The 288,358-nt window shown below is 49.2% G+C and overlaps 1 protein-coding gene across 2 annotated transcripts; it reads left to right on the top strand.

The window, feature by feature from the left end:
* The first annotated feature begins 61,524 nt into the window (after positions 1 to 61,524).
* On the top strand, positions 61,525 to 269,864 carry IL17RC (interleukin 17 receptor C). 2 transcript variants are annotated; one of them, XM_086939371.1, is made up of 20 exons: positions 61,525 to 62,692; positions 138,022 to 138,043; positions 142,376 to 142,456; positions 147,767 to 147,931; positions 161,395 to 161,538; positions 165,578 to 165,702; positions 166,982 to 167,093; positions 205,115 to 205,159; positions 209,054 to 209,205; positions 210,953 to 211,012; positions 228,920 to 228,977; positions 230,129 to 230,319; positions 233,974 to 234,024; positions 234,937 to 234,982; positions 240,096 to 240,220; positions 243,840 to 243,905; positions 250,105 to 250,162; positions 256,444 to 256,539; positions 260,755 to 260,793; positions 262,387 to 269,864. In XM_086939371.1, the coding sequence occupies exons 1-20, from the start codon at positions 62,588 to 62,590 to the stop codon at positions 263,073 to 263,075; spliced, it is 2,430 nt and encodes an 809-aa protein (XP_086795497.1). In that variant the 5' UTR covers positions 61,525 to 62,587; the 3' UTR covers positions 263,076 to 269,864. The 2 variants fall into 2 exon arrangements, with proteins under 2 accessions (XP_086795497.1, XP_086795498.1); XM_086939372.1 differs by lacking the exon at positions 142,376 to 142,456.
* The last annotated feature ends 18,494 nt before the right edge of the window (positions 269,865 to 288,358 follow it).

Below are 288,358 nucleotides of genomic sequence, written 5' to 3'. Positions count from 1 at the left end.
ACCATAAGGAGCTGAATGAAGATCACACGGAGAGAGGGAGCGGGCTGGGAGTGAAGTGCGCCCACATCTGGCTCAGGGAGTCCACTCAAACCACAAGGAGCTGAAGATCACACGGAGAGAGAGAGCGGGCCTGGGAGTGAAGTGCGCCCACATCTGGCTCAGGGGGTCCACTCAAACCACAAGGAGCTAAAGATCACACGGAGAGAGAGAGCGGGTCTGGGAGTGAAGTGCGCCCACATCTGGTTCAGGGGGTCCACTCAAACCACAAGGAGCTGAAGATCACACAGAGAGAGAGAGCGGGGCTGGGAGTGAAGTGCGCCCACATCTGGCTCAGGGGTCCACTCAAACCATAAGGAGCTAAAGATCACACTGAGAGTAGGAGCGGGCTGGGAGTGAAGTGCGCCCACATCTGGCTCAGGGGGTCCACTCAAACCATAAGGAGCTGAATGAAGATCACACGGAGAGAGGGAGCGGGCTGGGAGTGAAGTGCACCCACATCTGGCTCAGGGAGTCCACTCAAACCACAAGGAGCTGAAGATCACACGGAGAGAGAGAGCGGGCCTGGGAGTGAAGTGTGCCCACATCTGGCTCAGGGGGTACACTCAAACCACAAGGAGCTGAAGATCACACGGAGAGAGAGAGCGGGGCTGGGAGTGAAGTGCACCCACATCTGGCTCAGGGGGTGCACTCAGACCACAAGGAGCTGAAGATCACACGGAGAGAGGGAGCGGGCTGTGAGTGAAGTGCGCCCACATCTGGCTCAGGGGGTGCACTCAGACCACAAAGAGCTGAAGATCACACGGAGAGAGGGTGCGGGGCTGGGAGTGAAGTGCGCCCACATCTGGCTCAGGGGATGCACTCAAACCACAAGGAGCTGAAAATCACACTGAGAGAGAGAGCGGGGCTGGGAGTGAAGTGCGCCCACATCTGGCTCAGTGGGTCCACTCAAACCCCAAGGAGCTGAAGATCACACAGAGAGTGGGGGCGGGGCTGGCAGTGAAGTGCGAACACATCTGGCTCAGGGGGTGAACTCAAACCACAAGGAGCTGAAGATCACACGGAGAGAGGGAGCGGGCTGGGAGTGAAGTGCGCCCACATCTGGCTCAGGGAGTCCACTCAAACCACAAGGAGCTGAAGATCACACGGAGAGAGAGAGCAGGGATGGGAGTGAAGTGCGCCCACATCTGGCTCAGGGGGTCCACTCAAACCACAAGCAGCTGAAGATCGCACGGAGAGAGAGAGTGGGGCTGGGAGTGAAGTGCGCCCACATCTGGCTCAGGGGGTGTACTCAAACCATAAGGAGCTGAATGAAGATCACACGGAGAGTGGGAGCGGGCTGGGAGTGAAGTGCGTCCACATCTGGCTTAGGGGGTCCACTCAAACCACAAGGAGCTGAAGATCACACGGAGAGAGAGAGCGGGGCTGGGAGTGAAGTGCGCCCACATCTGGCTCAGGGGGTCCACTCAAACCACAAGGAGCTGAAGATCACACGGAGAGAGAGAGCGGGCTGGGAGTGAAGTGCGCCCACATCTGGCTCAGGGGATCCACTCAAACCCCAAGGAGCTGAAGATCACACAGAGAGTGGGAGCGGGGCTGGGAGTGAAGTGCGCGCACATCTGGCTCAGGGGGTCCACTCAAACCATAAGGAGCTGAAGATCACACGGAGGGAGGGAGCTGCCTGGGAGTGAAGATCGCACACATCTGGCTCAGGGGTGCACTCAGAGCATAAAGAGCTGAAGATCACACGGAGAGTGGGAGCGGGCTGTGAGTAAAGTGGCCCACATCTGGCTCAGGGGGTCCACTCAAACCACAAGGAGCTGAAGATCACACAGAGAGTGGGAGCTGGGCTGGAAGTGAAGTGCGCACACATCTGGCCCAGGGGGTGAACTCAAACCATAAGGAGCTGAAGATCACACGGAGAGAGGGAGCGGGCTGTGAGTGAAGTGCGCCCACATCTGGCTCTGGAGGGTGTGCACAAACCATAAGGAGCTGAATGAAGATCACATGGAGAGTGGGAGTGGGGCTGGGAGTGAAGTGCGCCCACATCTGGCTCAGGGGTGCACTCAGAGCATAAGGATCTGAAGACCACACAGAGAGTGGGAGCAGGGCTGTGAGTGAAGTGCGCCCACATTTGGCTCAGGGGTGCACTAAAACCATAAGGAGCTAAAGATCACACAGAGAGTAGGAGCGGGGCTGGGAGTGAAGTGCGCCCACATCTGGCTCAGGGGGTCCACTCAAACCATAAGGAGCTGAATGAAGATCACACGGAGAGAGGGCGCGGGCTGGGAGTGAAGTGCGCCCACATCTGGCTCAGGGAGTCCACTCAAACCACAAGGAGCTGAAGATCACACGGAGAGAGAGAGCGGGCCTGGGAGTGAAGTGCGCCCACATCTGGCTCAGGGGGTCCACTCAAACCACAAGGAGCTGAAGATCACACGGAGAGAGAGAGCGGGTCTGGGAGTGAAGTGCGCCCACATCTGGCTCAGGGGGTCCACTCAAACCACAAGGAGCTGAAGATCACACGGAGAGAGAGAGCGGGGCTGGGAGTGAAGTGCGCCCACATCTGGCTCAGGGGTCCACTCAAACCATAAGGAGCTAAAGATCACACGGAGAGAGGGAGCGGGCTGTGAGTGAAGTGCGCCCACATCTGGCTCAGGGGGTGCACTCAGACCACAAAGAGCTGAAGATCACACGGAGAGAGGGTGCGGGGCTGGGAGTGAAGTGCGCCCACATCTGGCTCAGGGGATGCACTCAAACCACAAGGAGCTGAAAATCACACTGAGAGAGAGAGCGGGGCTGGGAGTGAAGTGCGCCCACATCTGGCTCAGTGGGTCCACTCAAACCCCAAGGAGCTGAAGATCACACAGAGAGTGGGGGCGGGGCTGGCAGTGAAGTGCGAACACATCTGGCTCAGGGGGTGAACTCAAACCACAAGGAGCTGAAGATCACACGGAGAGAGGGAGCGGGCTGGGAGTGAAGTGCGCCCACATCTGGCTCAGGGAGTCCACTCAAACCACAAGGAGCTGAAGATCACACGGAGAGAGAGAGCAGGGATGGGAGTGAAGTGCGCCCACATCTGGCTCAGGGGGTCCACTCAAACCACAAGCAGCTGAAGATCGCACGGAGAGAGAGAGCGGGGCTGGGAGTGAAGTGCGCCCACATCTGGCTCAGGGGGTGTACTCAAACCATAAGGAGCTGAATGAAGATCACACGGAGAGTGGGAGCGGGCTGGGAGTGAAGTGCGTCCACATCTGGCTCAGGGGGTCGACTCAAACCACAAGGAGCTGAAGATCACACGGAGAGAGAGAGCGGGGCTGGGAGTGAAGTGCGCCCACATCTGGCTCAGGGGGTCCACTCAAACCACAAGGAGCTGAAGATCACACGGAGAGAGAGAGCGGGCTGGGAGTGAAGTGCGCCCACATCTGGCTCAGGGGATCCACTCAAACCCCAAGGAGCTGAAGATCACACAGAGAGTGGGAGCGGGGCTGGGAGTGAAGTGCGCGCACATCTGGCTCAGGGGGTCCACTCAAACCATAAGGAGCTGAAGATCACACGGAGGGAGGGAGCGGCCTGGGAGTGAAGATCGCACACATCTGGCTCAGGGGTGCACTCAGAGCATAAGGAGCTGAAGATCACACGGAGAGTGGGAGCGGGCTGTGAGTAAAGTGGCCCACATCTGGCTCAGGGGGTCCACTCAAACCACAAGGAGCTGAAGATCACACAGAGAGTGGGAGCTGGGCTGGAAGTGAAGTGCGCACACATCTGGCCCAGGGGGTGAACTCAAACCATAAGGAGCTGAAGATCACACGGAGAGAGGGAGCGGGCTGTGAGTGAAGTGCGCCCACATCTGGCTCTGGAGGGTGTGCACAAACCATAAGGAGCTGAATGAAGATCACATGGAGAGTGGGAGTGGGGCTGGGAGTGAAGTGCGCCCACATCTGGCTCAGGGGTGCACTCAGACCACAAAGAGCTGAAGATCACACGGAGAGAGGGTGCGGGGCTGGGAGTGAAGTGCGCCCACATCTGGCTCAGGGGATGCACTCAAACCACAAGGAGCTGAAGATCACATGGAGAGAGGGAGCGGGGCTGGGAGTGAAGTGCGCCCACATCTGGCTCAGGGGTGCACTCAGAGCATAAGGATCTGAAGACCACACAGAGAGTGGGCGCAGGGCTGTGAGTGAAGTGCGCCCACATTTGGCTCAGGGGTGCACTCAAACCATAAGGAGCTAAAGATCACACAGAGAGTAGGAGCGGGGCTGGGAGTGAAGTGCGCCCACATCTGGCTCAGGGGGTCCACTCAAACCATAAGGAGCTGAATGAAGATCACACGGAGAGAGGGAGCGGGCTGGGAGTGAAGTGCGCCCACATCTGGCTCAGGGAGTCCACTCAAACCACAAGGAGCTGAAGATCACACGGAGAGAGAGAGCGGGCCTGGGAGTGAAGTGCGCCCACATCTGGCTCAGGGGGTCCACTCAAACCACAAGGAGCTGAAGATCACACGGAGAGAGAGAGAGCGGGTCTGGGAGTGAAGTGCGCCCACATCTGGCTCAGGGGGTCCACTCAAACCACAAGGAGCTGAAGATCACACGGAGAGAGAGAGCGGGGCTGGGAGTGAAGTGCGCCCAAATCTGGCTCAGGGGTCCACTCAAACCATAAGGAGCTAAAGATCACACGGAGAGTAGGAGCGGGGCTGGGAGTGAAGTGCGCCCACATCTGGCTCAGGGGGTCCACTCAAACCATAAAGAGCTCAATGAAGATCACACGGAGAGAGGGAGCGGGCTGGGAGTGAAGTGCGCCCACATCTGGCTCAGGGAATCCACTCAAACCACAAGGAGCTGAAGATCACACGGAGAGAGAGAGCGGGCCTGGGAGTGAAGTGCGCCCACATCTGGCTCAGGGGGTCCACTCAAACCACAAGGAGCTGAAGATCACACGGAGAGAGAGAGCGGGGCTGGGAGTGAAGTGCGCCCACATCTGGCTCAGGGGGTGCACTCAGACCACAAGGAGCTGAAGATCACACGGAGAGAGGGAGCGGGCTGTGAGTGAAGTGCGCCCACATCTGGCTCAGGGGGTGCACTCAGACCACAAAGAGCTGAAGATCACACAGAGAGTGGGGGCGGGGCTGGCAGTGAAGTGCGAACACATCTGGCTCAGGGGGTGAACTCAAACCACAAGGAGCTGAAGATCACACGGAGAGAGGGAGCGGGCTGGGAGTGAAGTGCGCCCAAATCTGGCTCAGGGAGTCCACTCAAACCACAAGGAGCTGAAGATCACACGGAGAGAGAGAGCAGGGATGGGAGTGAAGTGCGCCCACATCTGGCTCAGGGGGTCCACTCAAACCACAAGGAGCTGAAGATCGCACGGAGAGAGAGAGCGGGGCTGGGAGTGAAGTGCGCCCACATCTGGCTCAGGGGGTGTACTCAAACCATAAGGAGCTGAATGAAGATCACACGGAGAGTGGGAGCGGGCTGGGAGTGAAGTGCGTCCACATCTGGCTCAGGGGGTCCACTCAAACCACAAGGAGCTGAAGATCACACGGAGAGAGAGAGCGGGGCTGGGAGTGAAGTGCGCCCACATCTGGCTCAGGGGGTCCACTCAAACCACAAGGAGCTGAAGATCACACGGAGAGAGAGAGCGGGGCTGGGAGTGAAGTGCGCCCACATCTGGCTCAGGGGGTCCACTCAAACCACAAGGAGCTGAAGATCACACAGAGAGTGGGAGCGGGGCTGGGAGTGAAGTGCGCGCACATCTGGCTCAGGGGGTCCACTCAAACCATAAGGAGCTGAAGATCACACGGAGGGAGGGAGCGGCCTGGGAGTGAAGATCGCACACATCTGGCTCAGGGGTGCACTCAGAGCATAAGGAGCTGAAGATCACACGGAGAGTGGGAGCGGGCTGTGAGTAAAGTGGCCCACATCTGGCTCAGGGGGTCCACTCAAACCACAAGGAGCTGAAGATCACACAGAGAGTGGGAGCTGGGCTGGAAGTGAAGTGCGCACACATCTGGCCCAGGGGGTGAACTCAAACCATAAGGAGCTGAAGATCACACGGAGAGAGGGAGCGGGCTGTGAGTGAAGTGCGCCCACATCTGGCTCTGGAGGGTGTGCACAAACCATAAGGAGCTCTATGAAGATCACATGGAGAGTGGGAGTGGGGCTGGGAGTGAAGTGCGCCCACATCTGGCTCAGGGGTGCACTCAGAGCATAAGGATCTGAAGACCACACAGAGAGTGGGAGCAGGGCTGTGAGTGAAGTGCGCCCACATTTGGCTCAGGGGTGCACTCAAACCATAAGGAGCTAAAGATCACACAGAGAGTAGGAGCGGGGCTGGGAGTGAAGTGCGCCCACATCTGGCTCAGGGGGTCCACTCAAACCATAAGGAGCTGAATGAAGATCACACGGAGAGAGGGAGCGGGCTGGGAGTGAAGTGCGCCCACATCTGGCTCAGGGAGTCCACTCAAACCACAAGGAGCTGAAGATCACACGGAGAGAGAGAGCGGGCCTGGGAGTGAAGTGCGCCCACATCTGGCTCAGGGGGTCCACTCAAACCACAAGGAGCTGAAGATCACCCGGAGAGAGAGAGCGGGTCTGGGAGTGAAGTGCGCCCACATCTGGCTCAGGGGGTCCACTCAAACCACAAGGAGCTGAAGATCACACGGAGAGAGAGAGCGGGGCTGGGAGTGAAGTGCGCCCACATCTGGCTCAGGGGTCCACTCAAACCATAAGGAGCTAAAGATCACACGGAGAGTAGGAGCGGGGCTGGGAGTGAAGTGCGCCCACATCTGGCTCAGGGTGTCCACTCAAACCATAAGGAGCTGAATGAAGATCACACGGAGAGAGGGAGCGGGCTGGGAGTGAAGTGCGCCCACATCTGGCTCAGGGAGTCCACTCAAACCACAAGGAGCTGAAGATCACACGGAGAGAGAGAGCGGGCCTGGGAGGTAAGTGTGCCCACATCTGGCTCAGGGGGTCCACTCAAACCACAAGGAGCTGAAGATGACACGGAGAGAGAGAGCGGGGCTGGGAGTGAAGTGCGCCCACATCTGGCTCAGGGGGTGCACTCAGACCACAAGGAGCTGAAGATCACACGGAGAGAGGGAGCGGGCTGTGAGTGAAGTGCGCCCACATCTGGCTCAGGGGGTGCACTCAGACCACAAAGAGCTGAAGATCACACGGAGAGAGGGTGCGGGGCTGGGAGTGAAGTGCGCCCACATCTGGCTCAGGGGATGCACTCAATCCACAAGGAGCTGAAAATCACACTGAGAGAGAGAGCGGGGCTGGGAGTGAAGTGCGCCCACATCTGGCTCAGTGGGTCCACTCAAACCCCAAGGAGCTGAAGATCACACAGAGAGTGGGAGCGGGGCTGGCAGTGAAGTGCGAACACATCTGGCTCAGGGGGTGAACTCAAACCACAAGGAGCTGAAGATCACACGGAGAGAGGGAGCGGGCTGGGAGTGAAGTGCGCCCACATCTGGCTCAGGGAGTCCACTCAAACCACAAGGAGCTGAAGATCACACGGAGAGAGAGAGCAGGGATGGGAGTGAAGTGCGCCCACATCTGGCTCAGGGGGTCCAGTCAAACCACAAGGAGCTGAAGATCGCACGGAGAGAGAGAGCGGGGCTGGGAGTGAAGTGCGCCCACATCTGGCTCAGGGGGTGTACTCAAACCATAAGGAGCTGAATGAAGATCACACAGAGAGTGGGAGCGGGCTGGGAGTGAAGTGCGTCCACATCTGGCTCAGGGGGTCCACTCAAACCACAAGGAGCTGAAGATCACACGGAGAGAGAGAGCGGGGCTGGGAGTGAAGTGCGCCCACATCTGGCTCAGGGGGTCCACTCAAACCACAAGGAGCTGAAGATCACACGGAGAGAGAGAGCGGGGCTGGGAGTGAAGTGCGCCCACATCTGGCTCAGGGGATCCACTAAAACCCCAAGGAGCTGAAGATCACACAGAGAGTGGGAGCGGGGCTGGGAGTGAAGTGCGCCCACATCTGGCTCGAGGGGTGTACTCAAACCATAAGGAGCTAAATGAAGATCACACGGAGAGTGGGAGCGGGCTGGGAGTGAAGTGCGTCCACATCTGGCTCAGGGGGTCCACTCAAACCCCAAGGAGCTGAAGATCACACAGAGAGTGGGAGCGGGGCTGGGAGTGAAGTGCGCCCACATCTGGCTCGAGGGGTGTACTCAAATCATAAGGAGCTAAATGAAGATCACACGGAGAGTGGGAGCGGGCTGGGAGTGAAGTGCGTCCACATCTGTCTCAGGGGGTCCACTCAAACCACAAAGAGTTGAAGATCACACGGAGAGTGGGAGCGGGGCTGGGAGTGAAGTGCGTCCACATCTGGCTCAGGGGATCCACTCAAACCATAAGGAGCTGAAGATCACACGGAGAGTGGGAGCAGGGCAGGGAGTGAAGTGCGCCCACCTCTGGCTCGAGGGGTGTACTCAATCCATAAGGAGCTAAATGAAGATAACACGGAAAGTGGGAACAGGGCTGGGAGTGAAGTGTGCCCACATCTGTCTCAGGGGGTCCACTCAAACCACAAGGAGCTGAAGATCACACGGAGAGTGGGAACAGGGCTGGGAGTGAAGTGCGTCCACATCTGGCTCAGGGGGTCCACTCTAACCATAAGGAGCTAAAGATTACACGGAGAGTGGGAGCAGGGCTGGGAGTGAAGTTGCCCCACATCTGGCTCGAGGGATGTACTCAAACCACAAGGAGCTAAATGAAGATCACACGGAAAGTAGAAGCAGGGCTGGGAGTGAAGTGCGCCCACATCTGGCTCAGGGGGTCCACTCAAACCACAAGGAGCTGAAGATCACACAGAGAGAGGGAGCTGGGCTGGGAGTGAAGTGCGCCCACATCTGGCTCAGGGGTCTACTCAAACCATAAGGAGCTGAATGAAGATCACACAGAGAGAGGGAGCGGGGCTGGGAGTGAAGTGCGCCCACATCTGGCTCAGGGGGTCCACTCAAACCACAAGGAGCTGAAGATCACACGGAGAGAGAGAGCGGGGCTGGGAGTGAAGTGCACCCACATCTGGCTCAGGGGGTCCGCTCAAACTACAAGGAGCAGAAGATCACACAGAGAGAGAGAGCGGGGCTTTGAGTGAAGTACGCCCACATCTGGCTCAGGGGGTGTACTCAAACCATAAGGAGCTGAATGAAGATCACACAGAGAGTGGGAGCGGGCTGGGAGTGAAGTGCGAACACATCTGGCTCAGGGGGGGACCTCAAACCATAAGGAGCTGAATAAAGATCACACAGAGAGTGGGAGCGGGGCTGGGAGTGAAGTGCACCTACATCTGGCCCAGGGGGTCCACTCAAACCACAAGGAGCTGAAGATCACACGGAGAGAGAGAGCAGGGATGGGAGTGAAGTGCGCCCACATCTGGCTCAGGGGGTCCACTCAAACCACAAGGAGCTGAAGATCACACGGAGAGAGAGAGCAGGGCTGGGAGTGAAGTGCACCCACATCTGGCTCAGGGGGTGCACTCAGACCACAAGGAGCTGCAGATCACACGGAGAGAGGGAGCGGGCTGTGAGTGAAGTGCGTCCACATCTGGCTCAGGGGGTGCACTCAGACCACAAAGAGCTGAAGATCACACGGAGAGAGGGTGCGGGGCTGGGAGTGAAGTGCGCCCACATCTGGCTCAGGGGATGCACTCAAACCACAAGGAGCTGAAAATCACACTGAGAGAGAGAGCGGGGCTGGGAGTGAAGTGCGCCCACATCTGGCTCAGTGGGTCCACTCAAACCCCAAGGAGCTGAAGATCACACAGAGAGTGGGAGCGGGGCTGGCAGTGAAGTGCGAACACATCTGGCTCAGGGGGTGAACTCAAACCACAAGGAGCTGAAGATCACACGGAGAGAGGGAGCGGGCTGGGAGTGAAGTGCGCCCACATCTGGCTCAGGGAGTCCACTCAAACCACAAGGAGCTGAAGATCACACGGAGAGAGAGAGCAGGGATGGGAGTGAAGTGCGCCCACATCTGGCTCAGGGGGTCCACTCAAACCACAAGGAGCTGAAGATCGCACGGAGAGAGAGAGCGGGGCTGGGAGTGAAGTGCGCCCACATCTGGCTCAGGGGGTGTACTCAAACCATAAGGAGCTGAATGAAGATCACACGGAGAGTGGGAGCGGGCTGGGAGTGAAGTGCGTCCACATCTGGCTCAGGGGGTCCACTCAAACCACAAGGAGCTGAAGATCACACGGAGAGAGAGAGCGGGGCTGGGAGTGAAGTGCGCCCACATCTGGCTCAGGGGGCCCACTCAAACCACAAGGAGCTGAAGATCACACGGAGAGAGAGAGCGGGGCTGGGAGTGAAGTGCGCCCACATCTGGCTCAGGGGATCCACTCAAACCCCAAGGAGCTGAAGATCACACAGAGAGTGGGAGCGGGGCTGGGAGTGAAGTGCGCCCACATCTGGCTCGAGGGGTGTACTCAAACCATAAGGAGCTAAATGAAGATCACACGGAGAGTGGGAGCGGGGCTGGGAGTGAAGTGCGCCCACATCTGGCTCGAGGGGTGTACTCAAACCATAAGGAGCTAAATGAAGATCACACGGAAAGTGGGAGCAGGGCTGGGAGTGAAGTGCGTCCACATCTGTCTCAGGGGGTCCACTCAAACCACAAAGAGTTGAAGATCACACGGAGAGTGGGAGCGGGGCTGGGAGTGAAGTGCGTCCACATCTGGCTCAGGGGATCCACTCAAACCATAAGGAGCTGAAGATCACACGGAGAGTGGGAGCAGGGCAGGGAGTGAAGTGCGCCCACATCTGGCTCGAGGGGTGTACTCAATCCATAAGGAGCTAAATGAAGATAACACGGAAAGTGGGAACAGGGCTGGGAGTGAAGTGTGCCCACATCTGTCTCAGGGGGTCCACTCAAACCACAAGGAGCTGAAGATCACACGGAGAGTGGGAACAGGGCTGGGAGTGAAGTGCGTCCACATCTGGCTCAGGGGGTCCACTCAAACCACAAGGAGCTGAAGATCACACAGAGAGAGGGAGCTGGGCTGGGAGTGAAGTGCGCCCACATCTGGCTCAGGGGTCCACTCAAACCATAAGGAGCTGAATGAAGATCACACAGAGAGAGGGAGCGGGGCTGGGAGTGAAGTGCGCCCACATCTGGCTCAGGGGGTCCACTCAAACCACAAGGAGCTGAAGATCACACGGAGAGAGAGAGCGGGGCTGGGAGTGAAGTGCACCCACATCAGGCTCAGGGGGTCCGCTCAAACTACAAGGAGCAGAAGATCACACAGAGAGAGAGAGCGGGGCTTTGAGTGAAGTACGCCCACATCTGGCTCAGGGGGTGTACTCAAACCATAAGGAGCTGAATGAAGATCACACAGAGAGTGGGAGTGGGCTGAGAGTGAAGTGCCTCCACATCTGGCTCACGAGTGTACTCTAACCATAAGGAGCTAAAGATCACACGGAGAGTGGGAGCGGGCTGGGAGTGAAGTGCGAACACATCTGGCTCAGGGGGGGAACTCAAACCATAAGGAGCTGAATAAAGATCACACAGAGAGTGGGAGCGGGCCTGGGAGTGAAGTGCACCTACATCTGGCCCAGGGGGTGAACTCAAACCACAAGGAGCTGAAGATCACATGGAGAGAGGGAGCGGGGCTGGGAGTGAAGTGCGCCCACATCTGGCTCAGGGGGTCCACTCAAACCACAGGGAGCTGAAGATCACACGGAGAGAGGGAGCGGGCTGGGAGTGAAGATCGCACACATCTGGCTCAGGGGGTCCACTCAAACCACAAGGAGCTGAAGATCACACGGAGAGTGGGAGCGGGCTGGGAGTGAAGTGCGCCCACATCTGGCTCAGGGGGTGAACTCAAACCACAAGGAGCTGAAGATCACATGGAGAGAGGGAGCGGGGCTGGGAGTGAAGTGCGCCCACATCTGGCTCAGGGGGTCCACTCAAACCACAAGGAGCTGAAGATCACATGGAGAGAGGGAGCAGGGCTGGGAGTGAAGTGCGCCCACATCTGGCTCAGGGGGTCCACTCAAACCACAAGGAGCTGAAGATCACATGGAGAGAGGGAGCGGGGCTGGGAGTGAAGTGCGCCCACATCTGGCTCAGGGGGTCCACTCAAACCACAAGGAGCCGAAGATCACATGGAGAGTGGGAGCAGGGCTGGAAGCAAAGTGCGCCCACATCTGGCTCAGGGGGTGAATTCAAACCACAAGGAGCTGAAGATCACACGGAGAATGGGAGCGGGCTGGGAGTGAAGTGCGTCCACATCTGGCTCAGGGGTGTATTCAAAACATAGGGAGCTAAAGATCACACTGAGAGTGGGAGCGGGGCTGGGAGTGAAGTGCGAACACATCTGGCTCAGGGGGTGAACTCAAACCATAAGGAGCTAAATGAAGATCACATGGAGAGAGGGAGCGGGGCTGGAAGTGAAGTGTGCCCACATCTGGCTCAGGGGGTCCAGTCAAACCACAAGGAGCTGAAGATCGCACGGAGAGAGAGAGCGGGGCTGGGTGTGAAGTGCGCTCACATCTGGCTCAGGGGGTGAACTCGAACCATAAGGAGCTGAATGAAGATCACACGGAGAGAGGGAGCGGGCTGGGAGTGAAGTGCGCCCACATCTGGCTCAGGGGGTCCAGTCAAACCACAAGGAGCTGAAGATCGCACGGAGAGAGAGAGCGGGGCTGGGAGTGAAGTGCGCTCACATCTGGCTCAGGGGGTGAACTCAAACCATAAGGAGCTGAATGAAGATCACACGGAGAGAGGGAGCGGGCTGGGGGTGAAGTGCGCCCACATCTGGCTCAGTGAGTCCACTCAAACCACAAGGAGCTGAAGATCACACGGAGAGAGAGAGCGGGCTGGGAGTGAAGTGTCTCACATCTGGCTCAGGGGGTCCACTCAAACCACAAGGAGCTGAAGATCGCACGGAGAGAGAGAGCGGGGCTGGGAGTGAAGTGCGCCCACAGCTGGCTCAGGGGGTGTACTCAAGCCATAAGGAGCTGAATGAAGATCACACGGAGAGTGGGAGCGGGCTGGGAGTGAAGTGCGTCCACATCTGGCTCAGGGGGTCCACTCAAACCACAAGGAGCTGAAGATCACACGGAGGGAGAGAGTGGGGCTGGGAGTGAAGTGCGCCCACATCTGGCTCAGGGGGTCCACTCAAACCACAAGGAGCTGAAGATCACACGGAGAGAGAGAGTGGGACTGGGAGTGAAGTGCGCCCACATCTGGCTCAGTGGGTCCACTCAAACCATAAGGAGCTAAAGGTCACACGGAGAGTGGAAGCGGGCTGGCAGTGAAGTGCAAACACATCTGGCTCAGGGGGTGAACTCCAACCATAAGGAGCTGAATGAAGATCACACGAAGAGTGGGAGCGGGCTGGGAGTGAAGTGTGTCCACATCTGGCTCAGGGGGTCCACTCAAACCCCAAGGAGCTGAAGATCACACAGAGAGTGGGAGCGGGGCTGGGAGTGAAGTGCGCCCACATCTGGCTCGAGGGTGTACTCAAACCATAAGGAGCTAAATAAAGATCACACAGATAGTGGGAGCAGGGCTGGGAGTGAAGTGCGCCCACATCTGTCTCAGGGGGTCCACTCAAACCACAAAGAGTTGAAGATCACACGGAGAGTGGGAGCGGGGCTGGGAGTGAAGTGCGTCCACATCTGGCTCATGGGTGAACTCAAACCGCAAGGAGCTGAAGATCACACGGAGAGTGGGAGCAGGGCTGGGAGTGAAGTGCGCCCACATCTGGCTCGAGGGGTGTACTCAAACCATAAGGAGCTAAATGAAGATAACACGGAAAGTGGGAACAAGGCTGGGAGTGAAGTGTGCCCACATCTGTCTCAGGGGGTCCACTCAAACCACAAGGAGCTGAAGATCACACGGAGAGTGGGAACAGGGCTGGGAGTGAAGTGCGTCCACATCTGGCTCAGAGGGTCCACTCAAACCATAAGGAGCTGAAGATTACACGGAGAGTGGGAGCAGGGCTGGGAGTGAAGTGCGCCCACATCTGGCTTGAGGGGTGTACTCAAACCATAAGGAGCTAAATGAAGATCACACGGAAAGTGGGAGCAGGGCCGGGAGTGAAGTGCGCCCACACTGTCTCAGGGGGTCCACTCAAACCACAAGGAGCTGAAGATCACACTGAGAGTGGGAGCGGGCTGTGAGTGAAGTGCGCGCACATCTGGCTCAGGGGTGTACTCAAACCACAAGGAGCTAAAGATCACACAGAAGGAGGGAGCTGGGCTGGGAGTGAAGTGCGCCCACATCTGGCTCAGGGGTCCACTCAAACCATATGGAGCTAAAGATCACAAGGAGAGTGGGAGCGGGGCTGAGAGTGAAGTGTGCCCACATCTGGCTCAGGGTGTCCCCTCAAACCATAAGGAGCTGAATGAAGATCACACGGAGAAAGGGAGCGGGGCTGGGAGTGAAGTGCACCCACATCTGGCTCATGGGGTCCACTCAAACCACAAGGAGCTGAAGATCACACGGAGAGAGAGAGCGGGGCTGGGAGTGAAGTGCGCCCACATCTGGCTCAGGGCGTGCACTCAAACCACAAGGAGCTGAAGATCACATGGAGAGAGAGAGCGGGGCTTTGAGTGAAGTGCGCCCACATCTGGCTCAGGGGGTGCACTCAAACCATAAGGAGCTGAATGAAGATCACACGGAGAGTGGGAGTGGGCTGGGAGTGAAGTGCGTTCACATCTGGCTCACGAGTGTACTCTAACCATAAGGAGCTAAAGATCACACGGAGAGTGGGAGCGGGCTGGGAGTGAAGTGCGAACACATCTGGCTCAGGGGGTGAACTCAAACCATAAGGAGCTGAATGAAGATCACACAGAGAGTGGGAGCGGGACTGGGAGTGAAGTGCACCTACATCTGGCTCAGGGGGTGTACTCAAACCATAGGGAGCTAAATGAAGATCACATGGAGAGTGGGAGCTGGGCTGGGAGTGAAGTGCACCCACATCTGGCCCAGGGGGTGAACTCAAACCACAAGGAGCTGAAGATGACACGGAGAGTGGGAGCGGGCTGGAGTGAAGTGCGCCCACATCTGGCTCAGGGGTTGAACTCAAACCACAAGGAGCTGAAGATCACATGGAGAGAGGGAGCGGGGCTGGGAGTGAAGTGCGCCCACATCTGGCTCAGGGGGTCCACTCAAACCACAAGGAGCTGAAGATCACATGGAGAGAGGGAGCAGGGCTGGGAGTGAAGTGCGCCCACATCTGGCTCAGGGGGTGAACTCAAACCACAAGCAGCTGAAGATCACACGGAGAGTGGGAGCGGGCTGGGAGTGAAGTGCGTCCACATCTGGCTCAGGGGTGTACTCAAACCATAAGGAGCTAAAGATCACACGGAGAGAGTGAGCGGGGCTGGGAGTGAAGTGTGCCCACATCTGGCTCAGGGGGTGCACTCAGACCACAAGGAGATGAAGATCACATGGAGAGAGGGAGCGGGGCTGGGAGTGAAGTGCGCGCACATCTGGCTCAGGGGGTCCACTCAAACCATAAGGAGCTAAAGATCACACGGAGAGAGGGAGCGGGCTGGGAGTGAAGATCGCACACATCGGGCTCAGGGATTGCACTCAGAGCATAAGGATCTAAAGATCACACAGAGAGTGGGAGCGGGCTGTGAGTGAAGTGCGCGCACATCTGGCTCAGGGGTGTACTCAAACCACAAGGAGCTAAAGATCACACAGAGAGAGGGAGCTGGGCTGGGAGTGAAGTGCGCCCACATCTGGCTCTGCGGTCCACTCAAACCATAAGGAGCTAAAGATCACAAGGAGAGTGGGAGCGGGGCTGAGAGTGAAGTGTGCCCACATCTGGCTCAGGGGGTCCACTCAAACCATAAGGAGCTGAATGAATGTTGGACAGGCCTCATGAACGGCCCGCTCCCTCCCCGCATGATAAGGCCCGGACGCCGGCTCTCCCTGGGTCCCCAGAGAGAACCATCCCGGCAACCCACCGAGGCAACCCGAAACCCGTCCCCAACGGGACGCCTGCTCCCGAACATCCCGGCATCGGCTGACCCGGGTCCCCGCCAGCACTATTGCCCCGGCCCGGCCGCCATCTTTGGACACTGCATCACGAGGCCGCGTGGCCTCGGCGCGACCCCAACCCTGGGCCTGGCCAGGCCCCGACATCGGGGCACCACCATCCACTCAGGAGGTGAAGAGACCACTTGGCAGGTCAATGGGAGAAAGGAGTGTCGATGGCTCTCCCCCGCCAGGTGCCGATCGCCCCCGGCCTCCCCGGGCGCTGGCTCCACCCCCCTGCTGGGTGTCTGGACTCCCTCATCCCGGACCTCCCGACCTCCAAGCGCGAGGGTCCGGACATCAAAGGAGACCAGACCTATAACTGGGGCAGCTCCAGAGCAGGAAGGCAGTTGTATCCTGGAGTCGAGAGACACCTTGAAGAACTCATCCCTGACGGACTGCTGGCGCTGCCGCAGCCTTGCCTTGTGAACCATCCCCGAAGCCTGCTGGCGCTGCCGCGGCCCTCTGCAACATGCATCTTCGTCGGGACCTGCTGGCGCTGCCGCGGCCCATCCTTGTGAATCATCGCTCTTGCCTGCTGGCGCTGCCGCAGCCTTCTGCAACGTGAAGTCATCCTAGCCTGCTGGCGCTGCCGCGGCCCTCCTTGTCGAGAACTATCATCCTAACCTGCTGGCGCTGCCGCGGCCCTCCTTGTCGAGAACTATCATCCTAGCCTGCTGGCGCTGTCGCGGCCCTCCTTGCTGAGAACTATCATCCAAGCCTGCTGGCGCTGCCGCGGCCCGACCTTGCAGACACCTGAGCTCGAGGATTGTGAGCTCCTTCTGGCCGCCCCTGTACCGCACCGGTACCAAGACTGTCCCGCTACCCCTTACCCTACAGAGACTAGAATTGGGAGGATCCTCGTGTCCTGCCCCCACTGTATCGTTGATAACCTTGCCTCAAGAATCCTATATAAAGTGGGCAGATCGCATCCTTGTGTGGTGTCCATTTGTGGGGGGGAAGGTACTTGTCTGTACGATCACCGGAGAGGTCCTCACCGGAGGCCTCTCCCCCTGTACTCGGCCGACCCTTCAGGTCCCCGTCTAACATTGGTGGCCAGCGGCGCGATCCGAACCAACGCGTAATCGTACAGAAAGTAACTCACCCCACGACACAACCACAATGACAACAAAAGAGAGCGGAACCACAGAAAAATTCCAGATGGAGAAACTAGAAGAGTACAACCACAGAGAACTAAAGCAATTCTGCATAGAACTAGGCATTGCTACCACAGGACTGAGCACGAAAGAAGACTTCAAAAAGGCCCTGGAATCTTGGGCAGAGACGGGTACGGCCGTACCCCAAAACCAAAACCTCGAGGCACCGGAAACGAACACCACTCCGACGGAAGAAAGAAGATCGGGTCTCTCCCCAGAGGAGATCTGAGAACGGGAAAAAAGCAGGCTCCATGAATTGGAGCTGGCTCGACTTCGTTTGGATGGAGAACTGAAATTGTCGGAACAAAAAATAACCTTGGAACACTTGCGGCTACGAGAGGAGCGGGAAGAGAAACAGAGACAGAGAGAGTTAGAAGAGAAAAAGCTAGCCTACGAACATGAGCGCAACCTAAAAGAAATAGAGCTTCGGAAACAGAACAAAGATCTCGGGGTTGCCAAGCGTCCGAACACTCCTGTCACTACAGACCCTAAAGTCCACATCCCCAAGGATGTCGTCAGAGAGTATTACCGGAACGACGATATCCAGCAATGGTTCAAAGCCTATGAGGTAGTCATGACCTCCCACCAAATTCCCCGAAGCGACTGGGGAGCCGGGTTATGGGGGAGGTTCGTCAACGAAGGACGAGACGCCCTGCTGCAACTCCCGGACCATCAGATGACCTCTTACGACCACATGAAAGCCGCCCTCCTCACTCGATACGGACTCACGCCCGAGATGTACCGCCAGCGGTTCCACGACTGCAAACGGATCCCGGGTACAACTTGGGTAGAGTATGTGAACTTTTTCAGTCGAGCATTCGAGGGGTGGATCAAGGGCAGCAGGGTGTCAACTTACGAGCAACTCTTTGATCTTATTGCGTGGGAGCATCTTTCTAACAATTGCTTCGTCGAGCTCAGGCAGCACCTCCTCGACAGTAAACTGACTGAACCCCGGCAACTCGCCGCCGAAGCTGACCGATGGGAAAGCACCCGAGTTGCCCGAAACGGGCCCAGCGAACCGAACAGAACCAACCAAGGACCCCATCGCCCCCGAGGGGGAGGAGGAGGCCAGGGTCGGGGCAGAGACGCCGTCCCGGTGGCTCCCGCCAGCAACGCCCCGCCCCCGGCCGGCAGGGGAAACCCCCCGATGCGTCCAGGGTTCCGAGCCAACGTTATTTGCCACCGATGCCAGTGACCCGGCCACTACGCCAACGACCCTAATTGCCCGAAGAACCAGAACCCTATGCCCCGCCAGGTCGCTGCCGCCGCCCTGGGGGAAGAGCAAACCCCAGAAGATCCTGAAGAGTACGAGGCCGACCAGCCCGAGTGGGAACCAGCCGCCATGTCCCTGGTCTGCCTAGGGGAAAGAGACATGATTCCGCGGGCCCCCCTACCCGCCAATACGCGGAAATACAGCCAGTGGGTCAACATTAATGGACGCCGGGCTGAAGCCCTACGCGACACTGGGGCCAGTGTGACGGCAGTCCGCTGTCATATGGTGACCCCGGATCAGATCTTGCCGAACATCCTTTGCCCCGTCCGATCAGCCGACAACTCAGAAAGCCTGTGTCGGATGGCCTGCGTCCCCTTCAAGTGGGGAGGAGTATCCGGAATGCTGAAGGTGACTGTCCGCTGTTAGACGGAGACCGGGAGGTTCGGCCGAGGACAGGGGAGAGGCCTCCAGTGAGGACCGTCTCCAGCGATCGTACAGACAAGTAACTTCCCCCCCACAGATGGACACCACACAAGTATGAGGTCAACACTCTTCATATACGATTCTTGAAGGAAGGTTATCAGCGATACAGTGAGATCAGGACACAAGGGTCCTCTTACTTCTAGTCTCTAGAAAGGGGAAAGGGTAGCGGGACAGTCTTGGTACCGGTCTGGTACGGGTTGGCAAGATGGGTAGCTCACAATCCTCGAGCTCGGAGTTCTGGAAGGTAGGGCCGCGGCAGCGCCGGCTGGCTAGGATGATCAGTCTCATTTGAGGAGGGGCCGCGGCAGCGCCGGCAGGCAAAGGCGATGGTTTACGCAAGGATGGGCCGTGGCAGCGCCAGCAGGTCCCGACGAAGGTGTAGGTTGCAGAGGGCCGCGGCAGCGCCAGCAGGCAGGAACAATGTTTCACAAGGATGGGCCGCAGCAGCGCCAGCAGGTCCCGACGGAGGTGTAGGTTGCAGAGGGCCGCGGCAGCGCCAGCAGGTAGGAACAATACTTCACAAGGATGGACCGCGGCAGCGCCAGCAGGTCCCGACGATGGTGTAGGTTGCAGAGGGCCGCGGCAGCGCCAGCAAGCAGATGAAGGTTCACAAGGCAAGGCTGCGGCAGCGCCAGCAGTCCGTCAAGGATGAATTCTTCAAGGTGTCTCTCGACTCCAGGATACAACTGCCTTCCTGTTCTGGAGCTGCCCCAGTTATAGGTCTGGCCTCCTTTGATGTCCGAACCCTCGCACTTGGAGGTCGGGAGGCCCGGGATGAGGGAGTCCAGACACCCAGCAGGGGGGTGGAGCCAGCGCTCGGGGAGGCTGGGGGCGATCGGCACCTGGCGGGGGAGAGCCATCAACACTCCTTTCTCCCATTGACCTGCCAAGTGGTCTCTTCACCTCCCGGGTGGATGGTGGTGCCTCGATGTCGGGGCCTGGCCAGGCCCAGGGTTGGGGTCGAGCTGAGGCCACGCGGCCTCGTGGTGCAGTGTCCAAGATGGCGGCGGCCGGGGCAATGCTGCAAATGGAGGCCCGGCCCAGCCGATGTCGTGGTGCTTTGGGAGCAGGCGTCCCGTTGGGGACGGGTTGCGGGATGCTTCTGTGGGTTGCCGGGGTGGTTCTTCGGGTGATACCGGGAGAGCCGGTGTTCGAGTTCTTATTATGCGGGGAGGGAGCGGCCCCTTCATGAGGCCTGTCCAACATGCGTCCCCCCCAGCTGAAGGCAGGGAGAGTCACCCATCTCCTTGGGTACTCTCCTCGCCGAGGCGGAAAAAGCTTGACAGGCCGTCCGCGTTGGCGTGGTCTTGGCCAGGGCGATGTTCCACAGTGAAGTCCATCCCCTGCAAGGAGATGGACCATCGCAACAGTTTTGGGTTTTCCCCCCGCATCTGCATCAGCCATTGCAGGGGTCGGTGGTCTGTCTGTACCCGGAAATGAGTACCGAAGAGGTAGGGCCGGAGTTTCTTGAGGGCCCATACTACTGCGAAGGCCTCCCGCTCGATGGTGCTCCAGCGCTGCTATCGGGCCAGTAAGCGTCAGCTGATGAAGGCCACTGGCTGATCGACTCCCTCGGTGTTGAGTTGAGGGAGGACTGCTCCAACGCCATGATCTGAGGCGTCCGTCTGGACGATGAATTCCCGGCTGTAGTCGGGAGCCTGGAGCACGGGGGCGGTGCACATGGCGGCCTTCAGCTTCTCGAAGGCCGCTTGACAGTCCGGAGTCCAGTTGTCTGTTTTGGGGTTTTTCTTGGAGGTGAGTTCTGTGAGGGGCCCCACAATGCTGCCATAGTCCTTTACAAACCGCCGGTAGTATCCGGTGAGCCCTAGGAAGGCTCGGACCTCGGTTTGGGTGACAGGAGGTTGCCAGGACTGGATGGCAGCGATCTTGAGCTGAAGGGGGCCACCAGACCGCTCCCCACTTGGTGTCCGAGATAGGTCACGGACCCCTGGCCAATCTGACATTTGCTGGCTTTGATGGTGAGGCCGGCCCGCTGGAGGGCGTACAGGACTTCTTGGAGGTGGTGAAGGTGGTCTGCCCAGTGACGACTGTACACAGCGATGTCGTCCAGGTAGGCGGCGCTGAAGTCTTCAAGGCCCGCCAATACCTGGTTCACTAGTCGTTGAAACGTAACTGGAGCGTTTTTCATGCCGAATGGCATCACATTGAAGTGGTAGTGGCCATCCGGGGTGGAGAAGGCGGATCGTTCTTGGGCCCTGGGGGTGAGGCCGATCTGCCAGTAGCCTGCTGTTAGATCGAAGATGCTCAGATAGCGGGCAGCCCCCAGGCGGTCAACCAGCTCATCTGCCCGGGGGATGGGGTGAGCGTCGGTGCGGGTAACAGCGTTCAGGCCCCGATAGTCCACACAGAACCGGAGCTCGGGGGCGACGCCCCGGGCGGCAGCCTTGGGGACCAGTACGACTGGGCTGGCCCATGGGCTGTCGGATGGCTCGATCACTCCTAGAGCCAGCATCTTGGAGACTTCGTCCTGGATGCAGGTGCGCACCCGATCTGGCACTCGGTACGCCCTGTGTCGAACAGGTGGACTATCCCCAGTGTCCACATCGTGAAGGCACCAGGGGGTGACCCCTGGGGTGAGGGAAAACAGATTCGCAAACTGTAGCAGGAGAGTCCGGCAGTCTTGGCGTTGTTCCGGGGACAGGGCCTCGGAGAGTCTGACCCCGTCCACGGAGCCATCTTTTTCACGGGTCCTCAGTAGGTCAGGGAGGGGCTCGGAGTCTTCTTCCATTCCACTATCTGTGGCCATTAGTAGGCTGAGCTCCGAGCGCACAAAGTGGGGTTTGAGTCTATTGGCGTGGAGGACTCGGAGTGGGTTCCGGGGGGACTCCATGTCTATTAGGTAGGTGACAGGGCCCTTGCGCTCTATCACCTTGAAGGGTCCTGTCCATTTGTCCTGCAGGGCACAAGGTTCGACTGGAGACATCACCCATACTTGCTGGCCGGGTTCGAACTCTATGGAGGAGGCATGTTGATCGTACCATTTCTTCATGTCCTCCTGACTGGCCTCCAGGTTGGCTTTGGCGAGTTCCCTGAATCGCCGGGTCTGATTGCGGAGGGTCAGGAGGTACTTATACACGTCTGGAGGGGTCTTCTGGGGGCCATCTCCCAGCCTTCCTTGACCAGGCTGAGGGGGCCCCGGACGGGGTGTCCGTACAGGAGTTCGAAGGGGCTGAAGCCGAGGGATTTCTGGGGGACTTCTCGGTAGGCGAAGAGGAGGCACGGGAGTAGGACGTCCCATTGGCGGCGTAGGGGCCCTTCCAGGCCCATGATCATTCCCTTGAGAGTACGGTTAAACCGCTCGACCAGTCCGTTTCCTTGTGGGTGATAAGGGGTCGTGAACCGGTAGGTGACCCCGCACTGCTGCCAGAGAGACCTCATGTATTTCGAGATAAAGTTCATGCCCCTGTCGCTGACGACCTCCCGGGGGAAGCCCACTCGAGAGAAGATCCCCATCAGGGCTCGGCCCACCACGGGGGCTGTCACGGTCCGAAAGAGGAAGAACCCGAGTGGCCAGAACCTCCTCCCCCGATCATCCCGGAGGGGGACGCCCTAAGTGCCAATCCCCCAGAACAAGAAGGAGAAGGGCCCGTGCAACTCCAGGACCTCCCCGAACTGGCCCAGTGGCGTCAAGAGGGTGGTCCCACCCAGGAACAATTCCGACAAGAACAGAAGACCTGTCCCTCCCTCGAGGGACTCCGGCAGCAAGCCCTCGCCCAGAGCGCAGGTGACACCTCAGGGACCCACTGGATTTATTGGGACAATGACCTGCTCTACAGTGAGCAAAGAATTGCTGAACTGGGGGCCAGTCGGGTGCTGGTGGTGCCCCTCCGCTTCAGAGACTTCCTTTTGAACTTGGCACACGATGTCCCCCTTGCTGGGCACCTGGGGCAAGACAAAACATACAACCGCCTAGTAACTCACTTCTACTGGCCCAAAATGCGAAATGAGGTCTCCAACCACTGCCGGGCCTGCCCCACCTGCCAGGCCAGCGGGAAGAGCGGCCGAAAGATCAAAGCACCCTTGCAACCCTTTCCCGTCGTCACCACCCCGTTTGAACGGGTGGGAATAGACATTGTGGGGCCCCTGGACCCCCGAACGGCACAGGGGCACCGGTTCATCCTAGTCCTGGTGGACCACGCCACCCGCTATCCCGAGGCCATCCTCTTCGGACCGTGACAGCACCCGTGGTAGGCCGAGCCTTGATGGGGATCTTCTCTCGAGTGGGCTTCCCCCGGGAAGTCGTCAGCGACAGGGGCACAAACTTTATCTCGAAGTACATGAGGTCTCTCTGGCAACAGTGCGGGGTCACCTACAGATTCACGACCCCTTATCACCCGCAAGGAAATGGACTGGTCGAGCGGTTTAACCGCACTCTCAAGGGAATGATCATGGGTGTAGAAGAACCCCTACGTCGCCAATGGGACGTGCTGCTCCCGTGCCTCCTCTTCGCCTATCGAGAAGTTCCGCAGAAATCCCTCGGCTTCAGCCCCTTTGAGCTCCTGTACGGACACCCCGTCCGGGGCCCCCTCAGCCTGGTCAAGGAAGGCTGGGAGATGGCCCCCCAGAAGACTCCTCCAGAGGTATATAAGTATCTCCTGACCCTCCGCAACCAGACCCGGCGATTCAGGGAACTCGCCAAAGCCAACCTGGAGGCCAGTCAGGAGGACATGAAGAAATGGTACGATCAGCATGCCTCCTCCATCGAGTCCGAACCAGGCCAACAAGTCTGAGTGATGCCTCCAGTCGAGCCCTGTGCCCTGCAGGACAAATGGATGTTGGACTTGGCCCTTCTGGCAGGTTCACCCCTGAACTTTTTGCCTAGTGATTTCTGGTCTTTGCGCACTTTGACACTGTGGCGCAGTGTAAAGTGCGTGCTCTCCCTGAGTGCGTGTGTGAGATTGGCCTGCTCTCCCATAGGAATGCATGGGGAATGTCTGTGTCCCTGGTAGTTCCTGATGCGTGAGGCGTGCATGGTCAAGTTTGGTATGTGCGAACTCGTGAGAGTGAATGCTGCGCAATGGTATGTGCGGTGTGTATGTGTCTTGTGCGGAAGCGCCACTTCTAGACATGACTGTGTATGTGCTGTGAAGGTGCTGGCGTGTGATTGGCTGGAGCTGGCTGGGATGCCAGGCTCCAGGAAGTCTGTGGGTCTACCCCGGTGGTGAATGGAGAGATTAGCATGCTGATGTGAGGGAGGGGCTGCGCCTGTGTCCTGAATGAGGCTGGGTTTTCCCCACACAATGCTGGCTCCGCCCCCTGTGGTGCGACTGATGACCCTAGCCTACCTGATGAATGAAAGGGGTGGTTGAGCCATCAACAGTGCTCACAGACCAACTGCGACTGGTTCTGCCCCCACCCTGCACCTACAGACAAAAGAGAAAGGTGTATAAAAGAGGGGCTGTGACCCCATGAAAATATTCTTGTTCCCAACTTGAATCTGACCAGGGGCATGCTGCTGCTGGGGCCCGGGGGAAAGCTTGCCTCCCTGGGCCCTGCCCTGCCCCTGGACTTCTAAAGGACTTTGCTGGACTGTGGAATGCCATAAAGCGCATGGGAGCGCTTGTTCTTTGCTCTAGCGCTGTGGAGCCCTTTCTGTCTGCCCTTCTAGCGCCTGGGAGCGCTGGATTGCCTAATAAGCGCTTGGGAGCGCTTCCTGTCTGCTGCAGCACGCTGAGAGCGCTTTTACTTGTCCAGCCGGTGCCCACCCGGCATTTGTGGAGTTCTGTTGCACTCGTTGTGTGGTTACGAGTGCCCACCTCGCTTTATAGTTATTTTAAAGCCGGTGCCCACCCGGCATTTGCCCGCTGTAATTGCCGATTTCAAAGCCCCTGGCGAGTGCCCACCTCACCAGGGACCGTGCCGCTATTTTCGTGGCCATAGTTAGAGCCCACCTCGCTTATTTAAATTATGGGGAGCTCACCCCGTGTGGAAATCACCGCCGCAGCCCAGGAACCCTGCCGGGCCGCCGCGCTGCCTACGGCGACCCGGAAGTCCCGCCTCCATTCCCCCAAGCGCCGCGCTGCTAGTGGCTGCAGCGCGACCCGGAAGTCAGGCAAGCTTTGGTGAGACAACCGGAAGCGGACGGGAGGCCACCCCGCGCTCCGGTGAGTGAATTTGCCCGCAACCGGCACCTTCCACGGGGCTCCCTGGAGTGAGGGAGAGCACCGTGGTGACCGGCCTGAAGGAGAGAGAGCCCCCGAGGAGCGGGAGCTCTCGTGCAGAGCCGCCCGCCGCACCAAGCCGAGGAGCAGCCCCAGAGATGAGAGCTGCAGCGTCCCGAGACCGGTGAGTGCCCGTGAAGGGAGGGGGCGTCGGGGCACATTGCCGGTGCCCGCCCCTCCCCCCTAGTGAAAGGCTCATGGGGGCCTTGCCTGTTGAGGCTCCAGTACGCCGGGTGCAGATCCTGCTGCCGAGTCCCCCGAGAGGGACTCCAACAGGCAACACAGTTGGGTTCAGAGCCCAGAGAGGCTCCAAAAACGGCCGCATTTTATGTTTGAGCCTGGAAGGCTCTGGGACATATTTATTCCTCGAGTCCCCCTGAGAGGGACTCCACCGCCCTGTTTGTGTAGAGCCCAGAGAGGCTCAGGCGACCCCATTGTTGTTTACGAGCCCAGAGAGGCTCAGGGGCCAATTGTTTACTCAGAGCCTGCGAGGCTCCCTCGTGTTGCCCCACCCTTACCCAGTTGCCCAGCACTTTGTGGGCAACTGCCACGTTAAGGCTGGTGTACATTTGGCTCATTACAGCCTGCCCTAACTTTGGACACAGGGACTGCCACAGGTGGTGACTAATGTGGATTTTGCTATTGCTACGTTTAGGTTCTGGCGCAAGTGGCGCAACCTGGACTTTGTGAGTTCTGCGCTAAAGGTGATTTATGCGCTAACTGAGGTTTAGATGCTGTTATGATCTATGTCCTATTGCTTTTGGGTGCTAGGAAATGTACAATGTGTAGTATGTTTTGCGCACCCTGTGTTCTGCACCTCTGAATGTGTTGTTGATGCATCATGTGCCTTGTTCCTTACACCGCTGAACGTATGTTGATGCGTCATGTGTTCCTTACACCGCTGAATGTGTTGTTGATACATCATGTGTTTTCCTTCCCTGCACCGCTGAATGTATGTTTATGCATCATGTGTTTTGTCCCCAGGTCTATACCCCTAAATGTATGGTGATATTTAGTTGGTTGTTCTTGCTAGTACAGGTGGTGCTAGTGAGGTCCTGGTTCCCTGCGTGACCTGTTCCTAGGGTGGTTAGGATTGCGTAGGTGGTACTTACCTGATTATCAGTAGTTACTTGTATTGAGCTACAGTGATTTTCTGTTATATTCTAAGTGCTATTCCAAGGGCGCGGTACTGAGCTCGCCCCCTGACCAGAGTCCCAGGACCAGTGGACTCTATTGTGCCTGCCCTGACAAATTGCCGGGACTTGTCTGATCTCTCTTGGGCCCCTGGGGCCTCGCTGAAATGTGCCTCGCTCATTCCCCCCGGCAGCTCGTGCCCGGCAGCCCGTCCAAGCCTCGAGCAGCACCGCTCTCCCCTGAGCCGCGCCGCTTCGCTGGGTCGCCTGCATCCTGCCTTCCCCTCCTCTTCTGAGCCGCACACATTGGTCGCCCCAGAGAAACGCTTGTACCTTGCCGGTGGCCCGCTCAAGCCTCGAGCCGCACCACTCTCCCCTGAGTCGGGCCGCTTCGCTGGGCCGCCCGCTCAAGTTTACTAAGAAGGTCACTCGCATTATCCTTGCAACCAGGTCGGGAGGTACTGTCCGTTAGGCTCTATGTTTAAGTTCTAGGCCTACAAGTATTGTGTTCTAAAAGTGCTGATTCCTGACAGTGGTCCAGGTGGCCCTGTCTTGTAAATATCCCTTGTAAATTCTGCCCGTGCCTCTGGCACAATGTAAAGTGTGTGTTTTATCTAATGTATGTTTATTGGAATACAAAGGCTATTTTTATATATACCCTTGTGTGGAGTTTCCTTTGTGGTGGGCCTTGGGTGTTGTTGCTGGGGTGCGTGCACAAATACTTAACTCATATCGCCTCCAAGTTTAGCCTTGCTGCTCGCGCCACGTTACCTAGAGGGCGAGTAGGGGTTATCTTGGCGTGTAACTCCCTTGCCCTGACCTTAGGAATGGTGATCCCTGACTGACCTCGACGCGAGTCTTGGCCAGCCAGGATCCCATTTCTAACATTGGACGCAGCAGTGAGGATAAGGATTTGTGTTTGCGATGTACCACAGTGGCAACGGGCCACACTACAAAACTCTGCATTTTAGATAATCACATTTTGGGGATTATTGAATGGTGCTTGGGCTAAAAATGTCATTTCTGTGGAAATGTGTTTCTTGTGCACTTTGAGTTAGGTGTCCCTAGCTCGGGAGGGTAGATCATCCCCCTAAGTGCAGTGTGTTTTCTGGATTCACCAGAATTGTGGGATCCAGTGGTGGCAGCATAAGTGTGTTCAGTGCATGTGTCCCCCGTCCCTGCCCTGGAGTAATGGTACCTGTGTCACGTGTGGTCAGGTTGAGAAATCAGGGGTGGTAGAAACTGCCTTACCAGTCTGGGGAGGGGTGTGTGTGGATGAATGGTGTGTGGCACTGGACATGTGTGTGAGTTCTCTGGATGGGGAGCTTGCTGAATGCTTGTGTACTCTTGTTTTGCTCAGATACCAAAGTTCCGTGTGTTAAACTTTTCCCAAGAACGTCTGCAGACAGTGAAGCCTGCTTTTGATTTCTGTGGTCTATTTAGAGACAGATGTTTGGAGTTGGTAATGTTCTGGGAGGAGAGAGGCATAGGGGATGGAGTAATTCCAAAAGGAGTGGCTGAGGTGTCTTCCAGCCCAGTGTGGTGGAAGAGGTTAAGTGTAGCCCAGCTAGGTCTCGGTGTAGGGGCTCACGTCCTGTCTCAAGAGGAGAAGGAGTGGGTGGGACTGCATGTCTCCAGGTGCCCGAAACCCAGTGTCAGGGCCTAGAATGTTTCTGAAGGGAACATCAGGTCGGGGGCCTAGGCTGTACCAATAGGTCATTTGAGGAAGATCTCCCAGAGTGTTTGAAGAAGGTAGAACATCAGTGAACATGATTTCATGGGTGGGCCTGAAGCTCATGGGAGTTTCCCCCGCCCCTGTGCCATTGTGTTAATTGTTGGGGAGTGACCCTAAGGAAAGGTTCTGGTCTTCCAGCCCAGTGTGGTGGAAGTGGCTCAGAGGAGCACAAGCCTGGTCTTCGTAGTCTGGGTGTTTTTTTCTTAGGAACACCAGGTGAGGGAGCCTAGCATGTCCGTATGGAGCGTCCTTCTAGGGAGATCTCCCAGTGTGGAGAGAACGTGGAGCGCCTGTAAGCAGGGCTCTAGTAGTTCTGTTATCTGGCAGTACCGCTCCAGTTGGGAGGGTGCAGAAGTCCAGATGTAGGGGTGCGAGGGGGATAGGTTCCCCAGTGGAGTAACCAGTGGGTCAGGGGCCAACCAGAAGGGTTGTGTCGCCAAGGAGTGACCAGGGTGATGCCACTTCTGTCCTGAGTGTCAGGCAGACTTGTACACGACACATTAGTTATGTGTCACCCTCAAGGAAGTCCTGGTGCGCCAGGCATCTGACCAAAGGGGTACGTCCCTCGGTTGGGGAGCCAGTAGCCGGTGTGTCCGGATCTGGACGTAAGGGCAACTGTATGTAGTGTCCTGAAGGAACTCCTGCCTGAAGAGAAGGAACCGGGTAAGCTGTATGGGGGATTGACCTGCAGTGGTTGCCTTGCTGCTGAAGGAGGAGTGCATTCGAATCCCAGGTGGTAGACCAGTTAAGGGAGCTGTGAATCTGTCATGACCAGCCTGGTGTCCTGTAGGCACTGCACTGAGCCGCGTCTGCCTTCGGCCGCGCAGCCTATGCCGCTTGCCGTCCCCGTCTCGACGCGGTCCGTGAGCCGCCGCCTGCGCCGCATCTGGCAACCCGCAAAGTGCAACGCCTCACTACACCGATCTTGTGCTGGTCTGACCGTGGTCACTGCTGCAGAGGGAGTAAAGGTCCCGAACTGGTGGGAGAGTTGTGTTCTGGAGGGTGCTTCAGAAGTAGAGGTAGGGTGGGGCATTCTTGCCCGTGACCTCTGGTCAGCCTGAGGGTGTGGACCCTAGGTTGAAAGATCAGTGGTAGTTGGGAACTACACTGAGAAAGGGAGTGGAGAATGGCTATGTAGGCCAGGGGTTACCACCCCCCACTCTGTGGATTGGTAGGGACCAGTGGTATCTGGGTGGCCTAGGGCCTGGTCCTAGCCGTGGACAACTAAGGAGTACCAGTGGGGTAGCCTAGTTGGTCCTGTTGTTTTTTTTTTAAGTATGTGCTTGTCATGGATAAACGTGGCGTAGAACCGGAGGGTGTCCCTGCAGTGCGGGCCCGCGTCCGTGTTCTATCGCCCCAAGCAGGGAAGTCCATCACGGTGGTGATTGTTCTCCCCTGCGTTTTGGCTGGAAGGGGGTTGTGTTGGACTTGGCCCTTCTGGCAGGTTCACCCCTGAACTTTTTGCCTAGTGATTTCTGGTCTTTGCGCACTTTGACACTGTGGCGCAGTGTAAAGTGCGTGCTCTCCCTGAGTGCGTGTGTGAGATTGGCCTGCTCTCCCATAGGAATGCATGGGGAATGTCTGTGTCCCTGGTAGTTCCTGATGCGTGAGGCGTGCATGGTCAAGTTTGGTATGTGCGAACTCGTGAGAGTGAATGCTGCGCAATGGTATGTGCGGTGTGTATGTGTCTTGTGCGGAAGCGCCACTTCTAGACATGACTGTGTATGTGCTGTGAAGGTGCTGGCGTGTGATTGGCTGGAGCTGGCTGGGATGCCAGGCTCCAGGAAGTCTGTGGGTCTACCCCGGTGGTGAATGGAGAGATTAGCATGCTGATGTGAGGGAGGGGCTGCGCCTGTGTCCTGAATGAGGCTGGGTTTTCCCCACACAATGCTGGCTCCGCCCCCTGTGGTGCGACTGATGACCCTAGCCTACCTGATGAATGAAAGGGGTGGTTGAGCCATCAACAGTGCTCACAGACCAGCTGCGACTGGTTCTGCCCCCACCCTGCACCTACAGACAAAAGAGAAAGGTGTATAAAAGAGGGGCTGTGACCCCATGAAAATGTTCTTGTTCCCAACTTGAATCTGACCAGGGGCATGCTGCTGCTGGGGCCCGGGGGAAGGCTTGCCTCCCTGGGCCCTGCCCTGCCCCTGGACTTCTAAAGGACTTTGCTGGACTGTGGAATGCCATAAAGCGCATGGGAGCGCTTGTTCTTTGCTCTAGCGCTGTGGAGCCCTTTCTGTCTGCCCTTCTAGCGCCTGGGAGCGCTGGATTGCCTAATAAGCGCTTGGGAGCGCTTCCTGTCTGCTGCAGCACGCTGAGAGCGCTTTTACTTGTCCAGCCGGTGCCCACCCGGCATTTGTGGAGTTCTGTTGCACTCGTTGTGTGGTTACGAGTGCCCACCTCGCTTTATAGTTATTTTAAAGCCGGTGCCCACCCGGCATTTGCCCGCTGTAATTGCCGATTTCAAAGCCCCTGGCGAGTGCCCACCTCACCAGGGACCGTGCCGCTATTTTCGTGGCCATAGTTAGAGCCCACCTCGCTTATTTAAATTATGGGGAGCTCACCCCGTGTGGAAATCACCGCCGCAGCCCAGGAACCCTGCCGGGCCACCGCGCTGCCTACGGCGACCCGGAAGTCCCGCCTCCATTCCCCCAAGCGCCGCGCTGCTAGTGGCTGCAGCGCGACCCGGAAGTCAGGCAAGCTTTGGTGAGACAACCGGAAGCGGACGGGAGGCCACCCCGCGCTCCGGTGAGTGAATTTGCCCGCAACCGGCACCTTCCACGGGGCTCCCTGGAGTGAGGGAGAGCACCGTGGTGACCGGCCTGAAGGAGAGAGAGCCCCCGAGGAGCGGGAGCTCTCGTGCAGAGCCACCCGCCGCACCAAGCCGAGGAGCAGCCCCAGAGATGAGAGCTGCAGCGTCCCAGGACCGGTGAGTGCCCGTGAAGGGAGGGGGCGTCGGGGCACATTGCCGGTGCCCGCCCCTCCCCCCTAGTGAAAGGCTCATGGGGGCCTTGCCTGTTGAGGCTCCAGTACGCCGGGTGCAGATCCTGGTGCCGAGTCCCCCGAGAGGGACTCCAACAGGCAACACAGTTGGGTTCAGAGCCCAGAGAGGCTCCAAAAATGGCCGCATTTTATGTTTGAGCCTGGAAGGCTCTGGGACATATTTATTCCTCGAGTCCCCCTGAGAGGGACTCCACCGCCCTGTTTGTGTAGAGCCCAGAGAGGCTCAGGCGACCCCATTGTTGTTTACGAGCCCAGAGAGGCTCAGGGGCCAATTGTTTACTCAGAGCCTGCGAGGCTCCCTCGTGTTGCCCCACCCTTACCCAGTTGCCCAGCACTTTGTGGGCAACTGCCACGTTAAGGCTGGTGTACATTTGGCTCATTACAGCCTGCCCTAACTTTGGACACAGGGACTGCCACAGGTGGTGACTAATGTGGATTTTGCTATTGCTACGTTTAGGTTCTGGCGCAAGTGGCGCAACCTGGACTTTGTGAGTTCTGCGCTAAAGGTGATTTATGCGCTAACTGAGGTTTAGATGCTGTTATGATCTATGTCCTATTGCTTTTGGGTGCTAGGAAATGTACAATGTGTAGTATGTTTTGCGCACCCTGTGTTCTGCACCTCTGAATGTGTTGTTGATGCATCATGTGCCTTGTTCCTTACACCGCTGAACGTATGTTGATGCGTCATGTGTTCCTTACACCGCTGAATGTGTTGTTGATACATCATGTGTTTTCCTTCCCTGCACCGCTGAATGTATGTTTATGCATCATGTGTTTTGTCCCCAGGTCTATACCCCTAAATGTATGGTGATATTTAGTTGGTTGTTCTTGCTAGTACAGGTGGTGCTAGTGAGGTCCTGGTTCCCTGCGTGACCTGTTCCTAGGGTGGTTAGGATTGCGTAGGTGGTACTTACCTGATTACCAGTAGTTACTTGTATTGAGCTACAGTGATTTTCTGTTATATTCTAAGTGCTATTCCAAGGGCGTGGTACTGAGCTCGCCCCCTGACCAGAGTCCCAGGACCAGTGGACTCTATTGTGCCTGCCCTGACAAATTGCCGGGACTTGTCTGATCTCTCTTGGGCCCCTGGGGCCTCGCTGAAATGTGCCTCGCTCATTCCCCCCGGCAGCTCGTGCCCGGCAGCCCGTCCAAGCCTCGAGCAGCACCGCTCTCCCCTGAGCCGCGCCGCTTCGCTGGGTCGCCTGCATCCTGCCTTCCCCTCCTCTTCTGAGCCGCACACATTGGTCGCCCCAGAGAAACGCTTGTACCTTGCCGGTGGCCCGCTCAAGCCTCGAGCCGCACCACTCTCCCCTGAGTCGGGCCGCTTCGCTGGGCCGCCCGCTCAAGTTTACTAAGAAGGTCACTCGCATTATCCTTGCAACCAGGTCGGGAGGTACTGTCCGTTAGGCTCTATGTTTAAGTTCTAGGCCTACAAGTATTGTGTTCTAAAAGTGCTGATTCCTGACAGTGGTCCAGGTGGCCCTGTCTTGTAAATATCCCTTGTAAATTCTGCCCGTGCCTCTGGCACAATGTAAAGTGTGTGTTTTATCTAATGTATGTTTATTGGAATACAAAGGCTATTTTTATATATACCCTTGTGTGGAGTTTCCTTTGTGGTGGGCCTTGGGTGTTGTTGCTGGGGTGCGTGCGCAAATACTTAACTCATATCGCCTCCAAGTTTAGCCTTGCTGCTCGCGCCACGTTACCTAGAGGGCGAGTAGGGGTTATCTTGGCGTGTAACTCCCTTGCCCTGACCTTAGGAATGGTGATCCTTGACTGACCTCGACGCAGTCTTGGCCAGCCAGGATCCCATTTCTAACAATGGACAGGACCCTTCAAGGTGATCGAGCGCAAGGGCCCTGTCACCTACCTAATAGACATGGAGTCCTCCCGGAACCCCCTACGAGTCCTCCACGCCAACAGACTCAAACCCCACTTCGTACGCTCGGAACTCAGCCTACTGATGGCAACAGATAGTGGGATGGAAGAACACTCCGAGCCCCTCCCTGACCTACTGAGGACCTGTGAAAAAGATGGCTCGGTGGAAGGGGTCAGACTCTCCGATGCCTTGTCCCCGGAGCAACGCCAAGACTGTCGAGCTCTCCTGCTACAATTTGCAAACCTGTTCTCCCTCACCCCAGGGGTCACCCCCTGGTGCCTTCACGACGTGGACACCGGGGATAGTCCACCCATTCGACACAGGGCGTACCGAGTGCCAGATCGGGTGCGCGCCTGCATCCAGAACGAAGTCACCAAAATGCTGGCTCTAGGAGTAATCAAGCCCTCCGACAGCCCCTGGGCCAGCCCAGTCGTACTAGTCCCCAAGGCTGCCGCCCCAGGCGTTGCCCCCGAGCTCCGGTTCTGTGTGGACTATCGGGGCCTGAACGCCGTTACCAGAACCAACGCTCACCCCATCCCCCGGGCGGATGAGCTGGTTGACCGCATGGGGGCTGCCCGCTACCTGAGCATCTTCGATCTAACAGCGGGCTACTGGCAAATCGGCCTCACCCCCAGGGCCCAAGAACGATCCGCCTTCTCTACCCCAGATGGCCACTACCACTTCAAAGTGATGCCGTCCGGCATGAAAAACGCTCCAGCTACCTTCCAACGACTCGTGAACCAGGTACTGGCGGGCCTCGAAGAATTCAGCGCCGCCTACCTGGACGATATCGCTGTGTACAGTCGCCACTGGGCAGACGCCTTCACCACCTCCGAGAAGTCCTGCACGCCCTCCAGCAGGCCGGCCTCACCATCAAAGCCAGCAAATGCCAGATTGGCCAGGGGTCCGTGACCTACCTCGGACACCAAGTGGAGAGCGGTCTGGTGGCCCCCCTTCAGCTCAAGATCGCTGCCATCCAGTCCTGGCAGCCACCTGTCACCCAAACTGAGGTCCGAGCCTTCCTGGGGCTCACCGGATACTACCGGCGGTTTGTAAAGGACTTTGGCAGCATTGTGGGGCCCCTCACAGAACTCACATCCAAGAAAAACCCCAAAACAGTCAACTGGACTCCGGACTATCAAGCGGCCTTCGAGAAGTTGAAGACCGCCATGTGCACCGCCCCCGTGCTCCAGGCCCCCGACTACAGTCGGGAATTCATAGTACAGACGGACGCCTCAGATCATGGCGTTGGGGCAGTCCTCTCTCAACTCAACGCCGAGGGAGTCGATCAGCCAGTGGCCTTCATCAGCCGACGCCTGCTGGCTCGAGAACAGCGCTGGAGCACCATCGAGCGGGAGGCCTTCGCAGTAGTATGGGCCCTCAAGAAACTCCGGCCCTACCTCTTCGGTACCCATTTCAGGGTACAGACAGACCACAGACCCCTGCAATGGCTGATGCAAATGCGGGGGGAGAACCCAAAACTGTTGCGATGGTCCATCTCCTTGCAGGGGATGGACTTCACTGTGGAGCATCGTCCTGGCCAGGACCACGCCAACGCGGACGGCCTGTCACGCTTTTTCCGCCTCGGCGAGGAGAGTACCCAAGAGGATGGGTGACTCTCCCTGCCTTCAGCTGGGGGGGACGCATGTTGGACAGGCTTCATGAACGGCCCGCTCCCTCCCCGCATGATAAGGCCCGGACGCCGGCTCTCCCTGGGTCCCCAGAGAGAACCATCCCGGCAACCCACCGAGGCAACCCGCAACCCGTCCCCAACGGGACGCCTGCTCCCGAACATCCCGGCATCGGCTGACCCGGGTCCCCGCCAGCACCATTGCCCCGGCCCGGCCGCCATCTTTGGACACTGCATCACGAGGCCGCGTGGCCTCGGCGCGACCCCAACCCTGGGCCTGGCCAGGCCCCGACATCGGGGCACCACCATCCACCCAGGAGGTGAAGAGACCACTTGGCAGGTCAATGGGAGAAAGGAGTGTCAATGGCTCTCCCCAGCCAGTTGCCGATCGCCCCCGGGCGCTGGCTCCACCCCCCTGCTGGGTGTCTGGACTCCCTCATCCCGGACCTCCCGACCTCCAAGCGCGAGGGTCCGGACATCAAAGGAGACCAGACCTGTAACTGGGGCAGCTCCAGAGCAGGAAGGCAGTTGTATCCTGGAGTCGAGAGACACCTTGAAGAACTCATCCCTGACGGACTGCTGGCGCTGCCGCAGCCTTGCCTTGTGAACCATCCCCGAAGCCTGCTGGCGCTGCCGCGGCCCTCTGCAACGTGCATCTTCGTCGGTCCCTGCTGGCGCTGCCGCGGCCCATCCTTGTGAATCATCGCTCTTGCCTGCTGGCGCTGCCGCTGCCTTCTGCAACGTGAAATCATCCTAGCCTGCTGGCGCTGCCGCGGCCCTCCTTGTCGAGAACTATCATCCTAGCCTGCTGGCGCTGCCGCGGCCCTCCTTGTCGAGAACTATCATCCTAGCCTGCTGGCGCTGCCGCGGCCCTCCTTGCTGAGAACTATCATCCAAGCCTGTTGGCGCTGCCGCGGCCCGAGCTTGCAGACACCTGAGCTCGAGGATTGTGAGCTCCTTCTGGCCGCCCCTGTACCGCACCGGTACCAAGACTGTCCCGCTACCCCTTACCCTACAGAGACTAGAATTGGGAGGATCCTCGTGTCCTGCCCCCACTGTATCGTTGATAACCTTGCCTCAAGAATCCTATATAAAGTGTGCAGATCGCATCCTTGTGTGGTGTCCATTTGTGGGGGGGAAGTTACTTGTCTGTACGATCGCCGGAGAGGTCCTCACCGGAGGCCTCTCCCCCTGTACTCGGCCGACCCTCCAGGTCCCCGTCTAACAATGAAGATCACACAGAGAGAGGGAGCGGGGCTGGGAGTGAAGTGTGCCCACATCTGGCTCAGGGGGTGCACTCAGACCACAAGGAGATGAAGATCACATGGAGAGAGGGAGCGGGGCTGGGAGTGAAGTGCACGCACATCTGGCTCAGGGGGTCCACTCAAACCATAAGGAGCTAAAGATCACACGGAGAGAGGGAGCGGGCTGGGAGTGAAGATCGCACACATCGGGCTCAGGGGTTGCACTCAGAGCATAAGGATCTAAAGATCACACAGAGAGTGGGAGCGGGCAGGGAGTGAAGTGCGTCCACATCTGGCTCACGAGTGTACTCTAACCATAAGGAGCTAAAGATCACACGGAGAGTGGGAGCGGGCTGGGAGTGAAGTGCGAACACATCTGGCTCAGGGGGTGAACTCAAACCATAAGGAGCTGAATGAAGATCACACAGAAATGGGAGCGGGGCTGGGAGTGAAGTGCGCCCACATCTGGCTCAGAGGGCCCACTCAAACCACAAGGAGCTGAAGATCACACGGAGAGTGGGAGCAGGGCTGGGAGTGAAGTGCGCCCACATCTGGCTCGAGGGGTGTACTCAAACCATAAGGAGCTAAATAAAGATCACACGGAAAGTGGGAGCAGGGCTGGGAGTGAAGTGCGCCCACATCTGGCTCAGGGGGCCCACTCAAACCAAAAGGAGCTGAAGATCACACGGAAAGTGGGAGCAGGGCTGGGAGTGAAGTGCGCCCACATCTTGCTCAGGGGGCCCACTCAAACCACAAGGAGCTGAAGATCACACGGAGAGTTGGAGCGGGGCTGGGAGTGAAGTGCGTCCACATCTGGCTCAGGGGGTGAACTCAAACCGCAAGGAGCTGAAGATCACACGGAGAGAGAGAGCGGGGCTGGGAGTGAAGTGCGCCCACATCTGGCACAGGGCGTCCACTCAAACCACAAGGAGCTGAAGATCACACGGAGAGTGGGAGCGGGCTGGCAGTGGAGTGCGTCCACATCTGGCTCAGGAGTTGCACTCAGACCACAAGGAGCTGAAGATCACACGGAGAGTGGGAGCGGGCTGTGAGTGAAGTGCGTCCACATCTGGCTCAGGGGGTCCACTCAAACCACAAGGAGCTGAAGATCACACGGAGAGTGGGAGAGGGGCTGGGAGTGAAGTGCGTCCACATGTGGCTCAGGGGGTCCACTCAAACCACAAGGAGCTGAAGATCACACGGAGAGTGGGAGAGGGGCTGGGAGTGAAGTGCGTCCACATCTGGCTCACGGGGTCCACTCAAACCACAAGGAGCTGAAGATCACACGGAGAGAGAGAGCGGGCTGCGAGTGAAGTGCGCCCACATCTGGCTCAGGGGGTGCACTCAGAGCATAAAGAGCTGAAGATCACACGGAGAGTGGGAGCGGGCTGTGAGTGAAGTGCGTCCACATCTGGCTCAGGGGGTCCACTCAAACCACAAGGAGCTGAAGATCACACGGAGAGAGGGAGCGGGCTGGGAGTGAAGTGCGCCCACATCTGGCTCAGGGGGTGAACTCAAACCATAAGGAGCTGAATAAAGATCACACGGAGAGTGGGAGCGGGCTGTGAGTGAAGTGCGTCCACATCTGGCTCAGGGGGTCCACTCAAACCACAAGGAGCTGAAGATCACACGGAGAGAGGGAGCGGGGCTGTGAGTGAAGTGCGCCCACATCTGGCTCATGGGGTGCACTCAGAGCATAAAGAGCTGAAGATCACATGGAGAGAGGGAGCGGGTCTGGGAGTGAAGTGCGCCCACATCTGGCTCAGGGGGTGCACTCAGAGCATAAAGAGCTGAAGATCACATGGAGAGAGGGAGCGGGGCTGGGAGTGAAGTGCACCCACATCTGGCTCAGGGGGTGAACTCAAACCACAAGGAGCTGAAGATCACACTGAGAGTGGGAGCGGGCTGGGAGTGAAGTGCGCCCACATGTGGCTCAGGGGGTGAACTCAAACCACAAGGAGCTGAAGATCACATGGGGAGAGGGAGCGGGGCTGGGAGTGAAGTGCGCCCACATCTGGCACAGGGCGTCCACTCAAACCACAAGGAGCTGAAGATCACACGGAGAGTGGGAGCGGGCTGGCAGTGGAGTGCGTCCACATCTGGCTCAGGGGTTGCACTCAGACCACAAGGAGCTGAAGATCACACGGAGAGTGGGAGCGGGCTGTGAGTGAAGTGCGTCCACATCTGGCTCAGGGGGTCCACTCAAACCACAAGGAGCTGAAGATCACACGGAGAGTGGGAGAGGGGCTGGGATTGAAGTGCGTCCACATCTGGCTCAGGGGGTCCACTCAAACCACAAGGAGCTGAAGATCACACGGAGAGTGGGAGAGGGGCTGGGAGTGAAGTGCGTCCACATCTGGCTCAGGGGGTCCACTCAAACCACAAGGAGCTGAAGATCACACAGAGAGAGAGAGCGGGCTGAGAGTGAAGTGCGCCCACATCTGGCTCAGGGGGTGTACTCAGAGCATAAAGAGCTGAAGATCACACGGAGAGTGGGAGCGGGCTGTGAGTGAAGTGCGTCCACATCTGGCTCAGGGGGTCCACTCAAACCACAAGGAGCTGAAGATCACACGGACAGAGGGAGCGGGCTGGGAGTGAAGTGCGCCCACATCTGGCTCAGGGGGTGAACTCAAACCATAAGGAGCTGAATAAAGATCACACGGAGAGTGGGAGCGGGCTGTGAGTGAAGTGCGCCCACATCTGGCTTAGGGGGTGCACTCAGAGCATAAAGAGCTGAAGATCACACGGAGAGTGGGAGCGGGCTGTGAGTGAAGTGCATCCACATCTGGCTCAGGGGGTCCACTCAAACCACAAGGAGCTGAAGATCACACGGAGAGAGGGAGCGGGCTGGGAGTGAAGTGCGCCCACATCTGGCTCAGGGGGTCCACTCAAACCACAAGAAGCTGAAGATCACACGGAGCGAGGGAGCAGGGCTGTGAGTGAAGTGCGCCCACATCTGGCTCATGGGGTGCACTCAGAGCATAAAGAGCTGAAGATCACATGGAGAGAGGGAGCGGGGCTGGGAGTGAAGTGCGCCCACATCTGGCTCAGGGGGTGCACTCAGAGCATAAAGAGATGAAGATCACATGGAGAGAGGGAGCGGGGCTGGGAGTGAAGTGCACCCACATCTGGCTCAGGGGGTGAACTCAAACCACAAGGAGCTGAAGATCACATGGAGAGTGGGAGCGGGCTGGGAGTGAAGTGCGCCCACATGTGGCTCAGGGGGTGTTAGACGGACCGGGAGGGTCGGCCGAGATTACGGGGAGAGGTCTCCAGGGAGAGCCGTCTCCAACGACTGTACAGGTAAGTAACTTCCCCCCCACAGACGGACACCACACAAGATTGAAGGTTAACGAGACTTTATATGCAATTCTTAGGTTACGTCGCTATGATACAAGGAGGTCTGGACTCAGGGGTCCCCTCGGTTCTGATCTCTGGTTGAGGAGAAAGGGTAGCGGGACAGTCTTAGTTACCAATGAGTTAAATAGCTCTCAATCCTCGAGCTCGGCGTGGTTGCTGATCGGGCCGTGGAGGAGCCAAGCAGGTCCCGAGATGGATGAAGGATGGTCGACGGGCCGTGGAGAAGCCAAGCAGGTCCCGATGAAGATGATGGTTACAACGGTCCGCGGCCTCGCCAGCAGATCCGGACGACGGTGAAGAATGAAGGTTACGACGGCTGTGGCAGCGCCAACAGGCAGGACGATGGTGCACAGGACAGAGCTACGGCAGCGCCAGTAGTCCGTCCAGGATGAGTTCCTCTTACGTCTCTCGACTCCAAGATACAACTGACTTCCTGCTCTGGAGCTGCCCCAGTTATAGGGCTGGCGTGCTTTGATGTCCGGACCCTCGCACTTGGAGGTCGGGAGGTCCGGGATGAGGGAGTCCAGACACCCAGCAGGGGGGTGGAGCCAGCGCCCGGGGAGGCGATGGGCGAGCGGCACTGGGCGGGGGGAGAGCCATCGGCACCTCTTCTCCCATTGACTTGCCAAGTAGCCCGCTCACCTCCTGGGTGGAGGGTGGTGCCGGATTGTCTGAGGCTGGGCTAGGCCCAGGGTTGAGGTCGATCGGGGGCCAGGCGGCCTCGTGGCGAGGTGTCCAAGATGGCGGCCCGGGCTGGGTGCATGGGCCGGCAGTGGATCGGACCCACGAGGTTATCATGTTCGAGGGCAGGGGTCCCTGAGGGGACGTAGGGCGTGCAATGGTGGTGTGTGGTGCTTGCGTGACTGGGCTCGGGCCTGGTCGAGCCGGGGGAGAGCGGCCCGTCATGTGGCCTGTCCAACATGCGTCCCCCCCAGCTGAAGGCGGGGAGAGTTACCCATCCTCTTGGGGACTCTCTTCGTCGAGGCGGAAAAACCGGGACAGGCCATCGGCGTTGGCGTGGTCGGACCCAGGCCGGTGTTCGACTGTGAAGTCCATACCTTGTAAGGAGATGGACCAGCGTAGCAATTTTGGGTTTTCCCCCCGCATATGCATCAACCACTGCAGGGGTCGGTGGTCAGTCTGCACCCGAAAGTGGGTGCCAAAAAGGTAGGGCCGGAGCTTCTTGAGGGCCCATACCACAGCGAAGGCTTCCCTCTCTATGGTGCTCCAGCGTTGTTCCCGGGGTAGGAGTCTCCGGCTGATGAAGGCCACCGGTTGATCGAGGCCTTCGGTGTTCACTTGGGACAGGACCGCCCCAATGCCCTGGTCGGAGGCGTCCGTCTGGACGACGAACTCCCGGCTGTAGTCTGGGGCCTGGAGCACAGGAGCGGAACACATGGCGGCCTTTAACTGTTCGAATGCCGCTTGACACTCTGGGGTCCAGTTCACCTTCTTGGGCTGATTTTTTGACGTGAGTTCGGTGAGAGGCCCCACGATGGTACCATAGTCTTTCACGAACCTTCGGTAGTAGCCCGTGAGGCCCAGGAAGGCTCGCACCTCAGCTTGAGTGATAGGGGGTTGCCAGTTCTGGATGGCGGCAATTTTCAGCTGTAGGGGGGCCACTAGGCCGCTTCCCACCTGGTGTCCGAGGTAGGTCACCGACCCTTGTCCAATTTGGCATTTGCTGGCCTTGATCGTGAGGCCAGCTCGCTGAAGGGCTTGCAGCACTGCTTGGAGGTGGTGGAGGTGCTCGGTCCAATGGTGGCTGTACACAGCGATGTCGTCCAGGTAGGCGGCGCTGAACTCTTCGAGCCCCGCCAGGACCTGATTGACGAGCCGTTGGAACGTCGCTGGGGCATTCTTCATGCCGAAGGGCATGACCGTAAAGTGATAGTGGCCATCGGGGGTGGAGAAGGCAGAGCGTTCTTGTGCTCGGGGTGTGAGGCCGATCTGCCAATAACCTGCCGTCAGGTCGAAGATGCTGAGGTAGCGGGCAGCGCCCATTCGGTCGACCAGTTCATCTGCCCGGGGGATGGGGTGTGCGTCCGTTCTGGTGACTTCATTCAGGCCCCGGTAGTCGACACAGAACCGGAGTTCTGGTGTGGTCCCGGGGGCGGCTGCTTTGGGGACCAGTACGACCGGGCTGGCCCATGGACTGTCTGAGGGCTCGATGACCCCGAGCGTGAGCATCTTAGCTACTTCCGCCTGGATGCAGGCCCGTACCCGATCAGGTACGCGGTAGGCCCGGTGGCGGATAGGAGGGCTGTCTCCGGTGTCCACATCGTGCACACACCAGGAAGTGACACCCGGGGTGAGGGAGAACAGACTGGCGAACCGTGATAGGAGGGCTTGGCACTCTTGCCGTTGTTCTCTGGTGAGGGTCTCCGAGAGTCGGACCCCATCCACGGAGCCGTCTTGCTCCTGGGTCCGCAAGAGGTCAGGGAGAGGCTCGGAGTCGTCTTCAACCCCATTGTCTGTGGCCATCAAGAGGCTGAGTTCTGTTCGTGCAAAGTGGGGTTTCAGTCTGTTGGTGTGGAGGACTCGGAGCGGATTCCGGGCGGACTCCATATCGATCAGATAGGTGGCAGGACCCTTGCGCTCGATTACCTTGAAGGGTCCCGTCCATTTGTCTTGGAGAGCGCACGGTTCTGTGGGGGACATTACCCAGACCTGTTGCCCCGGCTCGAATTCAATGGATGAGGCGTTCCGGTCATACCATTTCTTCATGTCCTCTTGACTGGCCTCTAGGTTGGCTTTTGCTAGGTCTCTGAACCGCCGGGACTGGTTGCGGAGGGTGAGGAGGTACCGGAAGACATCTGGAGGACTCTTGGCCGGAGGCATCTCCCAGCCTTCTTTGATCAGGCTGAGTGGCCCCCGTACTGGGTGCCCATAGAGCAGCTCGAAGGGGCTGAAGCCTAGGGACTTCTGTGGGACCTCCCGGTAGGCGAAGAGGAGGCACGGCAGCAGCACGTCCCACTGGCGACGGAGGGGCTCTTCCAATCCCCCGATCATCCCTTTTAGCGTGCGATTGAACCGCTCAACAAGTCCGTTTCCTTGGGGGTGATAGGGGGTCGTGAAGCGGTAGGTGACCCCACACTGTTGCCAGAGGGACTTCATATATTTAGAAATAAAGTTCGTGCCTCTGTCACTGACGACTTCTCGGGGGAACCCCACACGGGAGAAGATCCCCATCAGGGCCCGGCCGACCACTGGGGCTGTCACGGTCCGGAGAGGAATAGCCTCAGGGTAGCGGGTGGCGTGGTCCACTAGTACCAGGATGAAGCGATGGCCTTGTCTTGTACGCGGGTCCAGGGGTCCCACAATGTCTATCCCGACCCTCTCAAATGGGGTTGTGACTACTGGAAAGGGTTGCAGGGGAGCCTTTAATTTGCGGCCGCTCTTCCCACTGGCTTGGCACGTGGGGCAAGATCGGCAATGCTGGTGCACATCGTTTCTCATTTTGGGCCAGAAGAAGTGGGTCACTAGGCGGCTGTAGGTTTTATCCTGTCCCAGGTGCCCTGCCAGGGGGGCATCGTGGGCCAGGTTTAGCAGGAAGTCTCTAAAGCGGAGGGGCACCACTAGTACTCGGTTGGCCCCCAGCTCGGCGATTCGTTGCTCGCTGTACAATAGATCATTGTCCCAGTAGACCCAATGAGTTCCGGAGGTATCCCCGGCGCTTTGGGCGAGCGCTTGTTGTCGGAGTCCCTCAAGGGAGGGACAGGTCTTCTGTTCCTGACGAAATTGTTCTTGTGTGGGTCCCCCTTCTTGAGCCCACTGATCAAGATTAGCGAGGTCGGAAGGTTGAGCAAGTTCGAGGGGGATGCCATGGTCGGGGGTCTCGGCGGGGGCGACCGGAGGCGGTGGCGCCGGCCATTCTGGTTCTTCCGGGTGATGGTTGGCACGGGCGGCCATGGACCGGGTGGTGACGCACGCCCAGTCTGGGACGCCCAACATCCCCAAGTGTTCTTTTCGCTCCACGGCTGCCCACGGGGAGCTTTCCAGGTCATTTCCGAGGAGGCATTCCACGGGGGCGTCGTCTCGGACCGTTACCTTCAACATGCCGGAGACCCCTCCCCACTCAAAGGGGACGCAGGCCATCCGACACAGACTTTCCGAGTTGTCGGCTGATCGCACAGGGCAGAGAACGTTCGGTAGATATTGTTCTGGGGTCACCAGATGACAGCGGACGGCTGTCACACTGGCCCCGGTGTCTCGAAGGGCTTCGGCCCGTTGTCCATTGATGCTCACCCATTGGCTGTACTTCTGGGTGTTAGCGGGTAGGGGGACCCGCGGGACCATGTCTCTTCCCCCTAAGCACGCGAGAGTCATGGCGGCTGGCTCCCACTCTTGATACTCTTGCTCGCCTGTTTCTTGTTCCTCGGAGATCTGTTCTTCCCCTAGTGCCGCGGCGGCCACCTGGCGGGGTCTTGGACTCTGATACTGCGGGCAGCTTGGGTCGTTTGCATAGTGGCCGACTCGTTGGCATCGGTGACATGTAACATTGGCTCTGTATCCCGGTCGCGCCGGGGTGCTGCCCCGGTTGGCCGGGGGGGTGGTGCTGGTAGCGGGGGCGGCCGGAGTATTGTCTCTTCCTCGTCCTTGGCCCCCTCCTCCTCCTCTGGGTCGGTAGTGACCATTGTTGTTCCTGTTCTGCTCGTAGGACCCATTCCGGCCCACTCTGGTGATCTCCCACCGGTCAGCTTCGGCTGCGAGCTGCCGGGGATCGGTTAACTTGCTGTCGAGGAGGTGTTGGCGTAGTTCAATGAAGCAATTGTTGGACAGATGCTCCCATACCATCAGATTGAACAGCTGCTCGTAGGTCGTGACGTTGTTCCCTCTGATCCAGCCTTCGAAGGCTCGGCTAAAGTACGTTACATAGTCCACCCAAGTTGTACCTGGAATGCGTGTGCAGTCTCGGAACCTCTGACGGTACATCTCGGGCGTGAGGCCATAGCGGGTGAGGAGGGCCGCTTTCATATGGTCGTAGGAGGTCATCTGGTGGTCTGGGAGCTGTAACAGAGTATCGCGGCCCTCATTGAGGAATTTGCCCCATAGGCCGGCTCCCCAGTCGGCTCTATCGATCCGGTGCGCAGTCATCGCGATTTCATAGGCCTTAAACCATTGCTGGATGTCGTCTTCTCGAAAATATTCTCGGACCACATCCTTGGGGATGTGCACTTTTTTCTCCGCGGTCCCTGGGGTGGACGGTCTGTCGGGCACCCCTAACTCTTTATTTTGTTTGCGCAGGTTGATCTCGGCTAGGTTCCGTTCGTGCTCGTACGTTAGTCTTTTTTCCTCGAGCTCCCTTTGCCTCTGTTTCTCCTCTCTTTCTTCTCGGAGGCGAAGGTGCTCTAAGTTTATTTTTTGCTCGGCCAATTTGAGTTCTATGTCCATCTTGAGTCGGGCCATTTCGAGTTCGTGTAGTCGGGCTTTTTCTCTTTCTTGGATCTCGTCTTGCGAGAGACTGGTTCTTTGCCCCTCAGGGGCCGTGTTGGTATTTTTCGCGGTGCTTTGCTCAGGGGCTTCGACATCCCCGGTCTCTGCCCAAGATTCTAGGGCATGCTTAAAATCGTCCTTGGTACTTAGTCCGGTGGTAGCGATACCTAGTTCGATGCAGAACTGCTTTAGTTCACGATGGCTGTATTCCTCTAGTTTTTCCATTTGGAACTTCTCAGTTGATCCGCTCTCTTTAGTCGACATTGTTGTTCGTTGTGGGGTGAGCTACTCTCTGTACGTTATGCGGTGATTCGGATCGCGCCGCTGGCCACCAATGTTAGACGGACCGGGAGGGTCGGCCGAGATTACGGGGAGAGGTCTCCAGGGAGAGCCGTCTCCAACGACTGTACAGGTAAGTAACTTCCCCCCCACAGACGGACACCACACAAGATTGAAGGTTAACGAGACTTTATATGCAATTCTTAGGTTACGTCGCTATGATACAAGGAGGTCTGGACTCAGGGGTCCCCTCGGTTCTGATCTCTGGTTGAGGAGAAAGGGTAGCGGGACAGTCTTAGTTACCAATGAGTTAAATAGCTCTCAATCCTCGAGCTCGGCGTGGTTGCTGATCGGGCCGTGGAGGAGCCAAGCAGGTCCCGAGATGGATGAAGGATGGTCGACGGGCCGTGGAGAAGCCAAGCAGGTCCCGATGAAGATGATGGTTACAACGGTCCGCGGCCTCGCCAGCAGATCCGGACGACGGTGAAGAATGAAGGTTACGACGGCTGTGGCAGCGCCAACAGGCAGGACGATGGTGCACAGGACAGAGCTACGGCAGCGCCAGTAGTCCGTCCAGGATGAGTTCCTCTTACGTCTCTCGACTCCAAGATACAACTGACTTCCTGCTCTGGAGCTGCCCCAGTTATAGGGCTGGCGTGCTTTGATGTCCGGACCCTCGCACTTGGAGGTCGGGAGGTCCGGGATGAGGGAGTCCAGACACCCAGCAGGGGGGTGGAGCCAGCGCCCGGGGAGGCGATGGGCGAGCGGCACTGGGCGGGGGGAGAGCCATCGGCACCTCTTCTCCCATTGACTTGCCAAGTAGCCCGCTCACCTCCTGGGTGGAGGGTGGTGCCGGATTGTCTGAGGCTGGGCTAGGCCCAGGGTTGAGGTCGATCGGGGGCCAGGCGGCCTCGTGGCGAGGTGTCCAAGATGGCGGCCCGGGCTGGGTGCATGGGCCGGCAGTGGATCGGACCCACGAGGTTATCATGTTCGAGGGCAGGGGTCCCTGAGGGGACGTAGGGCGTGCAATGGTGGTGTGTGGTGCTTGCGTGACTGGGCTCGGGCCTGGTCGGGCCGGGGGAGAGCGGCCCGTCATGTGGCCTGTCCAACAGGGGGTGAACTCAAACCACAAGGAGCTGAAGATCACATGGAGAGAGGGAGCGGGGCTGGGAGTGAAGTGCGCCCACATCTGGCACAGGGCGTCCACTCAAACCACAAGGAGCTGAAGATCACACGGAGAGTGGGAGCGGGCTGGCAGTGGAGTGCATCCACATCTGGCTCAGGGGTTGCACTAAGACCACAAGGAGCTGAAGATCACACGGAGAGTGGGAGCGGGCTGTGAGTGAAGTGCGTCCACATCTGGCTCAGGGGGTCCACTCAAACCACAAGGAGCTGAAGATCACACGGAGAGTGGGAGAGGGGCTGGGAGTGAAGTGCGTCCACATCTGGCTCAGGGGGTCCACTCAAACCACAAGGAGCTGAAGATCACACGGAGAGTGGGAGAGGGGCTGGGAGTGAAGTGCGTCCACATCTGGCTCAGGGGGTCCACTCAAACCACAAGGAGCTGAAGATCACACGGAGAGAGAGAGCGGGCTGCGAGTGAAGTGCGCCCACATCTGGCTCAGGGGGTGCACTCAGAGCATAAAGAGCTGAAGATCACACGGAGAGTGGGAGCGGGCTGTGAGTGAAGTGCGTCCACATCTGGCTCAGGGGGTCCACTCAAACCACAAGGAGCTGAAGATCACACGGAGAGAGGGAGCGGGCTGGGAGTGAAGTGCGCCCACATCTGGCTCAGGGGGTGAACTCAAACCATAAGGAGCTGAATAAAGATCACACGGAGAGTGGGAGCGGGCTGTGAGTGAAGTGCGTCCACATCTGGCTCAGGGGGTCCACTCAAACCACAAGGAGCTGAAGATCACACGGAGAGTGGGAGCGGGCTGGGAGTGAAGTGCGCCCACATCTGGCTCAGGGGGTGAACTCAAACCACAAGGAGCTGAAGATCACATGGAGAGAGGGAGCGGGGCTGAGAGTGAAGTGCGCCCACATATGGCTCAGGGGGTGCACTCAGAGCATAAAGAGCTGAAGATCACAAGGAGAGAGGGAGCGGAACTGGGAGTGAAGTGCACCCACATCTGGCTCAGGGGGTGAACTCAAACCACAAGGAGCTGAAGATCACACGGAGAGTGGGAGCGGGCTGGGAGTGAAGTGCGCCCACATCTGGCTCAGGGGGTGAACTCAAACCACAAGGAGCTGAAGATCACATGGAGAGAGGGAGCGGGGCTGAGAGTGAAGTGCGCCCACATATGGCTCAGGGGGTGCACTCAGAGCATAAAGAGCTGAAGATCACATGGAGAGAGGGAGCGGGGCTGGGAGTGAAGTGCACCCACATCTGGCTCAGGGGGTGCACTCAGAGCATAAAGAGCTGAAGATCACATGGAGAGAGGGAGCGGGGCTGGGAGTGAAGTGTACCCACATCTGGCTTAGGGGTGCACTCAGGGCATAAAGAGCTGAAGATCACATGGAGAGAGGGAGCGGGGCTGGGAGTGAAGTGCGCCCACATCTGGCTCAGGGGGTGCACTCAGAGCATAAAGAGCTGAAGATCACATGGAGAGAGGGAGCGGGGCTGGGAGTGAAGTGCACCCACATCTGGCTCAGGGGGTGCACTCAGAGCATAAAGAGCTGAAGATCACATGGAGAGAGGGAGCGGGGCTGGGAGTGAAGTGCACCCACATCTGGCTCAGGGGGTGCACTCAGAGCATAAAGAGCTGAAGATCACATGGAGAGAGGGAGCGGGGCTGGGAGTGAAGTGCACCCACATCTGGCTCAGGGGGTGCACTCAGAGCATAAAGAGCTGAAGATCACACGGAGAGAGGGAGCGGGGCTGGGAGTGAAGTGCACCCACATCTGGCTCAGGGGGTGCACTCAGAGCATAAAGAGCTGAAGATCACATGGAGAGAGGGAGCGGGGCTGGGAGTGAAGTGCGCCCACATCTGGCTTAGGGGTGCACTTAGAGCATAAAGAGCTGAAGATCACATGGAGAGAGGGAGCGGGGCTGGCAGTGAAGTGCGCCCACATCTGGCTCAGGGGGTGCACTCAGAGCATAAAGAGCTGAAGATCACATGGAGAGAGGGAGCGGGGCTGGGAGTGAAGTGCATCCACATCTGGCTCAGGGGGTGCACTCAGAGCATAAAGAGCTGAAGATCACATGGAGAGAGGGAGCGGGGCAGGGAGTGAAGTGCACCCACATCTGGCTCAGGGGGTGCACTCAGAGCATAAAGAGCTGAAGATCACATGGAGAGAGGGAGCGGGGCTGGGAGTGAAGTGCACCCACATCTGGCTCAAGGAGTGCACTCAGAGCATAAAGAGCTGAAGATCACATGGAGAGAGGGAGCGGGTCTGGGAGTGAAGTGCGCCCACATCTGGCTTAGGGGTGCACTCAGAGCATAAAGAGCTGAAGATCACATGGAGAGAGGGAGCGGGGCTGGGAATGAAGTGCGCCCACATCTGGCTCAGGGGGTGCACTCAGAGCATAAAGAGCTGAAGATCACATGGAGAGAGGGAGCGGGGCTGGGAGTGAAGTGCACCCTCATATGGCTCAGTGGGTGCACTCAGAGCATAAAGAGCTGAAGATCACACGGAGAGAGGGAGCGGGGCTGGGAGTGAAGTGCACCCACATCTGGCTCAGGGGGTGCACTCAGAGCATAAAGAGCTGAAGATCACATGGAGAGAGGGAGCGGGGCTGGGAGTGAAGTGCACCCACATCTGGCTTAGGGGTGCACTCAGAGCATAAAGAGCTGAAGATCACATGGAGAGAGGGAGCGGGGCTGGGAGTGAAGTGCGCCCACATCTGGCTCAGGGGGTGCACTCAGAGCATAAAGAGCTGAAGATCACATGGAGAGAGGGAGCGGGGCTGGGAGTGAAGTGCACCCACATCTGGCTCAGGGGGTGCACTCAGAGCATAAAGAGCTGAAGATCACATGGAGAGAGGGAGCGGGGCTGGGAGTGAAGTGCACCCACATCTGGCTCAGGGGGTGCACTCAGAGCATAAAGAGCTGAAGATCACATGGAGAGAGGGAGCGGGGCTGGGAGTGAAGTGCGCCCACATCTGGCTCATGAGGTGCACTCAGAGCATAAAGAGCTGAAGATCACATGGAGAGAGGGAGCGGGGCTGGGAGTGAAGTGCGCCCACATCTGGCTCAAGGGGTGCACTCAGAGCATAAAGAGCTGAAGATCACATGGAGAGAGGGAGCGGAACTGGGAGTGAAGTGCACCCACATCTGGCTCAGGGGGTGAACTCAAACCACAAGGAGCTGAAGATCACACGGAGAGTGGGAGCGGGCTGGGAGTGAAGTGCGCCCACATCTGGCTCACGGGGTGAACTCAAACCACAAGGAGCTGAAGATCACATGGAGAGAGGGAGCGGGGCTGGGAGTGAAGTGCGCCCACATATGGCTCAGGGGGTGCACTCAGAGCATAAAGAGCTGAAGATCACATGGAGAGAGGGAGCGGGGCTGGGAGTGAAGTGCACCCACATCTGGCTCAGGGGGTGCACTCAGAGCATAAAGAGCTGAAGATCACATGGAGAGAGGGAGCGGGGCTGGGAGTGAAGTGCACCCACATCTGGCTTAGGGGTGCACTCAGAGCATAAAGAGCTGAAGATCACATGGAGAGAGGGAGCGGGGCTGGGAGTGAAGTGCGCCCACATCTGGCTCAGGGGGTGCACTCAGAGCATAAAGAGCTGAAGATCACATGGAGAGAGGGAGCGGGGCTGGGAGTGAAGTGCACCCACATCTGGCTCAGGGGGTGCACTCAGAGCATAAAGAGCTGAAGATCACATGGAGAGAGGGAGCGGGGCTGGGAGTGAAGTGCACCCACATCTGGCTCAGGGGGTGCACTCAGAGCATAAAGAGCTGAAGATCACATGGAGAGAGGGAGCGGGGCTGGGAGTGAAGTGCACCCACATCTGGCTCAGGGGGTGCACTCAGAGCATAAAGAGCTGAAGATCACATGGAGAGAGGGAGCGGGGCTGGGAGTGAAGTGCACCCACATCTGGCTTAGGGGTGCACTCAGAGCATAAAGAGCTGAAGATCACATGGAGAGAGGGAGCGGGGCTGGGAGTGAAGTGCACCCACATCTGGCTCAGGGGGTGCACTCAGAGCATAAAGAGCTGAAGATCACATGGAGAGAGGGAGCGGGGCTGGGAGTGAAGTGCACCCTCATATGGCTCAGTGGGTGCACTCAGAGCATAAAGAGCTGAAGATCACACGGAGAGAGGGAGCGGGGCTGGGAGTGAAGTGCGCCCACATCTGGCTCAGGGAGTCCACTCAACCCACAAGGAGCTGAAGATCACACAGAGAGAGGGAGCGGGGCTGTGAGTGAAGTGCGCCCACATCTGGCTCATGGGGTGCACTCAGAGCATAAAGAGCTGAAGATCACATGGAGAGAGGGAGCGGGGCTGGGAGTGAAGTGCGCCCACATCTGGCTCAGGGGGTGCACTCAGAGCATAAGGAGCTGAAGATCACATGGAGAGAGGGAGCGGGGCTGGGAGTGAAGTGCACCCACATCTGGCTCAGGGTGTGAACTCAAACCACAAGGAGCTGAAGATCACACGGAGAGTGGGAGCGGGCTGGGAGTGAAGTGCGCCCACATCTGGCTCAGGGGGTGAACTCAAACCACAAGGAGCTGAAGATCACATGGAGAGAGGGAGCGGGGCTGGGAGTGAAGTGCGCCCACATCTGGCACAGGGCGTCCACTCAAACCACAAGGAGCTGAAGATCACACGGAGAGAGGGAGCGGGGCTGTGAGTGAAGTGCGCCCACATCTGGCTCAGGGGGTGCACTCAGAGCATAAAGAGCTGAAGATCACATGGAGAGAGGGAGCGGGGCTGGGAGTGAAGTGCACCCACATCTGGCTCAGGGGGTGCACTCAGAGCATAAAGAGCTGAAGATCACATGGAGAGAGGGAGCGGGGCTGGGAGTGAAGTGTACCCACATCTGGCTTAGGGGTGCACTCAGGGCATAAAGAGCTGAAGATCACATGGAGAGAGGGAGCGGGGCTGGGAGTGAAGTGCGCCCACATCTGGCTCAGGGGGTGCACTCAGAGCATAAAGAGCTGAAGATCACATGGAGAGAGGGAGCGGGGCTGGGAGTGAAGTGCACCCACATCTGGCTCAGGGGGTGCACTCAGAGCATAAAGAGCTGAAGATCACATGGAGAGAGGGAGCGGGGCTGGGAGTGAAGTGCACCCACATCTGGCTCAGGGGGTGCACTCAGAGCATAAAGAGCTGAAGATCACATGGAGAGAGGGAGCGGGGCTGGGAGTGAAGTGCACCCACATCTGGCTCAGGGGGTGCACTCAGAGCATAAAGAGCTGAAGATCACACGGAGAGTGGGAGCGGGCTGTGAGTGAAGTGCGTCCACATCTGGCTCAGGGGGTGCACTCAGAGCATAAAGAGCTGAAGATCACATGGAGAGAGGGAGCGGGGCTGGGAGTGAAGTGCACCCACATCTGGCTCAGGGGGTGCACTCAGAGCATAAAGAGCTGAAGATCACATGGAGAGAGGGAGCGGGGCTGGGAGTGAAGTGCACCCACATCTGGCTCAGGGGGTGCACTCAGAGCATAAAGAGCTGAAGATCACATGGAGAGAGGGAGCGGGGCTGGGAGTGAAGTGCACCCACATCTGGCTCAGGGGGTGCACTCAGAGCATAAAGAGCTGAAGATCACATGGAGAGAGGGAGGGGGGCTGGGAGTGAAGTGCACCCACATCTGGCTCAGGGGGTGCACTCAGAGCATAAAGAGCTGAAGATCACATGGAGAGAGGGAGCGGGGCTGGGAGTGAAGTGCACCCACATCTGGCTTAGGGGTGCACTCAGAGCATAAAGAGCTGAAGATCACATGGAGAGAGGGAGCGGGGCTGGGAGTGAAGTGCGCCCACATCTGGCTCAGGGGGTGCACTCAGAGCATAAAGAGCTGAAGATCACATGGAGAGAGGGAGCGGGGCTGGGAGTGAAGTGCGCCCACATCTGGCTCAGGGGTGCACTCAGAGCATAAGGAGCTAAAGATCACACGGACAGTAGGAGCGGGCTGGGAGTGAAGTGCGCCCACATCTGGCTCAGGGGGTCCACTCAAACCATAAGGAGCTGAATGAAGATCACACGGAGAGAGGGAGCGGGCTGGGAGTGAAGTGCGCCCACATCTGGCTCAGGGAGTCCACTCAAACCACAAGGAGCTGAAGATCACACGGAGAGAGAGAGCGGGCCTGGGAGTGAAGTGCGCCCACATCTGGCTCAGGGGGTGCACTCAGAGCATAAAGAGCTGAAGATCACATGGAGAGAGGGAGCGGGGCTGGGAGTGAAGTGCGCTGTTAGACGGACCGGGAGGGTCGGCCGAGGATAAGGGAGAGGTCTCGGGGTAGAGCCGTCTCCAGCGATCGTACAGACAAGTAACTTCCCCCCCACAGACGTACACCACACAAGGATAAGGTTCAACGATAATTTATAAGCAATTCTTCAAGTACGGTAAAATGATACAAGGAGGTCTGGACTCAGGGGTCCCCTCGGTTCTGGTCTCTGGATTGGGAAAAGGGTAGCGGGACAGTCTTGTTACCAATTGCAGAGATGAAATAGCTCTCAATCCTCGAGCTCGGCGTTCTAGATGATCGGGCCGCGGCGGAGCCAGCTGGTCCCGAGATGGTTGAAGGTAGCGACGGTCCGCGGCGGAGCCAGCAGGTCCCGACGACGATGAAGGTTTAAGCAGGTTGCGGCAGCGCCAGCAGGCAGGACGATAGTTCACAAGGCAGGGCTACGGCAGCGCCAGTAGTCCGTCAAGGATGAGTTCTTCTCTGTGTCTCTCGACTCCAGGATACAACTGCCTTCCTGCTCTGGAGCTGCCCCAGTTATAGGTCTGGCGCCCTTTGATGTCCGGACCCTCGCACTTGGAGGTCGGGAGGTCCGGGATGAGGGAGTCCAGACACCCAGCAGGGGGGTGGAGCCAGCGCCCGGGGAGGCTGGGGGCGATCGGCACCTGGCGGGGGAGAGCCATCGACACCTCTCTCTCCCATTGACCTGCCAAGTAGTCCGCTCACCTCCTGGGTGGATGGTGGTGCCGGGATGTCGGAGGCCTGGCCAGGCCCAGGGTTAGGGTCGGTCGGAGGCCACGCGGCCTCGTGGTGCTGTGTCCAAGATGGCGCCCAGGTCGGGCGAGTGGGCCGGTAGGGGATCGGGGCCCATGAGGTCGAGATGTTCAGGGGCAGGGGTCCCAGAGGGGACGGAAAACGGGGAATGGTGGCGTGTAACACTTGAGGGGCCGGGCTCGGGCCCGGTCGTGCGGAGGGGGAGCGAGCCCTTCATGTGGCCTGTCCAACATGCGTCCCCCCCAGCTGAAGGCGGGGAGAGTCACCCATCCTCTTGGGGACTCTCCTCGTCGAGGCGGAAAAAGCGTGACAGGCCATCCGCATTGGCGTGCTCTTGCCCAGGTCGATGTTCCACAGTGAAGTCCATCCCCTGCAGGGAGATGGACCAACGTAGTAGTTTCGGGTTTTCCCCCCGCATCTGCATTAGCCCCTGCAGGGGTCGATGATCGGTCTGTACCCGAAAGTGGGTGCCGAAGAGATAGGGCCGGAGCTTTTTGAGGGCCCATACCACGGCGAAGGCCTCTCTCTCGATGGTGCTCCAGCGTTGTTCTCGGGCCAGGAGTCGCCTGCTGATGAAAGCCACTGGCTGGTCAAGGCCTTCGGGGTTCAATTGAGACAGGACCGCCCCAATGCCATGGTCGGAGGCATCCGTCTGGACGATGAATTCCTGGCTGTAGTCGGGGGCCTGGAGCACAGGGGCGGAGCACATGGCGGCCTTCAGTTGCTCGAAGGCTGCTTGACAGTCTGGGGTCCAGTTGACCTTCTTTGGTTGATTTTTGGATGTGAGTTCCGTGAGGGGCCCCACTATGCTACCATAGTCTTTCACGAACCGCCGGTAATAGCCTGTAAGTCCCAAAAAGGCGCGTACCTCGGTCTGGGTGATGGGGGGCTGCCAAGACTGGATGGCGGCGATCTTGAGCTGCAGAGGGGCCACCAGACCGCTTCCCACCTGGTGTCCGAGATAGGTCACGGACCCCTGGCCGATTTGGCATTTGCTGGCCTTGATCGTGAGGCCAGCTCGTTGCAGGGCCTGTAGCACCTCTCGGAGGTGGTGGAGGTGGTCGGACCAGTGGTGGCTGTATACAGCGATGTCGTCTAGGTAGGCGGCGCTGAATCCTTCAAGTCCCGCCAGGACCTGATTCACTAGCCGCTGAAACGTGGCTGGGGCATTCTTCATGCCGAAGGGCATGACCTTGAAGTGATAATGGCCATCAGGAGTGGAAAACGCAGATCGTTCTTGGGCCCGGGGTGTGAGGCCGATCTGCCAGTAGCCCGCCGTCAGGTCGAAGATACTGAGGTAGCGGGCAGCTCCCATGCGGTCGATTAGTTCATCTGCCCGGGGAATGGGATGGGCGTCTGTTCTGGTGACCGCATTCAAGCCCCGGTAGTCGACGCAGAACCGGAGTTCCGGTGTGGTGCCGGGGGCGGCCGCTTTGGGGACCAGTACTACTGGGCTGGCCCAGGGGCTGTCGGAGGGCTCAATGACCCGAGCGTGAGCATTCTGGCCACCTCCTCTTGGATGCAGGCCCGTACCCGATCTGGTACGCGGTAGGCCCGGTGGCGGATAGGGGGACTGTCCCCCGTGTCCACGTCGTGTATGCACCGGGGGGTGACCCCTGGGGTGAGGGAGAACAGGCTGGCGAACTGCAGCAGGAGGTCTCGGCATTCTTGGCGCTGTTCCAGGGTGAGGGCCTCCGAGAGTCGGACCCCATCCACGGAGCCGTCTTTCTCCCGAGTCCGTAGGAGGTCAGGGAGGGGTTCGGAGTCCTCCTCAGCTCCATTGTCGATGGCCATCAGGAGGCTGAGTTCTGAACGCACAAAATGGGGTTTCAGTCTATTCGCGTGGAGAACCCGGAGGGGGTTCCGTGAAGATTCCATATCGATGAGATAGGTGACAGGGCCCTTGCGCTCGATTACTTTGAAGGGCCCCGTCCATTTGTCTTGCAGGGCGCATGGTTCGGTGGGGGACATTACCCATACTTGTTGGCCGGGTTCAAATTCGATGGAGGAGGCATTTTGGTCGTACCACCTTTTCATGTCCTCCTGACTGGCCTCCAAGTTTGCTTTTGCCATCTCTCTGAATCGTCGGGTCTGGTTGCGGAGGGTTAGGAGGTACTTGAAAACATCTGGAGGGTTCTCTAGAGGTGGCATTTCCCAGCCTTCTTTGACTAGGCTGAGTGGTCCTCGTACCGGGTGTCCATATAAGAGTTCAAACGGGCTGAAGCCGAGGGATTTCTGGGGGACTTCTCGGTAGGCAAAGAGAAGGCACGGTAGTAGCACATCCCACTGGCGACGGAGGGGCTCTTCCAACCCCCCAATCATCCCTTTGAGCGTGCGGTTGAACCGCTCAACGAGTCCGTTTCCTTGAGGGTGATAGGGGGTCGTGAATCGGTAGGTGACCCCACACTATTGCCAGAGGGACTTCATGTATTTTGAAATAAAGTTCGTGCCCCGGTCACTGACGACTTCTCGGGGGAAGCCCACACGAGAGAAGATCCCCATCAGGGCCCGGCCGACTACCGGGGCTGTCACAGTTCGTAGGGGGACAGCCTCCGGGTAGCGGGTGGCGTGGTCCACTAGTACCAGGATGAACCGATGTCCTTGTGCTGTACGGGGGTCGAGGGGCCCCACAATGTCTATCCCCACCCTCTCGAACGGGGTGGTGACAACTGGAAATGGTTGCAGGGGGGCTTTCAGTTTGTGGCCGCTCTTCCCACTGGCTTGGCACGTGGGGCAAGCTCGGCAGTGCTGGAGTACATCGTTCCTCATTTTAGGCCAGAAAAAGTGGGTCACCAGGCGACTGTAGGTTTTATCTTGACCCAGGTGGCCAGCCAGGGGGACATCGTGCGCCAGGTTTAGCAAGAAGTCCCTAAAGCGGAGGGGCACCACTAGCACTCGACTGGCCCCTAACTCCGCGATTCTCTGTTCACTATATAGCAGGTCATTGTCCCAATAGACCCAATGTGTTCCGGAAGTATCCCCTGCGCTCTGAGCGAGGGCTTGTTGGCGGAGTCCCTCGAGGGAGGGACAGGTTTTCTGTTCTTGGCGAAACTGCTCCTGGGTGGGCCCCCCCTCTTGATGCCACTGATCCAGGCCGGAAAGGTTCTGAGGCTAAGCGGGCCCCTCGGGCGCTTGTTCTGGGGGGACGGCACGGTCGACGTCTTCTACTGGACCGACTGGGGGAGGAGGTGCCGGCCATTCAGGTTCTTCGGGTCGGGGGATGGCACGGGCGGCCATGGACCGGGTGGTGACGCACGCCCAGTCCGGGATGCCCAACATCCCCAGGTGCTCTCTCCTCTCTACGGCGGGCCACGGAGAGCTTTCAAGGTCATTCCCTAGGAGACAGTCTACGGGGGCGTCATCTCGGACCGTCACCTTCAACATGCCGGAGACTCCTCCCCACTCGAAGGGGACGCAAGCCATCCGACATAGACTCTCCGAATTATCGGCTGAACGGACAGGGCAGAGAATGTTTGGTAGGATCTGTTCTGGGGTCACCAGGTGACAGCGGACGGCTGTTACACTGGCCCCGGTGTCACGTAGGGCTTCGGCCCGGTGTCCATTAATGCTCACCCATTGACTGTACTTCCGGGTGTTGGCGGGTAGGGGGACCCGCGGGACCATGTCTCTCCCCCCTAAGCATGCTAGAGCCATGGCGGCTGGCTCCCATTCTTGGTGTTCTTGCTCATATTCTTCATGTTCCTCGGAGATTTGTTCTTCCCCCAGGGCGGCAGCAGCCATCTGGCGGGGTCTCGGAGTCTGGCTCTGTGGACAATTTGGGTCGTTTGCGTAGTGGCCGACTCGCTGGCATCGGTGGCACGTGACATTGGCTCTGTACCCCGGCCGCGCCGGAGTGTTGCCCCGGTTGGCCGGGGGTGTGGTGCTGGTAGCAGTGGCGGCCGGAGCGTTGTCTCTTCCTCGTCCTTGGCCCCCTCCTCCTCCTCGGGGACGGTGCTGACCGTGGTGGTTCCGGTTCTGTTCATAGGACCCATTTCGGCCCACTCTGGTGATTTCCCATCGGTCAGCCTCGGCGGCGAGCTGCCGTGGATCAGTCAATTTGCTGTCGAGGAGGTGCTGCCTGAGCTCGATGAAGCAGTTGTTTGATAGATGCTCCCACACCATGAGATTGAAGAGTTGTTCGTAAGTTGTGACATTGCTTCCTTTGATCCAACCCTCGAAGGCTCGGCTGAAATAGTTCACGTATTCCACCCAAGTTGTACCCGGGATCCGAGTGCAGTCTCGGAACCTCTGACGGTACATTTCGGGTGTGAGCCCATAGCGGGTGAGGAGGGCAGCTTTCATGTGGTCATACGAGGTCATCAGATGGTCTGGTAGCTGTAGCAGGGCATCGCGGCCCTCGTTGAGGAATCTCCCCCATAGACCGGCTCCCCAGTCGCTTCGATCGATCCGGTGGGAGGTCATAGCGATCTCGTAGGCCTTGAACCATTGCTGGATGTCGTCCTCTCGGAAGTATTCTCGAACGACATCCTTGGGGATGTGTACCTTTTTCTCTGTTGCCCCTGGGGTGCGGGGTTGGTCGGGCACCCCTAATTCTTTGTTCTGCTTGCGTAAGTCTATCTCAGCTAATTTGCGCTCATGTTCATATGCCAGTCTCTTTTCCTCGAGCTCTCTTTGTCTCTGTTTCTCTTCTCGTTCTTCTCGGAGCCGCAAATGTTCTAGCTTCAGTTTTTGTTCGGCTAACTTGAGTTCACCATCCATTTTGAGCCGGGCCATTTCTAGTTCATGTAGTCGTGTTCTTTCTCGTTCCTGGATCTCGTCTTGCGAGAGACCCGTTCTTCGCTCCTCGGGAGCCGTGGTGTCTTTTTCTACTGCTGCGACATTTTGGTCCGGGGGTCTGACGGCCCCGGTTTCTGCCCAGGACTCAAGGGCATGCTTGAAGTCGTCTTTAGTACTTAGACCGGTGGTAGCGATACCTAGTTCAATGCAGAATTGTTTTAATTCACGATGGCTGTATTCTTCCAATTTCTCCATCTGGAATTTCTCGGTGGATCCGCTTTCTTTGGTTGTCATCGTGATTTCGTCGTGGGGTGAGCTACTCTCTGTACGATTATGCGGTGATTCGGATCGCGCCGCTGGCCACCAATGTTAGACGGACCGGGAGGGTCGGCCGAGGATAAGGGAGAGGTCTCCGGGGAGAGCCGTCTCCAGCGATCGTACAGACAAGTAACTTCCCCCCCACAGACGTACACCACACAAGGATAAGGTTCAACGATAATTTATAAGCAATTCTTCAAGTACGGTAAAATGATACAAGGAGGTCTGGACTCAGGGGTCCCCTCGGTTCTGGTCTCTGGATTGGGAAAAGGGTAGCGGGACAGTCTTGTTACCAATTGCAGAGATGAAATAGCTCTCAATCCTCGAGCTCGGCGTTCTAGATGATCGGGCCGCGGCGGAGCCAGCTGGTCCCGAGATGGTTGAAGGTAGCGACGGTCCGCGGCGGAGCCAGCAGGTCCCGATGAAGGTGGTAGTTACAAACGGTCCGCGGCCACGCCAGCAGGTCCCGACGACGATGAAGGTTTAAGCAGGTTGCGGCAGCGCCAGCAGGCAGGACGATAGTTCACAAGGCAGGGCTACGGCAGCGCCAGTAGTCCGTCAAGGATGAGTTCTTCTCTGTGTCTCTCGACTCCAGGATACAACTGCCTTCCTGCTCTGGAGCTGCCCCAGTTATAGGTCTGGCGCCCTTTGATGTCCGGACCCTCGCACTTGGAGGTCGGGAGGTCCGGGATGAGGGAGTCCAGACACCCAGCAGGGGGGTGGAGCCAGCGCCCGGGGAGGCTGGGGGCGATCGGCACCTGGCGGGGGAGAGCCATCGACACCTCTCTCTCCCATTGACCTGCCAAGTAGTCCGCTCACCTCCTGGGTGGATGGTGGTGCCGGGATGTCGGAGGCCTGGCCAGGCCCAGGGTTAGGGTCGGTCGGAGGCCACGCGGCCTCGTGGTGCTGTGTCCAAGATGGCGCCCAGGTCGGGCGAGTGGGCCGGTAGGGGATCGGGGCCCATGAGGTCGAGATGTTCAGGGGCAGGGGTCCCAGAGGGGACGGAAAACGGGGAATGGTGGCGTGTAACACTTGAGGGGCCGGGCTCGGGCCCGGTCGTGCGGAGGGGGAGCGAGCCCTTCATGTGGCCTGTCCAACATGCGCCCACATCTGGCTCAGGGGGTGCACTCAGAGCATAAAGAGCTGAAGATCACATGGAGAGAGGGAGCGGGGCTGGGAGTGAAGTGCACCCTCATATGGCTCAGGGGGTGCACTCAGAGCATAAAGAGCCGAAGATCACATGGAGAGAGGGAGCGGGGCTGGGAGTGAAGTGCACCCACATCTGGCTCAGGGGGTGCACTCAGAGCATAAAGAGCTGAAGATCACATGGAGAGAGGGAGCGGGGCTGGGAGTGAAGTGCACCCACATCTGGCTCAGGGGGTGCACTCAGAGCATAAAGAGCTGAAGATCACATGGAGAGAGGGAGCGGGGCTGGGAGTGAAGTGCACCCACATCTGGCTCAGGGGGTGCACTCAGAGCATAAAGAGCTGAAGATCACATGGAGAGAGGGAGCGGGGCTGGGAGTGAAGTGCACCCACATCTGGCTCAGGGGGTGCACTCAGAGCATAAAGAGCTGAAGATCACATGGAGAGAGGGAGCGGGGCTGGGAGTGAAGTGCACCCACATCTGGCTTAGGGGTGCACTCAGAGCATAAAGAGCTGAAGATCACATGGAGAGAGGGAGCGGGGCTGGCAGTGAAGTGCGCCCACATCTGGCTCAGGGGGTGCACTCAGAGCATAAAGAGCTGAAGATCACACAGAGAGAGGGAGCGGGGCTGGGAGTGAAGTGCGTCCACATCTGGCTCAGGGGGTGCACTCAGAGCATAAAGAGCTGAAGATCACATGGAGAGAGGGAGCGGGGCTGGGAGTGAAGTGCACCCACATCTGGCTCAGGGGGTGCACTCAGAGCATAAAGAGCTGAAGATCACATGGAGAGAGGGAGCGGGGCTGGGAGTGAAGTGCACCCTCATATGGCTCAGTGGGTGCACTCAGAGCATAAAGAGCTGAAGATCACATGGAGAGAGGGAGCGGGGCTGGGAGTGAAGTGCGCCCACATCTGGCTCAGGGGGTGCACTCAGAGCATAAAGAGCTGAAGATCACATGGAGAGAGGGAGCGGGGCTGGCAGTGAAGTGCGCCCACATCTGGCTCAGGGGGTGCACTCAGAGCATAAAGAGCTGAAGATCACATGGAGAGAGGGAGCGGGGCTGGGAGTGAAGTGCATCCACATCTGGCTCAGGGGGTGCACTCAGAGCATAAAGAGCTGAAGATCACATGGAGAGAGGGAGCGGGGCAGGGAGTGAAGTGCACCCACATCTGGCTCAGGGGGTGCACTCAGAGCATAAAGAGCTGAAGATCACATGGAGAGAGGGAGCGGGGCTGGGAGTGAAGTGCACCCTCATATGGCTCAGTGGGTGCACTCAGAGCATAAAGAGCTGAAGATCACATGGAGAGAGGGAGCGGGGCTGGGAGTGAAGTGCGCCCACATCTGGCTCAGGGGGTGCACTCAGAGCATAAAGAGCTGAAGATCACACAGAGAGAGGGAGCGGGGCTGGGAGTGAAGTGCGCCCACATCTGGCTCAGGGGGTGCACTCAGAGCATAAAGAGCTGAAGATCACACGGAGAGAGGGAGCGGGGCTGGGAGTGAAGTGCGCCCACATCTGGCTCAGGGGGTGCACTCAGAGCATAAAGAGCTGAAGATCACATGGAGAGAGGGAGCGGGGCTGGGAGTGAAGTGCACCCACATCTGGCTCAGGGGGTGCACTCAGAGCATAAAGAGCTGAAGATCACATGGAGAGAGGGAGCGGGGCTGGGAGTGAAGTGCGCCCACATCTGGCTCAGGGGGTGCACTCAGAGCATAAAGAGCTGAAGATCACATGGAGAGAGGGAGCGGGGCTGGGAGTGAAGTGCACCCTCATATGGCTCAGTGGGTGCCCCCAGACCAGCAGGAACAGAAGCTAATTCACTCCCTCTCTATTATCTGAAGGAAGACCTCCCATCACTGAAAACTATTGTCCATGACTATGGAAGTGCCTTCCCAGTGTGTTCTGGCAGTTTGAGTGTTTACCATTTATTGCAGTATTATCCTTGTACCTGTGTATGGTACCCTTTTGTAACTTGCACACGTCACTTTTCTCTTGTAACACACTTTTTTGCTACCTCTTACATTTTGTTTGCTGTTGATACTTGCACAAGTGCCACCATTGCCTACATAATGTTTGTTCTTGTGCCTCTGTATCTATCATATATTGCAGTATTATACCTCTAATTGTACTTTGTTTTCTCTTGTAACCTGCACACTTGTCACTCTTTCCCCCTGTATTGCACTGTTTGCTACCTCATGTATTTTGTTTGCTCACAAGTGTCACTTTTACCTTGTGTAACTTATCGTCTGCTGTTGCAATTTTGTTCATTTGTAATTTTCTGTTCCTATTGTGAAGCGCTCTGACGCCTTCGGTTAAAGTCTGCGCTATATAAAAACGCATAAATAAATAAATAAATAAATAAAACATCTGGCTCCGTCCTGCAGTCCCAGGGCGGTGGAGCCCTTCCCGGAGGTGATGCTCGGCCCGCCCCCGGGGCGGTGCATCCACCCCCGGGGTCCGAAGTCTGGAGGGAGCAGAAACCGAAAGCAGCGACATCCAGCGGTGCTCCCCCCGGACGCCGACCTCGGAGGCGCAGGAGTCGGGAAGGGTGACTCACTTCTCTCGGACGGGAAAAGGTCCTGGTGAGGAGGAGGTGGAGACGGACCTTTGCCTCACTGGCCCCCGGAGTCCTGGGCCCCTAATGAGGAGGGGTGAAGCATGTACTCCTGTGGACAGTTCGCGAACCCCTAAAGGACCCGGCTGCGAGAGCGGGGTGCTTTGGGGTGCACCTGAGGCTGCCTCTTCATTTCTTCAACCTCCGAGGGATGAAATGCTGAGCCAGCCCCAAGAACACTGGAGCCTGTGACCTGCCGGGTGCGCACTGAGCTCCACAGCAGGCGCATTGACCCACTGAAGTGGACTGGACGTTCCGATAATCTTTGGTTTTCTCTTCAAGGCTGGACTTACCCGGAACCGACGGGGCATCGGACCTGGCACCTTGTTGTTGAGAACCTCGGCCCGCCCCCGGTTGGCACCGCCACCCTGGCAGCTCCTGCCCGGCCGCATTCCTGGGGCGGCACACCTGTGTCACCAAGAGGAGGCGGGGGGTGTAACCTAGGAGACTGATAACTCATTAATGCCCCAGCTGCACTCTCAGGGGTGTGTGATGCCGCCGTCCCGCTGGTGAAACCACTCCTGCCAGTCACCAGGCGCTATGCTCAGCAGATCCTCGAGAGTGAACTCAAACGAGGCGCTACATTCTGCTCATTGCCTACAGGGCCCGCATAAACGCAGGGTCTACACTCATTGGATCCTGCACACCCAGGGGACGAGGCACCGCATTCTGACGATCGTGCTCCGCGAATATGACTGCGAGGCGCTACACTTTAATCAACGCGTGCAGCGCGCTCCCATAAAAATGGACTACCTCGTGGCTTTGTTTGCAGAAATCCCGCCAGTGGAAGTACGATCTGATGCTAGCAGCACACGGGGAATTCAGCCAAGCAAGCGCTGAAGATCGCCGGATTTGAACCGACAGAACGAGGCGCTATAACCGCAGCCTCTGCGGTCCAATAATGCAGACGGCGCTATTAATCCCGACCCTTCTGACTCTCCTGCTCGCCGAGGGCTCCTGCGCCTTGGAGGTGTTAAGAAACAACAGTGCCGTCCGCTGCACCCAGGTACGTAACCAAACCTTGCACCCTATTCAGATCTAGCGCCTAGACGAGGGCATTGCACATTCTATTTATAGGTAATTTATGGCCAATGACAGGAAAGATTTCAAGTTGGGCACCCACGTGGCACCTGCTGTGTGCCCAGATGTCACTGTAGGTGCGCCCTCCACAGAATGAGCACCCGGGGTCCCCCAGACACGGAACTCCCAGAGGGGAGAGGGGTCCTTGCCTGAGGGAACCCGCTCCCAGGGGCTGCGTGTCGGGGGCAAGGAGGGGGGGGGGGCGTTGGTAGATACCCAAGCGTCGGTAGCTACCTGCAGGAGATGGCGAACACCGACTGTGGGTATTCCCAGTCTGGGAAGAGGGGGGACTCGGTGAATCTGTCTTGATGATGGGAAAGACGATGAAACATCCAAGGGGTGGGGGTGTAGGGCAACGTGTTCCTCCATTCTCCCTCTCTTTCAAGCTGCCCATCCCCCTCCCCTCAGCCTTATATCAGCTGTGCCCCTCTGTGTTGCCACCCGTTGCTCAGGTTGACCCTACCTGACTTTAGGGCCCAAAGGGGGAGGGGCTCCGAAAGTGGTTGTGGGCGGTGACTGACACCCCACAGACATGCTCTCATGGTGTCGGCAAAGTGGGGCTGGTACCAGTGTGAAGAAACCCGCCCTTCGCCGTGGCCAGATCTCTTCTCTTTGGCTTAAGACCTCCAAGTCCGGTATTATCTGACGGTAGTGGCCCCGCCCCCAACATATAGTAAAGCTAAGTTAGCAGCCACTGCAACGGTTTGCTATATAAATGCAAACCTTTCTCCCTCTTTTATTCCTCCACTACCCCTCTCAATCCAAACAACTGACTAACCTATCCACCGCTCATATTACTTTCATATTTCACTAGACTAATTCACCACTAATCCATTATGGGTTCCGGAGTAGCGCGCTATGTGACAAAAAAGTACTTCAACATCCCATAAGGGGTAACAAGCGCTATATAATTGCAAACGTTTCCCCCTCTTCTAGCCCTCCGCTACCCCTCTCAATCCAAACTGACTAACATATCCACCACTTAAATTACTTTCATATTTCACTATACTAACTCAACACTAATCCTTTATGGTTCCGGAGTGGCGAGACACTCACCAAAAAAGCGCTTCAACACCCATCAGGGGTAACAAGTGCCATATAAATGCAAACCTTTTTCCCTCTTCTATCCCTCCGCTATCCTTCTGAATCCACCTTTATTTATTTAAAGAGTTTTATATAGCGCTGGCTGGACCCGAAGGTATCAGATGCTTTACATGAGGTTCAACAATGTAACAGAAAAAGATCAACAATTACACATTACATCAAAAAATATAACTGACTAATATCCACCACTCAAAGTACTTTCATATTTCACTATACTAATTCAACACTAATCTTTTTTGGGTTTCGGAGTAGCGTGCTACTTGCTGAAAAAGCGTTTTGACGCCTCGTCAGGGGTAGTAAGCACTATATAAATACAATTACAATACAATACAACGTCGAGAGAGCACAGCCAACTAGGCCTAAGAGAACGGTCTGCAACTAACAGTAAAGGCCCCCAGCTGCAGGTCTCGCAACAGAGCCTGCCTTTTGAGAGGGGTACGGAGCATGTTCATGTTCGTGTGTTAGAGGGATTATTCACCCTGTGCTCAGTCACTAATCAGAACTTGTTTATCTTTTCTGCTCCTGCCAAATCCCACCGGACACAAATAAACAATCACTTTGAATTTGAAGATGGTGATAGTGGCGTAGGAAGGGGGTTGAGGTGGGTGCGGGCTGCCCCGGGTGTCATCACTATGGGGGGTGGGACAAAATACAAAAATATGTGTTTTAAACACATAATTTTGCCATTTTGTCAAGCCGGGGGTGACAAGAAATGTTCTGCACCGGGTACCACCTGACCTTGCTACGCCACTGGATGGTGAAATAAAGCTCAGATTGTCCAAGGTTCCCCCGGGCAGATGCTGAGACAACTCAGAATGCCAGGCAGAATCTGTGATTCCTGGTCATTGGGGGCCCCTACGAGCTACCCTGGGTCCATTCAGGTGTGGACTGGCCCACGGAGGACCTGCCAGGAGCTCTCGCTGGCACAGGTGAAAAGTGAAAATCCAAGGCTGCCTTATCACAACACCCATGGGTACATAGTCCAAGTGGCTATCACCCCACCTGCCTCAATGAGGTCAGAGTCTCCTGCAGGGACTGGCGGTAGAAGCTGCAGGCAGCTCACACATGAAGCACATGCCCTGTGCTGGCGCCGGAGGTTGGACTGGCACACACATCTGTGCAGAACATATTTTGATTCCAGCCTCGGATTACACCAGTGGGCACCCCCTTTACACCTGTCCATGGGGCCTGGGAGAGAGTCCCCCCAAAGAAAGTTTTGGAAGTCGTGGGGCCGAAGGCTTCATATTTTTAGGCCCAAATCTATTGAACATGTTGCCGCCACCCTCCGCCCCGGGTGTAAGTGGAAAGCATGGGCGTTTGCTCCTCATCAGAAGGCTGGGGCATGTGTACAACATCTCAAAACCTGAAAGAAAACTTGTTAGAAGAAGCACTGTCAATGCCAATAGGTTAGAATTGTGAATGAATGTACCTTTTGTGTCATTGATACGTTTCGGCACTCAATAAGTCATTGTACATGCACTCTGTCATTCATCCGTGCACACACACACACCCATTCATCCATCCATCCACTCACTCACTCTTACATTCACCCTCTGACACAACTACAATTAAATACACACACCCTGAAAAACGTAGGAAGCATAAATTAAAAAAATACAAGTGTAAAAGAAAACACCCTCCCGTCTAAACATTGCATGCGTATGCATGCAATAATGAAACAAATCATAGCAGAGGTATTGTAAATAGTCTATTGTTGTTTTAAAGTTCCAGCATGGCTGCGACATTTAGAAATAACACATTGACCATCGTGGAATAATAAAACAATGATACAGGTGGGACAACAGCATTCTGTCGTGGTCTCCCGGTGGACCACGTGGGACGTAGCGCACTGCAGATGAAATGAGGGGCAGCGAGAGATCCCTTAGCAGTGCCTGGAGAGCTGTAGACTCCTCCTAAGAAACATTCAAATAAAGAGAAAAAAGAAATGAAAAAGGAACTGTGAAAGGAGATCATTCAAAGCTAAAGTGCCGGATAAGCAGCCCGGACACTGAAGTATACCATTTTCAGGGAGATGTGCACGTGTGATCAGAAATCGTCGCCATTCCCAGGTCAAGAGAGCCGGCAGCGACTGATGAGGACGGAACCGTTACTACACACAGGATGTTGTCATGGATGGAACCGAGTGTAAATGACTCTTCAACAGACCAATGGCAGTACAGCGCTGACCTGCTAGCTATATTAATATATATTTGTAGATATATATGAATGCATGTATTATTTAATGCATTTTTTATTGCAAGATCCTGGCAGATAGCTAAGAAGAGACTTTAACAATAATTCTTATAGTGCAGATCTGCTCCACCTGGGGTTTGTTAGCGGCAGTAAGCAACAACAAAAATATTCCCTAGAAAGGTAATTTGTGACATTTCATGTAACAAAAAAAACTATCTGTAGGCTTTAATACAGAGAAGTAAAATCCACACTTTAAAGCATATGCTATTCACAAAAATATAATCCCTACTTTCAAAGAAATTCTCTTGAATCTTGGTACCTCTGAATCTACGCAACTGAGATCCGTGTGTCTAGTCTTGTACACTTGTAGCTAGGCAACTAAGATCTGTTTCTCAATTTTTAACTATGTATTCATACGTTCCATTTGTTCCTAATTTAGACCTATGTCAAGTCTTGTACATTTGCATCCACGCAACTAAGACCTGTATTTCATTTGTTACCTATGTTCCTTTTGTTCCCTACTCACGACTCTTGTAAAGTGCTTTTATAACCGAACGGGTCAAGTTCGCGCTATATAAAACCTTCAAAATAAAATAAATAAATCATGTCAGACCTATCGCGGTTATTGCTTTTCATTATAAACATATCAGACCTATGACATCAGAATTAATTCTTTCCTAGTCAGCCAATCAGGCCTGTAGTTTTTATCACTGGCTTGTCACCATAACCACCTGAGAACTCTTGCACTGATCTTGTGTTTTCACAAGGCAACAATCGTGCGACAATCAGACATAATTATAAAATGACATAGTGTACAAAATTACAGTTGTCCAAGCAAAATACAATCTCTCCTAAGAAGGCCTAACAACAGTTCTAAGAGTGAAAGTTTTCTGTACCCATGGTTTGTCCGAGAGGGTAACCAGCTCCAGAACTCCTGCCTTCTATGGTAATCGGTGAGATTTCATCTAACAAAATGCCAATCTGTGGGCGTTAATACAGAGTAATAACAATCTATCCTCAATTGCCTATTGACTTTACCATATGGTTTTCACAATCAATATTTAATGCCATTTGCCTTTATAATAACTTTTCATGATAAACTCTCAGCACAGATGCAGTACAGCAGGTTTGAAATAAAAAAAAGAGCTATGGCGCTGCCAGCACTGACTGCTTCAAACGCACTTTTCTTTTTTACGTTCAGCAGTGCTGCATACCAGCGCACTGCTGTACAACATAGCTAAAAAAAATGACAAATTCATGAAATCTTTGCATAGCAAGGCCCATTGGCTTTGCAAATGCTTGTTTTGGCTGATTGCGAGCCTGTTTTATGATCTGGTGGGCCGGTTTTTACTGTTGATTTCTCTGCTATTACCACAAATATTCCCTGCAACAAGCACAAAACAAAAGCATGCACACTCCCACAGCCTGTAAAACACGAGTCTTTACAAGTTCAAACGGACCTGATTTGCAAATGTGGGCCTCTTTTTAGGTCTCACCTACGCAGCCCATGTGATGTGCTGTGAGACATATAGTTTACTATTCAGTGGGCTTACCTCCCGCCCACAGCACACCATAAGCTGTATTTGTTGTCACATTCATTTGCAAACTTTCAATTGTTTAGCTCCCGTAGGCTTCCCTTCCATTCTTGTGTTCGTTCCTCCTTGGAGCTTGGACCAAGTACAGTGCGTTCTTCCTCGTCTTTGTTCTTCCTCGTATTTTTGCAATGCACTATTCTTTTTATAATCACTTTTTTATGTTGCTTTCACCCTGTTTGCCAATTCTATTGCTGCTTTAGTTACTTACACCCACAACTGCACTACTCTATGCCACTCTACTCCATGCTACTCCACTGAATACCACTCCATGCCACTTTACACCACTCTATGCCACTCCACACTATGCTACTCTGATCTATGACACTCTATGCCACTCCACATAATGCCATTCTATGCCACTCTGCTCTACACCACTAGACTCAGCACCAGTCTACTCTACACCACACCACTTCACCTTACATCACTCTACTCTACCTTACACCACTTTATTCCACTGTACACAATGCCACTCTTAGGCGCTCACTCAATGGCACTGTACTCTAGGCTACTCTTCTTACGACACTCTGATCTATGTCACTGTGCTCAACACAACTCTATTGCACTCTACAGCACTCTACTCTCTGCCACTCTACACTATGTCACTTTACTCACTTTACTGTATCCTACATTATGCCATTCAATTGTATGCCACTCTAAGCTACTCCACTCTATGCCATTTTACACCACTCCTTTACACTCTACACTACACCACCCTCCAATCCACTCAATGCCACTTTATGACACTCCACACCACACTACTCTACTCTACGCCACTCCACTCCACTCCTCTCTAAGGCACTTCACCAAAAGCCACTGCACCCCATGCCACTACACTCTACGCCACTCTACTCGACAGAATGGCAATCTGCAGCACTCTATGCCACTCTACTCTGTGCCACTGTACTGTATGCCACAATTCTTCACTCTACAGCACTTTTCATATGAATGAATGAATGAATGAATGAAAAGGGATTTATAAAGCGCATGGCTGCCCTCGAGCGTCCCAGCGCTGAAACAAAACACAGGACCACCACCCAAATACAACTGAAGAGAAAGCCTAAAGGGGGAAGAGGTAAGTTTTCAATGCTTTGCGGAATCGCACTAGATTGGATTCTTTCCGCAGGGCCAGCGGCAGAGCATTCCATAGTTGGCCTGCATTAATAGAGAACCGGCGACCGCCGGACCTCACCTTTTTGGCTCTGGGTATCACTACAAAATTACCATCATCCGAGCGAAGGGCTCGCGTAGGTTTGTAGGGGCGCACCAAGTCTCTAAGGATAGGAGGGCCTGATCCTTGCAAAGCTTTAAACACGATGCAGAGGGATTTGAATTTTATGCGAGCTCGGATTGGAAGCCAATGCAAGGCCCTGAGAGCAGGCTTAGCTGATGATCTTTTGGCAGTACCAGTGAGCATTCGTGCAGCCGCATTCTGAGCTCTTTGGAGGACATTCAGAGTGGATTCTGGTGAGCCAAGGAATAAGGCATTGCCGTAATCCAGCCTTGACATGACTAATCCTTGCACCAGTAGTTTCCGGGAGTTTTCAGGGAGTAGTGGGAGGATCTTCCGTACTGACCTGAGCAGTCCATAGCAAGTCCCTGCCACTCGTTTAGCTTGAGTGGTCATTGACAGTTCAGGTTCTAGCCAGACCCCTAAACTTTTTATTGCTGCTTTGGGAACTGGGGGGGCGCCTAAACTATCCGGCCACATGGATTTGGGAAGTGTTGTACACAGATTGCCAAGAAGCATCAGCTCCGTTTTGGTCCCATTTAGTTTGAGCCGGGAATCCGACATCCATGACATGATGTTAACTAAACATGATGCGAATTTTTCCCCCTGGCTTTCCGAGAGGGACAGCGAGACGATCAGTTGAGTGTCGTCTGCGTAGGATGCCACTTTACTGTGCACCATTCTATGTCACTTTATTCTATGCCAGTCCATGCCATGCCAATCTACTCTATGTCACTCCATTCCACTCTATGCCACGCCACTCTATGCCACTCCACACAGTGCTACTCTACGGCACTTTAATCTACTCTACTCTACTCCACTCTACGCCACTGTACTCTATGCCACCCTTCACCACTCTGTTCTGCTCCACTCCACTCCACGCCGCTCTATGCCACACCACGCCACTCTATGCAACTCCACAATATACCACTCTCCTCTTTCCCCTGCACCCAACTCCACTCTACACAATTCCACCTCACTCCACGCCACTCCACACAATGCCACTCCATGGCTCTCTGTGTCACTGTACTCTATGCCACTCCACACCACTCTTTTCTGCACCACTTTGTTCCACTCTATGCCACTCGACTCTACTCTACTACTCTAAATCTCGCTACGCTACACCTCTTCACTCTACACCACTCCATTCTTGTGTGCACTACTCCATAGCACTCTTCTCTACACCACTCTACTCTATGCCACTAAGCACCACACTACTTTATGCTATTCAACCATACTCTACTCCAATCTATGTCGCTTTACTCTATCCCACTCCACTCTACACTACTCCACTCAAAGCCAGTCTAACCTATGTGACTCTACTCTATGCCACTCTACTCTATTCCACTTAATGACACTGTACTCAACGGCTTTCTACACTACATCACTCTACTCTACTCTTGAAACTCTGCTCTACTTTACACATCTCTACTGTCACTTTACTCTATGCAACTCTACTCAATGCCTCTCTGCACTACTGTACTCTACTCCACGCCATTCTTCTGAACCCACTCTAATGCACACCACACCACTCCACAGCACTCTACTCTACTCTACGCCATTCTTCTCAAATCTATGCCACTTCACTGCATTCCACTCCACTCTAAGCCACTCCTCTCCACTTTACCCCACTCTACTCCATTCCACTACACACTGTGCACTCTACTGTACGGTTGTTAGACGGACCGGGAGGGTCGGCCGAGGTACGGGGAGAGGTCTCCAGGGAGAGCCGCCTCCAACGACTGTACAGATGAATAACTTCCCCCCCACAGACGGACACCACACAAGACTGAAGGTTAACGAGGCTTTATATGCAATTCTTAGGTTACGATGATATGGTACAAGGAGGTCTGGACTCAGGGGTCCCCTCTAGCTTAGTCTTTGGTTGAGGAAAGGGTAGCGGGACAGTCTTTAGTTACCAGGGAGTCCAAAAATAGCTCTCAATCCTTGAGCTCGGCGTTCTTGATGATCGGGCCGTGGAGGAGCCAAGCAGGTCCCGAGATGGTCGGATGAAAGATGACGGTCCGCGGCGGAGCCTGCAGGTCCCGATGAAGATGACGGTTACAACGGTCCGCGGCCACGCCAGCAGGTCCGGACGACGATGAAGGATGAAGGTTACGACGGCTGTGGCAGCGCCAACAGGCAGGATGATGGTACACAGGACAGAGCTACGGCAGCGCCAGTAGTCCGTTCAGGATGAGTTCCTCTTTACGTCTCTCGACTCCAAGATACAACTGCCTTCCTGCTCTGGAGCTGCCCCAGTTATAGGGCTGGCGTGCTTTGATGTCCGGACCCTCGCACTTGGAGGTCGGGGGTCCGGGATGCGGGGTTCCAGACACCCAGCAAGGGGGTGGAGCCAGCGCCCGGGGAGGCGATGGGCGAGCGGCACTTGGCGGGGGGAGCCATCGACACCTCTTTCTCCCATTGACTTGCCAAGTAGCCCGCTCACCTCCTGGGTGGATGGTGGTGCCGAGGTGTCTGAGGCCGGGCCAGGCCCAGGGTCGGGGTCGATCGGGGGCCAGGCGACCTCGTGGTGAAGTGTCCAAGATGGCGGGTCAGGTTGGCCGCGTGGGCCGGCAGGGGATCGGGCCCACGAGGTTAGCTTGCCTCGCAGGCAGGGGCCCTGAGAGGGCAGCAGATGTACAATGATGATGTGTGGTACTGTCGTGGCGGCTCTCGGGCCTGGTTGGGCTGGGGGAGAGGGGCCCTTCATGTGGCCTGTCCAACATGCGTCCCCCCCAGCTGAAGGCGGGGAGAGTTACCCATCTTCTTGGGGACTCTCGTCGTCGAGGCGGAAAAACCGGGACAGGCCGTCTGCGTTGGCGTGGTCTGGTCCTGGCCGGTGTTCGACTGTGAAGTCCATACCTTGCAAAGAGATGGACCAGCGCAGCAATTTTGGGTTTTCCCCCCGCATATGCATCAGCCACTGCAGGGGTCGGTGGTCGGTCTGCACCCGGAAGTGGGTGCCAAACAGGTAGGGCCGGAGCTTTTTGAGGGCCCATACCACTGCGAATGCTTCTCTCTCTATGGTGCTCCAGCGTTGCTCCCGTGGTAGGAGCCTCCGGCTGATGAAGGCCACGGGTTGATCAAGGCCTTCGGTGTTCACTTGGGACAGGACCGCCCCAATGCCCTGGTCGGAGGCGTCCGTCTGGACGAGGAACTCCCGGCTGTAGTCGGGGGCCTGGAGCACCGGAGCGGAACACATGGCGGCCTTCAATTGTTCGAATGCCGTTTGACACTCTGGGGTCCAGTTCACTTTCTTTGGTTGATTCTTTGACGTGAGTTCCGTGAGAGGCCCCACTATGGTTCCATAGTCTTTTACAAACCTTCGGTAATAGCCTGTGAGGCCCAGGAATGCTCGTACCTCGGTTTGGGTGATAGGGGGCTGCCAGTCCTGGATGGCAGCAATTTTTAGCTGTAGAGGGGCCACCAGGCCGCTTCCCACCTGGTGCCCGAGGTAGGTCACAGACCCTTGTCCAATTTGACATTTGCTGGCCTTGATCGTGAGGCCAGCTCGTTGAAGGGCTTGCAGCACTGCTCGGAGGTGGTGGAGGTGTTCGGTCCAGTGGTGGCTGTACACAGCGATGTCGTCAAGGTAGGCGGCGCTGAATCCTTCGAGCCCCGCCAGGACCTTATTGACGAGCCATTGGAAAGTCGCTGGTGCATTTTTCATGCCGAAAGGCATGACCGTAAAATGATAGTGGCCATCGGGGGTGGAGAAGGCAGAACGTTCCTGTGCTCGGGGTGTGAGGCCGATCTGCCAATAACCTGCTGTCAGGTCGAAGATGCTGAGGTAGCGGGCAGCTCCCATTCGGTCGACCAGTTCATCTGCCCGGGGGATGGGATGTGCGTCCGTCCGGGTGACTTCATTCAGGCCCCGGTAGTCGACACAGAACCGGAGTTCTGGGGTGGTTCCGGGGGCGGCTGCTTTGGGGACCAGCACGACCGGGCTGGCCCATGGACTGTCTGAGGGCTCGATGACCCCGAGCGTGAGCATCTTGGCCACTTCCGCCTGGATGCAGGCCCGTACCCGATCAGGTACGCGGTAGGCCCGGTGGCGGATAGGAGGGCTATCTCCGGTGTCCACATCGTGCACACACCAGGACGTGACACCTGGGGTGAGGGAGAACAGGCTGGCGAACTGTGACAGGAGGGCTTGGCACTCTTGGCGTTGTTCTCTGGTGAGGGTCTCCGAGAGGCGGACCCCATCTACGGAGCCGTCTTGCTCCTGGGTCCGCAGGAGGTCAGGGAGAGGCTCGGAGTCGTCTTCAGCCCCGTTGTCTGTGGCCATCAGTAGGCTGAGTTCGGTTCGTGCAAAGTGAGGTTTCAGCCTGTTGGTGTGGAGGACCCGGAGTGGGTTCCGGGAGGACCCCATATCGATCAGATAGGTGGCAGGACCCTTGCGCTCGATCACCTTGAAGGGCCCCGTCCATTTGTCTTGGAGAGCGCAAGGTTCTGTGGGGGACATTACCCATACTTGTTGCCCCGGCTCGAATTCAATGGATGAGGCGTTCTGGTCATACCATTTTTTCATATCCTCTTGACTGGCCTCTAGGTTGGCTTTTGCTAGGTCCCTGAACCGCTGGGACTGGTTGCGGAGGGTGAGGAGGTACCGGAAGACGTCTGGAGGGTTCTTGGCCGGAGGCATCTCCCAGCCTTCTTTGATCAGGCTGAGCGGCCCCCGCACTGGGTGCCCGTATAGCAGTTCAAATGGGCTGAAGCCTAGTGATTTTTGTGGGACCTCCCGGTAGGCGAAGAGGAGGCACGGCAGCAGTACATCCCACTGGCGACGATGGGGCTCTTCCAATCCCCCGATCATCCCTTTTAGTGTGCGGTTGAACCGCTCAACCAGTCCGTTCCCTTGGGGGTGATAGGGGGTCGTGAATCGGTAGGTGACCCCACACTGTTGCCAGAGTGATTTCATGTATTTAGAAATAAAGTTCGTGCCTCTGTCGCTGACGACTTCTCGGGGGAACCCCACACGGGAGAAGATCCCCATCAGGGCCCGGCCGACCACTGGGGCTGTCACGGTCCGGAGAGGTATAGCCTCAGGGTAGCGGGTGGCGTGGTCCACCAGCACCAGAATAAAGCGATGGCCTTGTTTTGTACGCGGGTCTAGGGGTCCCACAATGTCTATTCCGACCCTCTCAACTGGGGTCGTGACTACTGGAAAGGGTTGCAAGGGGGCCTTTAGTTTGCGGCCGCTCTTCCCACTGGCTTGGCACGTGGGGCAAGATCGGCAATGCTGGTGCACATCGTTTCTCATTTTGGGCCAGAAGAAGTGGGTCACTAGGCGGCTGTAAGTTTTATCTTGTCCGAGGTGCCCTGCCAGGGGGACATCGTGGGCCAAGTTTAACAGGAAGTCTCTGAAACGGAGGGGTACCGCTAGTACTCTGTTGGCCCCCAGCTCGGCGATTCTTTGCTCGCTGTACAGTAGATCATTGTCCCAGTAGACCCAATGAGTTCCGGAAGTATCCCCTGCGCCTTGGGCGAGCGCTTGTTGACGGAGTCCCTCTAGGGAGGGACAGGTCTTCTGCTCCCGGCGAAATTGTTCTTGCGTGGGTCCCCCCTCTTGGGCCCACTGGTCAAGGTTAGCGATGTCGGAAGGTTGAGCAGGTTCGAGGGGGGTGTCATGGTCGGTGGTCTCGGCTGGGGCGACCGGAGGCGGCGGCGCCGGCCATTCTGGTTCTTCTGGGTGAGGGTTGGCCCGGGCGGCCATGGACCGGGTGGTGACGCACGCCCAGTCCGGGACGCCTAACATCCCCAAGTGTTCTTTTCGCTCCACGGCTGCCCACGGGGAGCTCTCCAGGTCATTTCCGAGTAGGCAGTCCACGGGGGAGTCGTCTCGGACCGTCACCTTCAGCATGCCGGAGACCCCTCCCCACTCAAAGGGGACGCAGGCCATCCGACACAGACTTTCCGAGTTGTCGGCTGATCGCACAGGGCAGAGGATGTTCGGTAGATATTGTTCTGGGGTCACCAGGTGACAGCGGACGGCTGTCACACTGGCCCCGGTGTCCCGAAGGGCTTCGGCCCGTCGTCCATTGATGCTTACCCATTGGCTGTACTTCTGGGTGTTAGCGGGTAGGGGGACCCGCGGGACCATGTCTCTTCCCCCTAAGCACGCGAGAGTCATGGCGGCTGGCTCCCACTCTTGATACTCTTGCTGGTCTGTTTCTTGTTCCTCGGGGATCTGTTCTTCTCCTAGTGCCGCGGCGGCCATTTGGCGGGGTTTTGGACTCTGATACTGCGGGCAGCTTGGGTCATTTGCATAGTGGCCGACTCGCTGGCATCGGTGGCATGTGACATTGGCTCTGTACTCCTCTAGTTTTTCCATTTGGAACTTCTCGGTTGATCCGCTTTCTTTAGTTGTCATTATGGTTCGTTGTGGGGTGAGCTATTATCTGTACGTTATGCGGTGATTCGAATCGCGCCGCTGGCCACCAATGTTAGACGGACCGGGAGGGTCGGCCGAGGTACGGGGAGAGGTCTCCAGGGAGAGCCGCCTCCAACGACTGTACAGATGAATAACTTCCCCCCCACAGACGGACACCACACAAGACTGAAGGTTAACGAGGCTTTATATGCAATTCTTAGGTTACGATGATATGGTACAAGGAGGTCTGGACTCAGGGGTCCCCTCTAGCTTAGTCTTTGGTTGAGGAAAGGGTAGCGGGACAGTCTTTAGTTACCAGGGAGTCCAAAAATAGCTCTCAATCCTTGAGCTCGGCGTTCTTGATGATCGGGCCGTGGAGGAGCCAAGCAGGTCCCGAGATGGTCGGATGAAAGATGACGGTCCGCGGCGGAGCCTGCAGGTCCCGATGAAGATGACGGTTACAACGGTCCGCGGCCACGCCAGCAGGTCCGGACGACGATGAAGGATGAAGGTTACGACGGCTGTGGCAGCGCCAACAGGCAGGATGATGGTACACAGGACAGAGCTACGGCAGCGCCAGTAGTCCGTTCAGGATGAGTTCCTCTTTACGTCTCTCGACTCCAAGATACAACTGCCTTCCTGCTCTGGAGCTGCCCCAGTTATAGGGCTGGCGTGCTTTGATGTCCGGACCCTCGCACTTGGAGGTCGGGGGTCCGGGATGCGGGGTTCCAGACACCCAGCAGGGGGGTGGAGCCAGCGCCCGGGGAGGCGATGGGCGAGCGGCACTTGGCGGGGGGAGCCATCGACACCTCTTTCTCCCATTGACTTGCCAAGTAGCCCGCTCACCTCCTGGGTGGATGGTGGTGCCGAGGTGTCTGAGGCCGGGCCAGGCCCAGGGTCGGGGTCGATCGGGGGCCAGGCGACCTCGTGGTGAAGTGTCCAAGATGGCGGGTCAGGTTGGCCGCGTGGGCCGGCAGGGGATCGGGCCCACGAGGTTAGCTTGCCTCGCAGGCAGGGGCCCTGAGAGGGCAGCAGATGTACAATGATGATGTGTGGTACTGTCGTGGCGGCTCTCGGGCCTGGTTGGGCTGGGGGAGAGGGGCCCTTCATGTGGCCTGTCCAACAACGGTGTTCTACTCTATGCCACTCCACTCCATTCCCCTCATTGCCACTCCACTCTACGCCACTCCACTATATATCACTCCACTCTATCTCACTCCACTCTACACCAATCCACTCTATGCCACTCAACTCTAATGTACACCACTTTGCTCTATTCCTCTCTACACCACTCCCTTCTACTCTAGGCCACTCTATCCTATGCCACTCCACTCTTCTCTACGTCTCTTTACACTATTTCAATCTACGTCAATCTACATCACTCCACTCTACTCTATGCCACTCTCACCTATGCCACTCCACTCTACTCCACTGTACGCCATTCCTCTACACTCTACTACACTCCACGACTGTACTCCACTGTCCTCCATGCCACTCAACTTTATGCCACTCTACCCTACGCCATGCCACTATCTTCTAACCATGCTGAACAGCAGCCAAAATGCTATACAACATGGCTAAAAGACATTGACAAAGCCAATATCTGTGAAAGAGACGAGAATGATTTGCTTTGCTAATGCTTGTTTAGTTCTCTGATTAGCCAAAGGGGGTGACTTTTCATTTGATACCCAGGCCTATTTTCTGTCCATCTCCGACTCTGGCTGCTGTTAATACTTTACAGTATTTTGGCTCTGGTCTTTCTGATGCCTGATGCTTTGTTTTCAGTTCCTATTGTGTTAGTGGTGACTTTGCTGCCAAAAACGACACCGTAACCTGCTTGGCGGGAGATCAGTTCTCTCTGAGCGCCTCTGTACAGAATGTTTGTTTATATTGATTTATTTCCAGTTTCCCATCCATTGTCAGGGCACTACTCGTGCAAGTTATCATTTAGATAATTATCTTAATTAGGGGTGGGCGTGGCGGCCGTACTTCTCTGTAGCATAAAGACCACACAATTAATCAGAATTAGGTGAGAACCATGACCCAGAATATGGTGCTTTTTTCTCAGTGCAAAATGAAGCATTGAGTCCAAAATCGGTTTGGTTGTACGTTTTCATAAAATCCAGTCTTTTTACCTAAATGTGAAGTCTGACTGTTCATGACATTCACTCTAGAGGTGAAACACTACGGGGCCAATTCACAGAACTAATTTAAGACAAAATCCTAAACTTATTACTTTTGGTATTCACAGAAGTTAGGATTTTGTCTTAAGTTTGTCTTAAAACAAACTTAAGACAGACGTAAGACAAACTTAAGACAAAATCCTAACTTTTGTGAATACCAAAAGTAGTAACTTCATTCTGTGAATACCAAAAGTAGTAAGTTTAGGATTTTGTCTTAAGTAAGTTCTGTGAATCGAGCCCTACCAGACTTGTCAAGAAAACCTTCCTCTCTATCTCCGTCTGGGATCCGAGCCGCCATCAGACTCAAGTGTTCACTCAGGGGGCTACTCAAAAATGAATGAATCAAACATTGACCCAGTGCAGCAAATCACCCGCAAGGATCTCAGGGCGCGGGAGATGCTGCCCGCCTTGTAGGTGAGTGGGTTGTTGCCTGCTTCTAGTTGTGACGGCGTTGTGATGCCTCTGCTATACCATTCTTTGCTGTCTAGTGTTTTTCCCTTGTATGTGACTTTGGTGTTATGCCACAGTGATTCCCATTTGGTGCCTTTGATACTTACTGCCATTTCCCTGTCCACTCTCAGCAGCGCTGTCTTTGTGTTGCGGATTATTGCGTTTTTGGCCTCTGGGTGCTTGTGCGCCGTGAGGGCCATAATTGGGTTTGCACCACCTAGAATACTCCTTTCCAGGTCCAGCCATACCGGCATGTATTCTGGTGTGGGGGCTATCCAGTGTATTCCCTGTTTGGCAAGGCATGCCGTCTGGAAGGCCTTGTAGTTTGTGAGGTTCAGTCCGCCCTGTTCTTTTTTAAGTCTGAGTTTCGCTAAGCTGATTCTTGGTTTTTTTCCTCCCCAGAGGAACATGTTGATGCTTTTGTCTATGTGTTTGTGGAAATCGGTTGTGAGTGTGAGAGGCAGCATGGAGAGCAGGTAGTTTAGCATGGGAGTGACCATCATCTTTATTGTCTCAATTCTTCCCCACCAGCTTATGAATTTGGGGCCCCACATGTCTAGCTTGGACTTAATTTTTTTTAACATCGCCTCCTCATTGTGGTCTAGTGTTGATCTTAGGTCCCTTCTGAAGAGGAGGCCTAGGTATTTCAGGGGTTTCGTTTGCCATGCCAGGCCGGACGTGCCCAGGACAGCCTTGGTGGTGTGGCAGTTCATAGGTTTGCATTCGGATTTCTCCCTATTGAGTTTGTAGCCTGAGACATGTGCATACTCCTCTATTGTTTGCACGAGTGCCTCAATTGACTCTTGTGGATTGTTTGTGGTGATCAGAATGCCATCCGCGTATGCAGCTAGCTTGAAAGCTTGACCTTCTATCTGCACCCCCGTGATCCAGGGGTTTGACCTGATCATGTGGAGGAGTGGTTCTAGGGCCAGCAGGAATAGCCCCGGTGAGAGGGGGCAACCCTGCCTTGTCCCTCTACCTAGTGTGAGTGTGTCCGATGTAGCTGCGTTAACCACCACTCGAGCCCGGGGTTTTTTGTAGAGGGCCATGACCATGCCTCTGTACTTCTCGCCAAGTCCAAACTTGAGCATGCATTGGTTAAGGAAGGGACATGAGACTCTATCGAAGGCTTTTTCTGCATCCAATGCGATCATGACAGCCTTTTCCGCACTGTTGGCCGTGCGATTGATTAAATGGCATAGCAGTCTGGTGTTGTCCTGCGAGAGTCTGTTTTTCAGGTAGCCCACCTGAGATTTGTGTATGAGAGAGGGGAGATGTGCGTTTAGTCTCGCTGCTATGATTTTAGCGTAGATTTTGCAGTCCACGTTAATTAAGGAAATTGGCCTGTAGTTGTGTGGGAACTGGGGGTCTTTCCCTTCCTTGGGGATAACAATAATGTATGCCTCTGCCATTGAGTCTGTCATATTGCCTTTTTCCGCACACGCTTGGAATATTCTGACTAGCGTGTCTTTGAGTAACGGTTGGAATTGTTTATAGAAGGTAGCTGTGAAGCCGTCCGGACCTGGGGCCTTGTTTGGTTTTAGTGAGTCTATGGCCCTCCCTACTTCCGCTTTGGTTATGTTTTGATCTAGGGCCTCTCTCTGGTCGTCGCTTATTCTGGGTAAGTCGAGCTTCTCTAGCAGGCTTGCCCAGCCGTCTGCCTCCAGCGATGTATCGGCAGTGTATAGGTCTTTGTAGAACTTCCTGAATGTTTCGAGGATTTGTTTATTCGCTGTGTGTGTCTTGTTGCCAGCATCTGTGATTGCCGCGACTGAGTGCTGCCTTTGCTTGGCTTTCAGGTAGCCAGCCAAGGCTTTCCCTGCTTTATTGGCCGAGCATAAGTTTATGGATTTATATTTGTTGATCCATGTGGATGCTCTCTCGCTTAGGATTCTGTTTAGCTCATATTTTTTCTTTGTTAGTGTTGTGAGTGTATTCCTGTCCATTAAGTTGGCCGTGTGATTCCTTTCTAACTCCTTAATCTGCTCCTCCAGTTCTTTAATTTTTTTGTTCCTGCCCCTGTTCATGCATGCGTTTCCCTCTTATTGTTGCTTTAAGCGCGTCCCATAGTGTTGCTGCCTCTGTGTCTCTGTGTCTGCTGTGTCGTTGTACTGGAGATATTCTTTGATCGCTACCTCTATTTCGGTAATGTTGGCGGGGTTCTCGAGTATGTCACTGTTGAGGCGCCATCTCCTGCTTGGTGTTTCGTTGTGTTTGCCACTTAAGGAGAGGGATATGTGTGCGTGGTCCGAGACTGTTATGGGTCCTATTTCAGTTGTGTCTGTCAGGTGTGTGTGTGTGTCGGACATGAGTATGTAGTCTATCCTGCTGTATGAGTTGTGGGGGTGCGAATAGAAGGTGTATTCTCTGGCACTAGGGTTTTGTAGCCTCCACGGGTCCGCTAGTGCGAGTTTGGTGCATAGGTTTTTGAGTGTGTTCTGTTCTTGTGAGGTGTGGCTGGGTCTGTGTGGATGTCTGTGTGGATGTCTGTCTGTGGCATTATCCATCGCCTGGTTCATGTCTCCTGCCGTGATTAGTAGTTCGCCCAGTGGGATCCTGCTTAGTTCACTCTCTAGGTCCTCCCAGAATTTCTTGTCCACCGCGTTTGGCCCCTAGATGTTTGCTATGTTTATTGTTTCGTCGCCTCTTTTGATAGATGTGAGCAGCCTCCTCCCTTTAGTGTCTGCGACATTGTTGTGAACCTGGAACTTCCCTTTCTTACTGATTATGGTGATGACTCCTCCCTTTTTGTTGACTGCAGGTGAGCATAGCACCTCGCTTATCCAGTTGGCTTTGAGCCTGTTAGCGTCCTCTAAGGACATTCTAGTTTCTTGGAGGACGTATATATCAGCCTTCAGTCTATTTAGGTAGTCTAGTGTTTTCCGTCGTTTGACGGGGTGGTTGAGGCCCTTGACGTTAAGTGACACTATTTTTATGTCCGAGGCTATCTGTGCTTGGCCCATAGTGTCAGGTGTCGTCATGGTGTGATAGTTCTGTCGCTGTACCTTAGCGAGGGATCTATGTTGCTTCTCTTAGTTCTTTGCTTGCTTGCTAACTGCCTCCAGTCATTGGTGCCCCCCTGGGGTGTGGGATGGGATAAGGAGTTGTGTGTGGATATAGGAAAGAAGAGAAAGGAAAAAGAGTGCTTCCACCAGGCTAAGATTGTCCGTGCTACATGGCCTTCCCCCCGGCCCTCTCCCCCCCATCATTTTTAACATGAGAAAAGTGACGCAATAGTGGTACAAGGGGCTTGTAAATCTGCCACTAAAGGTTCTGGGTGCCACCAACCTCTCTAGAGATGTAATTTGATATAACTCAACATATGCATGCAACCCCAGGTCTACGTTCCTGATAGTCCGGACTACGTCCGCCAATATCAAGCCGCTTTGTTTGAAACTAGTCAGATCTGCAGCTTTTATCTCAACTTTATTTCAAACGAGACTGGGTTTCTGCTTCTAGGCACTGGTGACTATTCCTGATCCAGTTTTAATGACTGAGGGCCAGTTGTACGGCCATGTCATTTAGCGCCTCGCAATTTGTGACACATTGCGAGTCACACATTGCGAGGCACTAAATGAAATGTACAACAGTGTGTTTAACACTGTTTGTGATTCCCAAACAGGTTGCAAATTGCGAGGCTAATTAATATTAATGAGCATCTCGCAATTTGTGAGCCCATTGTGATTGGCTGGCCCTCCCAGGGATGGTGGCCTGCGGGGCTCAGCAGACCACCATGTCTGGGACTGCTTTTAAATGAAGCTGTTTTTTTTTTTTTAAATGCAGCCCGTTTTCCTCAAAGGAAAACGGGATGCCTTTAAAAAAAAAAATCCCTGGTCCCTGGGACCACCGCCTGCCCTCAAAAAATGAATTTTGCATGCATTTGTAAAGGGGAAGGGTTCCAAGGGGACCCCTTTCTATAGGTGGTAATTGCGAGGGTTTTACAGCCGCAATTGTGGTCGCAAAACATTTGTACATGGTTTTGAGGGAACGCCCCTTCCAAATAGCGAGTAGCAAAACAAGCATTTGCAATTGCAATGCAATAGGTCTCGCATTATGCTATTGTCTTGTAATTGACACATTTTTTATGTATGTGTTAGTTTTGAAAATAGCTAAATTAATAGCTTTGTCATTTACAATGCCAATAGTTATAACTTTCGCGAATGTGACACCTATAGCATTTATAGTGCAACATGTTTTGTATTTACGTGACTTAGATGTATTGATATTACAAATAACAATGGCTTTTAATTTTTTAAAATAATTAATACTTAACTAAATACTTAACTAAAAGTGATTGTAATTTATAATGGCAATAGCTTAAACTTTTGTAAATAACTTTTGTGAAGATTATGTTCAGTGTAATTTAATGTGACGAAAATCCAAGAACAGAAGTGAAATATTAACATCTTTTTGTGACATTTGTAATAAAGCTTGAAACATTGAGAGAACATATTTGAACCAGTTGTTGTTGAATGGTCGCACAGATTGATGCTGTGATGGAGCGGAGTGATGTTGTGGTGGCGCTGCGTGATGCTGTGGTGGTGATGAGTGATGCTGAGTTTGCGCTGAGTGGTGCTGGGGTGGCGCTGAGTGGTGCTGTGGTGGCGCTGAGTGGTGCTGAGTGGTGCTGTGGTGGTGCTGAGTGGTGCTGTGGTGGTGCTGAGTGATGCTGTGGTGGTGCTGAGTGATGCTGTGGTGGTGCTGAGTGATGCTGTGGTGGTGCTGAGTGATGCTCGGGTGGCGCTGAGTGGTGCTGTGGTGGTGCTGAGTGATGCTGTGGTGGTGCTGAGTGGTGCTGTGGTGGTGCTGAGTGGTGCTGAGTGGTGCTGGGGTGGCACTGAGTGGTGCTGTGGTGGTGCTGAGTGGTGCTGTGGTGGTACAGAGTGGTGCTGTGGTGGTGCTGAGTGATGCTCTGGTGGTTCTGAGTGGTGCTGTGGTGGTGCTGAGTGATGCTGTGGTGGTGCTGAGTGATGCTGTGGTGGTTCTGAGTGATGCTGTGGTGGTGCTGAGTGATGCTGGGGTGGTGCTGAGTGATGCTGGGGTGGCACTGAGTGATGCTGGGGTGGCACTGAGTGATGCTTTGGTGGTGCTGAGTGATGCTTTGGTGGTGCTGAGTGATGCTGTGGTGGTGCTGAGAGGTGCTGTGGTGGTGCTGAGTGGTGCTGTGGTGGTGCTGAGTGATAATGTGGTGGTGCTGAGTGATGCTGGGGTAGGGCTGAGTGATGATGTGGTGATGCACCCCAGCTCCAACTGAGGTTGCTAAATGAACATAGCATGACAATCTATTCACTCATCATGAAGGAATATCACACACCACCCCTACACACCTCTGTTTAGCTTATAACATAGCACAGTGTGTTAGGCTCCTGCTGCTGGGATATACTTGCATTCACAGGTTTCACACCAAACGAGATGACTTGTACCTTAATCCTATAAGGGTCGATACAAGGAGTACAACTGCATTGGGGAATAATAACACTTGCTATGCAACCAGATATGTAATTTTTTTAATGCAGCAGGACTTTTGGGATCACCATAGTGCTATAAACAGGTGGTCAGACCTGTGAAGCTAGAGACATGTAGTGCCTTGGTTGGTACAAATTCTGCTGTTGTTAAGAGCGTGGCTTGTAATTGAAAGCCTTGGCCTGTAGAATAATAACCAGAGCTATAATAGATGACGGACAACACTTACAACATGGCTAAACACTGAACAAGCTGTTAGTTCTTGTCCCGTAGGCAAGACCTTTAGCCTTGATATGCCTACCTGAATAGATTATTTCAAAATACAAAATTATGCAGTACTGTTTCACAAGATTTACCAAACAATAAGCTATTTTCCCTCCACATTAGATGGCTGCCCCGGGGAGTGAAAGGTCTGGAGCAGCGTTGCGATAGCGCAGGCCGACACTGTGAGCTGCGTCGTCTTCGGGCACCCAACTGCTGCCGTAATACTCTAAGCACCCTTACTGTTGTGACGCGGGTGATGGGAGCAGATCCTAAGGTCATGATGCTGAGTGGCTGACGACAGTAGGGGGAGAACTGTGCTGCAGCTGTGAGTGGGTGTAGCATGCCGCTCCCAGCCGTGGAGGACCGTGGGGTATAAACCGCACTCTATGCATGTTAGGTGAGCGGCTGGCCTCCTTGATGACTCATATTTAGGCAGGATTTTGTCTATTAGATTGGGCATGTGTGGAAAGGAGTTCTGGGATGCAGTGCCCAGTTTGCAGTGCTGGTTGACTCGCAACCCTTGTGGTGGCTGATTGCTTCACTTTGCTGCCCAATAATATGAGCGGTCCCCGCTAAAATATTAAGTGTGGCGCCCATGTTATTAATATGAAAGCGGGTGCCATGCTCAATTGTGTGTCTTCTGCAAACCTAAAGTGCGGCACCAGAGGGGCAGGATGGTGATGAGGGGCTGCAAGTCGCGGGCAACATTGTTGACTTGTGTTGATTGATTTTGCTGAACCACGCATAACAAAAGAAATGCGCCACCGCCATTCTCAAACCTGAAGCATGCCTCACTTTTCAAAAAACAACACGGTCTTAAAACCATGGTGCTTTAAAAAATAATATATTATCAGTGAGGAGCGCTGATGGCGCGGCCGCCATTCTTGAAGCTAAACACATCAGATGAGATAAAGGGCGGCCGTGCTATGAAAGCGGGTGGCATGCTAAATTGTGTGTCTTTTGCAAACTTAAAGTGCGGCACCAGAGGGGCAGGATGGTGATGGGGCGGGGGCACATTCCTTAGAAGTGTGAAGCAGGGGGCGGGGGAGCGGATCCCTTTGAAGTGAAGCTCTCGGCAGAGCACGGCCTCGCGGCCGTGAAAGTGAAAGCAGGGATGTAATTAGGATGGAGGAGAAGTGAGGCTGAGCTCGCACTGTGCATGCTGGGGAAGCAACAGATGCCTGTGGGAGGGAGGCTGATGGCTTTGATGTGGACGCACTTTCCGCACGAGTGCACCACACGAACTGTCCGAAATCCGCAATGGTTTCAGACCTTGGTTTGCCCACTATACTCTCGTCTATTATACCTTGCGGGATTAATAGGCGAGACCTAAAAACTGTGACTCGCTAAATAGGCTATGCATATGGCCCAATAGGTTTGTGCATACAAAAACGGGTCGTACATCTGGCCCTAAATCTGTCTTAACAAAGAATCATTCACACGGAAGTGGCTTCTGCTCGATCCGTTATCTCTACCTATGACTATTGACTAGCAACCTCTCAATGTGACACCACCTTCGACAGAATCTTCAGGCTGCATTCTATCAATGACCTCTTCTGGCTGGCTGGGTCAACGTCTTATTCCAAACTAGAACAGTGGTGTGGCAAGAACGATCAGTGAGTAAGCCAACACCATCATGGTGAAAACCACCCAATAGGTCACGTGGTTATAAACATAAATACATCCCACCGCTGCTACCCCGTTCTCATTGCATGACATTGACCAGTCTAAGAAGCTCTTTCATTTCTTTCAAAATTTGCTGTCATATTTTTCAAACGTTCTATTGGGATAAAGTTCTTCATGACAAGAAACTATCTGTTTCTACGAGATTCCAATGAGAAATAAATGTCATCATTCCTTGAATGGTCTTCAGACTAAAAATGTAAAAACTTTGAAAAAGCCAAATCATGCTTTGTGGAAACGCCCAGAACATTCTTTCTGACACATTCTGCCTAATCTCCATACTAAACCTGTCTGAAAAAGTGAAAAAGGAACAGGATGGGCAAAAAATAATATTCCAGTGAAAGTTTAACAAAGGTCACACATTTTGCAACGTCATGACTTTCTTGGACGTCTTTGACGGATCTCCAGGGGTTGCAACTGCGACCCCTGCCTCGCCCCTTGCTACCCCTGGCCCTGCTCTTGCGACCCCTGGCCTCGGAGGTTGCAAAGGCAGCAGAGTCTCGATGGAGTTGGAATCTCTGAGAGCAGAAAACAAACAACAAATATGATCTCGCCTAATTTCTTTCTGGTTTATGTAAAAGAACATGGGCAGGTGGTGCTGCTGCCGGGACAGGAAAGATGTTTTTCTCAATTCTCCTTCGTAGAAAACAAAGGTAGGAGTAAGTAGGACGTGAATCTTCGGTACTCTTTCCTGGTTTCCCAGTTCTGGAGCCTCGCTGTCACTGTGGGCCTGCGAGCTGGGATGCCGAAACTTTAAGAATGCATCGTTATGCAATGTGGCTGACTACATTATGTGGCAAGAAAGGCAAATTAGACATCATAATGTGTGCACATTCGGTGGTGCGGGCATTACTTCATTTTGTAATTTTATTATAGGTTGAGCAATATTTTATTGTAATTGCAAATACATAGCGCTTCGTATACCTGATGAAAGATCCGAAGCACATTAGTGGATGGCTAGTGTGCCACGCAGTGTGGGAGTATTTGAGTGAAACAGTGTCCAATTGCGATGTGCCTTACATCGGAAGTGTTTTTGTGTTCTGCGGGTGTGACCAGAGTGGGGATCTGTCTGTGGTGCGTGAAATTCAGTGTTAAAGGTCTGGTGATATCACACTCTATGGTGATCTGGGGTCAAAGGATACATGATGTCACTTCCGCTACCTCTGACATTTTTGTGAATCGACGTCCATGATGACGTTTCAAATGTTATAACCTCAGCAAACATTCGCCCATGGTTAATACTTTCCATTAGAAGTAGTTTTTGGAGACAAATTTGCTTGCAAAATTATTTTTGTAAGAACCCTCACTTCACCACTAAACTTGGTTGTAGAGAGAGAAATTGTTTGTGGCAAAATACATTTTTTTGTTTAAACTTTGAAAATGGTCTCCAAAGTGTAATTCTCTTAATACAGTTAGTGGGCAAAATTAATCTCCGCTTTGCACACTCTAAATCAAGACTCACGTTTCTCCATGCCGTAGTAGTCTTAATCAGCACACCACATACTTCTGATTAGTCCCAGGATGCTTGTTTCCGGTCCAGGGAAGGGAAGGCCTGGCCTGGCAGTTCGGGCTGGACTGTTCCCATGAAGCACAGGGTCAAGACTGATTTGCATATGGCGATGTCTGAACTGGGGTGGCATGGTGAGCAAAAGAACAATGGATTTAACCCAGATCTCTTGACTGGGGGTGAATGTTTGATTCTTTCAGCATTCCATCCATCATTTGTTTGCGTAGCACTTTTCGCCCTAAGTGGGATGGGTATGCCCAGAGTGGGTCCCTTGCTCACAGTACCACTGGATTCAAGCTATCCTGGCTGAAGAAGGGTGAAATACCTTGAAACCGGTCCCAGGGTGCTTGTTTCCGGTCCAGGGAGGACCTAGCTTGGTAGGTCGTGCCGGACTGTTCCCATTGGGCAGAGGGTCAAGACTGATTTGCATATGGCTGGGTCTGAACTGAGGTGGCATGGTGAGCACAAGAACAATGGATTTACCCCAGATCTGTGCCTGGGGGTCAATGTATGAATCATTCAGCATTCCATCCATCGTTCATGCTTCATACATGTTCAGAGCAGATGAATGCCAGCAGGCCATACAATACATGGGCAGTTACTCAGGGTTCATACGTGGTCTGGCTTGGAAGCACGTGGGTTACACATTGTAAGGCATGGATGTCCATGGTTTATACATGGTACGACATACATAGCATACATACATTCATAGCAACTTACTTACTTATAAGCGGTGTCGATTATCCATACGCAGTCACTATGGCTGTTTATGTCTCACGTGGGACCAGCAGAGATGTCCTTGTGTGATACGCAATCAGCAGTGACGTACATTGTCTATACATGATAAGTGGGGATGATTGTCGGCAGATTATAAGCCGCCATGAAGGTCACGCTGGGTTGATGCACACTGGGCGTGGACGTACATGATGTAGACATTGTAAGTTTGGTTATCCATGGTTTAGGAACGCTTACATTGATGTGTATGTATTGTTTATACTTAAGGAGCATTGAGGTTTATGGTTGTTAATGGTCATACCCAGGTCCGGTAGCTCAGTGGACTAATGCGTCCCCTCCAGGAGTCTGTGTTTGGGCCAAAGGCCAAAGGTCGACTCAACCTTTCATCTTTACAAGATTGATAAAATGAGTACCACTGAGTTGGATAACAAAAGCACCTGTTATTTAGTGCCAAGATGTCCCACGGGATGAATGTGTGATTTATAAATGTATGATATGCTTTGTTATGTCATGGCATGTTATGTCTTGTAATGTTATGCTATGTTATGTTATGTTTTGTCATGTAATGTTTTGATTTGTTATGTTATCATGGAGGGAGGTGGTTTATATAGACTTTAATTGAATTTCAACACTTTATACACTTTATACAATGTCAGCTTGGACGCCTGTCACTGACCTTTGTTGGTCCCGCCCACTTCAGCTGGAGGCTCAGCTCTGTATTTCCTGTCTGTGCTAACATGCCATTCACATGACCTTCAAATGGCCAAGGGTCCTTCCTGTCCTCTCCCTCCATCAGCACTGCCAGTGACAGTACCAGGTGCCACTGTTGTATTCGCAGCCCCGTCCCAGGGTCATACTGCAGACCACGTGACTGGAGGGCAAAGGCTGCTCGCCACACATCACTCCCATATCACGTGTGGAACACTGAAGGACGTGTCTGAGTGAACACACCTGTCCGTGAGTCAGCCCCCTGCCCTACCCCTGTGTCACGAGCCTCAGAGTTGAGTTCGGTTCCCAAAGGCACCTGCTAATGCTTGTTGACGACTTGTTGTCTAGAGACAAGCAATCAAACCCGCAGCTTCAATGATGCCTATCTGTTTGATAAGTAAAGATTGACTACTTAAAGAGGCACGCCACATTCCGAGCACTAATGCCCCGGGCAAAGAGAGAGGAGCTGAGTGCAGGCAGCTGTCAGTCACATCTGTCTGCTTGTGGTGTTTTCAGTGTAGGCTTGCTGCTCCGTGCGTGCGTGCCTGCTTTGTGTTTGTTCTGAGGAGTGGTGTGTTTAACGTTATTTTCCTATCCTTGCCTTCCTTCCTTCTGTCATTTGTCCTGTTACTGGCCTGCATCACCTCACCGATTCCCTGAGATTTGAGAACACAGTTGCGGTCGCAAACAATTGATACATACCATTAGGACTCGCAGTTAGGAGGGCACGCCCCTTTCATGCCGCCTGCTAATGCGATTCGACATGGATCAGAAAGGCTTCCATCCCTCCAGTGCTTAATTTGTAAAGCAGTACGTGCCAGGGCCCTTCTCAGAAGGCCACTGCACCCTGAACTTGCACATACCCTACCAGCGCAACCAGCGCCAGAACCAACACAACCACTAGCCATCGCACTCCTACAAGTGTAACAATTCAGACTATTGCAGGCCACACAAAGCTATGCATAATAATGGCATGAGCGGCTGGTATTGTTAATTTTCAATGTGTATTGATTTAATACACACAATTGCTGTGCTCGTCTAAAAATTAAAAAGACAGCGACACTGTGTGGTGGCCTGTTACTGGAAGCGGTGCTGACAATTAAGTGCTGGTGCTGAGCACCAGAACCCACCGGCTTAAATTAAGCACTGCCTGGACCTCATGCCCAGCCCCTCCCTGACTGCAGGCGGTGCTGATAAAGCCTACAGATGTGCAGGGGAGGTTTGTAACAAGCCTGTCCAGGGGCACTGAACAAAGGCAAGAGCTGTTCATCTCTTCCAGCATGAGGGGGGCATTGTTGCTGCCCGCCCCGGTCATCCTTTCCTTCCAGCCTGCGAGCCAGGTGGATTACTTGTGTTATTTTCCAGAAGGCACTCTGTGAACTCAGTGACCTCCTGTTGAACAACTCACCAGAAATCCCGCTTGTGCCCCCTAGCTCCCCGCAGCTCTGACTGTAGACGGTACATTGTATGGAGTCACAATGAATCCAAGTAACAGTGCGCCTGGTGCTCACTATGTGTGGGTGTAGAGGGCGCGTAGGGGGGCTACGCGAAGGGCCACGGAGGTACAGACAAACTCTGTGGCCCTCTGCGCATGCGCAGTTTCCGCAAGGATTAGAAGAAACGGCGAGGAAGAGGAGGAGGGCAGCCCGGGGATACCGCAGTACATTTAAGTACTAGAATTCATTGTTAATATAGGCGGGGGCTGGCCAACTGCGCCAAGCTGCAGAGTGTGTTGAGATTTGCTATCACAGCGTTCTCCACGGAACCTGGAAAAGGCAGATCTCCGCACACTCCGCGGGCGGAGCGGAGGTCTCCGCCGGGGCTAGTGCCCACGCTTCCTGGCGCTGCGTGCTCAGTTAGGTGCTTCGGTCTGCCCATGCCATCCTGTGCCAACCCAAAGCAGCCACAGACAGTGAGCCATAGTAGAGCATATTGCTGGCAGGTTCCATGCGTGACTGCAGCTCTGGTCAAGTTTCATTCTTTGCATTCTAAGATGTGTCGGTCCGGTCTTGTAAAGGGGTAATCCAGACTACAAATCCCAGAAAGTATAGGTAAAATTCAACTGGAAGCAGCTAGTCACAGATGGAAGTCCTGAGAAACAGGGCAGGGCTATGAATCACATAACTGAAAGAAGGAGTTAGAGAGTGTAAAATATAGAGATGGCTAACAAGAGTCTGAGAAAGTAAGATACCACGAGTCTGGCAAAGAGGGGAAGAGTATGAGAAGAATGAGAGAATGACAGTGAGAGGGAGTGGGCATGCATGTGTAGATTGATGAAAGGGGTCACACCTGAGAGGGTGGGGGCAATGGAGGAAGGCAGAGAGGAGGAAAGAGAGGCAGAAGGGAAGAGGCGCAGAAAAAGAGAGAAACGGGGCCGCACACTTAGGGGCCGATTCACAGAACCAACGTAGGACAAAATCATAAACGTACTACTTTTGGTATTCACAGAAGGCATTTAGTGGTCTTAAATTAGGATTTTGTCTTAAATTAGGATTTTGTCTTAAATTAGGATCTTGTCTTATATCCAATTTAAGTTTAACTTAAGTTTGTCTTAAGTTTAATTTAAGATAAAATCATAATTTAAGAAAACATCGTAATTTAAGAAAAAATCCTAATTTAAAACAAAATCCTAATCTAAGACAACTAAATGCATTCTGTGAATACCAAAAGTAGTACGTTTAGTACCAGTATAGAAAGGTGACCAGTCAACCTTTGAAAAGGGCCTTCTGCTGCACGGCAAAGTGCGTTGCTACATTTGTAGTCACTTTTAAACTGTTTGGGCTAGAAACTAATTTTTGTTGTTGTTAAAGTCTGCAGATAATGCAGCAGATGATGGATTATGTGGTAAATACGGCAATTCTATAATTGTACGAAAATCACAGCGGCCACACAATCACATATTTCCAGTGGCCCTGATTATATGGCCCAGAAATGGATAGAGAGGTTTGATATGCCCTTGCACCTTGTGAACTAGTACAGTAACATACAGACAGTATGCGGCGCAGTAGTATAAGTGCATGTGGCCCAATAACTGAAGGGAGGTATAGTCTGGCCCAGCACTTGGGAGGATGCATTTTGTCGTCTAGTACTTGAAGTTCAGGTGTTGTATGACACACTCAGTGGCATGGCAGGCCTCCCTTGGCACATATTAGGTGGCTTAGCACCAGGTGTGCATTGCATTCTGCTCACAATACCCAAGGTCAACAATCCAGAACGCCGCTGCCAGACTCGTCTTCGGGACTCCGCGTCACGAACACCTGCAAGTCCTCCACTGGCTCCCCTCGAGAAGAGGGTCACCTTCAAACTCCTCACCCACGCCTACAAATCCCTCAAAAACATCGGACCCAAATACGTCAACGAGAGAGTATCCTTCCACACACCCAAGAGGAACCTCCGCTCCGCCTACCTCGCCCTGGCAGAGGTCCCCCACATGCACAGGAACAGAACAGGGGGGAGAGCCTTCTCCTACATCGCAGCCAAGACCTGGAACAAACTCCCTGTGAACATCAGACGCTCACCGACCCTGCTCACCTTTAGCAAGGACCTCAAGATCTGGCCTTTCGACTGATCGGGAACAGCCCCCCCACCCAGCATCTTGAGACCCTCACGGGTGAGTAGTCCACTTTATAAACCCCTTGATTGATTGATTGGTTGATTGATTCCCCACGCCGTATACTGGAATAGGTTAACACTCTACTTTCTACATACACTTGCTGACCAGGTGACTCTGTGTCCCTAGAATACCTGGCCCATTTCACACACCGGGTACACTGCCCTGGTCTGCCCTGCAGCGCACCTTTAACTGGCTGTGGCAGTTGTTGACGGGGGTCTTTGAACCCTATTGATGTTATTTTTTCTAGCTACTTCACAGCCGAGAGCCTACCCCTTATCCAGGAGAGGTGACTAGTGACCAGTTGTTTGAAACCCCAGACACCTCTCACTGTGCAGCCAGCGTCCAGCCTGCATTTAAAGGGGGAATGCAATATGAGTGGGCCTACCCAGCATCGCTTGGATACTGGGTTTATGTAAAACAAACAAAATTAGGGGTTCCTTTGGGGTGATTTTGAAAATAGTAATGCAGAGTAGGAAGCACTTAGATGTACCTCTGTTGACCTGCAAGGGTTCAAAGTTTAGATAGTAACAATGTCTGCGGCTGATTCACACTCACCCTCAACTGCATTTCACAATCTAAGGAAACATGACCAGGACACACAAGAAGGTTTGAAAACAAAGCTTTGGTGTATTCAATAACACAATGTAAACAACTCGCATCAAGTTCAAGGTTGCTACAAAAACAGTGAAAGGGTGCGGTGCTTGAATGAGTAAAATGTGCAGAGATGGTGTACAAACAGTTAAGGTCACAATAGGAATACATGTCAGCCCTTGTTTGATATGAGGTATTATCATGGCACGAGTCGGGGGTACACGTGGGTGGACATCGTCCATTATTTTCAAAGGGTGGACGCCGTCCACCCTGCCAAGAATTTGGGCCCCACTGAATAATGTGCTTAACTCGTCCCGGAGTAATTTCCAAACACCGGGACTCTTGCAGAAGTGCCTGCACATTGTCTGCTCTCCATCTGCAACAAGCAACAACGTGTAGGCGGGGAGGGGGCTTTCTTAGTTCAGACCCCTGAAGGGTCCATTAAAAGGCCGAATTTGAGGGGTGATCAGCCTCCTTTTAGAAGCAAATGCAGCAGAGGGTTAACAAAGGTTAGCACTTCACACATACTTAAGAGAGGCAGCTTTTCACTTTGTTCAGGCTCTGTTTACTAGATATGCATGCACTGTAAGAATGTCAGATGTGTGGTCTCTCCCACTATTTACACAAAATAAGCAGTAGAGATAGGGTGTAGGTTGAACATCTCACTGGATCAGCCATGCAATGATAGCCCAAGCTGTACATATTGTTGACGTTTCTAACCCAGAAAGAATTTAAAGGGCCTTCACCAGGACGTAGTCATGGACAATATAGGAATACCTACACTACACTGGAGGGATATTGTTGTGAAAGAATGGATGAATCATTAAGAGATTAATCAAGGCTATGGGAACGTGTAGGGTGGAGTTACCCAGGACTTCCCGGAATCCAGGATATTGAACTTTACTCCCTGCTTTTAACTATCCATGTTATTAGATTGGCTAATCACCTGTGAGAAGCTGAACTGGGAATGCCATAGACTGCTGAAGTGAAGACTCCAATCTCTGTGGCGCTGAGCCATTGGCGCCTTGACACGCATGGGTGTGGTGTGTTACTCATGCCTGGACTAGACTGGTGATTCTCCTCAAAGATGATGCCATGACACTTATAAAAAGATGCAGTTCCCTACTGGAACATATGAGGTAGTTCAACCTACGTAGCCTGAATGGAGGTTTTAAATAATAAAATTATGTCTAAAGCAGCGTGTTTGAGGGCAGAGAGAGCCAGGAGCTGCCCTTTTAAGATTTGGGAGAGAGGATTGTAATCTGGTGAATATGTCAAACTCTAATTATCTTGAGGTAAAGTTTCCTTATCAGGGCCCTGGGTCTCCCAAGTAGCAAAGTGCAGCAGCGACCGGGAACAGGTGGTCAGGCGTGTCCTCCGTTCTTATTGGTTGACTTTGAAGAACTCACGTCCTCCATTATGTGCATAGTCCTTTGCGTCAACCCCCATACTACATTCTGCATGGCTTAGCTAAAGTCTTCTAAAGTAGCATATCCTGTGCAATTCCATGGCAGGCGTTGTATGGGTGATGTTTCGGCTTGTACTCCGGCATCGTGTGAGCAGAGCCAGAGAGTTAAAGGAGAAGATTCTTGTTGAACCTCACAATAGGTCTGGCAAACCTCTTCCATCTCTTCATGGTCGAAATTTACAATATGCCTAGAAATGCTTTTCTCTCCGTTCGTGGTTGGACATTAGAATAGGTCTAGGGATGCGTTCCTCTCCGCTTCTGGTTGGACGATAGAATACGTCTAGAGATGCTTTCCTTTCTGTTCGTGGTTGGTCATTAGAAAACATCTAGAGATGCTTTCCTCTCTGATCGTGGTTGGACGTTAGAGGAGGTCTAGAGATCCTTTCCTCTCTGTTCGGGGTTGGACATTAGAATAGGTCTAGAGATGCTTTCCTCTCTGTTCGGGGTTGGACATTAGAATAGGTCTAGAGATGCTTACCTCTCCATACTTGGTTGGGCATTAGATTCAGCCTAGACTAGAGATGGTTTCCTCTCTGCTCGTGGTTGGGCATTAGAATAGGTCTAGAGATGCTTACCTCTCCATACTTGGTTGGGCATTAGATTCAGCCTAGACTAGAGATGGTTTCCTCTCTGCTCGTGGTTGGGCATTAGAATAAGTCTAGAGATGCTTTCCTTTCTGTTCGTTGTTGAACATTAGAATAGGTCTAGAGATGCCTTCCTTTCTGTTTGTTGTTGAACATTAGAATAGGTCTAGAGATGCTTTCCTCTCTGTTCGTGGTTGGGCATTAGAATAGGTCTAGGGATTGCTTTCACCTCCGTTCGTGGTTGGACATTAGAATAGGTCTAGAGATGCTTTCCTCTCTGTTCGTGGTTGGACATTAGAATAGTTTTAGAGATCCTTTCCTCTCTGTTCGTGGTTGGACATTAGAATAGTTCTAAAGATGCTTTCCTCTCTGTTCGTGGTTGGACATTAGAATAGATCTGGAGATGCTTTCCTCTCTGTTCGTGGTTGAACATTAGAATAGGTCTAGAGATGCTTTTCTCTCTGTTCTTGGCTGGACATTAGAATAGGTCTGGAGATGCTTTCCTCTCCCTTTGTGGTTGAACATTAGAGGAGGTCTAAAGATGCTTTCCTCTCTGTTCGTGGTTGGACATTAGAGGAGGTCTAGAGATCCTTTCCTCTCTGTTCGGGGTTGGACATTAGAATAGGTCTAGAGATGCTTTCCTCTCTGTTCGGGGTTGGACATTAGAATAGGTCTAGAGATGCTTACCTCTCCATACTTGGTTGGGCATTAGATTCAGCCTAGACTAGAGATGGTTTCCTCTCTGCTCGTGGTTGGGCATTAGAATAGGTCTAGAGATGCTTACCTCTCCATACTTGGTTGGGCATTAGATTCAGCCTAGACTAGAGATGGTTTCCTCTCTGCTCGTGGTTGGGCATTAGAATAAGTCTAGAGATGCTTTCCTTTCTGTTCGTTGTTGAACATTAGAATAGGTCTAGAGATGCTTTCCTCTCTGTTCGTGGTTGGGCATTAGAATAGGTCTAGGGATTGCTTTCACCTCCGTTCGTGGTTGGACATTAGAATAGGTCTAGAGATGCTTTCCTCTCTGTTCGTGGTTGGACATTAGAATAGTTTTAGAGATCCTTTCCTCTCTGTTCGTGGTTGGACATTAGAATAGGTCTGGAGATGCTTTCCTCTCCCTTTGTGGTTGAACATTAGAGGAGGTCTAAAGATGCTTTCCTCTCTGTTCGTGGTTGGACATTAGAATAGATCTGGAGATGCTTTCCTCTCTGTTCATGGTTGAACATTAGAATAGTTCTAGAGATGCTTTTCTCTCTGTTCTTGGCTGGACATTAGAATAGGTCTGGAGATGCTTTCCTCTCCCTTTGTGGTTGAACATTAGAGGAGGTCTAAAGATGCTTTCCTCTCTGTTCGTGGTTGGACATTAGAATAGATCTGGAGATGCTTTCCTCTCTGTTCGTGGTTGAACATTAGAATAGGTCTAGAGATGCTTTTCTCTCTGTTCTTGGCTGGACATTAGAATAGGTCTGGAGATGCTTTCCTCTCCCTTTGTGGTTGAACATTAGAGGAGGTCTAAAGATGCTTTCCTCTCTGTTCGTGGTTGGACATTAGAATAGATCTGGAGATGCTTTCCTCTCTGTTCGTGGTTGAACATTAGAATAGGTCTAGAGATGCTTTTCTCTCTGTTCTTGGCTGGACATTAGAATAGGTCTGGAGATGCTTTCCTCTCCCTTTGTGGTTGAACATTAGAGGAGGTCTAAAGATGCTTTCCTCTCTGTTCGTGGTTGGACATTAGAATAGATCTGGAGATGCTTTCCTCTCTGTTCGTGGTTGGACATTAGAACAGATCTGGAGATGCTTTCCTCTCTGTTCGTGGTTGAACATTAGAATAGGTCTAGAGATGCTTTCCTCTCTGTTCGTGGTTGGACATTAGAATAGATCTGGAGATGCTTTCCTCTCTGTTCGTGGTTGAACATTAGAATAGTTCTAGAGATGCTTTTCTCTCTGTTCTTGGCTGGACATTAGAATAGGTCTAGAGATGCTTTCCTCTCCGTTTGTGGTTGAACATTAGAATAGGTCTAGAGATGCTTTCCTCTCCGTTCGTGGTTGGGCATTAGAGGAGGCCTAGGGATGCTTTCCTCTCCGTTCGTGGTTGGGCATTAAAATAGGCCTAGGGATGCTTTCCTCTCCGTTCGTGGTTGAACATTAGAGGAGGCCTAGGGATGCTTTCCTCTCCGTTCGTGGTTGGGCATTAGAGGAGGCCTAGGGATGCTTTCCTCTCCGTTCGTGGTTGGGCATTAAAATAGGCCTAGGGATGCTTTCCTCTCGGTTTTTGGTTGGATGTTAGAATAGGTCTAGGGATGCTATCCTCTCCGTTCGTGTTTAGACGTTAGAATAGTTCTAGGGATGCTTTCCTCTCTGCTCATGGTTGGGCATTAAAATACGTCTAGAGATGGTCTACCATATTATTCTGATTGAACACCATGTCTGACCTAATTCAGGTCGCCACCGGGCAAGCAGGGGCTACTGTGCCTCAATTGTGGTGGTGATGGTCCCTTGCCTCTGATGTTGACAATTGTACTCAGTACTATACGCTACTATCAATGGAAACAATTTAGTGGTACTGGTAACTATCTTGGGTGTTGCTTGCCCTATCCACTCCCTTACTATCATCACCCTCCCCGTGTCTCCCCCCAGTTTTGGTTGTCCCCTCTCACTCTAGGGCATCATAGTAGTAAAGTGAATCTGGCACAGGCACACTTACAATCACTTCCAAGATGGTACGTGCCGGGCCGGTTTCAGAGCAGGCGGCTCCCAGTGCGACAGTCTTTGTTGGCGCCCCCCAATGACCTCCTTCTCCACGGCTTCCCTCACTAGCTCCTCCTCCAAGCGTCTCTCATCGCTCCATAGCCGAGTGTGTCAGAGCACTTTACATCACACACACATTGTACACAGACAATGAGTCATACAAGTGTGTAAATCGACATGTAGGAAATATTACATAAGGTAACGATGACTACAAGGTGTAGGAGTCACATGTCTTCCATACTGGTAGGCAGTATATTTTAGGAGTGCTTGGGCTGAGGAAGTACAAACTCAGCATTTAAAACATAACACAGTGGTTGACTTTGCAAATAAGAATGTATTTCTACTCAAACAAACAATTTTAGCAACGATAGGATAACAACAGAATGGGGGAAAACATATATGCTTCTGTTCAGTGCAGTTTTTACGCAGGGCTTTGATGACACTTCATAGCTCACTGTGCTATATTAGAAGGATTGTATCTTATTAACTACTGCAAGTGACAAAAGTGTCTCTGTGACAAAAGCAGCAACCCACCGTTCTATCTACGTAAACATTTCTGTGATCTGCATGTTAAATGTGGTTTGCTGCAGGCACACTAACCCTCTTCACTACTTTATGATGAATCAATACTGCCACTAGACAAAACTCTGGTCTCTCTCCAGCAGGAGTTAACTTGACATTTTTATTATTGCCTGAAAATTGCTGGGCACAGAGAGAATTCTAAAGTAGGTGCTTTTAAACCCATAAGATTTATCAGAATGTAGAGCCTCCGAGCTCGTCTCCCTGTACGGGGGCACCTGTAGCACCGCCCTAAACATTGTGAAAAAAACTTTAGACAATTGATAATACAACCAGGGAGGAACAGTATGAAAAGCACAACAAACAAATAAAAAGTACCAGATTAAATGTATTTCTAAATGTACATATTCATGTTAAAAAACACTCAGTGCAAAATCATGAGGACAAATAATTGTAAAAACAATCGATCATATATAAATAATATATTTATGACACAATTACACAAAAAAATATATAGTAAAACAGTGGCGAACAATATAAGACATAAACCGCCCTAAACCCAGCACTAAGTATGTGTGCTCAACCTTGTTAGACTCTTAGGGCCATATGTATCAAGCCTTTTTCGATTCGCAAAGGCCGGAATTCGGCGACCTTTGCGAATCGCAAAAGGCTGTTTTGCATTTTTTTATATGTATTAAAAAATCGCATCATAAGGAATCGCATAAATTTGCGATTCCTTATTTTGCTATAGCATTTAGGGAATCACAATTTTGCGATTCCTTAAATGCTATGTATGAAGCATGTTTCTATAGCGAATTATGCTTAAGAAATCGCAATTTACCACCAACTTTCAATTGGTGGTAATTTGCGATTTCTTGTAAAAATGCACAAATTGGCATTTTTTAATGTGGCATGTGACGCACATACATGCCCATAGAGCATGTATGTGCGCCATATGCACACACATGCTGATTTCAGGGGTGCAGCAAGGTGTCCTTGAGGCAGCCCTGCACCCTTGAAATCAATCTCATTTTGCGATTAGCAAATTGCAAATCGCAAAATGAAATGCATTTCACAATCATATCTATGGGCCTCCTGGCCCATAGGAATGAATGGGAAATTATGCCTTATTTGCGAATTCGCAACTTGCGAATTCGCAAATAAGGAAGATTAAGGAATCGCAAAAAATGTGATTTTTTACATACATGTGATTTCTAAATAGCGATTCCTTAAAAATTGCTATTTAGAAATCGCAAAACGGAACTATGATACATATGGCCCTTACTTGCTCATGTGTGAAATCAGTCCTCCCAGGACTATAGTGCATTCACATGAATTCTGATGAACGTCGGCACACCGGGAGGCAGTGCCGGAGTGAATTCTGCCTTGAGGACTGGGTGGCGTTCGCGGGTGCACCCGCTCCAGTTTTCTGGTTCATGGGATGCAAATAAATATCTATCCCTAAAAATTCCTTACATCTCTTGTGAACCACCTACTCCTGACCCTAAAACTCCTTACTACCCTTTAGCACCACCCCTCCCTGAGGCCTAAAAGCTTATTTCAGCTCCCATAAACCATTCATCCCAGAACCTGGTAAATTTCCTTACTACACATATGCACCACCCACCCCTGAGCCATAAAAGTTTCTTACAACCTCTTAATGCTACCCTTCTCTGAACCCTAAAACTCATTATTATCCCCAGTAGTGACCTATCCAAGAGCTAAAAAATCATTGCCACCCCTATGTACTACTCATCCCTGAACCCTACAACATGCCTCACCCTTTTGACTACTCATCACTGAATTGTATACCACACATCCGTAAACCTTCATCCGGTAAATTAAATATTGTAATGCATTTTAACTTGCACAATTATAACTTACCTCATTGCAGTGGTAAATGCATTGTTAAAATGTGTTATATTTGCCTTGCGTTGCCCTGGATGCGTTGCTGCAGTGGAGGAATACTCTACAGAGAGCTCCTGTCCTTGACCTAAAGGACTCGGAAATGGACCCACCTGTGGGCTCGCGGAATCCTTCTTTTATGCATAACTTGCAGGCAGGAGATGTGGGTTCGCTGTCACCAACTGTAAAGATGGTTCAGGGTGGTTCTTCTTTCAAGTGTCCTTTCCAGGCTGTTCTTTATACACAGCCTTTTGTAGAATGTTGTTGTTCACAACAATGCACTGTACATCCTGGAGCACCCACAACAGAGGCACAAAGAGGTGTAAGGTTTCTGCACCTGGTTGTCACCAGCCCAGCTGAAGGAGTAATCGGGGAAAGACTGAAGGGCAGCCTCCCCTAAAGGTTTCCTACCTTTCACCGCAGTCTGCAGGCCCAGCCCTCACCCCAGCCATCCAACTCTGCAGGCCCAGCCCTCACCCCAGCCATCCACCTCTGCAGCCCCCCCTCCCCCCACCGTCCGCCAAATGGCAGTGTTCATATGGCAACTCCTTGCTGACCAAAGGCCTCTCAGAATATCAAAGGAGCCCGTGCCCTCTCCTCACTTCAGTGTCTACATCTCCTCAGCAGCGGCCGGCACCGATCGGGGGTGGAGGGGCGGCGGGGGCGAGGGCCCGATTCACAGAACTAACTTAAGACAAAATCCTAAACTTACTACTGTTGGTATTCACAGAAGTTAAGATTTTGTCTTAAGTTTGTCTTAAGACAGACTCAAGTTAGGATTTTGTCTTAAGTCTGTCCTAAGTCTGACTTAAGACAAACTTAAGACAAAATCCTAACTACTGTGAATACCAAAAGTAGTAAGTTTAGGATTTTGTCTTAAGTTAGTTCTGTGAATCGAGGCCCGAGAGTCGGGGGAGCGGCGCAGGAGTGGGGGGGGTGGAGATTAAATAAAAGAAAATAATGTAACTTACCTACTAGCCTTGCCCTCCTTACCGCTCCTCCTGGTCGCATCTATCTTCCTCCCGCTGGCAGGAGCAGGAACCAGCATGGAGGCACCCAGGCTCCCCTGAGCCAATCACAACACTGCAATGGACCATTGTGATTGGTCTGAGTGCTGTGACTCAGTGCTCAGACACGGCATGTTGCAGCCTGGGAATAGAATAAGGAAAGTGCGCATGACTGCTCTGGGCGGACCGAGAGGGCTGGCTAAACAGTCATTGCGCACTTGGGAGTGGGTGCAAACCACTCCTTGGCTGCTCTGTCAGCCCCGCCTCGTAAAGCTGACGTGCACCAAAAAGGAAAAAATAAAGAGTAATTATCATTTTATTATGTTCTTATACTGGTGAAAAAATCAGTGGGGCGACGCTCCTCTGCCTTAGCTGAAGAGCCGCCACTGCATCTCCTCCTGCCAGCTACAAGTCTGTGAGCAATAACTTTCACTTTCTGAGAGCTCACTACTCACCTTCATCTTCAGGGGTGTCCAAAAAAGCCCCCCGTTGCTCTGGCTCACTCACACACAATCATTGTACCACACAGGTTACAAACATCGCAAGATTACCACGTCCGCAGTATATTAACACTAAGAACTGGGCAGTAATAATCAACAGTAATAATCAAAACATAATATGCAAATTGTGGGGTCATATTAATGGCAGGGTGTGAGCTACACAAACACTAATGAACAATTTGTAGAGCACACATACACCTGAGGGTCCCATGGTCCTATTACAGATAGTATGTTTAATGCTACTCAAATCAATTTTATTCAAATTTTTCGACCCCATGAAGAGGAAAAGCTGAGTTGGCCCACCAGGTCTGAACCTTTGACCATGTGGTCAAGCCCAGATTTCTGCAGTGCATGCATGAACCCACTGAGCTATCAAACGTAGCACACGCTTCCGCATACAATACCTGTTGACGGGCTACAATACAGCCATCGGGACTGGGTGGACATGTTATCCCAGACCGTCATGTGCAAACAAAGACACAACACATCAGAAACAGCCAAACCTAAAAAGTCAAACTTATGAACTCAGTAAAAAAACGTATGGGAGAGAAGCAAATACCTACAGGTAAAAAGATGGCAGCAGGACTCGTGTGTGCACAGCTCACGTACACACAAGCATCACTGGCGAGAACCAGTCTCCAGCTACTTTGATGGAACCAGTCTCCAGGAACTTGGATGGAAAAGATCCTTCATTTGGGATGGACTAGTCAAATTTCTGTGATAGATGTATTACAGTTGGAACGAAAATGGGGATGTCAAAATACACATCCGGGGGTGGTGATATCAATATTCACCTTCGAAAAACAGCATATCTCCGTTCCTCTCGGTCGTCGTCTCGAAAAAGTAGTTCCATCAAAGTAGCTGGAGACTGGTTCTCACTGATAAAGCCCATAAAACAAGACAGTATTTTGATTACTATTCGCCCTGAAGAAGTCCTTCGGACGAAACGCGTTGGCTACTTGTATGTGAAGATTTGGAATAAAACAAGAAAAGAAAACTTCATGGCTTATTGATATTATTAACCTCATCAATACTGTCACTATATATTGTATGGTGTGCTGAACCATTTTTGTTGAATTGTACACAGTGCCTTTGGCATTGACTTTGGAGGCCTAGGGGTATGTGGCCTCAGGTTTTTGGCACCCACAGATATTACTAGACCAAGATATATTGGATAGAGTGCAGTCAAGTGTCTTACCCTGTACCCCTGTTTTAGTATCACTAACAAGCATCACTGGCCCCTGGCTTCCTCCATCGGCTTCCAATCCACAGAGAATACAATTTGAAGCTTTGTGCTTCTTGTGCATTCTATCCAACTGGCCTTGCTTTCTTGCCACAGAAGTTGACTGGCGGCCTATTTTATTTATGCCAGAGTATTCTGAATACTTTTTCGTTACTCTTGTGATGCAGAATTAGTGAAAATGATATAATTACACCTATTTGCCTACCCAGTAGCAGAGGAATTAAGCATGAGCTGCACATTTTTTTCGTCCAGGCCCTGGGTCCAACCCCACGCTGGCACCTGTAGACAGTGTGGGGTTGGGCGCAGTGCGCCAAAGCCCCACGGCTCCCACGGCTGTCTATGTGATGTTACATTCCAAAGGGCTACTTTAAGTAAGGCAGGCCTACTGTCTTCTGCAAAGGGTCGAAATACCTCCATTTAAAAAGTGGGCCTTTTGACTTTATCATGGGGTCAGCATATCAACTTATATATAAAGCAGATATATTTTTATCAAAAAAAACACCAATACTTGTAATCAAATCTACATTTTATAAATTCACACATAGAAATGTTTAACAAAATTAATTGTCCTTTACATTTATTAATACAATATTTTTTTTAAAACAACATGTTATTGGGCTAGATTCCCAGAACTAACTTAAGGCAAAATCCTAAACGTACTACTTTTGGTTTTCACAGAAGTTAGGATTTTGTCTTTGCCTTAAAACAAACTTAAGACAGACGTAAGAAAGACTTAAGTTAGGATTTTGTCTTAAGTCTGTCTTAAGTCTGTCTTAAGTCTGTCTTAAGTTTGTCTTAAGTCTGTCTTAAGTCTGTCTTAAATCTGTCTTAATGTTTGTCCTAAGACAAACTTAAGACAAAATGCTAACTTCTGTGAATACCAAAAGTAGTAACTTTAGGATTTTGTCTTAAGTTAGTTCTGTGAATCGACCCCTTAGAGTCTTCGGTTTAACATTTTTCAGGCCACAAACTGCAGCCATAAAAGCAACCACAAGAAGATCCGGCACACCAGTTCACACCAGTCTGTAACACCCCACAACATAAAACAAGCTTTTGCAATTCATTAGGGCTTGCATTTGCCGGAGTTAGAGCTATAGACGTTGTAAATGAGAATGTCTTTTACCTATGCGTTTTGGTTTGGAGTGTAGTGGATGCATTTGGTGTGCAGTGGAATTATGTGGGTTGTATTGGAATTGGTAGTTGTGTAATTGTGTAGGACGGTATTGTGTGGAGTGTATTTGTGTAATGGAATTATGTGGCGTGGTGTGCTGTGGAATTATGTGGATAGTAATTATGTGGTATTGAGTGTACTGGAATTATGTGTGTTGAGATTGTGTGTCATAGAGTGTGATTATGTGGATTGATATTTTGTGTTGTGGAGTGGTACGTAGTGGAGTTTAATTATGTGGAGTGCTGTATAATTAAATGGCATGATCTGGAATTCTGTGGTTGCTTCCCAGACAGCATGCCTTTACTATTTCCTACACTGCCAACAAGAGACAGTTATAGTTTAGTTTTTTTTATTTCCATAGTTAATTAAAACTGTTGCAATACAAAAATAACTTCATTTAAAATCAATTATCCATATTAAACTCCATACTTCATATATCTTGTGTTTATAATTCTTTCTAAAAGCTGTGCTATAATCTCAAAGTTGGGAGACAAGTTTTCTAGCCACATTTTTTTTTTACTTTGAACATGACATTTATAGGTTAATGTCCTTAATTCCAGTCCGTACTTTTCTTCTCTGACTGCACCAGAGTTCTATAAAGTGCAAAGAAGTGCTTTCAGCTTGAGTAAAGTGCAATAGTGCCAAACAGGGAGCATCCTCGTCAAGACTTCATGTTCAGGGTTGCAACTGTTTATAACCAACTGAAATCATTGTCAGCTGTTGTACTGGCAGTTCCTTTTGGCATACCCTCAGGAACTTTACTAGCCAGCAGTTCGGTTGTAGTTCATTAGGAGTAAACAATACTTAATTCCAGTCCTTACTTCCATTCCCTAGTTATGCACATGCTCAGTTAGAAGTACTTTAAACTTTGAAAATGTGCTTTAGTGCCAGGAAAAGAAGGTAAATGAAAAGGACCTCTTCACGCCTCCGCGGGATCTTGCATTTGTTCCATACGACCAGGTTATTTAGTAACTACGTTGCTGGCATTTTCTCTTCGCATAGCCTCAGGAACTTTACTAAGCAGCAGTTCAATTGTGGGTCGTTAGATGCAAAACATGCCAGCACTGCTTGCCTCCTGGTGCGTACCCCTCGCTGATTAAATTGACGTTTTAACGGTTGTTTCCGTTCTTGTAAAAGTTCTTTGCAGGAGCATAATAGATGCAGCAGATCTTCTGGCGCTGACCCGCATAAGCGGCGCGTAGATCCTGCTGTCTCCATTTGCCAGGGCGGAAGATGCTGTATGCAGGGTATCAGACCAAGTCTATACGTCAAGAAACTGATTTTTATAGTTTTAGCATAGCCCAGGTTAAAGCAATTTGGAGCGGCTGGCATCCATCCGTGAGCCCTTTCCGACAGAGATGCCTTGCCCTCCGCCCATGAGAGATGTTTGACTGTCTTCCAAACGTGTTTTTTGAACGTGGTGGTAGTTGTAGGTGTTTCCCAAAGATGATTCAGCCCCATATTATTTAAGCTGCTTTTAGGATATTTCGCAGCAGGTGACAAGAGGCAGAGAGCAGGGCTGCTGCCAGACCAGCGGTTTGCATTGTGAAAGCACGCTACTTGTGTTTGCAGCAGGCTGCACACTCGTTCCCTGGCAATAGTGCACACTCTGATGTGACTTACGTCCAAGAAAGCACCATAACAAAGATAATCCCGCTTCTGTACTCGCTGCCGGCCCAACGGGCACCTCACAAAAGTCGTCCATAAATAAACAAGGAATTAAGAGGGACTGAGGCAGACAGAGAGAGCGCAGATCACGGGTTGGCTCAAATACTGGATGGATCCTGTCGAACCCTATTGGAGCAGAGAGTCCCATGCTAGGTTGACGCAACAGACACCAAAGCTATAAAAACAAGTGGTCATTTCACAGAGATCGTTTAGTGTTTGCGTACAAGTGGCAAATGAAAACATGCATTAATAATATAAAACATAAAAAAGTGAGAGCAAATGAAGATGTCATTTCTTGATCGTCAACAGCATTCTTTGGAATGTAACACACCTTACAACAAAGACAGCAGGACGCACACCCTCTCCCTTCATACTAAGGGCCTTTTTTATGAGGCCTCTTGCGCCATTGGAACGTAATTTTTTGTGACGTTCCGTGTCGCAGAAGCCTGCGTGCTATTTATCAGGCAGCACTCAGCCACTTTTTTGGGTTTAAAGCTGCCTCGTAAATATCAGAACCTTTAACGCAGTGTTCTGCGTTAAAGGGGCTGCAATGGGTGTTGCTGGGGGGCGTTCCAGCAACATCCATGGCCTTTTGACACTGCCCCAGATTTACGAAAAATCGTAAATCTAAGGCAGTGCCAAAAGCTTACGCCTCCCCAGGGGAGGCGTAAGGGAGGCGCAACAGCGAGAAATGTCTTTATTTCTCCTTGTTGTTGCTTTTTCTATGATGACTGCATTCCGCAGCACAGGTAGAAAGAGGAAAAGCCTCTTGTGATTATTTTTGTAGAGAAAGTTGTCCCTTCCTGTACAAAAAGAATCATCCCTGCAACACAGACACCAATACACCATGGTGCAAAGGTGCCTGCGTTGGCGCGGCAGCCCATTGTGCGCCAGCGCAGGGGAAAAGGACAGGAATGCACCGTATCTTATAGATACGGTGCATTCCTGCACTTTTCTTTTGCCGTAGGGAAACACAGCAGGAAGGCCTGGGGCGCTGTCCTATGGCAAAACCTCATAAATGAGGCCACAGCATCTTAGAAGTTAACCTTTATGTCCCCAGTGAGACTCAGTAAATGTGTAAAAGTTGTGTGATCTCAGCATTACAATAATTGCCTTAAAACCAATTTGAATGAATTGGCTGACTTCGCAGTTGTACAAACTGTAGTTTAAATGGTTGCCTGACCTGAGATAGCAAAGGGGCTAGAAGATAACGGCTTGAACACTCTACAACTTGAAAGAGGAGCTATGATTGTGAAATTATGGTTTGCAGTGGCCTTGGGCCGCAAGAGATGTATTCATGGAGCTGCCTGGTGACCAATAACAAACCTTCAATCTTTTCAAGCGAGGAGAGGTGATGCACTCTTTCTGGGATGCCTGACCCTGGGCGGGGTCACACCGGCAGCCCTTCAGCCTTTAGGGCTGTTGTACAAATGCAGAGATAAGAATTCTAGTGGGAGCTCAGAAGCACGCTCTAAACAGGGCTTAAAAAACATACTGTGGGAGGGGGATGACCCAGAGGCTCTCTAAACAAGCATGTGCAATGCAATATGTCTCGCATTTACGAGAATTTGGGCCATTCACATTTACAATGCCAATAGCTTAAACTCTTGCAAATGTGAGACCTATTACTTTGCAAATATTTTTACCACAATCAGAAGACCCCCTGGAGTGTACTGCCCAAGAAGACAAAGAATGGACGAATGAAAAAAAAGAAAGCGAAAGAGGGCCCTCCCCCTCCAGGGGTGGTGGTGGGACGAAGTGCCTGGAGGGAGGGAGCAGAGGGGCGGTCTTTGCCACACAGGGTCCCACTAAAACAATATTAACCATACTGAACTACAAGATGCACTGCGGCCGTCTCGCCACAACCAACATTCCAAAAAGTTGTCATGTTTTCATTTGACCATCAAAAAGGAAGACGAAAGATGCAGAAACGTGTTAATGCAGGCACTGGTCTGGTTCATTTCATAAGGGGTAGGGGGAAAGAGGGTGAATATGGAACTGGAAGAGAACTAACGAACGTATGCTGGTGTGTATAGAAATGCCTCTGTGAATGTATTTTCTGAAAACTTCACTCAGAGTCTTTCAAAAAATGAAAAAATATGGGCCCACAGCCTACTTAATATCTTTGAAGGGGATTTATAAAGCATAAAAAATGCTGATGGGGTATCATATCTTTTTAATGAAACGCTGGATCAAATGTTGAAAATAAAATATGTTTGGAAAGGTAAAGGCGGGAGCAGCATTTGTGATGTATGCACCCGCTGATTTTTTTTTTTTTTTTTTTTAAATATATTTTTATTGCAGGAATCAGTAAATCAATACAGTAGCGACCAGCATTGTATCATAAGCAACATATACAGAATAAAGCCCACCGACCCCCCTCCGTAAAGTCTGTACACAGCCAACTAGCCCATAACCCTGGGGTTGGGCGGCGAAATGCAACAGGGGTCAGTAGAATGCTGGAGCTGGTCCGGATAACACACTGTCCGTCATCTGCTTTTCTAAACAAACCCAAAACCCCCAAAATAAACCCCCCCCTCGAGATACCCATTAACTGTGAAACCCCCCCTCCCTCTCCCCCCACCATCAGCGCCAGGGAGCTCATCAACATAGGATCCATTACTTGACCCACGGGGAAGGTAATAGTACTGTCAATGCTGACGTTCATCGGGACTCGGGGCGAGTCGCTTCTTCACTTTCGGAGTCGCTGGGGGCACAATAATCCCTGAGGGCCTGCACCAGCGTTTCCCACTCCAACGCGGCCTCCTGCGCCTTCTCATTACCCTGCCTCCAAGCCAGCTGGTATCTTAGCGCGCTCTCACCCGCCGCCCATTTCAAAAGCTCACTGTGCCATCTGCTACCTGCTGGACCAGCTCGTGCCTTCCAATTCCTGGTCACCTCTCGCTTAGCAAGTAGGAGCCCCAGGTCGATAAATTTACTGGAGATTTTATTCCGGGGGGTATGGGGGAACCAGTGCAAGAGCCCTACCGCCACATCAAATGATAAGTGCCTCCCCGTCACCTCCTCCAGAGTCGTCGCTACCTCCTGCCAGTAGGACGTCAGTCCCGGACAGGCCCATAACATGTGTAGGAGGTCCGCCTCCTGAGCCGGGCACCTAGGACATTCCGCTGAAGCCGTGGCAAAATAACGCCTGATCTTTACCGGGGTCAGGTACGCTCTATGAAGAACATAATAGTGGACCAGTTGGAAACGGGCGCTACGTGTACCCCTCCAGGCACGTCTCACCAATTGGGCCCAGGTCGTCTCCGGGATCTCCCTACCAATGTCCTCTTCCCAGCGGGACTTCAATGTGGTGAGAGGAACCAACCCCTCGGTAATCAACCTGCCGTAGAGGCAAGTGACCGCCTTCACCGTGCCCGCCGACATCATCACATATTGGCACACCTGAGACAATTGGGGTTCCTCCAGCCCGTTCTGCCAGTGCGCCTGGATCGCTCGCACAATGGCCGAGTGCAGCAGAAAGTCGCCCCGGGGGATCCCAAAGCGGTCAATGAGATCCTGAAAGGACAGGAGCGCTCCGTCCTCGTACAGATCCCCGACGAGCTGTAAACCGGAATCCTCCCAGTCCGCCAATCGTGACCAATCCCCTCCGTGGGGGAGGGCCGTCAGCATCCCCAACGGTATTTCAGGCGCATATGGCGTCCGTAGGTGGCCTCTGGCGTGAGCCCGATTCCAACATAGTCGGATAGTCCGCTCCTCCATCGACAAGTCCCGTAGGACCAAGCGTTGTCGCAGCGCGATAAAGGAGAGGACGTGCCTGGCCATACCCGTCCCTCTACCGTCTTCCGGGCCTCTGAATTCCCTGGCTATCTCCTGGGCGAAGGTCTGGAGCTGCGCCGCCAGATAGTACTTCTCGAAGTCCGGCACAGCGAGCCCCCCCTCGTCCTTCGGCCTCATCAGGGTATTGAGGGCCACCCGCCGCCGGCCCGTTCCCCAGAGGAACCCGACCACCATAGAACGTAAGCGACGAAACGTGGCCGGTGGGACCCAGATCGGCAAAGTTCGGAAGTAATACAATAGCCGGGGGAGCGCCACCATTTTGAGCAGGGCGATACGTCCCGCCACTGAGAGCGGCAGCGTGGCCCAAAAGTCCATGCAACCTCGGAGTGCTCGAATACAACGGGCAATGTTCCCATCTAGGAGGTCGGGCTGGTCGTGGTAAACAAATACCCCAAGGTATTTAAAGCAGTCGGGCTCCCATCTGATCTCCCTACTTAGCGCAGGGGCGGGGGTACCCCTGCGCATCGGAAAGAGACAGGTCTTAGACCAATTCACTCGGAGGCCTGAGACCGCTCCGAACTCCGTTAGCGCCAATTCCGCTCCCCGCAAAGCGTCGACCGGATCCTCCAGGAAGAGCAACAGGTCGTCCGCATATAGCGAGACATAATGCGGGCCCGCTGCCGTCCACAAGCCCGTATAGTGGGCTCCCGAGCGAAGGTGCATCGCCAGTGGCTCCACCGCTAGTGCAAAAAGAAGCGGGGATAGAGAGCACCCCTGCCGCGTGCCACGTTCTACCGGATATCGCGATGAAATCAAAGGGCCCGATCTAACCCTGGCCGAAGCGGAAGCATAGAGGACCGCAGTCCATTTGACAAATCCCTCCCCGAGGCCGAATCTCCGTAACACCGTGCATAGGTAGTCCCACTCTAGGCTATCAAAAGCCTTCTCCAGGTCCACCGACAAGACTACCGGGGACGGGGCATCCACAAGTGGTTCCCCAAGCAATCGGAACAACCTTCGGATGTTCATAGTCGTATTCCGCCGTGGGATGAAGCCGGCCTGGTCCTCATGTACTAGGGAACTCATATGTCCCAGCAACCTCGAGGCCAAGATGCTGCTCAATATTTTGTAGTCTACCGTCAACATTGATAAGGGACGGTAGGACCCCGGGTCAGATGAGTCTCGGCCCGGTTTGAGGAGAGGAACCACCAGCGCCTCACACATCGAGCCAGGGAGTCGACCCAACCTCTTTGCCTCCCTGTAGACCACCAGCAACCGAGGGGCCAAGAGGTCAGCGTAAGCTGCATAGAACTCCACCGGAAGGCCATCTAGGCCCGGGGTCTTGTTCCTCGCCATCCGTTTGATGGCCCCGCGGATCTCCCCCAAGTCGATATCAGAGCCCAGGGTTTCCGCCACTTCCTGTCCCACTGTGCGGAGTTCCAGTGGGCGAAGATAGTTATCAAGCCGGTCTGGGTCACGTGCGGAGCGACTGCGGTATAAACTTCCGTAGTAATGCCGGAAGCAACTAAGAATCTCCGGCTGGGTGCATACCTCGGTCCCATCTGCCCTACGCATATTTGTCGTCGTCTGGGACTGGCGCGTAGGGTTGGCCAACCACGCCAGCAACGCACTCGACCTGTCTCCCTCCGCAATAGACCGGACCGTATAGGCCTTATAATCAAAACAGCGGAGCCGTTCGACCTCCACCGCTACCCTCTCCCTCGCCTCTACCGTTCGTGTTTGCAATTCCGGGTGTCCGGGGCGGCTAACTTCAAGCTCGCGGAGTGCCCGGTCCGCTGTGTCTAAATCAGCCAGGATAACACGCCTCATGCCCACCTTCTTAGAGATACAGTAGCCCCTCACCACTACCTTAAAAGCGTCCCATTCGAACGCCCTAGTACTCGCGGAACCGCCGTTGGACGCAAAATAATCTGAGATTCTCTCCCCTAGGTCCGCCTTGAAGACATTGTCCTCGAGGATCTCGGGGCGCATCTTCCAGGTGGGTACCGCCGGCGTCCCAGGAAACCAGCGAATGTCCAGCAGGAGGGGGTTATGGTCCGAGATGGTCCTCGATAAGTACTCTGAACGGACCGCTGCCGAAACTAGTTCGGGCGAACCAAGAAAGCCATCTAGCCTGACATGCAGCTCATGGAGGCTCGAGAAGTATGAATAATCCCTAGACGCGGGGTGATGCGCCCTCCAAACGTCTGTCAAACCCCAGCGGGTCTGCCAATCTTGACGACCCTTAGCCGTGCGACGGACCGGGGAATCGGGGAGCGGGGGATGCGAGCGGTCCAAGTCCACATCCACCACGGAGTTAAAGTCTCCCCCCAGCAGGAGGGGCCCGGCGAAAAAGTGGGCCAACGAGCCCGATAACCTGGAAAGGAAGGCAGTCTGGTCTACATTAGGAGCGTACACACAGCAAACGTTCAGGTCCCTCCCTCCTAGAGTGCCTGAGATGGCCACGAAACGCCCCTCTGGGTCCAACACCGTCCTCGTGACCTGGAAGGGGACCCCTGCCCTGATCCATATTAGCGCCCCCCTGGCATAAGCAGAGTACGCCGTGGAAAAGACCTGCCCTCGCCATCTACGCTGAAGCGCCGCCCCTTCCGCCTTGTTCAGATGCGTTTCCTGCAGCAGCGCCATTTGCACTCCCCTACGCACTAAATAAGCATGGACCTTGTGACGCCTGGACATAGTGTGAAGCCCCCTCACGTTCCAAGTAACACATTTCAAGTTAGCGACATCAGCCATTGTCCCAGAGTGTTCTTGCACAGTCTCCCCGTTCGGGTCCCCACAAAGAAAAAGCATCAATCCTCCCAGCGCTGATGGCGGCCATTTTCCCCAACCAAAACCAAACCACCCAAAAACCAACAAAGCCCCCCCCCAACCACCCCAGAACAGGACCCAAACTGCACCATCTAGATCCCATCCAAACCTCGACGTATATCAACCCCAGAACCCCCACTAGTCCTACGGTCGCCACCGTAGGAAGGCCTTATGGGCCAGGTGCGGGCTGGGCGGAGGCAGCGGGCCCTCGTCGCCCAGGCTACCAGGACTATAGCAAGCCCCCCCCAGTGTCAAAACCTTCCGGGGCAAGAGCAGAGGCCCCCCAACCCTCTCTCCTTCGTTGTCAGCAATAAAGGACGGCAACCGCCTCCCCCCTGCCGGGCCCCCACCCAAAACAAGGCAGCATACCCCGTTACCCTTGTCCATCCAGAAGGTCCTCCACCGATTTCGGTGTGATCACCGGTGTATGGGTACTGTCTGCCACTGAATCCTCCGAGTCCGATGGTGCCCCCTGAGCACCCGGGTTTTCTTCCTCCTCGATGGCTTCGTCTCTTGCTCCCGACAGTTCCGACAGAGCTTCCAACACTCCCCTCCGTTCCGATGATGTCTCCGCAGTCGAGGGCCCTCCGGTGCGGCCGCGGCGATTCCTGACCCTCTTGGATCGCCTCCGTTGTTCCGGCTCATCCGCCTGTTGGGTCGAGGAGCCAAAACCATCTTTCCCCGTCCGGTACAGTTCGAGCCAGTCACAGACCTCCTCCGGGGTGTCGAAGAACTGGGTTTTGTCGTCGACAATGACGCGGAGCTTTGCAGGATATAGGAGTGAATATTGAATGCCCTCACTCCTGAGTTCGCGCTTAACCGCTAGGAAGGAGAACCGCTTGCGCTGCGTCTCGTAAGTGTAGTCAGGGAAGATGTTCACCTGACTGTTCGCAACGTGGAACGGGCCATTGTGCCTGGCGGCATTGAGGATCAAGTCCCTGTCCCGAAAATGTAGCAACCGCGCCACCACCGGCCTCGGGGTACGTCCCAGCTGTGGGGGCCGTGCTGGGACTCTGTGGGCCCGTTCTAGAGTGTAGAAGGAGGACAGACCCTCCGGGACCACCGTGTCTCGGAGCCAGGTCTCCAAGTATTGCACCATATCGCCATCCTCGATTTTTTCCGGCAGGCCCACCACTCGGATGTTATTCCTCCTGTTGCGGCCTTCCGCATCCTCCGCCCTCCGTTCGAGGGTCTCGATTCGGGCTAAGGCGTCCTTTATCGTCGCAGCCAAGGTTCTCTGCGCCGGTTCCAAAGTTTTCACCGTGCCCTCCACCTCCTTGACCCGGTCTGAGAGTTTGCCATGGTCCGCCCTAAGGAGGCCCAGGCCCGTCGCCACCTGAGCAATGTCCTGTTGGAGGGCCGACCGCGTAGCCTCTATCGCCTCCAGTACACGGTCGAACTGTTGCTGCAGTGGTGCGCTACCAGATCTTTTCGGGTCCCCATGCTCTTCCTTGTCCTGGGCTTCAGAGTCCGAGGTGGTCTGGTTGGACCCCTTGGCTCCTTTAGGTTTCCCCATGCTGCCAGGGGCTCTCCGTGAGGGTCCCGGAGTAGGCGTCTCCGTGTACAGGTGTCGATCACGACCTTCCCAGGTGTTCGTTCTCACGTCGGGTATGGGCGATCTCCTTCTCCAGAGCCTGTGGAGACTCCGCCGCTTCGGCTCACGCCACCGCCACGGCGTCCGAGGGCACCGATGAGGGGGCGGAGACAACCGTCGCCGGGTCGGGCAGACCCGTTCACCCACTATAGCTCCGGGGTGAGGGCCACCAACTCCCTCGGTTGATCTGTGGCGCCAGAGTGTCGCGCCTCCCATGTAGTTGGACTGGCCAGGAAATCGTAGCTAGTTGCGGAGTCGCGATGTGGACCACCGCCTGGATCAGAGGGCACCCGCACCCGGTGCCCTCCAGTGCGCGGGCACCCGTCCGGCCGTCCAACCAAGTATGAACCCGATGCAAAAGGTCCAATCCTGTGAATGTCCAATGTCCAGAACAACCGAGGATGGTGAAGCCGGGCGCCAGTCGACCCCCGCGACACCTCTTCAACTCAGTAGTTTCGATCAAGGGGACCAAGGAGTTCGGGCGCCATGTTGGGTCGCACTCCGCAACTCCGCAAACTTCGGCATTTCTTCGGAGCAACCCTCGTCCAAACTCCACTAAGGCCCCCAGCAGGGTGTCGTCGCCTCGCTCAGCCGAATGCGGGGTCTGGGGTGCCCCGCAGCCTCCGATTTTCAGGATAATCTCGGGCTTAGTCCCGGAGCCGAGCTCTCAGGCGACCATCGCCATCGGCGCCCAAGCCACGCCCCTGTATGCACCCGCTGATGACGGAGAACTGCGCCAATGGTGGGCGGACACTAACGGACTTCCAGTGATAAGCAGAACGCGGGCCAGGCAGAACTTCTGTTTCCCATCAATTATTGGGGATGAGTAACCTCATTAGAGCCTTTGATCTTGGATCCCCTTTCAGTCACAGAATCGAGGATGGAGTGATCTCAGCCACTCGGATGACTGTAGAAACACCTAGGAGACAAGTCACTGCACACACAAAAAGGATTCAGCATTCCGTGACTGCCAAAACACACACGCCTTCTCAGAGGAAATAAAACTTGTTAGTCAGCAGCAAAATGCTTCGATATTCCTTTTGTTATAACGTCTCTAAATAAATCTCCAAGGAGCAGTTGAGCTTAAAAACAAAGTAAAACAAGCAGCGACCTTGCAGGCGTGCTGTGGTCACTCTGTTGCTGCAAAAGTGAAGTTCTGTTGTTGCACCAGATTAAGCAGTCTTTGCTCTCCCCCGCAGCCTTCTATGTGTACTCTTTGTTGCCCAGGCAGGAGTGAGCTCTAGAGACAAACAAAAACGAAAATAGTGTCACAAAAGGATATGAATTTAAAAACAAGGAAGGACACAACACATGTAACAAGGGCAATCTTCTGGAAGGGTCCGACTCAGCAAAAAGTAGGACGAATTAACCATATTCACCAATCAGTAGCAGCCATTACAAAGGGCATTAACAAGAGCCAATAGAAAACATGGGAGGTGCATCAAAACCCTAATTCAATTTACAGCATGTCTCGAAGATACAGCGCATGAGCTGCCTAGGCGAGACCAAAAAAAAAAAGGTTTTGGTGCTTCTGACCCTTCAAGTAAAAAGTCCTCACAGAGTATTATGGGGTGCTCTTTTTCTACAGTACTGAATAATAAATGAGCAGCTGTTGCCACTTATTTATTATTCAATTTTTGTATTCACTTGTTTAGATTTTTTTTATTTAATTACGTTTTTGTATTTATAATCTTGTGTGCCCCTGTGTCCACCCGGGGCACCTCCCCAATTTTTTTAAAGTTGTTTTTAAACTTTGAGGGAGCAGGGGGAGTCCCTGCAGCCTCTGCGGGCTCCCCAGCCAGAGTAACTCAAAAGCTCAGTAGGGTTGGCCTTTAATAGCTGAGGGTTGAGCACTTGTTAGGTTCTACCTTCAGTGCAGATATCATGAAAGTGAGGCAAATCAAGTATCTGCAGGACTCTAGACCTTCCAGTTGTAGAAGTAACAGAGGGGTCGACTTTAGTGGTAGGTGTAACTTGCATAATTTGTTGTCATGTGATTAAGCAAAATCACACACGATTTCACAGAATTACGTGAGGAACATAACGCTGCACTTAGCGCTATTGTCGTAGTGCAAAATTCCATAGGTGTTTTGCACCATTAGTCCACCCCACGCTGCGCACGGCAATGGACACCTTACTTTACGTTAAAAAAAAGCCCTGAAATTCACTGAAAAAACAAAGGTCAAAGGGGCGGTCTAGTTAGCTGAAAATGTCAGTTAAAACATACTGTTTGAAAAGAAGAAAGCATTGATATTCACCAGTTATAGTTATCTCTAGCAACTATAACTCGTGTCCTAAGATAACTATGCGTTGCGCCCCTTAAATATTGTGACACTCATGACAAGTTCTGTGACACTATTGATAATATCACTGCAGCATCTGAAATGACATCATTGATGACAGCACTGTGTATTTGTAGGGCTTCAAGATGGATTTCCATGGCTTCTAAGCACTATAATACAACAAACCACATTACCAGCTCCATGGCCCCTCTCCTTACCAACTCCCTGGCATAGTTTAGTCAGGAGTCAAAGGTAGCTTTGGTAGTATTGTGTGAGTGCGAGAAACTTTTATCAAGAGAGGACATTAGAAGCAAAGCGCCAGAAAATGTAATAGTTAAGAGCACTTTTTTTGTTTGCATCAATGTTTTAAAAATAATGTTGAAAACATTTATTTTTAAATATCCGAGCGGAGACCTCCGCTCCTCGCGCGGAGTGTGCAGAGATTTGTCTTCTTCGCATTCTGCGGAGAATGCGGAGAAGGCAAATCACCCCACACTCCGCAGCGGAGCGGTGTTGGCCAGCCCCGCCTCCAACCCCATTATAAAAAGTATTTAAACATTATTAAAAAATACATTTAAAACCACTTTCTTGGCATGCGCATTTCTCATAAGGATTAGCGAGACGGCGAAGAAGAGGAGGAGGGCAGCCCAGGGATGCCGCATGCCAGGTAAGTGGTTTTAAATTTATTTTTTAATAATGTTTAATTACTTTTTATAATGGGGGGGAAGGTGGGTGGTGTAGCGGAGTTCCACCAAATTTGTTTTCAACTGCATGGACCTCCGCGGAGCCCTGCTACGCACACTACGCCCGGGGTTCAAGTAATGTAACATAAAGAGGAAGAAGAGTAACAAAATGTACCAATCCCAGCTCCCTGTTTCCCAGTAACAGGTTTCCAAGTGTGTAAAATACAACTTTGTTAGTTCTCTGCCTTTGGTGCACCTGGATTCCTCTCTTCAACACATTGAGAACGCAGCAGGTGAGTCACACACAATTCTTTAGGTAACTCTAACCTCCCAGGTGTCTCCGAGCTGATAAAAAACAATCCCATGTGATTGTTGTGACAAGGATGGGAAATATATTTCAAAAGAAGGGAGGTTAGCGGACACTATTTACCACTCAGGATGGTGGAAGGTCCAGTAGCAGCAGGGTGTCCGTACACAGTACTGGAGTTGCAAAAAAGGGGGGGTGCTGCACTGTTCCTATTCAGAGATAAGGTAGGGGGGAGAGAAGGATTTATCTGGCGTGACCAAGGGTGTTCCATTGATACCCTGGGGCATCCATTATGTTGGACGTAATTGCCTCACACACCCAGAAGGGTGTCATGCTTCATCATTGGCGGTTGCTCCTCGTCGGGGAGGCGGTGCAATCCCCGACGGGCTCCATCTTAGGTGGAGCAGGTGATATTCTCATTGTCTTGCACGGATCCAGCTCTCTGGGACATTTGTTCTACACCCCTGGTCTGTGGCTTCTGCGCGGTCACCTCAGATGAGCTCACGCTTCCATCGGAATCTAATTGGATCACTTGATTCATCTTTTATCGTACTGCAATTTATCATTCCAGTGGGAACAGTAAAAGTGCTTATTTACCATGCACCACTGTAACGGAGAAATTCCATAAAGTGGAGTTTTCAACTATTATTTCTAAGGTCAACAGCTTTCAATTTTGAAAGGCCCAATAATTATTTGTATTACTTTATAAATAAGATTTTGTTTATTTGCAAATTAGTTTATTACTTTTTAGAAAAACTTCTATTAGTTTAGAGCAAAATTATACAAGAAACGTTTTCTAACAATGCTCTTTAATTTACATCAAAATTGCAGTTGCATTACTGTATCAATACCTTTTAACCCAGATTAATAGCATTCCCTTTTTCAATATATATTACATTTTTTACCCCATGTTATCTTCACTGCTTTTTATATGAATATAATTTATTTTCACTTTCAATTGTGCTATTGTTTTGACACATTGTACCAATGAGAAGCACAGATTATTGTGATGCATTTTTTTTGCCTTTCTATTTTAATTTTTTTTTATCTAGATTTGGAACTGAAACTTCAGCCCAGCTAGGATTAGTTTGTGGGAGTTTCTATGGGGGAAAACGCTATTTCCCTCCTTATTAAATCCACTTCTTCCTTGCACCCTTTTCTCCCATCATTGAACTAACCTGCAGCGGGACGTGTTCAGTGCTTCTTCTGTTATCTGTAAATGGCATCGACAGGGAGTGTATTTTGTCGCGTGTGAAGTGTGAGTAGTTGATCCTGTTCTCCGTTTGAGGATTTATTGTGGTAGTAGTTTTACTTTTCCTAATTCACATATGAATCTTCATTACCTGAATGGTAAGAAAAACAAGCATTTGCTGTAGGAGTTTAAGCTATTGGCCTTGTAAATGACAATGCCTTTTATTTATTTGTTTTGATAATTAATACATAAATAAAAGGCATTGTCATTTACAAGGCCAGTAGCTCAAACTCTTGTAAATGCAAGCAAGATCTATTTCATTTTTAAGAGGCGGCCGCCGTTGTCCCAGGCAGCTTGGAAAGAGAAAGCACGCGTGGCTCGCTGAATGGAAGGAAATCACGTCGTGCCTGCAGTAGGAGAAACTCATGAAAGAAAGTAGCGCTCACAGACTAAATGAATCATACCGTGTAACTACCGAAGTAGAAGGGCCAGCCCTCATGGGAGGTTACAAATGAAGACAAGGCGGTACTATGGGGGGACTAACAAACCTATTAATGAATCAGAAGCCAGCATTTGCAAAGGACAAGGACACAAGCCAATGAAAAATATGGGAGGAGAGTGGGCGGAGCTTCAAGACCATACTCGAATACAGCATGCCTCGCAGAGCAGCGCATGCGCCGCCCAGGCTCGACCTAACCAGGAAAGACGACCACTCACAGCTAGACATCTGTCTGTCTATACCCTTAGGCCCTTCATACAATACCCGGTGTCCACATCTCTTCCCAAGACAACTTACAAGCCATGTTTATAAAAAGGCCATGCCCTCCTCAAAGATCTGTAAAGTGGGATTCCAGGCTGCCAGTCGGTACACAAAGGCGTTAGGGCACTCAGCCAATCACACCACATGTGTCTCTAGGATTGCCTACCACCAGACGCCACACTTCCATTTCAAGTCCATGTGAAAGCTGCCCACAATCTCAAGGCCATCCCATTTACCCTACATCTGGTAGACGAGATGACTTTCTGCTAGTCATAAGGACTGCCTCAAAAGGGACCCATCCAATCAGAAGCCAAGCCTGCACCGAATCATGACGCCTGTCCCACGCCCCAACCTCCGGCCCATAATCCATGCAGAAGTGTTGACTGCCACAGATATTCTGCATGGATCAGAGAGTAATACATATATATGTTACTGTATCCTAAGAAACGCTGTTGTTTATCTGTGTCCAAAATGCCTCGCTGAGAGTAGGTGGGTCTGTAAAGTAAGAATTTAGGGCAAACATATACATTCCTAGCACATTCAGTACTGAGGAATGTAGTAATCTTTTCATGAACACATCCCTTTGAGTCTGTTTTATTATGATTATTATTATTATTATTATTGTTAATACTACTACTCAGAAGCCCAAATTGTGCTGATTGCAAGGATGGGGTTTCGACAAAAGATTTGGCCTCAGAGATGGCGCAGGGAGGCCTTCTTCAGGGCGGTACAATTCATGATTGTTTCCATTAAGTTGATGTTCTCATTGTCCACCAGAGACTTAAGTGCTTTTATCCATGCAGTAAGGTGTTTGTAGATCTTTAGTTATCCCAGGTAAATCCATGGTTTGTAGACAACTCCTTAACTTTTTATTTATTTTGCACAGTTTTATATTGTTTATGTTATATTTTTCAGAAAAAATATATGAGGATCTCATACTTATGTTAATGTTAAGTATTCTTATGTAGCATGCAGCTGCCTCAGCTAAGAGGCCTCCTGGCGCTGGTAGCAGTATCAGAGGAGAGCAGGGGGGTAAGCCAAGGGGAACAGGTGAGTTTTGGTGGCCTTACAAAGGGATAGCAAGCAATCCATACGACGGATCTGAATAGGGATGGAGTTCTAAAGTTTTGCAGCGAGATACCGGAAAGACTGACCATCCTCTCTGAGGCGCTTCACACGAGGGACCACGAGCAGATGTTGCTCGGCAAAGCGTAGCTGCCGGGTGGGGAAATAAGGAACCAAGTGGTTGGACAGGAGCTCAGGAGAAGAAAGCTGTAGTATTTTGAAGGCCAAGCATAGCGTTTTGAATTCGATCCTTTTGGCTATAGGTAACCAATGCTGGCGGTGTATTGCACCCGTGGCGGAACACGTTCTAAGGAGCCTCAACAGAACTCGGGCAGCTGCATTCTGGACGCGCTGAAGATGAGTCACTTCTGCCCTGTTGGCAGATAGCACGAGTGAATTAGAATATTCGAGCCTGGACAGAATAGTTGCTTGGACTATTACTTGGCGGGTGGGTGGATCGAAAAAAAACACCATAGGCCTCAGTCCCCAAAGTAGACCAAAACAGGCGCCTTCCACCTTTTTAGTATAGTCCTGGAACCCAAGAGTGGGATCGAGCCAAACCCCAAGATTTTTCAACACCGACTGTGGGGTGGGGGCGCTGCCCAGGGTCACCGGCCACCATTGCGTGTTCCAAAGCCCCTTATCTCTCCCCACCAACAGCTCTTCAGACTTATTAGCTCCAAGCTGAAGGCAGATGGTGGTCATCCAATGCGCCACCGCCGCCAAACCGTTCCTAAATTTGGTAGCACCACGCGTAACATCATCAGAGAGGTCCACCACCAGCTGCGCCTTATGTGCCTTATACAAGAAACATGGTCTGGTGGAATAGCCGTGCGTAGTTTACTGTACGTTTTCCATATAGGAGCGAATGCCGGGAGCAGTAATGTTTATTAATGGATTAACTACCTTTTTGACTATACACTGCCAGAGATCTTAAGTTCACCCTTATCAAGAGTGAGATACTCAAGCCATCTTAACTTTCTTATAGTTCTTATTACTCAATGTTGTAATCATTGACTTTTCTTGATCAGAATGCCGAACTATAAGTACCAGAATGCAAAGTGGTTTGATCTGCACGTATAAGCTTATTCACCAGAGGATCCTGTCATCGGTGACACCATATTTCAAGACCTGGACTTATTACGAATACAATGTTCTGGGGCTTGTGATGCAGTTGGTTCAATGAAACCAAACTCTCAGAATGTACTCAGCTGCATCTGGGATCTGTAGTGTGTCTACAGATTACGCCTGGCAGGGCCCACTTAGACTTTCATCTTTAAAGGTAGTCGTTTTGAGTTGGGGAAATAACTAGTGAGAGCTCAGTTTACACCATCCTGGCCTGTGCAAATGCTCACAGTATGTATATGAATGAACTCTGTATACAAATCTGCATTCCACCTCTGATCCGAGCTGTGACGCCAGAACATGCAACCACAGAACTCCCTCTGTATTAAAACAAGAAGTTCAAATAATACGTTTCCCAATTATCCTTTTGTTAAATTCCAGGTGCCCTTCCCTCTTCGGTGGGTGAACCTGTTTGGTGACTTTGCTTAAAATATTGCAGGCTTTTCTGCTTGTCTTAGGACCCAAGCCGGCAGCCGTCCAGGGCTTACAGTATAAAACTGCTATGGAGGCAAACTTTCCGACTTCATGAAGTTCCAACGTTTGTACCCTTTGCAAAGGTTCACCTGATTGGTCAGATTTCACTTTTCTCTTTTCAGATCTTTCCTCCAAACGTTGTTGTACAATTCGCTCTCACTTCCTGTTTGGCCACCCCTACCTATAGTAGGCTACTTCCCTCGTTCTTAACTGTGTTGCACAGACAGAAACTTCCTAAATTGTGTCCCTGAGTTCCAGTTGGTGGATCTCAGGGCTCTGAGGCAAATTCAGAAGGATTGGGAGGTCCTGAGAGGGAGAGAGTTGCGAGGAAGTTCGACAATGACTCACCAAGCAGTAGCTGCTCCAGCCAATCAGTGGCACAGCTTGGTTACCATGACAATGAGTCCATCCTCCTGTACTCCCTGTGTGCTTGGACTACATCCTTGGCCACAGCCATTCCTCCTGAGTCTCTCTCAACATCTTCCGCCTGCACCTCCAGAGGATATATGCAGTGACAGGTCACTTCCGGAATATGTAAGGAATTTCTCAAATTTGCAGGGAATTAGGAAATCTGTATTTACTACAACAACAAAGTCTGTGCCTCGTACTGGCCCAAACCATAGCAATATGGAGGAGGGTGGTCGCACGCTTTCAAGCCAGCAAAAAAACGTTACGGGAAGTGTTGTAATAAAAATGAGGTCTTGAAGCCAGGTGTAAGTTATTTTAAGTAATATTGGTTGCAATAATAAGCTTCAAAGGTCCGCTCTATTGTTATCTTCAATGCTGAGCCCCACCAGGAGCAGCCTCCCCGCTGCTCAGCCCACACTCCAACCAACACCCCCAGGCACCCAACATTCCAGTACATCACCCTGCACCAACATTCCACCCAGCACACTCATGCTGGCTGAGCAGCAGGTATGACACATCTCCCCTTTTTACAGAACATAAGACAACATTGCGACTGGCAGATGAAAGCCTCGCAATTGCATAAAGAGGGAAAAGAAACATGCATGCAAACAAATTTAGATGTAAGGCCGATTAGAAATTGCAAATACATAAGAGACCTGGGGGCATATTATCAAGGGGGTTTATCTCCGCTTTTTTGGCTTTAAAAGCCAAGAAATCGGAGATAAAATGATCTCCCTATTACCTAGCTGTCGATAACACCAGTTAGCGACAGCTAGTAGGAGATAGCGACCATCTTGGGCCCCACTTTGCATGTCAGTGATATTTATCACTAATGACATGCAAAGTGGGCGTGCCGAGATGTTAGCGACTGGAAACAGTCCAGCCGGAACTACCAAACCATGTCTTTCCTAGACCGGAATCAAGCATCCAAGCACCGGTTTCTGGCTTGGTAGTTCGGACTGGACTGTTCCCATGAGGCACAGGGTCAGAGCTGCTTTGCATATAGCCAGTGTCTAACCCAGGGTGGTGTGGAGTGCAACAAAAACGATGGATTTAGGCCCAGATCCTTGTACTGGGGTGAATGTATGACATTGTTCTACATTCTGTCCATCAACTGTGTTTTTTGCAATTTTCACCCCAAGTGTGCTGGGTATACTCAGACGTGAGTCCCAGGCTCTCCACACTACTGGAGTCAAGCTATCCAGGCTGATGAAGGCTGATAGCCAGAAACCGGTCCTTGGATGCTTGATTCCGGTCTGGGAAAGACATGGCTGGTAGTTCGGACTGGACTGTTCCCATGAGGCACAGGGTCAGAGCTGATTTGCATATAGCCAGTGTCTAACCCAGGGTGGTGTGGAGTGCAACAAAAACGATGGATTTAGGCCCAGATCCTTGTACTGGGGTGAATGTATGACATTGTTCTACATTCTGTCCATCAACTGTGTTTTTTGCAATTTTCACCCCAAGTGTGCTGGGTATACTCAGACGTGAGTCCCAGGCTCTCCACACTACTGGAGTCAAGCTATCCAGGCTGATGAAGGCTGATAGCCAGAAACCGGTCCTTGGATGCTTGATTCCGGTCTGGGAAAGACATGGCTGGTAGTTCGGACTGGACTGTTCCCATGAGGCACAGGGTCAGAGCTGATTTGCATATAGCCAGTGTCTAACCCAGGGTGGTGTGGAGTGCAACAAAAACGATGGATTTAGGCCCAGATCCTTGTACTGGGGTGAATGTATGACATTGTTCTACATTCTGTCCATCAACTGTGTTTTTTGCAATTTTCACCCCAAGTGTGCTGGGTATACTCAGACGTGAGTCCCAGGCTCTCCACACTACTGGAGTCAAGCTATCCAGGCTGATGAAGGCTGATAGCCAGAAACCGGTCCTTGGATGCTTGATTCCGGTCTGGGAAAGACATGGCTTGGTAGTTCAGACTGGACTGTTCCCATGAGGCACAGGGTCAGAGCTGATTTGGATATAGCCAGTGTCTAACCCAGGGTGGTGTGGAGTGGAAAAAAACGATGGATTTAGGCCCAGATCCTTGTACTGGGGTGAATGTATGACATTGTTCTACATTCTGTCCATCAACTGTTTTTTTTGCAGTATTTACAAATATGGCGCACTATGGCGCAAGAATTGACAGATGCATCAGAAATTCTAACGCATCTGTTGGTGGAAAAGTCACGCATTGCTGCAGTCGTGTCGCAAGCACGACGCAACTACAGCAATGTGTTTTGTGACCTATATCCAATACACTGTGTCACTCCTTCCGCCTGCCTCAAACAGGCGTAAGATTTTGACGCAGGGGCATCCTAAAAGTCACGCAGTGAAATCTTGTAGATTTCACTGGGTCACTTTTACGAGGCTTTCCTGCATGGTAACGCCTACCCTGCATACATTATACCTGACGCAGGTATAATGTCATGCAGGGCTTAACAACGTGATGCATCTCCCTAGATGCGTCACGTTGTAAATTTGCCGCATTTTTTGCACTGCTGTTACGTCACCAAAGTGACACAATGACAGCTTAAAAGTGACGCATGGGGCTTGTAAATCTGCTAGCACAAAGAGGGGTAGAGACTGCCCTCACTCACACACAAATGTGTGTGACATGCTACATCATCGGATCTGCTAAACAGGTCGCGCCGGCCTTAGTGGGAGGCATAGTAAGACGGTCGAAACATGTTGGCATTGGCAGTTTAAGGAGGGGTGTTTTGGGAACTTGATATTCTCTATAACACTTTCCATCTTCACCATTTTAATCCTGACCGTGAAATCCAAGAATAAAGGTCTCTCGAAGGGTATCCATGAGCCAGTTTTAAGCACTTTCTATTGCTGCACTTTTTTTCTATCACTGTACCCAGTCACAGGGTAGCACACACTCTGTTATCACTGTTTTGACACTGTTGTGTTTGTTTTTATGTTTCCCCCTCCTTATGCTCCGTCCTGTGCGTGGCTACGCCAGGACGTTTTGTTAGCAGACCCGATGATGAAGCATGTCACACACATTTGTGTGTGAGTGAGGGCAGTTTTCTAAACACACAATTTGTGCCACTGCATGTCTACGATTGTCTTTGTGTTAACATGTTTAACTAGGGGGTTTGGGGTAGTGGAGAGTTATTGACCCCCTCCCCTTCTTTGTGAATTGGAGCTAGTAAATCTGCCCCTGCGTACACGGCAGCAAAGGGTGTCTCAACCCTGCCCAGTCTTTCCACACCAATCATAAAGTGTACAACATCAATGAATGAGTGAATTCCACCGAACACTTCATCCCTAAAAGAAAGAGAAACTAGTATTCAGCAAGGAAGTATACTGTGAGCAATTGGTGACTTAACCTCTTGCAGTCATCCCACACAAAACATCTGAAACGGAAATGGGTGACTTAACCTCTCGCAGTAATCCCAAACATCAACATCTGAATAAGAAATACCCACAGTTACGATGACGCAATACAGATGTAGCGTTGCCCATCTTTACCATGGTTGTGCATGCATTGTAGCATCGAAGACAAGTTTTAAGACATAGCTGTGACGCCCAGACCCCGGGTTCAAAGCTCTCCTTGTAACTATTGTACAAGCAAGTTGGTTTTCTGCTGAGAACAACTTTGCATGTTTGATAGAAGCGATTTACATTTTGAGCATGAAAATGGCAGTGCTAAAGCAATGGAGTCTGATGCTGCGGTGAATTGACCCTGCACACGAGATCTGATGAAGGTGTTTGTGTGTATTAGGGGTGGGCGGAATTTGCATAGTCGCGCTACTCAAAGCTCAAAGAAATGGTAAAAAATCTCTGCGAGCACGCAAAAGTTCCACAAGCACGTGTAATTGCTTGTTCCGCCCGTTCGCGATGCTTTTTTCCTGTTCGTGAACACTGTTTGCGTGCTCGGGGCGAAATATCTTGCAAATGCGCATTTTAAAAGCATGAACAAGCAAAAAATTCAGCGAAGCTGCGGATCGCAGAATTTTTGGCTATACCCCGTTCTCCGCGGAACGCGAAATTACCCAAATTCCGCAAATTCCGTGAGCGGAACGGAATTTACCACTCAGGCCTAGTGTATACATGATATTTCTACACCTTGAACCTGACCAGAAGGCAGCACAGCTCTGTATGGGCCCGATTCACAGAATGAACTTAAGACTCAATCCTAAACTTATTACTATTTTGGTATTCACAGAATGCACTTTCTACTTTTGGCATTCACAGAATGAACTTACTACTTTTGGTATTCACAGAAGTTAGGATTTTGTCTTAAGACAAACTTAAGACAGACTTAAGACAGAATTAAGAAAAACTTAAGTCAGACTTAAGACAGACTTAAGACAAAATCCTAACTTAAGTCTGTCTTAAGTCTGTCTTAAGTTTGTCTTAAGACAAATTTAAGACAAAATCCTAACTTCTGTGAAAACCAAAAGTAGTAAGTTCATTCTGTGAATGCCAAATGTAGTAAGTGCATTCTGTGAATACCAAAATAGTAGTAAGTTTAGGATTGAGTCTTAAATTCATTCTGTGAATCGGGCCCTGTATGTCTGTAGATTTCTTGCATCAGAAAGCTATACATTTTCTATGGAGATTAGGTTCATCTTCTATCAGTTGTAAGTGTCCAAGGAGTTAGATAATAAATGAATAATGTCAAAAGAATGTGCTTTAAAATGTCCTTTAGTGTATGCTACACCACAAAATGTGTATTACTTTTTATAACAGTAATTTGCCTTTCCTTGGTGCATAACCTTGGTAATATTGCCACATATTTTGGTCTTCCAGTACCACATAACTTCAAAGGTTGCTTCAGTTGATAGAGAAACATGAACCCTGGAAGTTTCACTTTCTTCGAGACCCTTTAAATGAGAGATTGGCCTGCTCAGACAGTAAAGCAGCTGGAAAACTCTCCTATGTTGAGCTCAGGCGCTGACAAAGTCGGGTTCAATGTGGTTCTGTCCAAACTTTGGGGCTCTCCAAGCCGGTAGCTGTTTGCTCACAGGTAACTCCTACATGATAAAGAAGAACAGATTTTTAGGAGCAGTGCCGGGCACTCTCTTCTGCCCGCACAACAATCCATCCTACAGGCTTCCAGGTTTACCGGTGTAAGATCTCTTTGCCTCTTTTAGCAAGCATGTGGGAACATGAAAAACTGTATTTAATGACGTCAGAGCACCTAAGGGAGGGAGTGACCCCACCTTCGTGTGTAAGAACTAGAGCTGGAAATATAATATCATGAATCCATAATTATATATGTTTGTTAAATAGGGCATCTTAATGCACTTCTGCCATGTGTAACAGTGCTCAGTTCAACCTTGGAAAGATGGAGGTCAGGACCAGCCTGTCCAGGATTTGTATATTATGGTGGATGTCACCACTGAGTGTTTCACTCACTGAGCCATCTCTGCCTAAGAGTAACCCTGGGCGGGGCTAAGCAGAGGGCCACGGAGTTGGAAATAAACTCCGTGGAGCTTCGCTACGCCGCCTGCCTCCACCCCCCTATTAAGATATAAGTTACCAGTAAAAAAAAAAAAAAAAAAAACACTTACCTCTTTCCTGCGGCGTCCCCAGGCACGCCCTCCTCCTCTTACTCGCCATACGGGTCGCAAGAAATGCGCAAGCGCTGGAGTGCGCAGATGCGCAGTTTTCCCGATTAGTACCAGTATGACGACGAAGAGGGCAGCCCAGGGAATGCTGCGGTAAGGAGGTAAGTGGTTTTACATTTTTTTAAATTATTGGTAACTTATAGCTTAATAGGGGGTGGAGGTGGGCGTCAGGCCAACTCCGCTGCGGAGTATGCGGAGCGTAGTCTATTCCACGGAAAGCGGAGTAGGCAAATCTCCGCACACTCCGTGGGCGGAGCGGAGATCTCCGCCCATGTTTACCTAAGAGACACCTCAGTCAGGGCACACCGGTAAAATTGTTGTTAGATTTGGGGGTCTCTGGTTGTCACAGGTATGCACTTGTGACAAACAGGGTCCCTCTCCTCTAGTCAGGGCAAGGGACTTACTCCTGAAAATAACCCCTGCTCACCCTCTAGGTAGTGTGGCGCAAGCAGTCTAGGCTAAACTTCAGGGCGTTCAATGGTTAAGCATTTATCGCTGTTCACAATAATTAAATGACCCACCACAAATGGACACCAGTCTAGGTTTGTATAAAAATATGTAGACTTTATGTAAATATAGATAGTTCCTATGCAGACTTAATACAAGACCATAAATAGCGTTTTGGATGCACACAATACTGTTTAGGGTAAAGAGTTCTTTTGTAAATAGGCTTTTACTCAGGTTTGCGCAGTTCTTATTCACGGGGATGGCCCTCTACTGGTAGAAAGGCTAGAGGACTGTTATCAACAAAACGGACCCTCTGGTCCGCTGCAGCACCCTTTGGTACGATGCACAAAAGTACCTGATTGCTTGTGGGGAAGTGCGGGCAAAAGGAGACATTCCTCAGTAGCTTCCGGGGGGAGATCCGGAGGTAGGGAGTCTCCGTGGTGCAGAATGTCCCAGCTGGACTTCGGGAGGCGCTACGGAGGGTTCGATTCGTAGGCGATCCTTTGTAACCAGCCAAGGTCCTCGAAGGCGGCAATGCGGCACGTAGCGTGCGGCGCGGCCTCGGGGGGTTTCACAGGGTACGGGGTGGTGCGCTTTAAGATGGACGCACCGTACTCTCGCAGAGTAAACACCAAGGCTGGATCTTACTGAGGCGGCGTACGAGCCGTATCTTCTTTTGCGGGCAGGATCTCCGGGGCGGCAGTGCGGCACGTAGTGGCCCAGTAGGACTCGTACTGGGCGGCTTCTCTTGTGCGGCGCGGCCCCGGGAGGCGGAGACAAAGTGCGATTGAGTGCGCTTCAAGCGTACGCGTCGTACCTTGCAGGGCGCTTGCGAAGGTCGCGGCAGCTGTCAGCGGTGCGGTGCGACTCCGGCTGTGAAGAGGTCAAAGGCGAGGCAGGTGCGGGGCGGCCCTGGGTGGACACAGTGTGGCTATGGCTGCAACCAGTGAGGGCACACGATGTTGGCGGCTACGGCACAGACTCAGGGACACTTCAGGGCTAAAACAACAAGCATTTACAATGCAATGGTTTCGCCTTTGGAAAAGTTAGAGCTATTGGCATTGCTCATGACATTTCTTCTTTTTTTTTTTTTCCTTATAAATAAATGGCATTGTTATTTACATTGCCAACAGCTCTCACAGTCCACACAGCTCTCACAGTCCACACAGCTCTCACAGTCCACACAGCTCTCACAGCACACACAACTCACAGCCCACACAACTCACAGCCCACACAGCTCTCACAGCACACACAGCTCTCACAGCACACACAGCTCTCACAGCACACACAGCTCTCACAGCACACACAGCTCTCACACTGGACCCTGAATGTATAGCGTAAATCGAGGCAAGGAACTCTCCACCGCAGAGTGTACACGAGTAACACCGATCCACGTGCACCCTCTCACTGAGGCACAGGAGAACTCGAAGCCCAGACGTCGGCTCGAATCTTAGCGCCCTTTGTGGCATGTCTCTGGTGGGCAGAAGTGGCTCATGCTACAAAAATGGGCAAGAATCGGCTGAACATGCTGCAGGTGGTGAGTCAGGAGGAGGTGAGTGGCTCTGGCAAAGCAACACGCTGCTGGTTGTAGAGGGCAGTCAGAAGCTAGAAACGTGTGCATTCTGGGATGTGTAGTCCTGATTCACTTCAATTCGACCAACACGTCTGAAACTAATGATTGTATGAAGGAAATCCCAGAACTTACAAAGCTGTGTCCCTTTGACTTGCAGTCAACGGGGAATCATTTGATACAAAGTTAGGATATACCCGTCCAATATGGTATTGTATGTACATATCTGGGTCGATCTATTCCTATTGGGAATGCCCATTGGCCACGTGCAACTAGACACATGGGGCCAGCAGAACCCCAGACAACGAGGCCTAAGGGACAAAACCTACACACTTAAAAATACAGGAGTCTGACGAAAATAAAGCGATGATGGCTAGTCAAGACTTACGTGACAAATGGAACCGGAGAGGAACATAAAACTATTAAGAAAAAATTCTGCTCAAGGGCACACATTGGAAGTTAAAGTGCACCCTCCTAAATCCCAAATCATGTGTAATAAACCAGCGAAATATAGACATTGAAAAAGTAAACAAATCGCGTAGGTTACGGTGACTACTAGAAATAAGTACTGGCAAGCTCCAGGTGAATGCGCTACTGGCATAAATAAAATGGAGCAATTGAATTATAGTGAGGGAATCAAAGAGGTGGCGGCAAAGTAAGGCCCACTATACAGTCACGTGGTAAGAAAGAGTACCGATCGGTCACCCTCATTTTTCGGACGTGTTCCCTAAACCCATGCTCAATGAATATCCCCGACACCCGGGCTTCCCGCCCCTCCCGTGCCTCCAATACTCACTGCAGGGGGCGGTCCGGTGCCCTGCGTCCCCAGCCGAGCACGATACTGTAACTCAATAGATTTCTCCTGCGCAAAAGCTGCTTGCGCAGCTTTTTTGCAGCCGAAACCTAAAAAAGTAATGGTTGAAAAGTAAGCAGTGGAAGAATAGAAGCCAGAAATATCAGGCTACAGTCACCAGCATTATTGCTTATGGCCCAGGGTAAAGTTGCCATACAAACTGCTACATAGTGTGGAGCTTACTGATCCCGGGTATTGTTATGATCAGAAGCCCCGTTTATGAATTTGTGAGGCGTAGTATTCTATTTCACAGGTATTTGCCCCACCTTTTATAAAGGTGCCTTAACTCTTGCCACGTCCCCCTTAGAGACCACTCACCATTGTCATCCTACTCAAAGCAGTTAATATAACACATATATTTAAAACGTTGACCCTTATCAGCTGCGATATGGTGGGCTGCTAAATTCAGATTTTACAACACTTTGTCCTGCTTTCAAAACAGGAAAAATGCATATACGTACCACCAGGGTAGGCTGCCTGTAATCTAGAGGCCACGAAGGAACACACATTTTACACTATATTGGTCAGACGGAGATTTCGGTTTCAGGAAGCTGCCAAGCGACTTTCTTGACCAAAATTACAGAGATGTGAGAAGCAATTTAAAGTCCAGATGATATGCACTTCTCGATATATGTGAAGATAAAATGTAATCACCAAAATGCATCTGTCAACGTATACAATGGAAATACTGACCGCTGCTTGATGATTTCAACTATACTAAAAATACCGAGAAGGCAAACGTGGCATACGACCCCTGGGATGTGCTGATGATTAAATTAGAAGCAAAGTCAGCTGATCGCTCTCAATGAGCGTGTAAGTATAATTGGATCATTGATATATTAATTACTCCTGTGATGAGGAAGAATGAGTAGACATATCTAAAATTGCCTTCCTTTTTTCTCCCCGCCCCCCCAAAAATATAATATTTTATTTTTTCTTCTTGCTCACACATGATAATCTTGGAATACAATAATGTAAACATTGCTAAGAAAGTGCATTGTAAATTATATGTAGATCATAGCCGTATACCTGGGACCAAGTGTTTGGGGTTATAGCATAGAGTTTGTTGAACATGGTGATGTATGGCTCTCGAACATATAACAAGTGGAGTCACATTTGACAGTAGAACTTGCTATGTGTGCTATAAACGTACAAAAATTAATAAAGAGCTGTGAAACAAAAAATAAACGTATGTGACTGAAGAAAGACGGCCTGATTATGTACTGTTAATCTTCATTACTCTAAATCCTACTTCCACTCGTCCCAATCATTACCTTTTGTCCACATCCTTACCATGTGAGGCATACCAAAGCAATTAAGGACTTTGATGTAAAAGAATCGTTCTCACCAATATAATGCAACAAACATAATTTGAATACATAAAGGTGACACGACATGTGAAACAATTAAAAGAGCAAATATCAATCATATTTCCAGCTCTAAATAAAACAAACGTGCAAACCATATTAAGCTGCTGTATAATGCAAACACCATGCCAAAGTTCTCCCCAATAAACAAACGTGCAAACTAGATTAAGCTACTGCATAATGCAAACCTCACGCCAAAGTTCTCCTCAATATTACAAATATTCTGCAGGGAATGTTATGTCCTATACAGCGTCTAGTTTAGGTTTAAGTTAAATAATCAGAGAACAACTGTCACAAGCTCCAACCAGCACCATAGTAAGGGGCAACTGCCCACGAGAGTCTAGCGTGTGCATCTCACCTACCTCAGTTCTTGTCCCTTCCGATCCACTGGCACCGGCTGCAGAAACCAGCTGCTCCCGCGTCGGACCTAAACAGACAGCACAGGTCCCCTCACCAATCAGGTGATAAAAAGAAAGCCATCTTGGAATGGTACATATATTTAATTCTCTCTAATAAAATGTTCATAAAAATAGGATTTAGAGAAAGAACTGCTCAAAAGTTAATTTTGATAGGTTTGTAAAGTACTTTTAAATCTATGCCTAAAAATCCACGTAAAAAAATTGATTACATCCTAGGTACAGAATTCGATCTAAATGTCCACGAAAACGTTGATGTGTTCCTTCGGCGTCAACTAAGCAGTGCGTCCATTTTATCGCACAGCATGCCACACTTCACAGCAAACTTGCTCCCTTCAGTGAAAAGCGGCCGCAAGGATTTACGAAACCTACACAATAGTTGCACATTTCAGTCCCCTTTTAGTTTCTGTTTTCCTCTTCTTTCTTCATTGAAAGATCTGTCTATAATTTCTTACTTCCGGATTTGTAGAGACCAAAACAAACCATCTCTTCCTCGTTTACGGGCTGGAAACACCAGCCCTTCCAGAAATCTAGGCCGCCAGTCACAAATTCTGTGACGCCATATTGCATGTGTAACCTGGCCTCTATTTGCCATTCATACGTTTCCCAAACACCAAAGTTGGTCCTAATAACGGTTAGCGCTCTAGTTTATAAAGTGACGGGTTTTAACTCTAGGGCGCGTAGCCCATAGAGTTTGTTCTATTGTGTTGATGAGCTCACAATATTCTGCTGATTGGCTAAGCTGTGATGTTTCGATCACTGCACTGCGCCTGCTCGCTTTACTGGTCAAAGGAAGAAGATGGCGGGTACCGGTGGCGAGAACCGGCTGATGTCGCTACCAATGTCCCGCATTCGTGTCATCATGAAAAGTTCCCCAGATGTGTCCAACATCAACCAGGACGCGTTGCTGCTCACCACAAAAGCCACGGTGAGGGTGGCAGGTGAGGGAGGGACGGGACGTGGGGTAGAACGGTCCCTGAAGTTTATAGACCTGATTCGGAATGGGGTGGCCAGAAACGATGCGTCCAAGGTGCTGGAGAAAGGGTGTGGAGGACAATAGATGGGTGTACCGTAAACTCTGGATTGGCCGGCCGGCTGAAGAAACCCCCGGGCGGGGATCGAGCAGAACGGGAGGGAGGGAGGGAGGGAGGGGGAGAAAGGGAGGGAAGGTCACTCACCCGTCCCGAGCAGCAAGGGAGGTGCCGGCAATGCCGGACCAGACACGGGGGCGTTCCCGGCGTCCCGTGACGTCGGCAAAAGCCAAAGAATGTCGGGAACGCCCCCGTGTCTGGTCCGGCATTGACGGACAGGCCCCTCGTCCAATGGCAAGGCTCCGTTTACGGAGCCAGCCAATCAAGGACGAGGGCCGAACCAAGCCACACTATGGAACTCAACAGGATTTCGCCTGCGCCGAAAAGATGCGCAGAGCGCATCCTTCGGCGAGGCGAAACCTAAAAAGTTGTGAGGCACACAGCGACGGCGTTTCAGCGGCACGAGCGTAGGCAGCCCAGCAGCTCGTTTTTGAAGGGGAGAGAGCCCAATGGTCATGGGGCTCAGTTCAGGGGGCAAGCTCTCTTCCAGGCCCTTGGAGATTGTCTTTGAAGCACAATTTCTTTGCAGAAAGTAAAGCAAGTTTAAATGTAGCAAGTCTTTGTAGGTTTCTTCCTCTCCTTTGGCAGCAAGGCAACCACTGCAGGCCAGTCCCCCACGATAGGGACAGTCTTCCTCCTTCAGCTTTACCGGTTCCTTATCTTTGGGCAGAAGTGTCTTCTTGGTTCAAAAGCAGGATCTAATTTCTTGGGAGCAGGGCTCCTACTTTTACACAGCATTTCTTTTGTTCTTGCAGGCCAGGGGGGGCTTTGCCTAATCCAGTCCAGTCCCTGAGCACTTTATTTTGCAGACTCTGGCTTCTCCTTTCAGTGAGCAGGGCAGGGACATAAGACGCTCCGCAGGAGGTGGAGCCAGCATTGTGGTGACAAGTACAGTCCAGGAGTACTCTGTTGACAGTCTTCCCCTCTCTCTTTACAAGGTGCAGGGCAGAGACATCAGACGCTCCCCGGGGGGCGGGCCAGCATTGAGGTGGCAGTGCACAGCCCTATTCAGAGTCAAGGGCACTCCCCCCATCCATCCTGGTGTAATCTCTCTATTCACCACCTGTCATCCCCAGCCTGTCTCCTGGAATTCCCCAGCCCTGTCATACACAGAAACCAGACAGCAGATACACATCAGAGCAGAGGCGGGCTGAAATGGTGAGGCAAGCAAATACTAACTTTCTAAAAGTAGTATTTGCAAACACAGGATATGAAAATAAACTTTACTAAAATAAGTATTTTATTATTCTGAATCCAGGCATATTAAACTTGACTTTCTTCCATGCTCTCTGAGTCTGTTAGGATTATAGAGTATAATAATCCCAGCAGCCCCTTCTGGCCTATGGAGAGCGGGTAGCCTTCAATAGTGAAAAACGAAAATGGCTGTAATTCACTATTAGGACATGCCACACACATCAGAGCTTGTCCTACCTTATGCTTACAATGCACCCTGCCCTTGGTCCTACCATAGGGGTGACTAATATGAAGATAAGAGAAGGCTTAGGAACTGGCAAGTAGGTGTACTTGCGCAGTCAGCATAACAGTACCAGACTGCGCGCAGGTTCTGCAATGGCAGACCCTAGACACATTTTACTAGGCCACTTCTGTGGGTGGCACAACCAGTGCTGCAGGCCCGCCAGCCGCATTTGTATTTACAAGCCCTGGCACTCCTGGTGCACTTTACCGGGGACTGACAGTAAACCAAATAAGCCAATCATGGAAACCAATCAATGTATATACTTTTCATAGGGAGCACTTGCACTGTGGCACTGATTGGCAGTGGCACAGTGCCCTGAGCAGCTAACACCAACAAAACACATGAGGCACAGCAGCAGAAAAGTGGAAGGGAGACTCACGCCAAGGTGCCAGGTCTAACAATTGTGCTTTGAGGGCCGTATTGCAAAAAGTGCCCCAAGGGTACGGTGGGTGTTTGGACTGACTTCTTGTGCCACTGTGGCTGGTTGGTTTGATAGAAAGGGTCGCGGATGCTGGCATGGGCTGGTCTGTAATACCAATGGCACTGGAGCACATACTGTGAGGGTGGGACCACAAGGGGGCGCACCCTCATTTGTATAGGCTGCAACCATGTAATGACTAGATGCTTTACCTCTGTGCCCACACCATATTTTGCAGAGGGGGGAGCAGGGGAAAAGGCAGGGCACCCCAGGCACCCCTGCAGGTGGGTGCCGTCACTCAATGCCCTCCTCCCAGGGTAGATGCGAGGTGGCAGTAAAGCTGACCTTGCCATGGTCTGTCCCAAGTGCAGCCAGTTAAAGGTTCACTGCAGCTCAGACGGGACCAGTGCACCCTGGAGGATGTAGTAGAGGCCCAGGCATCCAAGATAAGTGGAAAACTGGGGGAATATGAACAGCTGAGTCTTCACAACAGACCTTTCTGGCAGACCAGCGGCAGTGCCCGCTTCACAGTTCCATGTGAGTAACTCATCCAGTCCAGGTTTTTTTTCTTTGCAATTGTTTCTCTTATTAGAAAACAGGTCTGTGAGTCCCAGAATGTAAAGGAAAACCGTGGACTGGATGAACTCCTCATGCATGGGCTGAGAAACATGAGAGCTTCGTGGCACCACTGGAGTGAAGGGTGGAGGCTGGAAGACCTGGACTGGCCATCTGTCCCACCGGGCACTGCCCCTGGCATTGCAGCCCCACGGCTGGAAGCCACCTGGGTCATTCTGTCCAGCTCCCCAGGGCTTTTGGCAGTGGGCACAGCTTGGGACTCTTGTGGTACCACTGGAGTGAAGGGAGGAGGCTGGGAGGCCTGGCCTGGCCTGGCCATCTGTCCCACCGGGCACTGCCCCTGGCTTTGAAGCCCCCACAGCTGGAAGCCCCCTGGGTCATTCTCTCCAGATCCCCAGGGCTTTTGGCAGTGGGCACAGCTGGGGCATCCTTTATGGTACCACTGGAGTGAAGGGTGGAGGCTGGCAGGCTTAGAATGCCAGTGTGTCTCACCCGGCACTGCCCCTGGCATTTAAGCCCCATGTCTGGAAGCCTCTGTGTCATTTTCACCAGCTCCCCAGGGCTTATGTCAGTGGGCACAGCTGGGGACTCTTGTGGTACCACTGGAGTGAAGGGTGGAGGCTGGGAGGTCTGGCCTGGCCATCTGTCCCACGGGCACTGCCCCTGGCGTTGAAGCCCCACGGCTGGAAGCCGCCTGGGTCATTCTCTCCAGGTCCCGAGGGCTTATGGCAGTGGGCACAGCTGGGGACTCCTTTGTGGTATTAGTGGAAGGAAGGGTGAAGGGTGGAGGGTGGCAGGCCTAGACTGGCCATCTGTCCCACCGGGCACTGCCCTGGCAGGTGAAGCTCCAGGACTGCAAGTGCCTCAGTAATTCTCCCCAGGGCTTAGGGTAGTAGACACAGCAGGGTTATGAGATCAAGGCGGGAGGGGGGGAGAGAAAGAGAGTGAGTGAAAGCGAGAATGAGATGGGATAGAAGAGAGTGGAAAGGGTGGGGATGTCTTGGACATTCTTGTCAGGGCGGCGTCTGATTCCCAGCCCGCCCTAAGACTGTGGGTCTCACCAGTCCAACGTTCCATCCTACGGCACCGACAGAAATGAGACCCCTTGAATCCTCATTGGTCAGGGCGAATCTATGTGTATCTCACCCCGTCACCGGGTCCAAGGGACCCCTGTTGATATTTCATGTATTTATGTTTATTTTTTCAATAAAAGTAGTACTCGGCCATGTATTTATCACTTCTTTTATTAGGGCATTGCTTTGTGTCCCAGCATGCTCTAGTACAGTAAATATTTGGGAATGAACCAGTTTTGATTTTAACATCGTCACGCAGTGCATTTTAAGAGGTCGGTGGAAACAAAGTTCCTACAAGTCCCCAGTGTGTTCATGAATTAACGAACCGCCCACTTCCGTCTTTCCCTTGAGAAGTTACAGAGTTATCTAAACACAGACACAGTGCAGAGACCCCTTGAGCTGCGTCAGAGACATTTACCAAAGACATAAACACAGTGTAAGGCTCGCCCTCTCAGAATCAGAGGAGGAGGGTGGACCATGTAAGGGCCCACGTGACATGGATGCAGTAGGCAGCTATACTATATGAGATAAAGTACCCCCTACCTTGTGCGAGTTTGTAGGTCAAGCCTCTTCATAAAATCATGGAATCCTAAAGTGACCTCTAATATCGGTTTTAGGTCTGGATCGACTGCACAGCGGCCTGCAAGACCTGATGTTTCGAATGCTTTAAAATATTCCAATCCTGGCTTCTGGCCCCGCCCACAGGAGTATCTCTGTGAAACAGGCAGCATAGGTGTTCTGACGTTTGCACCATGCTCCCTGCTGTCTCTCAGTGAGGCCCCCAACGCCTCCTTCCCGAGATCCTTTTCGGGGTGTTTTGCATATATTGCTGTTGCACGTTTCCTGCAAGTTCGTCATTTCCCTCTTCTCAGAGCAAACCTTTTCATCTTGATGTTGCATGTTTCATCCTTTTGGTGTGATTATTTATTCTCGATATGTAGAGCATGACCCTAGTTACAAGATAGTGGAGCGCTGTACAAAACAGTGGGGGGTCACTAGATGGAGCCCATGAACAGACTGGGGCACACGTGAGTATGGGAGCTTAGAGGGCTTGGAAGTGGGAGAGTTGTACGTTAAGATGTTATCTTGCAGTATGACAGTGTGTGGAGAAAAGTGCCTTCATTCGCTTGTAGTGGCTTGGGTTTGTTAGGTCTGGACTGGGCTCTTGTTCCCTATTTTTGGGATATTCCAGGAGAGCTCTTGCTGTCTGCTTTTCTCCTTCTCACGTCTCCTGGTTTCCAGATGTGTGATGTTTCTGCTCTGGGCGCTGCAGGTAGTTTTATTTATTTTTTATTTATAGATGTTTGATTTAGCACGATTTCTTCTTGAGCTGTAGGAATGATGCTGCTCACACTGACCTCCCACGTATTCAGAAAATGAATATTAATTGCATCTTTTCTTCTTTCTCTCTTCTGCAGGGCCTTCTGTGTGAGAAGCGTCGTAAGTACACCTGGCCAGAAGACTTTTAATGTTGCTAAAGTGTTCTCTGATGTGTTCTCCTGTGTATTCTCCCTTCCTTCATCTTTTCAAGGTTTGGTGCCACACATGTTTCTTCTATCCTTCCTTTTTTCCTGCTTTTCCATCCCCTCCTCCTTTCGTTCTCTCCTACCTTAGTACATTGTCTTATTCCTTCCTTCTCTGTCTCTTCCTTGATACTGTGCTTCCTCCCTCTCTCACCTATTCCCCACCGTCCTGCTTTCTCTCCATCTTTCCTCTCCCCTCAACTCTTCCATCCTTCCATGCTTCTTCCCCGTCTCGGTGCCTCTCCTCCTTAGCCTGTCCATTCCTTCCTTCCTTCTTCATTCTTCCTGTGCCCCCACCTTCCTCCCACCCTACCTTCACTCCTTTCTTCTTTCCTTTGTCGCCCCTCGTATCCCCTTTCTCACTCTTCTTTCTGCTCCTCTTTCGGTTCCTCACTATTCCTTCCACCCTAACTTTACTCCTTATTTGTTTCCACCATCGCTCCCTTTAATCCCTTTTTACACTCTTCTTTATATTCCTCTTCCAGTCCCTCTCTATTCCTTCCACCCTAATTCCAACTCTTCTTTTTTGTAATCGTCTTCCAACTCCTCTCTGTTCCTTCCACCCTACCTTTACTCCTTTCTTCTTTCCTTCATCCCTCCCACCCCCTTTTCCCACGCTTCTTTCTACTCCTCTTCTGTTTCCTCTCTATTCCTTCCACCCTAATTCCAACTCTTCTTTTTTGTAATCGTCTTCCAACTCCTCTCTGTTCCTTCCACCCTACCTTTACTCCTTTCTTCTTTCCTTCATCCCTCCCACCCCCTTTTCCCACGCTTCTTTCTACTCCTCTTCTGTTTCCTCTCTATTCCTTCCACCCTAATTCCAACTCTTCTTTTTTGTAATCGTCTTCCAACTCCTCTCTGTTCCTTCCACCCTACCTTTACTCCTTTCTTCTTTCCTTCATCCCTCCCACCCCCTTTTCCCACTCTTCTTTCTACTCCTCTTCTGTTTCCTCTCTGTTCTTTCCACCCTACCTTTACTCCTTTCTTCTTTCCTTCGTCGTTCCCTTTCATCCCTTTTCCAACTCTTCTTCTTTGTGCTCGTCTTCCAACTCCTCTCTGTTCCTTCCACCCTACCTTTACTCCTTTCTTCTTTCCTTCGTCCCTCCCTTTCATCCCTTTTCCAACTCTTCTTCTTTGTGCTCGTCTTCCAACTCCTCTCTGTTCCTTCCACCCTACCTTTACTCCTTTCTTCTTTCCTTCGTCCCTCCCTTTCATCCCTTTTCCAACTCTTCTTCTTTGTGCTCGTCTTCCAACTCCTCTCTGTTCCTTCCACCCTACCTTTACTCCTTTCTTCTTTCCTTCATCCCTCCCACCCCCTTTTCCCACTCTTCTTTCTACTCCTCTTCTGTTTCCTCTCTGTTCTTTCCACCCTACCTTTACTCCTTTCTTCTTTCCTTCGTCCCTCCCTTTCATCCCTTTTCCAACTCTTCTTCTTTGTGCTCGTCTTCCAACTCCTCTCTGTTCCTTCCACCCTACCTTTACTCCTTTCTTCTTTCCTTCGTCGTTCCCTTTCATCCCTTTTCCAACTCTTCTTCTTTGTGCTCGTCTTCCAACTCCTCTCTGTTCCTTCCACCCTACCTTTACTCCTTTCTTCTTTCCTTCGTCGTTCCCTTTCATCCCTTTTCCAACTCTTCTTCTTTGTGCTCGTCTTCCAACTCCTCTCTGTTCCTTCCACCCTACCTTTACTCCTTTCTTCTTTCCTTCGTCGTTCCCTTTCATCCCTTTTCCAACTCTTCTTCTTTGTGCTCGTCTTCCAACTCCTCTCTGTTCCTTCCACCCTACCTTTACTCCTTTCTTCTTTCCTTCGTCGTTCCCTTTCATCCCTTTTCCAACTCTTCTTCTTTGTGCTCGTCTTCCAACTCCTCTCTGTTCCTTCCACCCTACCTTTACTCCTTTCTTCTTTCCTTCGTCCCTCCCTTTCATCCCTTTTCCAACTCTTCTTCTTTGTGCTCGTCTTCCAACTCCTCTCTGTTCCTTCCACCCTACCTTTACTCCTTTCTTCTTTCCTTCATCCCTCCCACCCCCTTTTCCCACTCTTCTTTCTACTCCTCTTCTGTTTCCTCTCTGTTCTTTCCACCCTACCTTTACTCCTTTCTTCTTTCCTTCGTCGTTCCCTTTCATCCCTTTTCCAACTCTTCTTCTTTGTGCTCGTCTTCCAACTCCTCTCTGTTCCTTCCACCCTACCTTTACTCCTTTCTTCTTTCCTTCGTCGTTCCCTTTCATCCCTTTTCCAACTCTTCTTCTTTGTGCTCGTCTTCCAACTCCTCTCTGTTCCTTCCACCCTACCTTTACTCCTTTCTTCTTTCCTTCGTCCCTCCCTTTCATCCCTTTTCCAACTCTTCTTCTTTGTGCTCGTCTTCCAACTCCTCTCTGTTCCTTCCACCCTACCTTTACTCCTTTCTTCTTTCCTTCATCCCTCCCACCCCCTTTTCCCACTCTTCTTTCTACTCCTCTTCTGTTTCCTCTCTGTTCTTTCCACCCTACCTTTACTCCTTTCTTCTTTCCTTCGTCGTTCCCTTTCATCCCTTTTCCAACTCTTCTTCTTTGTGCTCGTCTTCCAACTCCTCTCTGTTCCTTCCACCCTACCTTTACTCCTTTCTTCTTTCCTTCGTCGTTCCCTTTCATCCCTTTTCCAACTCTTCTTCTTTGTGCTCGTCTTCCAACTCCTCTCTGTTCCTTCCACCCTACCTTTACTCCTTTCTTCTTTCCTTCATCCCTCCCACCCCCTTTTCCCACTCTTCTTTCTACTCCTCTTCTGTTTCCTCTCTGTTCTTTCCACCCTACCTTTACTCCTTTCTTCTTTCCTTCGTCGTTCCCTTTCATCCCTTTTCCAACTCTTCTTCTTTGTGCTCGTCTTCCAACTCCTCTCTGTTCCTTCCACCCTACCTTTACTCCTTTCTTCTTTCCTTCGTCCCTCCCTTTCATCCCTTTTCCAACTCTTCTTCTTTGTGCTCGTCTTCCAACTCCTCTCTGTTCCTTCCACCCTACCTTTACTCCTTTCTTCTTTCCTTCATCCCTCCCACCCCCTTTTCCCACTCTTCTTTCTACTCCTCTTCTGTTTCCTCTCTGTTCTTTCCACCCTACCTTTACTCCTTTCTTCTTTCCTTCGTCGTTCCCTTTCATCCCTTTTCCAACTCTTCTTCTTTGTGCTCGTCTTCCAACTCCTCTCTGTTCCTTCCACCCTACCTTTACTCCTTTCTTCTTTCCTTCGTCGTTCCCTTTCATCCCTTTTCCAACTCTTCTTCTTTGTGCTCGTCTTCCAACTCCTCTCTGTTCCTTCCACCCTACCTTTACTCCTTTCTTCTTTCCTTCGTCCCTCCCTTTCATCCCTTTTCCAACTCTTCTTCTTTGTGCTCGTCTTCCAACTCCTCTCTGTTCCTTCCACCCTACCTTTACTCCTTTCTTCTTTCCTTCGTCGTTCCCTTTCATCCCTTTTCCCACTCTTCTTTATGCTCCTATTCCAGTTCCTCTCTATTCCTTCCTTCCACCCTACCTTCATTCCTTTCTTCTGTCTTTCGTCGCTCCCTTTCTTCCCTTTTCCTATTCTTTTGTATACTTCTCTTTCGATTTCTCTCTATTCCTTCTGCCCTACCTTCACTCCCTTCTTCTTTCCTTCATTGCTCCCTCTCACCCTTTTTCCTAATCTTCTTTCTACTCCTCTTCTGTTTCCTCTCTATTCCTTCCACCTTACCTTTACTCATTTCTTCTTTCCTTAGTCGTTCCCTTTCATCCCTTTTCTCTCTTCTTTATGCTCCTCTCCCAGTTTCTCTCTATTCCTTCCCCCATACATTCTTGCTCTTCTTCCCACCCTCTAGTCCCTCCTCCCTCCTTCCCTTCAGTGTGTTTTCTCCCATTCAGCCATTTCCTCCACCGCTTCTATCCTTCCATACCTTCTCCACCCTCCCAACATATCTGATTTCCCTTCACCATTCCCCTCTCCCTTCATTTCTGTTACATTTCCCTTCCTTTTGGTGTGATTATTTATTCTGGATATACAGAGCATGACCCTAGCTACAAGGTAGTGGAGCGCTGTACAAAAAAGTGGAGGGGTCACTAGATGGAGCCCATAAAAAGATTGGGGCACAAGTGAGTATGGGAATTTAGAGGGCTTGAGAGAGGGAGTGTTGGAAGTTAGGTTGTTATCTTGCAGTAAGATAGTGTGTGAAGAAAAGTGCCTTCATTCGCTTGTAGTGGCTTGGGTTTGTTGGGTCTGGACTGAGATCTTGTCCGTATTTTTGGGCCATTCCAGGAGAACTCTTCCTGTCTGTTTTTCTCCTTCTCACAACTCCTGGTTTCCAGACCTATGACGTTGCTGCTCTGGGAGCTGCAGGTATTTTGTTTTATTTTGTTATTCATAAATGTTTTTATGTAGCACGAACATAACGTGTGAGGGTATCAGAGCGCTTTACAAATGATCGGAAGAAAGAAAACAAAAGCATAGTCAAGAGAGGTACAGACCTTGTAAGTTCACAAATTGAGGAAAGTAACATCCCTAGAGCAAGTCGAAGAGACAATAAACACTGTCCAACTGTCTAGTGATAGTCTTGGGTGCAGACCATGAGTCCGATTGTGGGACCGAGAGCAGACATTTGTTCATAAGTAGTATTTAACTTCTTCTTTGAAAGATGCAGCTGAGGGGATCAGCCTGATTTCAGGAGGTAGGGCACCGCCAGAGATCCTGATCCTAGAGGCTCTATATAGGGTTTTGTGAAGGATGCTGCTCACCTGAAGGAAATGCAGGTGCTGAGGGGCTCCGGGAGAGATCTGTCTGAGCGGGCGACCCGGTTAAACATGTGGAGACCCTTGCTCATGTGGGTGGCTGCTGGAAGGATGCATCTTAGGTGGGATTCCAGCATTCCTGTCAGCAGGATGGTACTTCCATTAAGGTTCACCAAGGGATCCACGCTTGTGCTATATCTGTCGTCCTTTCAGAAAGGCTGGACTTTACTTTCTGAAGCCCCCTCGGTGGGCGCCATGCTGTTTTCCTCGTTGGAGGGCAGTGGAATCCAGGGAGGTGTCAATGTGAACGACACAGAACTTTCTAGAGTTGGACAGTTGGGTTCCAAATTCCTTTAGAGTCATTCATGAGAGCTCGTCTTTAATTTATTGTTATTTGGCTTATGTTCAATGAGGAAGATTTTGTTTTCCTAAGTTTAATTTTGATGTAAGCTTTAAACATTGTTGCAGTGTAATTTAGTGCTCCACCTATTTATATGCAACTTATACTCACAGTGTTTCTAACGTATTGATCTGTGTGCATTTCTATTAATTAAATGAAGTAAGTGACTTTTTTCTAGGGGTGGGCAGAATTTGCGTAGTTGCTCTTTCCAAAGCTCCGTGCAATGGTAGAAAATCTCAGCGGGCACGCAAAAGTTCAACAAACACGCGGAATTGCTTGTTCTGCCCGATCGCAATGCTTTTTTCCTGTTCGTGAACGCTGTTTGCGTGCTTGGGGAGAAACATCTTGCGAACACGCATTTTGAAAGCACGAAAAGCAAATAATTCTGCAAAGCCGCGGATCACATAATTTTTGGCAATTCTGCATTCTACGCGGAACGTAAATTCTGCGAGCGGAACGTAATTTACCACCAAGGCCTACTGTATTCACATCTAGTAATAATCACCCGTATACAGTTGAAATGTAATCAATACATTTACTTATGCTAACTGGACTTGCTTGGAAGCCATGTTGATGTAAAGTTGGCCTAACTTGTAACCAGACTTAAGTTACACAAGTTGTTTATTTATGGCATGCGCTGGAAGTTTCATGTTCTTTTCCCCTCTGCAGGTGTACTATCAAGCTTCTCGTTGACTAGAATAGGCTAATTGGGATTGTACTGGAACTGTTAGATAGTTAAAAAGTAATTGAACTTGACTGTGGACACCAAGGCCGTAGTGGTGGTCGGGATCCTCCTGTACCAGGCAGACTAGGTTGTTGCTAACTTTAACTCAGTGCAGATGTGTGTTTCTTTGTCCAGTGCCTACCTGCTCCCAGAGAACAACACATCCTGATTGGTCGGTTTGGTGGAAACTGATACGAAGAGGTTTCCAAAACTTTCTTTCACGTATTATGTGTTCCATAGACTAGTTTACCAGATGCTGTTCTGTCTTCTCTGAGAAAAGACCTTTCTCACTGATTCTCCAGCTCAAAGTGTGAAGCTTCGTGCTTGAGCGCTTGTACTTTTCCCCCTAAACCTTAACTTGGTTCAACTGTTGCTGACGCCTTCTTCTTCTGAAATCCCTTGATGGCCACTTTTGAAGCGTTATTTAGAATAGTGAGACTTCTTACCGTATATTTGGATTGCTCTGCATTGTTATATTTTGCATCTTCTGTCTCATAATATAACTTTCGATTACATACTGATTTTGATGTGTATGCTCTTACAATATATATATATATATACTGAATTGTTACTAATTGATAAGGTTGTAATTGACTTATTTGCTAATAAAACCCTCATGGTTGGCACACCATCTTCTCGGTCGTTTCTGAGGAGCCACATGGGTTTCGCTGCAGTTGAAATGTGTTGCTGATAATGGCTCCTTTCTTTGGCTTCAAGTCGATGATCAAAGGTCCGTACGACCGGTGAAGAGTTCTGTTTGAAGACTTTGCTAAGCAGTTGAGATGCAAGTAGCTCTGCTCCATAACCTTCGCTTGGATGGGGGTGATGCTGTTGTTTAACTGGTCAACTACTTGTGACGTTTTCAGAAAAGGGTGTGTGCCTTCTGATTGTATTGACGTATATTTATGTCACTGCTGCCCAGAAGGGCTCTGAGGGACTCTTTTAGAGGCTAAATGTTACTGGAGAGAGGAATGGTCGTTGGGGTATGCCTTAGTTCATGAGGATGAGTCCCAATCTAGATGTGACCATCAGGATGAGCGAGGTATGGTACATGAGGAATGGCTTTTACAATCATTGTTTATATCTTTTAAAGCCCATTTTCTTGAGCAAAGCTTGGTGGGAGGTGGTGTTGAAAGATGCTGAGAGTTTGAGGAGATTCAAGGGACAATGGTTGCCACCGTCTTTGAAAAGAAGTTCATCGCCATCTACTCATTGTGTGGTTGTCTCTGTGCTGTTGCCCGAGTCCTCATTGGCAGTTCCGCAGGGGGTTCTTTACTCCTTGCTTCCTTCCATTATCCTCTGATCCCTTTTCTTTCCTCACCCTTTTCTCTCTCTCTTTTGCCAGCCTCCTCCTGCCTTCTTTTCCTTGGTACCTCAGTGTAGGGTATTTTCTTTCAATAGTTGTTCTTGTTTTTCCTTCTTTTTCTTCAGCTCAGCCATTGCCTCTTTTTTGCTCTTAAGACACCTTCAAAGGCAGTGGAGACAAGTAACCCAAACATTAGTGTCACGTTCACCTACTCATCTATGTATTCTCTGCCTACTATGTCTTAGTTTCCATCCCTTTTAGGAGTGTGCCATGTCACTATGGTAACCCCTTCATTGCCATACACAAGGTGGCAGGCACCACCCAGTGCCTGTCACGTTATGCATTGCAATGCACAACATGCACCATTAACATTGCGGCGGATGCTGTTAAAGCCAAGAATGCGCCCGTCAGTGTGGTGGGGCCATCCTAATATGCCTCGTGGGACCGCCGTACCTCTGCCGCCGCTCCTCTGGCGGTCGGTCCAATTTTCCTTTACGGTGGCGGGCACAAAGTCCGCCCACCATCGTAATGGGGCCCATAGTTGTTAAAAATATAAATGTTTTAATTAATGTTACGTATTTTTGTATACAATTTAAATGTATGTGATGTATGTTTTGTGTATACGAATTGTTTGTATTCTTAATATATGTGTTACATTTTTTGCAGTTATTCATTTTTTTTTGTTGAATTTTTTGTTTTTAGTTCCGTAGTGGGTTGTGGGTTTATAGGGGAATAGGGTGGGAAGTAATTTAATTATATATTAAATTAATTGATTATTTTTTATTTATTAGCATTTATTTAATTGAGATGTTATAGTGTTAAATGTGAAAAGTAATTTAGTATTAATTAATTAATAATTGTTTGTAAATTAATAGTAATTAATTATGGTAATTGTGTAATAATTTGAGGTGTGTGTTTTCGTTTTATAGGTGTAAAGGGTGGGAAGTAATTTATTTCTAATTGATGAAATAATAATTGGTTGTTAATTAATTTATTACATTAATTAGTAATTAATTCTGGTGACTGTGTAATTAATTGTAGGTGTGTGTTTTGGTGTTTTTTAGGTGTAAAGGATGGGAAGTACTTTATTTTACTTGATGAATTAATAATTGGTTAATTAATTATAATTAATTAATTGATCATTAATTATGATACGTGTGTAATTAATTGTAGGTGTGATTTTGGGTTTATAGGCTTAAAGGGTGTTAAGTAGTTTATTTATTGTTTATTAATAATTATTTGTTAATTGATATAAGTTAAATTGATAAAACATTTATTATGGCAATTGTGTAATTTATTTTAGGTGTGTTGTGCTAACAGGAGTAATGGGTGGGAAGTAATTTGTGTTTAATTAATATATAGTTCTTAATTAATGTTAATTATTTGATATTTATTTTGGGTAATTGTTTATTTGTGTGTTGTTTTTACTTTTTAAGGGGTATAGGGTGGGTATTAAATACATTTTAAATACTTTATAATTAGTTGTTAATAGCAATAGTTTTTCATTTCAAAATAAGTTTTAATTGTGTTTTATTATTTTATAGTGTAATTTAAGTGTGTTGCGGACATGATAGTTTTAAAGTGTGTGTAGTTAATTCATGTTTATTCGTTTTTCTATTAATAATATTTTTTTAATTGACTATTAATTATATTAAATAAGAAAGTATTTTTTTATGTTGAAGACTGTTGTTATTGGTGTGGTGTAATAGGGTAGGAAATAAAATTAATACATTTATGTATTAATTGATGTTATTGTTTGTAAATATTTTCTAGTTTAAAAGAATATTTTTTAAACGTATTTATTTATTTTTTAATGTAATGTTTGTAGGTATTTGTTATATGTAATTAATATTATAATATTTTTCTTTTTCAAATATAAAAAATATTTGATTTTTAATCTTAAAATTATGTATTTATTTATTTTTATAATTGTTTTTTATTTTTAATATACATTTTCTAGTCTGACTAGTTCCACTAGAGTGAAAATAAAATGTCTACATGTTGAAAATGATCTTGCAATGCGGAAAAAAGCTTTGTATCAGCAAAGGTGAACTGAGATGGATAGTATAAAGTCAAGGACAATAACTGGAATTTGGCTAACATTTTGAGTTATGAAAAAAAGACTTGGCACACCCTTAACCCTTGTTTCTTCATGAGACAATTGCTTCCTCTGCCCTTTCGTGGCCGAAGGAGGTAGGACCTGGCTGTTCGAATGAACAAATCACAATGAAGCAGTTTGCATGGCCATCGCCTTGAGACCATCACGGGTGATACGCCGCGCTTTATAAATACTTGATTGACTGATTGAGCTGGGGTCAGTGGTTCTCTACGAAGGAGTAATGGAGTGTCTTTTAATGTTGGCTGAGTCACTGCCCACCCTGAACTGTATGCTGCGGTGTCAGTCCTGGAGATGCTGATGGCATCTTTCCTTAGTTAACAATGTTATGAGCTAATTGAAAGCCGGGTAACTCCTCTTTTAATTTTCTTTCAGCCAATGTAGGCTTGTGCATGCCAGAGGGAAGGTCCACAGCCCATGGCCACAGAGTGGTGCCATCAAACCTGCGATCCGAGACCGTCCTGCACTGCCCTCAAAATAAGACAAAGTGTCAGACCTGTGTGCGGGTCGAAGTCGATGTGTCCGTCGAATACCTTCCAGGTAAGGAGGGCTTCAGGCTGCCTTGGTGAAATGGGTCAAAATTGAAAAGAACCAGCCATGCTGAGCTCACAAGTGGGACTGTGGCTTACTTTATGTGTTGCTTGTGATCTTCCATGTCTCTTAGCTCAAGTCAGGTTGTTTTGTTTTTGTGTAGCAGTGCTTCAGCGTCACTAGGGTGCATTGAACCATAACAGTACACAGGACTGGGCATGTAGCATCACAAAAAACCATCCTTTTTACCTTCACCAAGGCATGAAAGTGTAAATCGCAGTGCGTAATGCCATAGCTCCCCATGGAGTAAGCCTGGTACGCAGATCTCCGTCATACATGTAGCACTTTAACGTGGGTGGCTTTCATATCAGGGACAGTCTCCCTAGAGGCTGCGGACAATGGTTTCAGAGCTTTATGCTGTAAATCAATCTCAGGTTAGGAAAACAAAGAGAGAGAGGGGTCCTCCGGGGCATCTCTGTTTCTACCACACTTGAAGGCAATCAGTACTGCCTCTTGCCAGAGAATTGTTGAGCAGGAAGTAAGTGTGAGGAGGGAGGCACACTAGGACAGTGTCACCCTCCCTACAGACCCGGAAATAAATCAGAAGAGTCAAAGATACACTTTAAAACTGCATTTCAAATGTCGGCTCTGAGAGAAACTGCTACTGGACAAATTGAATCAGTCTGTGTATCAAAGAGAGATAAACTACAATAGGACACATGCTACCATCTCAATCTGTCGATAAAGGAGATGAACTGTGACAGGACACAGGACACGGTCTCAATCTGTAAATCAAAGCAACGTAAACTGCGATAGGACACATGCTACTGTCTCAATCTGTAGATCAAAGAGACGTAAACTGCGATAGGACACAGGCTACCATCTCAATCTGTAGATCAAAGAGACGTAAACTGCGATAGGACCCATGCTACCGTCTCAATCTGTCGATAAAGGAGATGAACTGTGATAGGAAACATGCTACCGTCTCAATCTGTCGATAAAGGAGATGAACTGGGATAGGACACATGATACCGTCTCAATCTGTCGATAAAGGAGATGAACTGTGATAGGACACATGCTACCGTCTCAAATTGTCGATAAAGGAGATGAACTGTGATAGGACACATGATACCGTCTCAATCTGTTGATAAAGGAGATGAACTGTGATAGGACACATGCTACCGTCTCAATCTGTCGATAAAGGAGATGAACTGGGATAGGACACAGGACACCGTCTCAATCTGTCGATAAAGGAGATGAACTGTGATAGGACACGTGCTACCGTCTCAATCTGTTGATAAAGGAGATGTACTGTGATAGGACACAGGGCACGGTCTCAATCTGTAGATCAAAGCGACGTAAACTGCGATAGGACACATGCTACTGTCTCAACCTGTCACTAAAGGAGATGCACTGCGATAGGCCACATGCTACCGTCTCAATCTGTGACTAAAGGAGATGCACTGCGATAGGACACATGCTACCGTCTCAATCTGTTAATAAAGGGGATGTACTGTGATAGGACACAGGACGCGGTCTCAATCTGTAGATCAAAGCAACGTAAACTGCGATAGGACACATGCTACTGTCTCAATCTGTAGATCAAAGAGACGTAAACTGCGATAGGACACACGCTACCGTCTCAATCTGTAGATCAAAGAGACGTAAACTGCGATAGGACACATGCTACCGTCTCAATCTGTAGATTAAAGAGACGTAAACTGTGATAGAACACAGGCTACCATCTCAATCTGTAGATCAAAGAGACGTAAACTGAGATAGGACACAGGCTACCATCTCAATCTGTGGCTCAAAGAGAGATAAACTACGATAGGACACAAGCTACCATCTCAATCTGTCACTAAAGGAGATGCACTGTGATAGGACACATGCTACCGTCTCAATCTGTTGATAAAGGAGATGTACTGTGATAGGACACAGGGCACGGTCTCAATCTGTAGATCAAAGCGACGTAAACTGCGATAGGACACATGCTACTGTCTCAATCTGTGGATCAAAGAGGCGTAAACTGTGATAGGACACATGCTACCGTCTCAATCTGTAGATCAAAGAGACGTAAACTGCGATACAACACATGCTACCGTCTCAATCTGTAGATCAAAGAGACGTAAACTGAGATAGGACACAGGCTACCATCTCAATCTGTAGCTCAAAGAGAGATAAACTACGATAGGACACAAGCTACCATCTCAATCTGTCGATAAAGGAGATGAACTGTGATAGGACACATGCTACCATCTCAATCTGTTGATAAAGGAGATGTACTGTGATAGCACACAGGACACGGTCTCAATCTGTAGATCAAAGAGACATAAACTGCGATAGGACACATGCTACCGTCTCAATCTGTAGATCAAAGAGACGTAAACTGCGATAGGGCACATGCTACTGTCTCAATCTGTAGATCAAAGAGACGTAAACTGCGATAGGACCCATGCTACCGTCTCAATCTGTCGATAAAGGAGATGAACTGTGATAGGACACATGATACCGTCTCAATCTGTCGATAAAGGATATGAACTGTGATAGAACACATGCTACCGTCTCAAATTGTCGATAAAGGAGATGAACTGTGATAGGACACATGATACCGTCTCAATCTGTTGATAAAGGAGATGAACTGTGATAGGACACATGCTACCGTCTCAATCTGTCGATAAAGGAGATGAACTGGGATAGGACACATGATACCGTCTCAATCTGTCGATAAAGGAGATGAACTGTGATAGGACACGTGCTACCGTCTCGATCTGTTGATAAAGGAGACGTGCTTTGATAGGACACAGGACACCGTCTCAATCTGTAGATCAAAGAGACGTAAACAGGGATAGGACACATGCTACCGTCTCAATCTGTAGATCAAAGAGACTTAAACTGCGATAGGACACATGCTACCGTCTCAATCTGTAGATCTAAGAGACGGAAACTGTGATAGGACACATGTTACCATCTCAATCTGTAGATCAAAGAGACGTAAACTGCGATAGGACCCATGCTACCGTCTCAATCTGTCGATAAAGGAGATGAACTGTGATAGGAAACATACTACCGTCTCAATCTGTCGATAAAGGAGATGAACTGGGATAGGACACATGATACCGTCTCAATCTGTTGATAAAGGAGATGAACTGTGATAGGACACATGCTAACGACGCAAATTGTCGATAAAGGAGATGAACTGGGATAGGACACATGCTACCGTCTCAAACTGTGGAGATGAACTGTGATAGGACACATGTTACCGTCTCAATCTGTCGATAAAGGAGATGAACTGAGATAGGACACATGATACTGTCTCAATCTGTCGATAAAGGAGATGAGCGGTGATAGGACACATGCTACCATCTCAAATTGTCAATAAAGGAGATGTACTGTGATAGGACACAGGACACGGTCTCAATCTGTAGATCAAAGAGACGTAAACTGCGACATGACACATGCTACCGTTTCAATCTGTAGATCAAAGAGACGTAAACTGCGATAGGACACATGCTACTGTCTCAATCTGTAGATCAAAGAGACGTAAACTGCGATACGACCCATGCTACCGTCTCAATCTGACGATAAAGGAGATGAACTGTGATAGGACACATGCTACTGTTGATAAAGGGGATGAACCGTGATAGAACACATGCTACCGTCTCAATCTGTAGATCAAAGAGACGTAAACTGTAATAGGACACATGCTACCGTCTCAATCTGTAGATCAAAAAGACGTAAACTGCGACTGGACACATGGTACCGTCTCAATCTGTAGATCAAAGAGACGTAAACTGCAATAGGACACATGCTACCGTCTAAATCTGTAGATCAAAGAGACGTTAACTGTGATAGGACACATGCTACTGTCTCAATCTATCAATCAGAGAGATAAACTACCATAGGACACATGCTAACGTCTAAATCTGTAGATCAAAGAGACGTAAACTGCGATAGGAAACCTGCTACTGTCTCAATCTGTAGATCAAAGAGACGTAAACTGCGATAGGACACAGGCTACCATCTCAATCTGTAGATCAAAGAGAGATAAACTACGATAGGACACATTCTACCATCTCAACCTGTCGATAAAGGAGATGAAACTGTGATAGGAAACATGCTACTGTCTCAATTTGTCGATAAAGGAGATGAACTGTGATAGGACACGTGCTACCGTCTCAATCTGTCGATAAAGGAGATGTGCTGTGATAGGACACAGGACACTGTCTCAATCTGTAGATCATAGAGACGTAAACTGGGATAGGACACATGCTACCGTCTCAATCTGTCAATCAGAGAGATAAACTACCATAGGACACATGCTACCGTCTTAATCTGTAGATAAAAGAGACGTAAACTGCGATAGGACACATGCTACCGTCTCAATCTGTAGATCAAAGAGACGTAAACTGCGATAGGACACATGCTACAGTCTCAATCTGTAGATCAAAGAGACGTAAACTGTGATAGGACACAGGCTACCATCTCAATCTGTAGATCAAAGAGAAATAAACTGCGATAGGACACATTACTATCTCAATTTGTAGATCAAAGAGACGTAAACTGTGATAGGACACATGCTACCGTCTCTATCTGTCGATAAAGGAGATGAACTGTGATAGGACACATGCTACCGTCTCCATCTGTCGATAAAGGAGATGAACTGTTATAGGACACATGCTACTGTCTCAATCTGTAGATCAAAAAAACGTAACCTGCGATAGGGCACATGTTACCGTCTCAATCTGTAGAACAAAGAGACGTAAACTGCGATAGGACACATGGTACCGTCTCAATCTGTAGATTAAAGAGACGTAAGCTGCAATAGGACACATGCTACTGTCTCAATCTGTAGTTCAAAGAGACGTAAACTGTGATAGGACACATGCTACCATCTCAATCTGTCAATCAGAGAGATAAACTACCATAGGACACATGCTACCATCTAAATCTGTATATCAAAGAGACGTACACTGCGATAGGACACATGCTACCGTCTCAATCTGTAGATCAAAGAGACGTAAACTGCAATAGGACACATGCTACCGTCTAAATCTGTAAATCAAAGAGACGTAAACTGCGTTAGGACACATGCTACCATCTCAATCTGTAGATCAATGAGACGTAAACTGCAATAGGACACATGCTACCGTCTCAATCTGTAGATCAAAGAGACGTACACTGCGATAGGACACATGCTACCGTCTCAATCTGTAGATCAAAGAGACATAAACTGTGATAGAACACATGCTACCGTCTCAATCTGTAGATCAAAGAGACGTCAACTGCGATAGGACACAGGCTACCATCTCAATCTGTAAATCAAAGAGAGATAAACTATGATAGGACACATGCTACCATCTCAATCTGTCGAAAAAGGAGATGAACTGTGATATGACACATGCTACCATCTCAATCTGTCGATAATGGAGATGAACTGTGATAGGACACAGGACACCGTCTTAATCTGTAGATCAAAGAGACATAAACTGGGATAGGACCCATGCTACCGTCTCAATCTGTAGATCATAGAGACGTAAACTGCAATAGGACTTATGCTCCGTCTCAATCTGTAGATCAAAGAGACAAAAATTGCGATAGGACACATGCTACCATCTCAATCTGTCGATAAAGGAGATGAACTGTGATAGTACACATGCTGCCGTCTCAATCTGTCGATAAAGGAGATTAACTGTGATAGGACATATGCTACCATCTCCATCTGTCGATAAAGGAGATGAACTGTGATAGGACACATGCTACCGGCTCAATCTGTCGATAAAGGAGATAAACTGTGATAGGACACATGCTACCGTCTCCATCTGTAGATCAAAGAGACGTAACCTGCGTTAGGGCACATGTTACCGTCTCAATCTGTAGATCAAAGAGACGTAAACTGCGAAAGGACACATGCTACCATCTCAATCTGTAGATCAAAGAGACGTAAACTGCGAAAGGACACATGCTACCATCTCAATCTGTAGATCAAAGAGACGTAAACTGCAATAGGACACATGCTACCGTCTCAATCTGTAGATCAAAGAGACGTACACTGTGATAGGACACATGGTACCGTCTCAATCTGTAGATCAAAGAGACATAAACTGGGATAGAACACATGTTACCGTCTCAATCTGTAGATCAAAGAGACGTAAACTGCGATAGGACACATACTACCGTCTCAATCTGTAGAGCAAAGAGACATAAACTGCGAAAGGACACATGCTACCATCTCAATCTGTAGATCAAAGAGACGTAAACTGTGATAGGACACATGCTACCATCTCAATCTGTCAATCAGAGATATAAACTACCATAGGACACATGCTACTGTCTCAATCTGTAGATCAAAGAGACGTAAACTACAATAGGACACATGTTACTGTCTCAATCTGTAGATCAAAGAGACGTAAACTGCGATAGAACATGCTACCATCTAAATCTGTAGATCAAAGAGACGTAAACTGCGATAGGACACATGCTACCATCTCAATCTGTAGATCAAAGAGACGTAAACTGCAATAGGACACATGCTACCGTCTCAATCTGTAGTTCAAAGAGACGTAAACTGTGATATGACACATGCTCCCGTCTCAATCTGTCAATCAGAGATATAAACTACCATAGGACACATGCTACCGTCTTAATCTGTAGATCAAAGAGACGTAAACTGCGATAGAACACATGCTACCGTCTCAATCTGTAGTTCAAAGAGACGTAAACTGCGATATGACACAAGCTACCATCTCAATCTGTAGATCAAAGAGAGGTAAACTGCGATAGAACACAGGCAGCCATATCAATCTGTAGATCAAAGAGAGATAAACTACGATAGGACACATGCTACCATCTCAATCTGTCGATAAAGGAGATAACCTGTGATAGGACACATGCTACTGTCTCAATCTGTCGATAAAGGAGATGAACTGTGATAGGACACATGCTACTGTCTCAATCTGTTGATAAAGGAGATGTGCTCTGATAGGACACAGGACACCGTCTCAATCTGTAGATCAAAGAGACGTAAACTGAGATAGGACACATGCTGCCATCTCAATCTGTAGACCAAAGAGACGTAAACTGGGATAGGACACATGCTGCCGTCTCAGTCTGTAGATCAAAGAGACGTAAACTGCGATAGGACACATTCTACCGTCTCAATCTGTAGATCAAAGAGACGTAAACTGCGATACGACACATGTTACCTTCTCAATTTGTAGATCAAAGAGATGAAACTGTGATAGGACACATGCTACTGTCTCAATCTGTAGATCAAAGAGACATAAACTGTGATAGAACACATGCTACCATCTCAATCTGTAGATCAAAGAGACCTACACTGCGATAGGACACATGCTACCGTCTCAATCTGTAGATCAAAGAGACATAAACTGCAATAGGAAACATGCTACTGTCTCAATCTGTAGATCAAAGAGACGTACACTGCGATAGGACACATGCTACTGTCTCAATCTGTAGATCAAAGAGACATAAAGTGCGATAGAACACATGCTACCTTCTCAATCTGTAGATCAAAGAAACGTAAACTGCGATAGGACACAGGCTACCATCTCAATCTGTCGATAAAGGAGATGAACTGTGATAGGGCACATGCTACCATCTCAATCTGTCAATAAAGGAGATGAACTGTGATAGGACACAGGACACAGTCTCAATCTGTAGATCAAAGAGACATAAACTGGGATAGGACCCATGCTACCGTCTCAATCTGTAGATCAAAGAGACGTAAACTGCAATAGGACTTATGCTCCGTCTCAATCTGTAGATCAAAGAGACAAAAATTGCGATAGGACACATGCTACCATCTCAATCTGTCGATAAAGGAGATGAACTGTGATAGGACACATGCTACCGTCTTAATCTGTCGATAAAGGAGATGAACTGTGATAGGATATATGCTACCGTCTCCATCTGTCGATAAAGGAGATGAACTGTGATAGGACACATGCTACCGGCTTAATCTGTTGATAAAGGAGATAAACTGTGATAGGACACATGCTACTGTCTCAATCTATAGATCAAAGAGACATAACCTGCGTTAGGAAACATGTTACCGTCTCAATCTGTAGATCAAAGAGACGTAAACTGCGATAGGACACATGGTACTGTCTCAATCTGTAGATCAAAGAGACGTAAACTGCAATCGGACACATGCTACTGTCTCAATCTGTAGATCAAAGAGACGTAATCTGTGATAGGACACATGCTACTGTCTCAATCTGTCAATCAGAGAGATAAACTACCATAGGACACATGCTACTGTCTCAATCTGTAGATCAAAGAAACGTAAACTGCAATAGGACACATGCTACCGTCTCAATCTGTACATCAAAGAGACGTACACTGCGATAGGACACATGCTACTGTCTCAATCTGTAGATCAAAGAGACAAAAACTGCGATAGAACACATGTTACCGTCTCAATCTTTAGATCAAAGAGACGTAAACTGTGATAGGACACATACTACCGTCTCAATCTGTATATCAAAGAGACATAAACTGCGAAAGGACACATGCTACTGTCTCAATCTGTAGATCAAAGAGACGTAAACTGTGATAGGACACATGCTACCATCTCAATCTGTCAATCAGAGATATAAACTACCATAGGACACATGCTACTGTCTCAATCTGTAGATCAAAGAGACGTAAACTGCAATAGGACACATGCTACCGTCTCAATCTGTAGATCAAAGAGACGTAAACTGCGATAGAACATGCTACCGTCTAAATCTGTAGATCAAAGAGACGTAAACTGCGATAGGACACATGCTACCGTCTAAATCTGTAAATCAAATAGACGTAAACTGCGTTAGGACACATGCTACCATCTCAATCTGTAGATCAAAGAGACGTAAACTGCAATAGGACACATGCAACTGTCTCAATCTGTAGATCAAAGAGACGTAATCTGTGATAGGACACATGCTACTGTCTCAATCTGTCAATCGGAGAGATAAACTACCATAGGACACATGCTACTGTCTCAATCTGTAGATCAAAGAGACGTAAACTGCAATAGGACACATGCTACCGTCTCAATCTGTAGATCAAAGAGATGTACACTGTGATAGGACACATGGTACAGTCTCAATCTGTAGATCAAAGAGACATAAACTGGGATAGAACACATGTTACCGTCTCAATCTGTAGATCAAAGAGACGTACACTGCGATAGGACACATACTACAGTCTCAATCTGTAGAGCAAAGAGACATAAACTGCGAAAGGACACATGCTACCATCTCAATCTGTAGATCAAAGAGACGTAAACTGTGATAGGACACATGCTACCATCTCAATCTGTCAATCAGAGATATAAACTACCATAGGACACATGCTACTGTCTCAATCTGTAGATCAAAGAGACGTAAACTACAATAGGACACATGCTACTGTCTCAATCTGTAGATCAAAGAGACGTAAACTGCGATAGAACATGCTACCATCTAAATCTGTAGATCAAAGAGACGTAAACTGCAATAGGACACATGCTACCGTCTCAATCTGTAGATCAAAGAGACGTAAACTGTGATATGACACATGCTACCGTCTCAATCTGTCAATCAGAGATATAAACTACCATAGGACACATGCTACCATCTTAATCTGTAGATCAAAGAGACGTAAACTGCGATAGAACACATGCTACCGTCTCAATCTGTAGTTCAAAGAGACGTAAACTGCGGTATGACACAAGCTACCGTCTCAATCTGTAGATCAAAGAGACGTAAACTGCGATAGAACACAGGCAACCATCTCAATCTGTAGATCAAAGAGAGATAAACTACGATAGGACACATGCTACCATCTCAATCTGTCGATAAAGGAGATGAACTGTGATAGGACACATGCTACTGTCTCAATCTGTCGATAAAGGAGATGAACTGTGATAGGACACGTGCCACCGTCTCAATCTGTTGATAAAGGAGATGTGCTCTGATAGGACACAGGACACCGTCTCAATCTGTAGATCAAAGAGACGTAAACTGAGATAGGACACATGCTGCCATCTCAATCTGTAGATCAAAGAGACGTAAACTGGGATAGGACACATGCTGCCGTCTCAGTCTGTAGATCAAAGAGATGTAAACTGCGATAGGACACATTCTACCGTCTCAATCTGTAGATCAAAGAGACGTAAACTGCGATACGACACATGTTACCTTCTCAATTTGTAGATCAAAGAGATGAAACTGTGATAGGACACATGCTACTGTCTCAATCTGTAGATCAAAGAGACATAAACTGTGATAGAACACATGCTACCATCTCAATCTGTAGATCAAAGAGACGTACACTGCGATAGGACACATGCTACCGTCTCAATCTGTAGATCAAAGAGACATAAACTGCAACAGGAAACATGCTACTGTCTCAATCTGTAGATCAAAGAGACGTACACTGTGATAGGACACATGCTACCGTCTCAATCTGTAGATCAAAGAGACATAAAGTGCGATAGAACACATGCTACCGTCTCAATCTGTAGATCAAAGAGACGTAAACTGCGATAGGACACAGGCTACCATCTCAATTTGTAAATCAAAGAGAGATAAACTACGATAGGACACATGCTACCATCTCAATCTGTCGATAAAGGAGATGAACTGTGATAGGGCACATGCTACCATCTCAATCTGTCAATAAAGGAGATGAACTGTGATAGGACACAGGACACCGTCTCAATCTGTAGATCAAAGAGACATAAACTGGGATAGGACCCATGCTACCGTCTCAATCTGTAGATCAAAGAGACGTAAACTGCAATAGGACTTATGCTCCGTCTCAATCTGTAGATCAAAGAGACAAAAATTGCGATAGGACACATGCTACCATCTCAATCTGTCGATAAAGGAGATGAACTGTGATAGGACACATGCTACCGTCTTAATCTGTCGATAAAGGAGATGAACTGTGATAGGACATATGCTACCGTCTCCATCTGTCGATAAAGGAGATGAACTGTGATAGGACACATGCTACCGGCTTAATCTGTCGATAAAGGAGATAAACTGTGATAGGACACATGCTACTGTCTCAATCTATAGATCAAAGAGACATAACCTGCGTTAGGAAACATGTTACCGTCTCAATCTGTAGATCAAAGAGACGTAAACTGCGATAGGACACATGGTACTGTCTCAATCCGTAGATCAAAGAGACGTAAACTGCAATAGGACACATGCTACTGTCTCAATCTGTAGATCAAAGAGACGTAATCTGTGATAGGACACATGCTACTGTCTCAATCTGTCAATCAGAGAGATAAACTACCATAGGACACATGCTACTGTCTCAATCTGTAGATCAAAGAAACGTAAACTGCAATAGGACACATGCTACCGTCTCAATCTGTAGATCAAAGAGACGTACACTGCGATAGGACACATGGTACCGTCTCAATCTGTAGATCAAAGAGACAAAAACTGCGATAGAACACATGTTACCGTCTCAATCTTTAGATCAAAGAGACGTAAACTGTGATAGGACACATACTACCGTCTCAATCTGTAGATCAAAGAGACATAAACTGCGAAAGGACACATGCTACTGTCTCAATCTGTAGATCAAAGAGACGTAAACTGTGATAGGACACATGCTACCATCTCAATCTGTCAATCAGAGATATAAACTACCATAGGACACATGCTACTGTCTCAATCTGTAGATCAAAGAGACGTAAACTGCAATAGGACACATGCTACCGTCTCAATCTGTAGATCAAAGAGACGTAAACTGCGATAGAACATGCTACCGTCTAAATCTGTAGATCAAAGAGACGTAAACTGCGATAGGACACATGCTACCGTCTAAATCTGTAAATCAAATAGACGTAAACTGCGTTAGGACACATGCTACCATCTCAATCTGTAGATCAAAGAGACGTAAACTGCAATAAGACATATGCTACCGTCTCAATCTGTAGATCAAAGAGACGTAAACTGTGATATGACACATGCTATCGTCTCAATCAGTCAATCAGAGATATAAACTACCATAGGACACATGCTACCGTCTTAATCTGTAGATCAAAGAGACTTAAACTGCGACAGAACACATGCTACCGTCTCAATCTGTAGTTCAAAGAGACGTAAACTGCGATAGGACACATGCTACCGTCTGTAGATCGAAGAGACGTAAACTGCGATAGGACACAGGCAACCATCTCAATCTGTAGATCAAAGAGAGATAAACTACGATAGGACACATGCTACCATCTCAATCTGTCGATAAAGGAGATGAAATGTGATAGGACACATGCTACTGTCTCAATCTGTCGATAAAGGAGATGAAATGTGATAGGACATGTGCTACCTTCTCAATCTGTCGATAAAGGAGATGTGCTGTGATAGGACACAGGACACCGTCTCACTCTGTAGATCAAAGAGACGTAAACTGAGATAGGACACATGCTGCCATCTCAATCTGTAGATCAAAGAGACGTAAACTGGGATAGGACACATGCTGCCGTCTCAATCTGTAGATCAAAGAGACGTAAACTGCGATAGGACACATTCTACCGTCTCAATCTGTAGATCAAAGAGACGTAAACTGCGATACGACACATGTTACCTTCTCAATTTGTAGATCAAAGAGACGTAAACTGTGATAGGACACATGCTACCGTCTCAATCTGTCGATAAAGGAGATGAACTGTGATAGGACACATGCTACCGTCTCAATCTGTCGATAAAGGAGATGAACTGTGATAGGACACATGCTACCGTCTCCATCTGTCGATAAAGGAGATGAACTGTGATAGGACACATGTTACCGCCTCAATCTGTAGATCAAAGAGACGTAAACTGAGATAGGACACATGTTACCGTCTCAATCTGTAGATCAAAGAGACGTAAACTGCGATAGGACACATATTACCTTCTCAATCTGTAGATCAAAGAGACGTAAACTGCGATAGGACACATGGTACCGTCTCAATCCGTAGATCAAAGAGACGTAAGCTGCAATATGGACACATGCTACCGTCTCAATCTGTAGATCAAAGAGACATAAACTGCGATAGGACACATGCTACCATCTCAATCTGTAGATCAAAGAGACATAAACTGCGATAGGACACATGCTACCGTCTCAATCTTTTGATCAAAGAGACATAAACTGTGATAGGACACATGCTACCGTCTCAATCTGTAGATCAAAGCCACATAAACTGCAATAGGACACATGCCATCGTCTCAATCTGTAGATTCTGAATTGAAAGTCATTCCTTTTCAAGGAGTCATTGAAGCCCCAAAGGCTTCACTGGTGAGACAATAGGCAGCCTCCTGAGGAGTAGAACTCACACACAATCCCACCCCTGACACCACTACCAGGGCCGAGGAGGAGACTCCGATGGCTCTGCATGGGATGGGTCAACGCTGCTGCAAAGTTCTATCGACAGCAAAAGACATCTTTCCTTACCAATGTTCTCTGATGCTTTTGTTTAGGAGCGGAGACCAGTGACTATGCTACTTATAGTTCGAGTGACTTTGAAGAGGAGGATTATACTGAAGAACTGGAGGAGGCGTATGAAGAAGAGTATAATGACCTTACAGCGCAAACATCTCACCTTTTGAATACACTCCATAACGGTGAGCATTCCACCTCCTCTCCCTCCACCCTGACACTCCCCTTTTGTGCATGATCTTCGCTCATTGGTCAAGGCCTTACTGTGTACAACACTCTGGGTCCATATTACATACAGTGCCACGGGGGTGCAATGAGGGACAGTGCCCTCTAAGTAGAACACGCCCCTAGTTCTTCAATTCTTAACCAGGTTCATGAAGTAAGGTTGTGCGCATACACATATCTCTGAAATTGACAATCTTTGCTCGTACATTTTCTCCAAAATGTGTCCCACACTTTATTTGAGAACTTAGAAGCCTGAGTGTTATGGGTGACTTCGATGCAGAGGGTGTACAGTCTGCCTTGTGCGACCTCATATGCAGTGCATTTTCCGCATGAACTCCTTTCTAACCCTGGGCAATGAACTCTACGCATTCCATTAAAAGACAGAATTCAGGAGAAAACTCTGTTCCTCTGACTAGTTTAACTGCAGCTCTTTGTAGAATTATTTTGATATTGGATACTATAATATTCACTGCCCGCTGCTAATCTCGTCCCATAATGCTTTGCAGTGCCTGTGGTTGGGATTGTATTTTTGCCCATAACTGTGCTTAGGGTGGTCCTAAGAGGATGGGATCACCGCTGAATCGCTCAGCAAGATGAGCTCTTTATTTTCAAGGCATCTGCTTGGTTCTCTCCCTAGGTTAGGGAGGATCCTAAAATCATCACCTCTCTCACTGCTTGCTAAATTTTCATTTTCACTTTTGTGAAATGACTATATGCATTTTAGCATGTAAAGGCAGAGATACTTGTTATTTTACCAAAAGCATATGAGGTCTTTGTTTTATTAAGTGGGAGTCCGACGGAGTGAAGTGTAGTAGTACTCCACCAACTACTCACTTCATACGTGTTGGCCATCACTAACCGGTGCTCGTCCACTTAGCTGTAACACTTCCCCCCATGGAAGCACACACAGTAGTGCACACGGGACACAAGGCTGGTGAGAAACAGCACAGGAAGTGAGGTTAGGTGTCAAAGGGCATGCAGAGGGGAGGACTCCTCAGCGTATTATGCCAGGTGCAGTGTGATGGGCAGAGCATTGGTGATGGTGTGGCTCAAAAAGCACCTTAACAGCAGGCATGGGGGAGGTATTCCCAAAGCACACGACACCGCAGGGCTGCAGATGCTGCACGGTGGCTACTTCAGTGGGACACGTCTGATCCATAGTGTCCGTTTCTGGTGGCGACATAGACGTCGCCTTCCTGAGGTCTTCTTTGAAGTTGATGCTCTTTGACGTAGCCTCTGGGACACATTGAGCAAGCTTTTGTGAAAGATGTCTTGTTTCCAGTTCACAAAGACACATCTCCAGGCGGGAAAGACAAAGACAGATTAGAAACAGTCATACACATCTCACCACGTTGGTAGATGGCTTCATACAGAAGCTTTGAGTAGAACCTCAACATGTTTGTGCGCTTATGTTTTCTTTTTATAATGTTCCCTTGTTTTGTGCTTTACCTTCTACCCACAGGGGTTTTAGTCTGGCTCCTGTATCCGAAGAAGCCTCATTTACACTTTGGTGCACTTTCCAAGCCCTTCCTTCCTGTATATTTTCGTTCTATAATTATGATTGCTCTTTGCTTATATCTCCCAAATTCTCGCATGAGGGAGCATTAAAACAAAACGTTTCAGAATCTCATTGAACCAGTGTCTTGGGTCCTGTTCTGGTCATGATCATCTCAGTGAGCTTCATGCATGACCCCGGCGGGTGATCTCTGCGGGTGGGTGATCCCTGTGGGTGATTTCTGTGGGTGGGTGATCCCTGCAGGTGATCCTCCATTTCCAACTGGTCTCAGCATGGGTCTGATTTTCAGTCAATGGCCTACCCCAGTGTTTAGTTTAAACCAGTGGGGACCGCCAGTATTTATTTTTTGGGGACCAGCACTTATTTTTCTGTGTCTGATATTTACAACAGCAGGAGAGGGAAAACACACAAATCACAAAGATGGAGGAAGAGAAAGGCGGAAAAAACGTCACAAACGAAAAACACAGGAACCTGCAGGAGTGAGATAAAGGGGCAGTGAGTGTCTGATAGTTGAATCCCCAAGTCATTAGGAGGATTTAAAACTACCAGCCTTCGTATTCGGAGCGCTGATGTTTAATTGCACTGGCCGTGCACTTCTAAAGAGCATTTTGAGAATCAGTGCTCTTTTGTTTACAAATTAAGCACTGTCCACAGAACCAGGACCTCCCTCAAGACCAGGAGTCACTCACTGGAAACATTCACTCTAGTTCAATTGAGCACCCTCGGCTACTGTTAGAATGACACCAAAACTTGCAGCTGTGATAGCTTGGCAATCGTAAGTCTTAAGATGATGGTTTAAAAGTACCCAAGTTCAGAGCCACTGGAGGCTATAGATCAAGCCTTTTTAGGTCGAGCCTGGGCAGCGCATGCGCTGCTCTGCAAGCCATGCTGTATTGGAGTATGTACTTGAAGCCCCGCCCACTCTCCACCCATATTTGTCATTGGCTCGTGTCATTGTCCTTTGTAAATGCTGGCTTCTGATTCGCTATTAGGCTTGTTAGTCCCTCCCTAGTCCTACCTTGTCTTCATTTGTAACCTCCCATGAGGACTAACCCTATTACTTCAGCTGTTCCATGTTACCTCTTCTTTAGTCTGTAAGCACTATTTTCTTTAATGAGTTTCTCTTACTGCAGGAGGGCAGGAGGGTGTCTCTAGCACAGTTGTGCCCACCGGCTTGTTTATTTAACTCATAGCAAATGGGGAGCTCTTCAGGGGCCAAGGGAGACAGAAGGGGCAACTCAGCAATGCCTTCAAGCATTTGGAATGCAATAGGTCTCGCATTTGTAAGAGTTTAAGCGATGGCATTGTAAATGACAATGCCTTTTATTTGTGTTTTAAAAACCAAAACATAAATAAAAGGCATTGCCATTTATAATGCCAGTAGATCAAACTTGCGTAAATGCGAGACCTATTGCATTGCAGATGCTTGTTTTTGTCTGGCTTTGGGATTTATCTTAGCCTCGAGGAGACAGCAATGGACTGTCCTGGAGGTGTTGGTGCCAGAACTGCACAAAATACACTGGGCCAAATTCACAGATATTTTTTCCATGTTTAAATCTGATCCACGCCAGGAAAAGACAGTAAAATGCGCAAAATTAATGAATGCCAGATTCACAGTGCAGTGAAAGATAAAACTCAGGACAGAACTTACCACATGTTTTACTGCATCATTGTCATTATGTTCTCCTTCTTACGAGGAGATGCAGTGGTGCATGTGAATTTTGGTGCTTACTGCTGCATTTGCACTCATTTTAAAGTAGTAGAATTGTGAGTCAACCTGATGATCACACACGTCGTCCACTTCCCAATGAGGCGTCAATTTAATGCACTTTGTCCAGGAGTCGTTACACCTTATTAGAAAAAGTTCTGATCCGCCACCATCATAATTTTTTATAAAACTCATAGTAGTGATACATTTATATATATATATATATACACACACACACTCACCCACACACACACACACACACACACACACACTCACGCACACACACTCACACACACCCACTCACACACACACACTCACACACACCCACTCACCCATTCACACACACACACTCACACACACACACACTCACACACACACACTCACCCATTCACACACACACACACTCACACACACACACACTCACACACACTCACACACACGCACTCACACATTCACACATACACACACACACTGGTATTGTCATTGTGCCAGGACATGTGAGTTTAGGCTGCTAGCCCACTTCTTTATTATAATATTTTTGGACCGTTCCTTCTGGTATATTGCTTCTTCTTGTAATAAAAAAGAAGAACCAAAAACTATTTTACAATTTCCAGGGACAGACGTATTGGCTTTGCCAATGCTTGTTTAAATTTTGTTTTACCGCTTTGCGCACAGGCAGCTCTTCACTGTGCTCCACGGTGGTCTGCCACTCTGCCCCCTGACTGACAGATGCCTTACCTCTGCACTCACCCCTTTGTGTGCTCTCTGCTTGCAGGCTCCCGATACATGCCGACCAGCCTATTTCTGGCGTGTTTGTATTTTTACTCGGAGGAGTGTGTGGAGGTGGAAGTGAGGGTACCCTGGTCCTTCGCACAGGAGAGCCCTGACTTGCAGGTGAAGGTAAGTGGGTGATGGAGATCACTGTTATCACTCTGAATCACACATTAAAATAAACTGGTTTTACCTGCCTTATCTAATCTATCTGCAACCTCACACTTCACACCACTCTCTGTAGAATACATGAAACCCTTTTAAATAAACTCACAAACTTTATGTCATAGAACAGTCTCAATCTGAACCACGACTTTGCCTGAAGTAACTTAAGTCAACCCAGTTCTGACACCGGGGTAGTCTATAATAACCAGTTCCTGGCCAGTTTAGACGTTAGTGGTGGGCTCTAGTAGCTAGTATCCGAACAGTTTAGACGTTAGCGGTAGCCTGTAGTAACTAATATCTGGCCAGTTCAAACGTTAGAGGTAGGCTGTAGTAATTAGTACCTGGCCAGTTCAACATCAGAGGTAGCTTGTAACAAATAACCAGTATCGGGCCAGTTCAGTTGAGCCATCAGAGATAGCCTGTAATAACTAGTACCTGGCAAGCTCTGACGTTAGAGGTAGCCTGTAATAACTAGTATCTGGCCTGCTCTGTCATCAGAGCTAGCCTTTTATAATTAGTGCCTAGCCAGCTCTGTCATCAGAGGTAGCCTGTAATAACTAGCATCTAGCCAGCTCTTACATTGGAGGTAGCCTGTGATAGCTAGTATCTGGCCAGCTTTCACGTCAGATGTAGCTTGTAATATCTAGTATCTGGCCTGCTCTGTCATCAGAGGTAGCTTGTAATAGCTAGTATCTGGCCAGCTCTTACATCAGATGTAGCTTGTAATAACTAGTACCTGGCAAGCTCTGACGTTAGAGGTAGCCTGTAATAACTAGTATCTGGCCAGCTCTTACATCAAAGGTAACTTGTAATACCTAGCATCCAGCCAGCTCTTACATCAAAGGTAGCTTGCAATAACTAGCATCTAGCCAGGTCTTACATCAGAGGTAGCTTGTAATAACTAGCATCTAGCCAGCACTTACTTCAAAGGCAGCCTGTAATAGCTAGCTTGCTCTGAGATCAGATATAGCTGTGATACCTGGTGCTAGGCGAGCTCATCTTTGGCACACCTCCTGTGACATCACCACGCTCTGTAACACCCCTGCCTTGGCACAGAGTGTTACAGGCATCTCACTGAGAACAGTTGAGTCTTACACTGTCTGTCAGTATCACTGTATGGTATGTGTTTCTAGAGTAGGCACTCAAGGTAAGTGCCTGCCCTCTCTTCCATGGCAGGAGTAGGCGTTGTTGTGCCACATTTCCTTCCTGCATCTCACAGGGCTCCTTTTCTGCTTCTTCCTAGGGCACTGTGACGTTTGACTGCTTCTCCGCCTCTCCCAAATCTTCGGTGACCATCAAAGCCTACACAGCCCCCCTCTACAGTGAGGTGCTGAGCCACACCCACGCGGTGCCAGGTGAGCATCGCGCCGCAGTGCCAGGCACCTGAAGGCAGACATTAAGATAAGATGTAGTCATAGGGACTTTAATTTAGTGGTAATTATGATACATGACATCAAATATACGCACATTGTGAAGATCTGAATGTCTTAGGGGCACATGCATCAACTAAAATACCGCTCGCAAACTGGCCGATTCGCAGAATGGGCCCCTTTGCGACCGTTATTTTGGCATTTGGGATGCATCAACCCATATGTAAATTCGCAAAATAGGTAATCGCAAAATTTGAGATTACCTAAATTGCGAATGCATTTAGGGAATCACAAAATGTGATTTCCTATTTGGGATGCACAAGCTTTTCCTAAATGCAACTTCGCATTTAGGAAACACTGATTACCATCAACTGAAAGTTGATGGTAATTTGCAAAAACTTTGAAAAGTGCACAAAAGTGCATTTGACAAAGTGCCATATGGCGCAGGGGCACAGGTGTGAGCCACATGTGCACACATGCCAATTTCGGGGGTGCATCAGGGTGGCCTTTTGGCCCCCTTGCACCCTTGAAATTGCATGCGCACTTTGCGAGTACCTGTTGGGTACTCGCAATTTGTGCATGCAATTCGACTTCATTTCTATGGCCCTCTAGGCACATAGGAATCAATGGGAAGCTCTTCCTTAATTGCTAATTGCAATTTGCTATTCGCAATTAGGGCATACGTAGGAATCGCTAATATTTTAGGGAAACCTACATGCATAGGCGATTGCGATTCCATAATTGCGATTCCATAATAATCACAATTAATGAATCACAATTGCCTACCTTGATGCATGTCCCCCTTAGTGTCCTGAATGTGATTCTTACTGTGAGGGCACTGGTGCCCCATCTGTTGGGGAGACATCGGGTTGGTCATCAGGTTAAATACATGGAGAACTTTATTGGAAAAATTGTGAATTATGGAACTTTTAGGGCCATTTTTTTGCATGGCAATTATTTTTATTGGCATAAATACTGAAAAATAACAGTGGCATGCACTCCAAGCATGGACCCATATTCAGATAGAAATGTTGATTGCAATGAATGCACCAAAAACAAACAATTCAAATTTATAGGAAAAGGAGAAAAGAAAGAGAGGAGTAAGAAAATAAGCTAGAGAAAGAGGAAAGTGAAGTGAAGAAGGGCAGAAAGAAAAGAGGGGAAGAAAGACGAAACGACAAAGCACGGACAAGAAGGCAGGTCAGTCGAACCCAAGTCCAGTAATGCGGGGAGAGGAGGCAATTTAAGAAAAGCGTAGCAAGCACGTGAAAGCATGTTCTTTTTTGTAGCTTGAGTGCAGATTGCTGGACTTGAGACAATAGCCCCAATTTTGAGTCTGCCTGCAGGGCCTGGTCGAATCATGGAGGAGTTGGGGGACAGCGTCACCACTGGTCACCGTATGATGGAAGGTGTCATTGCAGGAGCATGGGGTTCAGGTGGGCGGGGCTCTGTTTAAGTCACCCCGTGATTTTAATGGTAGAGGAATATTGGAGGCATTTGCCCTATTTGGGTGTCTGACCTTTCCTCCAGTTTCTGCACCTCCACACTGCTTGGATGTGATACTGGTTGAGAAAGAAACTAAGATTGGGTGTTAGGAAGTGTGTCAGGTCACCTACTGTTTTGCTCCAGTGTCCTTTCCTTGGAGAATGACTTTTTTGTAGGAAGTGTGCTCCAGTGGTTGAGGGTCATTAACTACTTCTTTGAATGTAGACAGTTAGGCCTGGGCTGTGAACTTCGATCCGTTTGCAGAGTTTGTAGAGTTTTCTGCACTCTGCAGAGCTCCCGTAGTGCAGAAAACTCCTCTTCACGATGTGCAACAGAGTTTTTTCCCCCGCTCACGATCGCGAACAGTAAGTTCGTGATGGCAAACAGAAAGTATGCGAGCGCCAGCTGCTGCTCGGGTAAAATTCCTACCGAGTGGCAAAAATACCAGCACAAACTGCAGTTCGCACTGCACTCCGCCACTCGCGAAACTTTTTTTTGGTAACTTTGCGGAGTTCCGCGTAGCAAAACTCTGCAAACTACGCCCAGGCCTGGACACTTATACATAGACCTTGTAGATACAGCACCGAGTCTTGTTCTTTGGAAGGGACGATCAAGGTGTAGTTTGAAAAAATGACTAAAGTAATTAATAGTGTTTCCATAACTATCAATACCAACATTGGCACAAATATACAGTAAAAATTCCCCTGGTGGCATCAGCCATTGAAATATTCAAAAGCCTTGGCTTTGGACACTTGTGAGTTTCCCATGGTCAGCGGGGCAGACATGTGTGCACGCGGAGAGCGCATGGGCGGAAAGAGGCTATTTGTAAGCGGGTGTGTGCTGATATGTGATTGGGTAGCACAAAATACAGAAGCTGGTGGAGTTCAAGATCACTTTTAGCATTTTTAATGAAGGTCAAAGATTTCCAGACATTAGCAAACCCTGACCAGCTATGGACAGACTGAGGAGGAATAGAAATAAAATGCCACTAGCAAAACACTTTTCAGACACTACCGGGAATCAAGACCCATTCCTTCGATGGCTTCTCTCAGACATGTCAAAGCCCGATTCAATATTTATGGAGGAACTTAAATCATTAAGGGCCTGATTCACAGAACTAACTTAAGACAAAATCCTAAACTTACTACTTTTGGTATTCACAGAAGTTAGGATTTTGTCTTAAGTCTGTCTGAAGTCTGTCTTAAGTGTGTCTTAGACAAACTTAAGACAGACTTGAGTCAAACTTAAGACAAAATGCTAGCTTTACTAATACTAAATGCCTTCTGTGAATACCAAAAGTAGTAAGTTTAGGATTTTGTCTTAAGTTAGTTCTGTGAATCGGGCCCTAACTATTTAATGACATTTCAATAAATGAAGGCTGCATAAAAAACATCAGGGTCTCAAGTACTTTTTTTACTCACCGTTCTCACACCCACATTCAATGTGTGTGTTTTGCAACCCGCACACTCCCATTTAATATTTAGAGATGCCCTTCTGCACTCTCTCTCTTTCACTTGCCCAGTGCTTTTAAACTGACTGATCAAGGCAACAAGAAAATGACCACTGTATGCCAAAGACAGAAAATTGTGGTATAGAAATATCAAGGGCAAAAGATCTAAATTGAAATATCAAAACATGAGTAGGTATAGATTTTCCATACTTAACTCCACATATTTGTACCTTTATAATGTATAAATAAATGTTCAAGGTACATTGAGGTGGAGTTAGGAATAGTAAATCTATACTTACTCTACATGTACTTACCTTTCAATATTTTGGTACTAAATATTTTCTCCACAATATTTTCATATTACAATATTTTTATGTTTTATATTCAGTAGTACAATCCACTGTTTATTCTGCAATCACTCCAAATTGAGGTATGTGACAGCATTCACCATCTGAGCTTTCTCACTCAAGAACAAGCATGCTTCTCGTCGCCTCAACATCCACTACAACACACTTCGCTGAGAGCTGCCCCGACACCCACAAACTACGCATGCAATCTGGTGTTCATTCTGGACTCAACATTCTCTATGACCCAGCAAGTGAACACTGTCTCCTTCTCCTGCTTCAAAACCCTCTGAATGCTCTGCAAGATCTACAGATGGATTCCCACCGAAACCAGGAGAACGGTCACTCAAGCACTCGTCAGCAGCAGGCTAGACTATGGCAACGCTCTCTATGCGGGAACCGCGGCCAAACTCCAGCAACGACTCCAACACATACAGAACGCCTCCGCACGCCTCATCCTCGGACTCCCCCACCACAGCCACATCACTGCCTACCTGAGGGACCTGCACTGGCTCCCGGTCAACAAGAGGATCACCTTCAAGCTCCTCAACCATGCTCACAAAGCACTCCACAACATCGGACCAGCATACTTCAATAAATGACTCACCTTCTGCACCCCGACCTCGCCACCGTCCCACGCATCCGCCGCACGACCACCAGCGGCAGATCATTCTCCCACCTCGCCCGAAAGACATGGAACACCCTACCTGCCCATCTGCACCACACCCAGGACCTGTTGACCTTCAGGAGATGCCTCAAGACCTGGCTGTTCGACCTATAGCTGCCGCCACCCCCCATCCCCACCCCTTAGCGCCTTGAGACCCTCACGGGTGAGTAGGGTGCTCTACAAATGATTGATGGATTGACCTACAGACCCCCTCCTCTCTGGTAGAGGCTGCTGTGGAACAACCCCCACCAAGTCAGCATTCCCCTGGAAGCAATGAGATCGCCTGCTGCACCATACACATAAACAGGACAAGCATTGGCAATGCCAATCGGTTTGAATGTAAGTGCCTTTTGAGCCATTAATGGGTTTAGACACTCAATAAGTCATTATACACGAACGCTGTCACTCACCTTTGCACTCGTGCATCCATTCATCCATCCACTGACTAATTCTTGCATCCACCCTCTGACACATCTGTAATAAACCACACAAATGCAATGAAAAATGTGCATGACAATTAAAGCCTTCGGAAGAGATTCTAGGAAGTATTGCAGCGCAAATGTTCTACCCCTATGGTCTGTCAGAGGAGGTGAACAACCACAAAATCCATTACTACAAAGGTAATCAGTGATATGTCATGTAACAAAATAGCTGTTTGTAGGCTTTAATATAGAGCAATAACATAGTAATAAAATGCCTATTGACTTTAACATATGCTTTTCACAATAAATTAACTTTAAGAAATGTTTTTCACACTAACTATGTCAGGCCTACTGCCTTTATCGTAACCTTTCATATTAAACAGGTCAGACCGGTGACATCTGAAATACCTTTCCTAGTGAGCCAATCAGCCTTCCTGCTGTCATCATTTGTTTATCACCATAACCAACTCAGGCCCCTTGACTGAGATGAAGCTTCCTATAAGGCAAGCACCCGGCAAACAGTCATAAAAGCACACACATTTACAGGCGGCAAAGCAAACTACTCTCTCTCCTGAAAGGGTCAAACAAGGATTCTCACAGTACAACTCTTCATTACCTATGGTGTGACGGGGGGATAACTAGCCCCGAATACTTGCAACCTGGTAATCTGCGAGATTCTGTGTAACAAAATACCTCTCTATAAGCTTTAGTGGAGTGTAATAAGAGGCCGCCTGTAAAAGCCGGTTGCCTTTTAACAGTAAGTCAGGCTTACCTTGTCCTGACTTTTCATTACAAATAGATCACATCTAAGGACTCTTACATAACTTTTCCCCGTGCCCGATCAGGCCTATAGCCTTTAACATTGGCTTGACACTACCCAACCATGGCGTACTGCAGTGGGCCAAATCTGGCAGCTGAGGGGCGTACGGTTATAAAATTGCAAAACAACATACAACCTCTCACAGTATGGACTAACAGCAATCATCACAGTGAAATCCTCCTCCCGAGTTCACCATAGAGGGTGGCCGACACCAAACCCCTTACCTATTGTGGTAGCTTGCGAGATTACATGTAACCAAATGCATGTCTACTGCCTGTAATATAATTAAGGCTCCCTGTTTTCACGGCCGCGCACCAGTTACTTTTGCGGCCGCTCGGCCAATGCTTGTCACCTGGGGCCAGATGTATCAAGGCTTTTGCGACTCGCAAATGGCCTTTTAGCATTTTCTGGTATGTATGAGATAATCGCAATTTAAGGAATCGCAAAAAATTGCGATTCCTTATTTTGCCATAGCATTTAAGGAATCGCAAATTTTGCGATTCCTTAAATGATATGTATGAAACATTTTAAAATTGCGATTTTGTGTTAGGAAATCGCAAATTACCACCAACTTGTAGTTGGTGGTAATTTGCGATTTCTTTTAAAAATGCCATATTTGGCATTTGTGAGGGTGGCATGTGACACATATACATGCCCATAGGGCATGTATGTGTGCCACATGCACACACATGTAGATTTCAGGGGTGCAGCAGGGTGTCTTTGAGACACCCCTGCACCCTTGAAATAATTCTCAAATTGTGATTAGTAAATTGCGAATTCGCAATTTGAGAATTATTGCACTCTCATTCCTATGGGCCAGGAGGCCCATAGGAATGCATTGGAAATGATTCTTTATTTGCGAATTCGCTAATTGCGAATTTACAAATAAAGAATAAAAAGGAATTGCGAAAAAATAGCGATTTTGTACATACATACTGTTTTGCGAATTCTAAATAGCGATTCGCAAAAAAATGCTATTTAGGATTCGCAAAACGGAATCTTGATACATCTGGCCCCTGATTACTTTCACTTTTGCGGCTAGCGTGTTTGCCGAAGCGAGCGTGCACCCTTGCTTTCACTTTTGCCGTCTTGTTCTCTTCTGTATATTTTCACTTGCGATTTTCTCATCTCCAGTTCTCTTATATTTATTTTTCCCACCTCACTTTCTTCAGTTTTGCTTCCCAAATCCCATATTACCACTCTCTTATCCTCTGCCCGTTATATATATGTTCGCACTCACGGTGATTCGCTTCCCGTGCAATGGAATGCCTCCCGTGAGCGCGCTCTGACTGTCTGTAATGTTTGGTACTTTGCAACCATGATTTACTTTTATAATTGTGTTACTGTGTTACTCAACTCCCCAGAGTAGATACAGATGAGTTTTATTACTGTGTGTACGCACTTTTTTTTATCAAACTGAATGCCTCACGCCAAGTTGCCGACAGCTGCGCTTGGTTCAGCTCACCGGTCACGCCCTCCAAAGTATCTTTCCATCTTTCTTTTCTTCCCCCCAAGCATGCAGCGCCAACCCTTTTCTCTGCGTTGAACTGTCCCGTCATCTTGCTTGCACTAAACGCTCCCGCTTCTTCCGGTGCAATCGTGGTTTCCTGGTGAGCAGCAGACTTCCCGGGTCGTCGGCGAGGCAAAACCACTGTTCCGCTCCTGCTGACGTTGCTGGCTCCTTCTAACGCCGGCAACCCACCCGCAGGCTTGGCATCAATGCCATGCAGGACTTAGAAACACCTCCGAGGCAGCCGCACTCGTCGCCAATGGGCCGCCGATGACCGGTTCCCGACAGTTATAGCCACCGCCACTTCTCTCGCTGCCCTCTCCTGCTCTCACACTGTGCTTCTGGCCCATCCACAGGAGGTGTTTTCTGACGGTGGGGGAGGATGTGCAACCGGTCAAAACAGGGTGGAACACATAGAGTCTCACCAGTGAGGGGGGAGGGGACAGGGCGGGCTGGCGAGGTTTAAGCCATGCCAGTGCCCGGTGGTCACCAGGCATTGAGTTGTTAATAATTCTCTCTTCATCCTCTGCAGGCAGGGTCAACGAGAACTCACCGCACCCCCCCCCCCCCATCCCCCCCTCAACGCAAGGGTCGTCAGGATAGATCGTTGCAACGAACAGTGAAGTAAGTACAGTCTTGGGGGCTGGGACCGAGCATCCGAGGGGAGGGACAGGATGGTTGGCTCGCCGCCTTCAGCTAGGTCGCTGGCTTACAGTTCCATTTCTTTTTTAGGTGAACTGAGTCCGAACCGATCAGTATGAATAGCCAGGGATCCCCCGCTTTGCTCGCAGATGTCCCAGTTGGAGGATTCCTTGCCAGGAACCTCCCAAGACGCGCAGCTGGCGGTACACAGACAAAATATCGAGTTTTAAATTTCGATATACAATAATATCGAAGTTTAAATATCGATGGGACAAAATATCGAAGGTAAGTAATACCGACAGTCTTAATATCGATATTAGTATGATATCAGTAATATCGAAGTTTTAAATATCGATGTCAATAATATCGAAATAAATAACTTCGATGTTACTAATATCAATTTTTAAATAAATTTAGTGTATATTATATTGTATTTATTATGTTTTATTATTTATTTTTAATGTAATTTAATTAAATATTGTCTTTTACTACTGTAGCGGGTTGTGGGTTTATAGGGGAATAGGGTGGGAAGTAATTTAATTATGTTAAATTAATTATTAATTAGTAGGAATTATTAATTAATTAATTGAGAATTAATTTTTAATTTATTTTAATTAATTGATTAATTGATAAATATGTTCTGTAGCGGGTTATGGGTTTATAGGGGAATAGGGTGGGAAGTAATTTAATAATAATGAATTAAGTAATATATGTTTGTACATATTTTAATTAATAATTAAATGGTAATTAATTTATATTAATTAGTTAATTAATTAATATAATTTTGTACATATTTTTAATTATTAATTAGTTGGTAATTAATTAATATTAATTAGTTAATTACATTAAATATAGTAATTTTTTATATATATATATTTTATTCTTAATTAATTAATTGGGAAAAATAATATTAATTATTAAATTAAAGTAATTACAGCTAATGTGCTAATATATTTACTTTATTGTTATTGTTTAATTAATAATTAATTGGTAATTAAATAATATTATTTAATTTTGGGTAAAGGAGTATTTTTAGGGTTCAGGGTCAGTTTTCAGTTTTTGGGTAAAGGGGTATTTTTAGGGTTCAGGGTCAGTTTTCAGTTCTTGGGTAAAGGGGTATTTTTAGGGTTCTGGGTCAGTTTTCAGTTTTTGGGTAAAGGGGTATTTTTAGGGTTCAGGGTCAGTTTTCAGTTTTTGGGTAAAGGGGTATGTTTAGGGTTCAGGGTCAGTTTTCAGTTCTTGGGTAAAGGGATATTTTTAGGGTTCAGAGTCAGTTTTCAGTTTTTGGGTAAAGGGGTATTTTTAGGGTTCAGGGTCAGTTTTCAGTTCTTGGGTAAAGGGGTATTTTTAGGGTTCAGGGTCAGTTTTCAGTTTTTGGGTAAAGGGGTATTTTTAGGGTTCAGGGTCAGTTTTCAGTTCTTGGGTAAAGGGATATTTTTAGGGTTCAGAGTCAGTTTTCAGTTTTTGGGTAAAGGGGTATTTTTAGGGATAAGGGTCAGTTTTCAGTTCTTGGGTAAAGGGGTATTTTTAGGGTTCAGGGTCAGTTTTCAGTTTTTGGGTAAAGGGGTATTTTTAGGGTTCAGGGTCAGTTTTCAGTTTTTGGGTAAAGGGGTATTTATAGGGTTCAGGGTCAGTTTTGGGTTTTTGGGGTACAGGGATATTTTTAGGGTTCAGGGTCAGTTTTGGATTTTTGGGGTACAGGCGTACAGGGTAAAAACAAAAAAATTACATTAAATCAATTTAATAACATTAAAAAAAAAATTACATTAAATTATTAAGTGTTTTATTTATTTTAAATGTATATGTATTAGTTTTAATTTTGTTTTAATATTTTTATTTAATATTTGTAAAATTATATGTATTTTAAAATTATTTTTACATTATTATTAATACATTTAAAAAAACGATATTTTTAATTCCGATATTTTTGTACTACGATATTATTTTTTCGATATTTTTGTACTTACCTTTATGAAGATATGATTCCGATATTTTTGATGTCGATATTTTTGTGCCGATATTTTTGTATTTCGATATTCTGTCTGTCGATATTATGTCAGACATTCGCAGCTGGCAGCCGTTATGGAGATGGTCAGGGCTAAAGGAGTGGCATGGGCTACCAAGCTATTGAAGGCGCACAGTCCGGGTGACTCCGGTATCGCCATGTCTGTCTCGTCTACAGGGCAGGAGCCCGCCGACGGGACAGGCCCCACCAGGTCTAAGATGGTTCGCAGGCCCACAATATAAGACTTCCCAGCAGATCCGCTGCCAGCTAAGTGTCGGATCACTGAAAATTCATGTGCAGCAGCCAAAGCGGTGGTTGTCCCCCCCCTCCCCGCAGTTGGATCGGTGGTACCCCTAGCCTGTGCCACGCCGTCGACAAGTTTTTCCACACGTGATGATCTTGGTAAGCTCACGGCTACGTTATCAAACTTTATGGCGGAGGTCAGAGCTGGCCTCCGGGCTGCCAACAACACCAGTGTGGTCACCAACACGAATAGTGGCGTGGGGGTAGTGTCATTAGCTCCACCAGTGCAGGCACAGGATGGCCCATCAATCACGCAGGTTTGGGGTGGAGGGGAAGTTGCAGGTAGGACACTGGGATGCCTGAGTACACACATCACCCTTTCAGGTGGTGAAGCAACAGTAGGGACCACACAGGATTTAGGCTGCCAGCAAAGGGCAGAGTCAGACTCTCCGTCCACAGAATTATACTCCCCCCTCCTGGCAACTGCCACAGCTGCGATCCCGCCACCCGCGCCCCCAGCAGCGAGTAATCCCACCTCTCCAGCAGCGATGCAAACTGCGCTTTCGACGTCTGAGCCACTAGTCACATTGGCCCCCCTGATGTCAGGTCGGTGCTCCTTAGCGTGGGAAGTGCCACTTGCAGCTAAGGAAGGGATCTGGCGGAGGGAGTTTAACAATATTTTTACATTGCTGATGCATGGGGTGGAAGGAGTGGACACCAGGAAAATGGACGGCAAGGATGAAGATAAGAAGGTGCGCGTTCACGCCTGGCCGGAAAAAACAATTAAGACATGGGGACAGGCCTTTGCCATTCTGACAGCGGTAGTGATAGAGCGATACCCAGAACAGGGACCAGGTTTGTTTCAATATGCCAGCATCATCAGCAATGAGGCTGAGACAAACGGGGGGATGGGTTGGTACAAGTATGACTGTGAATTTAGGAAGAAGATGGCCATGTGCCCAGAACTGGGGTGGGACCAGATGGAAGTGCGTCTTTGGATGCAGTATATGAGCAAGGGCAGGGTTGAGGCCCGCGAACAGTCTAGTACTAACTATAAGAAGGGGGAGACGAGCAAGGTCCAGAAGCAGGACAAGAAGGGTCAGTTTAGGCAGCCCTTTCGGGGAGGCTGTAGTTGGGGGCAGAAGCAGGGAATCAGATGACCCTTCAAGGGGACATGCAGGCTTTATAACGCTGGGTCATGCTCCTGGGGAAAGCTTGTAGATTCTCCCACACCTGCAGCAAATGAGGCAGGACACACCCGGCCACCTCGTGCGATAAGCGTGAGCCCTCCATGGTGCCCGCCCGACAAGACAAGTAGGCTCTCTGACCTGCCGCCCCTGGCTAGGTCCCCCCCAGCCCCCTTCCCTCCAACATGGCTACCTCTGCACGTCCCCCACCCGCCACTATGACTAGCGCTGCATGTCCTCCCACTGGTGCGCCTCCTGGGAAGCCCCTGGTCAGAGATTTGTCACAGATTGCCATTCCTAACTTGCTACCTCTGTTACGGGAATATCCTAATGCTAAGGACAGAACTTTATTAGCGCAAGGGTTCTTGGAAGGCTTCAGAATTCCTTATCAGGGGCCAATGGTTGGCAGGGATTCTGAGAACCTGAAGTCGACTAGGGATCACCCGTAGGTGGTAGGGGCTAAAGTTAGGAAGGAAGTGGCCCTGGGGAGGGTATCGGGCCCCTTTCAGCAACCTCCTCTCCCGAACTTTGTTGTCTCTCCCTTAGTTGTGGTCCCTAATAAGGAGCCAGGGGCCTTCAGGTTGATCCAGCACCTGTCTTACCACTCTGTGAATTTCTGGCTGGAGGAGGGTTCCTGCTCGGTCTCATACTGTTCCCTTGACATGGCGGTCGACATGGTCAGGAGGGCGGGCAGGGGAGCATGGTTGGCCAAGGCTGAAATTGAGTCAGCATTCCAACTACTGCCAGTCCACCAAGAGAGCCAGCACCTTCTTGGTTTCAAGTGACAGGGGGAATTCTTTTTTGACAGGTACATGCCCATGGGCTGTGCGGTGTTTTGTGCCTTCTTTGAGGCCTTCAGCTCATTCCTGCAGTGGGCACTCTTAAGAAAGTTTAACGTGGAGGGGGTGACCCACTACCTTGACAATTTCCTGTTCATCAGGGGTGTGGGTACGCAGGAGTGCAGCAGGGGGCTACAATGCTATCAGGATTTTGCCCGACACCTGGGGGTGCCGTTAGCACCTGGTAAGATGGAACGCCCTGCGCAGGTTCTCACTTTTTTGGGCATTAAGTTGGACACGGTGATGGGCGGGTCGAGACTCCCTGCTGAGAAGGTGCAGGCATTGCAGCAGGACATCCAGTCACTGCTGGTTAAAGACAAGGCGCCTCTAGGTGTCATCCAGAGCCTCTTTGTGAGAAGTTGGCCTGATATGTAGTGTTTCCAATTCTGGAACCACTGGGTATCAGTCCAAACAAACCCCAAAGATGTCAGGTTGTAAGTCAACCTTGTAGACAAGCTATCCTAGTGGTAGCATGGACTAAGCAGCCTTAAAGGCTTAACTTAAGAGGTCGTGTTAAGCGAGCTGTTTTACCACATACAATCCTGTAATCAAATGAAAGGACACCACACAAGTATATATTATAAAAATATATGTATTTATTTCTAAATTACTCCCCAGTACTCTTTATGAGGAAAGGGGCACAAGCGTTAAATCAAAAGCACAGTAAAACATATAAAGTTGCACAGTTATGGATGAGGGCGGGTGGCCACTCAGACCATATATTAAAAAAATGGTATAAGGAACACTTATCGAACAATGGTTAGGCCTAGGGCCTAGAGATTCGCTGGGAGCAGTCAGGACTAGCAATGATGAAGTCGGGAGTAGCCCACAGGAGACGGGTGCAGCACGGAAAGTGCGGCGCGCACCAATGCAAAGTCAATGGTGCGTAAAAGTTGGATAAAGTGAATTAAATGATACTTCCGCTGAACCTAGGAACACAAAACTTTAGACACAGACCCTAGAGGTGTGTACCAGTGTAAGGACACCGGCGTTGCAAAGTTACCTCACCCACAGGCCGTGGGTGCACAGGGTCGAAGTGGCGTCGGGTTCTGTCACGCAGGTTCTTGGTGCTTGAAGCTGTTGCAGCTGCAGGCGCTGTGAAGCAGAAGTGTCCGGTGCGATCCAAGGGTGGATCGAAGTAGAAAAGTACCTGAAAGCAGAGGGGACAGAGTCTGGGTCACTCAGCAGTGACCAGGGTGGAACCAGGACGGAACCAGGCAATGTCGGGCGCAATCAGGCGGTTGTTGATAGGCTTCTCTCCGCTGTCACGTGGGCTCTGGGGCATCTGCGACGTCCAGGAGCAGGTCACGATCTGTCCCACGTAGGCTCTCGCCGTCAGCACCGTTGGCTTCAAGATTGCAGCAAACAGCACTTGGCAAAAGCAATCCACGCAGAACCGGGAGATTGCTTATCACTCGAACCAGGAGGGTCAGAGTGGGTGCTCCTTTTCACAGGAGCTGATGCAGATCTGGAGCAACCAGAAAAGCAAGTCGTATTTCGAGTTTCGTCGGCACAGGGGCCACAAGCCAGCTGGCAAGTGACCGGGCCAACGCGTCGAGCGCACACAAGCAGAAGGGCCCCACGCAGCACTCGTCGAGTGTGGAGGGGTGAGCTTTGGTGCAAGTGGAGCTCGGGGCTGGGGCTTCTCAAACCCCGGTGTACAGCTTCGAGGGTCACTCGTGGGCTGCACGGTCAGCGTCTCGTGGCCTTTTCAAGATGGCGTGCCCCACGCTTCCGGTCGCCTCCACGGGTCTCAGCTCTGCAGGGACTGTGGATCGGGCAGGTAGAAGGCAGGCAAGCTTGATCTCGTCGATAGCTGTCGCTCGAGTTCCAGCGGGAACTGCAACAAAGCAAGGGTCGAGGGCTGGATGGTGCCTGTTTGCACAGGGTGGTCACTCCTTGACCACAAGGGAGATTCTTCAGTCTTCTCACGTCGTGTAGAAAGTCGAAGGGTCCAGATTTCGTTTCTTATGTTTCTTCAGGATGATCTGAGTTGCATTGGCACTGCTCCCCCTCTTATTCCAATCTGAGGGGTGGGTCTCCTGCTAGGTCCCTCCCCTATGGGTGGGACCAGGAAGGGGGGTGGTTACACCCCCTTTCCTTTGTCCAGGTCTCACTGGAGCTGGGGCTGGGCTGCCCCAGAACCGGTTTGACCGGATTATGCAAGGGGAAGCCTTGTGCTCCCCAGGCACTGTCTGGTTTCATTCAAACCTCCCTGCTACAATCCACTATCTCCTGTCTGGGGTGGTGTCACACCTCCCTGTGACAGGAAATCCTTTGTCCAGGCCTCCTCTGCTGAGTTTCGGTCAGCAGCAGGAGGTCAGACATGTGTCTGTGGCAGAAGCATCCATTTTGTGGATCTGAGGCTCTTTTAAAAATCAACCGCGTTTTAGCAAAAGTAACATGTCGTCCCCTCTAGAGGGGTGGAATGCTACCCCCGTCGCCAGGACTGGCGAGGGGGTAGTATTCCAAATCGTATGACACCTTACACGACATGTTTTGATAAAGCCAAACCAAAGTTGACATATAACCGCGAGGATTATAATGCACTTAATAGTATATGGTTTGGTATTATCCCGGAACAGCTAAGGGAATTGGTCCCGGCAGCTGCAGACAGGCTCAGCTCATGCTAGAGCACCATCTCACATTAAACCACGCACTCTGCCTTCAGGATTGTTAAGGCCTGCCATAGGTGTGGCTCACAGGTTTATATGTGTCCAGATAGGTTTAGATATAGGCATACTATATCTAAGCAAGGGGTGATTACACCACCTTGCCCCAGCTGAGTGATCAGCCAGTTGTGTCAATTTTAGATAGCCAGCCAGGGGTGGCAAAAGATATGCTGCAGCCCCTGGTAGGCCTTGGATGCACCTATGCCCTGGGCACCTATAGTGCTCTGTACAGGGGCTGATAAGGTGACCCAAGCCAATCTAGTTATGCACCTAGGGTACATGGAATCCATTTTACAGAGAGAGCAGGTAGCCTGGGGCCCTGATTAGCAGGGAACCAGGCCAACTAAGTCGAAAACCAGCTAAACACAAGGCAAAAAATCTGGGGTAACCATAGTCAGGTAGCCACCTTCCTACATAACCCCCCCCCCAAATGAAAGGAGATAAGGCTATCCTTGGCCAGGTAAGCCTTTATTGCCTGAGTGGCCATATAAGGAAGTACCTGCACTAGCATGGGTACCCCCTGTCTCATGGTCCACTAAGCAGTCCCTCACCCTAGGGGTATTAGAGGGTCTCCACCATAGGGAATCACTACCTTGGGTGTGTTTATGCAAAGTTAAAGGCTGGTTTGGATATGGAGCATTGAAGTGAGGCTCCACTATTTTTGGGCTCAACTTCCTCCAATTATCTTCCACCATGTGTGCCTTTCTTTCTTCAACTGAGTTGCACTGAGCTCTCAGGGTCAACCTCTGGCTACCTAAAGCTGGAGGCTGGGTCCCTCTGTTTGGCTTGCTGGAGGGACAGTTCAGGTTTGGGCCCTTTGGGTCCCAGGTTTGGCTGTGCCCAACAGAATCCATCTGTGGGAGGTCCCTAACTGTTTTTAAGGGGGCTCCCTCAGGAGTTTTTAAAGTTTTCACCTTACTAGGGCTACTAGTTTTGGTGCCCCTAATCTGTTGATGGGGGTGCTTTATTTGACAGGGGGCCCTCTGGGTCGCACTGTCCTTCTTGTCCTCTGCTGCCCTGGGCTGACTAAGGCAAGGTAGAGAGGGGCAGGTTACCTGCTCCAGACTGGGTCCCACCTGAGAAGGGTCCACTGCCATCAGAGGCTCTGTCAGGCCAGGCCTAACAACCTCTGGGGCAGTTCCTTCATCAGGGGTAAGATCAGTTCCCTGAGGAGGCTGATCCTGTCCTACTGTCTGGTGAGGGGGAGATTTTTCTTCCTCCTCCATGCTCTCAGTTTGGGTGGAGTGATCCATCATTTCAGGCTTCACAACACACATATCTGTTTGAGTTTGGGCTGTGGCCATCACAGCCCCACCAACCTTTTCAGGAGGAGACTCAGTTTGGGTTTCTGCTGTTATCATAACAGCTTTGCTATTCTGGTTTGGAAGAGCTTCTGGTAAAGATGGGGCAGAGAGTTGCTCAGCCCTACCAACCTTTTCAGGACGGACATCTTGAATTGGGGCTATAGCCAGTACAGCCCCACTAACCTTTCCATTGGAATTTACCATTCTAGAATGGATTTCCTGTTCAACCTCAGCCCAGGCGGAGATTTCCAAATCATTACCCAGTAGGCAGTCTACAGGCAAGTTTGGTGACACTGCCACTCTCTTTGGGCCAATGACACCTCCCCAGCTGAGACTTACTACTGCCATGGGATGATTTGTTTGGATGCCATCAATGTTTGTTACCTGGTATGTGGCACCTGGTAAACGTTGCTTAGAGGGGACTATACAGTCAGCCACCATGGTGATGCTAGCCCCTGTGTCTCTAAAAGCTTCAACTTTCAAACCATTGATGATGGGTTCTTGTCTATATTTGCTCAAGGTATTTGGGCAAACAGAGAAGTTGGCAAACCCCATGCCAGTCTCATAGACAAGATCATTTGGGGATGGGGACCTGGATAGGCCAGGGTCCCCTTGGGCTCCAAAAGTAAACCCACCCAGATTCCTGGGTGTGCTCCCACTTCCTGGGGGATTACTGCTGACAGTAACAGGAGGTGTTGGAGCTGGCTTTGGAGGTATGTTTTCTTTATTGCCATTCTTGGGACAACAGCTGTCTGTTTTGTAATGCCCAACCTGTTTACAGGCATGACAATAAGGTTTTTTCTCAGTTGATGAAGTGTCTTGGGACCCACCCCCCTTCTTGGAGTTTTGGGGCCCTGGGGAAGTGTTTTCTTTACTTTTATCCCCACCCTTATCTTGAGGCTTGGTAGACTCCTTCTTCTGGTTATTGTCCTGATTCTTAGGCCTAATCCTGGTTCTGACCCACTTATCTGCCCTCTTTCCCAATTCTTGGGGAGAGGTCAAATCTGAGTCCACCAGGTGCTGGTGTAAGAGCTGGTTCTGACAATTACTTAGGATCTGCTCCCTCATAATCAAATTATACAATCCTGTGAAGTCATGTACTTTGCTGCCATTTAGCCAACCCTCCAGAGCCTTAGTTGCACAATCAACAAAATCAGTCCAGTCCTGAGTCTGTGTCTTCTGGGTATCTCTGAACTTTAACCTGTACTGTTCAGTGGTTAAGCCAAACCCATCTATTAGGACACTCTTCAGGACTTTGTAATTGCTGGCATCCTCATGTCTGACAGTGAGGAGCCTATCTCTCCCTTTCTCTGAAAAGGAGTACCATAAGATTGCTGCCCACTGTTCCTCAGGAACCTGCTGTACCATGCAGGCTCTCTCCAGAGCAGTCATCCATTTGTGGATGTCATCCCCTTCCTGATAGGGGGGCACAATCTTTGTCAGGTTTCTACTATCATAGGACCTGTCTTTAGGAATTTTGCTGCCACCAGTGGCATCTAAGCCACTTAATTTCTGTTCCCTAGCCAAGGTAAGTTTAGCTTGAGCCAAGGTAAGTTTAGCTTGAGCCAGAGCTACCTCCTCCCTCTCTATCTGGAGTTGGACAGCCCTCATTCTGGCCCTATGCTCTTTCCTCTGGGAGGGAGTCATCCCTCTCTGAGATTCTCTTGAGGCACTAGAAAGGTGAGAGTCCCTTGATTGAGATCTCACCCTCCTGTTACCTGGGAGAATTTGGTTATGAGATCTGGAGTGGTGCTGGCCCTCTCCATTCTCATGTAGGTCCAGGTTGGCCTGGTTAAGCCTGGCAACCTGTACCTGGTTTCCCCTCTGATCCTGATCTTCAGGCTCTTCTACATCAGAGCCTTCCTCTTCCTCTTCCTCCTCCTCTTCTTCTTCTGGAAGATTCTCATTCTCAGGGGAGTTTATCCCTTCACCTGATTCTAAGGGAGCCTGACTCACCTTATCTAGGTCATCCTTTTCTAGGAGAGCTATTAGGGAAGGAATGGTAGGGCCTCTGCCCTTTTTTAGCCCCCTGGCTGTGCACAAGGCACTCAGGTCTTTGTGGCTAAGGTTGTCATATCTGGATGTTGTCCCTATAGGATCAACTTCTACAGGAGCAGAGCCTGAGGCTCTACCTGTATCAGACATGACTGCTAGTGAGGTGTAAGTGATGCACTTACCTACACTAAGTGTTTTCCTACTGTACCTTGCTAGTGAGTTGTAGTCAGGGTGTGCTAATCCCTTTAATCTACAACTACTAAGTTCAGTAGAACTTAATATGCTAAGCTTTTGATTTATATGTACCTAGAGGTACTTGATGTGATCTTTCAATTTGATGTAAAGATTGCAATGGTAAAACAAACAGCAAGCTCAAATCCGCACCGCTGCACACCAATGTGAGAAGTTGGCCTGATATGTAGTGTTTCCAATTCTGGAACCACTGGGTATCAGTCCAAACAAACCCCAAAGATGTCAGGTTGTAAGTCAACCTTGTAGACAAGCTATCCTAGTGGTAGCATGGACTAAGCAGCCTTAAAGGCTTAACTTAAGAGGTCGTGTTAAGCGAGCTGTTTTACCACATACAATCCTGTAATCAAATGAAAGGACACCACACAAGTATATATTATAAAAATATATGTATTTATTTCTAAATTACTCCCCAGTACTCTTTATGAGGAAAGGGGCACAAGCGTTAAATCAAAAGCACAGTAAAACATATAAAGTTGCACAGTTATGGATGAGGGCGGGTGGCCACTCAGACCATATATTAAAAAAATGGTATAAGGAACACTTATCGAACAATGGTTAGGCCTAGGGCCTAGAGATTCGCTGGGAGCAGTCAGGACTAGCAATGATGAAGTCGGGAGTAGCCCACAGGAGACGGGTGCAGCACGGAAAGTGCGGCGCGCACCAATGCAAAGTCAATGGTGCGTAAAAGTTGGATAAAGTGAATTAAATGATACTTCCGCTGAACCTAGGAACACAAAACTTTAGACACAGACCCTAGAGGTGTGTACCAGTGTAAGGACACCGGCGTTGCAAAGTTACCTCACCCACAGGCCGTGGGTGCACAGGGTCGAAGTGGCGTCGGGTTCTGTCACGCAGGTTCTTGGTGCTTGAAGCTGTTGCAGCTGCAGGCGCTGTGAAGCAGAAGTGTCCGGTGCGATCCAAGGGTGGATCGAAGTAGAAAAGTACCTGAAAGCAGAGGGGACAGAGTCTGGGTCACTCAGCAGTGACCAGGGTGGAACCAGGACGGAACCAGGCAATGTTGGGCGCAATCAGGCGGTTGTCGATAGGCTTCTCTCCGCTGTCACGTGGGCTCTGGGGCATCTGCGACGTCCAGGAGCAGGTCACGATCTGTCCCACGTAGGCTCTCGCCGTCAGCACCGTCGGCTTCAAGATTGCAGCAAACAGCACTTGGCAAAAGCAATCCACGCAGAACCGGGAGATTGCTTATCACTCGAACCAGGAGGGTCAGAGTGGGTGCTCCTTTTCACAGGAGCTGATGCAGATCTGGAGCAACCAGAAAAGCAAGTCGTATTTCGAGTTTCGTCGGCACAGGGGCCACAAGCCAGCTGGCAAGTGACCGGGCCAACGCGTCGAGCGCACACAAGCAGAAGGGCCCCACGCAGCACTCGTCGAGTGTGGAGGGGTGAGCTTTGGTGCAAGTGGAGCTCGGGGCTGGGGCTTCTCAAACCCCGGTGTACAGCTTCGAGGGTCACTCGTGGGCTGCACGGTCAGCGTCTCGTGGCCTTTTCAAGATGGCGTGCCCCACGCTTCCGGTCGCCTCCACGGGTCTCAGCTCTGCAGGGACTGTGGATCGGGCAGGTAGAAGGCAGGCAAGCTTGATCTCGTCGATCTCTGTTGCTCGAGTTCCGGCGGGAACTGCAACAAAGCAAGGGTCGAGGGCTGGATGGTGCCTGTTTGCACAGGGTGGTCACTCCTTGACCACAAGGGAGATTCTTCAGTCTTCTCACGTCGTGTAGAAAGTCGAAGGGTCCAGATTTCGTTTCTTATGTTTCTTCAGGATGATCTGAGTTGCATTGGCACTGCTCCCCCTCTTATTCCAATCTGAGGGGTGGATCTCCTGCTAGGTCCCTCCCCTATGGGTGGGACCAGGAAGGGGGGTGGTTACACCCCCTTTCCTTTGTCCAGGTCTCACTGGAGCTGGGGCTGGGCTGCCCCAGAACCGGTTTGACCGGATTATGCAAGGGGAAGCCTTGTGCTCCCCAGGCACTGTCTGGTTTCATTCAAACCTCCCTGCTACAATCCACTATCTCCTGTCTGGGGTGGTGTCACACCTCCCTGTGACAGGAAATCCTTTGTCCAGGCCTCCTCTGCTGAGTTTCGGTCAGCAGCAGGAGGTCAGACATGTGTCTGTGGCAGAAGCATCCATTTTGTGGATCTGAGGCTCTTTTAAAAATCAACCGCGTTTTAGCAAAAGTAACATGTCGTCCCCTCTAGAGGGGTGGAATGCTACCCCCGTCGCCAGGACTGGCGAGGGGGTAGTATTCCAAATCGTATGACACCTTACACGACATGTTTTGATAAAGCCAAACCAAAGTTGACATATAACCGCGAGGATTATAATGCACTTAATAGTATATGGTTTGGTATTATCCCGGAACAGCTAAGGGAATTGGTCCCGGCAGCTGCAGACAGGCTCAGCTCATGCTAGAGCACCATCTCACATTAAACCACGCACTCTGCCTTCAGGATTGTTAAGGCCTGCCATAGGTGTGGCTCACAGGTTTATATGTGTCCAGATAGGTTTAGATATAGGCATACTATATCTAAGCAAGGGGTGATTACACCACCTTGCCCCAGCTGAGTGATCAGCCAGTTGTGTCAATTTTAGATAGCCAGCCAGGGGTGGCAAAAGATATGCTGCAGCCCCTGGTAGGCCTTGGATGCACCTATGCCCTGGGCACCTATAGTGCTCTGTACAGGGGCTGATAAGGTGACCCAAGCCAATCTAGTTATGCACCTAGGGTACATGGAATCCATTTTACAGAGAGAGCAGGTAGCCTGGGGCCCTGATTAGCAGGGAACCAGGCCAACTAAGTCGAAAACCAGCTAAACACAAGGCAAAAAATCTGGGGTAACCATAGTCAGGTTGCCACCTTCCTACAATCTTGGTCAAGCTTAAGTTCGCAGCCAGAGTCATTCCGGTGGGGAGGGTGTTTGCCAGGAGATTGGCCAGGACCACAGCTAAGGTTTACAAGAAGCACCACTTTGTTAAGCTGTCACTAGGTCTGAAGAAGGACCTGGCCATGTGGGGTGAGTTCCTGTCTCATTTCAATGGCACGGTTATCTGGAGAGCTCCATGGGTTGATAGTCCTGAGCCTAGCTTTTTCTGTGATGCATCTGGGAGGGAGGGCTTTGGGGCAATCCTGGGCGAGCGATGGTGTGCACAGGAGTGGCCCAACGCCTGGCGTAAGCACGGCATTACCGCCAAGGTCACTGTTCTGGAGCTGTTCCCCATCGTCATCGCTCTCCACCTTTGGCCAGAGATCCTGTCAGACAGAAAGGTCCTATTCTGGTCTGACAACATGGCGGTGGTACAGGCCATCAATGGGCAGACAGCCAAGTGCCCGCTGGTGCTTTGCTTGCTAAGGGAACTAGCCAGAGAGAGCCTGCACTGCAACATCGAGTGTAGGGCCAGACATATTGAGAGGGTCAAGAACGTGGCAGCTGACGCTCTTTCTCGTTTTCAGTGGCAGGCGAGAGCAGAGATGACTCCTTTCCTGTCAACCCTCTGGAGGATCTTGGAGTGGAACAAGAGTTGAGAGAACTGGGGGAACGGTCCTTGGCCCCAGGTACTAGGAAACGTTACCTGGCCCAGTTGGCCTCTTTCAACAAAGTGGCCGATGCCTTGGGCTTGGCTGGGTTACCCATGGAGGGCAAAGTCCAGGCTTTTGGGGTTTGGGCTAAGAAACAGGGAAAAAGCCATTCCTGGGTATTTGGACATTTGGTGGCAGTCAGCCATGATGTTAAGTTGAAGGGAGGGCAGGACCCAGCTAAGTCCTTTATCATCAGGGCGACCTAGAAAGGGTGAGCCAGAGAGGAGCCTAGGGTTCCAGACAGCAGGTCCCCTATCGACTTTACAATACTACAGGCCATGCTGGATGTCCTAGGAGTTGTTACCACTCGCCCTTTGAGGCTTCCCTATTTAAAGCTGCATTCTGCTTGGAGTTTTTTGGAGCTTTTCGCATTAGTGAGGTAGTGGCGTGCTCGAAAACTGACAGTTCAGGGGACGCCTTGTGTATAACGTATATTGGTTTGGATGACAGGTTGACTTTCCACATTAGGAAGTCTAAAACAGACCAGACAGGGAAGGGTGTGGAGGTGGTGTTAATGCCGTTGGGTGACCCCAGATACTGCCCGGGCTTCAAGGTCAGGAAGTACGTAGCGCTGCGCCCAGTGGCACCTGGCTATTTATTGATCCATGCAGACCGGGGGCCTCTAACTAAGTTTCAGATGGAGAGTATAATGGGGGCGTGCTTGTCCAGGGCTGGCCTCCTTCTCACTGACAAAAAATATTCCAGCCATTCATTTAAGATTGGGGCCGCCACCTCTGCATTTAAATCAGGCATGGAACCGGCAGGTATGAAGAAAGTGGGGCGCTGGGAGTCTCAATGTTACAAACGCGATATCCGCCCTGGAATGCGTCTGTGTTGTAGAAAGTAGTTTTGCAGTGTTGTGTGCTAATATGGTTTGCTGTGTTTTGCAGTGTTTTAGTGCAATGGCATAATGACTGTGAATAATAAAAATACTGATTTCAAACGTGTCCTTTGTTTTATCAGGGTCCAGAGTGTGGGTCATTGGGCACTCATCCATCTCCAGGTTAGCCTGTTGGGCATCGATCAGGAACTGGATGCGTGGATTTTCACAGACAAAGTTTGAGTGGTCAGGTTACCCTGGAATGAGATGGAGCAGCCTCATGAACGAGCTTGTAAATGTAAATGTAAATGTAGTGTATTTTGTAAAGCGCACAGCACTTGAGCACTCGCTAGCTACTCTGGGGCCCTGCCAAATTGTTTGGTGATACATCTGGGGGGCAACAACCTCACTACCTCTGGGAGGACTTTACTCCTGCAAATGATGAAATCCGACTTGGGGGAGGTCAGCAAGTGCATGGGGTAGTGTGAGCTCTGGTGGTCAGAGATTGTGCCACGTAGGGTGTGGCATGGGGCGAAATCTTGCAAGGCGGTGGAGCGCTCCAGGAGACGCGTGAACAGCTCCATGCGCAAATTCACTGAGCAGAGGGGCCTGGGATTCATTAGACACGAAATGATCCAAGAGAGGGTCAAAGGATATTTTGAAGCAGATGGGGTACACCTATCACCAGGAGGGGTGGACTTGTTCCTGTCAGACTTACAGGAAGCTTTAGCGTAGAAGGGTTGCAGGTAAAGACAAGAACGGTTTAGTGGGGGGCCCTGGAGGCATCGGTGACCGACTCCAGGGCGATCTGGATGCATATGAGTACAGAAGGGTACCTCAGCGCGGCACATAGGAGTGCCAGAGCCTAACCCCAGGGGCCTCATGGGAGGTTCCTCGAACCTGTGTCGGCGCCCCGTTAGTCCTTCGGGCGGTTGTGGGCCTGAGCAACCGGGGGCTTGCCTAGCAACGCTCCGCCCCGAAAGGGGCGTGAGTATAAGGGACCAATGGTTATGTAATCCTGGAAGGGGATCACCAGAAGGTGCAGTACATAGGTGGGTTGCTACGGTGCTGCTTGGCTCATCAGGTGGGCAGGTGGCGAGAATGCTGCCTACCCTTGGATTGCCCAAAAGCTAACCCACAAGATTACATAATGTTGTATGTAATAAACCTGCAGCAGTTTTTCCCAAGTTAATGCTTGTGTGGTGTGTATTTATTTGCGGGATGCATGCTAAGAGGGGGGGGGCCAGTTGTCATGATGGTACTATGCGGCTGGCCGAGGCAACCATAGGGGGCCACTCAGGAGGGCGGCCCTCTAGTGCCATTGGGCTTCCCCCCCCTTTCCACCTAAGGGGGGAGGTTTGGCTAAGGGAGGAGTCTCCTCGGGATTGTGGGCGTGCTGCATCACGTCTGGTGCACCAGGCAGGACGAGGGGTACATAGGTCCCCTCACCATGTTTTTTGCCTCTTGATGCACCGGACGCGCCGTGGACGCCTGGGAGGGTGTACACGCTGTCTTCCTGGTGAGCAGCAGACTTCCTGGGTCGTCGGCAAGGCAAAACCACTGTTCCGCTCCTGCTCACAGTGCTGGCTCCTTCTCATGCCTGCAACCCACCCCGCAGGCTTGGCATCAATGCCATGCAGGACTTGGAAACACCTCCGATGCAGCTGCACTCGTCGCCGATGGGCCGACGATGACCGGTTCCCACCAGTTATATCCGCTACCACTTCTTGATCTGCGCAGGCCTCCCAATGACGACTCCCTGCTTGGAGCCACTGACCTCGCTGTTCCTCCTGGTGAATCCTCAGCGTGTTCCTTTGCTCCTCGCTGCCCTCTCCTGCTCTCACGCTGTGCTTCTGGTGCCAAGCTCACTCTCCGTTACCTCCTTCAGTTCTAACCCCACTGCTGCCCGTCCCTGTCTCTGCCCTCTCCTGCTCTCACCCCGTGCTTCCGGTGCCCTCTGCCTGTCCCGCTCTATGCCACAGCACCCTGCTCCCTGTCTCTACTCTCTGCCCCCAACCCCCCCCCGCTCTCACCCCATGTTTCAAATACCTTATGCCTGCTTAGCTCTGCCACAGCACCCTGCCTCTACTCTCTGCACCCCCCGGCTCTCACTTTGTAGTTATGTTTTATATTATTGTATTTGAAAGTTTTAAAACTTTTATTAGAACTTTTACATACAATCATATAAAACATAACTAAAAACATAAAATCCCGAAAGGCAGACCTATTGGCTTTGCCAATGCTTTTTGACCCTTTTTACGTCTTTCTTTTCCTCTTTCGTTTGTTGCTCTGGGTCAAAGTTTGTTGAGGAAAAATAAATGTTGGTCCCAAAACAATAGTGCTGGTGGACCCCACTGGCTCAAATTAACCCCTGAATAATCTGGAGATGAGATAAAAAATCTAGGGGCATATTACCAAGCCTGGTGATATTAGATTATCGCCACTTTAGCGGACGTTTTCGGCCGCTAAGTGGCGATAATTATATTGCTCTATTAGCAAGCTGTCGCTAACTGATGTTAGCGACAGCTTGTAGGCGATAGCGAGCGGTTTAGGGTCCGCTTTGCATGTCAGCGATATTTATCGCTAATGACATGCAAAGTGGGCGTACCCAACCTGTTAGCGACTGAAAGCAGTCGCTAACATTGCTATCGCCTATTACCAACAAAGGCATGGAAATATTTGCGGTAAGCGCGAATATCTCCAAAAACTAACACCTGCTCAGACCAGTTCTTAGCCATTATATCCAATGGGAGGTGGATATAATGGATAAGACCCTGTTAGCGATAATGTGTGAATATCGCTATATTCTCAGCGATATTCACGCATTTCGCCGCTATCGCCGGATATTTTATCGCTTTAGAGATAAACGTTGCTAACGGCGATGCTCGGCGATAAAAAAAAAAATCACTAAGCCCCTTTAGCGATAAATATCGCTAGTTGTTGGTAATATGCCCCCTAACTCCTACAAGTTTAAACGAGCAGCGAAAATATTGCAAAATACCGAAAGGAATTTTGGGATGACCCCAAATGTAGGTACACGCGCAGTACTCCAGCAGCGACGCTCTAAAGCGCCTCCTCGAATGTGTGATTTGTGGCTGAATTATTTACATATGGATCCGTAAAATATTAATTCTCCACAACACAAACACCTAAGCAGGCGGGGCAAAGTGCTGCCGCCTGCAACTGTTTTTTACTCGTTTTATTGAAATGTTTTCGTATTATATTAGGAACATTTCAGAGTGATTAATTTGAGGCGCCCCATACATGTCAGGAGTTCGCGTCATTTCTATTCAACACTTTATCGCATTATTATACTGAGTTATTTGTGTTTTAGCTTCATGTCAATGATGCGAACCCACCCTTAGGCGGGGGCGCAGCTACCATTGGTGCAGCAGGTGCAGTGACACCGGGGCACTGAGGAGCCATGATTTAAACCCTAGCAATGCTGCATTTTACTCCCCGAACGGCAGTCGAAGGGGCCATTTCCCTTGCTTGCTCCAGGCCAATGACATCCTTGCTACGCTGTTCCCTTGGGTTGACTCAGCCTTTCATCTTTTTACCTGCAGACTGCACTCGGGTGTCTGCAGCAGGGCAGAGCCCACCGAGCTGTCTTCTGACTTTAGAGAACCTGTTCTGTTCCGGAGGTTGACTGGAGACATTACTGCCTTGATGAAGGCGATAGATAGATGTATGTGACGCACTAGCTGAACAGATGTGGACAGCACATGATATATTGTCGGAGGGCTCGGTCATGTGAGTGTGAAAGATGCTGCGTCTGTGGAAGGGCTGTTTATTCTTGGGGGGACACTATGCAGAGCTTGTCTGTGAATGCCTGGCCTCCTGAGAAAGGACGGCGCGCGCGACCCTCTGACCCGGAAGCTGTTACAGGCTGGATCTGTTGCAGAGAGATAGATTAGGGTGACCAACTGGCATTGGTGCAAATTCAGGACGGTGAGTGTAAAAATTCAGGACAAAGGGTCAAAATTCAGGACACAAATTCAGGACAGGAGTTCAAAATTCAGGACAAAACTTCAGGACAATTGGATAAGTTTTACAGACACATCAGAGGTCGCGAAATAGTATATAAGCAAGCCCAGCCATATCCAAACATATTCAACCATTTGCAGACCTATCCATCATGTATCCTTCCATCTATAATTTCACTCATCCATCCACCCTGTCACCCTATTCATCTGTACACTCATCCATCCACTCTTCTACCCATCCATCCATTCATTCACTCATCCATCCAGCCATTTACCCTTTCACCCATCCAGGCATCCTTTCACTTACTATCCATCCACTCAGTCACTCATCCTTCCACCCTTTCAGTCATCCATCCTCCCTTTCTCTCTCCATCGACCCTTTCACTTAGCAATCCTTCCTTCCACCCATCCATCCATCCACCCTCCCACCCATCTACTCATCCACTCATGAATCCATTCATTGACCCTATCACTCATCCATCCTTTCTCTCATCCATTTATCCTTTCACTCCTTCACTCATCTATTCATCCTTTTGGCCATCTACCTTCCTTTTCACTCACTCACTCATCCATCCTTACATCCACCCTTTTGCTCATCTGTCCATCCATTCACCCTACAATTATCAGTTCATCAGTCCATCCATCATTTCACTCATGCATCCACCCACTCACTCACTCATCATGCACCTTTTCACTCATCCATCCACCCTTTTACCCATCCAGCTACCCTTCCACCCATACATCCAGCTATTTACCTTTTCTCTCTTCCATCTTTCCACTCACTCATCTATCATCCATCCTCTCATTATCCATGTATTCAATCTTTCATTCATCCATTCACCCTTTCACTAATTCATCCAGCCAACCAGCCATCCCTTCACTTGCTCACTCACCCACCTTTTTCATATTAATTTTGAGCTGAGCCTTTTTGAGAAGAGGCCCATCAAGAACTTTACCCTCGCTGCAGGAGCCATTCCAGGACTGGGACAGAAGCCACCCAGGGCAGAGACAGGATCCACCACAGGGGGGGACAGGAGCCATCACAGGTCGGGGGCGGGGGGGACAGGTGCCATCACTGGGGGTGGGGGGCAGGAGCCATCACAGGAGGGGGAACAGGATCCACCAGGGTGGGCACAGGGGTGGGCATGCAGTATTCTAGTATCATCTTGGTCTCTTTCCAGGGTGGGGTAGGGCTCCTCACCCCCTCCTGGACAAGACAACGAGAAGACATACTCTCTTTCCAAAATGTTAGTTTTGCCCCCCCACACACTGATGTACAGTACTTAAAGGAGATACTCCAAGAGAACTGATTTAACTGATTGTCCTCCATACTTTGTTAATCAGTGTGGGTGCGATTGTGCCATTTCTTTATTTTCTTACATTATAGACTGCATGTTTGAAGAACTGAGGTTTGCTTACAATCTAGTGACAGTAATTACAATCTGTGAAGAGAACCACGTGTTGCCTCGGTGTAATCAGGGCCAGTTCTAGGATGTTTGGGGCCAGTGGCGGCTGGTGACATTTGAAAGTGGTGAGGCATAACTATATTGTCTTAATGCACCGCAGTGAGCGAGCGTAGCGAGCAAGCCGGAACAACGTACGGAGGGTTCGGGGGAGAACATTTTGAAAAAAGAGTGGACAAATGGTGCATTTTCAAGCAAATTTGAGAAAGCAGGAAGGTTAATAAAGCAATTGTGAAAGTGCAGTTATTACATTAATAAAGAGATGTCATATAACATAGGTAGCTGCTTATTCAGTATGTGTGCCTTTGCTCTCCCTGTGTCCTTACATATCACTCATCTGTATCTTTGCTCCCCCTGTGCCCTTACATATCACTCCTGTGTGTCTTTCCTTTGTCCGTGTCCTTACATATCTCTCATCTGTGCCTTTGCCTCTCCATGTGCCCTTACATATCACTCCTGTTTATTTTCCTCTTCTTGTGCCCTTGCATATCACTCCTGTCTGTCTCTGCTCTCACAGACCCCACTAGCTGGACACAGCAAGAACAATTGTCACAGTTAAAATACAATTTACACCAGGGAGTCTAAAATCGGAGCAGTACATTTCATACATAAATGGTATTATTGCTGGTGTTAATCTTTTACATCACACATAACAACAAATAGCATTGTATCTCGGTGCTTCATCGTCATACCTGATATACACAATGGTCTAAAACGATGACGGCAGAGCCGGGGAACCAACGTTCAGCCTTCGCCTCCCTGGGTGACAAGAACTGTGTGATCTTGGACATGCCACTTCGTTTTGCGCCCTTTCTTTAAATTTCCTCCTCACCAGAAAAACTCGACCCTTTAATTAGTAATAGCTTCGCCACTGCTTTAATAACTTTATTAAAAGCACGGGTTGTGACTGGAATTTTAAATGAGCATCAGTTGAAAGATCAGGCACTGGAGGGAAAAACCTGAGACATGGGATCCCCTTTTCCCTAGGATTGGCATCTCCGACTGTAAACAAGACAGCGCTTGGAGGACTATGTGGCCACGCTCTAGGCGCTCTAAATATGGCATGAACACACAGAGCGTTCAAAACATCATCTATAGCAACTCAGCCAATTGTCAACTGAAGTGTGTGGAAGTTGGAAGGCTCAGATTTGCACTTCTGAGCTATAAGGTACGGAAGGTTCAATCGGCAAGTGTTCAACTCACTGAGTCATTCATTGTACCACTGCACACTGAATTGGTTTTTGGCACTTTATAATAAGGATTGATACTGGTCAAAAATAACCACTTTAACCAACATTAAAACAATAAAAGTTTCAGTTGCCTTACAGGTTTTGCAGTGGGTGCATACCTCATACAGCTACTTTAACACTTTTGTAACGCGTGATCTGCCGGTTATACATGCTTCTCTGAACACATGCAACAACTCACTGAGCAATGTTACCGATAATTCAAATAAGTGACCTACAACTTACATGCAACATTCTGCCGTAGGTTCTTTTGACCCTCTAAGTTATTTTATAATTCAAACCTATGATCAGAGTGAACACAGACCTCTCCAGCAAGTTCATTAACCACCTGAGCTGTATTAACCACCTAACCTGTATTACTGGCATATCATGCGACTTGCCTGATGCCGAGAGATGCCTGCAGCAGGTGCCTTAAACCCTCTAAGGAATCTTAAATTGTGGTTTTGGAAAATTAAGGCAGGCCAGGCAGAACAGTTTTACTATCACATTTTTCTCAATGTCAAATTATTTTGTGGACAGTGTTTGTAAAATGAATCTATACGTACTGCCAGACCAAAGGCAGACTGTCACTGTGTCACATGCTCTTTTCCTCCTTGCAGTGCTCTCTATGGTGACTCACTCGCCCCATTTCAGCTGCCACCCCCTCCCTTGCCTCAGTTCCAGCCCTGCTGGCAATTGACTGACTCAGCCCCAGCTCGACTACAGCAAAAAGGGATTGCCTGAGATGTGATCGGACCAATTTGCACGCTGCTACTTTATTTTACCGCTGCTCACTGATTAGTGGAAATCTTAGAAGTAATGACGCGTATGGCTTAATATTATCACCTCAGAGAAATTTTCTTTGCCACGTTATTACTTGGGGCCCTGGGCAGAAATGGAATGTGCGAAGCCCCTCTAAGTTGCGGAGACATGGCGCATTCAGGGCTGTTTGCATCTGAATAGATGCCCCTGCTCCTGAAGCGACCGCCCCCCCCCCCTCTCTGTCACCTTCAAGCAAGAACCTTTAGCAGCTCATCAAGGGCTGGAGGTGTGAGGATTGCCACCCCGCTGTGCCTCTCCAATGCTGCTGGGTATGTGAGCTTTTGTCCTGCCTTGGAGTCTGTTACACTGGCCTCAGCATCGGAGTCAAGAAGAGAGGTGGGTGGAAGATGCGCCGGCTTCAGGGAGTTGCGACCGGTGCCGGTTAAAATTACGGACAAATGGCGTCCGTTAAAAGATCCTTCACGGACAACGGACAGACGGCCGAAATTACGGACTGTCCGTGAAATTTACGGACGGTTGGTCACCCTAAGATAGATGCGCAGTAATCCGGCTCACCCCAGACCCCGTCATCACGCTGCCGGTGACGGGTAAAAAACTTCAGAGAGTGCCCCCAGAGGGAACTCGGCTCACGACCGAGAAAAGAGAGCTAGAGCCTTTTTTGTGGGAACCCCGAGGTGGGCCAGTAGGGCGGGGGAGAGCCAGTCATATATCAGGGCAGTGCCTACTACTCAAGAGACCCCTGTGAGTGTGCCAGACGGGTAGGGACAGAGCCATTCACATGCCAGGGTGAGCCCCACCCTGGACCCAGAGTCCTGGCACACTGGCGGGATACGCCTGGACCACAGGTCCTTGGATGCACCAGCGGGCCTGGGGAATGGTCACTCGCATCTCTGGACCCCCAGAAAGTGGGCCAGCAAGAATGGCATAGAGTCATTGACATGCCAGGGTGAGCCCCCCCCCCCCCCTTGGATCCCCACTCTCAGAGGTTGGGGCAGGAGGGAAGGAGCAGTCATCCACAATATCAAAATAAGTCCGATCCATGGGTTCTACCGGATGGACCAGCAGGGCAGGGGCACCGGCACCTCATGGTAGGCCCTCAAGACCCCAGACGGTGGGCCAGAAGAAATGTGGGAGGGTCACGCCTCCCTGGAGGGCCCAGGAGATGGCTCTGACAGCTCCTCGGCCCGGGTCTCAGGCTCTTAGGGGGTCCTCGCTTTACACCCCCTTGAAGCTCTTTCTTCATTAGCAGGTAGAACATGGCGGAGGGGGGTGGGGGTTCAAAAGTTGGTCGGGGTCTCCCTGGACCACCAAACGGCCTGTGACTCTTCCATTTCTTTCTGCCATTCCCAGGGGAGCTGCGCGTCTTTGGAAAGGCCTCCTTCCCTGTACTGGCGGCGGACCAGATTCAGGGGGAACTCTCTTTGTGGCGGGTTCACACAGGACACAAAATAATTTGTAAATAGTCGCATCCCAGAACCCTAAAGAGGCACACAGCCCCCTTTGGTAAACCCACCTGTTACGGTTGAAATGTAGGTGTTAATTAAATTAACTTTAGTTTTTCCTAAAAACTGTGAAGAAATTGCATCCAGTGCAATGTCACGAAAACGAGAGTTTTATGGAGTCCTTACACTCAATTTACACAGGTGCTCACCTCTGCCGGCACCAACTGGAGGTGCAACATCCAGGGGGAAGGTTTCCCACACAGTTTTGACTTTGCGCATGTTTATTGCGCCTTCCAAAGGCCGGAAGTTGCCGCTCCATAGAAATACCCAGGTGTCTGCTCCTGAACCGAACCTTAGAACCGGTAAAGGACGCAGTACTGACAGGTTTTCAAGTTTATTGCTTTGATCATTTCAAATATTCACCTGAGTGACGTCATGTCATGACACTATAATTCACCTCGAGATGACGTCAGTGCAGGATAGAAGTCAAGCGGCTGTTCCTCCTATAGCATCTACTTGTCATCGCATGTGCGAAGGAGGGAGAGAGAGAGAGAGAGAAAAAAAACATTGATAGTAGACGGGTCTGTCAAGTATTTTCATTGGCAAAGTTTCTTCAAAGTTCCACATTTTCCCTCTTTGTGAAGTTTAGAGTTTTCCTGTTCATTTAACCTGCTCCAAGTGCTAACGAATTGAGAAACAACCTTTACAACGCAGTCATTACAACAGACAGGGCACAAGTCCTAAAAAAAGAAGTGGGGGGATGCTGACGTCACGACCGAAAGTGACATCACGAAAGGTGGCTTGCACCATCAGTTGTCGAGCTCCCGGTCAAATAAGAGGGGGGAGGCCGTCCACCCGCGAGGTTTCACGAGCCCTGACAACACACTACCTTTACAACGCAGTCATTACATCGCAACATCCTTTACATCGCATGCCATTACAACGCAGCCATAACAACGCATGTCACTACAACGCATGCCATTACAACGCATACCATTACATCGCATGGCATTACAACGCATACCATTACAACGCATAGTTTTTACCCCTAAACTATCCAACACTTACACTACTGTTGCACTCCCTCAAGTGGGAATAGTCATTTTACCCCCACATTTTCCAACACTTACCCTACTATTACCCCCAAAAATTATGCAATGTAATGGTATGCGTTGTACTGATATGCGTTGTAATGGCATGCGTTGTAAAAACATGCGTTGTAATGGATGTTACGATGTAAAAACGGAGCTGTTAAGGCATGCGTGGTAAATGTTTGCATTGCAACGTCATACATTCTAACGGATTCTCCATGGAATTTGTAAAGCTAGCCCTTTCTCCATCCTCCTGACCTCAATGTGCGAATCCCCTCACTCCAGCCACAGGACTGCAGGCCCGTACACTTCCACTGTGTAGGAAAGCTGCCCTCGTCATCATGTCTGTGCCATGATAACCCAGGGGCATCCACAAACGATGCCACTGCCTCAGTTCTCAGACTCTTTTTTTCTGCTGCATACTACGCATGCACACACACTTGGTATACCTGCTGGGCGTTAGTTGCAAAAAGAACAATTGATGGACAGAATGCAGAACAATGTCATACATTCACCCCAGTACAGAGATCTGGGCCTAAATCCATCATTTTTTTGCTCACCATGCCATTCCAGTTTGGACCCAGCCATATGCAGATCAGTCTTGACCCTGTGCCTCATGGGAACAGTCCAGCCCGAACTGCCAAGCAATGTCTTTCCTGGACCGGAATCAAGCATCCAAGGACCGGTTTAGGGCTTTAAACCCTCATCAGCCAGGATAGCTTGACTCCAGTGAGATGGAGAGCACATGCAGGGCATCAGTGCAAGGTTCTAGGCAGACACATGAGTGGACCCTTGCATGGGACAGCCATTGAGCCACACTCTCAAAGGCTAAAAAAAAGGACGGGTCACACTATCCATCTCCAAATGCGGATTCTGCTACCTCTGGTTTATGTGCTGTTCCTAGGACAGGAACAGGAGCCCTCTGTCCATTCTGAGGGTACACTCGGTGCACCCCTCCAGATCACGAGAGGCCTGGACCTCACACAGTCAAGGACCGACCCATACCTCTACGCACACGCAAGATTAGCGTGAAGCCAGGGTCAGAATAAAAGTCAGGATACCCGATACACTCAGTCGTGCGCTTAGGGCTGGGGAACAAGACAAGATACTATGCAATAGCTATTCCTATCCCAAAAGACATCTGTCTTCTACAACAGCAAACTCAAAATTGAAACCACCATCCTCGTGATGCACTCATGCACACGCATCATGATGTCATATCATGACGTTCACATAAGCCTTTGTCGCGATCCGTGTGTACATCTGCGGCCAGTTTAGAGTATGTTTTCTTTAATAGAAAGCCTATTATTCGATTGCCAGCCATGCTTGTGCATGCCTCATGATGCACCCACAGGCATTGCAAACAAAAAAAAGCATTGGCAAAGTCAATAGCCCTGCATTTTAGAGCTGAGACCTCTCTCCCCAATGCTTGGTTTTATAAGAATAAGATGCTACATCCCAGCTAGTGTTGTCTCACAGCACTCAGGAGGAGTGTTTGGAACCCTGTCTGAATGCATCTATTTATATGAATTGCAAATGCCATTTTGCTCTCGTAACAATGCCAAATAAGCCAGACTTGGACGTGGAAATAGCTTTGTGAATGAGGCCCAAATAAATACATGTGATGCAGAAAACAGTGGTCTCGGCACTAGTCCTTTCGAGGCTGGACTACTGCAATGGCCCTCTGATTGGAATAAACAAAGCCCTTCTTATCAAACAGCAGGTTATACAGAATTTCGCCGACCGTTTGCTCTTCAGATTGCCAAAATATTCTTCCGCAAAGGCGGCCCTCAATGCTCTACACTGGCTTCCAGGGGTAAAACTGATTCATATTAAGGCGCTTTGCATCGCCTTTAGGGCGCTGCACAACCAGGGGCCTGCATACCTGATTGACCACTTTTGCTGGTATACACCTCCCAGAATGCTGCGGTCCTCCGCACACATGTTGGTGGAGGTCCCCAAAGCGCGACTCTCTAACTGGGGTGGCAAACGTTTTTAAACGTCACGGCCAGATTGAGAAATCAGCTGCCATACAGACTTAAAAACTTGCCCGACCTGATCTCTTTCAGAAAGGGTCTAAAGGCTTGGCTTTTGAAGGCATAACTTGTATATTATATTTTTAATTTTTATTTTTTTTTGCAATTTTTATCTCACGGCTGGCAGGATGTTGGATGACAAGCGCCTAGACGCCTTAGGGTATTAGCTGCGCTATACAAATAAATAAATACATACGATGTGGTTTTCTTCATTGTCAAACAATATAAAAGAACAAATGCAAAAAATGGAAGGTGCACTCAATGAGAGTCCAAAGGAAAGAGAGTATAATAAATATCTTCTTCTTTATTAGTAGTTTTTTTCCACATACAGGCACAGCCAACGCGTTTCGTTCCTTTAATCATACGGAACTTCGTCAGGGCGAATTGATTTAGTATTGAAATCGGGATCTATATAAACACGGCTCGTGGATTGCAAGAATAGAGGCCTCCAGAAGTTCAAAGGCATGTAACCTCTTAGTCTTCAGGATTCCGGCGAACTAGGTGGGAAACTGGTTCAAAGTGGGGTAGGTGTCCACAGGCAATCTAATTGTTGCCAAGACGATATCCTGTTGTTCCCCCTAGTGCCAGGCTCCAATGACGGCATCAGTAAAAAAAGGAAAAGATCACCGGTCCATAATACAACTCGGCGTTCGCGGTAATGACAACCGTGCACCTGTAGTCGGGTGCTCCAAATTGCAAAAGCGTCTCGTGGCGGCGTCCATAAAAGAACAACATTTATATCACTTATTCTCAACCTATGACTTAACTAATCGAAATACTGGGTGCTAAAACATAAGCAACTGGTTATCTGTGCCTGCGTCAATAACTGTTAAGTAGCTAGCTGCATTAACAAATATTAAAAAAACATTGGGGCAAATTAGCAAGGGCGTTATCGCCGCTTTAGCGGCACCTTTTGCCGATAAAGCAGAGATTTTTTTATTGCCCAATTACCAAGCTGTCGCTAACAGCAGTTCGCAACAGCTTCCAGGCGATAGCGAGCGGTTTGGGGCCCGCTTTACATGTCAGCGATATTTATCGCTAATGACATGCAAAGTGGGCGTACCCAAACTGGTAGCGACTGAAAGCAGTCGCTAACACAGCTATCGCCTATTAGCAATACCCGTAGCGTGATAAAAAAAGTGCGCTAACCGCGATTAGCGCCAGGATTTTACACCTGGTAAAAACCTGACTTACTGGAACAGTGTCCCTAATGAGCCATTAGGGACATCCCCTTAGAGCACACCTCTTCTCCTCCCTTAGAATCAGAGGATTCCACACACGTTTTTATCCATTTGGAAAATGTTTATTATCTTTATCTTTATGTTTGCTTGTATGCTTTGTATTTGTTGTTTAAATCATTCACAACACTTTTAAGCGTATATTCACATCAGTGACAGAGATTATTTCGTTATCCAATGCATTTCGGGCGTACCGAAGCGCCCTTCATCAGGGAATACATACTCTAAAACAAAGAACATATGATACCAAAATTAAAATGTAAACGTGTAATTTTTAAATCTGTTCAAACCATTAACATTCTGTTCAAAACACTGTGACTGACACATTTATCAGACTCATCGGTGTACATTCTAAGTGTGCTAGTAGGTAGGATCACTCACGTGTCACTGTATTCTATGTGGGATTCAGAATCTGTAAAGACAGAGATAGATGCAAGCGCTAGGGTAAATGATCTGCTCAAATATCTAAAACTCTTCTCAAAACTAAAGGTTGGTTTAGCGCTTTCTAGAAACTGACCTAGTCTCTGATGGTTCGGCGTCTCAGTCGGCGTTCTCTGCCCTTCCGAAATGGATGGTAGTCATGGTTACTAACAACTACTGCTCCTATACGCTCTCATTCCGCTCACGTGATCGTGAGGCGGGAGGAAAAACGGCGATCAATCCCGCCGGGATAATCTATGTTTACTCTTCTGAAAAGTGTCAGATTAGTGATCAGACTAATTAAGGTGACCAAATGATAATTCTAAACGTCAAAACTAAATGTTGTACATATTGGTGGTATAAGAGGATCGAACCCTGGTCTGCATCTGAAACCAAGGGCCAAAACGTAAACGCTAGTGCTATACAACCGCTTAATGTGTCGTGAGTAAGTAGAATAACATGTATTTGGCTGAACATTTATAAATTACATTCAAATGGAAAAAAAACTACAAAATTGTGTATGCAATATCGCAGGTTATTCAGTCCAGTGTAAGGGGGACCAGAGATTCCCTTACTATTATACATTACCAGTTGCTATTTAAAGATAGCATGATAGTTCGCTCCTTTCATTCAGTCCATTGGGACTGTGGGTAGACAGTTTGTGAATCCAAAAGTTTTCACGTTGTAGCATATGCTTGGTGTTGTCTCTTCCTTCTGTTTTCTCTACTACTTCCAGGATGATATACTGTAGCTGAGAGATGTTATGTTTTGCCTCTATGAAGTGCGTGGCTACTGTCGATTTGAGGTTCTTCAGTCTAATGTTGGATTCACTATAGGCACCCAGGGACGTTGGTCGCCACCCTTTGAAGCACCCAATCTTTTTCAAAGTTCATTTAAAACCAAGGCTGTGCATTCACTAAATCATATTATCATTTATAAAAACCTGACTTAGCCATTTTAGTCAATAGGAGGTGGATTCTGTGGCTAAATCCCCACCTGCCTATTAACGAGATTTTCCTTAGAGATAAGATTTTTAACGCTGGAAATCTCATGTTATAGATGAGATTCACCGCTATCACTGGATTTTTTATTGCCGTGGAGATAAATGTTGGTAATACTGTGTTATCTCAGCGATAAAATCCAGCTATAGGAGGCGATAAAAAAAAATTGCCCTAAGTGCGGTTTGCGATAATTTTCGCAAGTTGTTGCTTCATTTGGGTTCATTGAGGGGTTTGTATAGGGCATGTGATGACATCAAACAGTTTTATAGGCCATGTGAGGTCATTTTTTGTGATTCCATCCAGGAATAATACACAGTATACATTTTCCTTTCAATGAACTGATCTTTTTGCCAGGGCGTGAGATTTCACTCACTATGATGTCGGGTGGTTTCCATTTCCCGGTTTTGAGCTGTCACTGTCACTGACGTTGATGAATTTTCGTAGGGCAAGTGACGTGATGCCATTGACCAGTTTCATAGTTGATGTGATTTTAGTTCCTGTCTTACCATCAACTGTTTTGTTTTATTGCATTTGGCACTGCAATAAGCGATGCCATCAAAATCCTTTATACATTGCGTGTGATGTCACTTCCTTTGACAACATCAAAAGCTTTAATGAGGACTGTGATGTTGTTTCCTGTGATGCCATTGAGATGTTTATAGAGTGTGTGATGTCACTTCCTTTGATGTCATCGAGCAGCTTCATTTGTTATGCAATGTCACTTCCTGTGACATTGTTCTGTTTCCTGTGATGCCACGCAGGTGTTGATAGGGAATGTGATGTCATTTCCTTTGACGTCATCTTGCAGTTTGATATGGTGCATTATATTGCTTCCTGTGACAACATTGAGCGGTTTCATAATGTTTGTGATGTTGTTTCCTGTGATACCACTCATATGTGCCCTACAGCATGTGACATCACTTACCCTCCCCCTATGGTTTTGGTGATGCCACCAGCAGTGTTTCTTTCGGGGCACATGCTTTTAGTATGGTCAACTAAATGCCAGGATGGAGCTGATCAGTTTAATGCTAGAAACCGCTGTGACGAAGTCTCCACTTCTCTCTTTGCAGGTTGCGAGCTGGAAATCCTCCGACAGAAGATCAGGATCTGTGAAGGTGGGTCATCACGGGGTCCTCTTGAACTCCTCTTTATTCTGTGCCCTTCGCTCTGGATAGAGGCCAGGGTACTGCTCTTCTTCTGTCCCAGCGCTTCATTCTTTCGCTGCGTCTGGAAGCAGGCGTTAATAACACGCCGTTCAGCAGCGGATGTCTTACCCGACCAATGCAGTCTTCCCCTAATGCGATTTCTTTGCCCACAGACCCATCATGATGACAAGGTTTGCCTATGCTTTCTATTCAGGATTAAGCCTGGGCGGTGAACTTCGCTCCGTTCGCAGTGTTTGCTGAGTTTTCTGCACTCTGCGGAGCTCGCGGAGTGCAGAAAACCCAGTTTCGCGATGTGCAGCTGAGTTTTTTCCCTCTTGCGATCGGGAATGGTAAGTTCGCGATCGGTAAGTTTACGAGCTCGAGCTGCTGCTCAGGTAGAATTTCTACCCAGGCGGCAGGAATACCAGCACAAACTGCAGTTCGCACTGCATTCTGCCACTCGCGGAACTTCAGAGAGTTTTTTTGTAACTTTGCGGAGTTCCGCGTGGAAAAACTCAGCGGACTACGCCCAGGCCTGTTCAGGATACCATGGCCCACAGGGACTCTCCCAGGCCTTCACTGTTCCTCTCTTAACCACTCCTGTGGGGTCTGCTCTGGTCATGCACCCCAGTGTTCACATGTGTAGCTTCCTGAATTTCGTCTAGTTGGACCTGGTGTTAACCCACATGTGCTCTGAACTGTCAACAATCTTTATTTACCCCTCTGGAATATGCTCCCTGAACTGGAGACAATCCCTGTCTTTCTACCTCTATAATGTGCACAGTGGTCTCTATGTGGCCCCTTGACCCTTTATCGTAACTTTACTAATCTAGTAACACTTTTCCTCCTGCTCTTCCCATAACCCTATCACTTCAGTTCCCAACTTTGAGGCCACACAGTACATTTACTCCACCCTCCCTCTACTCTTAGTTGGCTTTTACCCTCCTCCTGGCCCTCTGCTGCCTTTTCTGTGTTGTGAGTCCAGCTGCAGAAATGTACATTAGACTGAGGGGAGGCAAAGTGCCTCGGTCTGGATGGGTCAATCTAAGCACAACTAAACATGGCCGCCGGTCCTACCATGTCTATGATGGTGTGTTCAACATTTTTACCCTCCGTTCTCCATTTGTTTTTTTGCTTGTTCTGGCCCTGTTCTGTGTTGTTCTTTGGGTTTGGGATGTTAAGCTTTTTTTAATGCATTTTCTTTCACGTTTCTCGAGTTTCTGCTATTGAAGTTTCTCCATCATCTCCATTTGTATAGTAATTTGGGATCCATGGGCAAATTTTGCGGGTTTGCGGTCCGCGAAATCTCGAGAAATGGCAAAAAAATTCACGAGTTTGTGAAAAAATGTGTGAACTCATGGATTTGCACAAGTATAACTAGAGTACTGTTTCTACTGGCTAATCAGTAAGTGCTACCTCGTTGGGTAAATGATAGAGCTTTTCCTACACTGCAGCTGCGTAAAGGGCCAGAAGAATCGTCTCCATTGACCATGTGTGCCTGTAACTTTGCCACAGCGCCAAAAGGCGCTGAGGTCCCCTGAGTGAACTGTCCATCATAGTTGGGAAAGGGCGGGAAGACGTTTCATACCGCTAGTGTGTGGTGGGCGGGGCCAAACGGGCAGGGCTTCTATGTGTGTTCACATGCCTCTTGTGTATAAAGGGTCAGAGAGCGAGCATGGCAGCAGATGAGGAGAAAGCAGCCTCCTGGTCACAGGAACTACACGGGGGTTGCGCTCGAGAAACTCATGGATGCAAAGACCTCCCTCAAATATTACAGCTAATTTTCGACAGCAGATATGGGGAAAAAGCACACTTGCCCAGCCTCGATCGTGCTCACTAATTTTTTGGGCTGATTAAAACGTTACTGAATTTGAGCTTCAACTCGGGCATGTGCAAAAATCCGTCCGCAAGCGGATTTGCGGATTTTTGGGCAATTTAGCGAGATTCGTGGATCCCGAAATTGCCGAAAATCCACAAATTCCGCGAGCGGAACGGATTTCCGCCCATACTTAGTGGGAACCTCATTCGCCCTAACTGGAGCTCCTCGATATTGTGGAACATAGAGAAAAGTTTGTGGGGCAAGGTCCTTACTGACCCATACCGAAGTCTCTAACCCTTTATCTGCACAGGTAGGCAGGAAGCTTCCTGGTGTTCCATATGTATGCGCTATGTTGACCTCTGCTTTCTGTCTGCCTCTCTCTTCTTCTCAATTCTCTGCCCTGGCCTCCTCAAAGTGGGTGTCCAGTCTAGAGAGTCTGACCCGCCCACCATTGACCCTCTGCAGGTGGATGGACCTTGAGGGTGTCTTCCAATGCCTCACCCTCCAGACCCTCTCTGTAATCTCAGGATGGGGAGGGGGGGAGCTCTATGGTGTATATGATGCTGCCACATACTTATTTTTCACACAGGATATCCCTCATCATACCATGTAGTATTTAGGGGCCCTCTTTGGGGGAGGCCACCCTTGAGTGCTGTGCTGGTACCCATTGCCAAGTGCATTAGGTTAAAAATGGGCCAAAAGTTTGGGCCGGAGTCCAACAGAACTCTAGAACTAGCCTGTATGTAAGTCTTTCCATTCTAATGCGTGTAGTAGTGTAGAGCACATGTGAACCTCTTATGTCACGTGGACGCACACCACAGTCCCTGCTTTGAGGTTCACCGTAGACACCGCCTTGATTGCTATCTCTTCCTACAGCATCGTCAGATAATGTGATTGTCTCCCTCATGTGGGCACATGTTCGTGTTGTTTTTGGCCTTTTTGAAATAGTCTGTCTGCTTGTGGGGTGATAAACCTCCTAGTTCTATAGCATCACCAGACTGTCCTTGACTTTCTGCATGCAATTTACTATCCAGCCCCAGGATCCGCTGGTTGTAAATTAATCTATTACTAAAATTGGAACATAAGGTTAAAATAGGCAAGGGTAACCTCATGCCCCAGGGTTGGACAAGAAGACGACTAGGGTACGCAGCAGGGCAGTGTTCCAGTACAGATTCTCTTCTTCAAAGCAGTTTGTGTTGTAGAACCTTATCCCCGTCATTTGTAGGTAAACTCAACCTGGACTACAATTCCCAGAATGCCTTTGATTGTTAAAAGAGAATCCCCAGACCTGGACGACACGGATGACATGGAGTACACTACTAACAGTAGGGACACTCTAAGGTTTTATTTTCTCAATTCTTGGCTCTAGGCCCTTTGAATAAGACAAAAGCACAAATCATATGTCCTCAAATTTCTTGTCAGGCTGGTGCCTCTGCCACTCAGCTAAGCCTGGCCCTGAGCCAGTCATGCTCACCGCAGCCTAACACCTGGCCAACTCTACCCCATCTCCCCTGCTCTTTCAGCAACACCGGCTTTTCTGGACATCCCCTCCAGGCCATCACTAGGGTACCACCGCACAGCTTTCACAGCACTCGCTTAGAATGGAGTGGACCATTTGACGTCACCGAGTCGCAAGTTCACAGCCATGGAATTTCAAGGAACAACGCAATGCATTCTCGGAGTTGAGCTCAAGCTCACTTGAGTTGAAACAATTGGAGGAATGTTTTAAACAGAAAGAGTTTGGAAGGAAAGAATGGACTGGAACAAGTTGTCTATCATAATATGAGGTCATCAACTGACCTTAAGTAAAGCCTGCTCTTTGTAACAGTTTTTATTTAAAAAAAAATTAAAAATAATTTTATTATTTTCAATATAGAGCTTAAACCAGAAGCAAGCTGCACGTGTACAGAAAAAAAGGATTGAACAATCAATGCATATAACAAATTGGTTATAAATATTAATTTAGAATGTAGATTTAAGCTCTTTGTGACTGTTAATTTTCATTCGCATGGGCTCACTTTCACCTGGTGCATTTATCCTTGCAGTTCCAACGCCCATCTTGTCCTTCCAGAAAGATGATTTCCTTATCCAAATCAACGGCTCTAAAGAGCGGCTATACAACCTGCGGCTGGAGCACAATGATGGTGGTAGACTGCTGAACAGCAAGCACAGACCGCCGGACAGCAACCACAACCTGGTGGGTACCGGGGCCCCTTTCTCTGGTCGTTGGCTGCCTTACCAATGCAGGGAAGAATCAAAAGAATACAAAATATTAGCAGGAGCTGGGTTTGTAGGATTCAAAAGTGGTGGGCCAGTGATTTAATGAACCCAAAGTAGCGCCATTTCCTCCTGATGGTGCTGGTGGTACATCAAAGTCACAGACAGCAGCTGCCTTACAGTGGCACCACAAAAGGCCACAAGATGGACCCAGATTGCAGAAAATGGCCTTGTTTGAGGGGAGAAACAAACTTAGATTTTGGAAAACTATATATCTGTAAGCAAGAGTTTTCTTGTCATTTTGCTGCATTACATTTTTTAATTAAAAAAAAATCCCTACCTTAAAATGATTATCAAAATTCACAATTATATGTACAAATAATCATGTATTGATCTGCCAACAAATGCAGTGTTCTAGCAATTTCCTTTCACAATTGGGGAGAGGGGTAGTACTTGGGTGCTGTTGTTGCACAGTTAACACTGCACAGCTGCCCTTTTAGTGAGCACGCACCAAGTTGCCTCGCCCTCAATCAAACATTCCAAAATGGCAGGGTGTAGACATACCTAGGGAAGGGTGCCAGGGGAGATTTTATTTTGAGGGGAAATTGTCCCACGGATGTGTAAATTGACATTATTTAGAAGTCTTAAAGGGTTTTAGCTTAATAAGCAAATTTAAATTGAGCTAAATAAGGTTGTCTTCTGAAGTGTTTGTCGCACCACAAAACTGAGTAGTGGAAGGATTAGGTGAGATTAGTCTGCAGAAGACAGAAGTTGTGTCAAACGACAGTGATCCTGGATTTTCTCATTTTGTTCAACTTATAATTAATGCAGACCAATATTGGTAGACTGGAATAAGTAAGTTTCTAGTCCACCTTTAAACAATGTTGACATGTTTCGGCCCTCTAATGCACAGTTAGATAGGTCTTCTTCAGACACACGTTTGAACAATGGAAACTTCATAAAGTAAATATGTTGCCTATGTGAAATAATCAAACGTTCCCTTACCATACTGAGCAACCATGATTCTGTTGAAAGATCTAGACAATAGGACTGTCAGATACTGATGTACAATAAATGTTAAAAAAAACATTATTTACAGTGTTTTATGTAGCGCGAACTTGACCCGAATTGGGTATCAGAGCGCTTTAAATAGCACCGGTTGCATTACACGAGGACACATTCATTTTTGTTAGGCACGTGGAGATTAAGTGATTTGCCCAGAATCACAGGATGTTCAGCGTCACTGACGAGACTCAAACCCATTTCCCCAGATTCAAGGTTGACCACCCTAGCCATTAGGCCAACTCCCTTCCCCTTAGGCTAACTCCTCTCCCTTTGACAGACAGAGTTGTTTCTGTCTCTTTGTCTGTTGGGAAAGGAGTGCAATGGAAATCTCAGAGTCCCCATCAACTTTTTCCCTTAACTTCACTACCGTACCTAAAGTGCGTTACAGAGCTATACGATCTCTGCACAAGTTGCAGGATCACTTATGCATGGATGGTCAGGAGGCAGATGGGACTGATTTGCATATTAATGCATATCTTGCATACGCCTGTGTCTGGTGGACATTTGGGAAGTGAACCTGTAAGTAGCATAAACATATTGAGCACATCCTTATGCGGCACTGTGACCTTCTCTGCACAGTGGCAAAAATATGTTTAGCTGAAAGAGTCATTAAACATCTATCGCTTTTCAACCCAGGTATATTCCTTTTTGTTTTTTTACAGACTGGAGATGGTAATCACACGATTTATCATTCAGACATTGTTCCCTGTCTCTGCATACTGGTACGTATGATCCCAGATCAATGCTTGTTTGATTCATATGAAAACGTGCCCCCGGTTGACTTCCTAGTTATACCGATTTATTTCTTGTTCGGTTTGCATTTGGAGAGCAATGGGACTAGGTGAATCCTATTAAAATAGAAACATTGTCATGATTTTATGATATTGGCCACTGCCAGAGCCTTACAGATATAATGTATGGAATTATGAAAATAAATATTCATTATTTTATGGACAAAAAATGGGCCTGCATACAGAATAGTCAGATATGGACCGAGGAAGTAAAACGGATAGTGTTTAAACTTTAAATATTATGGACACAGTTGTGCTGCTCTGTAAATTGTTCAACAGTGTAAGTTTAACACTAACTGGAAGAATGCTTTGCTGGCTGCATATTGGCAGACGTGTCTTGTCACTATTGTGCCTAACACACTTTTAACCTGTGCGTTGTTACATCCACATGTGAAAGTCAAACAGAGGGCAGAGACTTTCAATCTGGTACTCTGCAAGCTATAGTAGCTTCAGTAGTTTTGAGGTAAACACAATGGGCCCGATTCACAGAACTAACTTAAGACAAAATCCTAAACTTACTACTTTTGGTATTCACAGAAGTTAGGATTTTGTCTTAAGTTAGTTCTGTGAATCAGGCCCAATGTACTCCCTTAGTAGAGATATCTAAAGAAACAAATAAAATATTGATTAATAGTATGGTACTATTAGCGAAATATCATCTGGCATTAATATCATATCCTAAATATAAACAGTTAAAAAAGCACCCTCTTGGAGTTAAAAACAACAACTATATACCCAGTTGGACAGTGTTTTTGTAGGATAACTGTAGATCACAGTATGCTAACATAAAACTAAATTAATATGAAATGAGATGTATTTCAGTGTTCATGGTTCTATCGATCATTTCAACTAAAGCAAGATTGGAGCTTAAAGTTTATATTATAGGAAATGTAAGAGAATGAAAGAGAGTTGAAGAGCGATATTTCTTGACGAGGGAATTCTGATGAGTGAAAGGGTGAGTAAAATCAAAACCTATCAGGCTGGGACTGACAAATGGGGAATGAGTACTTAGCAAGTGGGGGTGTACAAATGAATACAATGTAAGACTGGTAAGTTCAGAGGAACAAGTGTTTTGCAATATTTGTGTACCAAGGAATGTATAGAGTTGGAAATGAGGCACACAGCTGGGAATGTGATGCAGTGGACAACATTGAGAGCCCACATAGGGAAAAGAAAAGTTAAATTGTGGAATAGTTGAGAAGGGTGTAAAAGGCATCCAAACTATATTTGAATTGTTTTGACTTTTTTAGATAAAGAAAGTGATAGGATCAATGGAGATTTTGTCAGAATTGAAACACAAGCTCAAGTTGGATGTAAAAACTACAGGCGTCTTGTACAATGCGCACTGGATCATTGAGGAAAATGGACTACTGACCAGCAGTCAAAGCAAAGTTGAGGACGTATTTGGTCCTGCCAACAGGGGAATTTGCATTCTTGGCCTCTTTTAAGGCAGTGAAATAAACCCTAGATTAAAGAATAATGTCTTTCTTCCTTCTATCAAATACCCTCTCTATTGGGCCAACCCAAGGAAAGGTTTTCTTTTAAAATTTAAGAGCCCCTTAGATATTGTTGTCTCGCGTGGCCAGACTCACCTGAGATTCTGCTTACTTGGCCTCACATTTATTGAAGACAAGATAACGTGATGGGTCTTTGTGATCGGAGCGCGTTGACTACTCTTACTGGATTGCTCCCAGCCTGCACCGGTGTTATGAAGGCTGCAGTCAACCAGAGGGTAGATATTTGCGCCTTATAGGTTTTAGTTAAATTTAAATTACGCTGACATAACGTGCATAATTTCATGAGTTTCGTGTTACACTAAATACTACTATTACACCATTACGCCACACTGGGTAATTACATCGCCAGTTGCAGCAAACCTATAGGACTTAAGTGCAGGAACAATACGTACAACCAGAACATGAGTGGCTCTTGATGACGGCATTTGTGTTTCATGCAATTTTTTAGTGCGAAATGTGTCCTTGCGTCAAAAATGACACATGAACTTGCATGGACTAGTAGAGTTATAGATGGGTAACAGTAGGGGTGTTTTCCACCCAGCGGCTCTGAGTGACATCTACTAGACAATGAGAGCAAAGCTTTAGTTTTCTGTGATATCACTCAGATTCAAGGCTTTGGCATTTGATAAAAAAAAGTCCTGTGGTTGTAGACATCTCACTTTACCTCGCAGTGCCTCCAAATATAATGGGGTAAATGGAATAGTGTGATGTGTAAATGTATGAAGTGCAGATAAAACATATGTCTGCTTAGCACTTTTAAAATGAAATGTTTCCACAGTGCATTTCCTCTCTCCACCAGATTTTGGATTTTTTGTTTTCGTTTCAAACTTACAGCATTCTTTTATTTGTCAGAGGTGCAACTTCTGCAATAACAATGTTGTCTGTAAAGCAACTCACTGTTCTTTGGAGCTGGGGTTGCATAAGACCAAATGACAACACTGATCGAAGGAGGAAGCTTATGACCCCCACTCTGAGTGTATCAAGGCAAGGCTTCAACTGCCTATGACCTGGATATGTTTAAAATGCATTGGGTATTTTAAACAAAGCTTCTCTTCATTAGATTCACATAAAAATCCCCTTGCACCTGACTTCTCTGCAGCTTGGAGCACATCAAGTGTTGGCACTTAGTTCATGATTAATACAGGAAATGTCACCTGATTAAAGGGGTGCAGCTTTCTACACGGAACAGTCATGATGTTTTTTGTCTTCTCAGCCCACAGCCATTAACCCTTTCGATGCTGATGACGAGCTCAGCTCGTCATCACCAAAAGGTGTCGTGTGCTGATGACGAGCTGAGCTCGTCATGGTGCCACTAAAATGGCATTTTCCAGCACAGGGGGGGAAAACGCCCAGCAGCCATGTGGTTAAAGCACAGCAAAGAATCTATAAAGTGCATCCATTATAACTAGCATCAAACACAAAATGGTCTTGCACAGCGATACACACATTGCAAAGTCCCCTTTAAAGCCAATATTTCAGCCTGTGTCGGTTGTTGGGGTCACCACAAGTTGTTTTTGGCCACATTTCCATCAGTGCCCCTGCTGTGGTTTACTCTCAGACCTTTTGTTATCAGAACCACAGTCACGTCTTCTCATCTCCTGTGTTTCGGCATAGTTCCAGAAAGGGCCTTCATCCGGACCCCGTCTCTCTGGTAGAGTTTCATTGGTGCACCAGACCTTGAAGTTGGTTTAGTTCCGCACCAGTGCAACACTCAAGAGCTTCACAGACCTCACACCGCAGGATAGAGGGTCACTCTACTTTAAATCTAGTAAAACATTGACAGCTCAATAAGCCCTCATGTTTATTTTATGAAAAGAATAATTTTCACCTCAAAGCTCCCTGAGGTGTTTCTTTCTCTGGAATCCATGTGCATTATTCACTGCTCTCATCGGAGCAATGAAAAACAAGGGGGCAGATTTACAATAAGTGGCGCATCCCTGCATATCAGCAGGGATGCACCAGTTATTGTGCGCCACGGCTCCGCCACCATGGATGCGCCGCATTTACAATGCGGCACATCATGGGGCAAAAATGGCACAGATGCAAGAGGCATCTGTGCCGTAAAGTCGGCGCATTGCTGGAGTTGCGTCGCAAGCGTGACGCAGCTCCAGCAATGCTCTGGGGGGCCCTATCTGTCCAATGCTGCATTAATCCTTACGCCTGCTTCAAGCAGGCGCAGGGTTTTGAAGCAGCATGGGCCCAAAAGTGACTGAGTGAAATCTTGTAGATTTCACTCAGCCACTTTGAGGAGGCGTTCCTGTGCCGGAACGCCCCCGCCCCTGCGCAGGAACGCCTCCTTCTGGCGCTGGGCTTTACAACGTGACGCATCTCCCAGATGCGTCACGTTGTAAATACCCTGCAGCATGGCGCATCTTTTGCGCTGCCGCTGCATCACAAAAGTGACGCAACGGCGGCGTAAAAGGGGCGCAAGCGGCTTGTAAATCTGCTCCCTAGTGTGTTTCCACTGCTCTTACGCAGACCCGGGAGAGCTGCTCCCATCTTTGCTGTCTCTCCTGGGTCTCACGGACCCGAAGGAAATGCTAGAAAGTGGACATTGCTGTTGCCTGACACAGGCAGTGGAGAGGCAGATGAAGCATTATCCTCGTCTCCAGCTCGCATTCCAATGTCTGCATCCCACCCTTCTCTTCAGGCCAGAGCAAGGCAGTGAAATGGCTGATGACAAATTGCCTTTGCTTCCTTTCCTCCCCACTTCCATGCTCCCACCTTCCCTGCAGACCTGAGAGGTGCAGTGGAGTGCCAGGGCACATTGAGTTGTGCAGCACTTGCTGTCTGCTTTCCTGTGTCTGTGCATACCTGTGAGAGACAGCTGGTCTCTGCCATGCTCGGTGCACCAAGACATCTCTGTGCTCTCTCATGGTGAGCAGCGTGCAGGGCTATCAGGGAGCTAAGAGGGAGGAGAAGGAAAACTGTTACATTTAGAAAAATAATGTGATGGGTGCTGCGGAAGATGCAAAACCACTGTTTATGCCTTTCACAAGACTCCATTGTCCCTGCACAGCTGGTCAGTGGGGTTGACTCATGAGGGGGGGGGCAGGGAGGAATATGGGGACATTCTGTGAATACCGAAAGTCCTAAAGTTCGGATTGTTCTCAGTTTAGGAGTAGTAAAGTTAGGAGTCCTAACTTTACTACTCCTAAACTGAGAAAAATCTTAACTTTAAGACTTTCGGTATTCACAGAAGGCATTTAGGAGTCCTAAAGTTAGGACTCCTAACTTCTGTGAATACCAAAATGATTAAGTGCCTTCTGTGAATACCAAAATGGTAGTAAGTTTAGGATTTTGTCTTAAGTTAGTTCTGTGAATTGGGCCCAGAGTTTTATCCTACAAAACAAACGCACAATGTTGCCAGTAGGTCTCTTGCTATTTATGGTGGTTGTTGGCATTCCTCCTGCAGTTGTCATTGTTTACATAGAGGTCATGAACAGGTAATCTACCCTAAATAGGTCGTTGCATCCAAAACCTTTGATTTGTGGCCGATGGGTGGCCCCACAGAATGTATGATGTTGGAGCCATACGTTGCTATGGGAAAGCCCCCAGTACCACCACTGTGGGTGATCGGCGAGTGGGACCTGCACCAATATACAGAGGATGTCCCTTTATTTCCCCACTCTAGCAAAACCCATTAGGACCTCGCCTGGCGGCAGACTTAACACAAACGTCACTCAACGCAGCAAGAAAACTTGCTGCTCCACAGGACAGCGAGAGCGCACAAATGCACCAGATATGTCGCATTCCTAATCTCTGCGCTGGTGCCCTGGGTCCTGCCTAGCGCCACTGTAGGTGCCATGGTGCAGGGTGCCCACATTACAGGCAGGAGTGCTTTGGTGCAGGGACGCCTTCCTGCACAAAAACAATCCTAAGAGGCATTTTCCTCGTTCTACGTCTGCAGCAGAATAAAGATATTTCTCCGAGTTGTAACTTTGTTGGGATGGTGCGCCATTTTGACCCATTCCCAGAATAAAAACTCTTTGTAAATCTGGAAATGTGTCAAACTCCATGGATGGATTCAAGGGAACGCCGACGCTCCGCCCTTGTAATGCCTTCCCAATGCAGCGTGACGCAAGGCAGGGATTTGCTCTACCTAATGTTACTCTGTATTTACTAAGCCACTCAAAGCCACGCAGGGTGGCTTTAGGTCCCCTACTAAATCTCACTAAAGCTCTTGCGTTCTGCTGCATTGCCTTGTGTGCCGCACGGACAACGCAAGGGCGTAGTACTTCTGGCCTCAGGTCTCTTTCAGCTGTTACTCCACTGTTTTCATACCTTATTGCCTACATAAACATATAGCAGCAGCCTTGATTGTATTCTGAAAGGATTTACAACAATTCTCTTTATTAAAAACTGTCGGGTACATTGGGCCCGATTCACAGAACTAACTTAAGACAAAAACCTAAACTTACTACTTTTGGTATTCACAGAAGGCATTTAGTAGTATTAAAGTTAGGATTTTGTCTTAAGTTTGACTTAAGACAGACTTAAGACAGACTTAAGACAAACTTAAGACAAACTTAAGACAAACTTAAGACAAACTTAAGACAAACTTAAGACAGACTTAAGACAGACTTAAGATAGATTTAAGACAAACTTAAGACAGATTTAAGACAAACTAAAGACAGACTTAAGACAGACTTAAGTTAGGATTTTGTCTTAAGTCTGTCTTAAGTCTATCTGAAGTCTATCTTAAGTTTGTCTTAAGCTTGTCTTCAGTCAAACTTAAGACAAAATCCTAACTTTAATACTACTAAATGCCTTCTGTGAATACCAAAAGTAGTAAGTTTAGGATCGGCCCCTTTGAGAGGAGTATTCCTAGCTTATTGGTTACATTAATCAAGACAGGGAGTCTAGGAGCAATGCTGACTTTATCAGCTAACATAAGACTCTTCAGAATTCAATAACATGTTCGAGAGCTTGTACCGCTGTCACCTTTCTATGCAATATCAAAGAACACCTTGTTAGCTTAATACCATCTGATGTCCTACAGGTCCATTTAGTTTTACCTTTATATGATGTATTGATCACCAATATAACCTTTTAATTTCCTGTCCATATCTGCTTTACAATATCAGGCTACTTCTGTTACCAGGAAGAGCTTGTAATAATTAATCAGACTTCCTACGTCACACCGCCTGCTGCCAGCACAGCCCTAAAACAGCTCTCTGTGAACACAGCCAATGCCTTCTAAACATTCCTTGTAACACAGCACGCGCTTTCAGTTTCCTTTCATGCGAACTTTATTAGTCATTTCATATGCATTAGTTGAAAATAAGATAAACTTTAGGTAAGGGTAAGAGAAGGTGAGTAACATGTACAACACAGAAGCACAAAAGACAGGAAATGGACCGGAGTATGTTATCGACCCACTGCACTGCTCAACCAATCAATCAGGGGGTTGTAAAGTGCACTACACACCCATAAGGGTCTCAAGGTGTGGGGGAGGGGGGTGGAGCTCCTTTGAGGTCATTTGAAGAGCCAGGTCTTGAGGTCTTTCCTGAATTGGTGCAGTATCGGGCTTCGCCGGAGGTGAAGGGGAAATCGTTCCAGGTCTTGGCTGCAAGTTATGAGAAGGACCTTCCCCCCACTCTGTTCCTGTTGAAGCGTGGGACGGTGGCTAGGGAGAGGCCAGCTGACTGTTCGCAATTGTCATAAAGCACTTGTAGTGGGCAAATGACCCCACCCTTGGACAAGGTGGGGATAGACGGGAATAGTACACTAACCTTCCAAGCCCTTGGGCAGGGCCAGAAGGGTCTGCATTGGAGCATTGATGCAGCGGACACCGCTCGTATCTGTTCATGATGCGCTTGAGAGTTAGTTGTGATAGATCGCTGGCAACGTCTAGTCTATTCTTCGAGGCAGCGACTGTCTGTTTTGAGTTCAGGAAGTTTGTATTCTGTAGCTGTTGCTCAATCCACTCCCACACCTCATGCAGATTAGTTAAACATTTGACTCCATCATCTATGGATAGAATGAGCCTCACAGGAAAGAGCATGACATATTGGATTCCTACAAGATGAGATGTTTTTTGGCCTTGATGAATGACTAACGTTGGTTTTGTACATCTCTGGTAAAGTCCGGGAAGATCATTACTCTGCTATTGTCCAGAATTTGTTCCCTCTTCACCCTTCCCCGACGTAGGATGTGGTCTCAATCTCCATGGCGCAGTAGTTTGGTCTTCACAGGTCGAGGAGTATCTTTGGCTGCAGGGGTCTTTCTGAAACCCTGTGGACATGCTTCAGTGGGAAGAAAGAGGCAAGGCACTCGAAGCAATCTTAGTTTTAATCCAGTTTTCCAAGAAAGAAATCATATCAATTCCCTCAGCATGCTTCGGCAGTCCTATCACCCAGATATTGTTTCTAATGGCCTAGTTTTGACAAAATCAGTGCAATATTCCAAGTCTCGACCCTTCCCTCCAAGGCCAACATTTGCCCCTTTGAAGTCTCGACTGCAGGTCTCGACAGGTCTCCCAGATTACCCCCATTGGTCGTGACCATCTCAGCCAACTTGCGCTGGTCATCTCGCAGTATCCCCATGTCAGCCACTGCAGAGTCTGTTTTAAGTTACAGGGCCTCTCTTGTGTTCCTGATGACACTAAGGATACTGTCTGAGGTGGCCACCTGTGATCCCTCAGCAGTCCTGGAGGAGGCATGTTCTCTGTCCTCAGTATCACTATTGGTGGGCGCAGCAGTACTGCGGGGGTCTTTCGCCTTCTTTTTCTTAGAATATTTACCAATTATTGTAGAGTTAAGGTTGCAACACTGAAGTTTGCCACAACCACCCCTGAGAGCAACACTGCCTCTCCAAGATGCCTCCCCTGTGTGTGTTTCATTCCTTTATGCAGGGCCACTCCACTATGAGATGGTATTTTCCGAGCGACACCAGTTCCGCATACTACCTTACAGAGACTGTGCAGTTTGTCAGGGGCCATTCAGTGGCGGAGTAGATTTCCTACAAGTCCTACCAACATGCAACACTACCCTCCAAGGTGCTACATTCCCGAGTCCAGCCAATGGTCACCGACTCAGCCACATCAAAGCTCCTCGCCACAGGAGAACGCTGCCTCACCACCAAGGTCAATGATGGCTGCGCCCAGCACAGGGGGAAGGCAGCCGCACCAAGAGGCCCCTGCAGCGGAGATGTGCGCTGCTCCTGCTCCAATGCTGGTCAACTCCTGCCACCGGGCCCCAAAGTCTATTCAAAGAAGCCGCTGCCTCAGCTCCTCTTGTGGTTCTTCTCTGCTGACACCTGTCCACCTACACCGGGCCACCACAGATGTATGACGCTACAACGCAGACTTTTACAATGCATACCTTTACAATGCATTTTTTACAACGCAACATCCATTACAACGAAATTTTTAAAACTACATTTACAACGCATTCCATTACAACGCATAATACCTTTACAATGCATACCATTACAACCCATAACATTACATTGCATGTTTGGTAAGTGTTGGATAGTGTAGGGGTAAAAATTACTATTTTAACTCCAGGGGGTGCAACAGTAGGGTAAGTGTTGGATGGTAATGTTATGCGTTTTAATGGTATGCGTTGTAATGGCTGAGTTGTAATGACATGCGTTGTAGTGGTGTGCGTTGTAGTGCCATACGTTGTAATGGTTGCGTTGTAATGGCATGAGTTGTAATGGATGTTGCATTGTAAAAGTTTCGTTGTAATGGTAGTGCGTTGTAAAAGTTGCGTTGTAAAGGTTGTTTCCCCGGCCACCACTCACCTCTCCTCCTGTTGCACCAAAATCTCACCTCCAGCCACCGTCCACTGCAACATTCGGTCACAGCGATCTCACCAGTCCCCCGACAGTGATGAATATGTGGCCACCGGCAATCGCAGCAAAGCCTCTGCCATTTTTGGTGGCTCCCTCACAGTCAGCACAACTGTCATCAACAAGAGAGCCAGCTTTTTAATCCTCGGGGTAATGTCAAGGAGGCACTAATATGCCAGGATGAAGGCAGGAAGACGCCGGATGGTGGTGTTCTACTGGGAGCACTGCAGCTCACAGCCTAGTCCTAAGGCATCAGGATATGCCCCCCATCACTCCCATGAAATATGTTGTGGACAATCAGTTTCGGAGTTGTGTCTGCTGTGACAGACCTCTTTCGTGAAGGAAGATGAAAAGGAGAAGTGCCCACTTCAAAAGAAGAAGAGACCCAAATAAAACTTCAAAAACCCAAACCCTAAATTACATTTGGAGTCTGGAAAAAGACTATAACAAGGCCAGATTGAGGCCCCCAAATATTGTCATCTGCCAAGCAGCCAGACGGGCCACACGAGCAGGGGAAGCTCTACAAGACTTCAGCCTGTGACCAGGACTGGGGCAAAGCCTGCTAGCCTCCCTGCTGGTTGAGGGCACATCCCCAAGATACCCTGCGCTGGAGCCTGGAGCACCGGCGCCTGCCTGCTTGCCAAGACCGTTATGCCCTGTGAGAGAGAGGAGAGCGTTGGAGAGAGTGAGGGCCAATTGGAAGCCCTGCACTAGGATTCCCTGAGTGAGGTGTGAGGCTGCGGACCGATCTGTCTGTTGCCCGTATTATACAGTATTGACTCTGCGACCCTCATATGCCAGAAGAGGGTCGAGTTGTTCGGAGCTGTATCGGGAGCACTGGGTGGGAAGCACCAAGCCACACTGCCACGCTGCAGTGACCCCGTATGCCAGAGGGGGTAACCACTGAAGTGAGTTTGGGCTAGGTGCGCAAAACCTGTACCTGCCAAGATCAGGGACCCTGTGTATCAGGAAGGGCCGCCATAGTGAGGGAGATCGCATAAGAAGAGTCTGAGCCTGGAGCGAGAGAACAACGGCAACCCTGTATGCCAGAAGAGGCTGCCAGTACAACTTTGGCCTAGTATTCCAGCTGCTGCATGGGCCGAAGGAGAACTGCTGTGATCAGTGGGTTGAGCCCGCATGCCGTGATCTGCATCCAATGAAATCCCTGAGGGTCACTGAGATGCCACCCAGGAAGCTGCACCCTCGTTGGAGCTCCGGTCAGGAGCCGGAAGATCAGACCAGTGTTTTTCCCCCTCTTCTAGGAGGAACAGCAACTTACCTTTTGTGTCCACCGACCCAGAGCAGCTTTGATCACTGGAAACTGGCCGGCAACTCTGCTCAACAACAAGAACCTGCGCTGCTTGGTGCTACTGTGTCCATCATGAGAGGCCATACTTTGCCGTACAGGATCCGGACTTGGGAGCGCCCGAGGAGAGGGCACTTGCTGCACCGATGAGCACTGTCATACCACTGCAGCAGGTAAGACTTGAACTGGGCCTTTGGGGTTCTGGGGGACTTGCTGCTATGGGTGCTGCGGCACCATGGACACGTTTCACTAGGTTCCTTAAAGGTCAGAAGCGAGAACTCTTGAGTAAGACCTAATAGTTTGCATTCCCTGATGCAGCCACCAGTGAAAGTGTAATAATCCGTAGCATGTCACACAGAGGATGATGGGGCGGGGATTCACATGACAACTACTAGAGCTCCAACCTCAAGTAGAATTGTGTTAATGCATTTGAATGTTGCATCTCTTTGCATGTGCAGAGCAAGAAATACTCCTTTTTCTTACAGAAGCAAGTTTTTGGCAGGACATGATTTATTGTTTGTTCTGTCTGCACTTTGAGTTATGAGTCGTGTACACTGGCTTGTAGTTACTTGCTCCCACCCCCGGGGGAGCAATGACAGCTCGTCCAGAGCTACCACTGAGAGTCAAGTGCAGAAGGGGTACCTGGCCCAGTTGAGCGGGATCCATAGGAGGCCAGGCCCGGGATATCAGGAGTGAAAGACTCAACCACCACGGTTGGGCCCAGTAGCCTCAGAAAGGGGTTCTGACAACAGCTTTCGGAAAGACTGTTCATGTAGTTGTGTCTGTAGGAATAAAAATGGGTAACCAGTTTGAATTTACGAGTACCTAATCATTGATATGGGTCTTGTTGCTGTCTTCCACAACATACAAGACATTTATTGATAAGTGAATTATTGAGTCGTCTAAAATAGATTTGTTTTCATATATTTATTTATCCTTTAGAAAAAACTAATCTTTAATGTAGCAAAAGTACATATGCAATTTTATATGTTGAAGCGACAACCTCCCAGCCATGGAACAGACTTTTCATGCACTTTCATTTGACTCTAATGGGACTTTTAATGAGGTTTTCAGAGAGGACCTGCAAATATTCTTTGGCTACACGTGCATACCTTTTTATAATACAACATCAAATACGTGTGGATTTATTACGCTTAATCATCCTTCGACTCCCACAATTCCCGCCAGTTAGATAAACCAATATTTTGCAGAGGCCAGCCAGGCCATCACATTGGGATCAGTCTGACATTCACGTTTTGGTTTGATTTATCTACCTTATTATGGGCCTCTTGTACGAGTTTACATCCCAGGGGGCAGATTCAGGACGACTGGCGCATCCCTGCAAATCAGCAGGGATGCGCCAGGTAAGATGCGTCCTGCGTTTACCCTTGTGCCACCACAGATGCACCGCATTTACTATGCAGCGCATCATGGCGCAAGGATAAACAGATGCGTGACGCATCTTCCGTCGGAAGGGTGGCGCATTGCTGGAGTCGTGTCGCAAGCGCGAAGCAACTCCAGCAGTGGTTGTGGCCTGCCCATACATAACGTGGTGCCTCATGCCTTGTGCCTGCTTCAAGCAGGTGCAAGGTTTTGATGCAGCGGCGTTGTAAAAGTGACTGAGTGTAATCTTGTAGATTTCACTCAGGCACTTTACCGAGGCTTTAATGCGCGGGAACGCCCACATGAAACCTGACGCAGGTTTCATGTGGCGCAGGGCTTTACAACGTGACACATCTCCCTAGATGTCGACGTACCTGATTAGGTCCCTACATGCTTCAGACTGTTTTTAATTGGTGCTGGCCTGTTGCCAATTAATTCATCTGTGCAGAGCCAGACTCCTTCTATAAAACTCTGGTTGAGGTCAGAGGGCTTCCTTTTCAGGATCTTACACCTCTCCCACTGTGAGAAACTCAGACATTTTAGTGTTGAGGTGGAAAGACCACACCATTTGCAATCTCCAGGGATAGCCCTAGGTTAACAGTGATAGATGGGGTTTTACATCTAGTCGCTTGGCCGGGTAGGGCATATCAGTAGGGTGTCTGGTGATGTTTTCATAGACCCCTGTTCTGTTGATCCCAGTAGGTGCCGCTTCTTTTTTACACTCATTATGAGTGTTAACAGGTCTTTCCTCTCTACAAAATTCACCAATATTCACAATGTATGCGGTCTATAGTGTGGTTACTGACATTGTATGGTAAATTGTTTTCCTGGTGGCTTCCTTAAAGTGATCGGGATGTGGCTGGCATGGCTGTGTTCATTGGACTGTTTCTTGTTTGTTGTCACTGATTTTTATTTTGGTGCATCTTGTATATAAATCCTTAGCTATTCCCCTTTTCAAGCAGCTGTACCTGTCTCAAGAGAGACATCTAGTAATGCTGCGCAGTACGGGCACTATGTATAAGACTTTCCAAGCAGTGGTATCTTACTCGAGAGGGATATCTATAATGCTGCACGGTACAGCTGGTATGTGTGAGACTTTTTAATCAGTTGCATCTGACTCAAGAGGGACACCTAGTAATGCTGTGCGGTACGGCCGGTATGTGTGAGACTTTTTAATCAGTTGCATCTGACTCGGGAGGGTCACCTAGTAATGCTGTGCGGTATGGTCGATATGTGTGAGTCTTTTTAATCAGTTGCATCTGACTCGAGAGAGACATCTAGTAATGCTGTGCGGTCCGGCCGGTATGAGTGAGACTATTTAATCAGTTGCATCTGACTCGAGAGAGAGACATCTAGTAATGCTGTGCGGTCCGGCCGGTATGAGTGAGACTTTTCAAAGAACTGCTTGTGACTCGAGGGAGACATCTGGTAATGCTGTGCGGTGAGACTTTTAATCAGTTGCATCTGACTCGAGAGAGACATCTGGTAATGCTGTGCGGTCCGGCCGATATGTGTGAGTCTTTTTAATCAGTTGCATCTGACTCGAGAGAGACACCTAGTAATGCTGTGCAGTCCGGCCGGTATGTGTGGGACTTTTCAAGGAACTGCATGTGACTCGAGGGAGACATCGAGTAATGCTGTGCGATCCGGCCGGTATGTGTGGGACTTTTCAAGAAACTGCATGTGACTCGAGGGAGACATCTAGTAATGCTGTGCGGTCCGGCCGGTATGTGTGAGACTTTTTAATCAGTTGCATCTGACTCCAGAGGGACATCTAGTAATGCGGTGCATTTTAAGTAGTTGCACATTACTGGCAAAATAATTTTCAATTAATAGTATCTGATTCGAGAGTGTCCGCTGGTCATGCAGTGTTGTACTGGAGCTTTGGGAAAGACTTTTCAAGCACCTGAATTTAATGCAAGATTGCCAACATGCATGTATATTAAGTAATTGTTAAGTCCAAGTAATTGTTAAGTCCAAATCTTGGTCCAAAGAAGGACATTTGGGTGTGTCTATGCTTGTTGTTTGAGTTATAAGATAAATCAAGTCATTGATATTGCGCTGCTGCCTGTATTTACAGTCGCTCATAAATCGACACCCTCGTGACCTCTGACCCTGTTCGCAGGGCCGGTCACTCCACGCACCACGCGGCCCCCCCCCCGTCAGTGTTCACCGCTGCTGCCCGAGTTCGCCGCTTCCCTGTTAAGTTGTTGTACTCCTACGGTATTTGCTTCTGCTGTGCCCAGTAATCTTCTTTCTGTGCCCAATATTGGTGTTGCTGTACCACTGCTTGTATTCTGCCCTCCGCCGCCCTTCGCGAACGACCCTTGTGTTTATTCTGTATCTCTCCTACTGTTGGTTCTCTGGCCTGCATTTGTATTTTTGTTCCATCGCTTGTATTCTGTGCCCCCTCGCCGCCCGTTGCGACCGCCTCTCCCGCTTCGTGACCCCCCAGCTCCCCGCCGCCGCTCCCCTGCGGCCCGCCCCTTCTTCTCCTCTGTGCCCTCTCCCCCCCTCCGATTCGCAGACCCCCTCCCACCTCCCAGCTGCTCCTCCCACCCACTTCGCCATTTATGGCGAGGACCGCGCGCATGCGTAGCGAGCACGCGCAGCGAGCACGCGCAATGGGCCCACCGATTGTGCGCCGAAGGCGCGCCAAAGGCAAGCCCGTCTGTGCCCGTCCGCGCCTAGACCGCACCCAGCGCCAGGACCACTGGTCCCCGACGATGCCAGCTCACCCGACGGACCTACGACACCGCCACCCTCCACGCACTCAACGACGGCCGGAACCCCGCCTGCTACCGAGCCACCCCGAAACGCACCCACGGACCCTCCACCTGCCAAGCCTGCAAATTCACCTGCCTCCGAACCTACACCGTACCCGCCAAGCCGAGCACCAGCAACAACCACCTCAAGTGCATCCTGCTCAACACTCGCTCCATCCACAGGCACGCCGTCGAACTCTGGAACCTCCTCGACACAACATCACCAGACGTCGCCTTCCTCACGGAAACCTGGATGAACACCTCCTCAGCCCCCGACATCACCATAGCCATCCTGGAGGGCTACAAGATCACCCGGAGGGACCGCTTTAACCAAACGGGAGGAGGCATCGCCATCGTCCACAGAAACACCATCCGCATAACGACCAACTCCGAAGACACCCTCACCGCCGCTGAGCACCTTCACTTCCAGATACACAGCGACCCCAAGACCACCCTCAGAGGAACCCTCATCTACAGACCCCCGGGACGACGCACACAATTCAGCGAAGCCATCGCAGACTTCATCAGTCCGCACACTCTCACCTCCTCAGACTACATCCTCCTAGGAGACCTCAACTTCCACCTAGAGAACAACAAGGACTGCAACACCGCCGCCCTGCTGGAAAACCTCGCCAACCTCGGACTCAAGCAACTGGTCAACACCCCCACCCACTATGCCGGCCACACGCTTGACCCAGTCTTCTCCTCCAGCAAGCACATCTCCTTCAGCCACTCCACTGGACTACACTGGACAGATCACAGCTGCGTCCACTTTAATTTCAGGAGAACCACGACCCACCACCACCCGCAACAGGTTCCCCGCAGAAGCTGGAGAAAGATTACCGCCGACCAGCTTACCACCGCTCTCAGCCAGAACCCGCCCACTAACACGACGGACCCCAACGAAGCAGCCCGCAACCTCACACAGTGGATCACCAACTGCGCCGACGACCTCGCTCCACTGAAGAATCCTCCCAGCAGACCCGGCAGCAGGAAAGCCTCGTGGTTCACCAACGACCTCATAGACTCCAAGAAAACCTGCCGCACCCTTGAGAAAGCCTGGCGCCACGACCAGACAGCAGAAAACATGACAGCCCTCAAGAACGCCACCCGCAAACACCACCAGCTGATCCTCACCACCAAGAGGACAACATTCAAAGAACGACTGGACAACAACACCCACAACAGCAAGGAACTCTTCAGCATCGTTAAAGAGCTCTCCAACCCCAGCGCCAGCACCAACGACATCACACCCTTGCAAGACCTCTGCGACTCACTCGCCTCGTTCTTTCACCGCAAGATCGCACAACAGCTTTGGCGCACTGACCACGCACCCAACCACTGAACCAGCGCCGCCCACCACCACCCTCTGCACCTTGACCCCTGTCAGCACCGAAGACACCACCCGCCTGACGAACACCATCCACTCCGGCTCCCCTACCGACCCCTGCCCACACCACATCTTCAACAAAGCCGACTCCATCATCGCACCCCAGCTCCGGAACATCATCAACAGTTCCTTCGCATCCTCCACCTTCCCGGAGAGCTGGAAACATGCCGAGCTGAGCGCCCTCCTGAAGAAACCCACCGCGGACCCCATGGACCTCAAGAACTTCCGCCCCATCTTGCTCCTCCCTTTTCCTGCCAAAGTCATCGAGAAGACCGTCAACAGACAACTCTCTGCCTTCCTCGAGACCAACGGATCCCTCGACCGCTCAAAGTCCGGTTTCCGAGCAAACCACAGCACCGAGACCGCCCTCTTCGCAGCTACCGACGACATCAGATCCCTGCTCGACAATGGGGAAACCGCTGCCCTCATCCTCCTTGACCTTCAACACCGTATGCCACCGCACCCTGACACAGCGACTCAGCAACACCGGAATCAAAGGAGCAGCCCTGGAGTGGTTCATCTCGTTCCTCGCCGGAAGAACCCAGAGAGTCCGCCTCCCCCCGTTCCGATCCGCGGCCACCGAAGTCATCTGCGGCGTTCCGCAAGGATCCTCACTCAGCCCCACCCTAATTAACGTCTACAAGAGCCCTCTCGCAGCCATCGCACGCCAACACAACCTCAACATCAGCTCCTACGCCGACGACACCCAGCTGATCCTCTCCCTCACCAACGACCCCGCCACTGCCAAAGCCAGCCTCCAGAAAGGAATGAAAGACGTCGCGGAATGGATGAAGATCAGCCGTCTGAAACTGAACTCAGACAAGACGGAAGTGCTCATCCTCGGACCATCCCCTTCTGCCTGAGACGACTCCTGGTGGCCCCCTGCCCTGGGCAACGGACCATGCACGCAACCTGGGCTTCATCCTGGACTCCTCTCTCACGATGACCAAGCAAGTCAACGCCGTCTCTTCCTCAAGCCTCAACACCCTGCGCATGCTCCGAAAGATCTTCCGATGGATCCCCACCGAAACCAGAAAGACGGTCACCCAGGCCCTCGTCACCAGTCGTCTGGACTACGGGAACACCCTCTATGCTGGAACCACAGCCAAACTCCAGAAAAGACTCCAGCGCATACAGAACGCCACGGCACGACTCATCCTGGACATCCCCCGACACAGCCACATCTCTGCCCATCTGAGAGACCTGCACTGGCTCCCCGTCAGCAAGAGGATCACGTTCAGACTCCTCATCCACGCACATAACGCTCTCCATGACATGGGCCAGAAATACCTCAATAGCCGCCTCACATTCTACACACCCACCCACCAGCTCCGATCCGCCAGCCTCGCCCTCGCCTCCGTCCCACGAATTCGCAAATCCACCGTCGGGGGAAGATCCTTCTCCTACCTGGCGGCCAAGACATTGAACTCCCTCCCCACTCACCTACGGCTGACTCTGGACCATCTCTCCTTCAGGAAACAACTCAAGACCTGGCTGTTCGAGCAGTAGCGCCCCCCCCCCCTCCCCCTCAGCGCCTTGAGACCCTTGCGGGTGAGTAGCGCGCTCTACAAATTTTGTGATTGATTGACACATGATGCTAAGTAACAGGTTTTTGTGCAAAGCAGAAATGCCAGGTGTTCCAGATGTGTGTTAATGAAACTTCCTTGCTCCCCCCTATAGGCCTGGCTGAAAGATATTGCAGATCCCATCCGGGTGAAAGCCTGTCCGTTCAGGAAGAGTAAGTACTGGTGTTGTAGTGGTGAGTGATAGCAATGATGATTATGTGGTAATGGTGGTGGGTGATGGTAACGGTTATTATGATGGTGAGTGCTGGTAATGGTGATTAATGTGGTAATGGTGGTTATGGTGGTGAGTGATGGTAATGGTGATTATGGTGGTGAGTGATGGTAATGGTGATTAATGTGGTAATAGTGGTGAGTGGTGGTAATGGTGGTCATGGTGGTGAGTGTTGCTAAGAGTGAGTATGTGGAGATGGTGATTATGATGGTGAGTGACGGTGATGGTGGTCATGATGGTGAGTGATGGTAATGTTGATTTATGTGGTAAAGGTGATTGTGCTGGTGAGTGAGGGTAATGGTGATTTATGTGGTAATGGTGGTGAGTGATGGTAATGGTGATTATGATGGTGAGTGATGGTAATGGTGATTAATGTGGTAATGGTGGTGAGTGATGGTAATGGTGGTTATGGTGGTGAGTTATGGAAATGATGATTATGGTGGTGAGTGATGGTAATGGTGATTAATGTGGTAATGGTGGTGAGTGATGGTTATGGTGGTGAGTGATGGTAATGGTGATTATGATGGCGAGTGATGGTAATGGTGATTAATGTGGTAATGGTGGTGAGTGATGGTAATGGTGATTATGGTGGTGAGTAATGGTGATTATGTGGTAATGGTGGTCATGGTGGTGAGTGATGCTAAGAGTGAGTATGTGGTGATGGTGATTATGATGGTGAGTTATGGTAATGTTGATTTATGTGGTAATACTGGTGAGTGATGGTTATGGTGATTATGTGGTAATGGTTGTTATGGTGGTGAGTGATGGTAATGTTGATTTATGTGGTAATGGTGGTGAGTGATGGTTATGGTGAATATGCGGTAATGGTGTTCATAGTGGTGAGTGATGCTAAGAATGATGATGTGGTAATGGTGATTATGGTGGTGAGTTGGGCACATGGTATATCACTCTTACCCCTTTGTTTGTAGTACATTAGAACTCACTTGAACTCATGTTTTCTCCTATAAAATAGATTGTGTTTGTAATTCACACAAGTTAACAGATTTAAAATGTAAACATTTAACTCAGCGTGTTAGAGGCGTGATTGCTTGGACTGAATTTACCTTCATAAATGGTATGATTTTTTTTCAGTGCCTAAATATCAAGAAAATACTTGGAGAAAAAGTAATTTGAGTCTCACACCACAAAGTGACAGGCTGGCGTGGACATTTACAGCGTGGTGCAACATCTCGGCGGAGGTCAGCCTGTGCTGGAAGCCGAGCCGGGAGTCCGCGTGCCACACCATCCCTCACTCCATGAAGAACTTTTCTGTTCACATCCTTGTGAGTACACCGGGGGTCACGCCTTGTCCGTGGGCACCCGCACCGTGGTGCAAGATTAACAGAATCCACTGCCCTAGTGGGAACTGGAGGGCCCTATGGTCACCGGGGCACATTTGCTAAGGGAAAAGAGTGGTGGGAACTACTTTTCATTTCCATTTCACAAATGACGACATAGGAAGTGACATCACAAGCATTTTGATTTTATTTTTCATAAATCACGTGTATTTTTTCCACATATCAAAAGTATAACAGTTTGGAAATGGCTGAAAGAATAGAATGTTTTAACCAAACACTTTGAACTTGTAAATTACAATTTTTAAAAACATTTGCTGTGTTTATTTTTAAAAGAAACGTGTTAACAATGCTTCATAATTTTCCTGCTGGTGCACTCTCTCTCCCCAAAGCACAAAGTTCTTCTTATTTTCGGTTTATTAAACAATAGAAGGGTTAATTTGCTTTAAGTTCTCTGTACCTCAGTCTAGAGCTTAAAAATGAATTCTCTATCGGTCCATTCCCCCTAAAAAGAGGATGGTGCAGATGCGATGGAGGTTTACAAACATCCTTATTCCATGTTACATGCTTGGTGTGTTTACTGATGCAAGCAGCTGCAGTGCTGGTGGTCAAGGACATACCTGTCAGCCTATGGAGGCTTCTTTCTAAAATTAGTGGTGCAAATCCGTAACCCGCTTCCACCCCCAGATTTGTGTGCTGGAGTAACCCTCACAGGTTCCGGGATCATTGCCACTGAGGAGGAGTGCAGTGACATGGGGGCATATTTACAAGGACTTTAGCTCCGCTTTTTTGGCTTAAAAAGCCAAAAAAGCGAAGATAAAACTATTGCCCTATTTACAAGAGGGTGCTATCATGCATAATCGCATGTTAGCACCCTTTTTTCCCAATGCCTACCTTTGCATCTCTAATGAGATGCAAAGTGGGTGTCACTGGGTGTACCCCGGATGGACAACCTTGCAAATATTGCTGATGTTCACATCGCGATATTTACAAGGCTGCCCCTGTATTTCAGCAGACGTTAGAATTTGGCGAAAATGTCAGTTTTTTCCAAAATCTAACATCTGCTAAAATCCTGATTTACCTATTTTTGACATAGGGGGTGGATTATGCTGATACGACCACATGGTCGTATCAGCAAGGTTATCGCCATTTTGCAGGGAACATCGCTGGAAAACCAGTGATGTTCCCTGCAAAACGGCGATAAACTCGCTATCTCTGGAATTTTTATCGCTCTGGAGAAACGCGTTGTTTATAACACGCTACCAGGGCAATAAATTCCAGAGATAAGGAATTTATTACTAAGCACGGCCAGCTATAATTATCGCGGGCCGTTGATAATATGTCCTAAGGTGCGGCCTCTCTGCCTCTTAATACCATCACCAAGGCTGATGCAAGTAGAAGGCTCCAGTGAGGAGCATGGGTCGGGTGGGCGGTGCTGGTCAATGTGTGAATTGTCCCCACACGGAGGCCTGGGGGACTCTGGTTACCATCAAACTGGAGGACACGCCTGATCAGGCTTGGAAGAGGCAGGCAGTTTACCTTACACTCATATTTGCTTGTCTTGTTGGAACCAAGCTGCATCTGGCTGATGAGCCCATAACTAGGGCGAAACCGGTCCTGGGTTGATTGTGTTCCGGTTCAGAGAGGACCTGAATTGTCAGTTCAGTCTGGACTGTTCCTATTGGAGCAGGGTCAAGACTGATTTGCATACAGCTGCGTCTGAACTGAGGTGGCATGGTCTGAAAAAATAACGATGGACTGGGATGTGGCCTCAGGTTACTCCAGACGTGAGTTCCTTGGTCACTTTGTCACTGGATTCAAGCTAGCCTGGCTGATGATGGCTGATTAGCCAGAAACTGGTCCAGGGAAGACATGGCTTGGCAGTTCGGGCTGGACTGTTCCCATGAGGCACAGGGTCAGACTTCTTTAGCTCACTCCGCCACCTCAGTTCAGACATGTGAACAGAAAAGTTCTTCATGGAGTGAGGGATGGTGATAGATTAAATTCAGATCAGTTGACTGGGGGTGTGTGTTTGATTTGCTCAAACGCTCCGTCCATCATCCCCTTTGGCATTGCTGAGATTATTTCAAGCATTCCGTCCTCACTGTTTTTTATACATATTATCTAGTTGTGGCAGGTGATTCTCCCTAAATTCTGTGGTAGTCGCCCCAACAAAAGAGAGCATGATACAGAGCCTAGAATGAGGATGAATTAGCTACATGAGAGCCATGGGTCCAGGCATTTAGGAGCTAGGGGGTCCAGTGTACCAGCCAAATGCAGCGTCTGGGGCGGGTGCCTAGTAACAGCCCCTGGGGTGCGTGCCTTGGAATGGGGGTGGTGGGGGGGCGTGAAACGGCTGAAAATAAATTAAAAAAATAAAATGACCTTTGCCACCACACGCCTTTACTCCGTCCTTCATCCGCTGGTAGAACCTGAAGCACCCAGGCTCTCGTACTCGCCCAGCCAATCATGACATTTCATGAACAGCTTCGTCATTGGTCTGAGCGGGCTGTTTGGCCTCTCACGCAGTACCTTCGAGCCTGGGCTTGTTCTTCATGGGACTGTGCAACACAGCCCAGTGGAGAACATGCTATGTGCGCATGACGGTTTGGCCAGCCAAAACCACTCCTCTCTCGGCTCTGGCATCACAACGCCCCGCCCGCCCTGACCAGGCTCCGAGTCCCGCATAGAAAAATCAAATGATTATAACAACCTGTTAATATCATTTTCTTTTTCTTTTTTGCACTGCTGGAAAAGCAGCGGTGATGCTTCTCCGCCCTAGCGAAGGAGCCGCCACTGAACAGCCCTTTGCAAATCACTTTGCACAGAAAGGTGAACATCAGTCTCTCTGCTTTAGCAGGATTGCCAGACACACAGGAGGTCTCTGGAGGTCTTCTGCCAGCCCATGAGGTGGACTCCCTCTCGCTCAGCTTCAAGAGAGTTCACAAGACCCACCTGGCCAGCTGTGCACTGCCAGGTATCCCACTGGTCAGAGGAGACCCCCACTCCCAGGGAAAATGCATCATGAGGCTATCGGTATGATTGGGCCTTAATTCCTAGGGGACAGATCAGTCCTGTACCCGCTCCTTTGGCATTCCAAGGCCTGGTGTAAATTCCCGGATCCCTCAATTTTCACTCAGACATCTTGCATGTCCAAATAAAATGAGTTACCAGGGTGATTGGGCCCAATTCCCTTGGTAATTCCTCATTTCTTAGTTGACCGCCGTGGTCCAACTCATAACAGGATAGTTTTACTTCACCCCAGAGTTATCAGTTTTGGTAGCTCTGTAGTAAGGGGTGGGGGATACCGACCCCTTTCACAGCAGCTCAGAATGAGGTCACAAGAGTAACTGGGAGAAAAGAGGCCCCCCTAAAAACTGAAAACCCTTCTTCTAATAGGCAAGGTAATGAAGAGGACTTATCTGCCATTGTGTCGGGAAGGGGAACAGTCTTTCGAGGCAATGTTGAGGGACCGAAAACAGGAGCCCTTTGTGCACTCTCACTGACAGTCACTGTAGTCTGAGGAGAGTTACTGGCACCACCTACTGGTGGGGTAAGATGATAAGAAGAAAGGGGTCCCTCCTGTGCAACTCAACCCTCCAGCTAAAAAATGACTTCATTATTGCATTTTGTTTTTTGCAGGTGAATCAGGAGTTTCTGGGTGTGACGCCCCACCCTTCCCTCTGTGTTCAGGTAAGCAAAGAAAGAGTTCCCTGCTCTGATGATGGAAGGTCTCCTAAATCAGGACTTTTTGCAGTCCTCTCAGTTCTGTCCAGCAAGTTCTGCCATGCACCTGGTAGTTAGACTCTACGGCTGAGTTGCTGAACATGGCGACCACTGGTGTCCGTGTCTCCATCGGAGAGAACTGGCACAAGGGCCACTCCTGCGAGGTGGGTGCAAGGAGCCATGCTTCTGCAGACTGGATGCACCGCACTCGCTGCGTCTTTTCACACCAATTCTCAGCCATAAATGGCACCCCCAACCGCCCCCTCCCCAACCTTCTTTCTTAAACAGGCTGACGACTCATCCTCGGTGACCCCCGCCTTGAGAAATGTATAAATACCTCTGTTTGCCAATCCATGCAATCGTTCCGTAGCCCCCCTGCATTTTTACCGAAGGGGAACCACCTTTTCCAATCAGCCTTGATCCCATCTCAACCCCCTAATCTACACCTTCTCTGTCCAGGAGCACATGGAAGAGAGGTGCATTGTGGCCTCATGGGGTGAGGTGCTGCTTAAGTTGTGCTCCCCACTTCTGAGAATGAATGTGTCACTTAGAGGCAATCATTCAAGCACCCTGATTAAATGAAAATTTGTGGGTACAGAATTGTTAACCACTTGCAAGCGCCTTGTCTAGCTTTCAATTCCATTATTTTTCAGCTCAAAGATCCAATTACAGAAGAAACTGCCAGGCTACGGTCACTCTGCAAATGAATGCAATCAAATCCAGAAACAGTTTGGCCTTGTTGATGCTATTGGCGAGGCAAAGCCCTCGGGATTTGCTGAGCCCCAATGCCAAGGCCTACAACCGAATGTAAATTTGTTTTGTTTGTGCACCTGTGTGTCTCTCTTGGTCTGATACATGTCTCTGTAATGTCTATTGCAGGTCCGAGGAGATAACCAGACCAAACACACCAAATGTCCATACGAAGGTACATTTTGACCAGTTGTCCATTTTATCAATGGATGGACGCATTTTGTGGTGTGGAGATCTTGTGCACGCCCTCATCGCTAAAGGGTAAAGTAGATTAGGGGCATACACCGTCTTGATCATAGAAACCGTGGTGTGTTCCAAAATCCACCAGTTTAATTTTGTGTTTGCCTCAAACTAGCAGGTAAAGATAACATGTAGACACAATCTCTGATCAGTTTGATGATGCGTGGAGAGCGGTGGAGTCTTTGGGGATTACTTGGTGATGCGTATGACATGCAGAATCATGGGCATGGCTATAAACAGAATTTGGAGGGTGGGAATAAAAGAGTAGACATGCCCTTTGTCAAGGACCTCATAGCTTTGACTTTGACATGGAACCAGTCCTCCGTTTTACCGCTGTGAATGCCAACATAATGCGAACAAATATTGTGGACGGCTAGGGGAGAATGGTGATTGAAGAGCGAGAGAAACACAGTCGTATCTGAAACTCTCCAATTGATGGAAAAGGGAGATGCTCCTTTCTGTGTCCCGCGTTCATGTTTTACGGGCTTGCAGGAGATTTAGAGCCTGCCCTCAAGGTGAATGTTGTTCACAGGATGAGTGAGTGCTGATGTGGAGAAACCTACTTCATGGTGAATGACATTTGTATGCAAGTGTGTACTCTTAGGAACCTGTGCTTTAGAACTCAGCAAGTAAACATGAATGTTTCACACTAGATGGGAGTAACAACAGCACAGTATTTACCCAATTAGAGAGTTGCTTACCAATACATTCGCCAATGTTGCTGTTATGATCGCTGTGGTGTACCAGGAGACATTCCCAACAAGTAGAAGCCAATGATATGCGAACCAACATCAAAGCCAATGATATGCGAACCAACATCAAAGCCAATGATATGCGAACCAACATCAAAGCCAATGATATGAGAATCAACCAGTGGTGGCTCCTCCGCTATGGCGGAGGAGCATCGCCTCACTGCTTTTAGGCAGTGCAAATATTTATCATTTTATGTTTGTGTGGTGCTTTGCAGGTGGGCGGGCTGCTCTGCTCACGAAGCAGGGTAGGGTGGAGAGTGGTTTGCCCACTCCTAAGTCACCTGACTGTATGGCCCGCGCAATTTCCCTGTTCTCCACGCAGACTGCATGTGTGGAGAACATGCCCAAGCCCCATTCCTTGGCTGAGCGTCGAACCACAGCACTCAGGCAAATCACAATTCTGCATTGCAGCATTGTGATTGGTCAGGGGAGCCTGGCTGTGCTTCCTGTTCCTAGAGTCTGATGGAGGAGAGCAGGAGCAGAGATGCGGGACCTGGCAGCAAGGTAAGGGTTAATTTAAAAAGTTTTCTAACATTGGACCTCCCCGCGTCCGCCATGCCACCCTCGAGCCCTGCTGGCTGCGACTGGAAACAACAACAAAGTCAATGATATGAGAACCGACAACAAAGCCAAAAATATGAGAACCAACAACAAAACCAATGATAAGAAAATAAACAATAAAGCCAACAATTTGAGAACCAACATCAAAGCCACTGATATGAGAACCAAAAACAAAGTTAATGATATGAGAACCAATAACAAAGTCAATGATATGAGAACCACCCAGAAAGCCAACAATATGAAAACCAGCAACAAAGTCAACGATATGAGAACCAACATCAAAGCCAATGGTATGAGAACCAGCAACAAAGTCAATGATATGAGAAGCAGCAACAACGCCAATGATCTAAGAACCAACAACACAACCAATGATATGAGAAGCAGCAACAAAGCCAACGATATGAGAACCAACATCAAAGCCAATGGTATGAGAACCAGCAACAAAGTCAATGATATGAGAAGCAGCAACAAAGCCAATGATCTAAGAACCAACAACACAACCAATGATATGAGAAGCAGCAACAAAGTCAATGATATGAGAACCAACAACAAAGCCAATGGTATGAGAACCAGCAACAAAGTCAATGATATGAGAAGCATCAACAAAGCCAATGATCTAAGAACCAACAACACAACCAATGATATGAGAAGCAGCAACAAAGTCAATGATATGAGAACCAACAACAAAGCCAATGGTATGAGAACCAGCAACAAAGTCAATGATATGAGAAGCAGCAACAAAGCCAATGATCTAAGAACCAACAACACAACCAATGATATGAGAAGCAGCAACAAAGTCAATGATATGAGTACCAACAACACCCTGCCTTAGCAGGGGAAAAAAAACTGGGGGACAAAGCAAAGGAAAACAAAACAAAATTGAGTGATGGGAATGGTGGGTGACAAACTCTGAAATGCTAGTGAAGCACCTTAGCAGCACTCACTGTTGCCAGATAATGAGTGAAAGAATTCTGTGCCTTCTTGTGCACATGGACCAGCGCTGATCTGAAGGTAGATGCCAAAAGCCCAGGAATCCCTCGCCACTAGACTGCTAACCTATTGCCTTAATTGTCCTCTTCCTATTCTCCATCCTCACTATGTGGTAAAGCTTTTCCCTTTCAATTACTGACAGCCTTTTCCACATTCAGTTAAGATGGAAAAGTTTGTAAAAGTCAGTTTGGAGAACATGAGTATCCACCATAATCTGTGTACCATGGTGGAGCGTAGAATGCGTGCATTATTGATACGCTTACTCACTTCAAGGGAAGGGGACAAAGGAAGCGACTCCATATGATTGAACGTTGTGCTCAGAATTCCACATGGTACATTTTATATTTATCTCCCTGAAGATGAGCAGAAATGCTGCTCGTGTGGGGTGTGGCTGAGAACAGACAGGAGAACCACCAGCATCCCTCACGGGTCATGTGATGGTTCCCCAAACTATCTGTATTTCAACTACGAATGCGCTTGAGCCTTTCGTTCAAGTTACCGTTCACCTCGCACATTAATAATAGACCATTGGTCAGATGTTATAAACTGCAGAGGGTGGTGCAATTAAAAGGTGCATGTTTTAAAAAATGGTGGAGACCATTAAAGAGTGCTTGAGGATCTCAGTGTGGTGTGGGCAACAGAGCGTAGGCGGGATGTTGCAGAAGAGCAGCCTTAATGGACCAACAATGAGGTGTGCCGAAGTACACCAAGGACGTATGTACTACCAGATTGGTGAGGACCTGCCATGAAGTAAGCGAACAGAACTAGGTTGTCGATCGGTGACAAAGATGACTTATGATTGAGGCTCATTAAAGAAATCCAGAAAAGCAGGTGACTTCTGCAAGGAAAGCAAAATAAATGTGGATTCTCAAAGCAGGTGAGGGAAAAGGCTCTTAGTAGCAAAACAGATATATTCACATCCGCGATCCTTGTCTAGAAGTGTGGAGGTCAAGATGTCGGAAGTACATTGGCCAACTGAAATGAGTCTACAATGAGCAACTTCAGAAGAATTCATGGAAATCGTTTGAGATTTTGCATCTCTTCTTTTTTCGATTGGCTCGCTCTGGTTGGCCAATCCATATGTTTATCCACAAAAGCCAATCAAAGGCGAGTGGGATGCATGGTTGAGTGTTTGTGGGATGGGGTCAACACAATAACATGATCTTTAGAACAGCACTAAATTGTTGTGACTTTTTGTATAGTTTGTGCCATCTGTTGCCAGGGCAAGCATCCAGCTCTTCTTGAATAGAGACCTGTACAATGAGAAAAACGATTTAATGGGAAGGAGACAATGTTTTCAGAGTAAAAGTACATCTTGTTGAGGCACAATGGAACTACTGATTTGCTTGAGACAGCCTTGTTGTTGGCAATAAAGGGGGGTTTATATGAAGCATTAATTTGTAAAATGTTGGAAGCTGAACAGATTCCGCTTTGTTCTATATCTTGAGTAATTGCCAGTGAGTTAAGCTCCAAATCCGCACACAGCACACCAATTATCCTATGAAGAAAGACAAATAAGTTCAGGGTGTCCTGCTTGACTGTCTATGTATCTAACTTCCTCTTCAAGGGAATACCTGAACTTTTAGAAACTTTCCAGTTTTCAAATCGTTTGCCATTTTCTTTTCAGTTTGACAGGACATGCCCCAGTTCCACACCCTTCCCTAAATACAAATTGCCTGAGATTACTCAACATTCCTGTGAATTCCTAAGCGTAAAATGACACAATACTAGCCCAATTCACAGGAGTTTTTATGGGTATTGTGTCTTACTCCGATCTTAGGCGATATACCCATGCATGGCTTATCAGACATTTGCTGTGAGTAGCTGTGTTTTACTCCTTTTTAGGTGTGAATGACACTGGTACTTCAATGCAAGGTTTGTCAGACATTTGCTGTGAGTAGATATGTCTTACGTTAGGTATAAGTGTACTTAGTCCTGTATCTCCAGGAGTAAGACCTGCTTACACACCAGGAAAGCTTTACAAATTACAACATGTTTTTTTTCTTGAGCAAGCATGCATTCCTTCTGGAAAGTCACAGGTAAGACGCATCTTCGCCTCAAGCGGTGCTTAATTTTTTTTTTAAAAAAACATAAGTGCCAGGGCTCTTGTATGGAGGCCACTGCAGCTTGCACAACACATTGCCCTTGCGATGCTGCCAATGAAGGTAACAACAACACGACTAACCATAACACTCCTACAAGTGTGACAATTCGGGCTATTTCAGGCCCTCAAAGCTATAAGAATGGCTTGGGCGGCAGGTAATACTATTTTTTAATGTATATTAAATTAATAGTTAACTGCTGGTATGATTAGCTCTAAATCAGTCATATAGTGCCACCTTGTTGCAGACGGTCGCAAGCACCTGTTTTGACAATTAAGAGCTGAGCCAGCAACGGAAAGCACCTGCTCAAATTAAGCACTGCCCTCAAAAAAACACTGCTACTCACAGAAAATGCTTGTAAACCTGGTGTTCATTGTTGAAGACTTTGCTTACTGCATTAAAATCATAGGGATCAGGGTAGAAAAATGTGACTTCTCTGTGAATAGTGTATGTTGATAGATTTTTCTTGTCTAATTTTAAAAATAGTTGATATTTCTGTTCATTTTACCTTGGCCGAGCAGGTCATCCGAATCTAGAGGGTGGGGGAGCTGCACTTTGTTCCTGGTTCTTTTCATTGTGGTCTCACCCCCACACCGTAGAGATGGTCCATCATGAGGCTCACTGGATCTCTTGTTTCTTGCAGATGTCACGGTCCCTCCAGTTTGGAGTAACACCCTTCTGATGGTCTTGGAGCACTCCCCGTCCAACCTTTCATTATGTGCTTTGGAAGAAGGTGACTGTGTGCCCCTGTCCAAGTCTGCGAGTCTGGTAAGATTGATTCCCAAAGCTCCACTGCGCTTCAGTTACAGACAACAACATCTTGGTGATTTAGTAGTATAGCAGACAACTGCTGCGAGTGAGGCCTCATGGCGCTGGACCTTGTTAGGAGTAGACGTGGGAAGAATCTTGGTTGGTCTCTCGTGTATGCGGAGTGATGGGTGGTGTGTGGAGAAGAGAAGTGCTCCAGTCGTAACAAAGGGCATTGAGGAAGCTTGTGATGAAGAGGGTGAGTTGGAAGAAGAACCATAGCAGGGGTGCAACTGAGAGTCATGTGGGAAGAGGATAGCCCTTGAATTTGTGTAATCAAAACAAAAGTGGGCACTAAGTATGTGTGTGGATCTGCGAATGATTGCCGAACAAGTGCTCTTATGTTGGCGTAGGGACATTGAAGACATAAATTTGGCCAATGGTACAGTAAGGCAGCTGCCTCCCAGGCCACCACAAAAGAGAGCCAGAGTGTAATAAATGTCCTCAAAGTTGCTATTCTTGTTAGTGCTTGTAGAGTGCTCAAACGGGAAAAGATAATTATTTCTGTGGCTCCAAACATCGCTGCACCAAGGCAGTCTCTCACTGCCTGTTGTGAGACGCAGTCTTTTCTAAAAGTATTTATTTTCCACCCGCCATGTCCATATACTTTGCATTTTTGTACTTACCCGAGTGTTCAAGCCATTCCAGGACTGAACTGGGATGTAAAAGCAGCATTAGAAATTAATTTAATATCATAATGTGCAGTGTTATAATTTCTTCCACAACGTTTGGTGCAGACGGCAAAATTAACAATATTGCGAAGTTGCAAAATTTGGCAACTTCTTAAAACCTCGCCTGAAAGCAACATTTCTAAAAAATTTAATTTCTTGGAAAGCATTTCTGGACAGAAATTGGATTTCGCTCCCTTTCTCAAACAAAGCGAATTTTTCCTTGAGTTTTCCTCCACCATTTTGTTTAATGTTGAGACCTTCCAAAAACAACAAAGACCATCTACTCAAACTTTCCGCTCAGCTGCTTTGAACCCGAGCAGGCAATGCACGGATGGGGACAGTGTACTGATGTGGGTTGCCCTTCCCAATGACAACCACGGCCTTAGACCTACAATGCGTGCCTTCCTTCTGCTCCCATGTTCTAGTGTGAAGCTGATAGTTCTGGGGTATGGAGCCCCCCCAGGGGTATAGCATGGCCAGTAAGATTGTGGTGGTGTGAGCTTCCGATTTCCCTACAATCACGCTGGGGCATCTTGTTAAAATACATTATATGAAAAGCAGGACATGAGGGGGGCATAAGGGACAGCGGAAAGGGAGAAGAGTGTGGATCTTTAGGGGAACCTAAAACACAATATTTTGCAAACTGATCAACATTTTTGAAGGCTTTCAAAACATAGACGAGAGTGAGTGTTTTTGTCCATGTGGGCATGTAAAATTCCCAGGTGAAATCCTACAGACACCCCACGCTACCCGACTGAAAGCCCCTGCACCCAACTATTTACTTTCATACCTGAGTCTGTTCAGCCGACCATCACATTTTACTTCCACTCTTCATCTTGTACAAATCCTGGAATGGAACCGGCCAACTTCAGCCATGTACTCTCTCCTTCAGTCTGCGACATTTCACCAGATCACATGTGCACATCCACCTTAAAAGAAGTGCGCTTCGGCGCCAGAGCTGCTTTGCAAAGGCTTTACTTTGCCAAAGTTTTTCTTCACTTTCTTCATTTTTTTTTATTTTGAGTCATCTGTGTGCACTTATTTTGTTCTATTAAAAATATATGCAATGGTTACTTTACTTTCAGCTTTACATTTTCATTGGAGGTATATGGTTTCCACATTTAAGAGGTGACATGTTCTCTTTATTTTTTTAGGCTTACTATAAAGATTTTTTTAAATAACTGTCATACGATTTTGCCATGGCCGAACCTATTGACTTCACCAATGCTTGCTTTCTGTAAGGCTTTTGCACTATTCCTTCCAGCCTCCGTTTCGTCTTGCGGTAGTCAGGGAAAACAGACTACAATGGCCCATTGAAGAAAAAGTCTAATTTCTGTTATTTTTTTTATCTTAATGAAATATTGTTTCTATACCATATATTTTTGGAAATCTAAGACGTTTTTTTAGCATTTCTTTTTACCCTATAAGGACTAGGATTCCATTCTTGGTCGGTGGGTCATCGGTAGAGTAGTGGCATATCTTCCACTGGGGAAGCAGGTGCAGTTGCACCGGGGCCCAGAGGCCTGAGGGGCCATTGAACTCTGATTATCGCTGTATTTTATAATTTAAGCAGCAGCCAAGGTGTTCATGTCCTTCCTTACAAGGGCCAAGGACACACTTGCTACGCTTCTGCGGTTGAGTTCTTATCCAGTTGCTTATTTCATCATAATATTTTCTTTGAGAAAAGTTTCTCCTCAATGTTTTTCTTCAATACTGTTTGTTGCTGGGAGAACATTCTCCCCCCTTCAGTTCTGCTCCAGTGCGGAGACTGGTGTTTCCCGGGTGAGGAACATGTGCGCCGTAGGTCGTGGTAGTACGTACAACACCAACCCATTACCAGCTACAAGTCACTGGGCGAAGGGTGGTGGCGCAATAGTGTTGATGGAGTTGTGTATAATGTGTGCACCGAGTGCAACAGCCATGTACCAAGGGGGATTGTAACTACAATCTACAAGAGCGCAACTCAAAATGAGGACCCGGGAAGAGATCAGATAGGGAGCGTTGGACCAGTGGCGAAATGAAACTTGAAGGGCCCTCCTATAAAGTCCATGGAGGGGCCCCCTTCCGGACTCACTTAGGAGCTCTCAGCCCAGGGTTCAGTGCTGAGGGGACCCCCGTGCTGCTGGGGCTGCGGGGGCCTTGGTTACACCACTGTGGTGGTCCCCGTTTAAAGATATATCTTGGGGTTCAATCGGAACCATCCGTGATAGTAGGAACTTACCAGAAGGTCGTGCAGAAGTAGACAGCTGAGGTCATGAGGAGAAGAGGGGGATACTGAAAATTTACAATGAGGTGAAACTAAGGACAGCAGTACTCCTGAGGAAGAACAATGAGAGGGCACATACAAAGGTGCAAAGCCACTAGAGACAAATAGATTAGTTGCCATGTTGTGGAAGTATGGAGTATGGTAAGAAGCAGCGATTGAGGTAAGACCATCTGCGAGTATTCTATGTTCAGATTTGAAAGCAGCGGGCGGATAACTTCAGATAAAGGGTCAGGGTTGCAGATCTCTCCGGGATGTGTGTCGTGTGGTGCAGAGTTTGGAGATGTGAGTGATGCAATATGTGTTTTTCAAGATGCGCCATATGTTTGTTTAGGTTTTTCCAAAAGACTACAGATGCATTTTGTGGCCAATGAAGGTGTGAGTCGTGAAGTGAGTTGAAACCCCTGAGGTCAAGGGAATACTCACAGCGAGTGAGGTCTTCAAGCTGGACTATGCTAAATTAGTATTTTTTTATGTTTCCCTTTTTGGAATACTCTCTCAACTCAACCATGATCTATGCCTGCAAACCACTCTTAAGAAGAAAGCCTTTTAGACTCTTCTAAGAAGCATTTATTTGATGTGGTTCACCAACCTGTAATTAGAATTTTGCATGTTTTAATATACATTTGTTTTCTTTCTTTTCCAGAACATTCCTGATTTTTTGGAGACGCAGCTGCTGCAGGATGCGACTGTTCTCAACAAGTGTGTAAAGGTGGGTGTTGTATCATGAGGGTACTCACAGTAATGTATGCACTAACGTGAGCTAACACGCTAAGCGTGCACTTGAGCTCTAGTGTAAGACCCTGCTTGAAGCTCTGGAATGCATCGTAGTGCATCATCGCGGGTGAGATAGCTCAGTGGGGTTAACTGCTTGTCCAGCCAATCTGTGTGCAAGCAATTGATCACAGGTTCAAGCCCGGGCAGGCTGATTTAGGATTATATTCTTCTAAAGTGCATTAGAGTGCGCTGATTTAATTGAGAGAGTAGCACCAGCTGTTACTTGTAGCGTCTTGAGGCTACAGCAGAAAGTATAATGAATGGACGACTTGTATAGTGCGCCTCTGATAACTGAGATATTTATTGGCTGTCAGAGCAGTGTGCAAGGAGAGGATTTAGAAGAGGAGTTTGGAATTGTGACCCAACCAGATAGGATGCAGTCTCCTCAGAGCACCTAAAGTCATAATCTGGTACTTCCAGACCCTGAATCTGGAATGCGGGAACACACATACCCCGTTGACCACTGTGGTTGGATCCATCTTCTCAGAGCACCTAAACTCATAATCTGGTACTTCCAGACCCTGAATCTGGAAAGCGGGCACACATGCCCCGTTGACCACTGTGGTTGGATGCAATCTTCTCAGAGCACCTAAACTCTTAATCTGGTACTTCCAGACCCTGAATCTGGAAAGCGGGCACACATGCCCTTTGACCACTGTGGTTGGATCCATCTTCTCAGAGCACCTAAACTCATAATCTGGTACTTCTACAACAGGAACCTGGAAAGCAGGGACACACGAGCCCCGTGGAAATCGGGGACATAAGTGCCTCGTTGACCACTGTGGTTGGATGCAATCTACTCAGATCACCTAAACTCTTAATCTGGGACACAAGTGCACAAGTGCAAAAGAGCAAAAGAGGAAAAGAGGAAAAGCACTCAAATCGGGAAGATGGAGGAAGAGAAAGGTAGAAAAACGTTGAATGTATGATGGAATTCTGCATGCGTTTTTCACGCATTCCTTATGAACTCCATCATTTTAACGGATGTGTCTTGAGCACGCATTTGTTCTGCATGCAAATCATTTTAACAACTTGCTTTACGGGGCGCTGGACTTTGGAATAGTTTAATTTACTATTCGAACTTCAGACTGCGCAATAGTATGGAAGGTGTTGGACCTTAATTCCAACACCACTCCATGATTGCACCCCCCTAATACAAGTCGTTGTAATAACTTGCGTGCAGAACGGTTGTATGCTAAAGACGCATTCGTTCTCCTTGTCGCACTGTGAAGGCACAGCGTGATTGGGGCTTCGTCCTGAAGGACTTTTACCAAAAACATCACAAAGAGAGAAAGTTGAAACATGCACGAGTGAGATATAGGCGCAGGGACTGTCTGGAAGTGAATTAAAGAGACATTAGGTGGATTCTAGAAAATGCAGCCTTAGAACTCGGCGCATGCACATATAATTGACCCACCGTGGGCTTCGGACCATTGCTTCTGGCACCGTCAGTCTTTCTTTTACAAATCAAGCTCTATCTATCTATCTATCTAGCTATCTCTCTATCTATCTATCTATCTATCTATCTATCTATCTATCTATCTATCTATCTATCTATCTATCTATCTATCTATCTATCTATCTATCTATCTATCTATCTATCTATCTATCTATCTATCTATCTATCTATCTATCTATCTATCTATCTCTTTATCTATCTATCTCTTTATCTATCTATCTATCTATCTATCTATCTATCTATCTATCTATCTATCTATCTGTCTGTCTATCTATCTATCTATCACCCTCACTCTATCTATCTATCTATCTATCTATCTATCTATCTATCTATCTATCTATCTATCTATCTATCTATCTATCTATCTATCTATCTATCTATCTATCCATCTATCGCCCTCACTCTATCTATCTATCTATCTATCTATCTATCTATCTATCTATCTATCTATCTATCTATCTATCTATCTATCTATCTATCTATCTATCTATCTATCTATCTATCTATCTATCTATCTATCTATCTATCTATCTATGCATAATGTTGAAATAATTTAATAAATGTAGCATTAGTTTCTATGGGGTGTTATTTTACTTCTCTGCTTGTATTGTTTTCTATGGGAGCATTTTGTTGTGACTGTGAGTGTTCATGTGGTGAGTGATGTACTCCAAGACTGGGTTGTAGTATATTTGAACCTCTTTTGACACTTTTATGGCTGTAGTAGCTTTAGAAGTTTAGGCAGTGAAAAGGAATGTTCTACTTTTTTGTGGGGGTGTGTTCGTATCACCATGTCCCTCATTGTATCACGCCCTAAATTTTCCTTAACCCATCACAGTTAGTAGTAAGTATTCCCCATTTGCCTGTTGCTTCCATGGTCCCTCCCACATGCACAACAAAAGCATATCCCTACATGTGGGGATGTCTCCACCACCTTGATCTCCTCACAGAAATATTGGTGAGGCGGACGTCTCCGCACAGGAAATATCAGTGAGGCAGAGGTCTCCTCACAGAAATATTGGTGAGACGACGGTCTCCTCACAGGAAATATGAGTGAGGCGCAGGTTTCTTCACAGGTAATATCAGTGAGGCAAATGTTTCTTCACAGGAAATATCAGTGAGGCGGAGGTTTCTTCACAGGAAATATCATTGAGGCGGAGGTTTCTTCACAGGAAATATCAGTGAGTCGGAGGATTCTTCACAGGAAATATCAGTGAGGCGGAGGTCTACTCACAGGAAATATCAGTGAGGCAGTGGTCTCCTCACAAGAAATATCAGTGAGGCGGAGGTCTACTCACAGGAAATATCAGTGAGGCAGAGGTCTCCTCACTAGAAATATCAGTGAGATGGAGGTTCCTCATAGGAAATATCAGAGAGGTGGAGGTCTCCTCACAGGAAATATCAGTGAGGTGGAGGTATCCTCACAGGAAATATCGGTCATGTGGAGGTCTCCTCACAGGAATTATCAGTGAGGCAGAGAGTTCTCTTCACAGGAAATATCAGTAAGTGAGGATTTCTCCTCACAGGAAATATCGGTGAGGCGGAGGTCTCCTCTCAAGAAATATAAGTGAGGTGGCGGTCTCTTCACAGGAAACATCAGTGAGGCAGAAGTCTCCTCACAGAAAATAACGATATGGCAGATGTCTCCTCACAGGAAATGTTGGTGAGGCAGAGGTCTCCTCACAAGAAATATCAGTGAGATGGAGGACTCCTCACAGGAAATATCAGTGAGGTGGAGGTCTCCTCACAGGAAATATTGGTGAGGCGGAGGTCTCCTCACAGGAAATATCAGTGAGGTGGAGGTCTCCTCACAGGAAATATCGGTGAGGCGCAGGTCTCCTCACAGGATATTTCGGCGAGGCGCAGGTCTCCTCAGAGGAAATATTGGTGAGGCGGACGTCTCCGCACAGGAAATATCAGTGAGGCAGAGGTCTCCTCACAGAAATATTGGTGAGACGACGGTCTCCTCACAGGAAATATGAGTGAGGCGCAGGTTTCTTCACAGGTAATATCAGTGAGGCAAATGTTTCTTCACAGGAAATATCAGTGAGGCGGAGGTTTCTTCACAGGAAATATCAGTGAGGCGGAGGTTTCTTCACAGGAAATATCAGTGAGTCGGAGGATTCTTCACAGGAAATATCAGTGAGGCGGAGGTCTACTCACAGGAAATATCAGTGAGGCAGTGGTCTCCTCACAAGAAATATCAGTGAGGCGGAGGTCTACTCACAGGAAATATCAGTGAGGCAGAGGTCTCCTCACTAGAAATATCAGTGAGATGGAGGTTCCTCATAGGAAATATCAGAGAGGTGGAGGTCTCCTCACAGGAAATATCAGTGAGGTGGAGGTATCCTCACAGGAAATATCGGTCATGTGGAGGTCTCCTCACAGGAATTATCAGTGAGGCAGAGAGTTCTCTTCACAGGAAATATCAGTATGGAGGATTTCTCCTCACAGGAAATATCGGTGAGGCGGAGGTCTCCTCTCAAGAAATATAAGTGAGGTGGCGGTCTCTTCACAGGAAACATCAGTGAGGCAGAAGTCTCCTCACAGAAAATAACGATATGGCAGATGTCTCCTCACAGGAAATGTTGGTGAGGCAGAGGTCTCCTCACAAGAAATATCAGTGAGATGGAGGACTCCTCACAGGAAATATCAGTGAGGTGGAGGTCTCCTCACAGGAAATATTGGTGAGGCGGAGGTCTCCTCACAGGAAATATCAGTGAGGTGGAGGTCTCCTCACAGGAAATATCGGTGAGGCGCAGGTCTCCTCACAGGATATTTCGGCGAGGCGCAGGTCTCCTCAGAGGAAATATTGGTGAAGTGGAGGTCTCCTCCCAGGAAATATTGGTGAGGCGGGCATCCTGTCACAGGAAATATTGGTGAGACAATGGTCTCCCCACAGGAGATATCGGTGAAGTGGAGGTCTCCTCACAGGAAATATATTGGTGAGGCAGAGGTCACCTCACAGGAAATATCGGTGAGGCGGAGGTCTCCTCACAGGAAATATCATTGAGGCAGAGGTCTCCTCACAGGAAATATCGGTGAGGCGGAGATATCCTCACAGGAAATATCAGTGAGGCAGAGGACACCTCACAAGAAATATCAGTGAGGCGGAGGTCTACTCACAGGAAATATCAGTGAGGCAGAGGTCTCCTCCCAAGAAATATCAGTGAGATGGAGGTCTCCTCATAGGAAATATCGGTGAGGTGGAGATCTCCTCACAGGAATTATCAGTGAGGCAGAGAGTTCTCTTCACATGAAATATCGGTATCGAGGATGTCTCCGCAAAGGAAATATCGGTGAGGCGGAGGTCTTCTCTCAAGCAATACCAGTGAGGCGGAGGTCCCCTCACAGGAAATATCAGTGAGGCAGAAGTCTCCTCACAGAGAATAATGATAAGGCGGATGTCTCCTCACAGGAAATATCAGTGAGGCAGAGGCCTCCTCATAATAAATATTGGTGAGGCAGAGGTCGCCTCACAGAAAATATTGGTATGGCGGATGTCTCCTCATAGGAAATATCAGTGAGATGGAGGACTCCTCACAGGAAATATCAGTGAGGTAGAGGTCTCCTCACAGGAAATATTGGTGAGGCGGAGGTCTTCTCACAGGAAATATCAGTGAGGTGGAGGTCTCCTCACAGGAAATATCGGTGAGGCGCAGGGCTCCTCACAGGAAATATTGGCGAGGCGCAGGTCTCCTCAGAGGAAATATCAGTGGGATGGAGGTCTCCTCACAGGAAATATCAGGGCGGTGGGGGGCTCCTCACAGGAAATATCAGGGCGGTGGAGGTCTCCTCACAGGAAATGTCGGTGAGGCAGAAGTCTCCTCACAGGAAATATCAGGGCAGCGGAAGTCTCCTCACAGGAAATATCAGGGCGGCGGAGGTCTCCTCACAGGAAATGTGAGGGCGGTGGAGGTCTGCTCACAGGAAATGTCGGTGAGGCAGAGGTCTCCTCACAGGAAATATCAGGGCGGCGGAAGTCTCCTCACAGGAAATATCAGGGTGGTGGAGGTCTCCTCACAGGAAATGTCGGTGAGGCAGAGGTCTTCTCACAGGAAATATCGGCGAGGCGCAGGTCTCCTTAGAGGAAAAATCAGTGGGATGGAGGTCACCTCACAGGAAATATCAGGGCGGTGGAGGTCTCCTCACAGGAAATGTTGGTGAGGCAGAGGTCTCCTCACATGAAATATCAGGGCGGCGGAATTCTCCTCACAGGAAATATCAGGGCGGCGGAGGTCTCCTCACAGGATGATCAATGAGGTGGAAGTCTCCAGCCATGGGTGTAAACAGGATTTTGTAGTATTTGAGAAGTACTACTGTAGTATTTGTTTACTGTAATATTTGTTTATACAACAGTCTCAGTTTGTGAATCCAACCAGATATTTGAAGCCCACTACTAGTTTGAAATAGTTGCGCACCTGAAGGATGAAAACATCCTCCAAATGTCAAATCAACTTTTCAAGGTGCCAGGAGACATTGCCGGCCCCTGTACTTGTTTTTCATAAAAGTATTTTTCAAAAGACCTGGGAACTTAAGAGATCACAGAGTTTGGGATTCACCAAGCTAATAGAGCCCTTATAGGATCAGTTGAAGAGACCATGGACAGACAGAGACAGACAGACATGAAGGGGATGACATTTATGGAACGTATTAAAACCTCTTCTTCTCTCTGCAGGTCTGGAGCCCCAACAACAACCTCACCGGCGCTGTCCTTCTCTGCTCCTTGGATGAATGTGAGTTCTTTATACCAGTAGCAGCTGGCAGGGAATGAGAGTGGAGAGGCAGGGGGAAGAGGTGGTAGGCAGGGAGGACATAATCATTTTAAAAAACCACACTGTGCCTGTACTTCTGCCAGCCAGCCATCTCTCCTTGTTTCTCCGGCGAGACCAGGAACCAGGAAGCACCCAAGCTCCCCATAGCCAATCACAACACTGCAATGCAGCATTGTGATTGGCCGGAATGCTGTGAATCGGCGCTCAGGTGGGGACTGGGATGCTGGGCATGTTCTCCACCTCCCTGTGCCTCCAGCTCCGTTCAGCCATTACTCAGCCCTGAACCTTTGAAAAATAAAATGATAATAACTATGTTATTTCCTCCGCCTTAGTGGAGGAGCCGCCCCTGCTTTATACAAGGATAATTTCCTGCAGTTTTACTCACAAGAATTTTATTTTAGCGTTGCACCTGTGTGCTTGTTGCGGATTGGCATTTCTCCATGTAGGCGAAGTGCTGTCTGTGACACCTACAGAAGCAGTTTCTTATCTCGTATTCCCAACTTTTGAAAATATAGTGCTTGCTTACTTGGTGCCTGAATTCTCTGGAGGGCAATTGTGTTACATTAAAAGTGGTCCCTTTTATTTCTGTGTTGACTTGGGTTCCAACGACATGTTGATCAGGAATATTCATGTTGTATTCCCCGAGGCCTTATTGCGTATCAATAACTTTTGAAATTGAGAATGCTTTGCTATTGCAACTTTGCTCTGGAGCAGCCCTGATCAATGGGGATTTATTGGAGCATTCCCAATGTTATGCCACGCCTTTCCCCCTTTTTCCAGCAGAAGATTTCACTGTTTCTTTACCTGTGACATGTAGAGGGGAAGGGCTGCAAGAAAGCATTATTAGCATGAGAGCTGAACTCTGATTGGCCAGTAACAGGAGTAACTCGCTGAATCAGGATTTATTTTTCACTTGTAATGGCAGCTCTGCGGGTAACTGGTAGAATTTTCTTTCCCACTTCATCCGTGGATTTGCACTTCCAAGTGTTATTCTTTGCCTAAAAGTGTTCACCCCAGTGATATAGTGGACATGAATGAAGGCCGACCCCTACCAGCACTAGTGCTTCCTCCGTGACATACACCGGATCTGCCCAAGTTCAACCTGCCTGACAGGCGACTGGATCTGCCCTAGCTCAAACTGCCTGAAAACAAAGTTGCATCTTCCCTAACTCAACCTGCCTGACAGGTAATGGGATCTGCCCTAACTCAACCTGCCTAACATATAATCGGATCTGCTTTAACTCTACCTGCCTGAAATGTAATCGGATCTGCCCTAACTCTAACTGCCTGACATGTAATCGGATCTGCCCTAACTCTACCTGCCTGACATGTAATCGGATCTGCCCTAACTCTACCTGCCTGACATGTAATCGGATCTGCTCTAAATCTACCTGCTTGACATGTAATCGGATCTGCCCTAAGTCTAACAATCTGACATTTAATCAGATTTGCCCTAACTCTACCTGCCTGGCATGTAATCGGATCTGCCCTAACTCTACCTGCCTGACATGTAATTGGATCTTCCCTAAGTCTACCTGTCTGACATGTAATCGGATCTGCTTTAACTCTACCTGCCTGAAATGTAATCAGATCTGCCCTAACTCTAACTGCCTGACATGTAATTGCATCTTCCTTTACTCAACCTGCCTGACCTGTAATCGGATCTGCCCTAACTCTACCTGCCTGACATGTAATCGGATCTGCCCTAAATCTACCTGCTTGACAAGTAATTGGATGTACCCTAAATCTAGCAATCTGACATTTATTCGGATTTGCCCTAACTATAACTATCTGACATGTAATTGGATCTTCCCTAAGTCTACCTGCCTGACATGTAATCGGATCTGCTGTAACTCTACCTGCCTGACATGTAGTCGGATCTGCCCTAACTTTACCTGCCCGACATTTAATCGGATCTGCCCTAACTCTACCTTCCTGACATCTAACCTGCTCTAGCCTATCTCCTTTACTTATGGAACCCCCTTATTAAGAAATCGCCCAGCTTACTAAAAATCCAGTATCACAAAAAAAGTCTCTCAGTGAACAAAGTGGTTCTCCCTTCCTCCTTACATCAGTTTTCTTCTATCCTCTAGGGACTGATGTGAGCTGCAGAATATGTATGCATGTATGTATGTATGTTTGTATGTATGTATGTGTGTGTATATATGTATGTATGTATGTATGTATGTATGTATGACAAACCGAGCCCAAAGGCAACTGACACCTTGCTCAAGTGTCCGAGGCCTGGTTGTTGTCCTTACAGTGCACAGCAGAGACTTATAAGGCCTCCTTCCAGAAGGGGAATACACAGCGAAGACACAACCGGCCCGTTAATGCGGAAAACACAACTTTATTAGAGTCAAAATCACACACAAGACATAAAACAGGAGAGAGATAGGAGTATTCTCCCGAAGCAAGTATACAAATATTTGAAGAAGGACAGAAATGTATATGCTCATGAATGGCTCCACAAGACAATATCTGGAAGTGGATTAGGAAGTCGGTGTAGCGGAGAACAACAACTTTTAAACTGCTAGTAGGGTCAACCATCTGAGGTTTGAAAGGACTCTGTATGAAAACAGCATAGGACAAAATATTCAGTGATTGAATATTCTGTAATAGTTCACTCACTCGTGCAAAGGTGATGGGATGTTGGCCACAGACTGCTCAAACTGTTTCCCGCCACCTACACCCACAAAGGCAGTGGGCTCCGCTTCTTGGGTTAGGACTAGGGGTGGGCGGCCAGCTACGCTCCGTGCACGGAGTGTGCGTAGTGCCGCCTACTCCGCATTTTGCGGAGCTGGCGGAGCCAGGCGGCACTACGCACGCTCCGCAGACGGAGCGTAGCTGGCCGCCACCCGCCTCCCTCCCGCCCTCCCTAAATACTTTCAAATAGAGGAATGCAATAATTTAAAAAGCACTTACCTTGCCGCCGCTGCCCGCCGCGTCCCCGGGGCTCGTTATCTTCCGTCTTCCGTCTTCTTCAGTAATGCGCATGCGCGGGCGGCCGCGCATGCGCATTTCCGCGCATGCGCATTACTAAAGAATACGGAAGATAGCGAGCCCCGGGGACGCGGCGGGCAGCGGCGGCAAGGTAAGTGCTTTTTAAATAATTTCATTCCTTTATTTGAAAGTATTTAGGGAGGGCGGGAGGGAGGCGGGTGGCGGGGCTGGCGGCCAGTGGTTTTGCGGAGTGGGGCTACGCGGAGTGCGGAGGTGGGCGTAGTTTCTCGCCCACTTCGCGTAGCTCTGCGAAGCCCCACTCCGCCAACTCCGCCCAGGGCTAGTTAGGACCTAACATATTTACTTCACATCAAACGATATGGTAGAGCAACCACTGCAGAACTTTCACCTTGCACCATGCACATATAGCAAAATACACATAAAATGTGAACACGATTAAGCTAAATTGCACATACCCTGTTTACATCCCCCTTCCTAGGCAGCCTAGTGCAGAAAGACAGACTGACACATTTATAAATCAAACAGCCCTGACACCACCAGAGGCTGCATAGCACATTGTTCCCTTCCAGCAGTGCTCAATTTGAGCCTGTTATTTGTGGTGCTCGGCACCAGCACTTAATTATCAACACCAGCGCTTTTGACAGTCTGCCACAAGGTGGTGCTGTCTGGCTAATTTAGAGATGACCACAGCGACAGTTAATTATTTGTTCAATATACAATAAAGATTACTATTACCTGCCACCCAGGCCACTTTCATAGCTTTGGGGTCCTGGAATAGTGTGAATTGTCACACTTGTAGGAGTGTGATGGTTAGTAGTTGTGTAGGTGCTGTGATGGTAGCGCTGGCCGGGGTATTGTGTGGTGCAAGCTGCAGTGGCCTCCTGACCAGAGTACTGGCACTTATGTTTTTTACAAATAAAGTGCTGCCTGCCAGTAGCATCCCTTGGCTCTTAGTCACACCCCACATAATCTTGGGGGTACCTGAGGTAGAGCTAGAAGGGTATGGCCACCAGCAGGTCAGATCTCCTTCCTCCCAGCCTTACCGCTGAAAAGCTTCTCCCAAAGGAGGAGACTATCTGGGCAGGCTAGAGCCCTCAAGAAAAACAGGGGCATATTACCAAGCATAAGCGATAATTATCGCTAAGCTTGGTTAGCGGCAATAATGTTATCGCCGTGCCTCGCCTATTTTTATCGCTTAGAAACCTTGCTATTATCAAGGTTTATCTCCTAAGCGATAAAAATCGGCCGAAATGCATGAATATCGATGAAAAGTCCGCGATATTCATGCATTACCGAGCTAATGCTCTTAGCCATGTTATCCACCTCCCATTGGATAACATGGCTAAGGACTGCTCAGGGCAGGTGTTAGCTTTTGGAGATATTCACGCTCAGCGCGAATATTTCCAAAAGTTGGTAATCGGAGATAGCGATGTCAGCGACTGTTTTCAGTCGCTAACATCTTGGCACTCCCACTTTGCATGTCATTAGCGATAATTATCGCTGACATGCAAAGTGGGCCCCTAAATGCCCGCTATCACCTACAAGCTGTCGCTAACTGGTGTTAGCGACAGTTTGGTAATAGGGCGATGAAATTATCGCTGCATTAGCGGGGAAAAAGTCCCACTAATGCGGCGATAATGGCCCTTGGTAATATGCCCCACAGTGCCTTGATTCAGTGGGTGGTGAACTCCCCTCGGCCGATGGAGTCTACAGAGTTTTTCAAACTGGCGCACTCGTAGAGACTCACCAGTCTGTGCTCTGCCTCCCTCTGTGCAGCCTCTGCTGGCGGGGACGGGGTGTGTTCTGGGCAGCGGGTCAGCAGTGGCACTTCCTGTTTGTGATACGGGACTTTGCTCTGCCCCTGCTGCTGTCCCAGGAAGTGCTCAGACTCCGCCGCAGCTTGCTCCCTCTGAGACTTTAACTAAGCTTCCCTGGTTGGATCCCGCTCTTGCAGGATGTGACATGAGCATGACACCCCATACCTAGGAGCCCCCACCCCACAGACAGCCCCATTTGACCTGTGGAAGAGGGTCCTGCATGAGCAACATGGCAGCCTCACCCGTGACTGCAAGGGGGATCCCCAGCCAGTTGGATTGCCTCATCTATGCCGGTAGGCAGAGTTCAGTCATGCATGGGACTGGAGGGTGTTGCTGGGCTCGGGTGTGCAGCCGGGGTCTCCTTCAGACATGCCCCCACTTGCAAGCAGAATTTTCTTTGCATGTGTTGGTGCATTTAGGGAAGGGGTCTGTGTGTCTGAGGACTGACTGCACGCCACACCATCTTGTTTTGAGACTGTGCCAGAAACGCACGCACTGAGTTTGGTGTGATTGACAAGATGTCATTTGTTAATATTTTTTGTGTTGTTGACTTTAGTAGTGTTCGTGCGCACTCCACCAGCTTGCGAAACTCCGCGGAATTCCACAGAATTTTTCTGTAACTCTGCAGATTTCCATGGAGTAAAACTCAGCGAGCACTGCCTACCCCTGTGACATATGACAGTGGGAATCGATTCGAAGCTGTGATGCATCATTTACTGTATAAGTCTTTGAGCATTTAAAAAAATATATATATATTTCTGTCAAAATTGAGATTCCTGTGAATCATTTTGAGACTACTTGGCCAGTTTCTGAAGGAAATGCCCTCCTATTGCCTTGACATTAAGGGCATATTATCAAGAACTCCTAAATGCCTTCTGTGAATACCAAAAGTCCTAAAGTTAGGATTTTTCTCAGATTAGGAGTAGTAAAGTTAGGAGTCCTAACTTTAGGACTCCTAAATGCCTTCTGTGAATACCGAAAGTCTTAAAGTTAGGATTTTTCTCAGTTTAGGAGTCCTAAAGTTAGGAGTTCTAACTTTAGGATTCCGAAATGCCTTCTGTGAATACCGAAAGTCTTAAAGTTTATATTTTTCTCAGTTTAGGAGTCCTAAAGTTAGGAGTCGTAACTTCAGGACTCCTAAATGCTTCTGTGAATACCGAAAGTCTTAAAGTTAGGATTTTTCTAAGTTTACTACTCCTAAACTGAGAAAAATCCTAACTTTAAGACTTTTGGCATTCACAGAAGGCATTTTGGAGTCCTAAAGTTAGGACTCTTAACTTCTGTGAATACCGAAATTAGTAAGTGCCTTCTGTGAATACCAAAATGGTAGTAAGTTTAGGATTTTGTCTTAAGTTAGTTCTGTGAATCGGGCCCAGGGTCATTTATGGGGAGCACTGTGACCCAAAAGATTCCATATGCTGTGTTCTTTCAGGTAATTAAATACCTTTATTCCCCTGACAGATGTCCGGCAGCACTGGCCGCTCGTGTGGGTGGCCTCCCTCATGACCACGTGCTCCATCCTGCTGCTTCTAGTGTTGAAGAAAAAGGAGCTGAAAGGTAAGACACCCCCATGTCTGGGAACCCTCCTTCTGTCCACACATCCACAGGGCCCAACCCTTCCCACGGAGTTTAAAATACGTAAGAGAAACAACTATGGACCTTATTTTGAGTCTGGGAGGTGGCCAGCCACCGACAAATCAGTGGTGGGCCTCACCTTCAATTATCCAGTGGGAGTCTGCCCCTTCTGTAGGTAGCCAGGCAAGGATGCTGTTGAAACAGGCAATCCGCCCGAGCTGGAGATGCACTCTTAGCGCTCCTGAAGGCCAGTCTAGTCTCCACGCTGATGCTGCCCCCTCGACCTAGCTGGATGCCAGTGAAGTCTCCATGTTGATGCTGCCCCCTCGACCCAGCTGAATGCCAGTCTAGCCTCCACACTGATGCTGCCCCCTCGACCCAGCTGAATGCCAGTCAAGTCTCGAAGCTGATGCTGCCCCCTCGACCCAGCTGAATGCCAGTCTAGCCTCCACACTGATGCTGCCCCCTCGACCCAGCTGAATGCCACTCTAGCCTCCACGCTGATGCTGCCCTCTCGACCCAGCTGAATGCCAGTCTAGCCTCCACACTGATGCTGCCCCCTCGACCCAGCTGAATGCCACTCTAGCCTCCACGCTGATGCTGCCCTCTCGACCCAGCTGAATGCCAGTCTAGCCTCCACGCTGATGCTGCCCTCTCGACCCAGCTGAATGCCAGTCAAGTCTCGAAGCTGATGCTGCCCCCTCGACCCAGCTGAATGATAGTCTAGCCTTCACGCTGATGCTGCCCTCTCGACCCAGCTGAATGCCAGTCTAGCCTCCACGTTGATACTGCCCTCTTAACCCAGCTGAATGCCAGTCTATACTCCACGCTGATGCTGCCCCCTCGACCTAGCTGAATGCCAGTCAAGTCTCGAAGCTGATGTTGCCCTCTCGACCCAGCTGAATGCCAGTCAAGTCTCCATGTTGATACTGCCCTCTTAACCCAGCTGAATGCCAGTCAAGTCTCCACGCTGATGCTGCCCCCTCGACCCAGCTGAATGCCAGTCAAGTCTCGAAGCTGATGCTGCCCCCTCGACCCAGCTGAATGCCAGTCTAGCCTCCACACTGATGCTGCCCCCTCGACCCAGCTGAATGCCAGTCTAGCCTCCACGTTGATACTGCCCTCTTAACCCAGCTGAACGCCAGTCTAGCCGCCACGCTGATGCTGCCCCCTCGACCTAGCTGAATGCCAGTCAAGTCTCCACGCTGATGCTGCCCCCTCGACCTAGCTGAATGCCACTCAGCCTCCACGCTGATGCTGCCCTCTCGACCCAGCTGAATGGCAGTCTAGCCCAGTCACGGCCGGCATGACTCGCGGGTGGGGGGGCAGGAGGGGGTTGTGCAGGGGGGTTCATTTCCCTCTTCTCCCCTAAGCCAATCACAATGCTGCAATGGCAACGTTGTGATTGGCTAGGACGCCAACCCCACAGGCATCTATGGGGAGGCCATTTTCTCTATGTAGTCTGCATGCAGCCTCATAGAGAAAATGCAGTGTGCATGACTGGTTTGGTCAGCCCTGGGGCCGACCAAACAGTCAGCACCCACAACAGTGGGCAAGCCACTCCCCCTCTGCCTGGAGCAGGAACGCCCACCCCCAACCAAACCCAGCCCTTTGCTTTCCCGCAGTGCGAGAAGCAAAAACATAAAATGGTATTCATACTACCATTTTATGTTTCTGCTACTCGTACTGCGAGAAAGCAGTGGGGCTACGATCCTCCGCCCATGTGGAGAAGCCGACCCTGGTCTAGCCTCCACGCCGATGCTGCCCTCTCGACATTGTTTGTCTTTCTCAGCATGAAACAGCCAATGTAGTGGTTTGCTGCCAAGCCAGAAAAAGCGAATATCCCTAATGCATAGGTAGTTTTGTCCCTGCATGTCGGTTACGTTTTTTATTTTCCTGTTTATAACTGAAAAGAAAAATCAGTGGCATTTGCCGCTGTGAACTGGCAGCTCTGTGGCACACAGGCCATCAGGAGAACTTTGGGTGTGTCAAGGCGGCAATCGGGCAGATTTATGGCAGACTGCCACTACACTAGACCCTAACTGCCCACCTTTGATTCTCCTTCATATTGAAAAACATTTGGCATTCACCAGATCTTGGCACTGGCCAAGCCACCTAGCCGTTGAGTTTGCGTGTGGACTCGAGGAGCTCTCGCCTCATCTTCCTTAATGATCAGTTTTGTGGTGGAATCAAATTGAAGCTGCGCCTCAGTTTTTTTTATCAATCAAAACTAAAAACAATTAGCAACCGCTGAACCATGAGTGTTTAAAATGTAATTTAAAATTATGTTTATGTTTGCTTCAAAGAAATTTGCAAAGGAAGCCAAACAAATGTCCTGGTGGAATGCCTGAGGCTTGTTTGTTCCATCATATCTAGACATGGGCAGAATTTAGATTACGCAGGAGTAAATATAATATTTTCGGTGATTTCATGTGACTCTTTGATGCAGAATTACTGATAATTACGTGATTACACCTGTTTGCATAGTAAGAGTAATATTGGGGAGGGAAAAATCCTACTGCAAGAGCACATTTAACAGCTGCAAGCAGAGGTCTCACCGTATGCAGAGGTCACACCGTATGCAGAGGTCACACCGTATGCAGGGGTCACACCGTATGCAGAGGTCACACCGTATGCAGAGGTCACACCGTATGCAGAGGTCACACCGTATGTTTTGCTTCATTTAGCGCTGTTTGTTAGCTCAAACTGCATCCTCACACCCATTTTGGATACAGGGGTGTATTTTGCGCTAAGAAAATAACACTAAATGCCTGTAGTAAATTGCAGGAAAATCCTACTCCAAGGGCCCATTTAGATGCCCTCTATTCATGTTCTGTTGATTTAGCGCTATTTCTTAGAGAAAAAAAAGCCTTACATCCTTTTTGAATGCGAGGGGGCATTCATGTGCTAAGAAATGGTGCTAAACGCTGAATTACTCCCACGTAATTTTGCAGAATTCTTAGGTATTTCAGCATGATTACACTATATGGAATTACGTGAGTTACGCCCACCCCTAAACTTATCGTTTGGCCAACAGGGCTCCCTTCTGACTCAAATTCTTGATTTTACTGTCCGGAACTGAGTTCCGATTCAGCCGAGACCAGACAGATGGGCTGTAGCAGCTAGACCTGTAGCTCCTATCTGTACCCCAACGTGGGAGTATTACGTTATTTATTTTACATTAAATACAAAAATGCATTTTCAATTTGAGGAATCAGTTGCTGGTGGTTCTCCCTTATCAGTTCCAGGGAGTTCCTAATGTGTGCCACGATCGGAAATCAATATTCTAGTTTCATTCCTAACTTATCCAACTGGCCAGAATTTCTTATAACCTATTGTGCGGGTCAGCTCGTTATTACGCCAGTAATGTGTGTGTGGAAGGGGTGAACCGCTTTGGGTCACTGTGAGCAGAGTCCAGTGGTTCCTCTGCTCCCAGGGTCCTGCTAAGAAGGGAAACTCCTGGTTTCATCCTTTGGCATTCTAGGCCAATGACAGCCAGTGTGTATTTGTGACTGGCGCGCTACCTTCGGAAACAAGTCATCTCTTCGCTGAACCTCTTACCTTCTTGTTGGATCATGTCTCTCTGCAGCCCTAACCTCCTTCCTACCTCCTGTAGAATCACGGGCCTGGTGCCTTCCCCATTGGGAACTTCTTCCAACAAACACAGGGAGAGGGGGGCTGGCCCCCCTATAACACCATGTAATTGTACGTCTGTGTCACCATTCTTACTGCAAAATAAATTCCTGCTCTAGCTTTTTAATGATCCGTTCCTACAAACAAAACAGAAAACAGACTTTCCCCCTTCCCGCTTCCATGACGCGCCCTCAACGCAGCCCCTCCTGCCAGGGGCGGGACAAGGGTCCTTTCTCTGTAGCCGAATGGGGCAGATACATGTTTGAATGCCTTATAAGGATGTGTTCTATAACCTTCAATGCATGGCTTATAATAAAGTTAAATTGACCATAACGTGAAATGCTTTGAAACTACATTCCTCCTCTTTCCGGAATAAGTGGGTGGCTTATTTTCAAATGGGGAGCTGCTACAACACAGCTGGGCGGGAATTGTGCAGCTGGTGAAGACCGAAATGTGTGCTCCTTAAAGTCCATCTCTCCCCTTTTGTTTCCCCCATCCCAGTATTACTTTTTCGTTTTTGTTAAAGCTGTTACAAACCTATTTCTTTCTCTCTTCATAAAACAGGTTGTGTGCATTCTCTGAAGATAGACTGTAGCTCCAAAGGTAAGCAGGGAGGTGTGTCATGCGTGTCCATGTCACATGTGTGCGTCGTTGTGTGTTCATGTATTGTCTATATCCGCCTTTTCTGTGTTCTAGAAATGGGACATGTGGCTATGGGAATATGTCCCTCTCAAGGCATTCCAGGGTTGGTTTCTGTTAGTGGGGCTGAGGCAGTCATTGGCCTCTTGCTCCAGTGCTCAAGGTTTGATGCCCATGCTATTTTAGAGAAGGGAAGCCCAGGGGCTCTGAGCAGAGCTGCAGAGAGGGGTAAGCGGGGACTCATTGCCCCCCCCTGACTCTTATACTGCTCCACTATGGCATATGGGGCACTTGTAACCCAGCTTTCCCTCGAACACCAGGGCCAAGCATTGTTTTCAAGAGAGGGAGAAACACTCAGAAAGTCATGTAAATAATTAAAGGAACACAACAGTGTTTTAGGCAGGCGGGTGACGTCTGCGAATACTTAACATGTCCGGAGGAGTTCAAAGTGTAAGAATTGTTATTAAGTTGTCTATAGGGTTCGAGGGATGCTGTTCAACTGAGCTGGCATTCCCTCTCCGAAACACTGGATGCTGTAGTCCCCTGCAGCGCTGCCGACCCAGTCATGGGTAAAGTGTGGCTGCCAGGCACGGTGGGTCAGTGTCCTGCTAGAGTCGTTCACCTAGCGTGTGCAAGCAAGGGTGGGAAGCAGACACAGATTGTGGCTGCATCATTGTACATCACTGCACTACTTGAGATCAGCCATCAAAAGCTTATCCTGCCACTGAAAACTGTAACAAAGAATCCCTGTGGGAAGGTCTGGCATGTGTGGCCACGCTCCTGGACAGTACGACAGGTTCCAACCATATCCTGTTGTCCCACAAGACACGGAATATCCGGTTGTTTCATGGACCTGGTGTGCTTGCAATGACCGGTTGTAGTTTCTTGGGTTTTGCGCTACATAATAGTCATGAGAGACTGATTAAGGCGCCTGTGATTAAGAAGACATGATTTCTTCAACGACAACTGTTCTCCTTGTTAACTTTACTCATCTCTAGTCGTTGGTGGATGTACGTATGTTCTCAACTGAAGACTCTAGCATACCTCTTAGCATAAGGCCTCTCGAAGTCACATCAGAGGGTTGGTAAATACAATGAGAGGGTGAGTTTGCCATGGTGAAGACATCTCTTCCTTGGGTTGCCCGGGACCAAAGCCCCCGACATATCATAGGCGATCTGAAGAACCTCTCAGCTATGATGTCATTAAATGACACACCTCATTTACAAAGCAGAAACCATTTATTTTCCACAAATTGCACAATATGTACAGCATTGCAATTCTGGAAACTAATCATTTTCTACAGATGTTGCTGCTCCCTAACCTTCTGATGTGTAGCACCCAAAAGGGTGTCTCTATAGACTGTACCAGTGTGAATATTAAATAATGTCATGTCACATACCACTCTGCTCCACCCCACGCTACACCAAACTCAAACCCTACTCGACTTCCCACACAGGTGTGAAAAACTGTGAAAGATGTGTGAGTGAACAGCTGTATTCAATGAGGTTAAAGGTGTTTCCCCAACCTGTTCACATTCTTCTTTTTTTTCATCTACAGGACTATTCCAGAATCGTAAGATCTTGCTCCTGTATTCGCCGGACCACGACTCCTTCAAGATACTCATCGAGACCCTTGCTTCTTCTCTCAAGGACCTCCATCTGTCGGTTGTCGTTGACCTCTGGCACCGTGGGGACCTGGATAACCTTGGCCCCATGCAGTGGTTCCACCGTCAGCGGCTGCAGGTCATAGAAGAGGGTGGGGTCATTGTCCTGATATTTTCCAAACGGGCCCTGACCATATGCGATGAATGGTTTCAATCCAAGCCAAGGGCGCCTGGACCTGTGTCCTGGGAGGATCCGCACAGCGCATTTTCCACTGCATTGAACTGCGTCCTGCCAGATTTCCTTGAAGGGCGGTCCTCTGGCCGCTATGTGGTGGCATGCTTTGAGGATCTCTTGAACCGGAAAGACATCCCTGACATTTTCCAGCGGGTTCCTGTGTTTTCATTACCTTCGCAGGTGACTGATTTCCTAGTAACATTGTCTAACAGGGGTCACACGTTACCCAAGAAGAGCTTGTTGAAGGGGGAGTCTCAGAAAATGAGTAGCCGGCTTCGGCATGCCATCAATCGTTGTCGAACAGAGGAGAGCGAAGAGCCTTCAAAGTGTCAGTGGGCAGATGCATCATCGGAGACATCTTCGTCCGACTATAGTAGGGACAGTCTGGAATTGCACCATCTACTTTAAAGTTGGAGGTTTCTTGTGATGACATTTCCCACTCAGAGAGGCTCTGGAAACTTCCAAGTAATTGCATCATCTTCTCCTTGGGATAGTCACACCATGCGGTGTGCACCTGGCAAGGATGAGTTCTAGATCCCAGCATTGTGTGCGCCATACAGCATCCTCCGAGCATTCATTCTGCACCGGAGCAGTACAAGGAGGAGACAGTATAGTGGCACCATGCGAACAGCCAATGCAGTTTCACATGACAAGGCAATCTGTCCCAGACACTCTATGGATGGGTTTAAACCAATAAGGAGTGTTCTGGTGATAGAGAGCTCGCTCGCGTGGACCGCAACATAAAGCATGAAGTGGGTGTGTTCCTGTTCATGCCGGGTCTCAAGAGAGACAGTAATGTTCTCAGGCATAGCTGGTGTGTTTACAAGTGTCACTTGAGTGATGGGTAGGTATTTAAGAACGCCTTGACTGATCCTGAACTCCAGATTCCAGAGATATTGCTGCATTTGCTGAAGAAGCTCAGGGTGATTTCTGGGACTGTTATGGTTTCAATGTGGAGCACGTCCGCATGGTAAGATGTGGAGATGGCTGCTGAGCATATGTTGGCCAGGACTGCTTAATAATCCTTGTTCAAGGTGAGGATTCTTGCCCTGGCTCTATCTCATCAAATAAGTGTCTTATCACATCCTCTGGATGGAAACCTGATGGTTTCCTGCCTGGAAAAGACCTTGTCCAAGTGATAGGGGTAAACGTCTGAGTCCAGAATTGACTTTGTGGTCACAGTCAGTGTGACAAGTTGACATCTAGAAGCTACACTTGATATTAAAGTGACCTTTATTATTTATCAAACGTCCACCATTGTAAAGGCACAAAGAGGCCTCAAGGTGGTCAGACAGCAGGGAGAAAGTGACATTTCACAAAGCATTGAAAATGCAGAGGAGTGAGATCTGGAAGAAGATCCAAATACCTCAATCTCCAGATGTCATCACGCGCCAGGAAATGGGCATTACGTATGAGGCTGATGTACTGTTCTGCCAATGTTTTTATGACCGTATTACATCTGGGTCAGCAGCTGAGCTAGGGTTGTGACTTTGCACTACGACAGGCGTGTAAAGCTTCATGCCTGGAGGACCCAATCAGATGAAGGATTATTGGAGGGTGACTCACAAGCATCACATAAAGAGCTGCTACACCCCCACACAATCAAGCACATGGACTGCAAGTACTCACCCACACCTGTGTGAACAGTCCCATGAGCGCACCAGGCACACATCGAATTTCCTCTGTGGTTTCCTTTCAGTAGATGTCATATTTATATGTTTGTCTGCGTGAAACAGCTCTCTTAATAGGCTGCATGTCTTTCTGTGTTTTAGGGCATCACTGTGTTTTAGAGACCACAGGGTCCCTAGAGTAAACAGAGTGTCCATTTTTGTTTACATTTAGTTCTCATTTTTAAAAAGTTTTTTCCTCACTTGATGCACTGTCTACAGAATATAGCAAAAGAAATATTTTTGCATATTTTACCACAATGGATGACCATAAGATACTGTGAAAACTTACCCACCGCCCCTCTTTGATTGTCTTCTAGTGTTGTACACTCTTGATACCTCTCAACCCCAGGCTTGTCTCCCAATATGTAGCAAATTATTAATTATTATTATGTGTAGCTTTCTTCCTCCCTAATATCTCCACAGACCCAGCTCCGGGTGTTTAGTTTTGTTTTGTTAGACCTTTTCATCCATCTGAATAGACGACTTCCAGAGTTAACAAGAGAGATATTGTTGAGTCTCCTATTGAAGACTCTTGGCAACTACCTGCATTCTACCAAAACTTGATTTCCATCCATAATATCATCCCAATTGAAGTTCCTGTTGCTATCAGCTCCTAGGCCTTTCTATATATAACATATGGAAAGCCATTGGCTGGAAATAAGGTATTATGTTTTCTTGTTGAGCTCAGCCCACAGTCTCTCAACACTGCACGAGTCAACCAAGCTTCACATCTCTCATCTCATTGGCCAGTCTCGATGAAGAAGCATATCCCCGCTCACTTAACAATGGATAGTAAATACTTCTGGTTCATTGAAAGATGGTCAGTACTTTACTGCAAGTAACAGGAGAAGTCGCTGTATCTTGTGCTGTCTCCAATAACTTATTCTGCTGACCCAAGAAGGAGAAAGGGCTAAGGAACAATGACACTATTTACAACTAGGGTCCATTCAGGTGACTATTGGCACAGTTTCCAGCTCGGGACTTTCACTTGACAGAATAGTGCATTCTGGGTGTCAATCAATCAATCAGGGTTTGTATCGTGTGGCTGCTTCACCCTCGAGGGTCTCGAGGCCCTGTGGGGTCCTGCTCCGGGATCCCACTGCCTGGACCTCTTGGTTGAACATCCAGGTCTTAAGGTCCTTCCTGAACTGTTGGAGGGACGGAGCTGCTCTGAGGTGTTGGGGGAGGGTGTTCCAGGTCTTAGCCCCCAGGTGGTAGAAGGAGCGGCCTCCACTGTTCACCTGAAAAATGCGCTGGGCAGCTGCTAGGGAGAGGGATCTGGAACGGAGTTCCCTGGTATGTTGGTGGAAATTCACTCGTTTGTTTGTAGGTTCAGTGGTCCTTCATTGTGTAGTGCTTTGTAAGCATGGGTGAGCATCTTGAACTGAATCTCTTCGCGACTGGAGGCCAATGGAGTTTCCGGAGGTGTGGGGTGAAGTGCATCTGTCTGGGGTGGTCGAGCATGAGCCTGGCTGCTGTGTTCTAGATGGTCTGGAGTCTCCTCAAGAGTTGACCGGTGATTCCTACATAGAGAGAGTTGCTGTAGTCGAGTCTGCTAGTGACGAAAGCTTGCATGACAGTTTGCCAGGTGTGGGGCAGGAGCAACCTGAAGATCTTCCGGAGCATTCGGAGGGTGAGGAAGCAAGTAGAGGAGACCGCACTGACCTGCTACTTCATGGAAGCTGGCTGTCGAGGATGATGCCGAGGATGCTGGCTTGTTCGTTGGGTTTGTGGGTAGGGCCCAGCTCAGGTGGCCACCATTCATTGTTCCATAGGGTGTCTTTGCATTTCCCAAAGATGAGAACTTCTGTCTTGTCTGTGTTGAGTTTGAGACAGTTGTTGTTCATCCATGTGGCCACATCCTTCATGCATCTTTGGAACCTGTCCTTGATGGTCGTTGGGTCGTTTGTCAGGGAGAGGATGAGCTGGGTGTCATCGGCATAGGAGATGATGTCCATAGCTCTTCATGATGTATACCTCCCAGGGGTGGCATGTATACCTTGAAGAGGGTTGGGCTGAGGCGTGAGCCTTGAGGTACACAGTGGGTAATGTTCTTAGGGAGCGAGGAGTAGGGAGGGACGATGATCTTCTGCATCCTTCCTGTGAGGGACAAAGCAATTCACTTGAGGGCTGCTTTTTGGATTCCTATCTGGTGGAGTCTGTCGACCAATGTGTGGTGGGACATGGTGTCGAAGGCTGCTTTGGAGGTTGAGGGCTGCTGTTTCTCTGTGGTCTACCAGCATTCTGATGTCGTCCGTGGCTGCGATTAGAGCTGTCTCTGTGCTGTGGTTTGCACTGAAGCTGGCCTGGGAGGAGACCAGAAGGTTGTGATTCTCCAGATGTCTGGTTAGTTGGATGTTGATAGCTTTCTTGATGACCTTTGCAGGGAAGGAGAGCCGGGAGATGGGTCTGTAGCTCTTGAGTTCTCCTGGGTCCGCGGATGTTTATTTCCACAACTGCTTCACGTCGGCATGTTTCCATTTCTGGGGAAAATGGGCCATGGTGACCGAGGAGTTGAGGACCTTGGTGAGTTCTTTGCAGATGGGATGATTGCCAAGGTTGAATGTGTAGTGGGGGCAAGGGTCTGATGGAGCTTCGAAGTGGATGGATCTCATGATGAAGGCCGTTTCCTTTGTGGTGAAGGTGTTCCACGAGGTGAGCTGGTGTGGGTGTGTGTCGGACCCCGTGAGAAGGTAGATGTTGTCCTTGGTGGGGTGTTAACGTGGAAAGTCTTGGTAGATGGTGTTGATTTTGTTTTGGGAAAAGTCTTAGAGGATGTGGCAGAGGGCTTGAGGGGGGTGTGATGTTGTTTTCGGTTGCTGATGGGTTGGTGAACTCCTTGATTATGTTGAACATTTCCTTGCTGGTGCTGGATCTGTCATTGATGTCTCGGCTACGACGGTCTTCTTGGTGTTTTTCAAGAGGTGGTGGTAGCTGTTGAGGGCATCTTTGAATAGTTTTAGGTCCTTGAGGGTCTTACTGGTGTGCTTCTTCTTTCCTTCAGTCTGTAGTCACGTTTCTGGGTTTTCAGCTCTGCCGTAAACCGTGTGCGGTTTTCATGTTCGTTCCTTGGGGTTGGTGGGTGTTGTAGTTTCGCTTTGCTTCCAGTGTGTTAATTTGAGTATCACAACTGAAAACAAGTATTTGTTGGTGAATGGTTCAGGACTGAAGACAGTGTCTATAGTAACCTGAAGTGTGATCACTCTGTTTACAAGAGTGCCTGCAAACTACATACTAGTGTCAGCAGTGTGAGCTTGAACCCACTGAGCTTCTTTGGAAGTTGCTGCTCACGCTGTTTTCTTGTCTCTTGACTATCTTGGATATGTAAAGTTTTTGGCTGCTAATAACTCCATCTCTAATTAAAAAGTTTTATGGGGCTGCACAAATAATATTTCCTTGGATACTGACACACAAGGAGAAATTATGCATGATAGTGTCCTACAGAAAATCCATTTCACTCCGTCAAATATTTTTTTCAGAAATGAGGCACAGGATTATAATTCTTTCTCCTATGCCTGGGCCAAAAAAACTTTGATCATTAGGGCGCAGCTCCTTACCAGGTCATAAAAGAAGGCCTGTTCTTTAGTTCAATATTTAACAGCACTCATTCTTAAAGTCTGGTCAGAGATCTGGCGGATATTTTCAAAACAAGGTTTAAGAAGTGATGTGTGTTAAACAGAAGAACACTGGGCATGAGCCATACCATCCTTAAGGATTGCTAAGATCCGTGCTGGCTCCATCCATCTGAGCGAAGGGTTTCCCTAGAAGCATTCTATAAAGAGCGTCACCAGCCTCAGGGCTGCTGCTTCTTTGCATTTCTCGTGAAATGCAAAGCTTGCCTTCCTCAGGGGAGTTCACCAGAGTAAGACATCCTCCTGCCTTACACTTTGACTCTGAACATGTGTCTACCAATATGTATGTGTTGCCAGTGCTTAATTTGAGCCGGAGGTTTCTGGTGCCGAGCACCAGCACTTAATTGTCAACACCGGCACTAAATTGTCAACACTGGCACTTATGACAGCTGCCACATGGTGGCACTGTTTGTGTAATTTAGAAATGAGCAGAACAACAGATGTTTATTGATTCAATATACATTAAAATCAATTAATACTTGATGCCCAAGCCATTCTTATAGATTTTGGTGCCTCAAACAGTCTGAAATATCACACTGGTAGGAATGTGATGGCAGTAGTTGTGTTAGTACTATCACTGGCAGTGACAATGGGTGGTACAAGCTACGGTGGTCCCTTGGCAAGGGCCCTGCCACTTTTTTTTTTTTACAAATCAAGCCCTGTGTGCTGCTCAGGTGTTCCATAACAGGGCCATCGCAGAAGGGTTTTAACATCATGTTTGTACCATCCTCTTTGCCAAACACTGTTTTTGTAAACAAGACGGGCGCTTCAGGTGAGTGCGCGTATGGTTGTGTATAGAGGTGTCGTGACCTTTGGTGAAATGACCATATCTACTGACCGGGCAGTGCGCGTCATGGGATTCGAGGGCTGCATAAGACAAGAGTCAGGAGCATGGTGGCTCACTTCTTAGTTCTTTCAAAACCATTAACCTTGCACTGTTTGCACTGCACAAAAACATGTCTAAATGCATTTGTGTATTGTGTGCTGCAGGGATGGGGAAGGAAGCGAAAAGAACTGCGGCAAACCCAAGTGTGGCATCAGGGCAAAGTATGTCACAAACTGATTTTCGTGTTGACATAATAAAATGGAACCGTGATGTCTACTTTTCACAGGTGAAAAGATGGTGTTGTTGGGGATATATCGATTTGTTCCATATTTTGTTTCTAAATAGCAAAAATAGCATAACATAACACACAAACAGTTTTATAATGTGTAAACATCTTACATTTGTGTCGTGAAGCTTCTAGAATCCATGTACTCAGATTTTGCTCTGGTGGAAGCATCTTTCTGCAGGATGGACTGGAATGAAATGTCTCTGCTCCTTTCTTTATTCTTCAAGAAACAAAACAGTGGGACATGGATTTACCTTGTGTCTGTCCTGTCCAGAGTTACTGTGATGTGCCCCAGGCGGCAGTAAGATCCTGACCTGCCCTTTGATGAGTCTCAGTGGCCACTGCCAACACCCACCCAACCCTCCAAGCCGGCCAGTAGTCTGTCTGGAGAGTTTTTGCACTTTTGAAGAGGACACTCGTGGGGTGCCCTTTAAACGCCCCCCCCCCCCTCCTGCCTACTTGGCAGGCGATATTGAATGTGATGGCGATAGTTTGACGTGCGAAAAAGTTGTTGCAGGGGCACACGTGGCATCAGGGGCTTTACACAGATGCATTGTTTGCCTTCATAAAGCTGGTGCTCGCAGGGCTTGCTGTGATACTGACACAATCTGCTCACAACCTCAGCTGAGACGCTCACTCTGCTGCACTGTGGAAGGAAGTGTGTGTTAACTGTGGGTCCACTTCAAAGAGTGTGTTCTTTTCATGCATCCTGCCTGGATTATTTTTATACTCATTAAACTAAAGAAAGGTCTCTTTCATAAATTATCAATTTTCATGACCTTGCAGACTCTGTCTTCATTTCATATCTGTTCTGCTTTTCTAACTGAACAAGGAGCAAGAGGGAAGAATTAAAAGATGAGCCTCGGGGGCGGGAGGAGGGGGGGGGGGGGCTATTGCATTTATAACATCCTTTCGACTTAAATTGGCTGCAAAGTCATACGGCCGCTCATGGAATAGTGCAATACTTTGTGTACCAGGAAAACTTGAGCCTCAACAGGTGGATTTGGGGTTCTCCCGCCACAAGATAATTAAGAAAATAAAAAAAATCCATGACAAAGCTGCATTTTTAGCACAATGCCTTAATAGTTAATTTCACATGGTCGATTAGTTTTAAAATGTATAACGTTTTTTTTCTCCCCTTTTCTATTGATTGCTTCCATCCTGACCCTCCCCGTGGGATCATCACACAGCCATGGGTGTCCGTTAGGGGGGAGGGGTGCCAAGAGGGCGCCTGTGGTATTTTACCAATACAATTCGAGGATTATCCAAACGAGACTCGATTGATTGGTCGCGAACAGGATAGAAGAGAACGTAAAAGACAAGTCCTCTTAGTCAGCCAGCGGTACCTCCCTCAATGTACCTCGCTCTCGGCTGCCTTTATTACTTTTAGCGCCGGGACACCGCTTTGCTGGGGCAGCTGCGTGCTATACAAGACATCCTAACATAACATAACATAACATAATATCACATAACAATGCCAGGCAGTATCCTGACTTACAGGTCTGCAGTGCGTTTCATTCACTTGCTGAGAAGCCACGCCTACTCAACCCTAACTTTATATTGAAACCAACATAAAGATACCAAGGTGCCTGGCCCCGCCCATCGCGACTCTGCCTCTCCTGAATAATGAATACGTCCCCGGCGTGTTGCTGTGGCGCTTGCCCAGGTGGCGGCTTCAGGCATTGAGTGACAGCCTGGGGGCCCCCTTGGGGTTTGGAGTGAGGGGCAAGTGCGGACAGTGCGAGAAACTGATTGTGGGGCAGCGACGGCTAGGAAACAAGACCCTGTCACACCCCAGACAGCCGGGCAAAATAATGGTGGGGTAGTGCAGGCCTTCCGACAGGGACTGCCCGACGGGAAGGGGAGCTGCCCCTCTGGGGGACCAGCACTGCCTGCGACCACCGGGTTTAGACATGCTGCGATTGGAGGGGGTTTAAACAGGGGAGGTCTTGTAAGCATAATCCTCCGCACACTCCCCCACCCCTCCGGGGACAAGAGGACAGACTCCAAGCCCCAAGGGTGAGACGGACATCGCCAGCCCCCAGTGGGATACTATAGAGGCCCTCTTGTGGGACAGGAGACAAGCAGCTGCCCTGCCCACGACAGTGCGAAGACCTGCTGAACTGCAGGTAAGACACTTAGGAGCACATGCATCAAAGTCAGGATTTGCGATTCCTAAATGGCGATTTTTAAGAAATCACTATTTATGGATCGCAAATCCCTAAGCATGTAGGAATTGCAAAAAAAATTGTGATTCCTACACATTCTTTAATTGTGACTCACAAATTGTAAGTCACAATTAAGGAATGGCTTCACATTCATTCCTATGGGCCTAGAGGCCAATAGGAGTGAATGGGATCTGCATGCACAATTTGCGAGTACCCAATAGGTACTCGCAAATTGCTCATGTAATTTCAAGGGTGCCAAAAACGACACCCTGTTGCACCCCAGAAATCTCCATGTTACCACATGTTGCACACGCACATGCCCCACGTGTGTGTGTGTAACATGGAACTTTGAACAATGCACTTTAGTGCATTTTTCAAAGTTTTCGCAAATTACCATCAAGTTTAGATTGGTGGTAATTTGCGATCCCTAATAGTGAAATCGCTATTTGAAATTGCATCATGCATTGAACTTAGGGAATTGCAATAAATTTGCAATTTAAAAAAATCGCAAATTTTGCAATTACTTAAATTGCAAATTTGCATTTGGGTTGATGCATCCCAAATCAAAAATACTGGTCTCAAAGGCGCAGATTCTGCGAATCTGCCCCTTTGTGAACTGTATTTAGTCAGATGCATGTGCCCCTAAGCCCCTATCCTCAGCCACCAGAGAGCAGAAACCAAGTGACAGTAAATACTGGGAACGAGTCATCCTTGTACGCCTGGCTGTGTGATATAATATGGAAAGGGGTAGAAGTAGGGCCTTGACGACAGTTTCTAGGGTGGGGGATGGTACTCATGCTTCTGGGTTGGGAAGCGAGTAGCGAAGACTGCCATGCACCTTTGGGTAGAGTCCGTGAAACACTGCGGAAGGGACACAGAATCATGGGTCTAGCGCCTTACACCTGCAGGATAGTGCCTCACAATTGGAGCTTTCATACAAGTGAGCGGCATGGGGAAAGTGTCATTCAAAGGAAGAAAGGCCTGCTATATACATTTTGTAGGAGATGTCGTACACCTGGAGTTGCATACATAGGGGAAGTGTCCATACAGTTGTAAACAATGTCCTTTAGTGGATCCGAAATGTCACACTTGTAGGAGTGTGATAGTAGTTGTGTTGTTGCTGTCATTGGCAGCATGGCAGTGGCAATGTGTGGTCCAGGCTGCAGTGGCCTCCTGATGAGCCCTGGCACTTACCCATTTACAAATTAAGCACTGCACACAACATCCCACATCATTGTCTCCACATCGACGGATCAGTCTGTACTGTATCATCTGTTCGCACTTTGACTATTCGTAAGTCTTCAGCGAGGACATGTTCTCACAGGTCTCTCCTCCAGGCTTTTCATGATAGGACGCTCCCTCCACCAGAGTATTGCAGTGTGTCTCTTCATGAGAAGCAAGGACAATGCAATAAATGAGCATCTGATGTTCTCCTCTCTGCGGCCTGGGGAAGCCCAGCACACAACACATCAGGGTGCTTCCTACCGCTTCTCTTACTGTTGCTGATGTTTAGTCTACGAATCAAAGAAAAGGGGGAGAGAGAGGTGAGGTTTACTGTGGACTCGACCTCCTTTCTAACATAAACAACCAAACAGAGTCCATCCGTACTCCGGAATAGCTATCTTCCCAGTTAACTTTATAGTATTCAAGGCAAACAATAGGTTTTCTTAAAATAACCCTCACCTCCCAAAATGTCCCTTGGAGGAATGCTTCATCATCGGGTTATTCCCGCCCTGCTGCGGGAGGGGCAGGCTGCAACCGATGGAGATGTGGGAGCACTTTGTTGGGTGAGGACTATAAAGTGATAAGAGTGGGAGGTTTTATTAAATCCTGCAGCTGGTATTATTAACAAGCATTTGCAATGCAATAGGTCTCGCATTAATTAAGTTTGAGCTATTGGCATTGCTAAATATTAAAACACCAATTGCAACAAAAGTCTATAAATTGTAGGCTAAAAAAATGTGAATTTATTTTTGCAGCAATGGTGGCATGCTTCGCTTTAGATGAATATGTTTAAAAGTAAAGTGCGCCATACTGCGATCGCTACAATTGTTAATTGTGTATGTTTTAACAATTGATGTGTGCACTGATGGCTGGTGGTGTGTATGCCTTTAGAAAGTATGCACTGATGGCTTGTGGTGTGTGTTCCTCGTGGAACTGTGCACTGCCAGCTGGTGGTGTGTGTGCCTGGTGGAAGCGTGCACTGATGGCTGGTGGTGTGTGTGCCTGGAGAAAGCATGCACTGATGGCTGGTGGTGTGTACCTGGTGAAAGCGTGCACTGACAGCTGGTGGTGTGTGTGTGTACCTGGTGGAAGTGTGCACTGCTGGCTGGGGGTGTGTGTGCATGGTAGAGGCGCGCACTGATGGCTGGTTGTGTGTGTGCCTGGCGAAAGCGTGCACTGACGGCTGGTGGTGTGTGTGTGCCTGGTGAAAGCGTGCACGGACGGCTGGTGGTGTGTGTGTGCCTGATGAAAGTGTGCACTGACGGATGGTGGTGTGTGTGTGCCTTGTGAAAGCGTGGACTGACGTCTGGTGGTGTGTGCCTGGTGGAAGCGTGCACTGACGTCTGATGATGTGTGCCTGGTGGAAGCTTGCACTGATGGCTGGTGGTGTTTGTGCCCAGTAAAAGCGTGCACAGACGGCTGGTGGTGTTTGCGCCTGGTGAAAGCGTGCACTGACGGCTGGTGGATGTTTGTGCCCTGTGAAAGTGTGCACTGACCACTGATGGTGTCTGTTCGTGTTGAAAGTGTGCACTGACGGTGTGGTGACGGTGTGGTTGTGTGTGTGTGGTTGTGTATGCTTGGTTGTGGCTGTGTGTGTGGTTGTGTGTGTGTGTGTGTGGCTGTGGGTGTGTGTGTGATTGTGTGTATGTGTGTGGTTGTGGGTATGTGTGTGGTTGTGTGTATGTGTGTGGTTGTGGGTATGTGTGTGGTTGTGGGTATGTGTGTGGTTGTGTGTATGTGTGGTTGTGTGTATGTGTGGTTGTGTGTATGTGTGGTTGTGGGTATGTGTGTGGTTGCCTGTGTGTGGTTGTTTAAAGACTGTGATTCACCCTTAGGGAGCCCATCTCAAACATCAGGGACCGTGCAGTCAAAGCATGGCTGCCCTGTGCTAGTCAAGCAACAAGTTTTTAAAACGTTGTCATTCTCATTAAAGTTTAGTTTAGGTTTTGGACACACAAACGGATGACTGCAATTACTCGTACAGAGAATTTGCACACAAAAAAACCAAGGTGTGGCTTGTAAATAAGACCCAGCTGATGAGACCCAACATCTTTTCTTTGATGTATTCCCGGTGCAGTAAAGATAACATTTTATTTGCAGATTTACATGCAAGTGTGTGCAGTGTCTATGCTTTTTCCTGCGTTAAAGACTGTTCATAAATCACACGTGGATGCATTTTTTCACTTTGAGCGCAGTAGTTATATAAAATGCAGTAAATTAAACTTGTTAGGACAGAGGCTTAAGAGAAACAAAACCACAATCCCTTTGTGCAAAGAATTAACTAATATTTTGCAGTGTGTTCTTTTTAAGATCACCAGTTAAAGTACAAACGTTACCTTCTGACTCGATTTTATAATACTACTTTGAGAGTTCTACTTCCTCTCAGCTTATTTATGGCACATTGGTCCAAGATATTTTGTTGTAAGATCTTCTTTGGGCAGGTTTTGGCAACACGTACTGCTAAATAACACGTGCTTCTCTGACACAAACGCCATTTTGACTTTACCAGTGCTTGTTTGAAATAAATTGCTCAAGAATTTCCTTACTTTACGATCTGCTAGGTACATTTTGCCTTGGGTCATTTTTTCTGAAGGCAAGAAGAGCAGACTCGGAAATATTCTTTTCCAGGAGTTACTGATGTTCTAGTTGTTGGTGTTCGAAAGAATGGACTCATTTTCCAGTATTATCTGAATTTGAGCCATTGTCAAGTGTCCCCCCTTTTGATATTCTGCTTAAGTGTAGACTCAAAACCTTCGTTAAATGCACCTACTTTTACCTACATTTTTAACCAAAATACCTCACATTACATTTCCTCTTTACCTTTAGTTTTACCAAATTTTGTGAAGCTTCTGTTGCTGCTTTTAGACTTGAGTGGAAATATAGGTATTGTCATTTCAATTATGCTAACCCTGCGTTTGAAGAAAGTGTTCAGAGTAGTTAATAATCCTGCATGAATAATGTTAAGCTTGCTGTACTTAAAGCATATCGTAACTTCATGGTGTCGAGTAGGCATTAAATGTACGGCTTGTTCAAATAAAAGGATAGGCTGTCGTTTTACTACATTTAATAGTTGATCTGAAGTAAGACATTGCATCATGGAGTTCAAATATACCCGTTCTGTAGTTCGTTCCTTAACACATAGCATGCCCGTTCTTAAACAGCAGTGTGATGCGGGCTGCTGTTTTGTGCAGAGTGCTGTGGTTTGGTGCAGTGCGATGAAGGGGCCTGCAGTGTACTGGTAGAAAGGAGTGTTCTGCACTGCAATGAAATGAACTACTGTGTGCTCAGTAATGCAACGGAGTGAGCTGCAGTGGGGTGCAGCGTGGCCCAAGCACTGTCTGGGGTTGACATCCTGGTCTGTCCATCACATTGGAGGCTAGCCATGGGCTGTATCTTCGTTCCCGCCTTTAGAGATGAGTGTTGTAAATAAGATGGTTATAGATGGCAGGATACTTCTAGTTGATTATATGTAGATTTATTGTAGGACACAACTGAGTACACAACCTCGCCAGCTGACCAGACCATCAACTGACACTAGTAGAATTCTTAGGTGGAAGTAAGAACATACATAGGCATTGTGGTAGACAGAGAATGAGAGAACACTAAGAAAGGACTAAGACTACAGACAACCATATTACATGAAGAATCAATGTACAACAATGAGCTTGTGACCGAGTTTATTAACTGACGTACCACAAAAATGGTATGTTTATGTTTGAAGCCGGGAACGAAGATACTTACTTACCACAGTTTAAATTTAATATACACTAGCCAGGAATGTCCACAATTACATATACTGAGCAGAAGGCATAGACGAACCGCGCCTCCACCCAACAATAATTCTAGAAAATAATGTGAAATGCATTAAATAGAAATGGGCACTTGAGCAGGCAAAGTGCACGTACGCCTTCCAAATGCCTACATTTGACGTGACACCGTCAGGAAGTGCTTCCTTTCACTGAACACATACTGCATTCTGGGAGTTGTAGTTTCACTTCTACCGGTAAACTCAGTTCAGTTCAACTTTATTTCGGCTAATATAGCCATAAAAGCAGGAAGTACAGACAAAGAAACATTTACAGAAAAATATAAAAAATGCCCTTGACAACAATTGATCACATAACACATTACAATTAATATAGTAGGGCACAATAACAATTGATTCTGTACAATTAATTATACGTATTCCATAAAATCCAAATAAAACCATAAAAAAGGTTGATTCCTAATAAAAAGCCAGATTAAAAGCCTAGATTAAAATCATTAAAACCACACAATTTTTACAAAAAGTGAACTCAGTGCATTCTGCGTTATTTAGTACTATGGGTAGAGACTGCAGATTCCAATATTATATTACAGTTAATGTCCAAGACGTTTCCTGATAAGAAACACATTGAGTAAGAACCTGCTTATGCAAAAAACCACCAGTTGTGAGGTATTAGACCTTATGATACGCTCAGCCTCTTTATACGTCCTGACACCCATATTTTTACACAAGGATTTTATCCAACGCTGTCTAGGTGACGCATAAGCGGAACAAAAAAACAATAGATGGGCATCATCTTCCTTGGCCTTTAGTGGGCAAAGGGTACAGATACCATCCTCATTGTTACCTCCCCATCTACATGTATGAGCATTGGTCTGTAATACCCCGTATCTGAATTGCAAATATAAGGTTTTTGCTAATGGTGGGTTTATCTCATCCATAAACGGTTCGAATGCAGCATTGTCTTTTATGGACAAAAATTTCGGAGTCAGTATACCAGTAGATGGACAGTGAGATGGCTCGTCATTAACATAAGACCAATAGGTAGTTTTTAAAATCTTTTTACACACAGAAGTCATATTCTGGGGTTCGTCCCAAAAATGGGACAGCCCAAGCCTGATACACCAAAGTTCAATGTTTTTTAACCATGCAATTTTCTTGTACTCACCAATCTGGGTAATTTCTATCAATCCATTTTTATAGTCACACAACTCCGGGGTTGTCCATAACCTAAACCAATACAGCAATGGCCTAAGAGCTGCTTGGTGATCTGTCCGCTTGAGATCCAAATCCAAAAATACTGGAACTAGGGGGGTTCTAGTCGGTAATTTTAGTAGCCTGTGCAAAAAGTGGTTTTCTTCCCGTTCAAAATTGTGTTTACAGCAATACCCCCAGACCTCAGCACCGTAAAAACACAGCAGCCGATTGGGCCTTTGCCTTGAAAACTTCCAGTGCCGGCATAATGGCTTTAGAGTCACTAGCTCCATGCACTTTTAGAATGGGCATCGAGTTTTGATTGAAAGCCAACCTACTTTTTGTCAGGTGTCCCTTCCATGAACGATTACTGTCCAATGTAATACCTAGGTAGTTAAAGCTCCCCACATATTCCAATTTTTGATTATTTAAGGCCAAATTCTTCCTAAAGGACTTTTGCGGATTTATTGACATGTATTTTGTTTTAGATGAGTTTATTTCCAGCCCCTTCTTTACACAGTAACCATAAAAAGAGTTCACCAGGTTTTGAAGGCCCTTCGGGTTCTGTGAGATGAGGATTGTATCGTCGGCAAAAAGTAATGCCGTGATTGCCTCATCTCCTAACCTAGGAGAGTCGTGGTCACAATCCCTTAGATACACGGGTATATCAATAAAATAACAATGAAAAGAGCGTAGGTGCCAACACACAGCCTTGGCGCACACCACGGCTCACAGGTATGGGCTTCGATAGTTCACCACCCTTTCCCCATCTAACTTTTGCATAATTCCCTGTGTGTAATCGAATGAGTTCATTAAGTAGCTCGCCTGGGACCCCCAAATCTCTTAGTGTAATCCACAGAAGATTCCGTGGGACGAGGTCGAAGGCGGCCCGCAAGTCTATAAATGCCACGTACAAACTGCCCTTCCTTATGCTAATATACTTCCAGCAGATGCACGTGAACCTAAACACTTGATCTACCGTACTAACTTTTGATCTGAACCCTGCTTGGTATTTGGACATTATTTGTGTCTCATCCATCCATTCTGTAAGTCGGTTTAAAATATGCCTGGCAAAAACCTTCTATAAAAGGTCAATTAAACTAATTGGGCGGTAATTGCCCGGATCATAGCGATCTCCTTTTTTAAATATTGTTACAATTTCTGCCCCTTTCCAGCTTTCAGGGATTGGCGTTCCAGCCACTATAGAGTTACATACAAAATTGATGTATGGCCCCCATACTTCCACATCGTGTTTTAATAGATCTCCAGGGATCCTGACCGGTCCTGGAGCTTTGCCCACTTAATAGCCCCTAGTGCCTGCATAGTCTCCTCTATGCTAAATCTTAATGGCACTATGCTCAGCTCTAAATTACACTCTACATTTTGTGTGAGCGACCCCTCTTCATAAAGTTTAGCGAAATGGTCGCACCAGGTTTTTTCATCTAAATTAAGATCCTTGGGTGATCTACCCTTTCTATTCCCTTTGGATATTAAGCTCCAAAAGGTGCCTTGATCTCTTAGTTTGGCCGCTATTATTAAATCTTCCCATAGTGCATCATCCCAAGTTTTTTTCGTTCGGGTCAGAATTTTATTATATGCATGTCTGCATTCTCTTATAGAATGGGAGTTTTTAGTTTTGACCGCCTGGATCAGATGGTACTTTGCTGTGCGACATTCTTTATTATACCAAGGGTTAACCAGCTCCAAGTGATTTGAGGTCTTTTCCCTTTTGCCAGCTTTACTCAAGAGGGGGCCTAGAGCATCAACCAGCTTATAATGTAGATCTAGGACACCCTGGCTGCCCAATAAGGGTTCCTTGCAAGATGTGACAGTATCAGAAAAGGTATTATAAATATTTATCATTACATCTTCTTTAGCCAGGATATTGGGCCATCTTAGTGCATGTCTGTTATTAGATATCTGAGGTTCCCCGGGGGAACTATTTTGTGCAACCTCCTCATCTCGATTGGATATAAAGGGTTGTGAGTTTAACCATAATTGGAGTGGGAGGTGATCGCTCTCGGTTCTGGCATCTATTTTTAGATCAATGAGTAAATACCATAAGCTCAAGGAGACCAATATGAAGTCTATATGTGTCTTGCAGTTGGCTTTACAGAAAGTTGGGGCTGCTGGTCTATCCAACTGCAGGCGGCCATTACAAGCTCTTAGATCGTGACCTACGGTCAACTGAAAAATTTGGATTGCTGCTACAGTATATTTAACTGGCCCAATAACATCCAAGTTTGGAATATCATTTGCTGTGTCCTGCTCTTCAAGTAAGTTATCAAGGCCTAATACCGGTTCATATTTACAATTAAAATCCCCTCCTACTATTACTTGTGCATTTGGTCCTAAGGTATCTAAAAATGAGTCTAATAGTTCTATTACCTTAGATTCTTTATTTGTTGCCTGTGGCCTATTATATATGTTTATTAAATATACGGTTTCATTCCCCCTTGTCACCATCTTTAGTCCCAACAAATCGGGGGAAGGAATATTTAATGGGGTAACTTCTATTTCTGGAGTAACTTTAACCCAGATCACCAGGCCCCCCCGATGCTCTTACTCTTATTGAAGGAATTGCGTCACAGTGGAAAGTTTTAAACCCAAGCCTGTGTGGAGTTATTAAAGACCAAGTCTCCTGGAGGAGGATGATATCATGGTCCTCAATGTAGGTACACCAGTCGAGGTCCCGAAGATTCTTAGCTAGCCCTGCTATAGTTCATCGTGCGGACGGTGTCTTCGGTGCTGATCGGAGTCCAGGCGCGGAGGGTGGTGGTGGGGGGCGGTGGTTCGGTCGTGGTGATCGTCGGCTGAGTGCTGAAGCTGTTGTGTATGTCCGCGATCAGGTTGTGGAAGTAGGAGGCGAGGGAGTTGCAGAGGTCTTGCGAAGGGGTGATATTGTTGTTTCCGGCGTTGTGGTTGGAGAGCTCTTTGACGATGTTGAAGAGTTCTTTGCTGTTGTGTGTGTTGTTATCCAGTCGTTCCTTGAATGCAGTTTTCTTGGTGGCGCGGATGAGTTGGTGGTGTTTTCGGGTGGCGAGCTTAAGGGCAGTCATGTTGTCCGGTGTTGGGTCTCTGCGCCAGGTTCTCTCGAGGGCTCTGCAGTTCTTCTTGGAGCTCTTGAGTTCGTCTGTGAACCATGGGGCTTTCTTGCTACCGGGTCTGCTGGGCGGGGTCCTCAGGGGGGCGAGCTCGTCTGCGCAGTCATTGATCCACTTCGTGAGGTTGGTGGCCACCTGGCTAGGGTTCGTTGTGCTCGTGGGAGGGTTCATGCTCAGGGAGGACGTGAGCTGGTCGGCTGTGATCTTGTTCCAGTTCCTGCGTGCAGCCTGTTGCTGGTGGTGGTGGATCGTGGTCCTTGCGCAGCTGTGGTCCGTCCAGTGCAGTCCGGTGGCGTGGCTGAAGGCGATGTCCTTGCTGGATGAGAAGACGGGGTCGAGTGTGTGTCCGGCGTAGAGGGTGGGGGTGGTCACCAGTTGCTTGAGTCCCAGGTTGGCGAGGTTGTCCAGCAGGGTGGTGGTGTTGCGGTCGTTGTTGTTCTCCAGGTGGAAGTTGAGGTCCCCTAGGAGGATGTAGTCAGAGGAGCAGAGGGCGTGTGGGCTGATGAAGTCGGCGATGTCTTCGCTGAATTGTGTGCGTTGTCCAGGGGGTCTGTAGATGAGGGTGCCTCTGAGGGTGGTCTTGGGGTTGATGTGGACTTGGAAGTGCAGGTGCTCGGCGGTTGCGAGGGTGTCGTCGGTGTTGGTCGTGATGCGGATGGTGTTCCTGCGGACGATGGCGATGCCTCCTCCGGTGTGGTTGATGCGGTCCCTTCGGATGATCTTGTAGCCGTCTGGGATGGCGATGGCGATGTCAGGCGCTGAGGAGGCGTTCATCCATGTTTCCGGGAAGAAGGCGACGTCTGGGGCTGTGGTGTCGAGCAGGTTCCAGATCTCGATGGCGTGCCTGTGGACGGAGCGGGTGTTGAGCAGGATGCATTTCAGGTGGCTGCTGCTGTTGCTCGTCTTGGTTGGTGTAGGTGTAGTGCAGGTCCGGAGGCAGGTGAACTTGCAGGAGTTGCAGCAGAAGGGTCCGTGGGTGCGTCTCGGGGTGGCTCGGTAGCAGCCCGGGACTCGGCCGGCATTGAGTGCGTTGAGGGTGGCGGCGTCCTACGTCCGGCGGGTGGGCTGGTGTATGCGGGGGCCAGGGGTCCTGGTGCTGGGTGCGGTCCAGGCGCGGACGGGCGCAGACGGGCTTACCTTTGGCACACCTTCGGCGCTCCCGCTGCGCGCGTCCGTGGCGCGGTCGCTCTGTGGGTGTCATAAATCTGTAGCCGGGAGGGCGGGTCAGCTGGGAGGCGGGAGCGGGGCGGCCAATGGGCTGGAGGTGGGCGGGGCCGCAGGGAGGCAGCGGCGGGAATCGGTGATGACTGGCAGCTCAGCGGCGGCTGGGTCGCTCAGGCAGGCAGGCAGACAGGAAGGCGTTTGGCAGCAGGAGGGGTGACCCGGCCTCGTAGAAGGCACAGTGGTCACTCCAGAAGCGCCAGCAGCGCTTCACTTGAATCTGAAGCCGGGAGGGCGGGTCAGCTGGGAGGCGGGAGCGGGGCGGCCAATGGGCTGGAGGTGGGCGGGGCAGGAAAACAGGAGCAGTGATTTATAACATCTATGTACTTCCAAGTTTAACTTAAGATCCGAAATGACATGTACAATATAATCTAAAAGTTCGTGGATCTTACTTCTTAGGGGGATGGCCCAGCCCTGCCTCGTTCTGCCCGGACTGCACAGACTGCCCCGCCCTTGTCCCGGGCGCGACTCACGTGGAGAGAGATGTTCCGGCCTTTTCACGCGCCTCCAGGCGCAGCGCTGGCGTCACTGATGCGCCACAACCGCCGGGGCACCTGGGGATTGAAGTCCCTGCCCTCGCGGAACTGGCGCTCAAGCCGTTCACCTCACGGTGCTTGGGTCCCCGATGTTGCGTTGGGCCGTTTCACTCACGGCAATGGGCCTCAGCTGGACAGCAATGCCCCCCTGTTTTAATTTTGCTATTGGTCTGATTTCTGGTTCTCAGGTTTTATTTCTAGGCAAGCACCGAGATGCCCCCGGGTGAGTCGTAAACTATAGAACAGTACCCCTTCACCTTGCTTGGTTAGCACTCCGCAACTGGCTTCCGTCTGTTGACCTTCCGTCAGACCGGTAAACTCAAGAATCTAATCGCTCCCGAAGGTGCCACACATGATTGAGCCGCTGGCATCTTTGCGCCCCTACACATGACCCATTCACGCACCATAGCAAGGCCTGACACGCATCCTTCAGTGGAAGATCAAACATTTACACAGGAGGATCCCTCGCTGATGCAACGCGCCGTGACTCGGCCCAACACAGGACTGGCGCTAGGAGGTCCTGCCAGATAAAGCAGTAACCGGAAGCAGGGAGCATGGAGGAGAGGAGCACACTCGAAAGCAAATTAACATAGATTTACAATTTAAAGCCAAACAAAATGTCTGTCTTCCCTGTTATTTTGACATATGCACTTAATACAATTTTTCAACACAACCTAAGTAAGACATTACGTCATGGAGTCCAAAAATGCCCGTTCTGTAGTTGGTTCCTTAACACATAGCAGAAGTAAAGGAATAGAAGTTTTTTTCTATTTCTTTACTTTTGCTATAATCGCGGCACCCGCCTTTACTTTTACCATTAAAAGTGAAGCGCCGCTGCCGCGATTATAGCAATATGTTGTATCTTACATTAGTTGAAGCAACAGGAGAAACACAACAAGCTGGTTAGAAAGCAAATTAATTAGTGACACTAAAACAAACTGCTGCCCTGCATCTTGGTTTCCTACAATTAGGTTCTGGAAAAGAAATGAGTGTTTAATAATGGAGAGAACCAGGGAAATAAATTGTGGGCATGTTTAGCCCTTTTTTTATTTGAGGTGTCCTATGCATTCTAATACACGTTGATGTTATTGAGCAACATAAGGTTGTGAGCAGTCTCACTGTAAACGTGACGTGAACATATCTTATACATGAGGTAACACTGTACAGAAAGATATTGGACGTATACTTGACAAGTTAAATGTTTAAAATGGGGTGAAGGACTGGGCTTTTCTAAGGCCCAGCGGTGCCAGGGGACAACACCTGAAACCTTCATGGGTTACCTGTTCCAGCGTACAAATGACAGAGACACGGGACACTTCCTTCGGCGTCAAAGATCGAGGTTTATTTACTGCAGGGAACACAGAAGTCACAAGAAGTACAGCATATGTAGGTTCTAGGAGTCTGCTTCAAATTGCAACTGTGGATCGCTCCTTTTATACAGTTTTTTGTCATAGAACAACATGGCAAACAAAAGGTTACGACTCAGTTCCCACAGTAAAGTTCAAAAGGGTCGCTTTCATGTATTCAGGGTCCCGGAACATAATTACGGTGGCATCGCCGGTACCAAACTGTAAAAGTACATCTTCCCACCATTAGTACATTCCATTCCGGCTGTAAACGAGTTAAAGAAGAAGACAGAAACAGGTGCAAGGGAAGACAAAGATAATCAACAGATTGAAAAGTGTGTAAGGGGGTGATATCGGAAACACGATTGCAGGATCAAAGGAGACGTGCCTAAGGAATGCACGGCTGAAACAATAGACCGGCACGGCAAGATGAGCCTCGAGCGGGGCCATCTGCCTTTGCAGTGTCATCCCCCTCGTCATAAAGACACCCTCAAAGGAACATGTGTCTTCCGCAAGATCTTGGGAATCCCAGGGTCACGAAGCGGACAGCATCCGTTCGCTGGCTACTTGACGGCAAGAGACAAAATGGATGCCGTATCTAAAATGGAACCCGTGGGTTCAGATGAAGAAACCCACAAACAAGATGAACGGTTCAGGTTAGCGTAGCGAAAACGCGTACACCCACTAAACTCGTCATTTGCGGTTCATAGATACCAAACTCGTCCATATTCGAGCGAGTCGAAAACACCACTTACAATTGTCACGGAACCTCAGACGCTCCTTTTGCCCTCATGTAGGCAAGCACTAGTCGATATCAGAATCGATCTTGATATTCATCAGACCATCCAGATGTTGCTGCAACATTATTCTATCCATCAATGCTTCCTTGGTAACAGGTGGCCGTCTTATACATGTCGTAGCACAGAAGCCACATAAGGCAGGACCACACTGTACACAAAGACAACACGTGAACAGAAATGCTACAACAACCCCAATGATCATCAGAATTTTCCAACCCCACGTCGACATCAGGCCCCAAAACCATCCTAGTAGCGTCCAATCACCTACGTCCACGTGTATGGACTCGGAGATCTTATGCAACTTCGAGATGGCTTGATAGACAGTTGGAGCGTTATCAGGAATGAAAATGCAGCAACTCTAATGGATCACCTTACATACACCACCTCTATCTGCAAGAACAACGTCTAAAACCATACGGTTTTGCAACGTCATAAGCCTGTCCGCCTGAAGCTCTGCTGTTATATTACCAAGGGCACTTGCAGTGATATTAGCAGTTGATTCCACCACTCAAGTCAACTGTCTCAGGTTCCTACTATTGATCATAGGTCCCCAAAACGGCAAGAAACCCTTAAAGAAGTCTCCTGCTTCTTGACCGGCAGTGTCTTCTTCGCTAATAACACCTCTCACAACTCTGGTCTTGAGATAGTCTGATCCGACGGTGAAAGTGGGTGGCAACAGATTCGCAATATAACAGGTGCCTGAGAAGTCACGAGGCAACCATGTATATACGCAGTCGTAACACACAAAATATGTACCCTTGGCAGTCAAAAGAACAGGGGAAGAGGCCGTTGGTAAAACATACGTTTCGGTACAGGCACTCCTCCCGAGCTGGGCTCGCGGGCTTCGGCCAAGACCTTTCAAACAGAAGTTACCGAGATGGGGTACGATCCAGATCGGAGACGAGCTTTTAAGCTGCCGATCACCCACTGACATGCTATACTCAGCCTCACTCAGATCTCTGTATGCTCGCACCTCTTCCTCTGGGATAAGCGATACGTCAAAAATATCTCTATCTAAATCGGCAATCACTCCATGACTCCAGGACCATGATCTGCAGTGCGTGGCTCTCGATGGGGGTAGGAATCTAGTGCGCTACGAAACATAGTTTGGAATGCTCGAGCTGACCCCTGGGAACTATAAGGAAGGACCAAGTACGGAATTCCCCTATCCATGGTATGTGGCATTAAACCACACACCCAACAGTTGGTAGTAACTGATGTTGATGAAGAAGTTGGACAAAGGAGTTGTTCATAAATTCCGCACGTCTAACCTGTTCGTGTTGAGGTAGAGGGTGAAAGGAATGAGGAGAAACAGTGGGAACAGATTTTAGTTCAGAGGAAGATGTAGGTGAAACAGAAGGCAATAACGATTGTATTCCATAATACACTCCACCCACCAATAGCATAGAAACAGTCAAGAACAGCAGGAACACCTGAAACAGAAAGCATTTAGTTTTTACGACCCTGTGTAGTACCGATCTTTGCGCTAGAGTCTTCTCCACTTCCAACAACTTTGAGAATTCCATCCTCTAAAAACCATCCGCAACGTTCTTGACGCACTTCGTTCTGAGTAGCGATTATCAATCCCCAGGAGTTCCTAGGAATCGACAAAAGTACCGACCTAGTGTCAGGAACCTGCTAAACAGAAGGAAGTACCCGCATGGCCCTACGGTCAACCCGGATGTACGGTTCTTTAATCAAACATTCAATTATAATACAAAATCTCCTAGCTGTGGAAAAACACACGTGGAAAAGAACTCAAGAATTAGTAGAGGCTGCAATTGTTCATAATGTTCAAGATGATAATGAGGGGGGTACCGTGAATTTTCAAAAAGGGAAAAAAACAAAAATGATATTTATTAGTCTTTGGTATGGGAACGAAGAAAATATCTGCTTCTTCCAGGACGAGTCTGTTCTTCAAATAATTGTTCCGGTTGCGGAACAGAGTCCTGTCGGTCAGATGATAGTTCAAGTTTTGAGTTTCCCAATGATGAAGGTTCAACAAAGTTATCTGATTGCACTGAAGTGTCTCCTACAGGCTGAGCATCACTGAACGGCACAAATTTCACCGGAGTTTCTGTTTCTGATGCAGCGATGCCGGTCCTCACCCACGAGTCCGCTGGTAAAGGTATTGGCACCTTCTTTGTGTGGGTGGCGTGCACCCAATGTTTGCGGCCCTCCAGACGAACTGCAGTTCTCGTGGAGAGTAGAACCTGGTAGGGTCCCACAAATCTCGGCTCCAAATTCCGCTTCCGGCCAAAATTTCTGGTGACGACCCAGTCACCCGGATGGAGCCGATGTCCAGGACCCTCTGTCTGTGCCGGCAGTGCTTCAAAGACCTGTTGATGAATTAACCTCAGTTTAGCAGTCAGAACATGAAGATAATCAATTAACATTGGGTACTCAAGACTGTCGAAAGACCTAGGTCTAGGGACCGCCCAAATGTTTGCAGGACGGCCGAACACAATCTCATATGGGCTAAGCCCTCCTCGAGAGTGTACAGTCGCCCTGGTCGACAAGAGAGCCAGAGGCAAGGCATCAGGCCATGACAAACCAGTCGTAGCCTGAATCTTTGCAAGTTTCAATTTTAGAGTACCATTGTACCCTTCAACCAAACCCGCTGACTGGGGATGATTGGCACTGTGGAATTTTTGTGTAATTCCAAGGCCCTTACACACACTCTTCATCACACTCCCCACAAACTCACTTCCGTTATCAGACCATAAAATCCGTGGCATTCCATACCGAGGAAAGTATTCCTTTAGTAGGACTTTCGCTGTGGACAGGGCTGTATTATCTTTGAGAGGATAGGCTTCGATCCATCTGGAGAATGTGCAAACCACAACTAAAACATACTTCAGGTTGTTACATCTCTCCATATGGATGAAGTCTAGTTGGATAACCTCAAAGGGACATGTAGGAGGCGCGAAATGGCCAGGTGGTGTAGGGGTGCCTTTACCGGGATTGTACATCATGCATACCATACAATTCTTAACCACTCTCTCAGCACACTTAGCAATACCATCATTCTTCCATACAGGGGACAGCAACTTAACATATACCTTTCGCGCTAATGTGGGACAAGCCGTGTGCCATAGTCACAACAGCTAGCACATATGCATCCGGCAACATCCATCTCTGATTTTCCGACAAATCAATCCAACATTCGTGCACATCCAACTTTCCTGTGCTCTCCTTCCACTTAGTCTTTTCAGTTTCGGTGGCCTCATTCTGAATCGCTTTCACACTCTCAACAGTGTCCTCACACATACCCGTCTCTGCAGGCCACCTCACTGAACTCGTCACGTACATTCTAGTTGCGAGATTTCTAGCTGTCTCTTTAGCAATCTCATCCGCAAACGCATTACCACGACCAACATCATCCGTCACCTTGCGGTGCGCACTGCACTTAATAATTGCCACCTGCTTTCGGCAATGTGAGTGCGTCCAAAAGATCGTTCACGAGCTGTCCGTGCTGGATCTTCGTGCCATGCGATGTCATAAAGCCTCTCTCTCGCCACAATCGACCAAAGCTATGTGCACCGCCAAAAGCATATTGACTATCAGTAAACACATTCACTCGCTTTCCCTTCGACAAAACACACGCTCTCGTCAACGCAATCAACTCTGCCGCCTGCGCAGAATTCTGGCTCAATCTCGCAGTTTCCACAACCGTACTCAATGTCACCACAGCATACGCAGTCGTCACATCACCATTCGGCAACTTAAAACACGAACCATCTACATACAAGGTACCATCGGGGTCTGCCAATGAAGTCTTTTTTAGGTCAACACGACCCTTCGTTTCTTCCTCAGTTCGCAAATAACAATCATGTGGTGGTACGTCGTCTGATTCCATATTAGTTGGCAACAACGTCGCCGGGTTGAGGACATTACAGCGCTTTATTTGAATATGAC

This window comes from Lissotriton vulgaris, chromosome 9, assembly GCF_964263255.1.
Source record: "Lissotriton vulgaris chromosome 9, aLisVul1.2, whole genome shotgun sequence".
Taxonomy (NCBI): Eukaryota; Metazoa; Chordata; class Amphibia; order Caudata; family Salamandridae; genus Lissotriton; species Lissotriton vulgaris.
Note: the sequence above shows the minus strand (reverse complement) of the source record. Positions and strands in the feature narration are given on the sequence as shown.

Coding starts and splice junctions, on each gene's coding strand:
- IL17RC (XM_086939371.1), top strand. CDS start 62,588: ATGCAGACGGCGCTATTAATCCCGACCCTTCTGACTCTCCTGCTCGCC. Junction 234,025..234,936: donor ACCCTTCCCTCTGTGTTCAG/GTAAGCAAAGAA, acceptor TGTCTATTGCAG/GTCCGAGGAGATAACCAGAC. Junction 250,163..256,443: donor TCTCTGCTCCTTGGATGAAT/GTGAGTTCTTTA, acceptor TTCCCCTGACAG/ATGTCCGGCAGCACTGGCCG.